The 283,918-nt window shown below is 39.0% G+C and overlaps 5 protein-coding genes, 1 long non-coding RNA gene and 1 pseudogene across 20 annotated transcripts; 6 read left to right on the top strand and 1 right to left on the bottom strand.

The window, feature by feature from the left end:
- Positions 1-23,377: 23,377 nt before the first annotated feature.
- LOC102411768 (cytochrome c oxidase subunit 6A1, mitochondrial-like) lies at positions 23,378-24,057 on the top strand. Its single transcript, XM_044940634.2, has one exon. The coding sequence runs from the start codon at positions 23,525-23,527 to the stop codon at positions 23,852-23,854; it is 330 nt and encodes a 109-aa protein (XP_044796569.1). The 5' UTR covers positions 23,378-23,524; the 3' UTR covers positions 23,855-24,057.
- A 9,420-nt stretch (positions 24,058-33,477) lies between these two features.
- On the top strand, positions 33,478-36,549 carry LOC123333076. The gene is made up of 4 exons (XR_006550248.2): positions 33,478-33,573; positions 33,731-33,828; positions 33,923-33,981; positions 36,083-36,549. It is a non-coding gene; the product is annotated as an uncharacterized LOC123333076 (long non-coding RNA).
- An 895-nt stretch (positions 36,550-37,444) lies between these two features.
- Positions 37,445-52,528, top strand: SPIC (Spi-C transcription factor). Of its 4 annotated transcripts, none has more exons than XM_045165402.1 (6): positions 37,445-37,575; positions 40,390-40,415; positions 40,968-41,061; positions 42,774-42,886; positions 44,408-44,516; positions 51,880-52,528. In XM_045165402.1, exons 2-6 carry the CDS (start codon positions 40,413-40,415, stop codon positions 52,305-52,307), a joined length of 747 nt encoding a protein of 248 aa, XP_045021337.1. In that variant the 5' UTR covers positions 37,445-37,575; positions 40,390-40,412; the 3' UTR covers positions 52,308-52,528. The 4 variants fall into 4 exon arrangements, with proteins under 4 accessions (XP_045021337.1, XP_045021338.1, XP_045021339.1 ...); XM_045165403.1 differs by lacking the exon at positions 37,445-37,575 and adding an exon at positions 37,646-37,781; XM_045165404.1 differs by lacking the exon at positions 37,445-37,575 and adding an exon at positions 38,217-38,472 and having other exon boundaries at positions 44,459-44,516.
- Positions 52,529-112,585: 60,057 nt separating this feature from the next.
- Positions 112,586-214,414, top strand: MYBPC1 (myosin binding protein C1). 10 transcript variants are annotated; one of them, XM_006043587.4, is made up of 36 exons: positions 112,586-112,777; positions 132,140-132,181; positions 134,617-134,658; positions 135,454-135,495; positions 136,270-136,311; positions 137,114-137,155; positions 145,112-145,150; positions 145,676-145,711; positions 147,423-147,533; positions 150,089-150,237; positions 150,576-150,693; positions 151,928-151,979; positions 154,051-154,107; positions 160,039-160,205; positions 161,243-161,375; positions 163,239-163,363; positions 164,342-164,447; positions 166,251-166,417; positions 173,233-173,395; positions 174,496-174,602; positions 174,935-175,068; positions 180,889-181,048; positions 182,816-182,920; positions 183,647-183,835; positions 184,687-184,821; positions 187,982-188,035; positions 189,178-189,345; positions 192,586-192,674; positions 195,324-195,519; positions 202,023-202,162; positions 205,909-206,068; positions 207,066-207,202; positions 208,887-209,073; positions 210,910-210,977; positions 212,502-212,544; positions 213,724-214,414. In XM_006043587.4, exons 1-35 carry the CDS (start codon positions 112,753-112,755, stop codon positions 212,505-212,507), a joined length of 3,693 nt encoding a protein of 1,230 aa, XP_006043649.3. In that variant the 5' UTR covers positions 112,586-112,752; the 3' UTR covers positions 212,508-212,544; positions 213,724-214,414. The 10 variants fall into 10 exon arrangements, with proteins under 10 accessions (XP_006043649.3, XP_025139419.3, XP_006043650.3 ...); XM_006043588.4 differs by having other exon boundaries at positions 112,587-112,777; positions 210,910-210,968; XM_025283634.3 differs by lacking the exon at positions 145,676-145,711.
- Positions 214,415-225,533: 11,119 nt separating this feature from the next.
- CHPT1 (choline phosphotransferase 1) lies at positions 225,534-255,942 on the top strand. Of its 2 annotated transcripts, none has more exons than XR_003108793.3 (9): positions 225,534-226,197; positions 239,373-239,520; positions 239,810-239,951; positions 243,880-243,964; positions 246,771-246,902; positions 249,401-249,559; positions 250,245-250,370; positions 253,327-253,525; positions 255,768-255,942. XR_003108793.3 is itself a non-coding variant. In XM_025283631.2 (9 exons), the coding sequence occupies exons 1-9, from the start codon at positions 225,925-225,927 to the stop codon at positions 255,810-255,812; spliced, it is 1,221 nt and encodes a 406-aa protein (XP_025139416.1). In that variant the 5' UTR covers positions 225,730-225,924; the 3' UTR covers positions 255,813-255,942. The 2 variants fall into 2 exon arrangements, 1 of the variants encoding a protein (XP_025139416.1); XM_025283631.2 differs by having other exon boundaries at positions 225,730-226,197; positions 253,327-253,437.
- On the top strand, positions 250,378-253,320 carry LOC102389482 (annotated as a pseudogene).
- Positions 255,500-262,706, bottom strand: SYCP3 (synaptonemal complex protein 3). 2 transcript variants are annotated; one of them, XM_025283633.3, is made up of 9 exons: positions 262,558-262,706; positions 261,569-261,714; positions 260,704-260,767; positions 260,509-260,543; positions 258,667-258,784; positions 257,754-257,853; positions 257,025-257,123; positions 255,976-256,080; positions 255,500-255,847 (listed from the first exon to the last, which is right to left on the bottom strand). In XM_025283633.3, exons 2-9 carry the CDS (start codon positions 261,699-261,701, stop codon positions 255,794-255,796), a joined length of 708 nt encoding a protein of 235 aa, XP_025139418.1. In that variant the 5' UTR covers positions 261,702-261,714; positions 262,558-262,706; the 3' UTR covers positions 255,500-255,793. The 2 variants fall into 2 exon arrangements, with proteins under 2 accessions (XP_025139418.1, XP_044797367.1); XM_044941432.2 differs by lacking the exon at positions 262,558-262,706 and adding an exon at positions 262,413-262,551.
- Between the last annotated feature and the right edge of the window lie 21,212 nt (positions 262,707-283,918).

The raw sequence follows: 283,918 nt of genomic DNA, 5'->3' as shown, positions 1-283,918 counted from the left end.
TCCATAGATAGACTTGTAGGAGACTGTAAACCTACTGAAATTATCTCTAGAATTTTATCTCTCTGTGTACATGCATTTTTTTCCCAGAAAGACAATCTAGCACTTCCATCATACTCTCTTTGATACACAATTTCAAAATACTCTTGAGAGAATAGTTACAAGGAACACCCATGCACTTAACACTCATCTGTAATAATCATCAATTTATGGCCATACTTCAGAGTCACTCTTGCTTCATAATTATCCCTACCATTTGCACCCACTCTCCCCACAACCCACACACTAAATTCTTTGTAACAAGGCTGCTCACACTTGGACCTGTCAGCTGTGGCTAGGGGAACAGTTCAGTTCCGTTCAGTCACTCAGTCATGTCCAACTCTTTGCGACCCCTGGACTGCAGCACGCCAGGCCTCCCTGTCCATCACCAACTCCCAGATTTTACTCAAACTCATGTCCATTGGGTCAGTGATGCCATCTAACCATCTAATCCTCTGTCATCCCCTTCTCTTCCTGCCTTCAATTTTTCCCAGCATCAGGGTCTTTTCAAATGAGTCAGTTCTTCACATCAGGTTGCCAAAGTATTGGAGTTTCAGCTTCAGTATTAGTCCTTCCAATGAATATTCAGGACTGATTTCCTTTAGGATGGGCTGGTTGGATCTCTTTGCAGTCCAAGGGACTCTCAAGAGTCGTCTCCAACACCACAATTCAAAAGCATCAACTCTTTGGCGCTCAGAACAGTGCCCACTGGAAAATCATATTTGCTTTCATACGCACCATATGCATGAATAAGGGTGCAGGAATGGGGAAGTTATAGAAGCTGGACACAATAGGTATTCACTATAGTTCTTTTCTAATACCAGCATTTGTCCTTTTGGGGTGGATGTGGCAGGCATTAGGTACAGTATTAATGGCTCGTCCTAAACTATGTCTTACTGTGATTGTCCTCTGTTCCAGAGGACACAACACAAGCCACAGTAGCACAGGGTCTGTGGTCTCTTTTATAGACTGCCTCTTGACCAACCCTACCCCTTCCTCCCACCTTCCCCTTTTCCCCAAGGGCAAGACCGGCTTGTCTCTCTATCAAAGTTATTATACCAGAAGTGAGAGCTTTTCTCTCATTGCTTTATTTCCTCTCAAACCTCATTATAGAATGGGGGATATTTCTTATTTTGAAATTCTTGCCAGCTGGAGAAACTTGGGATAAGGAACAGTTTTATTTTCTGACCCAGGAAGTCTGGGCTCTCTGTATTTCCTCCAAATTCTTCTTACAAACTGAAAAGCTCTCTAGTGCCTTTCTCTCTTCCCATACCTTATCATACTCAGTGCTAAGAAGCCAGATGACACTATCAATATTCTCCCTGGAAATATATCAGTTCAGCAAGTTCATTTATCTCTATTTCAAGTTACCACAGGCAGCATTTTTATCCACTGTTCCACAACTGTTTACCACAGTTCACTCTTTTCCAAGCCTTCGTTAATATTTTCTCACCACCTTTCTATCCTTTCCTAAAATAATTTTTGCCAGTCTTCCAGCTCTCACTAACAGCCTCTTTATTTTTCCAGCCCCCACTCACAGTATGGTTCCTAAGTCAATGCATGTACATGAGGTGAAGTCGCTCAGTTGTGTCCGACTCTTTGCGACCCCGTGGACTGTAGCCTACCAGGCTCCTCCATCCATGAGATTCTCCAGGCAAGAATACTGGAGTAGGGTGCCATTTCCTTACATGGGGAAATGCAATTTTTATGTACCATATCTCTCTGGTACCAATTTCTAGGTCAGTTATTTATTGCTGTGTAACAAACTGCTTTGAAATGTAGGGACTTAAACCAGCAGTAAGTGTTATTTATCACAATCATATGGATTGGCTAAGCAGTTCTTTTCCTGATCTTGCTGGAGGTTATTCACGCAGCTGTATGCAACTGGTACACTGGCTGAGTTGGTTGGCTTCTCTCTGCGTGTGGTGGTTCATCTTCGCAAAGGCTAGACTGGTCTTGACATGGCTGTGGCAGCGCTGTGGTCCTAGGTATAGACCTAACAGAAGTGCATGCACATGTGCACCAAGTGACACGTACAAGGACATTTATGTAGCATTATTCACAAAAAATAAAAAACTACACAACCCAAGTGTCTGTCAGCAGTAGAAGAATTCATAAATTGCCATGTATTTACATAATGGAAATCTATAACAAAACAAATAAAAGAACTAGAGTTGTATACTGGAGACATCTCATAAACACATTACTGAGCAAAAGCAGCAGACACCAAAGAAAGTATACTATGTATGATTCCATGGATATAAATTCAAAATCAGGCAAAGCTATCATAACTGAACTATAATGTTAATTTTGGGAAAGGAGAAATGGGGTAGGAGGAAGCATGAGGAAAGTTTCTGGAATGTTTAGATATTCTCTTTCTTGACCTGACTTGTTTGCTTCTTTAATAATTCACTGAATAGCATATTTATATTTTGTGTGTTTTCCTGTCTATGTGTTATATTTTAAAAATAATTTGAAGGAAGCACATTAGGATGACATTCACCTATCTAATTGGTAAATTTTTTAAGTAGTTCCGTGTGGGAAAATTGTCACTCTCATCCACAGTCCATTTACCATTAGGCAGGATCTACATACAAAATTTTAAATATACATACCCCTGACCAAAATGTCACTTTTAGGAATTATGCATATGCTTGCACGTTTGCACAGCCACATTTGTACTATGCTGTGCTTGCAAACGCATGACATTCTGAACATTTATACAAGAAACACTTAAGAATCGTTCTGCACAGAAGACTACAGACTTGAAGTGCAGGGAGACATTTTTTATTGTATACCCTTTGTACTGTTTGAAGTTTATACCATGTACATGAATTACTCTTTTAATAAAAGTAAACTAGCTGACTTTTTTGTTTGTTTGTTTTTACTTGCCCAAGGTCATCTAGTTAAAAGTGACAGAGCCTAGATTTAAGTCCTAGGGTATCGAACACCAAAGCCCATACCATCAGCTGTAACTCTGAATTTCCTCATGTGGAGTCTCAGTTTTCTCCCCTATAAAGTGAATGTATTTGTCTACATTGCAAGGGTCTCTCTGGAAACCAACATGGAAGCTCCGTTATATGAACTGAATCAACACCACAGGTATGTAGGAGAGATCTACCGCTGAGTCATGGCATCAGTGCTCAGAAATCACCCCGGGACACTCCGTCCACCGAGTCTACCACAATAAGACTCAGTCCCTACCAAATAAGAATACCGCATAGAAGTTGGTAGTTGAAATAAATCTGTCAATAAATCTTGCCGGAAGCTGGAGGAGAGCAAGAGCATAATAGGTAAATATAGCATGAAATCTTCATGTTAAAATTAAATTGCACGATTCACTTTTGAGAAATTTAAGTCACTCAGCTGTGCATTGACTGTAACAACCGTTGATACAGTTGTTCACATTTTGTAGGATACAAGACAGCTGTGGTTTCCGAAGTTAGCTAACACATTTAAAAAGTGAACACAGGCGAAATGTACTAGAGTAGGACTTTGCAAATGGAATTTAAAGAAAAACTTGCTACTGTAATTTTTTTTTGCTGTTACAGTTGCACTAGCAGGAAAAGGAAATAAAGTTATGTTAGTGAACATAATAGTTGTGATTGAGATCACTGAACTAGCTTGTGTTGTTCTCAGCTAAGAAAGCGAAGTTTGAAGATTTATTTTAAAATAAACAAAATGTAATAAACCTGCAACAGACAACTTCAAAATGCACAATCAATCCTATTTACTGTCCAATGATTCAAATGATCTGTTAGGAAGAAATCAATCATTTCTCCAGCCCTGTTTTTCTCTTAAGCTCCAGTTCTGAACCTCCCACTCCTTACTAGAAAGTTCTCGTTGAACGTGCATTCAAGATTCACATATCTAAAATTGAACATATCTGTTGCCCAGCTAAAAAGTAAAACAAACAAACCCCCCAAAATATGGTTCATTCTCTCCACTTTCCTGTTTCTCTGCTCAGTGATCCAAATTCTACCCTCTAGCCTTCCCAGGCTAACCTAGTGCTCCTGTTCCCAGTGTTTTGTTTTTACTTCTTTTTCTTTCCTGTGAGGAAAGAAATTGTAAATACACAATAAAGTGTTGGTGAATGACTGAATGACACTTCAGCATTATTATCCCAAAGATAAATGCTTTGCTTGTCTATACTGTCATTTTCCAGAACATGGAGGAAAGAGGCAGTGCGGAATTTCCCCATAATTTGATCTGTTCAAAAATTAATGATATTAAAATTCCTAAAATGAGTTTATAAAATTTTCTCTTTGGTATTTGAAACAATGAAATTTGCTACTGCTGTTTCTGTCCCAACTTCCAAAACTAAAAGCACATAGTTTGTATGAGAACTTCAGCATTATAGAGAATAAAAGATTGGTCCTATAGCATATGAATTAGTATCATAGCATGATTTTAGTAGCCTGGTTAAACAACAGGCTTTATACCAAATACCATGTTGCATATCAAATAATGAAGTGAACTCCCTGCCTGGTGAAAAACAAAGAAACTTTATTATTGATATAGAGAAGTTGTTTTAAATTTTAAAGTTAAAATAAGGAAGTTCTTTGAATATTGCCTAACTCACTATTGTGGGAAAAAAGAAGCATTCCAGAACATACCACCCTATTTTGCATTTCTATTGAACAGTTTTTTTAAACCAATTTGCAATATTTGCTTTATAAAATAAACCCTAACTCAAATATCAATTTGTCATTTTGACAAGAGCTATGTTGTATATTATCAAATTCATGACCAGACAGGTGTTTTGATTGTAAATTATTAAACTGTAAAAATCTTTTGGTTAACTATGAGACACCAATTCCACAAATGTAAAGCATTTAATCATTATTACACATAATTTATAACATTTCTACAAAATGCTAGAAAATATGAGCTAAATGAGTACACCTGTTAAAAGTACTGGGTCACCCGAATAGGAGATATAAAGCAAAACGATTCTTATTCTTAGCAGATTTTAGTCATTTAAATCTGTTTATTCTATTTAAACTCTGAAGGATTTTCATTCTTAATTTAGTTTCTGGTGGAAACTTCTCTTCACAAAATGAATAACCAAGTGAAAATTCTCAGAAAACAGACATTAATACTGATTTTTAATTACCTTTATTTTATTTAGCTCTCTAGCTTTTGATAAAATATTTATGGGAAGAGATTATTTTTAGCTCCCGCTTTACAAAGCTTTCTGTCACCTCATAACCTGAGTTCATCAGAATGGAGTAACACAGGATATAGAATGGGTAGAGACCAGAAGAGCTTAAGCAGGCATGGCATTTTTGTAGAACTGTTAGATCTAGAAGAACCTCAAAGATCATCTGGGCCAGTCTCCTTGTTTTGCAAGTGGGGCCAGTGTGGCCTTGAGGTTGCCCAGCTCATTAGTTACAATCAGGCTTGGACTATTCTCTTTCTCTTTGTTCCCTGGTTCTATCCACCTTGTTAAGTGACACATGGGAAAACTAGGAATAGTGAGAGCATCCAGAAAGATGTGTCGATAACACAGGTAATACAGTCTCTTCTAAACTGACTGAGCCTTGCCACTTAATCCACATCCAAAACTTCAACCAGTGACTGGAAATTACTAGATTTTTAATGACACAATGGAATGTCTCTTAAAGTGTTTTATTATCGATATTTGTCACTGCATGTCCACATTTTTCAAAATGGAAAACAGATGTTGACGTCCCACAAATCCTCACTGCTGTGTGCCCTTCATTTTCATCATGCATTTTCTAATAATGCTTATCAAGTGCTTACTTTGAGTCAGCCAATACGCTAACCACTTCAAGTGCATTACTTCATGTAGTCTTCATTAACAACCATATAAATTAGGTACGACTATGCTCCCACATTTCAAAGGCAAAGAAACTGAAGCTTAGACAGATTAAGTTACCCTAGGTGCATAGCTAGTAAGTGGCAAATCTAAGATTAAATCTCAAGCTGTTTGATGTTAGAGCCAGACCTCTTAAGCAGTATTGCTATGTTCTGTTCTGGGAAAGAAACCAGCCTACCCAAAATAAGAAAGTTCCTTATTAAAAAATAATAATAATATATATATGTATGTGTGTGTATATATACATGTATATATACATATATTTATACACATATAGAGTTGGACATAACTTAGTGACTGAACATATATGTATAACTGAAAATATTTCTCATATATATGAAAACTGAAAATGTTTACATATTATTTTCTAAATGGTATGTTCTTTTCCTTTTATTTAGGCTAGATAGTTATAGTCAATATTAGAAAGTTCAGACTAACTTATCAGTTCAGTTCAGTTCAGTCACTCAGTTGTGTCCGACTCTTTGCAACCCCATGAGCTGTAGCACGCCAGCCCTTCCTGTCCAATACCAACTCCTGGAGCCTACCCAAATTCATGTCCATTGAGTTGGTGATGCCATCCAACCATCTCATCCTCTGTCATCCCCTTCTCCTCCTGCCTTCAATTTTTCCCGGCATCAGGGTCCTTTCAAATGAGTCAGTTCTTCGCATCAGGTAGCTGAAGTATTGAAGTTTCAGCTTCAACATCAGACCTTTCAATGAACACCCAGGACTGATCTCCTTTAGCATGAACTGGTTGGATCTCCTTGCTGCCCAAGGGACTCTCAAGAGTCTTCTCCAACACCAAAGTTCAAAAGCATCAATTCTTTGGCGCTCAGCTTTCTTTATAGTCCAACTCTCAAATCCATACATGACTACTGGGAAAACCATAGCCTTGACTAGACGGATCTTTGCTGGCAAAGTAATGTCTCTGCTTTTGAATATGCTATCTAGGTTGGTCATAACTTTCCTTCCAAGGAGTAAGCGTCTTTTAATTTCATGGCTGCAATCACCATCTGCAGTGACTTTGGAGCCCCAAAAAATAATACATAAAGTCTCTCTCAATTTGCCATGAAGTGATGGGACCAAATGCCATGATCTTAGTTTTCTGAATGTTGAGGTTTAAGCCAACTTTTTCACTCTCCTTATCAGTAGTTTTTAATTTTATTTTTTGCAATGCATAGTTTTTAAAAGTTATATGTATACAAGATATGTGATAATATATATATGTAGATATGGTTGAAAAAGAAATAATAAAAAAGTCTCTCTCTCCCCAGATTTCCACACCCAGAGTCACCTTCTCAGAATTAATCACTACAAACTAAAGAGCCTTTTGGGCTCCAAAAATCACTGTACATGGTGACTGCAGCCATGAAATTAAAAGACACTTGCTCCTTGGAAGAAAAGCTATGACAAACCTAGACAGCCTATTAAAAAGCAGAGACATTGCCAACAAAGGTCTGTCTAATCAAAGCTATGGTTTTTCTAGTAGTCATGTATGAATGTGAGAGTTGGACTAAAGAAAGCTGAGCACTGAAGAATTGATGCTTTTGAACTGTGGTGTTGGAGCAAGACACTTGAGAATCCTTTGGACTGCAAGGAGATCCAACCAGTCCATCCTAAAGGACTTCAGTCATGAATATTCATTGGAAGGACTGATGGCTGAAGCTGAAGCTCCAATACTTTGGCCACCTGATGCGAAGAACTGACTCATTTGAAAAGACCCTGATGCCGGGAAAGATTGAAGGCAGGAGGAGAAGGGGACGACAGAGGATGAGATGATTGGATGGCATCACCAACTCGATGGACATGAGTGTGAGCAAGCTCTGGGAGTTGGTGATGGACAGGGAAGCCTGGCGTGCTGCTGTCCATGGGGTTGCAAAGAGTCAGACATGACTGAGAGGCTGAACTGATCTGAGTGGTCTTGTGTATCCTTCCAATGTCTTCTATGCATTATATGTATATTTCCTTTATTATCAATGGTAGTATAATATTTACATTGTTCTGCACTTTTTTACACTTAATATATCTTGGCCTCTATTCAATACTCTGTAATGACCTATGTGAGAAAAGAATCTAGAAAAGAGTGGGTGTGTGTATATGTGTAACTGATTTGCTTTGCTGCACAGCAGAAAGTAGCCCAACATTGTCAATCAACTGTACTCCAATAAAAAAATTTTTAAATGATATAGCTTGGAGAATATTCTATATCAATACACATGGACTTACTTCCTTCTCTTTAACACTCGTAAAATGTTCTGTTGGGGAGACATGGAGGAAAAAAGTGAAATGAAAAGTTGGAAACTGAGTAACAGTAATAAAGAGCATCTCTTAGGTTCTACCTTCTAGATGTGACTAGAAGATTCCTAGGCCCCCTGCAAAGTCCACAGATATGTCCTCTCAACCTGCACTTAATGGGAATAGATACAGGTGGATACTGGTGCCATCATACAGGGAGTTCACACTGCGCTCTTATAAGTAGATTTTGTAAAGACAGAGCTCTCTGCAGGAGGTCTCCTTGTCTTGTTACTAACCCCAAACCAGGCACCCCCACACTCTACACATCTCTGGCCTAAGGACACATTTCAGATCTTTTTGACCACACAATACTTCACCTAATCTGTTGATTCTTTCTGTAGATCGAAGAAGTAGAAATGAAGAATAAATAATTAACAGATGACCGGATGTCTTCCCTAGCTTCCCCTTCAGTAACCTCATCAACAAACTGTGTGAACAAGAGAGCATCTGAAGTCGACAAGCCTGCAAACAGTGGGGGATGGTGACGACTCTGACCCCCCCATCTCAATGATTGAGATTATTTCCCTTTTTCCCTTTAAAAACTTTCATGGCTGAGCAGAATCTTTGGACCTGGTTTTGAGAAGGGAGGTGGTGCACTGAGTCCACCATCTCCCCAGATTGCTGGCATTCTGATTAGAAGTAACTTTCCTTTCCTACCAAGATTTGTCTTGTCTCATGAGTATCGATTTTTGAGCTCTAAACAGCTGGACCTGATTCGGTAACCCTATCACTGCACTACAGAGAAAAACGGGACATTCCTTCCCCCACTATGTCCTACTAAAACCTTTGTGTCAAAACAGCTTGTCCAGTTCTTGCTTTTGACACGATGAACAAGCTCTTCAATCTGACTGATAAATGATAAGCAACACTCGAAATTGGTTTTTTTCTCCAGTAACTAATTCCCCTGAAATAAGAGCCTATTAGGAAGCTCCTGAGCCTTTCATACAAACTGGTAGACCCTCTCTAACTAAAGTCTAACTATTCCCAGTTGGATCTCAATCTACGTAATAAAACTCTGTTCATTGGCTCAAAATGAGTCACCCCACCCCCTACTTCCCATCTCCTAAATATACACGATGAGGCGCTCCCATAGAGTCCCCTTGCCTCATGCGAAATTTATCAGTATGCATGGAGAAGAGAAGGTTTTTATCAATAGACATCAAATTTGATGTTATTGTTTTTATTTACAGTTGAAGAAAGTGAGGTTCAGTACCATGGATGGGAAGAAGTTGGTCTGGGGTGTTCAAACAGGGGGCTGATATTAATCAATTGATATTAAAGTCTTCTGTCCTTCCAGAGTGCCTCCCCAGAGCTGGGGAACCCCTCCATCCACAGCTGTTCCAATCACAAACTGTTTTCAAACTCCTATTAAATTCTAAGCTCATCATGGACAGCTATGTACTTTGGGGCACTACATGTTTGATTCTTTATTCATTGAGCCCTGACAATAGGCCAGCCACTGTGCCTAGCCCTGGGCTTCGCCTGCAAAGGAGGCAGAACATGTCACTTTCAACACATAAACAAATAAATGAACAACGTACATATAGATTGCAATAAATTCTGTGGAGGAAATGGGTAGGGTAGTGTGATAAAATGTAACTGCGGGAAAAGGCTTGTTTTAGATAGAAGGATCCCTGAAGACCTGGAAGAAAGTAACATCTTCGCTGAAGCCTAAAAGGTGAAAGAGAAGAAGCAGCCAGTCATGTGAAGACTAGAGAAGATTGTCCAGGCAAAGTGGATACCTGTTACTTGAGCTCTTCAGTTCATTGTAGCATTTGAGAGGGGCTTCCCAGGTGGTGCCAGTGGTAAAGAACCAGCCTGCCAATGCAGGAGACATAAGGGACATGGGTTCGATCCGTGGTTTGGGAAGACCCTCTGGAGGAGGGCATGGCAACCCACTCCAGTACTCTTGCCTGAAGAATCCCATAGACAGAGGAGCCTGGTGGGCTACAGTCCATAGGGTTGCAAAGAATCAGACACAACAGAAATGACTTAGCACACACGCATGTACCCTATTGAGCTCAAAATATATTTCTCTAATGAAAATGAATTCACATTGCTCTGCCAAGAACTAAAACGTATTCAAAGGCTGTTACCTGGGTAATTACTATTATTAAAAAGAATATGCTAAATGGTAGTTTCTGTTATTACATTATTTTTTAATTTGTTTTTTCTATAGTAAATATATTTGCTATTCAATATTATACATCATAGGTGTACAATATAGTGATACACAATTTTTAAAGGTTATACTCCATTTATAGTCACAAAATACTGGTTACATTCCCTGTGTTGTATAATATATCCTTGTGGCTTATTTTATACCTAATAGTTTGTATCTCTTAAGCCCCTGCTCCTATGTTCCCCTTCCGCCTTCCCTCTCATCACTGGTAACCACTAGTTTGTTCTCTGCATTGTGACTCTGCTTCTTTATTGTTATACTCACTAGTCTGTTGTATTTTTTAGATTCCACATATAAGTGATATCATACAGTATTTGTCTTTCTCTGACATTTTATTAAGTATAATACCCTCCAAGTTCATCCATGTTGCTGCAAATGACAAAATTCCATTCTTTTTATGGCTGAGTAATATTCCATTGCACATATAAAATGTATATGTAATATTTTTATCCACTCATCTGTTGATGAATACTTGGGGTTTATTTATTTTTATAATTTTTCTAATATGTATTATAAGTGATGACCTCTTTTTGATATTGACTGAAGCAGCATAACATATTCTTTCAACAAACATTTGTGCCAGATACTTTGTTGGTTTCTGGTGATAAAGTAGTGAAATGAAGTTTATTTGACATGAATATTGGATTGAGTTTGAGGTGGGTCTTCAATCATCTCTCCCATCAAAGTGGCTTTCATATGTTTCATACGTTGACATTTCCCATGAGACACTAATTCCATTGATTAAAAAAGAAAAGGATTTGAAAGTGAGTCCCCAAAGTCTCCATACAATCTTAGGTATGTGTATTATCATTAAGAACTTTATGTAGACATAATATTTGAGACAACTCAACAATATGAAGTAAAGTAAATTTCTTTGCTTGAATGAATCAAAAAACCATATTTACTCAATGGACGTGAGTCTGAGTGAACTCCGGGAGTTGGTGATGGACAGGGAGGCCTGGCGTGCTGCGATTCATGGGGTCGCAAAGAGTCGGACACGACTGAGCGACTGATCTGATCTGATCTGACTTTGAACAAAATATAGTATTCCCCCTCAGAGATACAAAACATTAACCAAAGTTCCTTGCCTTCTCAAAAAATAAACTCCTCATATTTAATCATTTTGATATTTTAAATTCTCCTTGTCCTATTAGAATGTTTAAAGAACAGTCTAAATGTATTTCAATTGACTTCTTCTCTCCTTTCAAAAATGTCTGACAATCTTTTAAGCAATAAAGGAAGGAAATACCAAACTGGCAAGATGTGGGATGTGAAAATGGTTCTATGGGCATGAGAAAACTGCTCCTATTATGTTAGCAAGTTTCGAGTCCTTTATAAAAAGAAGAACTGGCTTATTAATACCAGTTTTGCTTAGTCATGTAATTTTTTTAAAGTTATTTTGCAGTTATGTATTGGCTTTTTCGCTGCCATCAACGTGGGAATCAAAGTCACATGAACTGGAGTTTGTGCTAATTTTTTTCTGTCGTTTTTTCCTCTTTGACACCTATCTAGGGCAGACAAGTGTTATGAAACTGGTAGCAAAGACCTCCAATCATTCCAGGGGGAAAAATCATGCCTTTTACTTTTCTTACTCAGAGTACTTTGTTTCTTTCTTTAGATTGTGTTAAGTCCACTATTTCATGTTATTATGGTACTTGGTATGAGGCAGTGAACTTTGATAATAAACAAGCCAGGTACTCATTGTTGGTCCTTGGCAACATTGTGAGGCAGGATTGTTGTCCCTGGATCCTTCACTGTGGGTGCTCTCTTTAGCCTGATAGCCAGGGCCTTCCTAGAGCACATGACCTCTGCACACAGACTCAAATCTGCATTCTCTGGCCAATCCCTCAGTGACTGAGCTACCATAAACTCAGTTTTTCTGAGCTCTTTCTCTTCTTTATCCCTCAGTGATTTCCAGCTACCATAAAACATTCGCACTGAAGCATTAGAAAAAAAGAACTATGATGTTCCTGAGAAAACTCTTTCATTGCTATTTCAAGATTTTCTGAAGTTATAAATGATATGGGAATTCAGGTAGCCAAAGGGGGAAATATTGTCTCCACTCTCAGATTTCTTCATGGACTTTTCGAATTCTACCCCAGAGAATTTGCTAAATGGACGTCAGCCTCCTGCCTTTGTCACTCAATGAAACTGCTTACTCATGGCTCACAAGGTTCCCCTGCAGATGATTAGTAAGCATTATTCCAAAGTTTCAGCAAAAACATTGAGGGAGGCTGCCTAACTCTATTGTATTTAAGTTAGCTATAAGGAAAGAAGTCACATTGCCTCATGTGCTAGCCAAATTTTCTGCTAAATTTGTTTTTTTTTTTTTTTTTTTAATTAAAAAGTGCTCACACAAACAAGGAAAAAAGAGGAATCCACACAGACATATAGACTATGAGAGTTAAAAAAGAAGGGACCTTCAGGATCAACTAGGCCAATGTACTCATTTTATAGAGAAACTACTAAGGATACTAAGCCAGGTTGCTTCCCTGGTGGCTCAGTGGTACAGAATCTGCCGCCAAGGCAGGAGACTCAGGTTCGACCCCTGAGTCGGGAAGATCCCCTGGAGAGGGAAATGGCAACCCATTCCAGTATTCTTGCCTGGGAAATTCCACAGACAGAGGAGCCTGGTGGGCAACAGGTCATGGGGTTGCAAAAGAGTTGGATGCAATTTAGCAAGTAAACAACAAGCCAGGTTACCCAAGATGACATTGCTAGTGTCAGATCTTGTTTCTCAATCATAGCCTCTTATAGCACTATGATCCTCTCCCTTCTTCATAGCATAAGCTGGTTACGTTTTTGCATTTGCTTATGCCATTATTTGATTAATGCCTATTTCCCCCACTAGACTATTATACTCACGATTACAGGAACTCTGGTTTTGCATTGCCACTTGGCAGGACAGTCAGGAAGTCTCATTAAACACTTAAAATGAGTATCAATAAACATAGAGTCAACCAGCAGTAAAGATAGAATTAACAGTATGTTTTAGTCTTTTGAATAATTGTCAAATTATTGTTCACATATTATGTAGACATGCTACCTAATCAAGGAAATGTTAAGTGTTACTGTAGTAAAATATAATATCAGTGGCTTAAGACAAAAAAGTTTACTTATTTATTTTAAATTTAGTTTCCCACCTGTGTGTTTCTTCCCTGTGTGTTTCTTCTCCTTAACTACTCATACAGAACACCCCACTTAAGACGCTTTTGGTCATCAAGAGAGTTTTTTCCAACACCAACTTAAATAGGCAGCCTATCTCCACCTTGTAGCTACTCCATTTGGAACACAAAGCCTCCAGGGTCACTGTGGCAGGAGAAGAACCCCAGGTTGTAAGGCTCTCCCTCAGCCCGGAAGTGGCACATGGCACTTCCACCTATAGTCCTGTGGCCAGACTGGATCATATGACCCCATCCCAATGGCGAAAGAAGTTAAGAAAATTTTAAGGAGAACTAGCTGTCTCTGCCTGCCATTGTACAGGTTGATGATAATAGTAACAATCACTAATTTTTATTGAGCACTTACTTTGTGCCAAGCCAAGAGCTAAGTGCTTTATTACAAAACCTCATTACAGATAAATGAACTACATATACTCTCACTATGATCAATTTCCAAATGAGGGGATTGGGGACAATTGGTGAAATTCAAATATGAACAATATATTAAGTATTATAACAATAATAAATTTCCCAAACCTTATAATTACACCATGGTTATTAAAAAGGAAAAAACTCAGTTTTCCACCTTTATGTTTTTTCCCTATGAGTCTCCTTTACTACTTAACTAAAATACTTAACTTTTTTAAATTTAATATTTATTTGCCTGTGCTGGGTCATAGTTGTGGGGATGTAGAATCTATGATCTTGGGTGCAGCATGCAGGATCTTCAGTTGTGGCATGTGGGATCGTTAGTTGCAACATGTGGGAATCTATTCCCTGACCAGGGATTGAAACAATGCCCCTTGCATTGGGAGCATGAAGTCATAGCCACTGGACAACCAGAGAAGTCCAAAACACTCCATTTCTGGTCACCAAGAATTTTTTTTTCCCCCACAGTAAGCAATTCTCTGACACCACTTGGGGGTCCTGCAATTTAACTCAATTCTATAATTGTACATCAGATTCCACAGGTTAAGGGCTCAGTTCCACAAGACTGCCCTTCACCCCTTGAGCTAACATACTAATTTCTAACACCAGTTGTGCCTCTCACTATTAGCTGTAGGTGGGAGGTTCCAAAGACCCCCTCCTTGGAGTCCATTAATTTGTAGAGTAGCTCACAGAACTCAGGGAAGTATTTACTTATGTTTATTAGTTTACTAAAGGACATGATAATCAGTTCAGTTCTGTTCAGTCACTCAGTCGTGTCCAACTCTTTGCGACCCCATGAATCGCAGCACGCCAGGCCTCCCTGTCCATCACCAACTCCCAGAGTTCACTCAGACTCACATCCATCGAGTCAGTGATGCCATCCAGCCATCTCATCCTCTGTCGTCCCCTTCTCCTCCTGCCCCCAATCCCTCCCAGCATCAGTCTTTTCATATGAGTCAACTCTTCGCATGAGATGGCCAAAGTACTGGAGTGTCAGCTTTAGCATCATTCCTTCCAAAGAAATCCCAGGGCTGATCTCCTTCAGAATGGACTGCTTGGATCTCCTTGCAGTCCAAGGGACTCTCAGGAGTCTTCTCCAACACCACAGTTCAAAAGCATCAATTCTTTGGCGCTCAGCCTTCTTCACAGTCCAACTCTCACATCCATACATGACCACAGGAAAAACCATAGCCTTGACTAGATGGACCTTTGTTGGCAAAGTAATGTCTCTGCTTTTGAACATGCTATCTAGGTTAGTCATAACTTTCCTTCCAAGGAGTAAGTATCTTTTAATTTCATGGCTGCAGTCACCATCTGCAGTGATTTTGGAGCCCAAAAAAATAGATATAGGTAAACAGACAGATGAAGAGTATAGAGCAAGATCCAGAAGGATCCTGAATGCAGAAGCTTCTGGCCCCATGGAGATGGGGTGCGTCACCCTCCCAGTGTGGACCTACCTGGAAGCTCACCAAACGGCACACTATCAGGATTTTATGGAGGCTTCCTTGCGTAGGTGTGATCAGTTATTAACTTTGTGTCTAACCCCCTCCTCTCTCTGGAGGATGGAGACTGGGTCTGAAAATTCCAAGCCTTTAATCACAGTTTGGTCTTTCTGGTGACCAGCCCACACATAGGAGCCATCCAGGGCGGTCATCCAGTCACATCAATAGAACAAAACATGTACCTAGTACTCTCTCTTATCACGAAGGAATTTACAAAGATTTCAGGGACTGGGGGCAGAGACCAATATATGTTTTCTGTTGCCTCACAGCTATATAAGAGAATGTCCTTGTTTATAGGACATAGATACCAAGCTATTTAGACATAAAGGAGCGTGATATTTGTTGATTTATTAAAAATTTATGCATAAATAATAAATAGATCTCAGCGGGGCCTCCAAAAATAAAAACAGTTAGACAAGCAAATGTAGCAAATCATTAATAACTGCTGAATCTGTACTATTCTTGCAACTCTTTAAAGTTTGAAATTATTTTAAAACAGAAAGTTGTGAGACTTCCCTGGTGATCCAGAAGCTAAGACTCAAAGCTGCCAATCCAGGGGGCCCAGGTTTGATCCAGGATCAGGGAACTAGATCCTGCATGTTGCAACTAAAAAATTCCACATGTCTCAGACCTGGCACAGCCAAATAAATAAATGTTAAAGAAAAAAAAATGCATTTATTGGTTGGTGGCAGGCACTGCTCTGGACACAGGATAGTACATTTTTGGCAAGAATGTATACAAAATGCTATAAATATAAATCACCATTGATGAGACTAACTGGCAAAATCCAAGCTGTGACTGCCTTTCCTTACCATAAAGGCTTTTGATTCACTAGTCTTGGTTTTCGAAGATAAGTTTTGGTCTCTCCCTTCTTGGAGGTTTTTTCTTTAAAGGTCTTTTAAAATTTAATTAATTAATTTATTTGGTTGCTCTGGGTCCTTGCTGCTTTCCGCTAGCTTTCTCTAAGTGTGGAGAGTAGAGGCTACTGCTTGTCGGTGTGCGCGGGCTTCTGGTTGCAGCGTCATCGCCGTGGCTTCCCTCACTGCAACATGGAGTCTGGGCACTTGGGCTTCAGTAGCTGCAGCACATCAGCTTAGTCGCTTTTCGGCATGTGGAATCTTCCCGAACCGGGGATCCAACCCACATCCCCTGCGTTGGCAGGCAGATTCTTATCCACTGCACCACCAGGAAAGTCCTCCTTGGAGGTTTTGAAGGAGGAAAATAATGCAGTTTCTGAGTGGGGTGGTTGGAAGGGGACATGAATTGTTATGACTGTTAGTCCTATGACAACATAAAAATTGAGAAGTGGAAATCCCACTTGAAAGCAAGAATATTCTAGCAACAGAAATCCAAGGCTCTAGTAGAGTGGTTGAGAATTAGGGTGAAAAAAAAAAAAGCCCTCTCCATTCAAATCCATTCTTCCCCAAGTATTAGTGCTCTAAGTCAAATCATTCAACAAATTCCACAGATGCTGGTGGTTTCTCACTCTCCCCTAAAGCATGGGGGCATATAAACTGCCTGATAAAACCTTTAAGAACAAGCAAACCAACATTTCCAAAGCTCCTTAACACCGAGATCATGAGTTTATAAATCACCAAGAACACTTCTATAGAACTTTGATGGGGGAAATTAAACTGTGTTTAAAAGGAAAACAAATAGGTTATAAATTAGAATATTGCAAAAGCAGAGATTAGCTGTGAGAAAACAAAATTACTTATATACCAGGAGAAATACTAATTGAAGTATCAACATGTTCCATTCTCCATCAATTTATTTTATCCAACTAGCCAGCATTAATTTTATTTTTTCTAATTTTTTTAAATTTATATTTTAATTGGAGGATAATTGTTTTACAATGTCATTTTAGCTTCTGCTGTGCAACAACATGAATCAACTATAAATATACACATTTCCCCTTCCTCATGACCCATCATCAATTTTAAAAGAGGGTAAAGAGATAACTTTCAAATTTTTCTTCTGCAGGCGTGCATACAACTAATTACAAGAAATAAGGATTAAATGATTTAATATAGGCAAGGTATTCAGAACAATTCCAGGCACACAGTACATTCTCAACTAATGATAACTTATTAAAAAAAAATATTGGCTAAGCGATATTGAGATTGAGTCCCATTTAAACCATTGTTGTCTGGGAACAAGTCAGAACCCATAAGAACCAATTGCAAAGTATCCTAAGGACCTAGAACTTCATCCAAAGCAGAAGGAATTTTGCCCTAGAGAGTCATGGACTTGGGAGTCTAGCAGTCCTGGGTTCAAATTAAGAGACATTTTTAATGCTTTGGTTCTTAAGTCTGACCTTTCTTCTGATCCGTAGTCAGACACATTATTCATTGTAATATTGGCCCTTTGCAAGTCTGACCTTTCTGCTTTTCCTGGGGATCCAAGATACTAAGACATAACGCACAGCTGGATATTTGGATGTTTGTCCAGGATAGAACAATGTGAAGGTCGACCCCAGAAGGACAATGTCTGGGTTTGGTTCCAACACTTCCCGGAACCATGACCTTGAGCACGTGTCCTTCATTGCCTAATGGAGCTAATTGTTGTTGTTTAGTCACCAAGTCGTGTCCGACTCTTTGCATCCCCATGAACTGTAACCCACTAGGCTCCTCTATCTATGGGATTTTCCAGGCAAGAATACTGGAGTGAGTTGCCATTTCCTTCTCCAAATGGAGCTACTGATAGTATTCAAATGGCAGGTTATTAGGAGAGTTAAATGAACAAACATATGGAAAATTCTTAGAACAGTGTCCATCTAACATAGTAGGCATGCATGCTCAGTCACTCAGTCGTGTCCCACTCTTTGCGACCCCATGGACTGTAGCCCACCAGGCTCCTCTATCCATGGAATTCTCCTCACAAGAATACTGGAGCGGGTTGTCATTTTCTCCTCCAGGGATAGAACCCGCATCTCCTGCATCTCCTGCATTGGCGGGTGGATTCTTTATCACTGAGCCACCTGAGAAGCCCCTAACACAGTGCAGGTAATCAACAGATGCTAGCAAGCATTGTTATGGTTTACTTCTGCAGTGGCAACTAACTCTTCCAGTTTGACCAGGGTTGCTTTAATTCTTCAGTTTCAAAATTGAAAGTCCCACATCCCAGGAGACCATTCAGTCCCAGGTAAACAGCTTGGAACCCTGTGTTCACCAGACTGGCTTTGTCAATTCACTTTGGAAGAGCAACTACAAAAATTGTGTTAGCAGACATTGGCAGAATCTGTAGGTTCAAAGTGATTCTGTGCTCAGTTGCTTCAGCCACGTTCAACTCTTTGCCACGCTATGGACTGTAGCCCACCAGGCTCCTCTGTTCATGGGATTCTTCAAGCAAGAATCCTGGATTGGGTTGCTGTGCCCTCCTCCAGGGGATCTTCCCGACCCAGGGAATGAACCCTCATCTCTTATGTCTCCTGCATTGGCAGGCAGGTTCTTTACCACTAGCATCACCTAGGAAGCCCCAAGATGATTCTAAAGAGCATGCTTTAAGGTTACCTTTCCAATGTCCCTTGGCTTTTCCTGATTTATTCTAGGACATCATATCCATACTTAAATCAACTCCCCAATTTTCTTCCCATGTCTATTTCTCACACATGACTATTGGGCTATCTCCTCATTCACCTCCCCTTGAGATGATCAAGGACCTAAGGTTGTAAGTCTTGTCTTGTTTCCGTGGCTGCTCAATCAACAACGGAGGGTTGAAGGGAATTTTGCTTTCCCGGACTTGAATGGGAGGGTCTAGATTAATTTGCCTCTGCATAGAATTTCCATAAAGGTGAGGCTTTTCCCAGGTAGCCAGTGCTACGTGACCTTGGCCAAGTTGCTTAACTGCTCTATGCCATATAGTACATAATTGTCAGTGATGTTGTTATTGTTATTAATATTAGGCATAGGAAAATTTGAATTTGGAAAATGGAAGAGCTGGGATTTTGACCCAAGGAATCTGTCTCCAGCTTTAGGACTCTGTGCCCTTGACAATTTTTCTTGATTTATTAAATTGAGAAAAAAAAAAGAGCAAAAATAGATGAGAAGATATCCAAGAGGAAGTACACTATGTAAATGAGTTTGAATGAGTGCAGATACACAAAAGCAAGGTCAATAACTTACAGATTCAACTTTAGCTTTATCTTTTTTTAAGGGTAAGAAAAATGGGGGTAGGAATAATCTCTTTAATAGTTTTCTGTTTAAAGAAAGCAAAAATTCAATCCAGAGACCTACCTTCTTCTCCTACCCACAACCAGATGTTCATAAAGACATATTAAGTAAGATTTTATTTTCTACCAAAACCAAATTGGGAATTACAAAGACAGGATAAATGGGGGAAAAAATTCTTTCTACTATAATTTTTTTAATATCCTGGGTATATACTTATTTTCACACTGAGTTATGTATATCTTTCATATATTTAATCATTTGTTTTTCTTTTGTGGTTTTCATAATTAATTTTAACAATACATGTCTCCAGGTTTCTGGTAAACAAATGTAGTTGAATTTTTTTTTTTTCTGAAAGCAATATAGTATTCATTGAAAAAGTTTCTAAGAAAATGGAGGGAAGACTGAGCGACTTCACTTGCACTTTTCACTTTCATGCATTGGAGAAGGAAATGGCAAGCCACTCCAGTGTTCTTGCCTGGAGAATCCCAGGGACGGGGGAGCCTGGTGGGCTGCTGTCTCTTGGGTCGCACGGAGTCGGACACAACTGAAGCGACTTAGCAGCAGCAGCAGCAGCGATCTAGTGGTTAGGATTCAGGCATTTTCACTGCTGTGGCCAGAGTTCAATCCCTGGCCAGGGAACTGACATCCCACAAGCCTTTTGGTGCAGGAAAAAAAGCAAACAGAAAAAAGAGGGATAAATATGGCTTCAAAATACTAGTTCAAAATAAAATAGCAACAATAACAAAAAAATAACAAGTCCTAATTGCATCCTTTACATGCTCCTGACAAGTATGATGCTTGTTTGCCAGTATTAGCTTCATTTTCACAAATGTACTTAGTTTAGAAAACCTTCCTATTTTTGTCACCTCAGTAAGTTGTTTTTCAAAGAATTTGTTCATTTCATCTAAGCTTAAATTTTGGACATAAGGTTGTTCATTGTATCTTCTATCATTAGTTTTTTTAAAAAATCAGCTTTATCAAAGTATAATTTACACACAATAAAATTCACCAGTTTTAAATGTGCAAAGCGTTTTGACAAATGTATACACTTATGTGGGCTTCCCAGGTAGTGCTAGTGGTAAAGAACCCATCTACCAATGCAGAAGGTGTAAGCGACGTGCGTTTGATCCCTGTGTGAGGAAGATCCCCTACAAGAAGGCATGGCAATCCACCCCAGTATTCTTGCTTGGAGAATCCCCTGGACAGAGGAGCCTGGAGGGCCACAGTTCATAAAGTCATCAGACATGACCGAAGCAACTCAGCACTCATACAGTTGTGCAGCCATCACCACAATCATGACACAGAATATTTATCATCCCCTCCCCCAGATTTTTCTTGTGCTCCTTTACAGCCAGTCCCTTCCCCCAGTCCCCAACCCTAGACACCCGTTGATCTGATCTCTGACACTATCATTTTGCCTATTCTGGTATTTCATATAAATTGAATCTTACAGTTTGTAGTCTTTTGTGTCTGGATTCTTTCAGTTAGCATAATGCTTTTCAGATTTATCCATGTTGAATGAATGTGTATGAATAATTTGTCCTTTTTCTTTTGAGTAAAATTCCATTGCATGGCTATATAGCAAACTGTTTACGTATTCATGAGTTGATAGAAATTTGGGTTTTTCCAGTTTGGAGCTATTATGAATAAAGCTGCTATGGTCATTTTCATACGTGTTTATTTGAACATGTTTTCATTTCTCTCAGGCAACTATCTAGGAGTGAAATGGTTGGGTCATAACAGGAGGTACACATGTTCAGTTTTATAAGAAACTAACAAGTTATTTTCCAAATGGCTATACCATTTTACATTCCCACCAGCAACTTATGAAAGTTCCAATCGCTGCATATGCTTGCTGACACTTGGTAATTATCAATCTTTTTAATTACAGTCATTCTAGTATGTGTGTAGACGTAGCTCATTGTGGTTTTTAATTTGCATTTCCCCAATGACAATGATACTGATGAGCAACATTTCATATGTTTATCATTCATTTATTTTCTTTAGTGTTATTTTATAATTTTCTTCTTATTATAAAAAAAGTCAAAGCAGCATTTATATCATCATAGTTCCTTCTATGTGACAATATACCAAGGGAAGAGAGAGAAAACCAGCTCTTGTTCAATACTCCATTCTGGGATGTGTGTTCTCAGTTGATCCAGAATAGCCAAGGAGTCAGGTAGTTGATAAACTTTACAGATAAGAAAATGAACCAATAGGTAAGCCATTGTTCAAATTCCTGTAGCTATTACAAGGTGAAAGATTTTCAAAGTTTATGCTCTTGCCGTGCCCTCTGCTACTTCTTACGTAAGGCTTTTGAAATTCAACTTTCCTCATATTAAATTCTATGACTCTTGGACTTTTTCTGCTAGATTTTAACTTTTGTCACCTCAACTTTTTAAAAGAGCTAAACTTGGGACTTTCCTGGTGGTCCAGCAGTTAAGACTCTGCTTCCAATGCAGGTGAGGTGGGTTCAATCCCTGAGATCCCTAGCCAGGAAACTAAGGTCCCACATGCTGCATGGTGGGGCCAAAAAATTTAAAAAATTTTTAAAAATAGCACAGGGAACTATGGTCAATATCTTGTAATAACCTATAATGGAAAATAATTTTTAAATAACATGTGTATATGTATAACTGAATCACCTTGCTGTGTACCTAAAATATTGTAAGTCAACTATACTTCAATAAAATATATATATTAAGAAAAAAAAGAGCTAAACTCTTCTGGAATCTGAACAACAGACTTCGGACAAGAGGTAATTCTGTGTAAAATATAATTTTTAAAGGCCACAAACAGCCAGTTTTTAAATGCATGCTTAAGGTTTTTTGTTTTTCAACATTTGTTTTATCAACATTTAAGAAGATTTCTTTATTCTACTGAGATTAGGTGTTAATAAAATATTCTTACCTGTTTTCAAAGTAACTTTTATTTCTAATTGTGACATTTCTTCTGGACAAGGGAGGAAAGTATATATTAAACAGTATTATATGATAAAATGCCAGCCTATAATTTTTTAAAGGTTTAATGCTTTTTAAACTAGGTAACACACATTATAAAAAAGAAATTCAGAATATCAAAAAGTGTATAGTGAAAAGTAAGTCTCACATCTTTGGTACCCAGTCCCCAGTTTTCTCCAGAGACACTCATTTTTAACAATTTCCTATATATCCTTCCAGGATATTCCATGCATATGTAAGCACAGGTATTTAATATATTCTTTAAAATACAAATTGAATTATCATATATACACTAGATCTTGAATTTTCTATTTTATAATGTAACTTAGAGTTCCATATTGATATTTTTAAAATGCCTCATTGTAATGCCTACATAACAGTCCATTAAAGAATACGCCAAAGAAATTCCCTGGCAGTCCAGTGGTTAGAACTCAGCATTTTCACTGCGGTGGGTCTGGATTAGATTCCTGGTCTGGGATCTCGCCTGGAAAACTCTATGCATGGAGGAACCTGGTGGGCTATAGCCCACGGGGTCAAAAGAAGTTGGACAAGACTGAGCACACACCACTGCACCACTGCCCTGGGAACGAAGATCCAGGAAGCCACGTGGTGTGGCAAAAACAAAAGAATATGTCACAGAAACTATTACATATATTGTGCAAAGCCTAAAATATTTACTACCTGGCCTTTTTCAGAGGAAGTTTTTTGGGTTCTCTTTTTGTTGCTAATTCTTAACTTAATAGTAATTAGAGAACACGGTCTCAGGATTAAAAATTAATAACAAAAAACATATTAAAAGCCCTTTGAGATACTGTACTTAGAAATTTAAAATATACATTGCTCCAGGGTAAAAAAGAAATAATAATGAAAAGTTAAATAAATAGAACAGAATGATAGTGAAAACCCTCTACATCAAAACTTGCTGAATGGGGACCCAGGTCGAAGATGGCGGCAGCAGCTGGATCTCGGGTTTCTGGGCTGCTGGGTCGTTCCCGGCTGCAGCTGAGTCGGTGTATGTCCAGTGGCACCCATGGCGAGGAGGGCTCAGCTCGCGTGTGGAAGGCTCTCACCTACTTCGTGGCGCTCCCCAGGGTGGGAGTGAGCATGCTGAATGTCTTCCTGAAGTCACACCACGGAGAGGAGGAGAGACCCGAGTTCGTGGCCTACCCCCATCTCCACATGAGATCCAAGCCCTTTCCCTGGGGAGATGGTAACCATACCCTATTCCATAACCCTCATGTGAATCCTCTTCCAACCGGCTATGAAGACGAATAAAGAGAACATGGACCACTACCCAGTGGGGACCACAGCACTGGTTTGGACCTTTACTCTGCACGCATGGACCAGAAAAGTATACGGGACCTCAAGCTCACCACCTTGTATCCAGTGATGACCATTACACTTGAGGACCATTATACTGATCTTCCATCCCTTTGCTTATAGCAGGAGGAGATGGCTTAAATAAATAATTTAGTCATTAAAAAAAAAAAAAAAACTTGCTTAATAGAAAAAAACAGAACTTGTAGGATAAAGCAAATACTTTTATCCTTTTATGCTCATGTTAGCTAATAAAATACAAACAAACAAAAATTAAAGACATGTATCTCAAATAAGAGATTAGAAAAGGAACACAGAATAAATCCAAACAGAATGAAAGGAGATAGATAATACAGAGAACAAAGAATAGAAGAAGGTGCACAATTAGAATCAGCAAAGCCAAAATTTTTTGAAAAGGTGAACAAAATTATTTGGTTTGTTTTTCTATTTTCTAAGATAGAAAAGACATGAATGGACATATTGAGTTCTTAATCTAGATTACTTTATGCTTTTAGTTCTAGAATTTCCATTGGTTTTTCTTAAAATCTGCCATACCCCTAACCTCTGCTATCAACAAAAATGATTTTTAGTCTTCTGCTGAGATTTTCAATTTTGTGTTTTATCTCCTTAAACACTATCAAACATAATTATTTTAAAGCCTGTGGCTGACAACTCCAATATCAGAAGCCCTGGTGTGGTAACTCTGTTTTCTATTACTACTTGTTCTCCTTCAAATTGCCTTATCTCCTTACAGGTTTAATGATTTTTTAACGCCTGTGGGCATTGTATTTGAAACCCTGAGGCCATAGTGCTATCTTCTATCTAAAAGTGCCACAGGGCATTAGCAACTTTGAGTCCCTAAATCCAATTTCAGGAATTAAAATGATAGCTACAAACTGGGCTAAAACTTCTAGTAAGGCAATTTGACTTCCAATTTTGACTTAATCATAGCGTAGGGGCTTGCAGCTCTCAATCCAAGTGTTAGTTGCTCAGTCATGTCCAACTCTTTGCAACACCATGGACTGTAGCCTGCCAGCTTCCTCTGTCCATGGAATTTCCCAGGCAAGAATATTGGAATGGGTTGCTATTCTCTTCTCCAGGGGATCATCCTAACCCAGAGACTGAACCCAGGTCTCCTGCATTGTGGGCAAATTCTTTACCATCCGAGCCTCCACTCGGGAAGTTAGAAAATGTATGCCTCCACTACCCATAGCACTGGCTTCCCAGGTGGCACAGTGGTAAAGAATCTGCCTGCCAATGCAGGAGACACTGAAGATGTGGGTTTGATCCCTGGGCCAGGAAGATCCCTGGAGTAGACAATAGCAACTCCAATCCCCACTCCAGTATTCTTACCTGGGAAATTCCATGGACAGAGGAGTCTAGCAGGCTACACTCCATGAGGTCTCAGAGTCAACGTGACTGAGCACACATCACACATCACTCATAGCATTAATGGCACCAGAAGAGAGAGAAACAAGTGGGCATCCTGAGAACCTGATTTTGTCAATACTCAAGTCAATATCCATGAGATAGTAATGTGACATTTAAAGCATTTAGAAGTGGGTTCTGAAAGCAGGAAAGGTGAAATAAAGACTACTTCTGTGACCCCAATATAATCCCAGGAATTAATTGCGGCTCTCCCTCCTAGGAAACTATTGGTCCTAAGCTTCTTTCAGTCCTTGACTTGTCTCACTGGCAACTGAGCGGTTCACTTCCTCACCTCCTTCCAGGCTTTGCACAAAGTCTACCATCTTAAAACGGCATGGCTGATGACCCTATTTAAAAGAGGAACTGTTCTCCTTCCTCCTTTTCATTACCCTACTCAGCTTTCTTTTTTTCATGAACCACTTACTGTTTACTATGCTATGTGATGTACTTAATTGTCATGCCCATTATCTGTCTTTCCCCCATGGAAATGCTACAAAGATGGGAATTTTTGTTTTATCCACAAATATATCCTAGCACCTAGCACAGCATCTATATAGGTGTGCATGTTCGGTCACTAAATCCTGTCTGACTCTTTTGCAACCCCATGGACTGTAGCCCACCAGGCTCCCCTATCCATGGGATTCACCAAGCAAGAACACTGGAATGGGTTGCCATTTCCTCCTCCCAGGGATCTTCCTGACCCATGGATTCTTTACCACTGAGAAACCTGGGAAACCCACAGCAACTATCAGAAGGAATAAATGAAGGCAGTTCTGAGACCATCAGAGATATGAGAGGGAGTATCTCAGATGTCTCACTTCTCCCCTCTAACCCACAGTTTATTAAACATTTTTTTCCCCAACTACTTACAGCCCTGTCCTTGAGCGAACCAGCAGCTTCTGGGAGGAACAACTGTCAGAAGTAAAGATGACCTGAAACACACTAGGTAGTTACTAACAAAATGTGCAAAGAAAACATGTTTAGGGATTTCCCTGTGGTCCAGTGGTTAGTTGTCATTGTTGTCGCTAAGTCATGTCCTACTCTTTGCAACCCCATGGACTGCAGCATGCCAGGCTTTCCTGTCTTTCACTGTCTCCTGGAGTTCGCTTGAACTCATGTCCATTGAGTTGGTGATGCCATCCAATCATCTCATTCTCTGTTGTCCCCTCTTCCCCCTGCCCTCAGTCTTTGCCAGCATCAGGGTCTCTTCAAATGAGTCAGTCTTTGCATCAGGTGGCCAAATTATTGGAACTTCAGCTTCAGCATCAGTCCTTCCAATGAATATTCAGGGTTGATTTTCTCTAGGATTGACTGGTTTGATCTTGCTCCAAGGGATTCTCAAGAAGACTCTCAATCACTCCCAGTGTTAGGACTTGGTGCTTTCACTGCCATGGCCCAGATTCAATCCCTGGTTGAAGATCCCTTTAGATCCCACAAGCTGTGTGGCGTGGTCAAAGGAAAAAAAAAAAAGACAACATGTCTACATTGAGTAAAATTTCAACACATAATTTTCAGTGATTGGAATGCAGGAAAGGGCAGACATTTCAAACACACATGAAGTCTTTTTGCTCATTAAGTTTCTTGTTAAAGAATCATTGAGATGCATGGTTTCTACACATACTGATTGCTCTACATTTACAAAGCCAACAGCCCACACAGGTACCTGGCTACCTGTACTCATGTGATGTGGTTGAGAACAAAAGGTAAATAAAGGATCTTACTGAAAATCAAACAAACAAAACAAAAAACATTTCTCTTACATCTGTTTGTGGTCTTATTTTGGATTTACATATTTTAGGTCTTGGATCCTGCCTGCCTGGCCCACCCTTTATCTGGCTCTGCACCTCAAGATAAAGATGATAGAGATTTCTAATACTCATGCACTACCACGCCCTGCATCTATCATTACGATATGGATTCTTTTGCCTACAAGCAGATTACCTCTCCTTCTGGAGTTCTAGAATAGGCTTTTTCCTTCAGTAGCAGCCCTCCTGTCTGAATGACTCATCTCCTTTCAGATATTCCTTCTTGTCCTTCTCTTTCAGGAGACTTTGAGGTTGGTTTTTCTTCGTCTTGCTGTTTCAGCTAATGGAGGCTATGCTTTCCCCTTTCCAAGATCCAGGAGTCTCTCACTTGGACCTCAACTGGAAATGATCCTCTCACATCCCCTCACAGAATGTGCCACATTCTGGCACAGTAGCATCTATATACACTGTAAACCTGACAACTGATCTTCACTTCCACAGAAACCATGGGAATTCACACCATGAATGCAAAAGAAAAATAGCCAAGCTCTTTGGTTTCTCATTAAACACAATAAGATGCCTTACTAAATATGTGTAAAGGAAGGTGGGTCTGCTTTTTGCATATGTGCTCGGTCACTCAGTCGTGTCCAACTCTTTTGAAACCCCATGGACTGTGGCCCCTTCCCAGGCTCCTCTGTCCGTGGGATTCTCCAGGCAAGAATTCTGGAGTGGGTTGCCATTTCCTTCTCCAGGGGATCTTCCCAACCCAGGGATGGAACCAGAGTCTCCTCCACTGCAGTGGATTCTTTACCGCTGAGCCACAAGGGCAGCCTGAGGTATTGTGTTATCTGATGGCAAAAAATTTGGGGGGGGGGGGGTAAGTGGGGCTCCAAAATCACTGCAGATGGTGATTGCAGCCATGAAATTAAAAAAAACTTACTTCTTGGAAGAAAATTTATGACCAACCTAGACAGCGTATTAAAAAGCAGAGACATTACTTTGCCAACAAAGGTCCGTCTAGTCAAGGCTATGGTTTTTCCAGTAGTCATGTATGGATGTGAGAGTTGGACTATAAAGAAAGATGAATGCCAAAGAATTGATGCTTTTGAACTATGGTGTTGGAGAAGACTCCTGAGAGTCCCTTGGACTGCAAGGAGATCCAGCCAGTCCATCTTAAAGGAAATCAGTCCTGAATATTCGTTGGAAGGACTGATGTTGAAGCTGAAACTCCAATACTTTGGACTTGATGTGAAGAACTGACTCATTTGAAAAGACCCTGATGCTGGGAAAAATGGAAGGCAGGGGGAGAAGGGGACAACAGAGGATGAGATAGTTGGATGACATCATCGACTTGATGGACATGAGTTTGGGTAAGCTCCGGGAGTTGGTGATGGACAGTGAGGCCTGGTGTGCTGCAGTCCATGGGGTTGCAAAGAGTTAGACATGACTGAGCAACTGAACTGAACTGATGGCAAAATTATTCCCATTTGAGTAAAAGGCTTCAAATAAGAAATAACACTAGGAATTGACTGAAGGCTGAGATGAGGGGGACAAAACCTATTTTCTGTGCTTTGTAAATCTTTATTACTATCCTATTTATTTCATGATATAAATGTATAGATTATGTTTAAATCATGCTGGAGTTTTAACAGAATTAAAAGTGTAATTTGTGACTTCCCTGGTGGTCCAGTGGTTAACATTCTGTGCTCCCAGTGCCATGGGCCTGGATTCCACCACTGGTTGGGCAGCTAAGATCCCACAAGTGATATGGGCAAAAAAAAAAAGTAAATTTATAATACTGACTGATGAGTGTGTTCGTGATCCAAAGCAAAATCACCTCCTTAGAATTTTCTGTCTTGGAGTTTAACTTGCTTTGTTAGATAACCTTTTTGTAAAGAAAAAAAGAAAACCTGAATAAATATATATTGTTTAGTTGTTTATTTCTGAACCTGGTAAATTTCTGGGTTTTACTTTTTTCACTGAACTTTATATACTCAAGATTCTTCCGTGTTATTGCATTTAGCTATAGTCTATTCATTTTCACTTTTGTGTATTATTCCATTATGTGAACATACCTCAATTTATCGTTTCTCTTACCAGTATACGTAAATGTATATATAGAGCTTGTGCTTGTGCTCAGTCATGTCCATCTTATTGCGACCCCACAGACTGTACCCCACCAGGTTCCTCTGTCCATGAGATTTTCTGGGCAAGAGCACTGGAGTAGGTTGCCATTTCCTTCTCCAGAGGATCTTCTGGACCCAGGGATCAAACTTGCTTCTCTTGCATCTCCTGTATTGGCAGGCAGATTCTTTTACCACTGTGCCATCTGGGCTATATGTAGGTATATATGTATTATTTATCAATCCTTGTCTTTGTGTACATATAGATAGATAGGTAGATACATATCTACCTATATATATATGGTATATATATATATAGAAAGAGAGAGAGAGATTGAGAGAGATGAGATGTTGCAGAGCTTTTCCATTATAAACACAGCTGCTAACATCTTTCACATATATCCTGGCTTTCATGTACAAAAGTATCACTTGTGTATACTCCTAAGCTTTACTAGTAAATACCTGTTTTCCTAAATGGTTGTCCCAGTTTAGACTCCTACTAGTAATGGGAAGAATTCCCACGGATTCGCATCTTCTTCATTTAGTTGGTATTATTAGACTTCTTGGGCTTCCCAAGTGGCTCAGTGGTAAAGAATCCACCTGCCAATGCAGGAGACACCAGAGACACAGGTTCAGTACCTGGGTTGGGATGATCCCTTGGAGAAGGAAATGACAACCAACTCCAGTATTCTTACCTAGGAAATCCCATGGACAGAAGAGCCTGGCAGGTGACAAGTCCATGGAATCGCAAAAGAGTCAGACAGGACTTAGCAAAACAACAACAAATCAGACTTCTTAATTTTTGTTAATCTCAACCACAGCATTAAAAACAGAATAAAACCTTTTGTCAAAGTTGATGGATTTGGTTCCAAACTGAAACTCTTGCAGCACTTGGCCATGAGAAACTGATTGCCCACATGGCAGCTCCCACTTGTCCCTGCATCATCAGGTGGAAGCAGCATCACAGTTCCTGATAGTCTTATTGATGGTGGTTGTTTAGTAACTCAGTCCGATTCTTGTGACTCCATGGGCTGTAGCCGGCCAGGTTCCTCTGTCCATGGGATTCCCCAGGCAAGAATACTGGAGTGTTGCCCTTTCCTTCTCCAGAGGCTCTTCCCAACTAAGGCATAGAACCTGGGTCTCCTTCATTTCAGGCTTACCAACTGAGCCACCAGGGAAGCCCTGCTGGTCTTATTGGCAGCTGTCTAATTTTGCATACATTTTGCAATGTATACCAATTGACACTTCAAAGTGATCTCAGCTATATCCAATCTGGGCATTCAGTTCAGTTCAGTTCATCACTCAGTCATGTCTGACTCTTTGCAACCCCATGAGCTGCAGCACGCCAGGCCTCCCTGTCCATCACCAACTCCTGGAGTCCACCCAAACCCATGTCCATTGAGTTGGTGATGCCATCCAACCATCTCATCCTCTGTCGTCCCCTTCTCCTCCTGCCCTCAATCTTTCCCAGTATCAGGGTCTTTTCAAATGAGTCAGCTCTTCGCATCAGGTGGCCAAAGTATTGGAGTTTCAGCTTCAAAATCAGTCCTACCAATGAACACCCAGGACTGATCTCCTTATAGAAGCTCATGATATTTTGATAACTCATGCTCTTTTTTCTTCCTTTCTTTTCAAATAGATTTTTCATAAACCCCAACCACAAAACTTTGATGTAGAAAAGCAGCTGTGTAATGTTTTTTAAAAACATTTTTTCTTAGTAAAAATAAACCTAGTTTTATATGCTAAAACTGTTTATATTTGTGTATATTAGCTTTATTTTGGGGGGCTCCAAAATCACTGCAGATGTTGATTGCAGCCATGAAATTGAAAGACACTTACTTCTTGGAAGGAAAGTTATGACCAACCTAGATAGCATGTTCAAAAGCAGAGACATTACTTTGCCAACAAAGGTCCGTCTAGTCAAGGCTATGGTTTTTCCAGTGGTCATGTATGGTTGTGAGAGTTGGACTGTGAAGAAAGCTGAGCACCGAAGAATTGATGCTTTTGAACTGTGGTGTTGGAGAAGACTCCTGAGAGTCCCTTGGACTGCAAGGAGATCCAACCAGTCTATTCTGAAGGAGATCAGCCCTGGGATTTCTTTGGAAGGAATGATGCTAAAGCTGAAACTCCAGTACTTTGGCCACCTCATGCAAAGAGTTGACTCACTGGAAAAGACTCTGATACTGGGAGGGATTGCGGACAGGAGGAGAAGGGGACGACAGAGAATGAGATGGCTGGATGGCATCACCGACTCGATGGACATGAGTTTGAGTGAACTCCAGGAGATGGTGATGGACAGGGAGGCCTGGCGTGCTGCGATTCATGGGGTCTCAAAGAGTCGGACATGACTGAGCGACTGAACTGAACTGAAGAAAATACAAATTTAAAAGTCAGTTGGTATTTACTAATATCTTCTAGAGACAATATCTGAAAAACTGAGTTGAGAACAAGGAGATGTCAATTCTCACTTAACACTCACTCACTGAATGATCTCTGATCTCCCTAGGTGTAGACTTCCTCACCAGCAAAACGAAAATAACACCCTGCCAGCCTTACGGGCTATTGTGAGTTAAATGATACAATGCAGTACTCACCCATCCCACTTCCACTGAAGTCCTATGTTGGATTATAGTATTTTACCATGTGTTTTGGGAAAACAAAAACATGTAAGAATGGCTTCCCATCCACCCCCTACCCCCTGGAGTTGGCAAAGTTATTATAACAGAGATAATGCTGAAAATGACAGAATTTTATGAATGTATAATGTATGATCATGGTGGTTATAATGAAGATTATATGAAAGTTTAAAAAAAAAAACTAAAGCAAAACAATACTGAGAACCCCTTTAAGAAGACATTTCAAAGCTTTCTCTTTCTTCTAACCATACCAAAGGCATTCTATAGATTTTTTTTTTAATGAGTATGCATGCAAGCTAAGTCACTCCAATCATGTCTGACTCTTTGCGACTCTATGGACTGTACCCACGAGGCTCCTCTGTCCATGGGATTCTCCAGGCAGGCATACTAGAGTAAGTTGCCATTTCCTCCTCCAGGGGATCTTCCCAACCCAGGGATTGAACTGCTCCCTTGTCTCCTACATTGGCAGGTAGGTTCTTTACCACTAGCGCCATCTGGGAAGGTCAAAAATGAGTATATTTTTTGCTAATTGCAGTTATCTGATAAAAGTTAAATACAAAGAAACTATAAATTTTATAATGAAAAGCACCTGAAGCTAGAAAATCTAAGCTGCGATAGGCACACAGCTGCAACTTGGGATCCCTTTAATCTGTCAGTTTCCCAAACTATTCTGAGCTCAGAGAATTTCCTCCCCACTTCATCCCACTTTCCTTATCAGTTCCTACTCAGTTCACTTCTCTGGGAATGGGATCCCTGTTTCTCCACAGTGAGAGATATCATTGCCCTGCTATTTGATTCTGCTAAAATATAGGAAATTACCACTCACAAATGGCTAGGGGAAAAAAAATTCCTAGACAAGAGGGTCTGGAGATGAAGCTGAATCAATTGCAAGCCTGTCTTCTTAGTGAACTAGAAAGTGAAAATAGGCATCAATGGCAGTACTAGGGAGGAGTCATTCCTTTTCCCTTTCCTAGGCCAGCGAATGGTTTAGATTTAGAAGTTTCTAGGCTAGAAGGGCTGAAGTGGAGAGGCATATATGCTCTTGAGGTTCCAGATAAAGATGTATAAGAATTTCACAATGGGTTAGCTCACCTCTCCCTGCCTAGAATACACAGTAGGTTTTCAGACCTTAGCTGTGAGAAGACTGGAGACAGCTCTCGCACAGGCTCTGTCCTGGCTCTGAACAAACCTCCACCCCTCCAGTCAGTGCCTCCATGGAAACCAGGAGAGTCAATCTGTTTTCTCCCTGCCTCCGTATATGGCTGCGTGGCTTGTTTTTTTTTCCCCGTCTTTTGTATTAGGAAGCAAATTAAAATTATTAAAGAGAAGGAAATTACAAAGCTCTCAGCATAGACACTGAGAGGGGGTAAAGAGTCCCCAGCTGCGTCGTGTTTTTGTTTTTTGTTTTTAACCAATCCTGTGTCAGGGGAGTTTCCTCCATTGGTATGAATACTTGTGGGAGCTATTACAGTAATTACAATAAATACTAGAGCCTATGGAGCGCTTTTTTTTTTTTTTTTTTGCCTTTGCTTCTTTTATTTAAAAATTAAAAAAAATTTTTTATTAGAGTTTATGGGCTTCCCAAGAGGCGCTAGTGGTAAAGAACCCGTCTGCCAATGCAGGTTAGACATTAGAGATGGGGATTCAATCCCTGAGTAGGAAAGATTCCCTGGAGGAGGGCATGGCAACCCACTCCAGTATTCTTGCCTGGAGAATCCCATGGACAGGTGTGGTGAAGGTCTCAGGTATAGTAAAACAGGAGCAGTTTTGGTGATTAATAGCTACCACCAGGCGTGTTTACTACTCTTCTGCACTATCTCAGTAAAACCTCTCAAGAGCCCTTTGACATAAGGCCATTATCGAATTCTTGTTCTTATGCTCATTCTCAGTCTTATTCCATAGATAAAGAAGCAAAGTTGGATTGAATGGTTAAAAGCCTTTGGCTGGAGTCAGGTAGAACTGGTTTGAAAATCTTCACTGCTATCACTCACTGACCTTAAGTAAGTCATTTCACTCCCTCGTCCCTTTGTTACTTTATATATAATACTGGTATAATTACAAAGTAGGACCTAACACTTGTTCAACACATATTAGATGTTTGGACTGTTCAAAGTACGTGACATGAATTCACTTCGATTTTCACAGTGTATATGGTAAGTAAAATCATTATCTACACTTTGTAGAGGAAACTGGAAGTTTAAATAACTTGTCCAAGTTTACACAGATGGGTGGTATGTATGGAGCCACAGTTGGAAATCAGGGATAGTAACAGTTTCCTAGGGCATTATTTTGAGGATTAAATAATATATTATGATAGCCTATGTAGAAGTAAATATATGACAGAGTAGCACAAAAGATGAGAGGGGCTGTAAACAGAACTACATTATGATAAGTTTCTTATATTATGCATGAAGCAATATAATAGTAACTCAAGGTAGACGCGATAAATTAAGAATTCATATTGTAACCCCTGGAGCAACCACTAAAGACAAAGTACAGAAGTATATCATGCCATTATTATACCATGACATAATAAAAAGCTAATGGGGGAATATAATGAAATAGTAAAATACTTATCTAATCCAAAAGAAAGGAGGAAAGGAAGAACAAAGAAACAAAAAATAAATAGAAAACAAATAGCAAGATGGTAGACTTAAATCTACCTGTGGCAGTAATTACTAAATTAAACTAAGCACTAAAAAGGTAGAGGTCATCAAACTAGGTAAAAAATCAATGCCCATCTATATGCTACTTTAAGGAGACATACTTTAAATACAAAGACACAGACAAATTGGACATGTTGAAAGGAAAAGGAATAAGAAAATTAGTGTGGGTCATATCAAAGTTAGACTTCAAGGATTACCAGAAAGGATTACAAGAAAGAAAGAAATTTTACAATAATAAAAGGCTGAACTCATTAGAGCATAACTCATTAGAACATAACAATTCTAAATAAGTTTGCCTCAAATAATAGAGCTTCAAAACACATGAAAGCAACAATTGACAGAATTAAAGGGAGAAATATAAAAATCCACAATTATAGCTTGACAGTCCTCTTTGTAATCTCTGTAGTCTTTGTAACTGATAGAAAATCCAAAGGAAAAAAAAATGAGTAAGGATCTGGAAGGTTTGAATAACATTATGAACCAACTTGATCTAATTTACATTTATCCAGTGCCACATATAATAACTGTAAAACACACATTCTTTCAAATGCAAATAGAACACTCATCAAGATAGGCCCTATGCCTAGGACAAAACAAGTCTCAATAAATTTCAAAGAATAATCCAGTGCATGAGGGTGAAATGAGGGTGAGAGTTAGCTATGTATCTTGTAATCTATGGTTCTATGAATGCTACTCAGACGTAACAAATTCTCTAGCAGCTTCTTCCTGGTCTAGCAATATTACTTGCTTATTAGGTTTTCAGAGATCTTATCAAGATTAAGATCTAGTTCTTAACTCCCCTAAAGAATTGAATTATTTAAATAGCAACTGCGAAGAAAGAACCTGAATTTAGTCTCTCTTTTCTTGGGTTCCGAAGTTCTCTATTTTCAGAAAATGCAGTTTTCCACCTGAAGTTTGGCACCATATGATTCAGACTCTACCACATCTGTTACTTACAATTTTATAAAATAATATCAGTTGCCACCAAGGACAATGAATTTTTGCAAAAGCGAATCTGTTGATTAGGGATCCTCTCTGTAGAGCTCTTGTTACTCAGCTCAGACCTAGAGAGAAGGGAAACACTGATGACCACCTTTAAAAAGATGCTCTATGTGTACATTGGTTACAAATATCTCAAGAAGGAATACTTAGATAAGAAGGCTTTGAAAATAGAATATAGTAGGAGTTCCTAAACTGGGTTCTGTTGGCCTGACTAGGAGAATTTGCCTGAAAATGTGCTGATGACATTGTCCTGAAGAAATAGCTGATCATAACTTTCCTTAGGTTCTCAAGGAATAGGAGCCTTAACCCCTAGAATGCTAAAAGAATGTATCTTTTTTTTTAAGTTGCTGGAAGCATTTTCATACTTTACCTTTACAAAAGACTCAAAACCACATGTCTACTTTTCATCTATGATATAGAATCATGCCCCCCAAACATCATGTGCTCATTGGTTTCACTCAACTATTCTTCAGGGTCCATTTATTTACATCTTGCAAAATAAAACTTTGGAGACACCTCTTGGGGAAAATGTGGGCTTAGAATATTGACTTGTTCTTTTTTCCCTTTATTTCAAATACATACCAAGCCTGTGCTGCTATGAGATTCTTCGGGGTGCTATGGAGACTGCCATCAATATTGAGAACCCTGGTCCAGTGGAACCTAATCTACGGACATAGGACTCCAGCACATGGCAGTTGAGAGCATCTGCATGAAGTCATTTGGGCCCAAATCTGGGCCCAGAACAGCCCATCTCTCACTAGCAATTGGACTTTAGGGGGAAAAAAAAAATCATAAAATGTGTTTGAGCCTTGGTTTAGAGACTTCATCTGTGAAATGGAGCAGAGCAGTAACTACTATCACATGTGATTTTTAGATTCTTTTGAACATTTTTATATTACTAATATTTTGGGGGGGGGGCTTGATGTGTGTATTTGATCCAGACCCATCCTCCTTTCTTGCTACCTTTGCCTCTTGGCCCCCAGACTCATTGTACCTCAGCCCCACTGCCGTTCTTTTTCGTGCCTTAAATAAACCAAACTCATTTCCACTTGAGATTCCTGGCATCTGCTGTTTCTTCTGATGAGAGGTGCTTCGCAGCTTTTCTGCTTTTCTTTTGCTCACTCTTTCTTATCCTTGGATTTCAGCTCATACACATTCCCTTAGAATTTTTTTTACCGTTCACCATGACCATATACATTCACTATGACCTTTCTCTTATTGTTTTTTAGTACTCATCATTCGGAGAAGGCAATGGCAACCCACTCCAGTACTCTTGCCTGGAAAATCCCATAGACGGAGGAGCCTGGTAGGCTGCAGTCCATGGGGTCGCAGAGGGTCAGACATGACTGAGCAACTTCACTTTCACTTTTCACTTTTACGCATTGGAGAAGGAAATGGCAACTCACTCCAGTGTTCTTGCCTGGAGAATCCCAGGGACAGAGGAGCCTGGTGGGCTGCCGTCTATGGGGTCGCACAGGGTCGGACACGACTGAAGCGACTTAGCAGTAGCAGTACTCATCATTAATAACATTTTTCTAGTTTGCTTTTTAAAAACTTCATTTTTCCTCATCAGAACTTGTTAAGGGTTGTGATCCCTGGACTCAGGACAGTATCCATCAGAGGAAAGAGATCATTGATATGTATTTGTTGACTAAATGAACCAAAGAAAATCAAAAGGCGCGAAAAGGGCGTAGACTGGCGATGGTACAGATTAAAAACTCATCAGCATTAGCAATTTGGTTTTATACAGTTGTTACTTATAACATCTACATTTCACAAGAGGGGATGTGTGTTTATATTTGCATAATAAAACTCGGCAAAAAACGTAATTGGTCTAGAACAATAGTCCCATATCAAAGGTGAGCTCAGATTCCAATTATGCAAAATAGAAAATCTCTCTTCCCCACCCACAAGGTTTACAAAAAATTCTTAGGTGGTTTTCCCCCTGGCTAACTGTGACATCTATTAAAACGACAGAAGGTTACAGTTACTTGAGAGTGTTGCAGACCTGTGCTTCAGAGGGGAAAGTTGTTTCCACCTGGAGCACTTGTAAATATTGGATTGGCCTCTGATGGACAGGTAAGATAAAATGGGTAAATAGGCAGAGGGGTGGGCTGTGAAGGAAGCATTACAGGTGAATGGAGTCCCCCGTAATTTCCATCAGCGCCATCAAAACCATCCCAAATAAACCTTCAAGCTAAACAAGAGAGCTGGACCTGCTCTCTAAGTGCACCGGCCTCAAACATGTCCACAAGCTTCTGGTTTGGAATTGTTACTTTATCCAGGTGTGGAGGGAAGACTATAGCATGGATTCAATTGCCTCCTCTTAAAGGAGTGGTGGTAAATAAGGTGAAATGAGGAGCCTGAGTGCCAGGGCCAGGGCCTGTGCGCCAGGGCCAGGGCCTGTGCGCCAGGGCCAGGGCCTGTGCACCAGGGCCAGGGCCTGTGCCTTTAAGATCTCAAGTGGGGGAGGTTTGTGTGTGTAGAGGTGGGGGCAGTCACTGAATGACTTTATCAAGAAAATGATTTGAAAGGAAAGACCAGAGTGAAGGCTGTTAATGGTTCAGGCAAGAAAAGCAACACAGGCTCCAGAATCAGGGAAGAAATATAAGAATAATTTAAAAAAAAAAAAGAAATATGAACAAGGGTTGTACAGATCAGAGGTGCCCAGTCGGGTTGTGTGGGCCCGGGGGCCACAACTTATGCTGGGTGGGGTGGGGGTTCATGGGGTTTGTTCTAATGGTTTTGGCCTATAGTATACAAATATTCTGTGCCACTTCAAAATAATAGCCCCTGGTGTCTACTGGCCATATCATGAAAGAGAAATAATGAAGGCACTGTATCTTTTAAAAAAAATCCCCTTTTGTAGCACTTCCTTAAAAACAGCTACTTAATGCAACCCTGTCAGTGAGCTCCTGACAGTTCTGTCCTAACGATTCTGGTATTAATGAAAGAATTTGGTAAAGTGTCTTCCTGGTAAGTGGTTTAGTTTATGCTTTTCAAAACTCCTTGTAATAACTATTAATTTTCTTTTTTTGACCTAAGGAGTGTTTTTCGTTGACTGCCTATTCTGGTACTAATATTAAGCGATTGAAGTGATCGATAATGTTTTCAAGCTTTTTTCCTTCCATTTGGGTTTGCTACTTTAAAGAGTCATGATTGTTTTGGGGGCTATTTTAGTCAAAGGGAGTAGTTGCATATAAGTATTTAATTCGAAGTACAGCACTCACCTAGGTAGGTATTTCCTTTGGTGCTTATGAGTCATAATGAATTGAAAGTTATTGATATGGCCTTTAAAAAATACCTGTACTGGTAATATCCATTAGAAATCATCGTTCAAATTATTTATGGATTTTCTTTTTTTGTTGTTTTTGCTAAATTTTTCAACATCTTCCACATTGAGAAGCTGTATTTTTTTCCAACCTTATTGAGATGTAATTGATGTATAACACTGTGTAAGGTGTACAATATGATGATTTGACACACATATAAATTGGGAAAGGATTACCACCATAAGATTAGTTAACACATTCATCACCTCCCATAGTTACCTTTCTTAAATGGTTTTTCTTCTCATGTTAGTTGCTCAGTCATGTCCTACTCCTTGCAACCCCATGGACTATAGCCCACCAGGCTTCTCAGTCCATGGAATTCTCCAGACAAGAGTGCTGGAGTGTGTTTCCATTCTCCTTTCCAGGGGATCTTCTCGACCAACCCAGGGATTGAAACTGGGTCTCCTGCATTGGCAGGCGGATTCTTATGGCTGAGCTCTTTTAAATGACATAGTGATTTCAAAGAGCAGAACAGAATTTTGATGTTTGACATATTATATTGATATGTTATGGATATGTTTAGCAATAGTATTAGATTGTATCATCTTATGCAAGGTTAAATATTAAAGAGAAAGCTCATTGTGTTTGGAGGATAAATTCTAAAAACTTGTATAAACAGTGTGGTTTGGTGTGCTAAATGAAATGGTAAACAATGTAGATCCACCGCCCGCTCTTTCTTATGTGGATTTGTTTGTGTTGTGTAGTGTATAGAACAGAAAGTTTTAAAACATTTAATGTGGGTCAGTATGATAACTATTTAAAACAAAACTTACTTACAGAGATAAGAAAGTAGATGTAAAATTATAGACTAGGATTCTTAGAAACTCTACAGGTGGGTTTCATAGAGTACATTTTATTTGTAAGGTAAATTCACATTTTATGAGAGAAAAAGCATGTCTTTCAACAGATTTTCAGAAGTCTATATGACGCCAGAAAGTTAAAAAACAAAATCACTGTTATAAATGGACAGCCTGGCTAAGGTTAAAAAGATTTTCATTTCCAGAACTTTTTAATACTTACAGGAATTTTTAAATACTTGACATACTTAAATATACTCAAATTATTTCTGTATTCTCATATCTTAAGTGGTTTGCGTGGTTAACTGTTTAGCTATTTTATTTATGTTTTTAATCTCTTTTTCTAATTGAAGTATATTTACTTTACAGTGTGTTAGTTTCAAGTGTAAAGCAAAGTGATTCAGCAATACATATTTAGCTATTTTAACATTTAAGAAATTTGGAGGACTTCCCTGGTGATCCAGTGGTTAATGCAGGGGGCCCAGGTTCAACCCCTGGCCAGGGAACTAGATCCCACATGCTGCAACTAAGACCCAGTGTGGCCAAATAAATAATAAAGAAATATTTTTTAAAAGACATTTTGTAATGATAGAAAAGCAAACATAAATCTTCAGAGGAAATTTTTGTAGAAAGGAAACTTGTACTCATCAAAATTCAGATGGTACTTTTGATTTATATAAGGTATATTTTAAGTAGTCTTTTTTATTCAGAGGCAAATTAAATAGAAACACTAATTTTATTTTTTACATATTAATTTTTTTCAGAACTGTCAATTTTTTAATGAAGCATGGTAAGTTGACATTTAAAAATCTTCTTTATTTTTCCTCATTAGATTAATAAGGGTATGAGATGGTTACAAAACAGTTTAATTTTAGGTCTTGGAGATATGCTTTTGAAATTAAGAACATTTCATTTTTTAAATAATGAGCCAGATTCTGTTTGATAAACATACTTCCTCGATCCCTTTTTCTAAATCAGTCTTCTGCTATAACTAACCCCTTGCTAAAAATTTATAAAACATTAAATACCATACTATAGATTGAGCACTAGTTTTAGATACTATATTGTAGAGCAGTGGATCTCAACCAGGCTTGATGTTGTCTTCCAGGGCATATTTGGCTATGTTTAAGATATTTTTGGTTGTCACCAGTGGGATTGACACTGGTATCTAGTGGGATGCTGTTTTGCACCCAACAATGCACAGGACAACCCTCTACAAAAGAGACAGTCAACCAAAAATGCTAATAGGTTGTGCTGTGGTTGAGAAGCCCTCCTTTACATCAGCAAAATTAAGTTCAGTTGGTAATTTCTTAACTCCAGAGTTCTGCCATTGTTCTAATAGGCTTGTGCTGAACAAGACAAGCTGGGTCAAGCATTTGAAGATGCTTTTGAAGTACTGAGACAGCATTCAACTGGAGACTTTCAGTACTCCTCAGGTAAAGATGTCAGTCTCCTTCTGTTTGTACATCAGATGGCTTGTTGGTCACATAACACACACATGAGAATAATGACCTGAACAGAAAAGATCCTTTTTACCCCGTGCATCTGGGATCGGTTCTAAAGGCAGAAATCAAACAGGATTATCCACCTTAAACAATTTTTGTTAGGTTTTGTATATTAATGAAACATAACTAATTTATAATATTATATTAATTTCAGGTATACAACATTGTGATTCACTCCATTATAAGTCATTCTAAGATAATAGCTATAATTCTCTGTGCTGTATAACATATCTTTGTTGCTTATCTTTCTCATACATTGTAGTGTGTTTATCCCGTACCACTGAATTGTCCTTCCCACCTTCCCTGTCCCTCTACATAGCCACAAGTTTGTTTTCTATGTCTGAGAATATCTTTCTGTTTTGTTTGTATTATTTTTTAGATTCCACATATAAGTGATATCATCTAGCACTTGTCTGTCTGACTAATTTCACTAAGCATAATGTTCTCTAGATATATACTTGTTGCAAATTGTAGAATTTCATTGTTTATGGTTTAGTAATGTTCCATTGTATGTATATACCACATCCATTTGTCTGTTGATGGGCACTTAGGTTGTTTCCCTGTCTTTACTATTGTAAATAGTGCTGCTGTGAACACTGGAACGCATGTATCGTTTTGAATTTAGAGTTTTCATTTTCTTCAGATGTATATCTAGGAGTGGAATTGCTGAATCTTACGCTAGTTATTTTTTTGAGAATCCTCTATACTGTTTTTCATAGGGGCTGTACAGATTTGCATTCCCACTAACAGTGTACAAGGATTCCTTTTTTCCTACATTCTCTCCAGAATTTATTGTTTGTAGACTTTTTTTTTTTTTTTGTAGACTTTTTGATGATGGTCCTTTGACCTGTGTGAGATGATATCTCATTGTTTTGATTTGCTTTTCTTTAATAATTAGCAGGCTCCTCCGTCCATGGGATTTTCCAGGCAAGAGTACTGGAGTGGCATACCACTGCCTTCTCCGTAATAATTAGCAATGTTGAGAATCTTTCCATGTGCCTATTGGCCATCCCTATGTGTTCTTTGGTGAAGTGTCAATTCAGGTCTTCTGCCCATTTTTTGATTGTTCTTTTTTTATATTGAGCTCTTTATATATTTTGGAAAGTAACCTATTGTGAGTCACATCATTTGCAAATGTTTTCTCACATTCTGTAGGTTGTCTTTGTTTTGTCAGTGGTTTCTTTCGCTGTACAAAAGTTTTTAAGTTTAATTAGATCCCATTTGTTCGTGTGTGAACATGCTACGTCTCTTCAGTCGTGTCCAACTCTTTGAGACTCTATGGATTGTAGCCCAACAGTCTCCTCTGTCCATGGGATTCTCCAGTCAAGAATATTGGAGTAGGTTGCCATGCCCTCCTTCAGGGCATCTTCCCGACCCAGGGGTGGAACCCGCATCTCTTATGACTCCTGCATTGGCAGGTGGGCTCTTTACCACTAGAACAATCTGGGAAGCCCCCCCATTTGTTTGTTTTTTGGTTTTATTTCTTTTACATTAGGAGACAGATCTGCCTATTCTCTATCCTAAATAAATTTAGTGTCTCACATATAAAAATGCCACGATCAATCACATAAGCATTTATCATCATACACACACACAAATATAAAATTTGACCTTGTCAGTTTCTTTCTCTGTTTTTAAATTAGATTACAAAAATTACCTGGCTTTTATCAACCACCGTTCTCATATGAGAGGAAATTCCAACAGCTATGGTGTGCAGCCTGGAGAGGAACCCATCTACAATTGGAGAACAGTAATAGTGAGTACTTTTACCAGGAGACTGTCATCCCTCAGCAACAAGCAAATTTCCTATTTACACCAGCCTTCCCTTGGTGTATGCTAGCTGAAACTGACTGAAAATGCTCACTTGGGGCCACCTGTGGTGTGAATTTGGCAGGCAAGTTGGGGGATCATCAGTGCTGTCAAGAAGGAAACTCCCCTTTATCATTGTTCTTCATCTGACTTCAGACAGGTCTGAATGATTCTATAAAGAGGAGGTATTTTAGGGTTCTCAAGTCAATGCTTCTCCTCAGTCCATCCAGAAAACTGCAGAAAAGCTATGGTTCCCCTAAAAACATTCCCTGTACTGGCTTTACCTACAATCTTGTATTAACCCGCTTTGTTTCCCATCCCAAGCTCAGAGCTAGCTATGTATATTGGACCAATTCATTTCTATTTTAGCGCCTTCTGCAAATGGAAGTGTCCCTACCATCTCTCCTTCCGTGTATTTTTTTGCATTGTTTTCTTTTTTTAAAAATTATTTTTATCTATTTTTTTGGCCATGTCATGGCATGTGGGATCTTATTTCCCCAACCAGGGACTGAATCCATGCCCCCTGCTATGGAAGTGTGGAGTTCTAACCACTTGACTGCCATGGAATTCTCAGCATTGTTTTCTTGATGTATCCATTTTATCAAACAGTCTTAATACTCTTAAACAGAGTATACTCTTAAACAGAGTATAAATATAAAGTAGCCTTCTTTTTTTTCAGTCATTACTTTCAACCATGCTATGTCAAATATCCTTTTTCTGTCCCTGTAAATTGTACTGTCAGGGTCTCTCCAACAAGACATTTCTTTTAAGAGGGAGTTTTGGTTTTACTTTAACCTCTCTCACCTCCCCTTAGGGTTACCAGGTAAATTAGAGGATGCCTAATATTTTCAGTTGCTAGGGCAACCCTACTTCCTCTTCAGATTCTACCCGCAGCATGCATAGCACAGCCCCTTGTGGTTGGGAACTCGTTGCCTGCTGTATGGGGATGGCTCAAGTCTAGCCCCTTCTGCCCTGTCTTTTTGCCATACGTTATGGTAGAAGCTCAGGCGGTTTCCTCCTGCCTCCTCTCTTGGCTCTGCCCTCCCGCACCTGCCATCTGTCTCGCCTTGTCTCGTCTAGATGGGCATCCAGTTCAGGAATGGAAGCTTGTCTTCCCTTTTTGCTGGCACTTCCATTTCTACTAGTGATTCTTTTGAATCTTTCTTACTGGTCATTTTTAGGGGAAAGGAGGAAAGTAACCCACTCTCCTTTATCAGAGAGAAGAGAGAATTCACAATTCCTCTCAATTCTGAGGATACTCAGAATTCCTCAGTATCCTCTGTCCCTTGGCACTCTCTGTATATGGGTTTGATGCTGGCTTTGCCCTGGGAGACAGCCATTGAAGGTAGCGCTTTTCAAAATTTGAGAGCTCTTGAACATTCTTTTTGCCCTCAGATTTTGACTTTGGCCATCAATTGGTGGCCGCACGGAAAGTCCCATTTAACATCTTGATACATTATTTATATAGAACAGTGCTACGGACCTCTATTTTGAAGGAAATATTCATCAATCTCTGCAGAACATCCCTGAAAACCAGCTGGTACAACCTGCTCTTCTCCAGCAAAAGGGAGGAAAAGGTATGTGGATACCTCACTCTTTGCAAAAGAACCAAGTCTTTATCAAAGCAGTTTTTAGGGGATTTCATATCTGAGTTTGGAAATGACTTGCAAAATGTTCTTTTCTCACAACTGAGAATAACTTAACTTTGACAGACAAAAGACTCCAAGCTGTTTATTTTGAATGAGCTTTCCTTTTGCTTCATAGAGATGGTGTGAAGGTGCGAAGCGTCAGTCCCTCAAATAAATCTGTGTTCAAGTATAGGGTGTAAGGGGATTTCCCTGGTGGTTCAGATCTTAAGACTGTACTCTTGATGCAGGGCTCATGGGTTTGATCCCTGATCAAGTCACTAAGATCCTGCATGTCATCCAGTGGAGCCTAAAAAAGAAAAAAAAATAGGATGTAAAATATGGAGGACAGGTTACTGGTTACCAGCAGGGGGATGGGATATATAAAGGTAGGGAATTAAGAGGTTATTATGTATAAAGTAAGATACAAGGTTACATTCTACAACACAGAGAATAAAGCCAATATTTTATAATAGCTTTAATTGACATATGACCTTTAAAAATTGTTAATCTTTATATTGTACACCTATAACTTATATTGCACATCTTCTATACTTCAATTAAAAAAAGAATAAGGTATATAAATTTTAGGTATAGAAGGGGGAAGTTTTCCATAAATTGTCTTAGCAATCTTATTCCAATTGTGAAGCCCTAGGGACAGAAATCATCTTCTCTATTAAGTTTTCCACAGAAAACAAGTTACATAATAATAACTTTATTTCATAAATTTGAAATCCTGATTTCATAAATTGAAGGTGATCTCATCTAACAGGTAAGAAAAAAGTGTTAAAGCAAGATAATAACTTGTGTTGGCCAAGATGTGGGCCACACACACTCACATGCATTATTTTTTTTTTCACATGCATTATTAAAGGGGGTATAAACTGGTACAGTTTTGTAAAGCAATTTAGCAATACCTCCCAAAATTTTAAATGTTCATATCTTTCGACTCTTAGTGACTCTATGACTCAGTGGTTGAGTGTGAACTCTGGGTTAATTGAGCCTGGCCAAATCATTTAACCTTCTGTACCACAGTATTCGTATTCAAAAAATAAAGAAAAGCAAATAATAATAATTGTACACACATTGTAAGATTGCTGTAAAAATTAAGTTAGAAAACCCACATAAATCACTATGCTTATAGTCTAGTACTATGGCTATTTCCTCAAATACCTAAGATGCATCAGATCAGATCAAATCAGTCCCTCAGTCGTGTCCGACTCTTTGCGACCCTATGAATCGCAGCACGCCAGGCCTCCCTGTCCATCACCAACTCCCGGAGTTCACTCAGACTCACGTCCATCGAGTCACTGATGCCATCCAGCCATCCCGTCCTCTGTCGTCCCCTTCTCCTCCTGCCACCAATCCCTCCCAGCATCAGAGTCTTTTCCAATGAGTCAACTCTTCGCATGAGGTGGCCAAAAGTACTGGAGTTTCAGCTTTAGCATCAGTCCTTCCAAAGAAATCCCAGGGCTGATCTCCTTCAGAATGGACTGGTTGGATCTCCTTGGAGTCCAAGGGACTCTCAAGAGTCTTCTCCAACACCACAGTTCAAAAGCATCAATTCTTCGGTGCTCAGCCTTCTTCCCAGTCCAACTCTCACATCCATACATGACCACAGGAAAAACCATAGCCTTGACTAGATGAACCTTTGTTGGCAAAGTAACGTCTCTGCTTTTGAACATGCTATCTAGGTTGGTCATAACTTTCCTTCCAAGGAGTAAGCGTCTTTTAATTTCATGGCTGCAGTCACCATCTGTAGTGATTTTGGAGCCCAGAAAAATAAAGTCTGACACTGCTTCCACTCTTTCCCCATCTATTTGCCATGAAGTGGTGGGACTGGATGCCATGATCTTCGTTTTCTGAATGTTGAGCTTTAAGCCAACTTTTTCACTCTCCACTTTCACTTTCATCAAGAGGCTTTTGAGTTCCTCTTCACTTTCTGCCATAAGGGTGGTGTCATCTGCATATCTGAGGTGATTGATATTTCTCCCGGCAATCTTGATTCCAGTTAGTGTTTCTTCCAGTCCAGCATTTCTCATGATGTACTCTGCATTTAAGTTAAATAAATAGGGTGACAATATACAGCCTTGACGAACTCCTTTTCCTATTCGGAACCAGTCTGTTGTTCCATGTCCAGTTCTAACTGTGGCTTCTTGACCTGCATACAAATTTCTCAAGACGCAGATCAGGTGGTCTGGTATTCCCATCTCCTTCAGAATTTTCCACAGTTTATTGTGATCCACACAGTCAAAGGCTTTGGCATAGTCAATAAAGCAGAAATAGATGTTTTTCTGGAACTCTCTTGCCTTTTCTATGATCCAGCGGATGTTGGCAATTTGATCTCTGGTTCCTCTGCCTTTTCTAAAACCAGCTTGAACATCAGGAATATGTGTATGTAAATATGTATTAGGATGTTCCTTGCAATGTTGTTTGTGATAGTATACACCTACTAAATACAAAGACATGTAAGGTGCATCACAACTTTATACTGCAATTTAAAAAATGATATCATAGCTAACATTATTTTATTTTTTTAATTTATATTTTTTATTAAGGTGTAGTTGATTTACAATAGTATATTAGTGTCAGATTTACAACATACTGATTCAAAATTTTTATAGATTATACTCCATTTAAAATTATTATAAAATATTGGCCGTATTCCTTGTACTGCATAATATATCCCTGTAACTTATTTTATGCATAGTAGTTTGCACCTCTTGATTCTCTATCCTAATCTTGCTCCTCCCTCCTTCCCTCTCCCCACTGGTAACCACTAGTTTATTCTCTATATCTGTGAGTCTGTTTCTGTTTTGCTATATTTGTTAATTTTTAAACTTTTTAGATTTTTTTAGATTCCACATATAAGTGATAACATACAGTATTTGTCTTTCTCTGTCTGACTTTTCATTTTATCATAATACCCTCTGGGTCCATCTACTTTGTTGCGAATGGCAAAATTTTATTTTATTTTTTTATGGATGAGTTATATTCAAATGTATGTGTATATACATCTTCTTGATCCATTCATCTGTTTATTCACACTTAGGTTACATCCATATCTTGGCTATTATAAATAATGCTGCTATGAACATTGGGATGCATGTATCTTCAAATTAGTGTTTTCATTTTCTTTGGATATACACCCAGGAGTGGGATTGCTGAGTCATATGGTGGTTCTTTTTTTTTCTTTTGGCCACTCCATATGGCATGTGGGATCTTAGTTCCCCAACAAGGGATAGAACCTGAGCCCCTGCATTGGAAGCTCAGAGAGTCTTAACCACTGGACCACCAGGGAAGTCACTGGTAGTTCTTTTTTAAGCTTTTTGAAGAATCTCCACACTGTGTTTCATGTGGCTCTACCAATTTGCATTCCCACCAACAGTGCATAAGTGCTCTTTCTTCTCTACATTCTTGCCAACACTTGCTATTTGTGGTCTTTTTAAAAATTATTGTTTACTTATTTGGCTGTGCCAGGTCCTAGCTGCAGCATGTGGGGTCTAGTTCCCTGACCAGGGATCGCACCTGGGCCCCCTGCATTGGGAGCACAGAGTCTTAGCCTCTGTGTCAGTCAGAGTCTTAGCCTCTGAACCACCAGGGGAGTCCCATTTGTCTTTTTGCTGATAGCCATTCTGATAGGGTGCGATGATATTCATTGTGATTCTGATTCTCTAATCAGTATCAATGTTGGGTATAAGAAGATTTTTATGTGCCTGTTGGGGCCATTTGTATGTCTTTGGAAAAATGTCTATTCAGGTCTTCTGCCCATTTTCTTAATGGAATTGTTTACTTTTTGATATGGAGTTGCTTGAGCTATTTACATGTTTTGGATATTAACCATTTATTCATATAATTTGCAAATATTTTCTCCCATTCAGTAGATTATCTTTGTGTTTTGTTGATGATTTCCTTTGCTGTACAAAAGCATTTGGGTTTAATTAGGTCTCATTTGTTTATTTTTGTTCTTGTTTTCTTTGCCTTAGGAGATAGATTAAAAAAAAATATTGCTACACTTTTTGTCAAAGAGCATTCTTCCTATGTTTTCTTCTAGGAGTTTAATGGTTTCTGGTCTTACATTTGGTTCCTGGTCTTACATTTAAGTCTTTAGTCCATTTTGAGTTTATTTTTATAAATCTGTGAGAAAATGTTCTAATTTTATTCTTTTACATGTTCATACTTAAAATTACTTTAAATGAATATTTTTGGGGATAACTAGTTTTGTTCCTATGGAGAAGGCAATGGTACCCCACTCCAGGACTTCTGCCTGGAAAATCCCATGGACGGAGGAGCCTGGTAGGCTGCAGTCCATGGGGTCGCTGAGGGTCAGACACAACTGAGCAACTTCACTTTCACTTTTCACTTTCATGCATTGGAGAAGGAAATGGCAACCTACTCCAGTGTTCTTGCCTGGAGAATCCCAGGGACGCAGGAGCCTGGTGGGCTGTCGTCTATGGGGTCACACAGAGTCGGACACGACTGAAGTGACTTAGTAGCAGCAGTAGCAGTTTTGTTCCTATAAAACAGTATACTGTATCCTAGAATTATAAAATCTAACTATGCAGTAATACTCTAATCCAGAAAGGAATAATGTATAATATCACATAAGTGAAGTAAATCTACTGAACATTACTACTAAGTATTGAATAATGGCAGTAATTTAATATTAGGACAATAATGCTTCTACCTCTGTCTCCTATTCTTTTTTTTTTTTAAACAAACCAACTAAGTCCAGAGTATGATGCCTATATCTTTTCACTGATGTTTTGGGCTGTGGATCTTTGCAATTAGGGAAAATATAATTTACTATTTTCTGTTTTTAGAGTTGTCATCCACCTGAAGTCGTGATACATTTGAAACAATGAAATTTCAAAATACTTCAAGAATTCATTATTGGGAGACAGCGACTTCACTTTCTTTCTTTCTGTAGTTCCTTTTGGAGAAGGAAATGGCAACCCACTCCAGTGTCCAGTGGAGAATCCCATGGACAGAGGAGCCTGGTGGGGCTGCAGTCTATGGGGTTGCAAAAAGTCAGACATGGCTAAGCAACTAACACACACACACACACACACACACACACACACACAAATAGAACATATATAATTATTAAAATGCAAAAGAGCATACTTTAAGTATTGAAGCAGAATGATCTCTGATTACCATTTTGGTTTGGATTTTAATCCTTTGTAATTCCATAATTCAAGAGTAATAATGCTCATGAAAATTTCAGATGATTCAGAAGTATGTGAAGAATGAGTGAAAAAATGTTCTTTCTTCCCATGCTATCCCCCAGAACTAACTGTTGTCAACACTTTAGTATTTCCTCTATCTATAGCTAGTCTCTATATGGTTCAATGATTTATTTAAGATATATTAGACACTGGAAAAAGTACAAAATACTATACCAATTTTCACTTTTAAAGGATAAAGTATTAGTTGCTTGGCTGTGTCTGACTCTTTGCAACCCCATAGACTGTAGCCTGGCAGATTCCTCTGTCCGTGGGAGTTTTCAGGCAAGAATCCTGAAGTGTGTTGCCATGCCCTTCTCCAATATGCATATGATTATATATGCAAAAAGTAAATTATTTTCTAAAGATATTCAGACTAGATTGGAGTTTTTACTTTCAGCTTGTGCTTCTGTTTGAATTTTTTTATCATATACCTTTATTTTCAAAACACAAAAGTTCAAACATCTTTTTTTTCAAAATCGAAAACAAACTTTAAAAGATGAGGATCCATTATAATTGATTTGACCATTGGATGAGAGCCAGAGAGCTTGTTTAAGTCTGTGACTTTAATTCATAATATGTTTTTTGGTAAGTCCCTTTCATTTCTCAATTCATAAACTCAAGATAATATAACACAAAAGATAATCTTTGAGGCTTTTGGATGAATAATGACCAATGTATGAGTCTTACACCCCAGAGACTGTTTAAAGCAGTTTGGGAATCCACTGTTTTACTTTCTCAAGGGGAAAATGGAATTTGGCCATGGAACTTTTAGCTACTGACAGATCTGGTGGACCATGATGTTTATAGGCCAATTCAGAAGTCATAAAACGGGTTGTCACCTTTGTTCTCCAATCAGCCAAACAAGCAACAATCACAGCAAATCTTCTCAAAGTTTCCTTTCTAGTTACTCTGAAATATAAAGGGCTGTGTTCCGAAAGAGATTAAAAGCTCTGGCAGTATCATTTTATTTCACAGCAATGAAAAACATCACCATGCTCTTTGTCATTTCTCATTAATAATGTCAGAATGTCATGAAGATATTTTGGCATTTCAACTTTGCTTTTTTTCTATTTTTTTTCAAGTAATTATGCAGAACCAGAGTTAGCATTTTTACAAAAGTCTATTACTGATTTCAGGAGAAGGCAATGGCACCCCACTCCAGTACTCTTGCCTGGAAAATCCCATGGATGGAGGAGCCTGGAAGGCTGCAGTCCATGGGGTCGCTAAGAGTCAGACACGACTGAGCGACTTCACTTTCACTTTTCACTTTCATGCATTGGAGAAGGAAATGGCAACCCACTCCAGTGCTCTTGCCTGGAGAATCCCAGGGATGGCGGAGCCTTGTGGGCTGCCGTCTATGGGATCACACAGAGTCAGACACGACTGAAGTGACTTAGCAGCAGTAGCAGCAGCATTACTGATTTCACTTGAATTTGCACATTGTTTTACATTTTACAAAATGCATTCACCTTCTTTAGCTTATTTGACTTAACTTACTTGAATAAAGCTGCTTCAAATGAGTTGCCTTTTGGAAACGTCTTTTGAGACTTCTCCTTTAAACAAAACAACTATTTGTCTGTGTCGGGTGTTAGTTGCTCTGTGGCATGTGGGATCTTAGTTCCCTAACCGGGGATCGAACCCACATCCCCTGCATTGAAAGGCAGATTCTTAACCACCAGACCACTGAGGAAGTCCTGAAACTTCTCTTTAGAACCACTAAACTTTGTAGTACATTTTTCTCAGTCTTGTTCTGTAGACAGTTTAACATAAAACTAGAAGTCAAGATTTAACTGTAAAGAAAGACCACATGACAGATAAGAGACTAGGGTAAAGAGGCTCCATGCTTCCCTTTTCCAATGAAGGACTACATTTTGGACAACTTCCCCAACAAAGAAAGTTTCATTTGAAACTGCAATAGGCCAAGTCCCATAAAATGATATCATAAATACATTCTAAGAGGGTGAATAGGAGGGAAACCAATCCCAATGGAACTTTCAATTCTGTAGTCACTCAACAAATCCTTCCTGAGAAGGTGCTCTGCGTAGAGCCATGGTGAAGCATGACGTTGTTTTCCTCTGTTTTAGGCAGGAAGAAGCTCCGACTGTTTGAATACCTTCATGAATCCCTATGTAATCCAGAGATGGCATCTTGTATTCAGTGGATAGATCAAACCAAAGGCATCTTTCAGTTTGTATCAAAAAACAAAGAAAAACTTGCCCAACTCTGGGGAAAAAGAAAAGGCAACCGGAAGACCATGACTTACCAGAAAATGGCCAGAGCACTGAGGAATTATGGAAGAACTGGGGAAATCATCAAAATCCGGAGAAAGCTAACTTACCAGTTCAGTGAGGCCATTCTCCAAAGACTGTCTGCACCTTATTTCTTGGAAAAAGAGATCTTCTATTCACAGTATGTTCAACCTGATCAAGGATATCTCAGTTTAAATAACTGGAATGCAAATTATAATTATACATATGCCAATTACCATGAGCTAAGTCACTCTGATTGCTAAATACACTCTTACATTTCATTATTTTCTGACATCAGAAGTCTCTACAAGTTTTAGGATTTTTCTCTAAAAGCAAATACTGAAAAAAAACACTTCATGATTGTTATCTTTTATGACATGGCATATAATCTATACTAACTTGCGGAGAAATTCTGCCAGTGAACAGCCCTTTAGAATTATTGTCCCATTTGAAAGTATAGACTAAATGTCCTTCCTCTTACTAGTAATTATGCAATTATTTCTTTCTAGATTAATAATGCCAGTGGAGACAGTTTGATTTGCATATTGATTAAACATTATTTTCTTGTCACTCAGACCAAAAAAAAAAAAAATCACTTTAGCATATATCCAATAGCTTTAGCAACAGAACAAAAACTGATTGCTGTGATGGTATCCTTGCTAAATTATATTCAGGGCTTTAAAAATTTCAGTGGCTAAAACTAGAACTACTATATGATCTAGCAATTCCACTCCTGGGTATATATCCAAAGAAAATGAAAACACTAATTCAAAAAGATACAAAAATTTTTTGTTGTTTTTTTGGCTGCACTGTGTGGCTTGTCAGATATCAGTTTCCCAACCAGGCCTTTGCAGTGACAATACCAAATCCTAACCACCAGACTACCAGGGAACTCCCATAGTGACATTATTTACAATAGCCAAGATATGGAAGCAACCTTCTAGCCAACAGGTGAACAAAGGAGATGTGGTACACACACACACACACACACACACACACACACACACACACACAGAATATTACTTGGCTAAAAAAGTGACATCTTGCCATTTGCAACATGGATGGACCTAGAGGATATTAAGCTTACTGCAATAAGTCAGACAGAGAAAGACAAATACTATATGTTACCATTTATATGTAGAATCTAAAAATTGAAACAAACGAAAATAATGAAATAGAAACAGACTTAAAGATATAGAGAACAAACTAGTTACCAGTAGGGGGAGGGCTGGGGGGAGGGGAGCAAGATAGGCATAGAGGATTAAGAGGTACAGACTACTAAATATAAAACAAAAAAGATACAAGAATGTAATGTACAGCACAGGGAATGTAGCCAACATTTTATAATAGCTTTGAATAGAGTATAACCTAGAAAAATATTGAATCACTGTGTAGTACATCTGAAACTAATATAATATTGTAAATCGACTATATTTCTATACAATAAAGAAAGATTTAAAAAATAAAAACTTCAGTGGCTATCCTCTGCACCTCGGACCTCATGGTCTGTAATCCTTCAGCACTAAAGAAATGGTCTAAGGAAAATGTCACCTACAAACTCCAAAGCTTACACTTACCACAAATCATTTCCTTGCTTTTCTCTCTTGCTTTGGGTAGATCCAGGAGCTAAAGTTTCTTGCTCTCCTGCCACTCAACCACAGGGAGGTGCTCTTGCACCATTAGTTCTCGAGCCCAACCCTGGATCATGATCTTTCCTTGAACTAGCCCAGCTAAAGGAGGCCGAAACAGTTGAAGCTGGAGGAGGGGGGGTGGTGGGGGAAGGCTTTAATAAAAGATGGAGGCTTGCAAATAATAAACCCAGGAGCGGAGCCAGGATGTGGGCAGTCTTGCATGGAAGCTGTCCCATAAGAAACTCCCAGAATAAACTCTTACTTGCTGCTTAGCAGGTTTTTTAAGTCACTTCAGTTGTGTCCGACTCTTTGTGACCCTGTGGACTGTAGCCTGCTAGGCTCCTCTGTCCACGGGATTCTCCAGGCAAGAATACTGCGGTGGGTTGCCATGCCCTCCTCCAGGGGATCTTCCCAGGTTCTTTACCACTCCTGCCACCTGGAAAGCCATCTGTATTACCATGAAGCAAGAGAACGTCCTAGATTAAATAGGCCATCTTCAGTATGGGCCAAAAAGGCCTGGCCAGCAGGTCAAGAGCTCCTGGGAGCTTGCTGTGTTAGATCTGCAACATTGCTGTGACCATATAGTGGATGGTACTCTGCACTGTGTCCGGCATTCCCAGTTTCCCATTTTCCTTTGTGCCCTCCCGGCGCCCTTTCTTCCTCAGGGAAAGAACATGGTAGATCCCAGGTGACTAAATGGAGACTAACTCAATATTGGCCATACCCACATGTAGTCTAGGTTTGTTATAGACAAGTTTGTGTCTTCCCAAAATTCATGTTGAAACATAATCCCCAATGTTATAGTCTTTAGGGGTAGGGTTTTGGAGAGGTGATTAGGTCATGAAGGAAATCTCTAATGAATAGGTTTAGTGCCCTCATCAAAGAGATGGGAGAGTTCCCTTTCTGCTTCCACCCTGAGAGGATAGTAGGGTGAACCAGGAGGCAAGCCCTCAGTAGACACTAAATCTGCCAGCACCTTGATTGGACTTCCCAGCTTACTGAACTGTGAGAAATAAAGTCCTGTTGTTTATAAGCCACCCAGTTTACAGTATTCTGTTAGAGGCAATGGCACCCCACTCCAGTACTCTTGCCTGGAAAATCCCATGGACGGAGGAGCCTGGTAGGCTGCAGTCCGTGGGGTCGCTAAGAGTTGGACATGACTGAGTGACTTCACTTTCACTTTCCACTTTCATGCCTTGGAGAAGGAAGTGGCAACCCACTCCAGTGTTCTTGCCTGGAAGTTCCCAGGGACGAGGGAGCCTTAGTGGGCTGCAGTCTCTGGGGTCGCACAGAGTTGGACACGACTGAAGCGACTTAGCAGCAGCAGTAGCAGTAGAGCAGCCAGGACAGGCTGAGAAAGTTTCAATCAGTGCTAACGTCAAGGTAGGACTCAGTATTTACACTCAGTCTGCCTTTCTAATTTAGATGTGGATGGATTTTAAGGGCAGAGGGAACATAAAAGAAAGAGGACTGCAACACAAAAAGGGCGTGTGTGTTCTTTGCCAGGCAAGAACAGCGAGGTACCCCATGAATGTTTGAAATGTTTACTTCAAGAGTTGTCAAGATTAGCCCTGACTTACCCAGGCCATGGACTCATCTAGCAAAGAGCTGAAAGTGGAAAAAGAATCCAGAGTGTCCAGGTGTTTTCAGTAGTGGGTCACATGATCAGAAATCCCAATATAAAGGGCCCATGAATATTTGAATGGTGATCTGATGAGTTCATCATTGGCACCGAAGAAATAGATATGGTTCAAAATAAGATATTTGCAAATTGTGTAAAAGCAAAACTTTGTGCAGTGTTTGGATCGGCTGTCAGAAGAAGTTTTATTCTCGGGGGCTGTAGTGAAGATTCAGGTGCTAGTGAAGATTCTCTTTGATAAGCAAACCCATTCAGGATGTGTAGTGATGGATTAACCAATGAAAGGCCAGAGAGTTCATGTACCACTTATTAACAAACTGTTAACAAACTGAATTTCCTATAATGACTATTTCATGATCTGGGTGAACTATTTTCATAGTTATGTAAAGTATTGTTTGTTCACCCAGATCATGAAATGGTCATTATAGGAAATTCAGTTTGTTAATTTATAATTTTACATAAGCAATTATAACAAGTCATGTGATGAAAGATCACATTTACAAGTTTCAGAGTCAAACTGATACCTTTTTTTAAAAACTATTTATTTCTCTGGGTGTGCTAGGTCTTAGTTTGGGCCCTTGGGATCTTTAGTTGTAGCATGAGAACTTGGTTGTGGCATGTGGGATATAGCTCTTGGACCAGGGATTAAACCCAGGCCCCTTGCACTGGGAGCATGGAACCTTAGCCTCTGGACCACCATGGAAGTCCTGAGTCAGACTGATAGCTTTTGGAACACTTTGTTTCTTCTAATTAACTCAGTAAAATTAAGGAGATCAGTTGGGATGCCCTGGGCTTCAAATAACAAAAAACCTTGACTCAAACTGGTTTAATATTTGCTATTGACAATACCCTTCTTTCTGGTACTGAATTTTGAAGCAGTAAACTTCCTTGATTGTCACTAACCGAAGTCAACTTGGACTCATTGAGTATACACTAGAATTTATTGAAAGGTATTAGATTGCTTGGGGCTTCCCTGATGGCTCAGTGGTAAAGAATCCGCCTGCAGTGCAGAGATATGTGTTGGTTCCCTGGGATGGAAAGATCCCCTGAAGGAGGAAATGGCAATCCGCTCCAGTATTCTTGCCTGAAAAATCCCATGGACTGAGGAGACTGGCGGGCTACAGTCCAATGTATCGCAAAGAGTTAGACACAACTGAGCGGATAAGCACAACTGCGTTAGATTGCTTACAAAATTTATGAGAAGGCTGGAGAACAAGCAGCCAGATAAAAAGCCCCAGACCACACCAAAGATCTGGCCAAGTGAGGACATCACTGCCACTAGAGGCCTAGCTTACGTCCTCTCGCATGTCACTGAACAGAGCTGGCATAGATCACTACTGCCCCCAGCAACTATCTTGCTGCACCTGCTGCTGCATTCAGAGCTGGTTGTCTGCCCTCCCTGCTTCTGTACATCATTAGATCTGTATTTGAAATCTGTGATGGAAACTTCCGATTGGCTGAAGCTTGGTCATGTGTTCATGTGTGGCTGCAAAGAAAGCTAGAAAAGTGATTATCTGGAACTTTCAATCCTTATACCGGGAGACTGTTTCTCATCCTATCGAGACTCATTAGGTCAAGAATTCCCCAAACATAGAAAGGGGTTCAGAAAGTGGGCAGCCAAAAGAATGATAAATGTTCATTAGAGTTTTAAACTACAATAACAAGGATCAGAGCATGTATAGTTTGATTTTAAAGACCTTTGCCCTACCTGGCTAATCTCCAAAAATACTCTTTGTTCTTAGTGCTTCTGTGGTCATAGGAATTTAAACAGTTTCTAAACAACTTTTCCTTATCTTTCTGAGAAGTAATTTCAGCATGTTATTTAAGTTCTCTGGATATCAAGTAAAATTGTGACATATTTCTATAACTGAAGCTGATCTAAGAAATTAAAGCCTATAATTTGTAGCTTTTACAGTCCAGGAGGCTTCACTCATATCTGTTTTCCTTTGTTCAGGAAATTCTTAAAATGTTCTAGTTTTATGATTTAGTTTCACTGAGATTGTTTGAAGAGCTCAAAATAACATAATTGGCCAGTTACAAGTATAAAAGATAACTGATATTCTTTTCTCAAGAGCATTTTCTGGTTGCCAGAGCTGGCTCTGAGGATGTGAGGAGTAGATTGAAAGTGCTCAGAGTTCAGTGGTCCTGTAAGACCAGCTCTCAACCAGCGAAGGCTGCGGGTTGTTCGATACTTACCTCTGCTTCTTCACCTCTTAGTTGGAACAATGCTGAGACGTGTTCTTAGACTTCCCTATTCCCCTAATGGTGTTTTCTGGAACCACCTCTCAAACTACTAACATTCACATTCTTATCTCAGTTTTTGCCTCTGGAGGAGGGAGAGGACCCAACACAAGCCCTAAACTAAATCAAATTACTTAGGACGCTCAGTTTTATAACTTCATAGCAAGTTAACATTTTTAATCCCTACAGGTGTAAAAATATCTTCATTTTATCTTTTTTTTTTTTTGGCCTTGCCTTGTGACTTGCATGATTCTAGTTTCCACACCAAGGATTGACCCAGTGCCCTCAGGAATGAAATCATGATGTCCTAATCTGCCAGAGAATTCCCTTTCCTCATATCTGATTTTTAGTTTGACTTGGTAGAGCATTCAAGGTTAAAAAAAATTGTTCTTCTGAGTTATCAAACATATATATGTAGCTTTCAGTTTTTCTTCATTTCTAATATAATCTCCTTTCTTTCCAAGCACCACCCCTGATCCTGCTTTGTTTTTCCTATTTGCTTTTTCTTCTGTTTTATGTTTGTGACTTTCTTCCAATAAATGGTGATTCTTGTCTCTCCACTAATGTGTAAGGCACTGAAAACCACTTTTGGGTAGAAGTTGCTGGCTATGGACTTCAAGGTGGTTTGGCTGGGAGCTGGCTATTTCTCTGGGGCCCCAAATATTATCACCTGCAAAAGAACCTACCTGAGAAGAATATTCTTAGGGAGACAGAAAAGGCATACTCCTGATTCCTGGGGTTTTCAGAACAGGTTGAATAAGGGCCTGGAGAGCCCACCATTCAGTAAGCAGATATTCCCTTAATATTAGTATTTTCATCTTCACACTTAACTCTACTTCCCAACCTAAGTTGGAGCCATTCTAATCCAGTTTCTCCACATCATAAATCTGTGATCTCCTATTAGATAGAAGAATTACTTTTCTGGATGAAGGACCTGGGATGCAATTTCTCTTTTTAAAGACTTTCAACTAATCACTCTGTTTTCAATTCTGTGTTGCTCTCTGCTTTCCCTGATAACTGGTGCCTCCGAATTTTTGGACTTCTCAGGCAGAGGCAAATCAACTTTGTTCTTATGTTTCTTCTTTGTGGTTTTTGAAGTTTTCTCTTCTTGGCTAAGGTAGTTACTGCGCCTCCATTGAATCGTTTCTGGATCTGTTTCTATAGTCTGCTTTTCCTGTTGGCTCCATTTCTCTGTATATATGGTCATTTAAAATCAAATGTAGTGTTTCTCCTCACTCTAGAACTGAGGTGAGTAACAAGAGCTCACAGAGAGGATCCCTAATCAATAAATTCTGTTTTGCAGAAATTCATTGTCCTTGGTGGCAACTGGTATTATTTTAGAATATTGTAAGCAACATATATTGTGGAGTCTAAATCATATGGTGCCAAGCTTCAGGTGGAAAACTGCATTTTAAGAGAACAGAGAATTTAAGAAACCAAGAAAAGGGAGACTAAAGTCAAGCTTTTGTTTTTCTTTGCATTTGAATTTCAGGCATTGAATGTGAAAAATTATAGGGATTCTTGATGATATTATTTCCCCCAGAAGGATTTCTCTTAATTTTGATTAGAAGATAGATTGGTAGCAGATCACCTTAATTCAGGCAGGGACTCAGCTCATACAAGACTGGGTTCCAGTCTTTATAACATATTTTTTCTACTATCTTCTAAAGTAAATCCCTGTACATATGTTATACTTACATCTTAAGATTTCACTTTAAAAATTCTGTTGTGTGATTTTAGAAAACAAATCAGGTAATGAGAGTTTTGTAATTTGTTACTTCCCAGGAATAATAGAAAATGTACCATGTTGTTAGAATTTGGTATTAAGCTACAGGATTAATGTGCTACTTTATTCTGGAAATAAATTTAAACTCACAGGTAGAAATGATAAAAAAATTATTTTTTGTTAAAATAAATTTCAGTGTATTAGTGTTAGAATACAATGTTTCCATGAATTCATATGCTAAATCATAAAGTGATTTTTCACTTCTGGTGAATTATTTCAGTTTACATACCCTAGTAATCATTCTCTTTGAACTTTAGGGGGAAGATTTGAGAAATACTGATTACATTTAATCTTCCTTTTTTTTGACAGTGCCACCCTGCATGTGGGATCTTAGTCCCCAACCACAGATTGAACCTGCACCCCCTGCATTGGAACCTGGCAGTCCCAACCACTGGACTGCAAGGGAAGTTCACATCCTCTTTTTTTTTCTCTGATGGTTAGGAAATTTGAAACATCACATCCTAGACATTCAGTAATAAGCAACCCCATTAATTTTTTTATCCATCTATTTAAACACTCTCATTCATGACTTCTGATTTAATTACCCTTCTTGTTTATATTTGTTTTATCTTTATTTATCAAATATACCTTTAAGTGTATTCATTGTCTGCTGCTTTATAGACTTTTTGGGAAGCAGATGGGTGGATAAACTTTATCTATTTTTAACTACCTATTACACTATTTTACTCATTGCCATGTTGGGTAAGCTTATTTTGAGGTTTTCTTCACAATGACATGACTTATTAATTTGGTATGGCACTTTTCTTAAAATCACTAGGAAATCAGCCTAATCTAATACAAGGTTAGATAATCAACATAAGAGACACTAGTAATCCTTAGGCTATCTAAAAGGAATAATTATATTGCCATACTTTAAAATATGTAAGGCACTTTCAAATACAAAGGAAACTATCAGTTCTATGCCATTTGGTCACAAGAAATTAGCATTTTCCCTAGGTTTCCCTATGCAATTTTTTTCAGAGGCAAAAACAACCCAACATTCTAAATGGATATTTTTAGAAGTAATTATATGTAGGGACCACATGATATCATGATGATGTAAAAACATTTTTGTAGAGTAAGAATATCCTATCATGTCCCCTGAGTGGCAGAAGGAATATGTCATTCCAACCCATAAAAATATTTTTGCTATCTTATTACCTCCATACTGAATAACTTAATCAGATCATTTGACTCTGTGGAGTACAAGGAGACTCATTATGGTTGCAGTAAATGAGAGAACTTTTTAAATTATTTCTTGGATTGCCATATGACTTTTGATAAGGGGATTGTGGAGAGGATATTATAAAAGAAAGGAAATCACAAATAAATTAACTAGGTGAAAGTGTTATAATGAGGCTCATGGCATAGAAGATATTATTCACATAATAAAATAGTAGAATATAGGGGTACTAAGCCTTTTTAAAACATATGTGAATGTATACCAAGCTTAGAAAAGACTATGTTTGAATCTTCAGTCTTGGGCAGTGAATTAAAATTTTAGACACTCAACTTATTTGTCATTATAATGTAGATATTTCTCTCAAGGCTATCCTGAGGACTAAATGACCTACCTATATTCACCCCACCTAAAAGTAGCCCCAAATATAACTTAATATCGTGTGTGTGTGTGTGTGTGTTAGTTGCTCAGTCATGTCCAACTCTTTGCAACCCCATGGACATTGCCTGCCAGTCTCCTCTGTCCATGGGATTTCTTAGGCAAGAATACTAGAGTAGTTGCCATTCCCTTCTCCAGAGAAGGTTCACAACCCAGGGACAGAACCCAGATTCGGTCTGCCGCATTGCAGGCAGATTCTTTACCATCTGAGCCACCGGGGAAGCCCCCAACTTGATACCTTATTGATGTAAAAAAAACAAATAATGTTTTGAGCCACTTGAAAATATAAACTTCTAGCATGTACATAAATCAGATGACTATGTATAGAATAGTAATTTTATTATGACTTCCAGCTCTGACTGACCTTGGGCAAGTTCTTTACCTATGAACTTGGTGACATCCCCCATAACATAGGAAAATTTATGCTGACACAACTCAGATGCCTATTGGTAGAATTCAACACACACATATCGTTAGGATATATCGCACCTTGTATTAGATTGCTAAAGTTGTCGTGACAAAGGATAGCAGGTTGGGTGGCTCTAGCAACAGAAATCTATTGCCTTACACTTCTGGAGACTAGAAGCTGGAAAACGAGACATTGTCAGCGTTGGTTCCTCTGAGGGCTATGAGGGAAGGATGTGTTCTTGGCCTGTCTTTTTGGCTTGTAGATGGCATCGTCTCCCCGTAATCTCTTCGCATTATCCTCCTTCTATGCATCTCTCTGTGTCCAAATTTCCATTTTTTATAAGGATACTAGTCATATCAGATTAAGGGCCCACCCTACTCCAGTGGCTCAGTTGGTAAAGAATCTTCCTGCAATGCAGGAGACTCAGTTCGGTCCCTCAGTGGGGAAGATCCCCTGGAGAAGAAAATGGTAACCCACTCCAGTATTCTTGCCTGGAAAATCCCATGGACAGAGGAGCCTGGTGGGCTATAGTCCATGGGGTTGCAAAGAATTAGACCCGACTGAGAGACTGAGCATAGTAAACATAGCCTACTCCAGTGTGAACTCATCCTAATGAATTACATCTGCATGGACTCTGACCAAAAGGTCACATTCTGAGATGCTTTGGGGTTAGAATTGCACCATATGGATTTTGGGGAAACACAGTTCAACTCATAGCATAACGATGTGGAACTTTGTGCTATCTATCACAATTGTATAATGTTGAATATAGTCTTCCAAAGTATTAATGAAAAACCTCCTTTAGATTAAATATTTACTCAAAATGTTGTGCAGTTTAAATGTTGTGCATTTAGGCAGAATATCCAGTCCAGGGAAAAATTGAGGGGAAATAAACTGAAGGAGCAGGAAAACGGAACCTGGCAGATGAATTTGACACTGGCACAGGGTGTGGTAGCCTTTCTATTTTGCCTCCACCATGTGTCCTTCACGTTAGCTCTCACGGTCAAGGTGCCCGAAGCTCTCGCATCTCCTACCTTGCAGATTTCATTTTTTCCTCTCCCAGCGTTCTCTGTCTTTACTAGACTCCTACTTTAACAGCTGTTCTTGTCCCAAAGATTTCAGTGTTAATTAGTTCCTATTAACTGACTATACACTTGTGGGTATGATGACTGATTCATGTGTATTTCTTCTTTTTTCCTTTATTGATTTTTTAGATGTTCTTGGAACTCAAATATATACCTCTAATCAACACAATATATAAACAGTTGGGAATAATTTTAGAATAAAATACTTTATTTCATGAGAATATTAGAAATAAAGCTTGAGTTAGGGACTTTAGCCCTTTCTTACCCAATACTTACTCTATAGGATTACCCTTAACCACTTGGTCAGGGACCCCTTTGATCACCATCTTTCCCTTCAAAATGGGAACTGCTTCATTTTTTGTTTCTGGTTATACATAAAAAATCCATAATAGTCCAACTTGTAATAATGATAATCCAACTAATTCTTACAATAAGTTGATAAAATAACAAAAAGAAAGGCATAATAACACCCTTTTTAAAAATCTCCTTCCAAATTTTTTCTATACACACATAGCCATGCACATATTTTACACATGGTGCCATATGTTTCTAATAATCTCTTTGCACTGAAGAATGTAGCATGAACATATTTCTTTGTGGCCAAAAATAGTTTTATATGATCATTTTAATGTATGTATGCATGCTAAATCACTTCAGTTGTGTCCAACTCTTTGCAATCCTATGGACTGTAGCCCTTCAGACTCTTCTGTCCATGGGATTTCCCAGGCAAGAAATTTCCTCCTCCAGGGGATCTTCCCAACTCAGGGATTGAACCTGCATCTCTTACACCTCCTGCATTAGCAGCTGGGTTCTTTACTACTAGTGCCACCCGGGAAGCCCATCATTTTAATAGCCACTTGGTATTCCTTATGTAGCTATGCCATGATGTATTTAAAACAGTGAGCCTCCAATCTTGAACTATGACATTTTTCAGAAAAGTTTCCAGATTTCACACCAATGTTTACTTCTTTGTTAGGGGCCAGCCTTTTTAGGTTCACACTACAAGTTTTTGCAATGAAAATAGAAACCCAGGGCACTGACGCCTGAACCATAACTCCTGTCAAGTCATATCCTGTGCAGAGTGCTACCGTTTTTCCACTGTGAAACATTACTTGAACAGAGTCTCAAAATAGCCCTCCCTCTTTTTAGCATGCCAGCATCTCACTTGTGTTATCCGGCCCTCCCAAAGCGGCCAGCAAGAATTCTCAACTCCTCGGCCTCGGAGTCCCTCTGTCCCTGTGCCAGACCAGACTTAGCAATCAGAGCATAATGTCAGGGGAGCTGTGGGCAGTTGGAACTTTGGGAGAGCAAGTGGGAATGCAGACGTGTGGAGCTGGCCAGTTCCCTGTCTCCACCCGCGGCAAAAGATATTGGTGTCATGCATAGAGGCGTTCTGAGTTGGGGATAAAGGTCAGGGGTACAGGCTTATGGTGTGCCTGAAGCCCAGCCTAACCGACTCACATTTGTCCTTGCTGTTACCTATAAATGACGGAGCAGGTTTAGGAAGGTTATAGATTTTTCAAGTTTTTAATTCTCTAATTTGCACTAGTAAAACTCCAAAGAACATGAGCTTCAAAATTAGACAGTCTTAAGTTCAAGGCTAGATCTGCCACTTATTATTCACAAGACCCAAAACTTCAGGCACTCAGCAAGCACTTATTAAATAAATGTGTTGCATGGAAGTCTGTGAATGTCAGCTCTAAAATGAGGATGATAATCGTAGCAATTCCCAGGGCTGTTGTAAGGACAAACTGATGACTGCACAATTGGCATATAAAAAGTGCTCCATAAATGACAACTGTTACTTTATTATTCTCAGAAGAAAAATTAGAACTCTTCTTCCCAGAATCCTTTTTATAGTCCTCTCGCCAGATTCATTTGTTCAAGTAGTTATTAAATAGGTACCATGATAAGTATGGGGGAAACATGTTAAATAAGACAGTGTCCAGGGGTGCAATTTAGAAATATCCATTCATTCACTGAACACAGTTATTTATAAATATTAATTAATTAATTAATCAGTTAGGCTGTGCCGAGTCTTAAATGCAGCATGCTCGATCTTTAGTTGTGGCATGTGGGATCTAGTTCCCTGACCAGGAATCGATCCTGTGCCCCCTGCATTGGGAGCTCGGAGTCTTAGCCACTGGACCACCAGAGACATCCTGGAACACTTGCTTATTCATTACTTTTTTTTTTTTAATTTACTTATTTTTTTATGTTTTAGTTTTTCTTTCTTTTTTTTTAAATTTTATTTTATTTTTAAACTTTACAAAATTGTATTAGTCAGGTACAGAGCACATAATCTACCTCCAAAATACTTTTATGTGTTTTCTTACTTCCATCACCATCATCATCTTATGGACCGCAGCAACAAATTCCTTGCTATTCTCCCTGCTTCCATTCTTGACTTTTAAAAACCATTTCACATCCAGAGTGATCTTTTAACAGTATAAATCAGATTGTGCATTCCTTTGTGAAAGCACAAAATCCATTTAGAATAAGATGCAAATGAGTTACCTTGGCCCACATGGCCCTATATGACCTGACCCCTTCCTACATCTACAACCTCAGCTTAGCCTACCCACATCACTCTTCCCTTGCTCCTATATTCCACAGTCTTAGTTCAAGCTCTTTTCAACCTCAGGGCTTTTGCACATGCTGTTCTTTCTGTCTGAAAGGCCATCTCCTTGGCTCTTTGGATAACAGGCTTCTTCTCATGCTTCATGTATCCATCAAAGATAACATTTTCAGAGAAGGCATCCTTAATGGCCATCATTTATTCCTTAACACAGCATCTTGTTTATTTCCTTCTTACTGCTTTTTACAATCTATACTTATTTTATTTTCTGTCTCTCCCACTAGACCATAAGCCCCAAGAGGACAGGAGCATTGCCTAGGAATATGCCTGCCACACAATAGGCACTCAATAATGTATTACATGAAGAATGAATGAGTGAATTTCCATTGTTTGATAACCTCTAGGAATCAAAATTCTTCTTTTTATATTTTTAAAATTAAAAAAAATTGGGGGGTGGTGCTGTGCTGTGTGGCTAGTGGAATCTTATTTCCCTAACCAGGGATTGAACCTATGCTCTTGGCAGTGAAAGCGTGGAGTCCTAACCACTGAACTGCCAAGATATTCCCAAGAATAGAAATTCTGAACTCCAGGTTGGTACATTCTAGGATACATATCTTCTGATGTGAAAAGTTATTTTTATGTAGGACTAAATTTAAAAAATGGATAGAATGTAACCTGGAAAGGAGAAGGGAAAGTTAGTCTCCTCTAGAAGAATAGCAGAGTGGAACACATTGCAGCAGCAAAGAATTTTAAAACTCATTTGTATTTAGGGACACAGTGTTCCTTCTCCACTATCCTCTAAATAGGGTCCATGGAGAAGAGGATGGGCTTTGATGCCAAGAGCCGGATTCACATTGCTGCCCAAACCTTTACTGGCTGTGTGACCACCGGCAAGTTAGATGATGGTTCCAAGTCCATTGGACTGAGAAATGGACCCCTGAGTCCACTACAGAGTAAGGGTTCAGTTCAGGTTAATTAACTATCCTTTTTATTCTGCTGAAAAGATTTTTTGGGGCTTACCATTATAAGTTTAAAAGATAACAATAGCCGTGACCTAGCACAGTGCTGGGTATGTAATAGATGCTTAAAAAGTGGGAGTTCCCTGGTGGCAATGTAAATTGGTGCAGCTACCGCAGAATACAGTATGAATGTTTCTCACAAAAACTACAAATAGAATTACCATTTGACCCAGCAATTCCACTCCTGGATATATATCTAAAGAAAAAAAAAAAAGAAAATGTTAATTCAAAAAGATTCATACACCCCAATGTTCATAGCAGTATTTTTATAATTGCCAAGATATGGAAGCAACCTAAGCATCCATAAACAGATGAATGGATAAAGAAGATGTGGAATACTACTCAGCCATGAAAAAGGAAAACTTGCCATTTATAGGAACATGGACGGACTTCAAGGGTATTATGCTAAGTGAAATAAGTCAAACAGGAAAGACAAATAAATGTTATATGATATCACTTATACATGGGATCTAAAAAATGCAGCAAAATAGTGAATATAATAAAAAACCAGATTCACAGATATACAGAACAAACTAGTGGTTACCAGTGGGGAGAAGAAAGGTGGTAGGAACAGTGTGCACTGGTGAGAGAGGCACTAGCATCCAGAAAAAAAGTGGGAGTGCAACATGAGAGTGTAGTGGTTCTCATACTCAAACATGCAGCAAAGTCAGCCAGAGGGCTGGTTAAACCATAGAGAGCTGGATCCCTCAATGAGTTTCTGATTCAGTATATCTGGTAGGGCCTGAGACTTTGCATTTCTAACAAGTTTCCAGGTGATGCTAATGCTGCTGATCCAGGGACCACACTTTCAGAATGACTGACAGGGGTTAAATACACCAACCAACTCTGGGTTTTCTAGTAGTCATGTATGAATGTGAGAGTTGGACCATAAAAAAAGCTGACTGCTGAAGAATTGATGCTTTTGAACTGTGGTGTTGAAGAAGACTCTTGAGAGTCCCCTGGACAGCAAGGAGATCCAACCAGTCAGTCCTAAAGGATATCAGTCCTGAATATACACTAAAAGAACTGATACTGAAACTGAAGCTCCAATACTTTGGTCACCTGATGTGAAGAATTTATTCATTGGAAAAGACCATGATGATGGGCAAGATTGCAGGAAGGAGGAGAAGGGGATGACAGAGGATGAGATGGTTAGATGGCATCACTGACTTGATGGATGTGAGTTTGATTAGGCTCTGGGAGCTGGTGATGGACAGGGAAGCTTGGCGTGCTGCAGTCCATGGGGTTGCAAAGAGTCGGACACAACTGAATTGAACTGAACTCTGGGTGCCAGACTGGCTGCCTTCAAGGCCCTGCTACATCTCCTCACTAGATACATGATCTCCAGAGGGCTGCTGTATCCCTCTGGCCTTGGTTCCTTCATCTGAAAATGGAGATAAAACAGAGCCTTCTTCTATGAGTTTTTATGAGGTTTAAATAAAGCCTTACACTTTGACTATTATTTGAATGTAAACACCAATTAAAATGAATTTATAAAAGTGCTATCCAGTAAAAATTTTGGGGATTATGGAAGTGTCCTATCCAAATCAGCAGCCTCTAGCTACACATGGCTTCACAACACTTAAAATGTGGCTAGCACAATTGAAAGGCTGAATGCTTAGTGGCAGTTAATTTTAATTAATTTAAGTAGCTTCATGTGGCTAGAAAAGCACAAATGGTCAGTTAGAATTTTCCCCAGGACTAGGTCAGAGCCTCTTGGTAGCAGCTCTTTGCAAAGCTGACAATTCAGAGTGGTACGAAAACCTGGGTGTGCATGGATCTGCCACTTCCTAACAGCTGACCTTAAGCAAACAGCTCAACTTCCCAGACTCAATCTCATCTGTAAAATGGGAACAATACCTCCTGTCCTGATTTGTCAGGTATTCTGTATTTTAAAGGGATATTTCATGTAAAACTGTAAACGCAGTACAACTGCAAGGATTTCCTTAAAACTTTTTATCACTTCCTCAGATTTTCCCCCTAGGATCTGCTTTATAGGTTATGAGTCTTCAGCTTTCTGTGTCCACAGCATCTGACATATAGGTCCTAAGCTAAAATGCAGCCTCTGCATAGAATGTCTTCTAAGTTGGCCAGCATATATCAGTGATCTAGGACATGAAGTAGAAAAGAGGAAATATCTGTGTTATTTTAGATACACCAATATGCCTTTTAAAAAGTTATTGGGGGAAACTTCCCTGGTGGTCCAGTGGTTAAAATTCTGAGTTTTCACAGGCGAGAGCATAGCCTCAATCCCTGGTCAGGAACTAAGATCCTGTAAGCCTCCCATGGTGTGCCAAAAAAGAAAAAATTATTAAGACGACTCAGGGGCTATTGCCCACCGCTACAGGTGAAGAAGACAGGTCCTTGGATTAGTCCCAGACTCTGGTTGGATGGCATCACCGACTCAATGGACATGAGTTTGAGCAAGCTCCAGGAGTTAGTGATGGACAGGGAAGCCTGCCGTGCTGCAGTCCATGGGGTCGCAAAAAGTCAGACACGACTGAGCAACTGAACTGAACTGGCAGGCAGAGCTGGTTCCTGGAGTCTGGCTGCAGGGTCCAGGGATCCCAGAGCTTGTTTCAGATCATGAGTTGGGGGGTGGGGGGTGTTTCCTTACACAGTTGAGTGTGGGTTCTTGGGCGTCCCGAAGGTTGCACTGGCCCGTAAGTGGGCCCAGCTAGCCCCACGGTAGGGTCTGGCCTGCATTCAGAGATCATAGTTTCTTGTTTCTGGTGCATATTCCCCTCCTCGCCTGCCCCTAGCCCAGTGGATGAGGCCAGTTTAGAGGCTCAGGTCGTGGTGGCTCAGATGGTAAAGAATCTGCCTGCAATGCAGAAGTGAAAGTGAAAGTGAAAGTTGCTCAGTCGTGTCTAACTCTTTGCAACCCCATGGACTTTACAGTCCATGGAATTCTCCAGGCTGGAATACTGGAGTGGGTAGCCTATCCCCTGAGGTTCAATCTCTGGGTTGGGAATATCCCTTGGAGTAGGAAATGGCAACTGGCTCCAGTATTCTTGCCTGGGAAATCCCTTGGATGAAGGAGCCTGGCAAACTACAGTCCGTGGGGTCACAAAGAGTCGGACGTGACTGAGCAACTAACACACACACATTTCTCCAACCTCTTTAAGGAATTATTCCCCTCTTACCTAGATGGGAGGGGAGTGTGGGGAAGAATAGATACTTGGGGAAAAAAAAGGCTCAGGCAGGCTTCCTGGTGGGAAGAGCAAGTGCAGGACCACTGGTGGGTGGAATTGGGTCTTGGCCCTTCTGTGGGATGCGAGAGCCCAGAGGTGGTGGTGGGCTCTAAATTTTAGAAAGCCTGTGGCTAATGATTTAGTTGTTTGGCTTAAGGCATCTCTGCAGACCAGCAGGTAGGTCTGGCTCAGGCTCCTATCTCATTACTGCTCTTGCCCTGGGTCCCGGTACACTGAGATTTTGGGTGCTCCCTTCAAGAGTGAAGTCTATTCCCCCAGTCCTGAGGGACAGGCAGTTCTGCAGTTAAGTCCTCTGGCCCTCAATGCCAAGCGCTCTGGGGGCTTGTTCTCCTGGTAGGATATCCCTGGGCCAGGAAGCCAGTGGGGCTCAAGACTCTTACTCCTGTAGGAGAAACTGCAATATAATCACTCTCCAATGTGTGAGTCACCAACCCTGGGAGGATGGGATTTAATTATATTGTGAGTACTCCCTCTCCTACTTGTCTTGTGGTTCTTTCTTTATATCTTTAGCTGTAGAAGATCTTTCCTGGGAGTTTCCTATCTTTTTCACTGCTGGTTGCAATGCCCAAAGCTTGGCCTCTCTGCATCAGAGACAGAGTTTCGGGTATTACTTTGCCAAGCAAAGGGATACACAGGGGGCTCCTGCTCTCGAAAACTATGTGTCCCAGCCTGGTGGGATTTGATGTAGACTTCCTTGGTGGCCCAGATGGTAAAGCGTCTGTCTACAATGCAGGAGACCTGGGTTTGAGCCCTGGGTTGGGAAGATCTGCTGGAGAAGGAAATGGCAAACCACTCCAGTACTATTGCCTGGAAAATCCCATGGACAGAAGAGCCTGGTATGCTACAGTCTATGGGGTCGCAAAGAGTCGGACATGACTGAGCAACTTCACTTTCACTTTCATACCGATAGTTCAAGGATAGGGCTGCTGACAAGATTAGATGTGTGCAGGGTCTCAGGTGGTCAGTCTCCTAATCTTATGAGCTTCTCTGGTCACCCCCAGCCCCTGCCTTTTCCTTAATTTTTTTGGTCACACGTGATGCAGGATCTTAGTTCTCAGACCAGAGATCAAGCTCCCACCCCCTGCCCTGGAAGTCTGGAGTTTTAACCACTGGGCTACCAGGGAAGTCCCCCTCCCTTTAATCTTGCCTCAGGTGATTTCTTGGCTGCTCCTCCCTTCATGAGCAATTGTTTAATTGCCCTTGGAACTCAGGGAAGGTTGTGGAAGCTGGAATCTTGCTATAATAAACGGGGGACAAAAAAAGGCTTCCACGCCCAAGAGCCCCACAGGGTCCTTCTCGGTTTAGTTGTCCTGCAGATAGTTGTGATCTGGGTGTGCTCAGTGTCCTTCTCCTCTGCCGTCTTGGCTGCTCTCCCTATTCTGAAATATTCTACCTGAAGTTGGCACTGAAGGTGGAAACACTTTGCGGGAATCAAGGGAGAAGATGGATGAGCAGCTTTCAGGGTCTGCAGAGAGTACAGGTTGTCTTGTTCTTTTTTAAAAATAATTTACCTATCTATTTTTGGTTTTGGTTGCGCTGGGTCTTCGTTGTGCGTGCGGGTTTTCTCTACTGCAGAGAGTGGGGCTGTTCTCTAGCTGTGTATGGGCTTCTCATTGGGGTGGCTTCTCTTATTGCAAAACGTGGGCTCTGGGTGCATGGACTTCAGCAGTTGTGGCTCATAGGCTCTAGAGCACAGGTTCAGTAGTTGTGGCACACAGGCTTAATTGCCCACACGGCATGTGGAATCTTCCGAGACCAGGGATAGAAGTCGTGTCCCCTGTACTGGCAGGTGGATTCTTATCCACTGTGCCACCAGGGACATTCCCCTTTAGGTCTTAAAAAGAGTTTTCCGGATCATCAGGATTCATATTCTTTGCGGTACACCCTCTTCTATTCCTGCACGACAAACTGGAAAATAATTCTACCCCTTTGAAGGTTCAGATGAGAACAACTAAAACTTAAATCCTGAAAGAGCCTTCTGAATTAGAGTAGTGAGGAGCGTGGGGGGCAGGGGTCAAAGCTCATACTTTGATCGAGTTGGGGAGGGGAAGTAGCCCTGGACGGACAGCAGGAGCTGTTTGTTCTCTTCTGTGCCCTGGGCCTTGACCACTATGGTCCACTCCTTTTCACATGGAGAGCCTTTCTTCTCATTTCTTCCCTTCCTCCTCACCCCTGTGCCCCACAGACTTTGCCCCTTAGGGTCTGTAAAAAGGAGGAGAAGAAACCTGTATGTCCTCAGAACACCAAGGCAGGGGTCTTGTATGATTTGGGAATAAACAAATCCATGAGTGAATAAAAACGCTGGGTAGCCTTTGATGGACAGACAAGTGTTCTGTCGATGGGGTGGAAGGTAAATAATCAAGTGTTTTTCTTCTGTCATTGAGAAGGCAATAAGAAATATGTCAGTTGGTTGCTGATGTTTGCTCATCAAAGCTTTCAGCCAGGACTGAGTCTAGAAATAAAGAGACATTCTATAAATGAATTTGCACCACAGAGCTCTATGTGCTGAAGACAATAGTCAACGTGTCTTCCTGCTTCAAGATTTTACGGCTGATAACTTCAGATGAGATCTCTGCTTCTCTTTTTTTGTTTTTCTTCACATTCTTCATTGAATCATTCAGGCTGACAGTTTATTCACATTGCTAATAGTCTTATACAAAATGAAAACAGTTAGCAATGAAAGGCTTTGCTACCAGAGGAAGAGACTGTTTGAGTTTGGATTAGAGTTCTCCAGTAGAAATAGAATAAAAGCCATGAGTGTAACTGAAAATTTTCTCATGGCTACATGAAAAAGAAAAAAATAGATGAAACTAATTCTGATCATGTCTTATTGAATGCTGTGTATCCAAAATATCATTTCAATGTATAATCATTAGAAAAATTGTTAGAGAGAGACTTTATACTTCATACTAAGTATACTTGCTATACATAAGAGGTATACTTCATACTCAGCTTTCAAAATCTGGAGTGTATTTTATAACTTACAGCACACCTCAGCTCCCACTGGCCGCATTTCCTGCTCTCCGCAGGCACGTGGGCCAGTGGTCACCATGTTGGACTGCGCAAGTGCAGGCTCTGCACCCAATCCTAGGATTACACTAAGGGTATAATCCTAGGAAAGTAACGTAATCTCAGTGCTTCAGTTTCCTCATCTGTAAACTGGAGGAAATGTTAGTGTCTGCCTCATTCAGAACTGGGTTTTATGAGGATTAAATGAACACTTAGAACACCGCCTGACACAAGGTTGGCGATTAGTAAATGTTAGCTCTTACAGTCATCAGATGCATGATGTTTGCCCACATCCTTATAATGATCAAAGCTGTCTTTCAGTATGCTCTTATTCTGGGCTTTCTAAATTGGGACTGCATGTCTGATATCTTGCAATGATGAAATCATATGCCACTTCAGAATTCTTACTTCACATCAAACAAAAATTTTCTAGGAGAGCAGGGTCCTGAGCTGTGCTTTCACAAAACTAGATAATCTGTAATTTAACAAACTTTTTTAAAAAATACTATTAAATCTGTAAATAGAGTCTTTTTGAATTTTTCAAATAGGCAGTATCATATTTTTATTAGGAGGTAAAATTAGGTTCACAGCTATAAAATTATCCCAGCTTGCTTTTTGATGATCTCTTAAGAGACTGAAACCATGTTTTACTACAGTAAGAAGATAGCTTTAGTTTTATTGAAACTATGGCTTACAGCTACAAATCCTGATTAATATCACATGATGTATTTCAGGGCCTAAGCATCATGATATAAAAATTATTACCTGGGGAACTTGTATGACAGCTTTTGAAAAAATAGTGGACTAATTTTACAACAGTTGTTTTGGGCCACTTTAAAAATACAGATCTAAAATACAGATCTTCTTCAATTTATGATGGGGTTATATCCCAATAACCCCATCATAAGTTGAAAATATTTAAGTCAAAAATGCATTTAATACACCTAACTTGCAGAATATCATCCTTAGCCTAGCCTACCTTAAGCATGCTCAAAACCCTTATGTTAGCCTACAGTTGGGCAAAAGCATCGAACATAAAATCTGTTTTATAATAAGTATTGACTATCTCAAGTAATTCATTGAATACTGTATTGACAGTGAAAAACAGAATAGTTATCTGGGTTCAGGATGGTTGTTAAGTGTATCAGTAATCACAGAATCACCTGGCCTATTGGCAGTTGCCCCTGCTCCCTCTGCTCAGCATCATGAGAGAGTATGCTACCACATAAGCTAGCAAGGGAAAAGGTCACAATTTAAAATCCAGGGTACAGTTTCCACTGAAGGTCTATATCATCCCCAATGGTATTAGGGGGTAGGGTCTTACAGGGGGTGATTAGGTCATGGAGAGGAGAGGCTCAAGAACAGGATTAGTGTCCTTATGAAAAAGAGATCTGCAGAGCTCCCTTATCCCTTCCTCCTATGAGGATACAGTGAGAGGGCTGTCATCTATGAACCAAACGGCAATCTCTCATCAGACTCAGATCTGCAGATGCCTTAATCTTGGACTTCCTGGCATTCAGAACTGTGAGAAATAACTATTTGTTATTGAAAGCACCCAGTCTATGGTATTTTTGTTATAGAAGCCTGAACTAAGACCGCTACTTTTAAAAAAAATCTGTCAATTGCAGACTTCCCTGGTGATTCAGTAGCTAAGACTTTGTACTCCCAATGCACAGGACCCAGGTTTGATCTCTGATCAGGGAACTAGATCCCACATGCCCCAGCTACAAATCCACATGCAGAGCTAAAAGGTCTGGCATGCTGCAATGAAGATTGAAGATCCCATGTGCTGCAACTAAGACCCAGCACAGCCAAATAAATAAATATTTAAAAAATAGGGACTTCCCTGGTGGTCCAGTGGTTGAGAATCTGCCTGCCAATGCAGGGGACACGGATTCAATTCCTAGTCTGGGAAGAGCTCACATGCCACGGAGTAACGAAGCCTGTATACCACAACTACTGAGCCTGAGTGCTGCATGTGAGTGCCTAGAGCCTGTGCTCCACAATGAAAGAAAGCAGTGTAATGCGAAGCCCACACATGACAACCAGAGAGTAGCCCGAGAACAGCAACGAAGACCTCCCCTCCAAAACTACTTAAAAAACAAAATCTGTCAACTGTTGCCTCTCTTGATATGATGGCTCCTCTTCCCTTTTTCTACTTCTTCATATTATATGAAAATTGAGTTCTGCTGTGCATCTATGCAGTGTCCATGGGTATTACTGGAAAATCTTGTACTTAAGAAAGAATCTAACAGATATTCAAAAAATGAAGAGGTAAAAAGAAGAATAATTTGAGATGGGAGTTCGGATAACCTCTAATTATTTCTGCATAACTTTGATTAATTTTCCTCAATTATTCTGGCATCGTAATTTGGAGGGGTAAAGAGATACTAGCTCCATCTAAGAGGTCATGATTTGAAAGCAGCCCAGGCTAACCAAACTCAGAAAATGAATTTGAAGAAAGTGTCTTCACGGATCAAAAGTAAAAGTTGCAGCTTTTGTTTCAATGGGTGATTCAAAGAGGAACAATGTTAGTCCATACTTTTTGGAAGAGAGGTTTGAGTTGACATTTAACACATACTTAGGTTGACCTGACCCCTAACATGAAAAAGAATCTCTATCAAAGGCATTGATAATGCCAAGTGAAAAGTTAACTTCTTGAAATACGATTTCCCAAAGTGGCCCTATGCTTCAGGTTGACTTTTTTCAAGATGTACATACCCTTCCCCTTAAAAAAAAATCCAAGAACAACTTACTGATTTCTTCCTTTTATTTAAACCCCCATCCTCTAAGCTCCAGCAATTCGAGTTCACTTTAAAATATGTTTAAGTCATCTTTGCAAACTCCTACAACAGAGCCCTGAAAATGTCACTAGGATAACCAGTGCAGTCCTTTTTCTAGACGGATGACTGTACATAACTCTCTGTGTATGAGTTTCATCATCTCTCAAAGAGAGTAATAATAGTGCCTACCTCAGAGGGTTGTTGCAGGAAGAAATATCAGTCTATACACAGAAAGTGCCTATATGCTCAGAATAGTTACACTCAAAAAGTGTTAGTGATACTTTGTTATTATTATCAACACTATAATTACATGAGGACTGAGTGGCTGGAAAGAGACATTCCTGGCCCAGCATTCTCTTGGAATGACATCAGAAAGAGAATGAAGTGGTACTTGAGGGGTCTTGATCAGTCCAGGATGGATGAATGTGTAACGGCGTCCTTTTTGGACCCACCCGAGACTCACATGAACCTTAAACTCTGCCCTTGAGATTTTCTAGGTTACCCAGAGTCACCAAGCAGGCAAAAGATTCCTTGAGATTCTAACCACTTGCCATTTAAACCTATAGATCCAAAAGATAATATTCACCACCCTTATGAGGAGCCCATTGGAGACAGGGTTATCCACCCCAGAACCACAAAACAAACTAAAGCAAAGTTAACATTACCTTTGCTTGATACAATTGGTGTGGCAAAGCACAGTCTCATGAAACAAGCCCTGCTCAGCCTTTTATTTAAAGAGTGTTGGGGGACTTCTCTAGTGGTCCCCCATGCAGGGGAACAAAGGTTTGATCCCTAGTCAGGGAAATAAGATCCTACATGCTGTAGGGCAGCTAAGCCAGCCACAGTGCCCACTGAGCCCACGCTCTAGAGCCCATGTGCTGCAAAAAGCGAAGCCCTCACATTGCAACTAGAAAAAGACTTTGTGCTGCAATGAAGACCCAGCATGGCCTAAATAAATAAACAAGATTTTTTTAAAAAATGACTGAAAGCACACCAGCCAATTCTTTTTGATCCTGACTGTCTTCTCATTGCCATTTGAAGATAGCTTAAGGGCACAGAGCTCTTGTCGGAAACACTGAAAGAGCAAAAACTTTGCCCAGGGAGCCCTGCACCAAAGGTGGCCCCAGCTTTATGGCCCTGATGGTTGTTTAAAGGCAAGATTTTGCAAATCTATCTTCCTGAACCCTTAACCATAAGATACACTTCATGCCCTTAGGAAGGCAAGACAATTCACAATGCACTTTCCGTAACCTGAGTCAGTGACAGATTTTATTTTCTCGGGCTCTAACGTTACTGCAGATGGTTAAGTCCAGCCATGAAATTAAAAGATGCTTGCTCCTTGGAAGAAAAGCTGTGATGAACTGAGACAGTGTGTTAAAAAGCAGAGACATCATTTTGCCAACAAGGGTCCATATAGTCAAAGCTATGGTTTTTCCAGTAGTCAAGTATGGATGTGAGAGTTGGACCATAAAGAAGGCTGACCATTGAAGAATTAATGGTTTCAAACTGTGGTGCTGGAGAAGACTCTTGAGAGTCCCTTGGACAGCAAAGAGATCAAGCCAGCCAATCCTAAAGGAAATCAACCTTGAATATTCATTGGAAGGACTGATGCTGAAGCTGAAGCTCCAATACTTTGGCCACCTGATGCAAAGAGTCAACTCATTGGAAAAGATCCTGATGCTGGGAAAGATTGAAGGCAAAGGGAGAAGAGGGCAGCCGAAGATGAGACAGTTGGATGGCATCATACTCAGTGGATGTGAGTCTGAGCAAACTCTGAGAGATAGTGAAGGACAGGGAAGACTGGTGTGCTGCAGTCCATGGGGTCACAAAGAGTAGGACACGACTTAGTGACTGAACAACAACAACCTGAGTCAATTCTCCACTCTTGTCCCAGGTGTCTGATTCCAAGGATAGTCCTTTCATGTTACTTCTGTAAATTAACTATGACTAGAGAAGGTCAAAGAGCTTCAGATAAAATTCAGATTAATTTTGACGAGTGGGATTATTGCAACTGAATTTGAGGAGGTCCATTATTTTCAGCAGCCGGTCTCATATTTTCATATGTTGTAAAAAAGTATTCTGTACAAATGTCCATTCTACAGATCTGGGGGGCAGGACGTAAGGCAGATTTAACCAATCAGGAGATATTTTTCATGCCATCTCAAAGTAACTCACAGATGCCTGACAGCTGCAGCTGTCCGGGCCCCTCGAGATGGCATTGCTCTATGACTCAGAAGCATGTTTATGCCAGAGAATGCTGCCACTGCAACACTACCCCAGAGATGCCCCAGGAGCAAATAATTTGGAGCAATGAGTGAGGGAGGAAGGTCCCTGAGCAGATTTAGTCAAACCCAGCCTCATATCTGAGTGTAAATAGTGGTCTATGGCGAGGCAGAAAGTGCCTGGGCTTTGGGGTCAGATAGACCCAGACACCATTCACAGTTCTGGACACTTCATAGACAGTCAGTTAGTCATTCAGCTGATACTTACTGAGACTCTACTATGTGCCAGACACTGCTAGATGGGATATAATGATAAGCAGAACTGATTATATAATCTATGGAGCCAAAGGGGAAAAAATGCACATCCCCTTGTTCAAAAATTATTAAGATTCAACATGGCAACAGCAGACTATTAAACCAGGCATGGAGCCCATCTGAACACGGGGCCCTGAGCCCTCTACATGAAACTGGTTCTCCTGATAAGCCTGAGGAGACAAGAGACTTTGTGCTTATGGTGCTGAATTTCTGGGGATAAATTCTTTAATACACACATACCAGCTAATTTAAAATTCTTTAGTCATACCTATTAACATAAAATTCTTTAGTCAAACCAATTAATCTAAAATCATGACTCTCTAAGAACTGTTGAAGAACAGGAACATGGTTCTATGAATATCTGTCAGAGTGGGTTTATTAGCTTAGGCTCCCTCAGTAAAATACCATGTGAGTGGCTTAAACAATGGTTTTATTTTCTATCAGTTTGGAGGTTAGAAGGCCAAGATTAGGGTGCCAGGATAGATGGGTTCTGGTGAGAGCTCTCTTCCTAGCTTACAAATGGCCTCCTTCTTCACATCCTCACAGGCAGACAGAGAGCTCTAGTCCCTCTTCCTCTTCAGATAAGGATACTAATCCCATCATGAGATCCCTACTCTCATGACTTCATCTAAATCTATTATCTCCCAAAGGGCCTATCTCCAAACACCATCACACTGGAGGGGAGGGCTTCAAGATATAAATTCAGGGTAGGGGGACACACCATTTGTACATACCAAGGGGGTTTGGTTAGTCAAGGAGACCAGGAGAGGCTTCCCCAAGGAAAGGGAAGTCACTCAGTCATGTCTGACTCTTTGTGACCCCATGGGCTGTAGCCTACCAGGCTCCTCTGTTCATGGAATTTTCCAGGCAAGAGTACTGGAGTGGGTTGCCATTTCCTTCTCCAGGGGATCTTCCTGACCCAGGGATTGAACCTGGGTCTCCCACATTGCAGGCAGACGCTTTACCATCTGAGCCACCAGGGAAGCCTAAGGAAATGATGCTTAAGATAAGATTTGGAGGATGACTAAGCATTAACTGGCTTTGAGAGACTCCATAATTCCAAAGCCCAGTGGACAGTGATGAGCCTGCAAAGGAGAAAGAGGAGACAGTGTTAAGGTAGGAGGAAAACAGGAGAGGCTTGAGTTATGGGAGCCAAAGGAAGGAAGTGTTTCAGGAAGCACAGAAAATCTATGTGGGTGCACCTGGCAAATGCTCTCACATGTCAACACAGGGATATGCTCCTCAAGGTTTAATGTGAATCCTGAAATGTACTTCATTTTTATTCCTTCCTGGTAATTAATTGTCTCTGCCCAAAAGCTGGTGCATCTTTATCCAAACAGGTGATCCAGTTCTCAATTTTGGTACATAGTTTGGAGAGGGAGGTTGAAACATAGAAGTCAAGTTGAAGAGACTCTTCTTCTAGGAGTGAAGTAATGATCTTCTAGGGTTATTGTTGTTTAGTCAATAAGTTGAGTCCAACTCTTTGGGATCCCATGGACTGCAGCACTCCAGGCTCCTCTGTCCTTCCACTATCTCCCAGAGTTTGCTCAAACTCCTGTCCGTTGAGTCAGTGATGCCATCCGACCATCTCATCCTCTGCTACCCTCTTCTCCTCCTGCCCTCAATCTTTCCCAGTATCAGGGTCTTTTCCATTGAGTCAGTTCTCCTCATCAAGTGGCCAAAGTACTGGAGCTTAGCTTCAGCATCAGTCCTTCCAATGAATATTCAGGGTTGATTTCCTTTAGGATTGACTGTTTAATCTCCTTGCAGTCTAAGGGATTCTCAAGAGTCTTCTCCACACCACAAGTTGAAGAAATAACTCTTTGGCACTCAGCCCTCTTTATGGTCCAGCTCTAATATGCATACATGACTACTGGAAAAACCATAGCTTTGACTATATCTTCTAGGGACAGACCTACTAATAGATGTGGTATGAAGCCATGAGTGCACCTCTTCTAACACCAACACCATCACCCCACTCTCACTGTGTTCTCAGTACCGGGATATAACATGGTCTCTCCCACTTCATGACCTTTGCAGTGCTGTTTCTCTGCCTGAAACAGTCCTCCCTTTCCACCCTCAGTTGTGGCTCAGTCTCTTACTCATTTTTCTGAACTTAGTTTACCAATACTTCTTTAAAGAGCCTCCTGCCCCAAACCAAAGTAGGCTCTCCCTGTTTTTTCCCTTTTGTGTTATCACAAATATGTAAATAAATAACAAATCCAAGATATAATTCTGCTTATAGCCCCTATTCTTTTCTTGATACCATTTTTCTACTTATGTGTCTACTTGCTAGTTAAGGTGCTTTCTTTCACCCTTAACTCCCAAGAGGCAGGTTTTGTATCTGTGTTCCCCACTGTATATACACCAATCACTTGGCAATTGAAGCTACTCAGTGAACGAGCATAGAAACGTATTTGCCACAGGCCAAGGGAACCCAGCAATGCTCTTGACTAAGACTGAGTTAGGAAAATGTTCTTGAAAGTTATTTAAGCCTCATTTACAGTCATTTCTGTAAGTGCCTCTCACTTCCACTGCTCTCATCACCATAGCAACCCACATATCCAAAGGAAAGTTCTCTGAAGTTTGCAAGAGGTAATGTATGTGTGTGTGTAGAGGGGAGGCCTTGCAATCCCTCAAACAGGATGTGATTTCAAGATCAACATTGTACCCTCAGATCTCCTATGACTCGGAATTTACATATCAGTAGAGTTGGGTTCCCAATCAGGAGACGTAAATGAAGTAAGTGGGGGTAGGGAATGTAAACACTTGGGATCGATGACAGAAATGTGTCAATTTAAACACATTCATGCCAGACTCCTAGAAAGAGAAAAAGAGCAGATTCCAAGTTGTTTGCCCCTCTGAGTTCGTTCTAACACCATCTGAATATTAGACCTCCTTAAGGATCATGTTGGGCTCTGCAGCATTTGCTTTCCGTACTAACACTTGTCAACCAACACAGAAGCAAAGAAATGGAAAAACCATAAGACTAAATTCACATGGGGAGGAACTCCAGGCGTCTTGATCACCAGAGTCTATCAGCAGTTCACAGCATGCCTGACTAAAAGTAGATATTCCCAAAGGAAGCACTAATAAAGAGGTGGGAAGAGAGATGGGGGAGTCAATAAATGGGCATGTGAATGGGCACCCAAGACTGTCCTACTAGGGAAATCTGGGAGACATATCAAAGGCATCTCAAAATCATCCTTCTCTCCCAGAGAGAAGAAAGCTAAGGCCATTATCCTCCAACTCCCATCCTTTTGCCTGCCTCTGGGGAGGAGGGGAGACCCAGGGGAGGGGGCATGGGGAAAGGCTCTTGGGGAAGATGATGCCTGCAGGGATATACTGGAATGGCTGGTGCCCAGGGGACATGGGTGGAACTACAAGGTTTGCTATAGAGAAAAGAAGAGTGAAGAGCAAATATGAAGGGAATAAGACAGGAACAACGCAGTATGTATATATGTGTGTGTGTGAGTGTGTGTGCATTTGTAGCAATGAGATCTATTAACAAAAAATTAAAAATAATAAATAGAAACACCACACAATCAAACCCTCTATAGAACTCCTCTCTCCATCTGAAATAAACATTTTATCAATTTATAAAGATTGTTATTTTCTTGCATGAATTTTTAAATACAGCAATATATTATAAAGTATTTATAAAAAATGGATTCATAGTAGAGAAAAATTTCCTAGAGAGCTAATTAGCATAATAAATATATAAAAAGACATTCCACCTCATTGGTAATCAGGAAAATGCATATGAAAATAATGAGATACTATTTGCAGGGAAATATTTGTGGAAATATTTGGAAGATTAATGATATTCAGTTTTGACAAAGATATGGGGAAAGGGACCTTGTCATACATTGCTGTTAGAAATTTGACTTACATTTGGGGAAAGAAATGTAGTAACATACATTCAGATTACAAAACATGTGTATCCTTTTGTTCTTTCTGGAGTCTCTCCTGAATAAATTATAGCACCAGAATATAAGCATATTTATAAAAGGATGTTTATGTAGCATTGTTTAAACAAAAATATCAATTTCATTAAAATGGGGGAAAAAATGAAAATTTGTGATATAGTCATACTAGTAAAAGTAATGAAATGTGTTGTATGAATTGATGAATGTATGTATGTATAATTAATGAAATTAGTGTTGTATGTATTGACTTGTGTAAGAGTCATGACACAGTGAGAGAAATTAACAAATTGTACTGTATGTATTTCACTCATCTGAGTAAAAGAAAAATAAAAGTTTTGCATACGAACAAATATAATTGTATGAGATAGAGAACAAAAATATGGAAGAATACCCTTCAGCTGTTACTTGAGATTGGGCGGGGGGCCATGGTGAGATTTGTAGTGGAAGGGTCACTGTGGACATAAATGCTTGTTTTTCCATTATATTGTTCGGCTTATGGCAAAGTGCAGGAATTTTTTTTCTTTTTGAAGTTTAAAAAGAAAATCAAACAGACTGTGAAGAAAAAACCCTCAGTGCTGATGGAACTAGCAGATATGTCAACAGATAACTGGGAGCCTTGAGAATCAGTGGAATCACTGTGGAAAGGATCAGAACAGAATAAACAAGGGGCCTTAAATAGATGATACTCAAAATGGGAATATATCCCAAAGAAATAGCTACCTTTCCCCTCTCTCTGAAAGTCTTTAAAAAAACAATGACACAAATTTTTCTTCAGAAACCCTATAGAAAACTCACATGGCCTCAGATTAGAGAGTCATTAAGCAAACCATAAGTTACTAAGTATATTGTAATTGAATAGTAAAGGCCGGAACTAAGTATTAATATCTGTTGGGTCTGTTTGAGTTCTGGCTCTATTGCTTGCTGGTTGTGTGACTTTAAGCATGTCACTTACCATCCTTGAGCTTTAGTTTCTTCCTTTTGGAATGGGGATAACAATAGTATCTAATTCAGATTTGCTCTGAGGACTAGCTGAGACATGCACAGCATGTGATTACTACTACTACTTAATATTTCTAAAGTGAATGAGTGAATAAATAAATGAATGAAGAACTCTATATGAGACACTGCTAAGTGAAAAAGTGGAATGGGACATGTATGTTTTATATTATGTAAAAATTATTTACACAATGAATAAAATTAAAGAGGCAAATGATTCCATGTTAAAATACCAACCACAAAAATTTTGTAAATGTTAGTGGTTGGTATTTTAACGTGAAATCATTTGCCTTTTTAATTTTATTGATCTTTCATTTTGAAGTTTAATCATGTAGTAACTTAAATATTGAAAACAAATATATTATTTGAATATATATATTTCAATAATATTGAAAGCAAATCCAACAAACAATATTACTTAGCAGGCTATTCTTTGACAAAAAGAATAATGTTTTCTGGTGTGCTTAGGACAAATGTTTATTATGCCTCTCCTCATACTACTTCACACAGGCATCCCAGAATGTCCCCATGGTCCCTGGGCTGCTTATCAAGCTTGTGGCTGGCAGTTGCAGTCTTACCAAGATATGGACTCTTCTAGGATGACTTACCAGAAAGACCAAGGTCCAGGCTGGCAGACACGTTTGGATCAGATTCACTTAGACAGAAATCGGAGAGCAGGGAACATACAGACACTGTGTACTTAGTCAGGAAAACTAAGCCTGGTTTAAAATGCTAGAAGAAGAGGGACTTCCCTGGTGGCCCAGTAGTTAAGAATCCATGCTTCCCCTGGTAGGGGAACTAAGATCCTGCAGGCCATGTGGTGTCACACCAAAAATAAATAAAGTAAAACAGAAGAAGTAACCCAAGTTCCTTAGCAGGGCAGATAAGGCCCCTCCAAATCTGTCTCAGCTTCCTGGTTAGTCTCCGCTCCTGGCACCAGGCAGGACCCTGCCATGCACCCTTGCTCTACTAAGCCCTCTTGCCATTCCCTGAACACAGCATGATGTGCATGCTGCTACACCCTTGCCCAAGCTATTTTCTCTGTTGGGAACGTCCTTCACACCCTGCATGTTCCTCTGTAACCATTTCCCTGATCATCTTCTTGCTTTTTCTGCAAAAAAAAGAATCCCTGTCCCCTGTCCCCAGCACTGAGTACATTTCTCCACCAGAGCACCTACCATCCTCAGTTCCATACAGTTCAGCCACTCAGTCATGTCTGACTCTTTGAGATCCCATGAACTGCAGCACGCCAGGCCTCCCTGTCCATTACCAACTTCCAGAGTCCACCCAAACCCATCTCCATTGAGTCAGTGATGCCATCCAACCATCTCATCCTCTATTGTCCCCTTCTCCTCCTGCCCTCAATCTTTCCCAGCATCAAGGTCTTCTCAAATGAGTCAGCTCTTTGCAACAGGTGGCCAAAATATTGGAGTTTCAGCTTCAACATCAGTCCTTCCAATGAACACCCAGGACTAATCTCCTTTAGGATGGACTGGTTGGATCTCCTTACAGTCCAAGGGACTCTCAAGAGTCTTCTCCAACACCATAGTTCAAAAGCATCAATTCTTCTGTGCTCAGCTTTCTTTATAGTCCAACTCTCACATCCATACATGACCACTGGAAAAACCATTGCCTTGACTAGTTGGACCTTTGTTGGCAAAGTAATGTCTCTGCATTTTAATATGCTGTCTAGGTTGGTCATAACTTTCCTTCCAAGGAGTAAGCGTCTTTTAATTTCATGGCTGCAATCACCATCTGCAGTGATTTTGGAGCCCAGAAAAATAAAGTCAGCAACTGTTTCCACTGTTTCCCCATCTATTTCCCATGAAATGATGGGACTAGATGCCATGAAACAAATGCATTCTCTCACTTTTAAGCCATGACATTTTATAACAGCAATTTATGTTACATAATGTTTCTAAGAATATACTTTCTAAAAGGTCCAAGATGTTTCTTTTATTGGATATCATTTTAAAATATGAAATTCCTGGGATCAACATTTAATGGAAAAGAAACTGGCAAGAAAGGAGAGTTCAGTTCAGTTCAGTCGCTCAGTCGTGTCCGACTCTTTGCGACCCCATGAACCGCAGCACGCCAGGCCTCCCTGTCCATCACCAACTCCCAGAGTCCACCCAAACCCATGTCCATCCATCCTATGCTGTAAGTCTTTGGCTCTATAATTTGACACCCTCAACTATAATGGCATCCCTACCCATTTTTGTTGTTTCTCTTCCACGCTGTGCTGTCAGTCGTAAAGAGTGGGCATCCAAGTCTGTTGGTTGACAAAATACATGGGAAATGAAAACACAGGAAGAGAACTGCTTATTCAGTGATATTCAAGGACAGTTTAATTCAGCACCTCAGTATTGCACAACCAATTCTAACACAGACGTAAGTATAAACCTAGGACACATTCAGATGTCACCTAGAGGCTGCTAGTTACAGGAAGCACAAAAAGAACTGTGAAAATAATTTCACCTAATTTTGTCTCTGCCTTCCATGAACTCAAACATAGTAATATACACCACTTGATATCAATTTCCTTTCTTTCTTTCTCTCTTTTCCTTTCTATTCATTTCATTCATATAACAAATTTTGACCAAGCACCTAATATTTACTTAGCATCATGATATGGGTGTACAAGCATTAATAAAATATAATTCCTATGGTATTTAGATTTAGAATCTTGGCACTATCCTTTAGAGTAGAACAAACTTCGGGGGAAATGATCTCTCTGCCCCAGTTTCCTTATCTTTTAATTGACCTAGCTTTTCTTTTACCAAGCAAGAATTCTTCTGCTTTGGAGAGGAGGAGAATTTTTCTTGACATGACAGAGAGGAAAGGAAAATTATGGATACTTTTACAGGACTTTTTTTTTTTTTTTTGGTCTCATCACAAGGATGTTTGGCAACCTGCAGGAAAGAATGTGTCAAAGTCAAACGTAAGAGGAAAACCAAATTAGGAGTGGAAAGGCACGCGAAAGGAGTAACAACAGATGGGTTTGCCAGGATGGAGAGATGGAGTGACCCAACCATCTGATTGTAACTTAAAATATCTTTTGACTCTATTGATATTGGATGTTCCTAGTGTGGTAGAATTTGAACTGTTGACAAATGGATTCTATCCATGGTTATGTAAGGTAATTGGGAAGATAAAATGAGAGACTGAGAGTGTTATTTAGCTTATGTTTTCTCCAAGGTTCAGAATACGGGCTGGGAGCCTGAAAATCTAGAGTCAGATCTCATCTCTACCATGTCATAGCTGTAAGTGAAGTGAGTGAAAGGCGGTCACTCGAGTCCGATTCTTTGCAACCCCAAGGACTATACAGTCCATAGAATTCTCCAGGCCAGAACATTGAAGTGGGTAGCCTTTCCCGTCTCCAGGGGATTTTCCCAACCCAGGGATCAAACCCAGGTCTCCCACATTGCAGGCAGATTCTTTATCAGCTGAACCACAAGGGAAGCCCATGTCATAGCTGTGGTGGAGGGCCAAGTACTGAAACCTCTATTCATGAGTTTCTTCATCTATGAAATGAAGACAATCACTCTACCTACCACATAGAATTGTTGTACTTGATGAAGAGTAACCAGTAATATTACATTGCCTGCTGGAGATGGAGAGTTGTGAATGGTCATCTTATATTAAATTTTTTGATGAACTAGATTTTGAACATTATAATTAAATCTGAATGGGATGAGGAAAGAAAGCACAAAAGCTTGGAGAAACTTTCATTTGGCTGAGTAGTTATTAACTTGGATAATACAATCATAATATATCACAAGCAAATAGAGTTACTGCAGAGCTTTGGCCAGGTAGTCACTGAAACCATTAACACTTTGTATATCAGAAGTTAAAACCTCACCCCACGAGTAAGCCTATATTTATAACTGTCCTGGAAGTCTGTTGCTGAGATGAAAGATTCTTACTCATCTGGGGTCTTTGTCAAATGCGGGCTAATGGAAGGAAGAGATGAAAGGCTTCACTTAGCTGGCACTAATTTAACACAGGGCTTGTGACCGATGCCTTTACTGATCACAGAGATACTTTCCAGAGAAGATACTGAGTAGTGTTGAACTTGGAGGGAAGTTAATATTATCCAACTAACTATAGTGTGACTTGTTTATTCTTTTTAAAGTGTTTTTGTATATATTGTCTGTATTATTATTTAAAACTTATTCTCCTGTATCTGTCAATGAGAGAGGCTTGAAGGCTTGATCTTTCTGAGTTGCTTATCTACAAGGAAAATTGACTTTGATCATAGATTCTTGGTTCTGCTATTTTTTCCTTTTCTAAATTCAACTCCCAGCAGTACCCAGGGAAGTGTTATCGGGACAAAGTTGGCTAAAACCAAGTGTAACCAGAGTCACTATGATTTTTTTTTTTTTTTTTTTACTGTACCTGTCACCAGCTATATCAGATACCCACTCGTGTTTCATCAGTACTATTAAGTGTTCTTTTTAGCAGACTGTTATAAATATTATGGGGAAAACAGGGCTAACCCTAGGTATGTGAATGCAATGGTTTTTAAGGAGAAAGGCAGCCCCAAGAGAATGAAAGAGACTCCCATTCACTAACCTTTTGGTTGGGGTTTCACAGTTGCTTCAGATTTGGGGCACTTAAACACTTTACTCCCATCTGCAATAGGATAAGGCAAGGAGGAGTTCTTTGTTCAGGGTTCAAGTACTCTTGTGACCATCCCAAAATAACCCTGAGTGTAATACAGTAGGGCCTCACGTAGCTAAAGCCTCAAGCCTTTGACCTGTCATCATTGTCACCCCAACCGTTCTTTCCTCCTTTCTTAGGCAAGCCAGGCACTTGAATAAAATTTTCCGTCAACACACAGAGTTGCATAAACCCCTTCTTTTTGCTTCTCCAAATCCACTAGGAGTCTCCCTGTCAGTTAAAGAGAAAAGTACATAAGCTGGACTTATCGAGCACTTCTCTTCTAAATAAGTTTTCCTAGTGACTAATACTGTTCTTCACTCAGATTTGAATCAGATTAAGCCCATCTTCCCATTTGCTTTCATTTCACCAGAGGATCTTATTTTCTTCGTTCGTCAGGTTTTGCAAGGATTGTGAAGTTTTCCACCAGTCCTTATTCAAGGAACAGTGTTTGCCACTGGTCAGCATATATTTATTCCCCCAGCCAAGTTACTGTGCCGAGTTGAGCGTTAAAGAAATCTGATCATTTCCTTAGTCTCTATTTTGGAAGATGCTGGTGTTTTAGCCTTGGTGACAGCATGAAAACAATACCTAAACTAGGTTAACAAAGAGAAGGGGTTGAGATGGGAGGGTAAAACAGGAAGTGTTTTGTTTTACATTATCTCAAGATGCAGCCAGGAAATGAAAAAAAGCGTGCCTTTAAAACTAGGATCTTCTAAAGTTTTGCAAAGGGAAACATTACAAAAAGCAGTACATAAAATACATATGTGAACAGAACAGTGCGAAATTGACACCAAAAGGAAGAACAAAAACCAATAACATCAAACACTTGGATAATGGAATTGTAGGTGGTAGGTGATTTTTTTTTCTTTTGTATATAGTGTGGAATACTTCCCCTTTTCATTTCTATAGCATTTCTATATTTTCTCTATATCTATGTGATTTTATACAATCTTTGCTATTTTGTGTGGTTGTTTTCTGTAGAATAAATTCCTAGGAAAGGAAGTGCATATATAAACCAAAATTTTTTGTTTTAGAATGGTTGTGACAATTTTTCTTTTAAAAACGTATAACATTTCAATATTAAAATGTTACATAACTAAAACTTAAAAATTTTTCATTTGCTTTTAAAAATCATTTGTGCTGGTTTCCATGTATCTAACAAACAGTAGGTGTGTGTTACTACTTTACTGTAACAGTAACAGTGACTGAAAACTGTTAATATTTAAGTGAGCAATCCCCCATGTTATTATTAAATATTACAATATTATTTACAAAACAGGATCATATTATAATACTGTCCTACAACTTGCTTACTTCTCGACATATCTCTGACATATCAGCCCACACCCACACATACACACATACATACTTCTTTATTTTTGGATGGCTATCAGCTCCTTTGTAGTGACATTTTGTTGTGTAGTATATATTTAATCAGACTCTGATTACTGGGCATTTGGCTCATGTTCTTAGTAATTGCAAACAGTGCCATAGTAAGCATCTCTTTACATTATCTTTACCATCTTGTGAGCATTTGGAACTAGAAATGGAAGTTGCTAAATCAGGTTGGGGAATGGGTTAGACAGTCAGCTTATCATGACCATGGGACAATGATGTGTGTAACCTGTACACTGCATTGTCTGAAAAGAGGCTCAATTTTGTTGGAAAATTGGAAAAAAATTCAGGTTCCTCACCAGTAGATGGCACCTAGTCTTTCTTTATCTTGACTAAAATCCCCCCGAACTTCAGCACATTCCCAGCGTGACACTGTGCCTGGACTAACAAAGCAATGATCACATCACGTACAAATGCCCCGTCTCACTCCGCTTATCCCATGTTTGTATTGTTCTGGTTCCAGGACGCTGAGACTTTAAGCCTGAGGCTCTAACTTGAGCAGGAAGAGTTTATTTTGGGATGAAGAATCTTCCCCCATAGGAGGGCCTCTCAACCAGTGTCTATTTCTTTGTCTTTAGAAACTGGGAAATTTTGGAGGAGAAAATGTTTTCTAAATCTGCAGAACTGCCTGTTTCTCTTAGAAAATGTCAGACTCCTGTGTTGATCAGATTTACTCAAATTGTAGAGGGGAACACAGAGTTGCAAGGGGATGGAGGGGTCATGTTGAGAGTGATTTCAGTCGATTATGCTTAGGAAAGTGACTCTACAAATCTCCTTAAGTACATAGAGTTGATGGTTCAAATATACACAAAGTATCCATTTCATCAAACCTATAAATATACATGTTTAAAATGGCCAGGGAGAAAGGAACAGCAAACTGTAATTTTAAAAACTGTGATGACATGTAATTTTGTTTTGGGGTAGGTGTCAATTTTCTTTAAAATATATCCAGAAAGCTCAGGGTAAAAGTTTAACATTTTACTTTCTTAAACATTTTGATCAGAACAGCTGTAAATATTTTCCCCACCAAAAAATACATTAGGATGACCTTGAATAAACCTTTAAGAGAAATATAGGACAGAACTGGAAATTCATGATTTTGCTGGTTCTATAAATATGGAAATGTCTCAACAGAGTTCCTGTCTCTCCTGAAAAATGATTCAAACACATGGGTTTTTTCAGAAAAATAAGAAAGATGAGTTTTGGGTTTGGTAGGAGAAGAAAATTAGGAATTATGATGCATTTGACTAATTGTACCTTGAGTACTATAAAAATTCCACATTGAGCCCTCTGGGGACAATTTTGCACTATGACATACAGAATTTACTGATTGTCACCATAACTTGCAAAATTTTAGTCCTTAAAAATACACCCAGATCTTCTTCCTCCCCTCTTCCCTTTTCCCTTTCAAATCCAGATAGAGAATGTAAAGCTAGGTTCTTTTCTGATAGAATATTTCATTAACGATTAGGTGAAATGACCCAGTAAAATACCAAGAAGTGTTCTGTTCTAAGTTAGCTGAACACATCATTAGGTTGATGCCTCTTCCCTGGGAATATCCTGGTAATGACATTCAAGGGAAAAAAAAAGTAGGGAATTTTCAACTTGAAAATGATAAAATGTAAAATTATTTGCTCCAATATTCATGTAACATTCTTTATGGGTGACAACATTGTGTTTTTAAACACTCCTGTGCAGTCTAAGTCTGATACATCAAAATCCCATCTTAGCCTAACTTGAGTTTTTAAAGGAAAAGTAAGTGATAACTTTGGTATGAAATGGGGAAGAACACTTTTTTAAAAAAATGTGACATGAACAGAATATAGCCTTTTATACTCAGCTCGGAGAAGGCAATGGCACCCCACTCCAGTACTCTTGCCTGGAAAATGCCATGGACGGAGGAGCCTGGTAGGCTGCAGTCCATGGGGTCGCTAGAAGTCGGACAGGACTGAGCAGCTTCACTTTCACTTTTCACTTTCATGCACTGGAGAAGGAAGTGGCAACCCACTCCAGTGTTCTTGCCTGGAGAATCCCAGGGACGGGGGAGCCTGGTGGGCTGCCGTCTATGGGGTCACACAGAGTCGGACACTACTGAAGCGACTTAGCATACTCAGCTCAGTATTAAGCTTTCTAAAAATAATCACAAAACTGTTCATTAAAAGATTCCTTTTATATACTCTTTCTTGGTGGATTTAGTGATGGTTATTAGGTCAAAAAGCTACTTGACAAAGAAGCTGAAGCATCAACAAACCACCACAAATGAAAAAATTAGCCTTTTGAAATTATAAGGAGTGAGGGGAGTGCTCTAGCCCAGTGACCTTTCAGAAATACTTCCATTGTATCAGGTCAGCGATGCCTGCAGACATCCTTCCTCTGAATCAATCAACTACACCATTAGGTCCTTGAAAGTCTGACTATTGAGACCTGTGGTTACAATCTTGGCTGCACATATTAACCACTGGGGGAAACATTAATTAAAAAAAAAAAAAAAAAAAGGACTGACTCCTAGCCCTGTCCCATCCACCCCAATTAAATCTGAATGTGGGTCTGGACAAGGCAGTGAAAGCCCTAATATGGGCATTTTTTCACAGTCCGAAGAGTTGACTCATTGGAAAAGACCCTGATGCTAGGAGGGATTGGGGGCAGGAAGAGAAGGGGACGACAGAGGATGAGATGGTTGGATGGCATCACTGACTCGATGGACGTGAGTCTGAGTGAACTCCGGGAATTGGTGATGGACAGGGAGGCCTGGCATGCTGCGATTCATGGGGTCGCAAAGAGTCGGACACGACTGAGCGACTGAACTGAACTGAACTGAACAGGAGAGTTTGACGTCTGTCAGGGTTAGCAAACTACCTGCCTTCTGTGGGTCAAGTTGCTTCAGTTGGGTCCAGCTCTTTGAGACCCTATGGACTGTAGCCCACCGGGCCCTTCTGTCCATGGAATTCTCCAGGCAACAATACTGGAGTGAGTTGCCTTGCCCTCCTCCAGGGGATCTTTTGGACCCAGGGATTGAACCACATCTCTTATGTCTCCTGCTTTGGCAGATGGGTTCTTTACCACTAGCGCCAGCTGGGAAGCCCCACAAACTACCTATCTAAATCTAAAATAAATTTTCCATTTCACATTCTCTGAAAAACTTACAAGCATCTGGTTAAAATTTGAAGTTTTTTCCTCCCTTTCTTAGGAGGAGGCAACTGGACTGTGCTAATGATATAACCAAGCTGGGGAGAGAAGAGAATGTGACTTATGGGAAGGTCCAAAGATACCCACAGAAATTATTTAAAGAAAGTAAGCTTTTCTGGCCCAGGGTGCCTCATAGCTACTATTTATTATATCATGCTTGCCAAGATATTTTTCTCCTTTCAGAGACAGTTTCCTTAGAAAGGATGAACCCAGACAGTTGGCTTCCTCCAGGATCTTGTCTTATACTCTATTTAGTAATCTCTAAAGATGACTTGAGCCTGTGAAACTTTCAAGTGAAGAACGTTTCTGATCAAACATAGTCCTCTCGCTTTAGGTAATGGGAAAACATCTTAACATTTCTTCCCAGCTTTTGTCAGCATGAGAAGCAATACACCATGGGAGTTAGGGTGGTCAGAGACCAACCAGATTCAAATTCTGACTCTTGTACATGCTGAATATTTAAATATTAGATCAAATTATTCAATTTCTCTGAAGTTTGTTTTCCTTATCTGTGAAATGATGATATTAATTTTCAGGGATATTATAAGAATTAAATGGAATAATGAATACAGAATATAAGGATTAAATGAAATCATGTATGCAAAATGCTCAGCATAGCATTTGATTCAGAATTAGTAGCCAAGAAATAACAGGTATTATTATCTTAACTGTCTTTATCCACCTCCACTTAACTGACTGGAAAAATTAACCACCTCTCTCTCTAAAAAAACATACTGACCCATGCCCCAAGCACCCTGAAATACTCTTAAGCACACAGGCTTACTTCTTTTACCAGCTGAGTTATAGACTTATCAAGAGTATTATTTGTTCCCAAACCTGTTAATGCCAGTTATTCTTGTTATTGGAATTTAATTAAATATTAAGTAAACAGATGAAATATGAATATGAAGAGTTATTTCTATGAAAACTAGGTTGGATACATAAGTAAATTCACATTGCAAAGAAAAAAAGTAGTTGTGATAAAACAACTAACTATAACAGACTTAGAAAATGGTAAAAATCTAGAAGCAATTTAGGCACAATTTGACTTTTAAATGACCTTAAATTTTGGCTCTGCTTTTGAAAAACAAATATTGGCAGTCATATGAATATCATTTATGTAATAATGATAAGAATCTCTAATCAGTCTAACTAATAAGGAAAAAAGACTTGGTCATACATCAAAAGGTTGATGATTGAATGCACTTAGAGAATTTATATTAAAATATTGGTACATACCATTTTCAAAAATTATCAGATCTTTTTTTGACTAACCCACCATCTTGTCATATCAGATAAAGGGAATTTTACTGAATCACATTCCAAAGATTTCACACTGGGAGGAAAGTAGAAAAGATGAATTTGTTCCTTCACAGTAGACTCTTTAAAATTAACATGAGATGGATGAGAAGATGTTTTTCTCCTGTTTTTGCATTTTATTACCCAAGTTTTTAAAGAATATTATAATGAATCTCCATTCTATAGGTATAATGATCTATCATACAGGCTCAATTGTGTAGGCAGGTTGACTGAGATGCAGAATATTACAACTTTTAATGGCATAGGTTATTATTTTTACCTATTCTGGTCTTCGCAAGATGGAAGTATATATGTGTTCTCTATGTATCCAGTAGCTTTTGTTTAGCATTAAGTTTGTGAGATTCATCCATATTATTTATTCCCATTCCTATCTAATATTCTGTTGTGTGAGTATGTCACAATTTATCCATTATAGTGTTGAACAATTGGATTATTTCCAGTTTTTCTTATGTTATGAATATTGCTGTTATTTATCTCATGTGACTGTATTTCTATTGAGTTGCTAGGAGTGAAATTGCTGGGTCATAATCAGCTTCTGTAAATGATGCCATGCATTTTTTTCAAGCTGGTTCTTCTGGTTTCAGTTTTAAAATATTTGCTTTGTTGTGTTAGCCTGTGAGGTTCAGACAGCACATGAGGGTCAGAAGAAGCTCTGTTTGAAAGTTCTTCATCTAAGAGGCTCTTAGATAGCATGCCTGAAACTCTTCTGTCTTTGAGACATTTCTGGAGAAAATTTTAAATTCCCTAATTGGCTTCCCTTGTAGCTCAGTTGGTAAAGAATCTGCCTGCAATGCAGGAGACCTGGGTTCAATTCCTGGGTCAGGAAGATCCCCTGGAGAAGAGAATGGCAATCCACTCCAGTATTTTTGCCTGGAGAATCCCATGGACAGAGGAGCCTGGAAGGCTACAGTCCATGGGGTCCCAAGAGTTGGACACGACTTAGCAACTAAACCATCACCATCAGTTGGGATTATAGAACAGATCCACACTTCAAGGGAGATGGCCAGCATTCTGTGTGGAGAGCCCAAGATGTATCCAAACTGCAGAATTTTAAAAGTACTGTTGGAAATTTAGGTCATTTCTGCAAAATTAGTTTGCGATGTGACTCTGTTGATATTCTACTTGGGAATATGTCACAGGAGGCAAGTTATACACAAACAAAGACTTGATCTCTGTGTGCAGTTATGATAATCTCTCTTGTCTCTGAGAAGGGAAATGATCACAGTATTATGGTGGAAGTAGATTTAATAGATCTTGGAGAACTGTGGGGTCAAAGAGGAGTCAAAGTTTCTGGCTCAGATGATTGGGATAATGATGGGTTTATTCATCCTGATAAAGAATATAGGAGAAGCAAGTCATGCTGTGTGGCTAATGCAGCTCTGACTCCAAGAAGTCTTTCTATGTTGGTGGGAACAAATTCTTTAACCAGTGAAGGGAGTCTGACCTCTTAAATAGTTCCTAGGTTTTACCAATAAACTATACTAGGACATGGAGGGTGATGGGGAGGGGAGGAGAGGGGGTGAGATTTATGGAGAGTAACATGGAAACTTACATTACCATATGTAAAATAGATAGCCAATGGGAATTTGCTGTATGGCTCAGGGAGCTCAAACAGGGGCTCTGTGTCAACCCAGAGGGGTGGGATGGGGAGGGAGATGGGAGGGAGGTTCAAGAAGGAGGGGACAAATGTAACCTATGGCTGGTTCATGTTGATGTTTGACAGAAAACAACAAAATTCTGTAAAGCAACTATCCTTCAATTTAAAAATAAATAGATTAAAAAAAAAACAAACCCCATTCTAAGCCAACAATGGCAAGATGGCATCAGTAACCATGAGTTCTAGTCCACTGGGTGGTATAGAAAGGTATCAGCTCATCCCTCAACTGCTTTGAGTTTCACAATGTAGTGAACTTTAAGGTGAACTGTGGGTGTCTGTGTCTGTCTCCCCAGCAAACTATTGAGGGCCGATGGTGGGTCTTTTCATTGTTGAATATCCAGTGCTAACATTGTGCTAACCCCAGAGGACACACTCCATAAATGGATGCTAAGCTAAACTGAACTGAGGTCCCTTGAAGGAATGGGAGTCTTGTTTATCTCCAGACTGTTGTTGAATTGAATGACAGGAAGGTTTAGGGTGGTGCTGAAAGCTTTTGTATACAGAAAAGATTATTCAGAATTTGCTTTGGAATAAACAATTGGTATTAAATTGATTATAATCATACATTCATAAACCTAGGGTTTTTTTTAAAGCTTTTTAATTGAGCTTACAAATCTAATAATTATATTTTTACCTCTGGCAAAATTTAGTCAGCACTTTTAGGGAGATAGCATAATTAGATTGCTCCATTTATGAATCTGGTTAGTTAAATTATCTTTCTAAACAGCACATTGCTCTAATAGGCCAGAATTTCATAAATTTAATATACTTGGTTATTTTAAAAATATTTTATTTTTATGAATTAAGTAAAATTCTCTGAGATATGCTAATATTGCCCATAAAGTCTAAGAGATTTCAGCTTAAGACCACAGATCTAAATCAGTTATTCAATTATATATTTCAAATTGGAATTACCAGGCTGTCTCCTAAACAGCACAGTACACATGTCAAATGGTAAATGAAGATATTAATACCATGGTTTTATTGGATAAATTTGATATGTAACATAGTGTGAATTTAAGGTATACATCATGTTACTTTGATAACATTTATAGTTTTTAATATGGTTGACACTGTAATAATATTTATCATAGTACATACTTAAAGTACAATATTATTGTCTGTGTCCAGTAAACTGTACATTAAATCCCCCATGTCTATTTCAGTATTTGTTACAAGTTTGTACCCTTAAACACTATCAATCTTATCCTACCACCTCTTTGCCCGTGTAACCACTGTTTTACCTGATTTTCTATCAAGTATCTGTCAAGTATCTGCAACTCTGGACCAGCCCCACACCCAGCTGACCACTTCCTTTCATTTCATGTTCCTTTAGCTTTTAAGATATGCAGCTAGGTTTCTCATTTATATCTAAAGATCTGAGGACTTAACAGAATTTGAAGATACATAAATTTTTTTCCTCTTAAGAGACTTTGAGCTGGACTAAATCTTAAGATATAAAAAAGTTTTTCTATTTTACTTAATGGAAACTAAGGCTAGTGTAACTTTCAGGAATATTTTATATGATGTTTATGACTTTGTCTGACTTGTAGTCCTAAGTCATAAAATCATTCTATTGCTACATCTGTCAGAAGTAAAAGACTGAAAGTCTTATCTGTCAAACTTGCCCCATCATAATCAATAGACAGACATTATGAATGACAATCCTTTGCAGACTTTGCTAGTTGACCACTGCATTTTCCTCATTTTCCCAGAGCCCTTAAAAAGTAGCATTGCAGATGGCACTACAGAGATCAACGGACTGAGCCTAAACAGGACCTCTTTGCCAGCTTCTTCGTCATGCTAAGGGAGCAGTAAACATCTCAGGATCAGGAGACATGTGTTTTCAAAGGAAAGATTATTCACCTAAATTTATTTGAGGAAATACAGTTTAATGGTTAAGACCTTGGGTTACAAAAAACATACCTTCTTTCAAATACAGGGTCCATCCTAACTGTGAGCTTTGGAAAATTATCCAACCTCCTTATACCATAATTTTCTCTCTTAAAATGTGGATAGAATGTAGCATTTTATGAGTGTGAAAGGAGATAATTTATGTAAACTGCTTAGCAGATTGCCTGGGACATTGGAAAGTGTGAAAGTGAAAGTGTTAGTCGCTCAGTTATGTCTGACTCTGCAACCCTACGGAGCCCGCCAGGCTCCTCTGTCCATGGGATTCTCCAGGCAAGAATACTGGAGTGGGTAGCCATTCCTTTCTCCAGGGGATCTTCCTGACCCAGAGATTGAACCCAGGATTGAACCCGGGTCTCCTGCATTGCAGGCGGATCCTTTACTCTCTGAGCTACCAGGGAAGCTCTGGAAATGTTTACTGAATGATGATGGTCACTTCCCTGAATTTTCTGGGCATCAGAAGAGAGAAGAAGCATGTCTTCAGCCAGCGAGGAAAACGAGGGCAATGTGTGACAGCAGCAGTAGTCAGGGCAGCTGAGCAGGACCAGAGTCTTTTCAAACAAAGGCAGCAGGCAGAAAATAAATCTGAGCTGCAGAATCCCATCACAGAGGCCCCAGTGCTGCAAATAGCAGCTGCAGCTGCAGACCAACGGCTGGTCTTTACATGTCCACAGTGCGAAAAGATTCATTGTGACAAACCGGTCTCTTCCATCACACCCACACAAAGCCGGCAAGCATGCATAGGAGTAAACTCTGAATGTCAAGCAGCCATATATATATATATATATACACACACACACACATATATATATACACACACATATATATATATATTTTTAAGTAGAGAACAGCAGACTAACTGAGAATACAGATTATATATATGGGAGAGAGGGCTTGGTGAGTTTTGTGTACTGCTTATATGTTCTCATATGTAGTATAGAGGATTCTGGATTGTTTAGCTGCCCATAGTAACTCTTTCCACCTGTAAGGCTTTTACCAGGTTCAGACAGTATGCCAAGGACTTCACTTGTGTTAGTATCTCTATGGGGCAGGTGTGATTATTGTCCCAGTCTCGACCTTGAAAAGGGACCAGCAAAAGACTGAGAAACTAAGGCTCAGGTTAGATACTTGACTGAACACTGGAAGATTCTAAGTACAGAGCCAAGATGAAAACCCAACTCCAGTGTCTTATTGTTAAAACTTGCTGTGCTGCCTTGAAATGACAATGATGTCTTGCTCACAGATTATTTCCTGTGCTTGTTTCTTGTTACCTCGGAGAAGGGGCAAGGTGCCACACTTGTTTGTTTTGTATCTCTAAGCTTCCAATGCCTAGTAAGAAGTGAGTGGATACTTATTGATAGATAAGATTAGTTATGATGGAAGAAGGGAATGGGAGAAATTGGTCAGATCTCACTGACATTACCTCAAAGTTACTTAAAGAAAAAAGAAGACTTACCTGTCAATCTGTTTACATATTTTTTGTTCAGCTGTGTGCACGTGCTAAGTTGCTTCAGTCGTGTCCGGCTCTTTGCGACCCTATGGACCCTATGGACTGCCAGGCTCTTCTGTTCATGGAATTCTCCAGGCAAGAATACTGGAGTGGGTTGCCATGCCCTCCTCTAGGGGATCTTCCCCACCCAGGGATGGAACCCGTGTCTCTTGTGTCTCCTGCAGTGGCAGGTGGGTTCTTTACCACTAGCTCCACCTGGGAAGCCTAAATGCTGGTTACAAACTATAAAGATAAGATGCTACCTCAAGAATACCAAAGTTTTGACTAAGTGTTGCAAATTGAAATGCCACCTGGGCTTGGTACTTAATACAAACGAGTGAAGTGGCCTAAGAAGCAACTTGGGTGACCCCCCTCCCCCGCCCCCCAAGCTCCAGCCGATTGTTTCTACCTGCACCCAGTATTTCCAAGATAAGCCAAAAATTCATGATTTGAATGCTTTTTATAGTTTTTACATGAAACAAGTGTGTGGGCCAGGCAAAATTAACTTGCAGACTGGTTTTAGGTCACAGGCTACCAGGTTGAGATCTCTGGTTTAAACAGTAAGACACACAAATATGAACAATAGGAGCTAGATTATAATTGGCACACAAGGAATACATATAAAGTATTCAGAAAAGTCAGAGATAATATGCAGCAGGAGTATTAGAGAAGACTTTGTGAAGGATGTCACCTTTCGGTTTATCCTTTCAAAATGCATCAGCTTTGGAACCACTACAGTGGGACTGAACACTGCTTCAGTTGCAGGAAATAGTACCAGCTAAGACCTGCGGATGGGAAACCGTAAGTCAGGGTCAGGGGCCTCTGAGCTACACTGTACTTCAATATTCTTGTTTATTTGTTTAATTTTGGTTTGTTTTTTAGTTTCTTACTAAAAATATATTTACTGCCCATGTAACCCACAGTCATCAGAATTAGAAAAATGTCTGTGTGTTGGCAATAAACACTATAAGCATGGAGAAGATATGGAGACTGAAAATTGTTACGGTTCATAAATTAAAAGAGATTTTAAGGCAATGGAACTCTCACATAGTGTGTGGCAGGACATGAAACTTAAAAGACCATCCGAATCTTGGAAAGGATCCAGCAAAGGCACCGGGACTAATTTGGGAGATGAAGGGTATGTCTTAGGAGGAGAGGCTTAGAGGGCTTAACATGCTTCAGCTTTAAAATAAGGCGGGTGAGCAGAGTTCTATTGATAGCCTGCAAGGCTTCCAGTATGAACTTGTACTTGGTGTGAGATAAAATCCAAAGTCACACTAAGGAATGTCAAGAAGGCGGGTTCCTTTCTTTTTTCCTGGTTGAGTCCAGGAACATTTTGTGCAAGAAAGGTTTTTTGTTTGTTTTCTAAATGGAATGGACTTCCGTAAGTATTTGGGGGAACAGCTTCAGTTTTATCACCATCCATTCACTGAAGTGCTAAATTTAAAGGTCAGTTATTCATAATAGCAATTTATGATGTTGTGAGTTGAAACATGAGTGTCCTGGTAGCTTCAAGTACATGCAGAGTAAATCTGAGACACACATACAGATACAGGTAGAGATGAGAGAGAGAGAGAGAGAGAGGAAACTCTCTGATTTACTAAGCTACTCAGTTCAGTTCAGTCACTCAGTCGTGTCCGACTCTTTGCAACCCCATGAATCGCAACATGCCAGGCCTCCCTGTCCATCACCAACTCCCGGAGTCTACTCAAACCCATGTCCATTGAGTCGGTGATGCCATCCAGCCATCTTATCCTCTGTCATCCCCTTCTCCTCCTGCCCTCCACCTTTCCCAGCATCAGGGTCTTTTCAAATGAGTGAGCTCTTCACATCAAGTGGCCAAAGTATTGGAGTTTCAGCTTCAACATCAGACCTTCCAATGAACACCCAGAACTGATCTCCTTTAGGATGGACTGGTTGGATCTCCTTGCAGTCCAAGGGACTCTCAAGAGTTCTCCAACACCACAGTTCAAAAGCATCAATTCTTTGGTGCTCAGCTTTCTTTATAGTTCAACTCTCACATCCATACATGACTACTGAAAAAACCATAGCCTTGGCTAGATGGACCTTTGTTGACAAAGTAATGTCTCTGCTTTTGAATATGCTGTCTCGGTTGGTCATAACTTTCCTTCCAAGGAGCAAGCGTCTTTTAATTTCATGGCTGCAGTCACTATCTGCAGTGATTTTGGAACCCCCAAAAATAGAGTCTGTCACTGTTTCCACTGTTTCCCCAGTGACTTTGTTAAAGCTCATAAATCATCACAAAACTTGCATAGGAAAAACTGGAAGTAAATGCAACAATTTTAGCAATTTTAATCTCTAATTGGTTAAATTTTTAATATTTAATATAATTGTAAGTTTAGAAGCAGGACTCAGGATCAAGAACACAAATGAGTTCCGAAATTTGTTCACACAGTAATAGCTGAGGATGTGAGAGGGGATGAGCTTATCCAGGTGGAGAATGTAGACAGAGAGAAAAGGGTCTGGGGGAAGAAGCTTAGGCTAAGTTCCCTACCTCACCCCTGGCCAGGGGCCTAGCAAGGAAAAGAGGGAGATCTAGGGGAGATGTGCATGTATGCATACTAAATCACTTCAGTCATGTCCAACTCTTTGTAACCTTATGGACCAACTCTAGCCCCCAGGCTCCTCTGTTCATGGGATTCTCCCGGCAAGCTTACTAGAGTGGGTTGCCAAGCCCTCCTCCATGGGATTTTCCCAACCCAGAGACTGAACCCATATCTCTTATGTCTCCTGCATTGGCAGGTGCCACCTGGGGGGAGATGTAGGGTCTATCATCTACTGCCATAAGCCCTTTCCTCCTGATCGCTTTTCAGTCATCTAAACAGAGTCCTTTAGCTCTACACACATCTTTTGCTATGGACTGAGTTGTGTCCCCACTCCCCTTCCAATTCCTGTGTTGAATCCTACCCCTTCCCCCCAACCCCTCCCCACCCCTGCATAGGATGGTATTTGGAGATGAGGCCTTTGAGATGGAATTAAGTTTAGATGAGGTCATAAGGGTGTGATCTTCACAATGAGATTGGTGTCCTTATAAGAAGAGTCACCAGAGAGCTTGCTCTCTGTCTCCGTGTCCTGGAGGACATAAGGAGAAAGCAGCCATCTACAAACCAGGAAAGGGGCTTTCACTATAATCTGACCAGGCACTCAGAACTCAGGCTTCCAGCCTCAGAACTGTGAGAAATAACTTACTGTTATGACACCCAGTCTGTGGTATTTTGTTATGGCAGCCTGAGTTGACTAATCTACCTTCAAAAAAATTTTTTTTTGGATAATCTTTATACATTTTCATTTTTTTAACTTCAATTTTAAAAAATTGAATTATAATTAATTTATAATGTTGTGTTTATTCCAGGTGTACAGCAAAGTGACTCAGTTATACGTATATATACTTTCTTTTTCCTTTTCTTTTTTTGAAACCACTAACTTTAGGTCCTTGGGGTTTCCCTTGTAGCTCATTTGGTAAAGAATCTGCCTACAATGCAGGAGACTGGGGTTCAATTCCTGGGTCGGGACTATCCCCTGGAGAAGGAAATGGCAACCCACTCCAGTTTTCTTACCTGGAGAATCCCATGGAAAGAGAAGCCTGGCGGGCTACAGTCCATGGGTTTGCAAAGTTGGATATGACTTAGCAATGAAGAAAAGGAAAGATATAAGCATCCGCATGCAGAGTTCCAAAGAATAGCAAGGAGAGATAAGAAAGCCTTCCTCAGCGATCAATGCAAAGAAATAGAGGAAAACAACAGAATGGGAAAGACAGGAGATCTCTTCAAGAAAATTAGAGATACCAAGGGAACATTTCATGCAAAGATGGGCTCGATAAAGGACAGAAATGGTATGGCCCTAACAGAAGCAGAAGATATTAAGAAGAGATGGCAAGAATACACAGAAGAACTGTACAAAAAAGATCTTCATGACCCAGGTAATCACAATGGTGTGGTCACTCACCTAGAGCCAGACATCCTGGAATGCGAAGTCAAGTGGGCCTTAGAAAGCATCACTACCAACAAAGCTAGTGGAGGTGATGGAATTCCAGTTGAGCTATTTCAAATCCTGAAAGATGATGCTGTGAAAGTGTTGCACTCAATATGCCAGCAAATTTGGAAACCTCAGCAGTGGCCACAGGACTGGAAAAGGTCAGTTTTCATTCCAATCCCAAAGAAAGGCAATGCCAAAGAATGCTCAAACTACCACACAATTGCACTCATCTCACATGCTAGTAAAGTAATGCTCAAAATTCTCCAAGCCAGGCTTCAGCAATACATGAACCGTGAAATTCCTGATGTTCCAGCTGGTTTTAGAAAAGGCAGAGGAAACAGAGATCGAATTGCCAACATCCTCTGGATCATGGAAAAAGCAAGAGAGTTCCAGAAAAACATCTATTTCTGCTTTATTGACTATGCCAAAGCCTTTGACTCTGTGGATCACAATAAACTGGAAAATTCTGAAAGAGATGGGAATACCAGACCACCTGACCTGCCTCTTGAGAAATCTATATGCAGGTCAGGAAGCAACAGTTAGAACTGGACATGGAACAACAGACTGGTTCCAAATAGGAAAAGGAGTACATCAAGGCTATTTATTGTCACCCTCTTATTTAACTTATATGCAGAGTACATCATGAGAAACGCTGGACTGGAAGAAACACAAGCTGGAATCAAGATTGCCAGGAGAAATATCAGTCACCTCAGATATGCAGATGACACCACCCTTATGGCAGAAAGTGAAGAGGAACTCAAAAGCCTCTTGATGAAAGTGAAAGTGGAGAGTGAAAAAGTTGGCTTAAAGCTCAACATTCAGAAAATGAAGATCATGGCATCCGGTCCCATCACTTCATGGGAAATAGATGAAGAAACAGTGGAAACAGTGTCAGACTTTATTTTTCTGGGCTCCAAAATCACTGCAGATGGTGACTGCAGCCATGAAATTAAAATCCTTACTCCTTGGAAGGATAGTTATGACCAACCTAGATAGCATATTCAAAAGCAGAGACATTACTTTGCCAACAAAGGTCTGTCTAGTCAAGGCTATGGTTTTTCCTGTGGTCATGTATGGATGTGAGAGTTGGACTGTGAAGAAGGCTGAGCCTGAAGAATTGATGCTTTTGAACTGTGGTGTTGGAGAAGACTCTTGAGAGTCCCTTGGGCTGCAAGGAGATCCAACCAGTCCATTCTGAAGGAGATCAGCCCTGGGATTTCTTTGGAAGGAATGATGCTAAAGCTGAAACTCTAGTACTTGGCCACCTCATGCAAAGAGTTGACTTATTGGAAAAGACTCTGATGCTGGGACGGATTGGGGGCAGGAGGAGAAGGGGACAACAGAGGATGAGATGGCTGGATGGCATCACTAACTCGATGGATGTGAGTCTGAGTGAACTCCGGGAGTTGGTGAATGACAGGGAGGCCTGGCATGCTGCGATTCATGGGGTGGCAAAGAGTCGGACATGACTGAGTGACTGAACTGAACTGAACTGAACTAGCAACTAAAGCACCCACTTTAGGTCCTGAAAAGCTGATTCTTAAGTCAAATTTCAAGGGACCCTGAATAGCCAAAATAATACTAAAAGAGAAGAACAAAGTTGGAGGTCACACTTCCCAATTCCAAAACTTACTATAAAGCTATAGTAATAAAAATAGGGTGGTACTGACATAAGAGAGAGACATATAGGCCAATGTAATGGAACTGAAAGACTTGAAATAAACCCTCACATCTACGGCCAAATGATTTTCAACTAGAGTGCCAAGACCATTCAATGAGAAATGAATAGTTTCTTCAACAAAAGCTGCTGGGACAACTGGATGAAAGTGAAAGTGAAGTTCTCTCAGTTGTGTCCGACTCTTTGCAACCACATAGACTGTAACCCGCCAGGCTCCTCTGCCTGTGGAATTCTCCAAGCCAGAATACAGAAGTGGGTAGCGTTCCCTTCTCCAGAGGATCTTCCCAACCCAGGTACTGAACCCAGGTCTCCTGCTTTGCAGGATATCCACATACAAAAGAATGAATTTAGGCCCCGGCATCACACTGATAAAAAATAAACTCAAAATGTATTAACAACAACAACAAAAAGAATGGAAGGAAGGAAAGCATTAACAACCTAAATATGAGTTAAAACCATAAAAATTTTAGAAGAAAACAGAGTGTAATGTTCATGACACCAACAGCTTGAACATCAAAAGAAAAATCAGATTTCATCAAAATTAAAAACTTTGGTGCATCAAAGTTTGTGCATAATCAAAGTGAAAAGGTAACCTACAGAATAGGAGAAAATATTTGCAAATCATCTATTTGCTAAGTGTTTAGTATTCAAAATATATATAAAACTTTTTTTGTAAAAATAATTTTACATTTATTTAATTTGTAACATTTTCCTTCATGATACATTCATGCCTACAAAATGTAACAATACTTTGAAATATATGTCTTTAATTATTGTTACAAGATTTCCTGGGCTATGTAGTCTACTTTATGATAATTGAGCATCTTTTATTTAATATGACATTTTAAAATTTTTTGACAGATAATTTTATTATCAAATTAAGTTAAAGAAAATATGTTTAAACCTGAAGTACAAACATCATTTCTTATATTTATTTAATTTAAATTTGCCATTTTACAAATTGGCTTAAGTTGGCTTCAAAGGAAAATACATAAGTGAGGCCATCTGTATGCCTTGTTTGGAGAAATGTCTACTTAGATCTTCTGCCCATTTTTTGGACTGGGTTGTTTAGTTTTTGTTTGTTTGTTTGTTTGTTTTTTGTTATTGAGCTTCATGAGCTGTGTGTACATTTTGGAGATTAACCCCTTATCCATTGCTTCATTGGCAAGTATTTTCTCCCATTCCGAAGATTGCCTTTTCATTTTGTTTATGGTTTCCTTTGCTGTGCAAAAGCTTTTAAGTTTAATTAGATCCCATTTGTTTATTTTTGCTTTTATTTTCTTTACTCTAGGTTGTTGTTGTTCAGTCACTCAGTAACATCCAACTCTTTGTGACCCCATGGACCTCAGCACACCAGATCTCCCTGTCCTTCACCACCTCCCAGAGTTTGCTCAAACTCATTTCCATTGAGTCAGTGATGCCATCCAACCATCTCAACCTCTGTCATTCCCTTCTCCTCCTGCCTTCAATCTTTCCCAGCAATAGGGTCTTTTCCAATGAGTCGGCTCTTCACATTAGGTGGCCAAAGTATTGGAGTTCCATCTTCAGCATCAGTCCTTCCAATGAATATTCAGGATTGATTTCCTGTAGGATTGACTGGTTTGATCTTGCAGTCCAAGGGACTCTCAAGAGTCTTCTCCAACACCACAGTTCAAAAGCATCAATTCTTTGGTGCTCAGCCTTCTTTATAGTCCAACTCTCACATCCATACATGACTACTGGAAAAATCATAGCTTTGACTAGACGGACCTTTGTTGGCAAAGTAATGTCTCTGCTTTTTAATACGCTGTCTAGGTTTGTCATAGCTTTTTTTTCCATGTAGCAAGCATCTTTTAATTTCATGGCTCCAGTTACTGTCTGTAGTGATTACTCTAGGAGGTGGATCAAAAAAGATTTTGCTGCTATTTATGTCAAAGAATGTTCTGCTTATGTTTTCCTCTAAGAATTTTATAGTGTCAGGCCTTACATTTAGGTCTTCATTCCATTTTGAGTTTATTTTTGTGTATGGTGCTAGGGCATGTTCTAATTTCATTCTTTACATGAATCTGTTTAGCTTTCCCAGCACCACAGAATATATAGAAATCTTATTACTCAAAACAAAAACAACCCAATTGAAAAATGGGTAAAGGACTTGAATATAAATTCCTCCAAAGAAAATATACAAATAGCCAACAAGCACATAAAAAATGCTAAACATCATTAGTTATCAGTGACATGCAAATCAAAACCAACAGTGAGATAGAACTCACCTTCCAGGATGGCTATTTTTGTTTTGGCCACACCCTGCAGCTTGTAGGATCTTAGTTCCCTGACAGACGATTGAACCTGAGCCCTTGGCAGTGAAATCATGGAGTCCTAACCACTAGACCACCAAGGGACTCCCAGAATGGCTATCATTCTTAAAAACAAAAATAGTAAGTGGTGACAAAGATATGAACAAATTGAACCTTTGTACATTGCCGCTGGAAATGTACATAGTGCAGCTACTAAGGAAGATGGTGCTTCCTCAAAAAGTTAAATATAGAATCACCACCACATGATCCATCAATTACCCCTAAGTGTATATCCAAAGAAATTGAAATTGAGTATTCAATGAAGTACGCACACACACATATTCACAGCAGCATTGGTCACAAAAGATGGAAATAACCTAAATATCCATTAGGGATGAATGGATAAGTAAATTGTGATATATTCATATGCTAGACTATTACTGTCATAAAAAGGAGTGAAATACTCCTTTTTACATAGCACAGTGTGAGTGGACCTTGAAAACATTATGTTACATAAAAAAAGTCAGATACAAAAGGTCACATATTGTATGATCCCATTTATATAAAATATATAGAACAAATAAATTGATAGGGACAGAAAACATACTGGTTGCCCAAGAGTGAACAGAGGTGAATGGGAGGTAACTGCTCAGTGGGTACCAGGTTTCCTTTTAGGATGATGAATACGTTTGGAACTAGATAGAGGTGATTACACAACATTCTGAATGTACTAAATGCAACTCAATTTTTCTCTTGAAGTGGTTAATTATTTGTGATGTGAATTTTACCTCAATAAAAAATTTATTTAAAAAGTAACAAACCCCTTAATTCCTTAGAAATTTACAAATGCTCTTTCAAATAACTCCTGAATCAATGAGAAAATTAAAACCAAAATTCGATTATTCAGAAATTAATGAAAAAGTAAGTACTCTAAATCAAAATATGAGTGCTACTACTAAAGACCTAGGCTGTACATAAAGTCTAAATCAAATTCTCAACATAGCAACAACAAAAACAAACTGGACCAAAAGAAGTTAGAAGAAGAAAATAGAGTAAAATCATAAACTATTTTTTTCAAAGCACCGACAAAAATAGTTATATTCTAGAAAGAAAAAGTAAAGAAAGAAAGTGAAGTCACTCAGCTGAGTCTGACTCTTTGTGATCCCATGGACTGTAGCCTACCAGGCTCCTCCACCCAAGGCATTCTCCAGGAAAGACTACTGGAGTGGGTTGCCTTTTCCTTCTCCAGGGGATCTTGATCTTCCTGACCCAGGGATCAAACCCAGGACTCCTACATTGCAGGCAGACGCTTTGACCTCTGAGCCACCAGAGAAACTGTAAGAATACTGTCGTGGATTGCCATTTTCTTCTTCAGGAGATCTTCCTGACCCAGGGATTGAACCCGGGTCTCCCGCATCGTAGGCAGTCACTTTACCGTCTGAGCCACCAGGGAAATCAAGAGGAAAAATAAAAATGTATATTAGTAATTAAGGGTCAGAAAAATGGCAAAATATTACCAATAAAATATTGTACATAAAATTTTCTTAAATCTAGAAGAATTAAAAGGTTTTGTAAAGCAAAAAAATTAATTTAAAAAGTAGATACTCCTGAGACTAACATAACATTGTACATTGTTCCCAAATCCATAAAAGATACTAAATTATTATTGTCAAAGATTTACCATTTAAATGGGCACCAGGCCAGATGGTTTTATAACCAAATATCGTCTATTTTCAGTGAACACATTTTCCTGTTATTCACACTATTTTAAATGTCAGAAAAGATACATGTCTAAATTAATTTTATTTTGCTAATATAACTTATTGATAAAAATAGCACACAAAGAACTTTTAGAGTAAATTTATCAACAAATTCAAATATATCTAAAACAAAATACTAGCAAATGAATCCAGAATTGTATTAATAGAGTAATATACCATAATGAAATAGGATTATTGCCAGGAAGGCAAGGGTTGTCTGACATTTGGCAATTTTTCAAAATATAGAACTCATTCTACAAACAAATTAAAGAAGAAAACATGTGATTAAAACAATGTATACAAAAATACATTTGATAAAAATCAATAGTCATTAGTAATAGTTAAGTGAATAGGAAAAAAGGGGAACTACATAAAAATAATAGCCTATTTACTACAAATAGCAAATGTCATATTAAAGTTCAAAATCTAGATCCATTTCTATGCTATGCTATGCTAAGTCACTTCAGTCGTGTCCGACTCTGTGTGACCCCATAGACGGCAGCCCACCAGGCTCCCCCGTCCCTGGGATTCTCCAGGCAAGAACACTGGAGTGGGTTGCCATTTCCTTCTCCAATGCAGGAAAGTGAAAAGTGAAAGTGAAGTCGCTCAGTCGTGTCTGACTCTTAGCGACCCCATGTACTGCAGCCTACCAGGCTCCTCGGTCCATGGGATTTTCCAGGCAAGAGTACTGGAGTGGGGTGCCAATGCCTTCTCCGAGATCCATTTCTATTAAAATCAAAAATGAGAGAGGAAGACTCACCCTCTGCACTATTATAACATTATACTTGGGCTTCTAGCTAATGTAATAAGAAAATAAATAAAAATTGAAAATTAAACAAAATTATCATTTTGCATATTATATAATTGTCATGTACTGTGCTCAGTCTCTCAGTCGTGTCTGACTTTTTGTGACCCCATGACTGTAGCCTGCCAGGCTCCTCTGTCCATGGGATTCTCCAGGCAAGAATACTGGAGTGGGTTGCCATTTCCTTCTCCAGGGGATCTTCTCAACCCAGGGTTCAAACCCATGTCTCCCGCTTAGCAAACGGATTCTTTTACCACTGGGCCACCTGGGAAGCCCAGGTGTCTGGATACAAAATAATTATAAGAATAACTTCATAGCTTTTCTTTATGCCCTCGGTAAGTTACAAATACTTTGGCCACCTGATGCAAAGAGCCAACTCATCAGAAAAGACCCTGATGCTACAAAAGATTGAGGGCAGGAGGAGAAGGGACGGCAGAGGACGAGATGGTTGAATGGCATCACCGACTCAATGGAGATGAGTTTGTCAAGCTCTGGGAGATGGTGAAGGACAGGGAAGCCTGGCATGCTGCAGTTCATGGGGTCACAAAGAGTTGGACAAGACTGAGTGGCTGCACAACAACCAGTGGCAAGGACTTCCTAGGTGGCACTAGTGGTAAAGAGCCTGCCTGCCAGTACAAGAGACATAGGAGACGTGGGTTCCATCCCTAGGTCAGGAAGATCCCCTGGAGGAGGGCATGGCAACCGACTCCCGTATTCTTTCCAGGAGAATCCCATGGGCATGGGAGGCTGGTGGGCTACAGTCCTTAGAGTCGCAAAACGTTGGACATGACTGAAGTGACTAAAATGTCTAGGCACAAACTTAACATGAAGGATATAGGGTTTAAAATAAATTTTTAAATTGAGGCATAATTGATATACAATATCATAAATTTCAGGTGTAAAACAGAGTGACTCACAATTTTTAAAGGTTATACTCCATTGATAATTATTATAAAATATTGGCTATATTTCCTGTGCCGTACAATATATGCTTATAACTATTTATATTTCTCTGCACTCTTTGGTTGGTGCAGGGAACATTACTGCTTTTATTTTGAAAGATGTGGCAGAGATTGATACTGACCTATCTAACATTCATTCTCATTCTCTTTAATAAAAGAAGCTTATTACCACTGAGAATGCTGCTCAGCTTCTTCTATAGTCAGATATGACCATGTAATCAAGTTATGGCCAGTGGGATGTATTAGATGTTTTATGTGGGACTTTAAAGAAACCACAAAGATATTGAGAAAGTGAGTCCTTTTTTCCTGCTGCCTGGAATGTAGATGCAATGACGAGAGCACTAGCAGCCATTTTGGATCATGAAGTTACTTGGGATGACAGAACAGGAAGGAGTCTAGATTCCTGATGACAGTGTGGAGTCACAGCAATGACTCTAATTACTTTTGGACTTGCTTTAAGTGAGTGAGAAACACTTCTGTCTTGGTTCAATTGACATTTTGTGATTTTGTGTTATATTCAGCCTAATCTCATCCTAAATAATACGAAAAGAAAAACCCAGTAAATGATTTAATAAAATAAAATAAAGAGTCCTGTTGACCAATTTTCCCTTTCCTGAGAGTGAGGTTGGAGATAAGGAATCTGAAAACTTCTAGCTGAATATATAACATCAGAAATAGAGGTTACATGTTTTAAAACAAAACAGTCTTTAAAAAAAATACAGTGCTGGGAAAATTACACATGTCTACTTATTCTTCTAACTTGGAATCTTACTTTAACCATATAATGCACTCTACAACTATTTATCTTGGGATCTGTTCATACTTCCAATTCCTCCAATAATGTTTTATCTTTTTAAAATCAAGTCCTTAATTACCAAAAAGTTCCCTGGGCTATGAAATATCTTCTCCATGGATTGCAGTATGTCCTGGCACATGTTCACTTCAGTAAAATGATCAGTGTATTAAAAACCCAACCAAGTGTCTGCAGAAGCCAGTGATGGCATGGCACCTCTTTTGTGGCATGTGTGAAATCTGCCCATCACTATAAACATTCTTTGCAACATGACACTTTGCCCTTATGTTCATTTCATATGTGGTGTTTAGTGTGATGGGAAAGCTGAGGGAAAAATGATTCTTTTTTTAAGGACTAGTCATATAGAATCACAACGTTAAACCTAGAAGGGGCTTCAGAGATCATTTTTTCAGACCCCTCATTTTACGCAAAAGGAATCAGAGGCCCAGAAAGGCCATTTGACTTTCTTAAACTCTTCTGGTTAATGATAGGTCCTGAAATAGAAACCAAGAGTCCGACTTCAAATTCTAGGTTTTTTAATTTGTTTCATCTATTAATGGATACTCTAATGATAGACTGGGCGGGGGAGAAAGTTTTTTCTAACTTTGCATTACAGAATATACTGTATTCTGGCTGACATTTAGCTGTTTAGCATCTAAGAGCAAAGGAATATTTTAGAAAACAAAACAGCATGCTCAGTAGCACTATGTGATTGAGAAAAGGCTTTCTTTGTAGAAGATGTTCATTGACCTTCTTGACTGGTTTTCCGCCTCCTCCCCACCAAATAGCTAAAGCATGATGATATTGATTCTAAGTTGAGTTTCCATCCTTATATGAAAAGTTAGCTTGGCACAGAGCTTGGCAGAGCTAAGTCTGACCAGCTGTGCTCTTAGCCACAGGGGAAATTAAGTGAGACAGTGTGGCTGGTTCTGTACAAATCAATCAAAGTCTTTTGAAAATGGTCTTGAAAACACATACCAATGAAAGCACACAGGTAGTTGTCTTTTCATATAAACTAATTTTAGTCCTCATCCATAAGAGGCCATGGGTGTGGATAAAGAAATGATTGTTTTGGCCAAAATGTTCATCCGGGTTTTTCCACAAACTGTGAACGAACTTTTGGGCCCACCCAATAAGATGTTTTTCTTAGGTTGACTAGTTGGTAATTCATATTTCTCCATCAGTTCCATGAGAATTTGGGGAGAAAGTGGCTAACAGTCTACTAATATTTTAAGTTAGATTTGTGTACATGTTTGCCATGTTGAAACAAAACAACGGCTACTGGCCTGACTTTTTTTGCCCATGCCCCATATATTTTTAAATATATAATTCAGTGGTTTTTAATATATTCACAAAGTTGTGCATCCATTACCACTACCTAATTCCAGGGCATTTTCATCATTCCCTAAAGAAACTTCATATCTACTAGCAGTCACTCCTAATCCCACCTCCCTTCAACCCCAGGCAACCACTAATTGAGTTTCTGATGCAATAGATTTGCCTCTCCTGGATATTTCATATGAATGGAATCATACAATACATGGTCTTTTCTGTCTGGCATCTTTCTCTAAGCATAATGTTCCCAAGCTTCATGCATGTTGTAGCATGTATCATTACTTCATCTTTTTGTATGCACTGTAATTTTTTAAAGGATGTTTCTTGAAACAAAGATAAAAGCTACATATTCCTTAATAGAAAATTTTGCTATTCTTGGAGGAGAAAATGAGACAAAATATTCAACATAGAGATTTGGCTTGACAAAGAAATATTAGTATATTGATGAAAAGTAAGAAAAAATTTAAACCCAATAATTAAGAACAGACAACAAAAAGCTAATGGGAACATAATATTATCATCAATGCAGAGGTTTTTCTTTATAATCTTAGTGAAAATTAAGGTATATGTTGAATTAACATGTTATGATTTTTAATTTGATTTAATTTTTTATTTTCAGGCAACTTTTTGCTTTTCTGAGTTGACACATGTCTCTGTCAGACAGAAGGAGAAGAGCAAGAAGGAGCACGAGGCTGCAGCTGAATTTAGAAAGTCAGAGGTGCTCTCATAGCCACATGAGATGAACAGAAGATTCCTTCCAGTAGGCAAGAGAGCAGAGTGCAGACAACAGATGTGAGAAGGTGCTCATAGCTGTTGAGTTCCAGCATCCTTGTGCTGAAGAAGGGGTGGTGCAAACATGATTGACGTTCCCAGGGAATATAAAAGCCCCAGACTTCTCCCCAGCTGCTTGTCACACTGACCTGTACCATCTCTCAACTGCTCGTGAGGTTTCTGTCAACTAGTACTGGAAAGGACAAACTGTTTGGAGAATAATATTTTATTGTGACCATGCCAGAACCCACTAAGAAAGAGGGTAAGATTCCTCCCTAGATCTTTTTGTTGTACTTTTTAATAAAGCATGTGTTTTTTTTGCTATTTTCAAAAAATATCTAATTTCTTAAAGAGACTATAAGATAATAGAATACTGTGACTTAAGGAAAAGAACCTTTGGAGTAGAAAGACCAGAGGGTAAATATAGGAAGAGTATAACCAATTAAAAAATATCTGATAATGATCATTTATGAAGGAACATTAACTGAAATGATCAAATTAGAATTTTATCATTAGTTGCAAAGAATCCTTAAAGTTTAATTTTCTTAGGTTCAGTCACAAAATTTTCACCTGTATTTACAGTTTGTGGGGAGTGGGAGGAACTTGGAATGTTTTCTTAAATAGTTAACAAATTTGTTCAAGATTTCAAAAAAGAATTTGTGACAGTATTTCCCAATTTGCTATATTTTTCTCCTAGAAAGACATTTAAAATATGCAGATGCAGTTATTTTTTGGTTTTATCAGTTTGGAGCTTTATTAATTATGACATTATTATAATCTCGCATGGAAAAAAAATCAAACACCTGGGTTAAAGAATATCTTTGAATGTCAATGGCAGACTATGTTCTTTAATGAGATTTATTGTAGGTAATTTCATAGTAACCATTTAAAAATAATTAAGATGAAAATAATTTTCATTAGGAAAAATGCTTCCTCCAATAAACAGCTTCTCCTACCTATGAAAAATCAATATCTTAAAACTACTTATTAATAATATAAATAAGCTGAAATTCAAAATTACTAAAATAACTAATGAAAAACACAAATTAACAGCAGAAATGTATTGAATTTAATTTTAAATGGTAACATCTTTTAAAAATACTCTTTTCATTTGTATTAGTCGTCCTTAGTGCCTACTAAATCTTTGTTTTTCACTTTTGCAAATAAAAGCAACCAACTGACAAACATTAGCAGAGAGCCTGAGAGCATAAAAATGGTATTTAGTTTTTTTTTTTAATTTTTAATTCTAAAAACTGCTTTTAACCATTCTTTTGAAAAGCCTTGAAAAAGATGCTTAGGTGTTGAATCCAAAGTTGAAACACTAACCAAATTACCAAAAGTTTTTGAAATATATTTTCTTTATGTAATTAAGTAACCAGTGTTGACAGGCTGTGGTGATCAGTTTACAGGTTGGCTTTACTTAGTGGCGGAGGGCATTGATGGATGAAGTCTTCTACCCGAAATAACCACACCAAATGCATGCATTAATATGGGAACTTAATCCTGACTATCAAGCAGTGAGTCCAGTCCCTGCTGAAGTGTCTTATTTGTAATGCAAATGATTTACTTGTGTATTAAGTGTCCTTTTCATTTGATCTGTCACTTGACTAGCCTCTTCAAGGCTTATTTGGATGAAATGCATTCTATGTTTCCTGACGAAGGACAGAATATTGTGTTAATATCCTGCATTTAGTGGATGAATTTGCATGTGTTACTTTAAAGCCCATTGGAAAATGACAAGAAAAGCTGAGAAACTAATAGGCAATATGAAGAGCTGTAGAGCCTATAAAGCTAATTAAATTATTTGGATTGCTAGATGTGATAAAGTTTTACTTTTTGTCTGACAACTCAATCTGATCCATTTTACTTTTAAAGACAATGAAACTAGCGAGACAGGAGGAAAATATATCTTTAACTTCAGCCCTTCCCCCACCCCACCCCCCAAAAAAAACCATGTATAAATTTTGGCTATAAATCAACATACATACCAAAGTGCCCATAATCTTGCTATAAAAGCACTGTGGATATTCTGTGTAGGAGTTGCCCCCAGCACAGTAATTTTATACTCAGATTCTTTGGTTAGTTTAAATTTGGATGGTGGGGAATCAGGATAAAGAGAAGGTTACTGATATATTTAAAATCCTTTGAGGAAGTACAGGGATTTTTTTGGTTTCCTTACCAGCAGAACTGATTTTTAAAGGAACTACACCTTGAAGAGTTTTCTTAATGAAATCATTGCATTTTTCTGTTGTTTACATCAGAAACATAAGGAGTATGGCAAGTCAGGGGCTATTCTGGTCCTTGCACTTTCTCTCAATTAGTGTCATTTTTTCTGGGGTTGAACTACCTTGGTGGCTCAGATGGTAATGTGGGAGACCGGGTTCAATCCCTGGGTCCAGTCCCTGGGTCAGGAAGATCTCCTGGAGAAAGAAATGGCAACCCACTCCAGTACTCTTGCCTGGAAAATCCCATGGATGGAGGAGCCTGGTAGGCTACAGTCCATGGGGTCGTAGAGTCGGACATGCCTGAGCAACTTCACTTCACTACTTACTGGGGTTGGTTTTGTTCCATATACACCTGCCTCTGAAAGACAGCCTCAAGAATAAAATGTGCCGCCAAACCAGTTGTACAGAATCCTTTCAAACTATTTGCAGAAACACCCCCCTCAAGCAGGTTTCTCCAGCCCCTGTGGATATCCTTACATCTCTTCCTTAGCTGGAAGAACCATGCCCAGGCAGAGCATGACCGCCTGCTGTAAATCTTGATGACACATGAGCTGCTTTGACCTTCCCAGGATCCAGGAGCACTTGACAACTCTTCAAAAGAGGCCGAGTTTTCAGCACCTGAAAGTGCAAAAGATGTCTCTCTCAAATGCCTCCCAACCTGCAGTGGCCTAATTCTGGGAGCTTCAAGTTGGTCTTGGGAGAGTTGGTCCTTCTAAGGAGAAGGGGAAGTATGGTTGTACTTTTAGACCTCATGGAGGGACTCTAATGGAAGTAATTAGTCAAGAGCCCTTACTTAGACCCTTCAGAATATTCTGGATGGCTCAGTAAGCTCTTTCTGAGAAAGAAATTTTTTTTTAAGGAATAGCTTTCCTGGTGGCTCAGACAGTAAAGAATCTGCTTGCAATGTGGGAGATCCAGGTTTGATCTCTGGGTTGGGAAGGTCCCCTGGAGAAGGGAATGGCAACCCACTCCAGTATTCTTGCCTGGAGAATCCCATGGACAGAGGAGCCTGGTGGGCTACAGTCCATAGGGTCATAAAGTGGTGGACATGAATGAGCAACTAACACTTTCACTTCATTTCCCTTTGTCCTCTCCACCTCTACTTTATATATTTATTCATTGTAGAACTATACTATTTGTACTGCCAGTTCCGAAGAAAATGTCTGTCTTACACTTTAGATCGATGCAGATCTGACACCCAGTAAAAGTGAGGTGTTCTAATCAAACAGTGAGAAGGACGTTTCAGATTTGTGGGAATCTCCCAGGATGTCTTGCTGATACATTCATTTACCTATCATCAGTGAATTGAGCGCTTACTATGAGCTGGTTGCTGGGATTTCAGAGATACATGCAACATGGTCTCTGCTCTAAAAACCCTTATTGCCCCTGGGTGAATTGCCCCTGGGTCTCACTGAGTAAAGAAGTCATCTTTTGGTGAAACTCTCTTTTCCTGTAAAAAAGGGGTTTTATCAACATGAAGTTAAAAACATGCAAGAATCTTATGCTATTAATAATATTTTTGCCTACAAATCATTTCTTAAGAATTTTTGCTCTGTACTATGTAATGATTAAAACCATAAAGTCTGGTTCTTTAATATATTTAGACAAATTATTAACTGTCAGATGCTATAGAACCTAGAAAAACTCTTTTCTAAAACACCAGGTTAAGATGTTAATGTGAATTTCACTTTTTGTGATATATCAGGCCCTATTATATTTCATGCACTTAACTTTTAGGAAAAAGGCAAAAGTTCCTTATTGGCGCTTGCGGGTCATTCAAAACACTTTGAGGATGCTGTGGTAGATTTCTCATCTTCCTTGTAAGACCTTTTGTTGAAAACTCAAACATATGGCAAAACATACCTGCATTGATGATCAGTTTTAGGGGCCATTCTAATAACTCCAAGAATCAAAAGTATGGCATTGTTGCTACAGATTCGTTTGCTTCTTCAACATGCAGTATCTATCTATTCTATCTTGATCTATTTCAGTAAGCTTAGGTGGGAACATGGTCATGGAGAAGAACTTTTTCAGTCCATAGGAGCTTTTCCTTTGCTACTTCTTTTTCTTGGTCACTAGAGATTTCAGTACATTTAAGGCTCTGCTAAGCCCCAAACCCATCTGAATGCAAAGCAGCATCCATCACCTCTTACCTATTTCCCAGCATCACTCAAGGCTTAGTCAGCATCAGAAAAGGAGCCTTGGTGATAGGAAACCTCTTTCTCATATATACTCCTTGACCTTCAATTTCCACCTGGATGAGACTGGATGGTCTATTTCAAACACCAAAGTAAATTTGTCTTTGGAGAAGTCATATTACATATAGAATATTATTTTTCTCTCAAATCAGAGAAAAGTAGGGACTTCTCTGGCGGTCCGGTGGTTAAGACTGTGCTCCTAAGGCAGGGGGCCTGGGTTCCATCCCTGGTTAGGGAACTAGATCCTACCTGCAGCAAATAGGACCTAATGCAACCAAATAAATGAGTAAATATGTATTTTTTTTAATTAGGGAAAAGTGCATTTGTTGAAAGTAATAAAAAGAAAGGGAGAAGAGGGAGGAGGTATTTGATTGAGGGCAGTTATTTTCCTCCAAACTTCATGTGGTTCATTTAGGCCACATTGAAGATTTGGATGAAGAATAAAGAAGTCGCATGAATGAATGCCAATGTTTCCCCCCACCCCCACCCCGAAAAACTTTGCCAGGCTGTACTGGCCATGCACAGTGTAGATTTGAGCTATCTGCTGTAAGAAGGAATACTCTTAGGCTAATGCACGCTAGAGGGGCTTAATACTTGGCAAAATCATTCTTTTTCAGTAGCATGCTTTTATGACTGTCCGACTGCACCTGTTAGGAAGATAAATAAAGGACTGGCCAATTCTTTCCTCTCAAGCACCCTAAATATATCTCTTAAAAAAAAAAAAAAAACTTTGAAAAAACAAGTTGTATCTTTGTTTCTCATCCAGTAAGTTTGACGAAATCTCCCCTAGGCCTTGCAAAGAGCAGGGGTAAAGGAGTTCCTGAGATGAACAAAAGTTAGGCTCTCTGGTTAGTCTGGACCCCAAGAGAAAAGAAAAAGAGAAAAACATAATCTTTGCTCTCTGAATGCCACACTTTATTCTGGCCTGCGATATAGCCTTGAAACATTTTAGATTCCTCGTGGACACACACTTCACAGAGTTCTCTTATTTTTAGCAATTTAGAAGTATTCCTGAATTTGACATGAATGTTAGAATAAACTGCCCAGGCTGAAATTACTCTAAAGAAATGCTTGGACTTAAAAATAAATAAATAAGCCATCTTTTAAAAAGCTTGAGCGAACATAAAATGATGTTTTTGCAATCTTTTTGGAAACTCACAGATGCTTTCTTTTAGAGAGAATTGTGGAAAGAGGCTGTCATGAAAGGAAATAGAATGCTGTTGTTTCACAGCCCTAGAAAGCAGTTTTGTTACTTTTGCTGAAGTCTTGTATGATTGTTTAATTTAAAATTTATTTTTCAACTCTTTATGGCCAAGCAGAAGAATTTTTATTGTTAATAATTACAGTTTTGTCTGTTTGCCTCCTTAATTAGTTTATGAAACCTATATTAAGAGAAACAAAATACTCTTGGCAGCCCATGACTTCTGTGGTAATTCTAGACCTCATCTCTAGACATACTTGGGTGTGTTAGATAATAAAGAACAGAATTAAAGTTCTAGCAATAAAAAATAAGCAGAAAACTTTTAATTTCATGTGTATTCCTGCAGAGATTCCTTCTTTTTCTTTTTTTTTTTAATCTTTATTTATTTACGGCTGTGTCGGATCTTAGTTGCAGCATGCAGGCTCCAGAGCATGTGGGCTCAGTAGTTGTGGCCCATGGACTTAGCTGCCCCACGGCTTGTGGGATCTTAGTTCCCTGGGCAGGGGGTCAAACTGGCATCCTCTGCACTAGAAGAATTCTTAACCATTTGGACCACCAGGAAAGTCCCCCATTTCAGTTCTTGAGGGGGACAGATGTCTTTCCTGGAGTCCTTAGCTTGTTCAGAATATTGCATCCTTGTGTTCAGTCACTAAGTCATGTCCAACTCTTTGTGACTGAATGGACTGTAGCTCATGTAGGGGAGCCTAATACACAGAAAGGTAATTATTGAAATACAGTGTTTTTGAGTTAGGTTAATCACGAAGTAGGTATCGCTTATTCAAGAGCAGTTTTCTAAAATTTAAAAGCGTAGCGATTAAGGAAAACCAAACTATGAAAAAGAAGAAAAGACTTAATCACGTAATTTCCTGTGTGTGTGCGTGCTAAGTCACTTAAGCTGTGTCTGACTCTTTGTGACCCTACGAACTGTAGCCCACCAGGTTCCTCTGTCCATGGAATTCTTCAGGCAAGAATACTGGAGTGGGTTGCTGTGCCCTCTTCAAGGGAATCTTCTTGACTTAGGGATCAAACCTGCATCTCCTGTGGCTCCTGATTGCAGGCAGATTCTTTACCACTGAGCCACTGGGGAAACCCCTTAATTTCCTGCATGCATGCAAATTGTCTCATATTGGAGAGAAAGCATCTGTCCCCACAGCTTTTTATAAAGACAGCCTCCAAATATCAAAGCGATGACACTGTCACACCCAAATCTCTTCTTTGTGGATAGGCCCAATTATAATTTACAGAGTAGGTTTGTTTTGGACAGCCACACAGATAGACAATAGGCCAAATTTTTAGGATGTTCCCATGCAAGGGGTGGATTAATTATGCACTTTTACATGCATTTTCAGAGTAAAGTTTTAGATTCTATCCAACTGGGGCGTGAAGTGCTTTATTTGGCAAAGAAAAAAAGACCAGTATCATTTAATCCCATGTGTATTTTTCTCTCTAAATTGAGTTCCCAATAAGCTAACTGAAATCTGACTTTCATTATGCCTTTCAAGTCTGAACTCCACTTTGATAAGATTTTTGCCCTTTTATACTGCCTAAGAAATCTTTTTATGGACCAATTTGGCACATCAATACAACACCCAAAATTATGTTTATTTATATGTCAAATCTTTTAATTTTGTCTTTTGACTTTTACTTTAAATATTTACAAGAGCTTGGGGTTCAATTTTTTTTTCTTTTTCTTCAAATCATCCAGTTTTTCCTCTCTCTGTGTGTGTATGTGTATGTCAAATCTTTTAATTTTGTTTTTTGACTTTTACTTTAGATATTTACAAGAGCTTGGGGTTCAATTGTTTTTTCTTTTTCTTCAAATCATCCAGTTTTTCCTCTCTGTGTGTGTGTATATGTTAGTCACTCATTTGTGTCCAACTCCTTGCGACCCCAAGGACTGTAGCTCGCCAGGCTCCTCTGTCTGTGGAATTCTCCAGACAATAATGCTTGAGTGGGTTGCCATTCCCTTCTCCAAAGGGTCTTCCCAACCCAAGGATCAAACCAGGTCTCCCGCATTGCAGGCAGATTCTTTAACGTCTGAGCCACCAAAGAAACCCAGTTTTTCCTCTAAATAGCATCAAATCTCTAAGTTCCTCGGGAATTCTTTGCTTGCAGCAAGTATTAGCTTTCGCCTTCTATAAAATTTTATATCTCTTGGAACAGAATGCTCTGCTTTTAACTAAAAATTCACCTTATTATATAATTCTACAGTTTAATTTCTCATTTTTTAAGTTACATGTCTCTAGACTTATTCTTCATCTAGTGTGTATTTTGGCTTTTTTCTTATGTATACTAGGTAATATTCATCATTAAACATAGTGACATAAAGTTAACTATTCACAGAACATTCTAGACAGCTCAGATTCCTGCTGTATCATGAATCGAGTTAGTTACACTTCACATGTCTCAGTTTCTTCATCTGTTAAATGTGAATAATAATAGTAACTAGCTCACTGTTTTTTTGTAAGAATTAAATAAGTTAGGTGAAAAGCTGAGAATAAACCATTAGCATGTAATAAGAACTTAAGTCCTTTCCTTCTAAAGCAGCAAACTCAGAAATTTTGTCAAGCCTAAGGTATTAAATGCCTAAAGTTTAATATAAACTTTGAGGGCATTTCTGCCAACACATATCAAACACTGTAAGATATGTTACAGCCACAGTCCACCTCTTTGCCTGGTGTTAATATTTATAATACGGTCCCAAACAGCTGTGGTTACGATCATAGCCATCGCTGCCACCACCATAAGTCTTTCTCTCTTTTTAGACTCGAAGTAGAATATCTTTGCTTTCACCCGTGGAGGCTCAGGTCAGAGGCCTACACTTCAGAGCGTCTGTGGTGTCCACGCTGAAATGTGTCATGTCCAGCTGGGGGTCCCCAGTTGTTAGTGAGGTGGTGATAACCATTGTGGGGGCATGGCCTTTCCCACTTAGATGAAAGAGTCACCCTGCACAGTTGAACATGTAACTGTATCCTCCACCAAGGGCTATAAGGCTTGGGTGTTGGGGGTGGGCATTAAGATTTCTCTTCCCACCCGGGGTGCTATTGGCAGGTGGGGAGTTTTCCTCTGGTCAGAACATTTCTGAGATAGCCACATAAAGAACTCTCCATGACCGTGTATGAATACAGTGGGTGATTGATTGAGTGGCGGTGTTTACTGCTGTGGAATTTTATTTTTATGACCCCACCTGGCATCAGGCCTGTCGTTCCTCTATTTTTAAAAAGTCACCCAACGTGAGGCTCCACAAGGCTTGGGAAAGGCCTGTAAGTGGTTTATTCCGATAACCCTATAACCACAGAAGAGTGATATGATTGTAGGGATGGTCTACTCAGGAGCAGACCCGTCAGGGAAAGACAAAATGGGTGAAAGGGAGAAATTGTTAATGATTCAAATCATTTTTTACCTGTGCTAAATTTTTAAACTTCAGCTTGAGGAAAGCTTCTTCTATACCACTATACCCACCTAGGTTACTCCCAACCATCACTTTGTTCTTTAAAATATATTAAGAAGAACAATAAAGAGACAAGTAATCAGATCTTAGCAAAAGATCTCATTTTCATCCAGCCCCATGTTAACAGCGAGATGCTATTTGTTGCTCTGTGATAATCACCAGACTTTAATCTTCCTGTGTGGAATGACATCTTAAGTTAAAACCATGTAATTTGAACAATGGAAGAGCAAGTTAACTAGGAAAGGGAAAAAACCCTGTGGATTCAGGGAATTTCCATCGAGTTAACTAATGAGTCATCGAAAATTTACTACTTGATGTACAAATAGACTCCACCTATTCACAACCTTAAAATATAGTTTTGGGGGATATGTGGCCACAGTAAATATTAATAAATATTAAATTGACTGAATTGAATTTTGAATAGCTGGAGTTGATGGATAGTTAATATCTCATTTTCTTCTTGAACCTTATTATTTCAACCAATTTGGATATAAACAGACTTAAGATGCAATATGTTACTCCTTGTTTTGAAAAACAAAGTACAGTGGATATAATTTAACTTTGTCATCATTTATAGATATCAGTTATCTTACCATATGATATCCGCAGAGCTCAAATTATTTGTCTTTTTGTTAATGAGGCCACATTGGTTTGTATTCTGAATTTGTGTCCAACTTTGGATAGCCTTCCTGTTTCATCCCTTGCCAGAAGGCTGCTGTCTTCTTTAATTACTCTTACTAGTCAGTGTGTGAAGCTGTCCCCTTCTCTTCCTTCTGTTGTTTGCTTTGGATCCTGGCCAGGTCAATAATCTAGTTGAGCAGGACTACATTGCAGAGTACCCCATTTAAGGAGGCACTCATTCTCAAGGTCATGCAAATGCAAGGTCCAGACCTGAGTGTCAGTGCCTCTGTAAGTGATGCTCCCTAGTCACCTGGCTCCCCTCACCCTAGTTCCAGTTCCAGGGCTGGGGACCCAGGTGAGAGGTCTTCTCTTGGGAGTAAAGCATTTGAGCTCTGAGAGTGCCAGGTAGGAGGAGCTTGAGACAATTAATTTTGCTCTTCAGAAGCCCTTATAATTTGCTGATCAGCAGCTATTATCTGGATAAGTAAGGTTGCTAGATAGCTGAATTCTAAATAAGGGAGGTGATACTAGACAATATCACCCTTTTGTTCCTATTAATTATGTACACTGTAGAATAAGTTACTGCCCCCAAATCAGTCTGTGACTTTTATTTTGACTGATTCACTCATTTTTATTAAGCAAGGCTATGGATTTTTCCTAAATGATGCATATGACATGAGTTTATTTTTTTTTAAGTATACACACACAAAATTATTTTCAAAGATTTACCATAAATTCTAAATAATTCTCAAACTTTTCAGTCTCAGATCAATTGGCATTCAGTAACTGCTGATGACATTAAAAAGTATCTGTTTATGTGCACTCTATTAATACTTACTGAATTTGAAATTAAAATGGATGAACTTTTAAAGCATAAGAGTACAAAGCACATGTTCTATTAGCTGCCAGAGTGTTAACATCATCACACATTATATATCTTTTGGAAAACTCCACTGCCTGTTTGTGAAAGAATTAGTAAAAAAGGCATAAAATGTCTGAGCATTATTATGAAAATAGTTTTGACCACATGGACTCCTCAAGAGGATTTTAGGGGCTCTTGGGGATCCCAGAGCATACTTTGAGAATTTCTGTTGTAAGTCAGTATATAATTGCCTCTAAAAAATGCATCAGTTCAGTTCAGTTGCTCAGTTGTGTCTGACTCTTTGCAACCCCATGAACCGCAGCACGCCAGGCCTCCCTGTCCATCACCAACTCCCGGAGTTCAACCAAACCCGTGTCCATTGAGTCGGTGATGCCATCCAACCATCCCATCCTCTGTCGTCCCCTTCTCCTCCTGCCCTCAATCTTTCCCAGCATCAGGGTCTTTTCAAATGAGTCAGCTCTTCGCATCAGGTGGCCAAAGTATTGGAGTTTCAGCTTCAGCATCAGTCCTTCCAATGAATATTCAGGATTGATTTCCTTTAGGATGGACTTGTTGGATCTCCTTGCAGTCCAAGGGACTCTCAATAGTCTTCTCCAACACCACAGTTCAAAAGCATCAATTCTTCAGAGCTCATGTATAATCTCCCCTTAAATTCCAAGGTATAAAATCCGGATCTGTGGCCCATAGTGAATAGAACAGGAGACAAAACAATCATATAATTGTGAAAACATTAAATTACATCTAATTTGTGTATGAAAATCTTGATCTCTGATGCATAAGCAATATGGTCAGTGCAAATCCACTGTCATTCCTGTTTGCTAATTTTTTGGTGGCTTTTATGATTCGTATAATCAAAACTTCTCTAAGTGCAATAAATGTCCTCATGCAGACAATATTTTATATTAAAGTGGTTTCCATTGTGCTGTTATCTAGGCATATGAGAGATGGGCTGTGACATGACTTGTGCCAGACTTCACTATCAACAGTGTTTATTGTATATTTAATCCAAAAGAGAAGACAGTGCTTTAGTACCAAAAGTTACAAGAGTTGGCCAGATAAAACCTTATTTACTACAATTTTTGCAATATATAAAGCATTCACATATTTTATTTCAAACCAAGAATTTGACTTTTAGGGAATTTCCTGGTGGTCCAGAGGTTAAGACTCCATACTTCCGCTGCAGGGGATGTGAGTTTGATCCCTGGTTGGGGAATTAAGATCCCACATGCCATGTAGGGTGGCCAAAAGTAAATAAAAATTAAGAAAAAAAAAGAATTTGAGAATAAGAAATAATAATTAAGAATAGCATGCAGTTTTCTCCTACACCCCAGGTTACCAAAGGATGGTTTTAGCACATTTGTTTTATCCAAAAAAAGTGAAAGAAAGCCACATAAACACAAAAAAAGACGTTTAATGATAACAACTGTTATTATATGTTCTTATTATCTTTTCTATGCCTATTAACGTATTCATATAATGTAATTATGCTCTCTGTGCTGTTAAAAGCCTAAATTAAATTGCACATGAGGGCCCGTAAAATAATTTTTAAGTAAATCAAGCAGTATATTATTTGAGCAGTGAGCCCATGGGAAGAAGAGACCTGGGTTGTTTATATCATTTTGGTGTATAGCCACAGAAAGAGAGGCAGATTAATGCCTCTTATTAAAACTTAGCATTGTTTTCCCCATTAATGTATTGACCATGGAACCCTTGATTATGGAAAATAGAAATAGACTGCATTGGAGGGAGCCAACCATTTATGGAGTACCGGGTGCCTAGTCTTTCAGCAGAGACAAGAACCACATATGGACTGTCTCTTTCATAGCGGCCACCAGTGCCCGTCAATTAGAAGGCCCTGGCACTAACTGTGCGGGCCTGCCATTGGCGGCATACCTGTGCTTCTTACAGTAGGTGGTCATAGGAAAAATCCACCATAAATAGATCAAGCCCTTTGAAAGCATGTCAGTGTCGCAGAGGGAAAGAAAGGCTATATCCGTGAATTAGGGAGGATCAAGGACAGCCGCCCTTGCTGAAGGAGCCTTAGTTGCTGGGTCAGAGTCTGGCTGATTTTTATGTTGTCCATGAAAATATTTCCTGGGTTTAATTTTTCAGAGTATACCGATTTCTTTCTTTCTTTCCTTTTAATTCAAAACTATTTAAAAACAGCAACTTACTTAACCCTACTTCTTGAGTCCATCCTGTTGGTCTGTTTTCCAGTGGAGACAATGGGGAAGGATGGATGAGGGAGACAAAAAGCCAACTTTATTCACCTGGGAGAAAAGTCCTCCCAGGTGAATTTGCCTTTTTTTTTTTAATTGAATTTGTTACGATATTGCTTCTTTTTGTTCGTTTGTTTTCATGTTTTGGTTATTTGGGCCACAAGATAGGATCTTTGGCCACAAGATAATTTTGGCCACTTGTAGGATCTCAGCTCACCAACCAGGGATTGAACCCACACCCCCTGCATTGGAAGGTGAAGTCTTAACCACTGGGCAGCCAGGGGAGTCCCTGCCCTTTGGTTTCTGAATAAGCAGAAATATAGCAGCCATTGGAGGAGGAAATGGCAGCCCACTCCAGTATTCTTGCCTGAAGAATTCCACGGACAGAGGCGCCTGGTGGGCTCCTCTTTACAGTCACAAAGAGTCAGACATAACTGAATAAACAACAAACAACAACCTCAATAGATGCCTATTTGCTCAAATTTCAGAAATTAGGGAGCTTCCCAGGTCTTGTATTTCCTGACTGTTGCAACATGGTAAAGCTGGGTGATAATGGGATTGGCATAGTTGGTTGAGGGTTATTTGCTGAGAAAACTAGCCTAGATTTTGAAAAGGGAAATCTTCGGAAAGGCAAGAGGTGGTGCTTTTATTTATTCATTTATTTGACTTCGCTGGGTCTTAGTTGTGTCACATGGGATCAAGCTTTCTGACCAGGGATTGAACCTGGGCCCCTTGCATTAGGAGGTCAGAGTCTTAGCCACTGAACCATCAGGGAAGTCCCCAAAGCGTGTTTTGGAGGTCAAAACTCTGGTCCTAATTGCTCTTTCAAGATGGAAGGTATGTTGACAATAAGAAGAATCTAAATGATGAAGTTGGGTGTGTGCCTGGGAGAAGTCAGCCAGCGAAAGGGTCACCAGCGGGAGACACAGTGTACCCTGCGGGTAAGGCAGACGAAGAAAGCTGCCCTTGGAGTGCCAGGGGATGGTTCTTGATTTCTTGGCAGTGAGCAGAAGGGGCTTTTGTGTGGGTAGAAACAGCCTGCCAGTCAACTATATTTATAGAGCACCTGCTGTGCAGAATTTAAAAGGAGGAGGAGACAGGCCTTGTCCTCAAGAAGCTTGTGATCAAAGAAGTGCATGCACTGTGAACCCACTGCCACTCACAGTCGTGTTTGGAATGGGAGAGGATTCAGCGATACTTACGGCACAGCCTGAGCCTCCTTATTCAAAGTGTGTGTCATGACCAGCAGCACTCGCATCGGTGGGGAGCCAGTTAGACATGCAGAATCTGGACCACCCCCCCGCCAGCAGATCCCCAGAGTCAGAACCTGCACTTAACCAAACCCCAAGATGATTCGTGTGCTCATAGCAGTGTCAGAAGCACCAGAAGGACTGTGGAAGTGCTGAGTCTCAAATATTTTGAGAGAGGAAAGCCTTCTGGCTTGGTGATTAAACCCGTAGAAAAGCTACTTAATTTGCCTCTGAGATTCTTAAACACGGGCATCTCATCTTAGCCACCTTTATAAACCCCATCCTTGTTAAATTCATAATGAGGCTCAATAAATTCCAGTTGTGTGGGAGCTTCTTTCTACAGTCCCTAGTCAGTGGGAGTACAGTGGAAATCGTTGTGAATGAATTATTGTTATAGAGGCAGCTAACGGATTTGGGGAATGTGCAAATGATTTCTGGAGGTGTGGGCAAAGCAGGGCATGACAAAGCCTGTCAGAGACAAACATATGAGTAAGAGAAATACATGAAGAGTTTTTTTTTTTTTTAAGGCAAAAGCGGGGATGTCTCAAGGCCCCAAAATATACCCATAGTGGCTTCTTTTCAGACTAAGTCATGTGCTACTTGGCTCTCATCATTCCTGGTTCCTCATCCCTTCAGGTTTAGAATAGCTGGAATTCTTTGTTTTAAATGTCTTGAAATCTATTGAGAGTTCATCTTCTTATGCTTCTTGTTCCATCAGGATTGATTTAATTGATCAATTTACTTAATTGTGCAAACTCTGTAATGCATATGTGTGTGTGTGTTGTTTGTTAAGTCGCTTCAGTCATGTCTGACTCTTTGCGACCCCATGGACTACAGTCCTCCAGGCTCCTCTATCCATGGGATTCTCCAGGAAAGAATACTGGAGTGGGTTGCCATTTCCTTTTCCAGGGGATCTTCCTGACCCAGGGATCGAACTTGAATCTCTTACATCTCCTGCATTGGCAGGAAGGTTCTTTACCTCTTGTGCCACTTGTAGAACTCATCAAAATATTAATTATTACCATTTTACAGTAGAAGAGTGAGGGGCCTCCCTCCCTCATTTAATTCTCAGATGCTTCCTCAGATGCTACTCCAATCCCAAACATGGTCTAACGTGATGTAGCCCATGAAATAAGGCAAATCTCAGGAGGTAGCATGTGAGGAAAGACAGGAGTGTCATTCTCCCAGGTGTGTCATGATGAAATCATGATCATAATGTGAGAACTATGAAAAGAGAGAGAAAGTATCTATGATGTTTATTGCATTCCCTGTCCCTGCAGGAACCCCTTCATTTCTGCCAGCAACCCTTGAGATGAGTTCTGTTGTTATTGCCATTACTCAGATGAGGAAACTGAGGCATATTCCACTCCCTGAGGCAACATCTAAATGAGGCGATGTGGCCTTGACCATCAGACCAATCAGTTCAGCTGGGGAAAACACAGTGAAATCTCTGCAAAGTCCATCAGCCCGTTTTTGCCTCCACAAGAGTGACCAGCTGAGAAGGGAAGTTCACTTCCATCCTGAAGAGGCCAGGTACCGCCTCAAGCAGACCTGGGTCAGAGGCTGGTTCCACCCTTCAGGGGCTGTGGGACCCCACAGGGCCTCAGTCCCCATCTGTAAAATGAGGATAATGATAATACTGACTCAGAGTGTTATAAGGATGGTAGAAAGTAATATACACTAGGTCCTGCATGCAGTGAGTGGCCGATACATGGTTGTTATTTATTTATTCCTTCACTGGCTATAAAATAATGGGGTTTCTATGATTTTAAGAAGGAAACACTCTGGCTCTGCCTACTCACCAGGCAGGATGCGTTTTCCTACTTCTGTTTGCCACATCTACCCTAAAATGCACCAGCAGTAATACCCTATAATGTTTCTGTAGTTCTGAGTATCTGACATAGTTGACTGTTAGTGATAGATGAAATGTGGATTTGTTGGAAGTTGAACTAAGCCCTTTAAATTGTCAATTTGGTTTGTTTTGGGGGCTGTTACATAGAACCCTGGGGCTACAGAACATCACAAAATGGAAATATCACAAAAATGAAGAATACAGAGTCAGGGCATTTTTACAGTTTCAGTGTCCAAAAACATCCTCTTTTGTTTATTTAATTAGAATTCACCCTTGGCCTTTATTTCCAAAATAAGATTTTAAGCAACCACAGCTTTCCTTACAAAATGGGCCTTTGTTTACAAAGATGTTGAGGAAGCATGGCCAATTTGATAGTTCACACAGTGACTGAAGAATCCCTTGTTAATTTTTTTAATCAATTCATTTAAAGTGGTTTTAGCAATAAGAAGAGGTACTAGGGAGATAGGAAAGGAATCAAAGATGCCTGTTTTTGTTTAGTTGAGAGGGACAGGAAACATAAATACATGGGACTTCCCTGGTGATCTAGTGATTAAAATACTGCACTTCCAATGCCACAAGTGCAGGTTCAATCAGTGGTTGGGGAGCTAAAATCCTGCATGTTGTGAGGTGAGGCTAAAAACACCCCCCAAAACAAAAAAGAAAGACAAATATATGGAGGCAGCTGGAAAATTATTTTTTTCCAATTCATAAATATTTATTTAGATTTCCCTTAATTTCTCTCAATAGTGTTTTATAAAGTTCTGCATAATAATTTTACACATTTTTAATTAGGTTTATTCATAGATACTTTACTTTGTGGACTTTATTCTATAGTAAAATAATGGTATTTTTTTTTACCACATTATTTTCTAACTACCTCCAGCCTAGCAACCTTATTAAGGTAACATTATTTTAAAATATTTGTTTATAGATTCAGTTGAATTTTTTTTTGTGTGTAATAATTCCATCTGAGAAATAATAAAATAATTTTCCTCCATTGTAATCCTTCCACATTTTTTTTCATATCTTATTGCATGATTTAGAAACCGTTAAATAATTAAGGAAAAAAGAGTGTATTATGAGGTGGTCCAGAATGCCTCCAGAATAAAGAAGGGGAACAGAATGGTATAACCAGCTCTGAGAGTCTTTAAGAGAAATGTCAAAAAAAAACCAGACCAAGATTGCCAAAGAATAATAATGGTAATAGTTACTGCTGCAAACTGTAGGGCTCTCTCTACACGCCAGGAACTGTGCTGTGCATTTTACATAGGATTAGCACCCTAAGAGCTCATTTATCTTATTATCCCTATTTCACAGATGAGCATGCCAAGACTGACAGAGATTAAGGAATTGTCCTTGATTATACAGCTCCTAAGATGTGGAGTCAGGGCTCGAACCTAGGTCTGTCTGACACAGTCACATGTAGAGAAGAAAACAAAAGGTCAGTTGGGGTGAAGATCATCACTCTTTTCAGTGGCAGAAAGGTCAGAAGGTGAAAAAAGAAACCACTCTAGAATAGAGGGGCCACCAGTGGTAGGAGGTGCCTGCCAGCCATGGCTTTGACCTTTATCCTGAGGAGTGTAGACCAACCTAGTAGGTAACAGGAGCCTTCATGAGTAGAGTAACAGGCTGAAAGTGAGTGAGAGCATACGTAAACCTGCCGCCGTGGGGAAAAAAGACTAGAAGGCAGGGAAACGTGTTTTTATCTCTTCATGTATTTTTCAATCAGAGTATAATTGCTTTACAATGTTGTGTTAGTTTCTGCCATACGTGAATCAGCCATAGTAATACACATATCCCCTCCCTCTCGGAGAAACTTGTCTTAAAGGGAGCCAGGAAGAGGTCCACGGGCATTGGATGACAATGGCCCCGTCCAAAAGATAGAGTGTCAAAGACATTGGCTCCTCACTCTCGGTATTCCGATATCCATGTGCAGCCTCAGCTCACCCAAAGCTGAGAGGTCAATATTAGATTTCCATTGCCACAGTCAGAGCTCTGAAAATAAAATCCTTTGACGGAGGGTTTCATCTCCGGGCTGACACTGGCAGGAAAGATCCTTTCCATGACGTGGCAAAGAAACGAAAGCGTTTCTGGTGTGCCATCTATGGGACGCTTTGCTTTCACCATATCGCCAAACCATATCACATCCTGCCACGTTATCTTCTGCCTGTCTGTACGGTGATATGTCTTTTCTCCTTCGCTTATATTTCCCCAATAGTAAATTGTAATATACTTGTTTATGGTCATTTGGATGAAAATGAAGTAATTCTGGAATTTAATTTAATTTAATGCATTTAATTTAACTTAATTAAAATGCATTTAATTGTGGAATTTATACCCAGCACAAAACATTAGTGATGAAAAAAGACATTGCTGTCTCCTGGCAGCCCTGCATTCCTCCTCTCTTCATTTGCTACTCTTGCAATGCAGGCTCCTTCTTCTGTCTCCTCCCAGCCTGCCTAGACTAAAACAGGGCACCTGACCTGCACGGTGATGATTCTCAGACCAAACTGCTTGTTGTGAGGTACTGTCCTCTTTGCTTGGCAAGAGCCACTTGTGGAAAAAAATATGGAAAATCATAGATCTGGACAAAGCTAAAACTCCTGGGATCCCACAATATGCTTCTACTACAAAAAGTTTTCTTTGATGTTTATCAAACAAAAAGTTTGTTTGTTTGTTTATTTTTTTAAAAAGATCACCTTTAACTCTCTCTTCCTGCCCTAAAGTAGGAGCAGCTGATTCAGATACTCATCACTAATTCCCTGTTCTGGGCATCCATGGGGATTCAGCAGGGGAAATTCTATGCACATTGTTCATAAGATATGCCTTTAGCTACTTGGATATACATTCTTTTATTTTACTGGAATATAATTGCTTTACAATGTTGTTGTGTTAGTTTCTGCTGTACAATGAAGAGAATCAGCTATATGTATGCATATACCCTCTCCCTCTTGGATCTCCTTCCCACCACCCTGTACATATATTCTTCAGTATAAGTTTCTTTAACAGACTTGACTGCCAGATTGCTATAATCCTGGGTACCCAAAGCCAAGTATAAAAACTCAAAACCAGAGCCTAGAGAACTTTGGATAAGTGTAGGCAAAATATCTCCAGGCATACAAACTTCCAAGAATGACTGTGACTATGAGGGGGGCTGGTTCTCTTTCCCAGTGAACAATGGTTTACTTTATGATAAGAGGAAGTGCTGCAAAGCCAGAGGACTTTGTTCTCGTCATCATTCAGAAAGAGATGCTGCTGTTGGTGATGCGGTAGTGCTCTTGCTCTCTGAGGAATCTGGGGTCTCATTTTCTGAGCACCTGAGGTTCTAAGGGACATGCTTGGTACTCACTGTGTCTCATTTCAGCCTCACAGCAACCCTAAACGTATGAGATAGGTGTTGTGTCCATTTTTCCAGGGAAGGGAAACAGGCTCAGTGCCTTTAAATGCTCTGCCTGCTGCCCAAGAATATAACTAAGTAGAAGGACTTCTGGATGCCCATTTCACCCAATCTCTGTCCATTACTACACTCTGCCTCTCCTGGAAGTCTATATATCTTCAAACCACATTTAGATCCTCACCTCATGCCATACATCAAAAGACAGTGTGCCTTGGGCTGATGCATTTCCTCTCTGGAAGATGGAGTTGAGCAGAGACTGGAGCTGTGCAAAGTAACTTTTCTCAGGATAGGAGAGACTGACACTTCTATTACTCTTTTCATTTCTAGAAAATGAAGTGCTGGCCCCAGCTCCAGCTCCACCCCCAGAAGGTGAGTAAAAAATTACAGTCTTACATGTTTAGTCTGCAAACACAGACCATCCATCCCAGCGTGATTTGTCCTCCACGGAAGCTGTGAGTATTAAGCTAACTCCTGGCTGTCACGGGTTTGTAATCATAACTGTACCTTGTATTTATATAACTTTCTTATGTTAATCTGCTTTGGATGGCACATCATACACTTATAAAACCTATGAAGTTAGGCCAAAGTTCTTATGCTCATGCTTTCTCCTTGTGGAGGTTGAGTCTCCAAGGGGCTGAAGGATTGACAGTGCTTTTTCACACATAGCTAAAGGTAAACAGAGCTAAAGGTAAACATATATTTCTTCCTTAGTACTGGAAGATGAGCAGCCATCTCCTTACTTGAACTGCGTCACCATCAAGAACCTCCAGAAACTCCCAGGGGAGTTTCCAGGAAGGTTTGGTGGCCTCGAAGGCTCAACCGCAAAAACTGCTCCAGTCCCTGGTACTCTGTTGTCCAGCAGGTGGCAACAGAAAACAAGCAGTAAAGAGTTCCAGTGAATTTGGCAGGTAGAGGGAGTGTCTAGCAACACAAGTGAAGCCTGCTTTTTTTTAATCCAACACGCAAGGAAGAGAAGGAGATTGGAAGAATGGCAAGCTCAAAAGGAAACTCCAGGACCATTTGTCTGCCCACTGAAATGGCCCCCACGGTGGAGGCAACCAGAATTACATGCATTTTTCTAAGAAGATGGGCCTCCCTGGTGGCTCAGACGGTAAAGAATCTGCCTACAATAGGGGAGACCTGGGTTCAGTCCCTGGCTTGGGAAGATCCTCTGGGTCGAGAAGATCCACTGGAGTGGCTACCCACTCCAGTATTCTTGCCTGGGAAGTCCCATGGACAGAGAAGCCTGGCGGGTTATAGTCCACAGGGTTGCAATCACAGACCATCCATCCCACCAGCGTGATTGGTCTTCCACGGAAGGACTCTTAGCAAAGAGTCGGACATGATTGAGCAACAACACTTTCACTTTTCTTTACCCATCAAGGCACCAAAGTGCCCTCTCTCACAAGATGAGAAACTGGAATCCAGTAAATAGTTATTCACAGGATATTTTCCATGTGCCCTAACCCTTTAGAAAGATACAGAGCTTACTGATAGCTGTGTGCAAATGTACTGTATTTAGAGTGGAAGAACTCTTAGTAGGAAACATTTCCCTGTATTCAGTTTGCTTACAGTCAATTAGATAATAAAATACGGCCCAGAGAACAATTAAGTAAGATACAGTAGTGGCTCAGTGGTAGAGAATTCGCCTGCCAATGCAGGAGACGCAGGTTCAATCCCTGGGTCAGAAAGATCCCCTGGAGGAGGAATTGGCAACCCACTCCAGTATTCTTGCCTGGAGAATCCCATGGAAAGAGAAGCCTGGCAGGCTGCAATCCATGGGGTCATAAACAGCTGGACACGACTGAAGTGTCTTAGCATTCATGACAAATAAATGAAACAGCCTCAGTGCCATTTAGTTCAAACGGGGGCAAGCTCAAGTTTAGTTTTCTTTCGAACCTACGTGTGACAGTCTTCTTAGGAACTTCTTTGGTATGTTTTCTTTTTGCACACACAGATTTATGTTTTATTTATTTTGCCAGCACTGAGGACGCTGAGAACCTGCAGGCCAATACATATATAACCTTTCCTTTCTCTTCTCCAGATCAGCAGCTCTCACTGGACCACTGCAAAGTTGCCCTAGTTATGCCGTGTTTCATATTTATTATGCAATACTGATCCCCTGTTCCTAAAACAAGTCTTATCCCAAACTCTGCTAAAATTATTCGTATTAGTTCATTCAGATTCAGATGTCTAGTCATCAATCAAAAAAAAAAAAGAGAGGGAGAGAGAATTCAAGGTTGAAACAATTCTTTTCTTGCATAAACCATAAGTCAGACACCATTTGTAGGTATCTAAACTATTGATAATGCAATTTTAATTAGAGATGCAAGCCAGAGGGTCTCAACAGATAAAATCTGACGTTTCAGCTCTTGTGTTGCTTTTTTTTTGCCACACAAATTAACCAAGAAGGTCTGAAGAAGGTTCTTCAAAAAGTCTATCCCTTTTTGGGGTCTAAAATGAAGTGCTCAACATTTTATACTCATTCCATACCAGCATGTTATAACATGGTCTCAGCATAGCTAAGCTATTTTAAAGAAATCTGTATTGCATGTTTCTATGTGTACTTTTTTTTAACATGATCAGATTTATTAGCTGTTTTTATTAAAAGTTTAATGTGACTACATTATCATTCTTCAATTCATAATAATTCACATATAGTATAATAAAGGAGTATGCAGTATCATTTCTGCTCTGTTCTGTTGTCATTAATTTCTTGATTCCCACCTCACCTCATTGCTCATCACACAATTAAATGCTTTATTTAAGATACTTTATAAAATGTGCTTGTACTTTCCACACAGAACCAAACAAAGAGAAGGCAGCTGGAACTGCACCAGTAAAAGGTGAGTTGAAGAGAGGAAGAGTGAGGATGAATTCAACAAAGTTAGAAGCAGAAAGAGCTTGGTCATGATTGCCAAGGAGGCCCCATAGAATGTGTCCTTATTAGTTAACTATGATTCCAGATGTCCATTCATCAATTTTTAAAGACAGAGAATTTATAGTTGAAACAGTTCTTTTCTTACATATACCATAAGTCAACCACTGTCTGCAGAATTCTAAACTCACATGATTCTAAATGGAGAGATACAAACCAGAGGGTCTCAACTGATACAATTTTATTTTTTGCTCTTGTATTTATTGCCACTCAACTCAACCTAGAAGATTAATATGGGCACCCAAATATTTTCTTTGAAACCACTGTACAGTTGCAGATTTTATCCTCAACTTTTTAATATTATCTAGAGGTCTGAACTATTGGACTTCAAACTTTCTTAAAATGTCTGTCTATTGTTGGAGTCTAAAATGAGGTGATCCATACATTATGCTATTTCCACACCAGTATGTTGTAATATGGTCTCGGCATAGCTAAGCTATTTTAGCAAAATCTATTTTGCGTGATTTTATGTACACTTTCCCCCCAAGGTGATCAGATTTATTAGCTGCTTTAATTATGTTTAATGTGACTCTCTATTATAATTTACCAATTTGTAATTCATGTATAGAATAATAAAGGAGTACATAGCATCATTTATGCTCCATTCTGTTATCATTAATTCTTCTCTCCCCACCTCCACTTTGTTGAAATGAAATGTTTTCTTTAAGATACTTTATAAAATGTGCTTGTACTTTCCACACAGAACCAACTAAAGAGAAGGAGGCTGGAACTGCACCAGTAAAAGGTGAGCTGGGGGAGGAGAGTAAGACTGAATTCAACAAAGTTAGAAGCAGAAAGAGTTTGGTCATGATTACCAGGGGGCCCCATAGAACATGTCCTTATTAGTTAGCTATGATTCAGATGTCTATTCATCAATTTTTAAAGAGAGAGAGAGAATTCATGGTTGAAACAATTCCTTTCTTACATATACCACAAGTCAGACACTGCAGGATTCTAGACTCATATGATTCTAAATGGAGAGATACAAACTAGAGGGTCTCAACTGATACAAACTGATGTTCTTGCTCTTGCATTGTACTTATTGCCACTCAGCTCAACCGAGAAGATTAATATGGGCACCCAAATATTCTCTTTGAAACCACTGTACAATTGCAGATTTTATCCCTGACTTTTTAATATTATCTGGAAATCCAAACTATTGGACTTCAAGCTTTCTTTAAAAGTCTAAAATGAAGTGATCAAACTTTATACTACTTCCAAGCCAGTATGTTATAATATGATCCCAGCATAGTTCAGCTATTTTAGCAAAATCTGTTTTGCATGATTCTATGTATACTTTTTCCCCAAGATGATCAGATTTATTAGCTGCTTTAATTAAGTTTTTATGTGATTCTATAATTTCCCAATTTGCAATTCATTTATAGCATATTAAAGGAGTGCATAGCATCATTCATGCTCCATTCTGTCATCATTAATTCTTCTCTCCCCACCTCCACCTCATGAAATGAAATGCTTTCTTTAAGATACTTTTAAAAATGCGCTTGTACTTTCCACACAGAACCAACTAAAGAGAAGGAGGCTGGAACTGCACCAGCAAAAGGTGAGTTGGAGGAGGGAGAGTGAGGCTGAATTCAACAAAGTTAGAAGCAGAAAGAGCTTGGTCATGATTACCAGGGGGGCCCATAGAATGTGTCCTTATTAGTTAGCTATGATTCAGATGTCTATTCATCAATTTTTAAAGAGAGAGAGAGAGAATTCATGTTTGAAATAATTATTTTCTTACACACACCACAAGTCAGACACTGCAGGATTCTAGACTCATATCATTCTAAATGGAGAGATACAAACCAGAGGGTCTCAACTGATACAATTTGATGTTCTTGCTCTTGCATTGTATTTATTGCCACTCAACTCAACCAGGAAGATTAATACAGGCACCCAAATATTTTCTTTGAAACCACTGTACAATTGCAGATTTTATCCCTGACTTTTTAATATTATCTGAGGTCCAAACTATTGGACTTCAAACTTTATTAAAAAGTCTGTCTCTTGTTGAAGTCAAAATGAAGTGATCAAACTTTATACTATTATCAAACCGGTATGTTATAATATGGCCCCAGCATAGCTAAGCTATTTTAGCAAAATCTGTTTTGCATGATTTTGTGAACACTTTTTCCCCAAGATGATCAGGTTTATTAGCTGCTTTAATTAAGTTTATATGTGATTCTATAATTCCCCAATTTTCAATTCATGTATAGCATATTAAAGGAGTACATAGCATCATTTATGCTCTATTCTGTTGTCCTTAATTCTTCTCTCCCCACCTCCACCCCATTGCTTATCACACAATAAAATACTCTCTTTAACGTATTTTTTAAAGTGTGCTTGTACTTTCCACACAGAACCAAATAAAGAAAAGGAGGCCGGAACTTCACCAGGAAAAGGTGAGTCAGAGGGAGGGAGAGTGATGCTGAATTCAACAAAGCTAGAAGCAGAAAGAGCTCAGCAATGATTACCATGGAGGCCCCAAAGAATTTCTCTGCAGTGTGTTTCATCAGTGTGGCTTAGAGTTCTTCCTTGGCATTTTACCTGCACAACCTAATCAACATTAACAACAAATGGTGCTTTGATCAGTTTTCATCACATTTTCAGAAGAAAAGCAGCAATGATACTATCACAAGAACTTGCTGGGATGCCCGCAAATTTATTAGTAGTTTCCAAGTTCCCATGTGCATGTGAAGGAAAAGAGATGTCTGGTCTTCTTGGGATTACACCTATTTGGAAAGCTTTCTTGATTACCCAGATTTTTTTTAATTGAATGTTTTCATGTTAGTGTGTAAACTGTTCCAGGTTTCACTAGTAATTTTGAAAACTAGAATCCCGTTTTGTAACACTTTGCATTCATGTAGATTTATAGAATGAGTTATATAGAGGGATAATACAAGTTTAAGCGAACATAACGTTACTCCTTTTTGAATTGGAAGCATTCATTTCTGTACTATTATTCTAGTCTCACTTTATATGGGGATAGTCTAGTTTTAGAAAATGAATAATGTTTATCACATACTTTTTCATGGATCCATGAAATACTAATTCCTTTGTTTCCCCATGGAGGAAGTCATTGTCATTCCTGACCATTTGTCTCAAGTCAAGGGGCATTAGTCTCCTATAGAAGAAAGTTTCCACTGAGGTAGATGACAATTTTGCTTTGTACATCTGTATCACCACTTAAAAATTTTATTTGATATTTGTGCAGTGAAAAACATATTTTAAATTCTGGAATAATCCATTATTTCTCTTTTTTTTCTGGAAACCCCTTTTGTTTGTTCTTACTATCTTAAATTTCATTAACGAATTCCTATGGTATTTTTATCTTCTATACATTAGTAAAATACTTTTTTTTCTTTCTTTCAGTACTTGGACCACTTTTTTTCAGCTAACTTGAATTTACAGCTCTCATAAATGAATACCTAATGTTAGTACACTCACTTTGTCCTTGACCTTCAGTGGCTTCCATGGATAGTAACATGAATGCTAATCCCGGCCACATGGACCAGTCTGAAGGTTATTTGCTTATGGAATGCAGAGAGTGCAAACTCCTAGAACACCTTCCATGAGATGGGTTCAAGGAGGTTTGGACATCCTGGCTGTAACATTATTCTTTACAAGGCTGATGGTGTACACCTCTGTTTCCAGATTTGGAAAGGTGCTTGGACCAGGCTATAAGGCTTAACCAACAGAGCAGATGATGTAATCCCAGAAGGCAAACTGTCAAAGTTTTAACAAAGCCTGTGCCTGACCCTTAATCTGAAAATCCATATTATATTTGTATGTTTAAATGAGAAAATGCCTACCTTTAAGTTAAAATCAACCAACCAACAGTCTACCAATCCAAAAAGCTCTTTATGCAGAACATAATATGATGAAAGAGCAAGGTCATTATGACCAAAAAGGGCATTTTGAAATTAGTAACATTTTTTTTCTGACATTTGCAGAAGTTAAACAAGGTCATGGCCACATGCAGTCACATGCTCAGGAACATAAACTGCCATGTATGTGTTTGCTCTACATGCCTAGAAAGCAAATCGATTTAGGATAGAAAGTGACATCCCTAAATAAAGAAGGTAGGTGGTGGAAGTTATTTCTAAATATCCAATCCCCTTCAACTATTACTTACTTTCATCAAGGACAGGTAAATTTCAAAGACAATACTCAAGTGAAAAGGTGAAAAGTAGACACAATAATCATTGCTACATATATAGCCCTGGCTGAGAAAGAATTCTTGCATGAACATGAGCAAGACTGACAAGTGCAACAGACCTGCCTTCCAGTTTACACTAGAATCCCTGTCCTTCACCCTCCCCCAACCCTCAGTCCATCTAATTGTTTTTAACCATTCAAGGCAGGTGCTACTTTTTCCCATGACCATCCTAACTTACTTTCACTTCCTCTTCTTTCTCCTGATTTTTCTTGGACTGATTGTGTATGTCATTAAATCACCCTTTTCTCCACTTAATCTTGTATTAATTGTTCATTCCTTTTCCTAACAGGCTGTAAGCTTTGTGATGGTCAGGCACCAAGTCTTAACACCTCTTTGGACCTCTCATCTCATTTCTTCCAGCATCTGGCAGAGAGCTGCATATGGCGATCTCCTAATAAATACCTGTAGAATGAATGATCAATTGAATTTCCATGCTGACTTAGCTGCTGAGCGTACAGACAATGGTAATCTAGATAGATTTTTATTTCCATTTGCTGGGCAGGAGGATGAACATCCATCCCATGCATGCTCTTAGTTAGTAAGGTTTGGAATGGGATGCCAGTGCTGTGTATTATGTATGCTCATCCTAAGACCACATGGATGATATAAGATCAGCCCATTTAACATTACTGGAAATGGTCACATCTGGATTAGAACATTTCTTGCACTTTAGTGTACTATCTAATTAGTTGAAGTATATTCAGTTAATAGCTCTAAGATGCTCGCTATTAAGAACATTCATTAGATTGATTGTAGTTCCATCAGGACAAAGAGAGAACAAATAGCCATCAATCTCCCTTTATACCACATACATGACATACATTCTGGGCTTAACTTGACCTTCATTTATAGAAACAGAGTCATAGAGGGCATGTCATTAATCATGGCTCTCTCTGATGATGTTAATCTAAATTAATTTTAAAAAAGAGAACAACATCCATAGCAAAGCCATCTTAATATCTTTTCCAGATTGACTGCATCATTCTGAGACAACCTGGCGATGTTCTGAATTTTTGTTTTTTTGTAGTCGCAGAATGTTGTTTGGTTCTGATATCAATCTTACCGGTAGTGTTTGTGACTAGATGTGCCAACTTTTCACATCTACGGAGTCTCTGGTAAACAGCTGATTTCTCAGGAAGTGGTTTATTATTTGTTTATATTTGCTTGTTTGCCCCTGGACTTGCCTATCTAGGTATCCTGTTCCCTAATAGTGCTCACTGTCTTGGAATTGAAATGATCAAGATGACAATAAAGAAATGGGTTTAACCAAACAGCAACATTGGAATTTAGATATCCCTTTCAGAGTGATCGTACTGGAAGATAATGTCCTTGAAAAAATAATGCTGCTGTGGCTTAGAATTCTTCCGAAATAATCACAGGTAACAAATCAGTGGAAAGCTAAGTATAGTATCTATATCCTCAGTGGGGCCAGAGATCTGTCTTCTATTCCAATATTCATTTATTCATCTCAAATATCCACTGAGTATTGGCCATGTGCCAGGGGCAGGTCTAGGAACTGGGTCTTGCTCTCTTAGAGCCAATTTTAGGGAGCTTTAGAAGGAAGAGTGGGCTTCCTTGGTGGCTCAGATGGTAAACAATCTGCCCTGCAATGTGGGAGACCCAGGTTTGATCTCTGGGCAGAGAAGATCCCTTGGAGAAGGGAATTGCTACCCACTCCAGTAGTCTTGCCTGGAGAATTCAATGGACAGAGGAGCTTGGTGGGCTACATGGGATTGCATGGGGTCCATGCAACCTGGGGTCGCAAAGAGTCAGACACAACCAAGCAACTCACACTTTCACTTGAGAGGAGAATACCATTAGTAGAGGACGGTAGATTTCAGCTTTGGAAGCAGACAACTGTGATGGAGGGCCATGGGTGGAGAATAATGTGGGTGTGCAAGTGCGGTCATACTTTCTTTTTTCTTTTAATCAATCAACATCATATGTGTGAACTTAGTCTAATGAGACTGAGTCTCTTCTGTGCCGAAACGATTAGCCCTGTGGGGCATTTCAAGTCTGGTTCTATGAGTGGTTCCGCATCTATCAGTAGCATTAGAATCAGAGATCAGCTTGCAGATCAGTACTCATCCTAATGCCTAAGTTCTGATATATATTTTTAAATTTTGAGACTTATCATTTTATAGCCAGTATATTTTTTGGTAAGCCCAGCTGGGGTCGTTAATGCCACTCTTTATTTTTCTTCCAGAGAAAAAAATGCCCTTGGTTATTGCTGCAACAGAAATGAAAACTTTTTTTTCCCCAGGCATTTTCATTAACATTACCACAAACCATCACGAATGAACCCTGTGTGTGTTTACTGTCTCGTAACTTGAGATGAAGAGTCTTTCTTTTAGCTTGAATGTGGTTGTAAGATGAGGAAGTGAATCAGCAGAAGTTCCAGCAAATTTCTCCTAAATGATATGATTTCTTAAATGAAATGATTTTTTTCTCCATTTAGGTCCATTTACATCTGCAATAACATTGTCTTGGTCTGTATATTCTAACTATGTGATTTATTTATAATGAATTTTGTTAAAAGTTAATGACTATACTTCAACATTTTAAAACACAGCCATTATAAAATGAAACATTGATTTAATAGATTTGGGGGGAAACTCATTAAATAAATGCATTTATAGTACAGTGAATCCTGATTTCAGAAGCACCAAAGTGTGAAGACATGTGTCTCATTCAGAAAATACCATAAATTAATCAAATGTCTCTAAACATGATGAATTAATGTTAGCTGTTTTTGTTATTGCCTTCCATATTGATTGTTGTTGTTGCTGTTGTTATTTTGGTAACATATGCCAATATTTACTACCACTGACTATCGTGCTTGAGGAATTCATAAATTCATCTGTATGAAACAAAGTATTATACCTGTATTTAATTTAGGTTTGTTTACAGTACATTTTAACTGTATATATTCTAAAATCTCAACAATTGTCCTAAGTATGTATACTTTAAAAATTAATTTTAAAAAGGCAATTTAAGTTAAACATAGGTAGGAGTTATTTTATGCCCAAGAGAACTTGAAGAATTATAGGAATGGACACCTTCTACATCTCTGGGGTTCTCTCTCTCACTTTCCAGATTTTTCATATGGACCGCCTGAAAATTCCAGGCTTGTAATATGGGTTCTTTCTCCATTTTCCAGGTGTTCTTCATTAGGAACTTCAATGTTGAAAGAATTATTTTTATGATTTTACAAATGCTGTTTTCCCATGACTTAAAGACACATAAAATTCAATTTTGGTAAATTTCTCTTCTATGTAGCTCAGGAAGATAGTTCTGTTGCTTTCAGTTTGTGATGTCACATAGGCCATATCTTTAGCCAAAAACAGATGTTTAATTTTCATCACCATTGTAGTTGCTTTTAAATAGAAATAAGAAAATATGACATATTTTGCATTTTTTGTTTGCAAATGATCTTTGTATAATGCCACACCTTTCATATGTGTGATGCTGGATTAGGCAGAGCCCCAAAGAGTTGGATATTCAATTTTCCTCCAAGCAGTAGAACCTGTTTTTCTATGGTACATAAGAAAAAATTCAACCAGGCAATTTTTTTTAAGGAGTTCAGGTCAGAATCCCAACATCTTAATTTTATTTCCCAATCTAAAAGATGACAGGAACAAAACTACTTTATTATTTTTTTTAATGTCAACATTTTAGTTTTATTTATTTATTTTAAAATTCCACCTCATTTTTAATTGGAGGATAATTACTTTACAATGCTGTGATGGTTTCTGCCATACTTCAACATGAATCAGCCAAAGGCATACCCATATGCCCTCTCTCTCACCGCCCTCCCCAACCTACGTCTCTAGGTTGTCACACAACGGCAGCTTTGGGTTCTGCTTTATTTATTTTGACCGTGCCACATGGCTTGCAGGATCTCAGTTTCCTGACCACAGGTTAAATCCAGGCCACAGCAGTGAAAGGCTGTGATGCTTTCTGTGTGGTGCCTTAATAGTCTAAAATGGTTGTGCATGTTCCTCAAATAGTCTTATAATTTAGTGGACTTTGAAACTACTCACCCATCAAATTTTTGCTTCAAATGTGGCTTCTCTTTTCATTTTAGTGTTACGAACGTGTGTACTCTTTTCCCAATCATTTGCATTCTAAACAATTAACTCAAGGGTTCATTAGGGTTCATCAGGCACTGTGCACAAAGTAAACAACAACCACACCTTATAAAATGCAGTGTTCATTTGACTCAAAATAGTTCTATTTCCTAGTTAAAATATAATAAAGGAAGCTGCTTTCTAGGATTTGGTTGCACTTTAAAACTTCATTTTTAAGAATTTTTACAAGATTTTAAATCAAGATTCTTTATGCATTTTAGTAAATAAAGGCCTTCAAATAGGTTACACGAATAAAATACTACATACTGAGTTAAATGTATGGCAAATGATATAGAGATATTACAAGGCATTTTATTTTTGGTTATGTAAAATTTTAATTATATAAGTTTTCTGAAATGCAGAATTACCCTAATTGCTCAGAAATACCTCAGTTCAGTTCAGTTGCTCAGTCATGTCTGACTCTTTGTGACCCCATGGGCTGTAGCACGCCAGGCTTCCCAGTCCATCACCAACTCCTGGAGCTTGCTCAAACTTGCAGAAATACCTAGACTCCCCCAAATGCAAAGAGTTTGTGGAAAGTAAATGGATATTCCAGGAGAAAAGGATTCAAGCATGAATTAAGTTTGGGAAATGCTAATACTGTATCATTTCTGATCTCCATCCTCATGAGCACCGAAGACTGAGATACCTTTCAGTAACTGCATACAAACAACACCATAAAACACAAACATGAAATTTTATTTAGCCTAGTGTTTCCCAAGCTTCTTTGACCAAAGAGATCTTCCTCTGAAGAATCTTCAATCCCACAATACCCAGTGAATCACCTTTTGGGTTCTGAAGATAAGACATTAAGGTTTTCTATACATTACATTAGTTATTTTGTTTAAAAAAAGTAATAAAATACATCTTTGGTTGACAGTTTAAGAAATTTCAGACTAGTAAATAATATATGTTGTAAATATACTAATATGTTGTACCTGTGCTATTTTACTTCTTGTCAGGACTTTTTAAAGCACTTTTTAAATCAACAGTCTCATGCGTTTGTTTTCTGTACCCTATTTTATATAGTCATTTAAGTTCGTATTTTGAAGCCCACAATTATTCTAGTATTTTAAGTACGAAGATTATTAATATTTACACTAACACTAGTCTTTATGCTTTGGGAGGAAAGGAGCAGAAGTTTAGATAAACACCAAATACCTATTTAACCATCTAAAATGTAAGACACTTTGAAATTCAGACATTTTAGAAAAGGGAATATTCAGTGTCTTTGTACAAATACTACAAGGGATATTTTGGATTTTTTAAATGGGTAAATATTGGATTGGCAAAAAAATTCATTCGTGTTTTTCTGTAAGATGTTACAGAAAAAAACAAATTTTTTGCCCAATCCAATATCTTATAAATATATATAAAGTATTCATAAATAGTTTACAAATTGTTAAATATTTTTCAGATTATATTTTCCAACACCAATATAATCTTGGGAAAAGATAGATAAAATTCCTAAAATAACTACTGGTGAACTTAGTATAACAAATGGATACATACTAGTTATTGTTGACTTTTGTTTCCTAAATATAGAAGGAGAATTAATTATAAGGCTTTCTGAGGGCATTGAGTTATCAAACTATATAAAAACATACATGATTTTAAGTCTGTGTTCAAATGAAAGTGGTATATGAGTGATGCTGTCAGTGACTTTCGCTACAAAATAAGAACTCAAAATGCACCTCCATTGTTGATTTCATCGAAGTTAGATTGTTTGCATTAATTTTGTTTCTAATTTACAAGTACATAAAAAGTTTGCATAGAATACCAATTTTAAAGCTACTTTCATTGAGATTATCCAAATCACTCTTTTACATTTGTTTATTTTTCTCTTTTGCCTACAGTTTAATCTCTCAGGTGCCAAGTCCTCTAAGGCTTACTCATCTGTTGAGTGTTTTGTGTAGTTTCTCTTCTTCTTTTGCAGATTCCTCTTTTCTCAGGATACTCAGGATGAAGTTCTTTTCTCCTTGACTTTTGATTCCTCTTTCTTATTTCAGATGAAGAGGACGCCTCCCCTCCTGTTGCCCTGCCTCCAGGTTAGGATGATTCCAACTCCTTTCCCCACTTTGCAATGCATTATTGATCAACAGTAAAGGTGATGGGTTGACGGAGTTGCTCGATGAGACCAAACCCAGAACAGGGTACCCCCTTCTTGCCAGCACCAAAGAGGGAAAATGTTGGCTTTAATGGCAGTTTTTTTTTTTAACATCAGAAACTTTTTAAAAAGAGGCTTTCTTTGTGAAATAAATAAAAATAGTAACTCCTGGATATAAATTTTAGGGGCAAAAAATGTGTTTCATCTCCAGCTGTATACTCTTTTCCCTTGTTCTTTAGATATGTGGATGTGTAAAACTTTATTCTTATTTTTTAAATAGGACACATACCTTTTATAGATGTTTTCAAAGTTGAAGCTCTACTGGTTTTCCATCCAGACCAACTTGTAGTGTCTTTTCTCCCCATCATCAAAAGAGACAGGATATGGGGGATCTGAGAAGGTTAAAGCCAGCCATTCCGTTTTCTCCCCTCCCCCTTGTGTCATCCAAATCACACTTTCCTTTCAGGTTTGGGTAGTCGGGCTCTGGAAAGAAAAGATTCAGGTGAGCACACACCGGAAGCAAGGTGTCTCGACCTCATCCTAATATAGTAATCACTAATGGCCTCACTTCTTGAAGCTGTATTTGATTCTAATCTTGGTTTTATTCAGTTTGTAGCTTTTATAGCAATCTTTTATTACATTCCTCTGACTAGAAAACTAATGCATTAAGAAACAATTAATTTTGCATGATACACACACACACACACACACACACGCACACATGAATTCAGAAATCTGGCCACATACACCACAGGTTCCTTTGTTTCATTATCACTATCATTTTAACATTTGGCAAATACATAGAGACGAAGAGACTTTTAAAATTACCATTCCGACCCCCGGGAAAAAATAAATAAATAAATAAAATAAAATCACCATTCCTGGGATGTATTGACATTAAATAATAATTCCTATTTTTATAGAAATTTACATACACTTAAAAAGAATACTGCCAAATGTAACCTGCTGTAGCCACAATTCTGGATGGTTATTTATTCTTTCATTTATCCAACAAATGTGTTTGAGTGCGGACTGATTCTGCTATGGACCTCTTTGTGGGTGGGGCATTTTTGCAGACCCTTTCTGAGATAGAAATGAGCAAAATAGAAAATCCAAGTCCTCACATTTCAAATATTAATGGCCACTCTGCACTATTACAAATATACACAACATAAAATTTTAACATCAACTTGGGTATTTTTAAAAATTGTACAATCGCGTGACAACATCGCTTAACTTCACTGTGAGAATGATGGTCTCTGGATAGGAATACTAAGCATGATTGACACGTGGGAACTAAAATAACTAAATCTACATTTCCTCCTTTTCAAGATACATTAACAGGTTGAGTGTTGGCAACCCATGCACTTTTTTTTCCAGTTATTAGTGGCTGAAACTGAATTTCCTTTCATTCAGCTCTCAGAGACAGAAGAACTTTCTACAGTTCTCTCTCCTGCTCTCCTCATTGGACAGCTGATTGATACCTCCTAAGCACCTGGAGTGCAAAATAGAAAATGCAAAATAAGCTTCATTTCCAGATTGTCTGTCTTCACGGGAAAGCCTCAAAGAGATTATTTCTCTTTCTGTTTTTCTAGTTTTTCCCTCTCTCTTTCAGGATGATCCTAGAGTTCTTGAAACCTGTGCCTGCAGGTCACGATCTGTTACTTAATTGTCAAACTAAGGCCACATCGTACAACCATCATGAAATTATCTAATCATACAGCCGTGAAGAGTCTAGACATATGAGGCCAGGCTTGGCAGTCTGACCTTTCCCACTTGACCTGCAAACTGATCCATCCCGTTAGTCTTTTCCAACTCAGCTGTTGTTTAGACAAGGCTTTATAGCCTGTCACCTGGAAAAACACTAAGGCTCTGCTTTCATAGCCTTCCCACGGGTATTTATCAGTTCGGGGATAGGCAGAATTCGGAAACAAAGGAAACTTGGCTGCCGGGAAAGAGTAACAACCTTTCTGAGAAGTTTTGCTATTCCTAGAAATTAGATTCCACCTGGAAGAAATAGCCCTTTAAGAATGGGAATCGCTCAGTCTCTACTGATGGCTGTGGGGAGGTGGATGGAAAGAATGATGTTATATTTATCCAGGCTAATTAGACAAAGAGAAGCTTCTGTGCTGACAAGAAAAACAAACCCAGGTAAGTCTGCCTAAAAAGAACCTGGCCCTGAAATGATCCTTTTCCTCCTTTCTGCTCATTAGAATGGTCTATTGGTGAATCACCAGCTGGGGAGGAACAGGACAAGCAGAATGCCAACAGTCAGCTGTCCACCCTGTTCGTGGAAAAGCCTCAAGGCGGAACTGTGAAAGTTGGTGAGTTCCAAGCATTAAATCCTGGTCTTTTTTTTTTTTTTTAGATAAAGATGAAATTTAAAAAACATAAAATTAAGCATTTTAAAGTGAGTGATCAGTAGCTATTAGTACACTCAACTATATAACCAAGTACCAAAATATATTCATCACCCCAAAATTCCATGGACAGAGGAAGCTGGTGGGCTTACAGTCCTTAGGGTCACAAAGAGTTGGACACAACTGAGTACACACACTCCCCCAAAAGAAACCTTGTATCCTGTCCAGCTTTATCCCTCTTTCTCCCTCCCCTAACCCTGGCAACCAATAATCTCTTTGTCTCTATGAATGTCCCTATGCTGGATATTTAATATAAGTGGAATCACACAATAAGATGGGACCTTTTGTGTCTGGTTTCTTTCACTTAGCATAATGTTTTCAAGGTCTATCCAAGTTGTGGCATGAATCAGTGTTTTATTCCTTCTTATGGTTGAAAGATATTCTACTGAGTGACAGCTATCATTTCAATAATCTGTAGCACAGAGTGTTGAGTGCCTGGACCCTTGCCAGGGTAGGTTCAAATCAGTTTCCTCATCTGTAAAATGGAGATAATACTACCCATGAAGTACTCTGAATAGTCCCTGGCATATCTTCAAGTGGAAGCCTCAAGGTGAAACCGTGAAAGTTGGTGAGCCGATGTTTACTGTCATTACAACACACCTCATTCCATTAAATGATTATAAATCTGCACACATGCTGTGTGCAGCATAACTAGATCAAGAGTTGCAATGTCTCAGAGGAAGCTGATCAGACAGATGGTTTAATTCTGGAGATATTCATTAAAAAATATTGACTATATACCTCCTGTTTTAGACATTGTGCTAAACACTGAGTAAAATATGTGAGCATTCAGAATTTACAGACTTAATGGGATGAGCAAACAAGAAGAAATTAAACGAACAAATCGTCACAAAAGCCATCACAAATGCCATGAAGGAAACAAACAAAGTAGTAAGCCAGAGAGTGACCAGGGGGTCCAGGAATTTTAACTAAATGAATTTTTATAAGGAATATATTATGATCAGAACTAGTCTTTGACACCAAATGTTTTGCAAATGAACACACAGCTGACTACAGTCTAAAATTACTTCTTTTAAGTCTGGAATATAGAAGCACACTGTATATGAATAGAAATGCTTGTTCTCCTTGTGTTTCTGGAAGAAACGAAAATGCTGGACTGGCCACTGGGCTAGAATTTTGATGTCCTTTAGGTCTAAGGGGTCAATACAAACAGATAGGAGACTTTACTTCAAAAAGATCAGCTTCATTTAGTCATATTCTTATAACTCCAGTATTAACATCATCTTGCTCAATAAAAAGGATGGAAAAAATCCATATATATATATATATATGGTATGTGTGTATTTTCTCATTTTTTCTTTCATTTTTTCATATTTATGCATACTAATAGAGATATTGTGGATTTGGTTTTAGACCACCACAATAAAGCAAATATCATTATAAAGCAAGTCCTAAGAAATTTTTTTCTCCAGTGCATATGAAAGTTATGTTTACACTATAGTCTATTAAGTATGCAATAGACAGTTGGTTGCATGGTTGGATGGCATCATCAACTCAATGGACAAGAGTTTAAGTAAGCTTTGGGAGTTGGTGAAGGACAGGGAAACCTGATGTACTGCAGTCAGTCCATGGGGTCACAAACAGTTGGACACAACTGAACGACTGAACTGAACTGAGTGTTATGTTTTAAAAAAACAATGTACTTACCTTCGTTAAAAATGCTTTATTGCTAAAAAATGCTAGCCATTATCTGAACCTTCCATGAGTCATAATCTTTTTGTAATACTAACATCAAAGATTACTGATCACAGAGCACCATAACAAACATAACAATATTGAAAAGGTTTGAAATATTGCCAAAATGTGACACAGAAACATGAAGTGAGCAAATGCTATTGGAAAAATGACTTGCTCGATGCAGGGGTGCCACAAACTTTAATTGCTTTAAAAAGAAAAATGATAAATTTTAAGTAAAATAAAGCAAAGTGCAATAAAATGAGGTATGCCTGAATAGATTATTTTATACACATTACATGTGCTTGGATTCCAAATAAAAATTATTTCCACTAATTTCCCCTTTGTTCCTTTTCTGCTCCATAAACCTCAAAAGCAGAAGCAGTTAGAGTATCCTAGAAACTAGGGTGCTCATAAAAAAAGTCAGGGCCCTTCCATTGTTCAATTCCAGCTGTGCCAGTCACATCATAGTAGTCCTGTCTAACTCCTTTTGTGCATGCTAAGTTGCTTCAAGTAGTGTCCGACTCTTTGCGACTCCATGGACTGTAGCCCACCAAGCTCTTCTGTCCATGGAATTCTCCAGACAAGAACACTGGAGTGGGTTGCCATGCCCTCCTCCAGGGATCTTCCTGACCCAGGGATCAAACCTGCATCTCCTTTGTCTTCTGCATTGGCAGGCAGGCTCTTTACCACTAGCCCCACCTGGGAAGCCCCAAATGGCAATTTTTAAACCACAGTCTGAATTGCCTGTGTTTTTTTCCTAGGTGAAAATATCACCTTTATAGCCAAAGTCAAGGCCGAAGATCTTCTCAGAAAGCCCACTGTCAAATGGTTCAAAGGGAAATGGATGGACCTGGCCAGCAAAGCTGGAAAGCACCTCCAGCTGAAGGAAACCTTCGAAAGGCATAGCCGGGTATGACCCTGAGCTCCTGCTGCAGGGACGTGACTGGTTTATTCCTCTGTGTGCATCAGAGGCCATTTCAGGTTCAGCTTTGAGGGACGTCAGTTCCAGAAAATCCACTGGAGTTACCATTCCCAGTGTTTATACTCCAGTGTGGTGGCCCTGCTATGCCCAGGGGCTTCAGAGCACTGCGCTGACCCCTCCTGTATTGAGAACATTGTACCAGAATCCCCAGATGCAGACACATCTTTAAGCCAATGCTGTGGATTTGGGGAAATAACTGCAATGTTGTGTCTTTTTTTCTGCCAGCAGGGTAGGACTGAAATGTGTTCGGATGCATTTCATTGCAGGTGTACACATTCGAGATGCAGATCATCAAAGCCAAAGAGAACTATGCAGGAAACTACAGATGTGAGGTCACCTATAAGGATAAGTTTGACAGCTGTTCATTCGATCTTGAAGTACTTGGTAAGAGAGGCTTCTAGTCTGGATAAGTGTGATGTTTATTTATTTATTTTTTAATGGGGTGTGAGAGGATAGAGGAGAATAAGGTCATGTATTAGTATGAGATTTTGAAAATAAAGTTTCCTGGGACAAGGATGTCAGGAAACCCAGGTAGAAGGGAGAATTTTCTCTTATAAGGACTAATGTCAGATATGGACATTCTTCATCTATATGTTTTGTGTACTGCCAAGAGTGAATTTGATAAGAATAAATTAAAGGTATATATGTAGATTAGGGGAAAAAAGCAATACTTCAATAAGTCAACAAAGGGAAAGTTGACTTGGTAACAAACCAAAAGTGTGACATAGCTTTGTATTTTTAGACAAAGCTGATGCAATTTAAAACCAGAGCATTACAAATGTTATAGGATCTAGGTTTAGGAAGTGCTACTGCTCTCTGTAACATGTTACTTGTTCCATGTTTGGGGGTCATGCCTTTGGTCATAGGCACTGTATCACCACTGGGATCCCTCCTGGAGTAGGGTAACTGGGAGGATGAAGAATCCAGGAACCATGGTCCATTCACTTTGAATGTGTAGGTGAAGAAGGTCCAGCATTTATGATTAATTGTAATAAATCACAGAAGGGCTGACACAGAAAGAGGGAAAGGCAGATTAGAATCAAAAGGTGGAAATTATGAGAAGGTGAATTTTGCATTCACGTTAACACTAGCTCTTTCTTAAAGCCATATAGACACCACAGATGGCTGTGAGAGTCCTAGTCTGAGAAATGTCAAGAGGCTGAATGACCATGGGTTGAGTTGCTGTTGAGATTTCAGTATTAAGTGGGACTCTGGTCCTGAGAACTGCTTCTTCACCTGGCCAGGCATCTGAGAATCACCTAAGGGGCTTTCTAAGAATACTGAATTCTGGGTGCCCATCCTCAATCTGGTGAATCAAAATTTTCAGCAGGGAGTTGAAGACACTGATATTTTTTAAGCTCCTTGGACGATTCTACTGGGCACGCAGGTGGAATGACAACAGGATAGGGGAACTCCTACAGTCCCATCACTGACTGTGCGGGAGGGAAGATAAGCTCTGCTGTCTCAGCAGCTCAGCCCCCAGGAGGAGAGCCACCCCTCCCCGACCCCCTTCACCTGATTCCTTCCCTCTGAAGAATCCCCACAGCCTGGAGAGGAACTGAACACAAAACTGGGTTCTTAATGGGTGTTTATTTTATTGTCTTCTTTCCTTTCAAAGAATCTACTGGGACTACTCCAAACATTGACATCAGATCTGCTTTCAAGAGAAGGTAACTTCAAAAGAGGGATCTAGGTATCTTTTGTAAAACATGAAAGGATTTTCAAATACATCTTCCCTTCCTCCACACTCTATATTTTAAATGAGATCAAGTCTTTTCACTATAGTCAAACATACCAAATATTCAGAAGTTAGTTTTCTAGAGATGCCATAGGCTTAATGCCATATTGTGTATATGCTGATCATTTTTTAGAATATTCTTGATATAGTGAAGCACTCATTTTATAGGTCTCACAGTTGCCTTAGAAAGACATTTTCTTTCTATTCATATGTGGCTTCTTCCTGAATTGCATTATTTTCTACCAAATGGCCCAGAAAGATATATAACAATACACATCTCATATAGCATCAGTTAAGTAATGTCAGAAAACTTACATTGCTTTTTATTTAGGAATCACATACAGAGCTATTAAACCCTATGCCCAGAAAACTACAATTAAGTAGCTCCTTACTAAAGTTAGCACAATTTAAGTATGGGATTATCCTAAATGAAAGACCATTGAGTCTGCTGGAATAAGGAACATGTAGAAAGGCAAAATATAGATACTTACCTGATTTATCTTGCAACCACCAAGGCCGAAAAATCATAAAGTCAAAGAAGAAAAATGAAAAAAATTTTCTAGTCTGTGAGAAATGTGACTAGTCTCTTCCTGGTATTATTTTTTTCTCTGTACTTCTTACTTATCTAGAATTCTTCCAAAATAAAAATTCATTAATGAGAGGAAATGTTTTGTTCTTCCTAAGACTGAATCCAAATAACAGTTTTGTTGAGTAAGGAAAGTCATCCCAAACTAGTATAAAGCAATGATTTAGCCTTGTTCACAAAAGGCAAAATTTCTGTCTAAATTATGAAGTAATGAACATTGTAATTACTCTTAAAAGATATGTGGTATGTCCTGATCAGTCCATTGTATATTTTAAAGTCATAACTTTCAAAATCTCTTACCTTCCCTTCACCCCGTGGTTAGCAAACGCATAGATCTCACACTAGGTTCATCCTACTTATGTCTCTTTTAAGAGAGAAAGATGTCATCTACTTAGTTTTGGGCTTTAAGAGAATAGAAATGTGTTTATGTCAATAGGCCTTTCCAAATACCTGCTTTAAAGAAATTTTGAGGACACATTATTTGAGTTCAATTCTGATAACTCACGTGTTATACACGCTGTTTTTAAACCCGCAGACTCTTTTCTTAGAAACCATAACTAACATTTGCAAAGCTCAGGAAACAAAATCTTCATTAAAAAATTAAACATGTAAGTAACTATGTAGCACCATTTAAATGTCAGCTCATAGCTCCTATTTAGAGTTTATATGAAATCATGAAGGTGGCTGCATGCCTGAAGTAAGATGCATTTCTCCACAGGAAAACACTTTTAAAAACTCCTAGGAAAGGGCTCAACAATTCCAAGACAAACTTTTGGAAAACACATTTTAAATTGTATAAATATTAACAAGAAAATGAAAAGCTTATAATCCCTTCCCTTTCAAGAGAAAGGAATGCATCTTTTAAAAAGCTCTGCACTAGCTCCGTTTTTATGTTACGTTGGTATCACATTACCTGATTCATCTATTGATGGACACAAAGAGGTTACCTTTGAATATAAGCTTTGTACTTATATATTTGACTCTAGTCCACTTCATCTTCCAAGCCAATCTCTGTATGACTTTAGTAACAGAGATCAGCAAAAGTCCTTTGCTTTTTACACTCGGACGTTCCCAGAGCCCCCAACTTGCAAAAACAAAGTACTTTGTGTTGTTTGGCTTAAGTGCATTTGTGTTACTCTGTTTTAACACAAATCCAAGCAGTTTTACATATGCAATCTACAAAAATGTGTCTTCTGAGATTGTAGAGTAACACAAGTTCCTTGTGTTTACTTTTCCACAAGTACATCTTCCAAAATTTAAAATGTCACTTGTGTGAAAAGAAACTGTGTTGATTTAGTCCCATGATTTGTGTGCTAGTACAACATTGCGTATACATTATACGTAGAGTGTTTGGGGGAATTGTTGTATATGTGTCTCAGCATTAAACCCAGATTTGCTTTTCTTTTGTTAATGACAGTGGAGAAGGTCAAGAGGATGCAGGGGAACTTGACTTTAGTGGTCTCCTGAAACGTAGGTGAGAACCCACTGATGGAGTGAGGTGCTTTGGCCTGGAAATTTTTTAGATACCCACTCAGAGAAGTCAAGTTTAAAGTGGATCTTTTTCAAAGATCCTCTCATTTCTTAAAATGTGTTTTGCTTATGAAATATTATAATAGCGTTGACTAAGCGACAGTGAAACAACTGCCTACTAATCTGCTAAATATTTTAGCTGATGCTTTTACTTTCTTTTTAAATGTTTCATGAGTCTTCACATATTTTCTTAGTAGGGGATGAGGAAATTTGAAAACTGAGACAGAAGACTTAAATGCCTGAAAACTTCTTATTTCTCTCATGATTTCGATTATTTCAATCATGATCCCTCATCATGATTGAATAAATAAAGCCTCCATTCTCCTGCTTTTGATATTTGACTGAAAAGTCAATTTCAAAATTTTGGTAGAAGTCTCAGCAAATGTATATATTTATGTGTGTGTGTATATATATACACATATATATATACACACCTACTTTAACATAGTATTGATGATTTACTGTATTTCATCAAATCTAAGACACCGTGCTAATATATAGCTGTATTATAAACCACTAAGCAATGAAAAAAATTGTCCAAATAGCTTATTGTGACATACTGCTGATTATAAGGTACATTCTTATTTCAGAGATATTTAAAATGCCCCAAATTTGCATTTTTTGAAGGGATAAAATAGTAGTGAAATGGAGATAAGTGTTTAGTATTATCACTCATGTTCCTTTAACTTTGTACTCTCTGGCAATAAAATTTATAAATTTTCATTATGGATATTTAATACACAACCATTTTATAGAATTTCTGCCCTATATATGCGTATTTGTTTTTTGTTTTTAGTCACTTAGTCGTGTCCAACTCTGTGTGACACCATGGACTGTAGCCGACCAGGTTCCTCTGTCCACAGGATTTCCCAGGCAAGAATAGTGGAGTGGGTTGCCATTTCCTTCTCTAGGGGATCTTCCCAACCCAAGACTCAAACCTGCATCTCCTATATTGGCAGGTTGATTCTTTACCACTTGGGAAGCCCATATATGCATATACATAATCATAAATAGACTATATTATATATATGTTATATATAAAGATATACATATATAGATAGTTACTATAGCACAGATGAAACATAAAGAAAATGACTTTTGCTAGGATGGTGTTTATGTACCAAATTTGTGAATAAACAGTAAAATTACAACTCTAAATTAATGATATATAATATTGATATCGGACTTCATTTAGTTTTCTAGGTTCACTTATTTTTTTACTGATTTCTATGTCTACTGAAAATCATAGGTATAGATATGCTTCAAAACAAATTACAAACGGTAATAAATAGGCTTGTGTTCACTCTCAGTTTAGTTGGGTGGCTTTATTCAAACCCCTGTGAACGGAACATTCACCCCCAGCTCTAAACATTTAGGCTGAGAACAGAAACATTAACAGGTGCCATTTATTAATAACCAAATGGATATTCACCAATCGGTAGACTTTGGCAGTATCAGAAACATCATTCCTTCTCTGGATACTTCAAATAATCATTAGTCTCAGTAATATCTATTAATTCCCCCAAAGTATTTTAAAGCAATAGAATATTAAGTGACCTTAAATGAGCCGCACCCTTCCTGTTCTCCAAGTGAGAGACCAAAGACCAGAGAAGTTGAGTGACTTACATCAAGTCATACAGCTAACTTGAGGGAGGGCAGGGACCTACATACAAGTTCCCTTTTCTGAATCAGCGCACTTCCTGCGACTCCACATAAGAAACATCACTCTGAATCTGCCTGGGAAGTTGGCACCTTGTACATTTATAACAAGTTAAAACTTTAGGAAGACAAGAGGTTTTGGGTTGTTTTTTTCTGCAGTTATTTAATCAACCAGGAAAATGCCAAATGCTTTCTTTGTGTAGACTATAGCACTAGTTGAGGTGAGGAAAAGAAATCCAATGCCATCCAGCGCCTGGTACATGGAAAGATATAAATACATATTCATGGGAAGAAAAAGGTAGTGGTTAAAACATGGATTTGAGTCTCAGCTTTCCCATTTACTGGACATGACTTTGCTCAAGTGATATGTCCTCTCTGAGACTTGCTTTCCACAACTGTAAATGCAGAGAATAAAAACTACTTGAGAATTAAGTTAAATGTAAGAGACCGGATTCATACAGGCGTCAAATAAATATCCACTTCCCCTCAAAATGTGACATTCCCTTGAAGAACTTACATTAGTGTCAACTATTTAATTTGCACTTGCCATCTTCCTCTACAAAGATTGAACCACGTGCTGATTTTCAATACTCCCTAAAAGGAGTTCAGGGTGGAAAGCAGAAATGAGGCACTCTGTGCTTGGAAGAAAAACTGGAAGGACAGGTCTTCAGATAGTTATATCCAGATATTTTCAGGAGCTGATTTTGTGAGCCCAGTTCTCATATCTAGAAAGCACTAAAATCTTTCGTGATAATGACTGTTCCTCATAACTAGCAAAAGCTTCATGAGACTAGCAGAAATCTTCCAGAAAAATATGGGCTTGATTGTGTGTATTCCCCCTTCACCAGAATCACATATATACTGACCTTCCTCACTGCCTCTCTGGAACAGTTTCTCAGAGCTATCTGAGGCGCTGTCTTCCAGGCTGCAATCCTCATTTTGTCCCAAATAAAACTTAATTCACAGCTCTCATATTGTGCAATTTTTTTAAGTTGACATTAGTAAAGTGACAAAATACACATACACACACATAATCAATCAATAAAAATGTAATAGATTATTAAGTGCCGAGTCTGATTAAAAGCAAAAGGAAAGAAAAAAGAACACACTAGTTCTATCAGTAGTTTTCAGAGTAAAAGAAATCTAATTAATAGTCAAAATGACTAAAGAAAAAAATTATTAGAAAAAACTGAGCAGTCAACATGTCTCTACTTCTCATTTTCTTTACATCCCCCTAATTATGATTTTGACTCATAATTAGATTATTGTCACCATGAGACTATATTCATTTAATATACTATATACTAATCCACCAGTATAACTTGGGAAATCATTGTGTTTTCCTACTAATTTGTGAATTGCATGTGTTTTCACTGTAGTAATAACATGTGGTAATAACATTTCTACTCCTCCAAGAGTGTGTGGCAAAATCCTCACGAGAATAAATATCATTACCACCAACATCTTTATACAACGAAATATCTCCCTGCCCTGAACAAAGTTAGCATATTCCAAATAGACATTAGATAAATCACAGTTAGTCTTTGGGCAGTATCTTGTTATGAGACCTGACCTATATAAATACTTTAAAGTTTTATTCTACATAAAATTTTCTATAACAGCTTTGTATTTCACTAGGATTGTTAAGTTATGGAAATTTTGATGTAGATGGAAGTACTGTAAATGTTATATAGGTCTATGCCAATTCTTGGAAAGGAATCAGTAGTGCCTACAGAAATTTGGATTTTTCTCCCTGCTGAAACTTAATGTAGCCATACAGATATGGTCATGTGCAGCCACCATGGTAAGTAAAGATGTGTTCTGAATGAGTTAAGGAAATACTACAGATGGGCTCCTTGACCTCATATTCTAGTACAAAATGAGGCATCCATCTCCTTGAAACTTGGGGTTCAACTGAGTAGTGGAGAGGAAAGAAAGAAAGAGGCAAGAGGTTACTTGTGTTTGTATACAAAGCATGATATGATTAAGGTTGTGGTAGAGTGGGATATATTTTGGTGTTAATGAAAAAAATGGTGAGGATGATCAGTTTTATGAATCTATCAACAAAACTGACTCAAGAAATCACGCTAAAAATGGTCTTTATTACTTAGTGACTTCCTCATGTAAACATTCACCTATACATCTGGGTATTCTCAGTGTTTGATTTGTGCCTCTTGTTAGCTCTTTTAATCTGTCTTTATCATTGATATCTTTAAATCTTTTCACCAATGTCAAGAGGATATTTGAAATATGTGGGTAATTCTTCTAGGTTGAGATACAAATGGAACAAAATGTAGAATGGGATAATTTTACAGTGTGGGGATTCAGGCTAATATGACAAAAATAGAGCAATAATAAAGTGGATTGAGGAAAGTCTCACGGGGGAAAAAAATGTATATACACAGATACACATTTTAATCTCAATTCTCCAGGACTTCCTACAAAATATTTAAATGTTAAATTTGAAATGTAGACTGCTTTCAGGCAATAAATATAGTAGACCAGACAAATTATTACTAATATTTCAACTTCAGGACACTTTTCTTAAGCTTTTCAATTTCCCCATGTCATTAGAGGGCCTGGTTACCATTTCAGTGAAATGAAGAGTTGCATCTTGAACCTTTAAGAAGCACATTTTCCTAATGGTGTTTCTAGTCCTTCCCACAAAGGTCGCTGAGGGACCAATGACCTTTCACTTTCTTCCATTATCCAGATGTGCCTCAACATCATTTATTGGGCAAAAGACTTACATGACAACGGAAATTAGATATGCAGAAGCCATCCTTGCCTAACGCCACCCTAAACTCTAAGTTATGTTTACATTCTCCTACCCTTCCCTATGATTATAACCCAGTATTTCCTCAAGAAATTCTGAAATGGGTATAATTAATATGACAGTACAAACATATGTAACTCATTATTTGCTATCATGATAGCATGCATCTGTTTTCACACTGATGTTTAAGATATGTTGACCAGTTTTCCTGGAAAAATCATACCCAAACCAGCATTATTCACAGTAAGTAGTCACTAAAATATTTCCAGTTTAACCTTAGTCCATAAAAACAGTCAACTAAACTTAAACAGAATTAGAACTTCTTAGCTAGTTAAGGAAATCAATTTATATTATATTTAGCATTTGCAACTAAGGCTCTTTCCCTGAAGAGTATTTATTCCTGAATTTTGTTTCACTTTTAGGTTTTAAAATACAGATAAGTGTATGTACTTTAAATCCTATGTATGTGTGTGTATACAGTAGTTATATATGTTCTTTATATGTTCTATACATTCTTTTGCCAGTGGTCAAAATTTAGAGTCATGATTTTGATAATCACACTAAGTTACTATCAGCTTGTTCATGGAACCCTTTATGACTTGCTTTATAGTTTCACATTTATATTTTCATGATTCAAAGCAGTTTGTACCCAAACTGCTTCCAAAAAAGTTCTGGACAGTACTTTAAGATGAAATATGAGAGAATTTTGAGTCTCATTCTTTTCATTCTGACAATTTAGAAAATAAAGTTTTCTCTTTAAAATAATATGTATACACAAAAGCCATATGAAAAACAACCAAACCAAACCAAAACAAAACAAAACCAGAAACAAAGAACAAATGCTGTCACAGTTTCAAATATTTTTTGTATTAAAAAACAGCAAAAAATGGTTAATGTATACATTTACTAACATGGTAGGGAAAATGCTATTTGCAAAATCTGAAGATTTGAAATACTGTTATTTGTACCGTCTCCATGCAGAGTTAGGGTATGCACACCAATGAAGGCAGAGAGCATTGTTCTTTCATGGACCAACACCTAAAATCTTCCGGTTCTTAAACCTTTTTTCAATATCTAAATCCTAGATGAAAACTGATCTTTTAAGTTTCTCAAAATCTCATCTCTTATTTGGATTTTCAGGTTTAAAATAAGTAAAAATAGCGTAAGGATATTTCCTGAAATCCTTCTATCTCCTTAATACTGTGTTTTTAACTAGAAAAACGAGAGCGTTAATGAAAGTGCACGGATCTGACCTTTGACTATCCAGAAGTTGCACTGAGACTTCATGCAAAGTAGACTTTCTTCTTGGCTATTTAAGTACTCAGGCTTTAAACAGAGCTTTTAGCGCTGAACCAAAAAATCGGTACCATACTCCGACTTTCCTGGTCTTTAAAGGCCAATGGGCAGCTATTAAACCAGGCAATGGTTCTCCCCGGTTAGGGAGGTGAAGCCGCAGGAGGAACAACCCGAGGTAGACGTGTGGGAGCTGCTGAAGAATGCGAAACCCAGCGAGTACGAGAAAATCGCCTTCCAGTACGGTATCACTGACCTGCGTGGTATGCTCAGGCGGCTCAAGCGCATGCGCAGAGTGGAAAAGAAGAGTGCAGGTGAGGACGTCTGAGCACTCCTAGGGGAGACGATATGCTATGCTATGCTATGCTAAGTCACTTCAGTCGTGTCCGACTCCATGTGACCGCATAGACGACAGCCCACCAGGCTCCCCCGTCCCTGGGCTTCACTGGAGTGGGTTGCCATTTCCTTCTCCAATGCATGAAAGTGAAAAGTGAAAGTGAAGTCGCTCAGTCGTGTCTGACTCTTCGCGACCCCATGGACGGCGGAGCCTACCAGGCTCCTCCGTCCATGGGGTTTTCCAGGCAAGAGTACTGGAGTGAGGTGCCACTGCCTTCTCCGACACAGTGTATAATGGAGTATTAAATATTCTTGTGTTACTGGGAATTTCTCAGCAGCCCCTTTCTCCATCCGCTGCATCTCTCCGTCACTCTCAGATTCCTGATTCTTATTTAGGTAGAGTAGATTCTGTGTTTGTTTTACTGTTACATTCTTCCACCCATTTGATGCGTCATGGGGAATTCATGTCCCACACCTGCTAAGGTAACCCTAATGTTTAAGCATGTCAATATTTGTGCAGGTTTCCACAGTACAAAAATTGTGATAAGCTTACTGTTTCAATCAGTCAAAGACATTCCATTTAAGCTCATGAGTCATTGGAAGTATCTCATAAATTCTTTGATTAAAAAAACTGTCTGTAAGATAGATGTACACAGATAATGCCAATGAAACTGAAAATAATCATTTTAGGAGAATAAGCATGTCCTTCAAGTTCAAATTTCATTTGGATATTTTATATTATACATTGCCCAAGGAATGAAGACAATCATTTTTAAAGCCTCTTCAATAATTCTTTACTTATGTTTCTTCCAAAAGCATATGGACTCTCTTAAAATTTTTAAACCATCTTATTATTTATAAATTATGCAGATTTCTAAAATATGAGGGATAATTTGAAAGTTTCCTATTTCTTCTTTTTGTATCAATTTATTCAGTTTTAGGTTTTCGGATTGACTTTAAATTCATATCATATGCATATACATATTAACTTAGTTTTGTATCTTCTCTCTACTAGCTTTTGCAAGAATTCTTGATCCTGCATATCAGGTTGATAAAGGAGGCAGGGTAAGATTTGTCGTGGAACTGGCAGATCCAAAATTGGAGGTGAAATGGTATAAAAATGGTCAAGAAATTCGACCCAGCACAAAGTAAGTCAAATTTGCAAATAATCAGTAGTAACTGTATAAATCAAAGAGTAATGTAAGTCAAATTTGCAAATAATCAGTAGTAACTGTATAAATCAAAGAGTAATGTAAGTCAAATTTGCAAATAATCAGTAGTAACTGTATAAATCAAAGAGTAATTTGACTTGATTTTCTATGCCTGAAAGCACTTTTAGTTTTATATTCATAAGATGCAAAATCATATGAGGGGACAGCAAAAACTTTTTATGTATTTTGGAACCATTGAAGTATGGTGCTATATAAATTAAACCTTGCCTTATGTTTTAATTATATATAAACTATTTCAAGTACTTATAATTATTATTTTGTGTCATTGTAGGTTATATGTGATTACTTCAGAGCATTGCCAAACTTCACCCAATTTTAAAGAAATTTTTGAGAAAAATTGAAATATGTATTTGATATACCAGCTTGTAATGGGAATCACACCTTATAAGTAGATAACTTCTGTTCTTCCAGAATAGCATCTAAAGCCTATGTTTTATTGTTTTTTGACCCTTTTCCCAAATGAAGGAAACAAGCTAATCCCTGATATCTGATGCTATTGCTAGGCTATTTGGGAACTACATTACAGAGATCCTTCTCAGTCTGAAAGATTTTCAACTCCAATACATTTTTTCAAGTTAAGAGGAACCGTGTGTATATTTATAAAGGGCTTTAATCCTGAAAATCTGTCACTTCTGTGGAACAATTAGGTAGTTTCCAATTTCTTAATGTGATCCTGCTCTCAGAGTGACTTTGTGATAATAATGTTTATATCTGGTAAAAGTCTCTTGCAGGCAGCCTGAATTTACCAAAAACATAATTTTACTTGGTTATTTTTATCTCGAAAAATATTTCTTAGTGTTTTGTTCTTGAAGTCTTTGAGAATTTCCCAAGTAAGAACTTTTTCTTTCATCTGTTATAATGCCCTAATATACCCATCCATAATCTAGATCACAGATAATCAAATTTTGCAGTCTTCTGGATTTCAGGTTTTTGTTTCCGCTTAAGTTCTTTTTCAGTAGATGATAACTGCGATATATATGATACTAGTTCTTAAGCTCATTTAAGATAATATCACATTGTATAGAATTACCATCTATATTAATGATTAAATTCATATTATTGCTTAAATTGTGTAATCATTTATTCACCCAATAAAATGTCACTGGGATAGCAAAGAGTGAATTCAATAAATCAATGAAAAATATAAACTTTCTCTCCCACAATAGAGTAGATGAATTGATCACTTTAAAAAATGTAAAGAGTTAAAAATCTTAGCCTACCGTATTTTCCAACAATAGGTTAAAAATTGTTCATTGGTGAATATGTGAGTACTGATTTTATGTTTGGAATAAAAAATATTTGTGCTAGGTTGCTTCAGTCGTGTCTGACTTTTTGCGACCCTATAGACTGTAGCCTGTCAGGTTCTTCTGTCCATGGGATTCTCCAGGCAAGAATACTGGAGTGAGTTGCCATTCTCCTCTCCAGGGGATTTTCCCACCGCAAGAATCGATCCCGCATCTCTTATGTCTTCCGCATTGTCAAGTGTGTTCTTTACTACTAGTGCCACCTGGGAAGCCCAAATATCACATATAAAAGAAAATAGTGACAAATATTATATGCAAATATGCATATGTATTACATTATGTGTTATAAAGATAGAAATTGGCTTCATGTTTAATATTTATTAAACTATGTAAGATATGGCTAATAAACTATAGATCTAAATGACTATTTCTGACTTTCAGATATTATGGAATTATAAGCCAAATTTGCTGGCAATAAAGAAAAGAATAAAATTGGGTTCATGGACTCTGTTTATCTTCCTCCTATTTAAAACAGATACATCTTTGAACATAAAGGATGTGAAAGAATCATGTTTATCAATAACTGTGTACTAACAGATGATTCGGAGTATTATGTGACAGCTGGTGATGAGAAATGTTCCACTGAGCTCTTTGTGAGAGGTAAAGTGAAATCTCTTACATAACCATTAAGAGCCAATGGCTCTCCTTCTCTCAGGGGTAATAATCAAAAATGAAAATGGTGAAGTGAGCTCTTGAGCTCCAGAGCAGAGATAGTAGTCCCTCTCGAGATGGTTTAGCTTGAGTGTTAGATTGGCTGTGGATTGAAGCATCTTTGTACTGGTGTTTATTGAGTAGCCTAATTAATCTTCAGGTTTGTTGACGACTAGAAAAGCTGACAGGAGAAAAAAATTGTTGAGTAAAAATGCCTTGTAGTTTCAGCTCATGTAAGCAGTATTTTGCAATTTAATTGCTCTAGTGATAGTTTTTGAAATCCACCAAAGTCTACTGGATAACCATTTCACACATTCAGCTCATCGCAAATCGATTTCCCTTGAAACAGCTTCGTTAGTAAAGTCATCAGTGGTTGGCACTGAGATTGCTGAAGACCATCATTTACTAGTGAAAAGAGCTGGAGGGTGTGTGTCAATGAAGCCATGAAGCACTTATTTCCTATATGAGGACCTGTGGCTGACAGCTTTGTAATCTTGCACATCAACTATACTTCAATTAAAAAAAGAAGTAAAGACAATTCTGTAATCTCTATCATCTGTCTAAAACCATAAGTAGAGAATTTTAGTGTTATTTATTTTCCTTCCTCAGAAATGTCTATCTTCTGCTTTCTTATTTGCCCAAAGAAGATTATTTGATACAATTTGTCTGCTCTCTAAAACAATCATTTATTTGATTTGAAGAGTTCTTGTGAAATTATGTGAAACTTACCCAAGGCTGCCAACTGTTTATTTTGCCATGAAAAATCATTAAAAAATCCACCTTCTAACTACCACCATCTAACCATCACTCTGTGATCAACCACACTTTCTTACTGTTGGTTTTTATCTGTGAACAAACCCAGGGTCATGAGCAGATTTGGGGGCATTTATGATTCTGATTTTCTTTTTTTTTTTTTTCCCACAATAGAGCCTCCAGTTATGGTGACCAAACAGCTGGAAGATACAAAAGCTTATTGTGGGGAGAGAGTGGAATTAGAATGTGAAGTGTCTGAAGATGATGCCAATGTAAAATGGTAAATAGATATTCTGAGGTCTGTCCATTTTTAATAAACAAAAAAGTGCCTTCATACTTTGGAGAATAGGAAATTGCTTTTATACATATGAAAAGGATCTCAACCTCATTTGTGTTAGTAGAAATGTAACTAAAACTATCCTAAGATATTGGCTTTTTTCACCTGTGAGACTGAAAAAAAAGATCCAGATATCTATATTGATAAGGATATAAGGAATTAGACACTTAATAGTAAATGAATGTTTCAAGGTTCCTCATATCTATTTGACTCCAAAGCCCATGGGTGCTCTTTCCAATGCATACTCTCACTATACCATAATGGCAAGTTATATGGAATAGATGGGGAAACAGTGTCAGACTTTATTTTTTTGGGCTCCAAAATCACTGCAGATGGTGACTGCAGCCATGAAATTAAAAGACCCTTACTCCTTGGAAGGAAAGTTATGACCAACCTAGATAGCATATTCGAAAGCAGAGACATTACTTTGCCAACAAAGGCCTGTCTAGTCAAGGCCATGGTTTTTCCAGTGGTCACGTATGGATGTGAGAGTTGGACTGTGAAGAAAGCTGAGTGCCAAAGAATTGATGCTTTTGAACTGTGGTGTTGGAGAAGACTCTTGAGAGTCCCTTGGACTTCAAGGAGATCCAACCAGTCCATTCTAAAGGAGATCAGCCCTGGGATTTCTTTGGAAGGAATGATGCTAAAGCTGAAACTCCAGTACTTTGGCCACCTCATGCGAAGAGTTGACTCATTGGAAAAGACTCTGATGCTGGGAGGGATTAGGGGCAGGAGGAGAAGGGGACAACAGAGGATGAGATGGTTGGATGGCATCACCGACTCCAAGGACATGAGTTTGAGTAAACTCCAGGAGTTGGTGATGGACAGGGAGGCCTGGCATGCTGCAATTCATGGGGTAGCAAAGAATCAGACATGACTGAGCGACTGAACTGAACTGAATACTTTTTTTAAGTTACTCCTAGTCGTTTTATTGTCACAGTATCTCAGAAAGATATTTTAGACTGAGAATCACCAAATTACTTGAACATTTCTTAAAAATAAAAAGGGTATTTTGGGGGTCAGATGGGATGTGTTTTCTCCAGTTCACTGGGAGTAGCCTCAGAGTTAAAGACTAGAAGATCCAGAATCTTAAAATCTTAATTGAGAGACAGAGTAAATTCTGCAGTAGGAATTGCTAGTAATTTGGTTTAGAATAGATTGTTCATTGTAACCTAGAATCATAGCTATCTTTAAAATGTATCAAAATGCTATTCTTAGTAGTGTGCACCAAGAGCCCAAACATAGGTAATATCCACTCTTAGCATCGGAGAAGGCAACGGCACCCCACTCCAGTACTCTTGCCTGGAAAATCCCATGGACGGGATTTTCCATGAGCCTGGTAGGCTGCAGTCCTTGGTGTCGCTAAGAGTCGGGGACGACTGAGAGACTTCATTTTCACTTTTCACTTTCATGCACTGGAGAAGGAAATGGCAACCCACTCCAGTATTCTTGCCTGGAGAATCCCAGGGACAGAGGAGCCTAGTGGGCTGCTGTCTATGGGGTCGCACAGAGTCAGACATGACTGAAGTGACGCAGCAGCAGCAGCATCTTTATCTAATTGATCTTAAGTGAAAGGAATGGGATTTTGTTTTTTTAATGTAATTTTCAGATAATACTTGTTACAGTATTCATCTATTGATAGAGACTGATCCATACAGTTTTTAATTCAAGAAGCAGTTCTTGAGTGTCTGGTGACTTGAAGCATTTTTTATAAAACTTTAAAAAAAAATCATCTATTTATCTCAGGTTTAAGAATGGTGAGGAAATCATCCCTGGTCCAAAATCAAGATACTACATTAAAGTTGAAGGCAAAAAGCACATTTTGGTCATAGATGGAGCAACAAAGGCTGATACTGCAGAATATTCTGTAATGACAACAGGAGGACAGTCATCTGCTAAACTTAGTGTGGACTGTAAGTAAGGCTTCCTTGTACATCTCCAAGTGGTTTTACTAGTGTGTTGTGTTTGCTAATTCAGTTTTAGAAAAAGTTTCAATCTGTTTAACTTCGACCTGTGACAATTTTATATGTGTAAAATTAGATTCCATTCTAGCAGAGTGTCTATATCGTATCCATCAGAGTCTCTAAGAACTTACTACTCAGTTTAATAGAGTACCAGTACTGAGAAGGATCTCTCCACCATGACCCGTCTGTCTTGGGTGGCCCTACATGGCATGGCTGGAGAGTTCTGAAAAACATGGTGCACTGGAGAAGGGAATGGCAAACCACTTCAGTATTCCTGCCTTGAGAACCTCATGAACAGTATGAAAAGGCAAAAAGATAGGACACTGAAAGATGAACTCCCCAGGTCAGTAGGTGCCCAATATGCTACTGGAAATCAGTGGAGAAATAACTCCAGAAAGAATGAAGAGATAGAGCCAAAGCAAAAACACCTAGTTGTGGATGTTGGAAGTTGAGGTGATGGAAGTAAAGTCTAATGTTGTAAAGAACAGTGTTGCATAGGAACCTGGAATGTTAGGTCTATGAATCAAGGCAAATAGAAGTGCTCAAACAGGAGATGGCAAGCGTGAACATCAACATTTTAGGACTCAATGAACTAAAATGGACTGGAATGGGTGAATTTAACTCAGATGACCGTTATATCTACTGCTGATAATCACGATGGTGTGATCACTGACCTAGAGCCAGACATCCTGGAATGTGAAGTCAAGTGGGCGTTAAAAAGCATCACTACAAACAAAGCTAGTGGAGGTGATGGAATGCCAGTTGAGCTCTTTCAAATCCTGAAAGATAATGCTGTGAAAGTGCTGCACTCAATATGCCAGCAAATTTGGAAACCTCAGCAGTGGCCACAGGACTGGAAAAGGTCAGTTTTCATTCCAATCCCAAAGAAAGGCAATGCCAAAGAATGCTCAAACTAGTGCACAATTGCATTCATCTCACATGCTAGTAAAGTAATGCTCAAAATTCTCCAAGCCAGGTTTCAGCAATATGTGAACCATGAACTTGCTGATGTTCAAGCTGGTTTTAGAAAAGGCAGAGGAACCAGAGATCAAATTGCCAACATCCACTGGATCATGGAAAAAGCAAAAGAGTTCCAGAAAAACATCTATTTCTGCTTTATTTACTATGCCAAAGCCTTTGACTGTGTGGATCACAATAAACTGCGGAAAATTCTGAAAGAGATGGGAATACCAGACCACCTGATATGCCTTTTGAGAAATCTATATGCAGGTCAGGAAGCAACAGTTAGAACTGGACATGGAACAACAGACTGGTTCCAAACAGGAAAAGTACATCAAGGCTGTATATTGTCACCCTGCTTATTTAACTTCTATGCAGAGTACATCATGAGAAACTCTGGACTGGAAGAAACACAAGCTGGAATCAAGATTGCCGGGAGAAATATCAATAACCTCAGATATGCAGATGACACCACCCTTATGGCAGAAAGTGAAGTGGAACTCAAAAGCCTCTTGATGAAAGTGAAAGTGGAGAGTGAAAAAGTTGGCTTAAAGCTCAAGGGCATCTGGTCCCATCACTTCATGGCAAATAGATGGGGAAACAGTGGAAACAGTGTCAGACTATTTTTTTGGGCTCCAAAATCACTGCAGATGGTGACTGCAGCCATGAAATTAAAAGATACTTACTCCTTGGAAGGAAAGTTATGACCAACCTAGATAGCATATTCAAAAGCAGAGACATTACTTTGCCAACAAAGGTTCATCTAGTCAAGGCTATGGTTTTTCCTGTGGTCATGTATGGATGTGAGAGTTGACTATGAAGAAGGCTGAGCGTCGAAAAATTGATGCTTTTGAACTGTGGTGTTGGAGAGGACTCTTGAGAGTCCCTTGGACTTCAAGGAGATCCAACCAGTCCATTCTGAAGATCAGCCCTGGGATTTCTTTGGAAGGAATGATGCTAAAGCTGAAACTCCAGTACTTTGGCCACCTCCTGTGAAGAATTGACTCATTGGAAAAGACTCTGAAGCTGGGAGGGATTGGGGGCAGGAGGAGAAGGGGACGACAGAGGATGAGATGGCTGGATGGCATCACTAACTCAATGGATGTGAGTCTGGGTGAACTCTGGGAGTTGGTGATGGATAGGGAGGCCTGACATGCTGCGATTCATGGGGTCGCAAAGAGTCGGACACGACTGAGCGACTGAACTGAACTGTGGGCAAGAATCCCTTAGAAGAAATGGAATAGCCATTGTAGTCAACAAAAGAGTCCGAAATGCAGTACTTGGATGTAGTCTCAAAAATGACAGAATGATCTCTGATCGTTTCCAAGGCAGACCATTCAATATTACAGTAATCCAAGTCTATGCCCTGACCAGTAATGCCGAAGAAGCTGAAGCTGAATGGTTCTTTGAAGACCTACAAGACCTTCTACAGTTAACACCCTCAAAAGACATCTGTTTCATTATATGGGACAGGAATGCAAAAGTAGGAAGTCAACAGATATCTGGAGTAACAGCCTAACTTGGCCTTGGAGTACAGAATGAAGCAAGGCATTCAGAGGCTAACAGAGTTTTGCCAAGAGAACACACAGGTCATAGCAAACACCCTCTTCCAACAACACAGGAGAAGACAGACTCTACAAATGGACATCACCAGATGGTCAATACTGAAATCAGATTGATTATATTCTTTGCAGCCGAAGGTGGAGAATTTCTACACAGTCAACAAAAACAAGGCCAGGTGCTGACTGTGGCTCAGATCATGAACTCCTTATTGTCAAATTCAGACTTAAATTGAAGAAAGTAGGGAAAACCACTAGACCACTCAGGTATGACCTAAATCAAATCCCTTATGATTATACAGTGGAAGTGACAAATAGATTCAAAGGATTAGATCTGATAGAGTGTCTGAAGAACTATGGTGGAGGTTAGTGACATTGTACAGGAGGCAATGATCAAGACCATCCCCAAGAAAAAGAAATTTAAAAAGGCAAAATGGTTGTCTGAGGAGGGCTTACAAATAGCTGAGAAAAGAAAGAAGCTAAAGACAAAGGAGAAAAGGAAAGATATACCCATCTGAATGCAGACTTCCAAAGAATAGCAAGAAGAGATAAGAAAGCCTTCCTCAGGGATCAATGCAAAGAAATAGAGGAAAACAATAGAATGGGAAAGACTACAGATCTCTTCAAGAAAATTAGAGATACCAAGGGAACATTTCATGCAAAGATGGGCAGAATAAAGGACAGAAATGGTATGGACCTAACAGAAGCAGAAGATTTTAAGAAGAGGTGGCAAGAATACACAGAAGAACTGTACAAAAAAGATCTTGATACCCCAGATAATCATGATGGTGTCATCACCAACTTAGAGCCAGACATTCTGAAATGCAAAGTCAAGTGGGCCTTAGGAAGCCTCACTACAAACAAAGCTAGTGGAGGTGATGGAATTCCAGTTGAGCTATTTCAAATCCTAAAAGATGATGCTAAAAGCCGAAGAATTGATGCTTTTGAACTGTGGTGTTGGAGAAGACTCTTGAGAGTCCCTTGGACTGCAAGGAGATCCAACCAGTCCATTCTGAAGGAGATCAGCCCTGGGATTTCTTTGGAAGGAATGATGCTAAAGCTGAAACTCCAATACTTTGGCCACCTCATGTGAAGAGTTGACTCATTGGAAAAGACTCAGATGCTGGGAGGGATTGGGGGCAGGAGGAGAAGGGGACGACAGAGGATGAGATGGCTGGATGGCATCACTGACTCGATGGATGTGAGTCTGAGTGAACTCCGGGAGTTGGTGATGGACAGGGAGGCCTGGCGTGCTGTGATTCATGGGGTCGCAAAGAGTAGGACACGACTGAGTGACTGAACTGAACTGAAAAGATGATGCTGTGAAAGTGCTGCACTCAATATGCCAGCAAATTTGGAAAACTCAGCAGTGGCCACAGGACTGGAAAAGGTCAGTTTTCATTCCAATCCCAAATAAAGGCAATGCCAAAGAATGCTCAAACTACTGCACAGTTGCAGTCATCTCACACACTAGCAATGTAATGCTCAAAATTCTCCAAGCCAGACTTCAACAGTTCGTGGACCATGAAGATCTAGATGTTCATGCTGGATTTAGAAAAAACAGAGGAACCAGAGATCAAATTGCCAACATCTGCTGGATCATTGAAAAAGCAAGAGAGTTCCAGAAAAACATCTATTTCTGCTTTATTTACTATGCCAAAGCCTTTGACTGTGTGGGTCACAACAAACGCTGGAAAATTATTCAAGAGATGGGAATACCAGTCCACCTGACCTGCCTCCTGAGAAATCTGTATGCAGGTCAAGAAGCAACAGTTAGAACTGGACATAGAACAACAGACTGGTTCCACATTGGGAAAGGAGTACATCATGGCTTTATATTGTCACCCTGCTTATTTAACTTACATGCAGATTACATCATGAGAAATGCTGGACTGGATGAATCACAAGCTGGAATCAAGATTGCCAGAAGGAATATCAATAACCTCATATATGTAGATGACACCACCCTTATGGCAGAAAGCGAAGAAGAACTAAAGAGCCTCTTGATGAAAGTGAAAGAGGAGAGTGAATAAGTTGGCTTAAAACTCAACATTCAGAAAACTGAGATCATGGCATCTGCTCCCATCAGTTCAGTTCAGTTCAGTCACTCAATAGTGTCTGACTCTTTGCGACCCCATGAACTGTAGCATGCCAGGCCTCCCTGTCCATCACCAACTCCCAGATTTCACCCAAAGCCATGTCCCATCACTTCATGGCAAATAGATGGAAACAATGGAAACAGTGACAGACTTTATTTTGGGGGGCTCCAAAATCACTGCAGATGGTGACTGCAGCCATGAAATTAAAAGACACTTGCTCCTTGGAAGAAAAGCTATGACCAACCTAGACAACATATTAGAAAGCAGAGACATTATTTTGCCAACAAAGGTCTGTCTAGTCAAAGCTATGGTTTTTCCAGTAGTCACGTATGGATGTGAGAGTTGTACTATAAAGAAAGCTGAGCACCAAAGGATTGATGCTTTTGAACTGTGGTGTTGGAGAAGACTCTTGAGAGTCCCTTGGACTGCAAGGAGATCCAACCAGTCCATCCTAAAGGAAATCAGTCCTGAGTATTCATTGGAAGGACTGATGTTGAACCTGAAACTCTAATATTTTGGCCACCTGATGTGAAGAACTGACTCATTTGAAAAGACCCTGGTGCTGGGAAAGATTGAAGGCAGGAGGAGAAGGGGACGGCAGAGGATGAGATGGTTGGATGGCATCACTGACTCAATGGACATGAATTTGAGTAAACTCCGGGAGTTGGTGATGGACAGGAGGCCTGGTGTGCTGCGGTCCATGGGGTTGCAAAGAGTCGGACATGACTGAGCGACTGAACTGAACTGATTGAGAAGAAGTATAAAAATCACCTGCCAAAGAAGTTACCCAAATGGTTAAGAAATATTTTAATCCCAAAAGCATATAAATAGATGATAAATACTTAGATATGATATCAAATCCTGATATCCTGTTTGATTAATCCCTAGGTGAATTTGCTATCTATTCAATAAATATTCAACATTCTATAATTACATTTGGGTTGAGAAGTTCCTCAGACTAGTGGGCCTCAATTGAGAAGACTGAAAGAGCTAATTCGCTGATAGGCTTCAGAGGTGTGAGAGAATTCATGGCCTTCCTCAAATGCCCCATGATGGTGCTACGTTCTTAATGGCAGAGACTGTGCCTTCCAGTTAGCCATGAAAATTAGAATGGCAAACTTTACAAGAAGATCTGTAATAGGTGGAGAGCAAAATCCTGTTCCTTATTTCTTAGTCCAGTTGCAATTCATATGACCATTGAATTATTTGGAAGTAATCGCAGTACACTCCTTATGTTTTGTAGAATAATGTCCATTATAGTGTAATATCAAAAAAGTTTTTTCAACCATAGGCAGATCCTTACTGATATTTGCATTCCTTTAAGCAATTATAGTTAGTTCTGCTATAACATTAACATATGCATTTTAAAAAATTACTCTGCTGTACAAAGTCATACAGTGAAAATCATAGGGCCGATGGGGAATGTGGGTTAAAGACACAACACTCAGTAATTTTTTCAGGGACCCAGTTTTTAAAAAGTGAAATGAGGGACTTCCCTGATGGTCCAGTGGTTAAGACTTCCTATGTCCAATGCAGGGGGCACAAGTTCAGTCCCTGATCTAGGAGCCAAATACCTACATGCTGCATTGCGCAGCCAAAAAAGAAAAATAAAATAAAATGATAAGAACCTAATAAAAAAAAATCAGTGGCACAGTTTTATACATGTCTAGTAAATACTGCAATAAGCATAGCACTTTACCTTGAAAAAGATCTGAAATTTGCTTGTGAAAGTGGGGTTAAAAATATTGCAGCTTGTGATCCATTGGAAGCAGTGGAAGGAGGTTATTTGAAATTGGGAGAGTTGTAGTCTCAGATGTGCATGGCTGTGGCTCATTTAACAGGGTGAACTAAAGTAAGGGGTCGATATTTCAGGTGTACGTGTGTGTTCTGCACAGTCCCGCCTGGCTCAGTTCAACTGGGTGCAGTTTTCTGGATTTTTCTAGTCTTTCTCATGAATAAAATCATGGATAATCAAACATGAAATGTATGTTATGCTCTAATTGTCTTGGAATATTTCAGTTGCATTGGAACAAATGCTCATTTTCAAAACAAGCATTATAGTGAAACAGTAGCATTGTGAAACGACACCATCCTGGTCTGTCTGAAATTTGGATTTGGCACTCTTAACTATCTATTATTTCTGCAGTAAAACCCCTGAAGATATTGACACCTCTGACTGATCAGACTGTAAACCTTGGAAAGGAAATCTGCTTGAAGTGTGAAGTATCTGAGAACATAACAGGAAAATGGACTAAAAATGGCCTACCTGTTCAGGAGACTGACCATCTAAAGATTGTTCACAAAGGAAGGTAAACAAGCCAGAGCAATCCCTGAATGAGGGCTGGTCCCTGTATTGGCTTCTTCTACTTCCTAAATTAGATGACTGGTAAGGATGTTTGGAGAGTAGTCATAAGGAGAGGATCTATTTCTGGTCTTTTGCTTCCAAATAGCAGCAGTAGGTGATTTCTCTGCCGTCCATCATGTCCTACTTGTGACCTGGTACCTGCATCTTTCAGTGAGGTGCTGTTGTTTTGGAATCCATTGACTGAGTCTTCCCATATAAACATGAACTTAGCAGAGTGATACTGAATTCGAGTTGAGGAACTGGTCAGATTGGATCCGCTGTCCCTAACTAATAAATGTCACATGATCCTTCCACATTTTTTTTTTCCCCCGCTAGGGGGGAGGTTGCTTAATATCCTAGAATCTAGCAAAGATGCAGGGCAAGTCCAGGAGTTCTTAAACTTGGATCCATGGATTCTTAGGAGGCCCATGAACTTCAGGCCCCCCCCCCAAATCCTCTGAAATTGTAAGCAGATTCTCTGTGTACAAAAATACTTGTTTTTCTCCAGACTGAGGTGCCACTGTGTCCATCAGATATTCACTGGTGCATGATGCCAATGAAGTTAAGAACTACTGTTCTTAGGCCAATATTTTTAAATAACTATCAATGGAGTAAAACCTTTAAAATTGTGAATCACTAAGTGTTATATCTGAAACATAGAATACTGTATATCAACTATGCCTCAATTTTTTTTTTAAGGACTATTGCTCTTAGGTTTGCATAAAAAACCAAAGTCAAGGTTATTCTTGGTAATTTCTTGAATCTTAAAGAGTGGCATCAGTGAGGTGTTATCTTCTATTCTTTTTTTAAGCTATGAGATTTTTAAAAGGCAGAAGAGATTCTTGCATACTAAACAGGCTGTATTTGTATAGATGGTTCCATATAGCCCCAAATAAATACTGAATGTGGATCAAAAAATAGGCTAATTAAGTATTCACATTATTCTCACTCTCTCTGCAGGCTGCACTAAGCAAGTTAAGGTAAAACCATGTGTCTTCTCAGTTTGAGTCTTATACAGTCTAAATCTTTGCACAGTCTTAGAAACATGTTTTTTCATTTCCTTAGAATCCACAAATTAGTAATAGCCAATGCTCTTGTTGAGGACGAAGGTGATTATGTATTCACACCAGATGCCTATTCTGTTACTTTGCCTGCCAAAGTTCATGTTATTGGTGAGTAGATAAAAGAAATCATTTCAGAGTTGTAGTCTTGTTTTTCTGGTTTTGCTTACCTTGGATATAATATATTAAAAATGTGACATTTAAAGAAAATGACATGAATTGGTATTAATCACTAGGCATAATATTAATAGTTGATTCTTAAGAGGTCTTAACAATGAAATAGTTTTGCAAGGTACTGGCACTGACTGCTTTGATTCCTCTTATATTCTTTTTGACCAAATAAAATATTGGTTATTACCAATGTTTAACACTAGACAAGACCTAACCCCTATAATCACATGGAAATAAATGTCTGATAACAAAGGCCATGTTTAATATTCTAGATCCACCTAAGATCAACCTGGATGGTCTTGATGCTGACAATACAGTGACAGTAATTGCAGGAAACAAGCTTCGTCTAGAGATTCCCATCAGTGGGGAACCACCTCCTAAAGCCATTTGGAGCCGAGCAGATAAGGTTTGTTCTACACACACACACACACACACACACACAACCCCTACCCTACTCCCTTCCTTCCATAAGTCAGATGAAAGGAGGCAGCAGATAAATGTATGGCAAAGATATAATTACTTTAGCAAATAAAGATCACTGATTTTTAGGCAAATACAATAACTGTTCACTTGCTTTTCATATTTCTGACTACCTACTATGTGAACATATGCAAATGAATGTTATTATGTGCCATGAATGAGATTCTATCTTTCCTTCTAATGGGTATCAGAGAATGGAGTGGAAGAGATATAGATAATGAATTATTAAATAAATAAAGTCCCTCTGGATAGTAATGAGTGTTATGAAGATTAAAAAAAAAAACAAGGTAATATGATTAGTAAGTGACTGCATGGAGCATCTACAGCCTCTATGCATGACAACAGGGAACCATTATGTGAATATAAGAGCAAAGAAATTTCCAGGTGATGTCAATGCAAGAGCAAAGAACAAGAGAAAATGTGCTTGACCTTCTGGAGAAATAAAAAGAAAGCCAGTATGGCCAGGACAGAGTGAGTAAGGAGAATAATCTCAATAAGATTGGAGTGGTCAAGTGGAGCCAGCTCAAGTGTCATTCTGTGGCTTCCTATATTAAATGTTTTAGGGGTAGTAAAACTATTCCACATAATACTATAATTATGGATACCTGTCATTATAACATTGACATTATGACATTATGATCCATATGACATTATGACCCACATAACCCATATGACATTATAGGTTTTTCAAATCCCATAAAATGTACAACACCAAGAGTTTATGTAAACAATAGATTTTCAATGATAACCTTTTATCAGTGTAGGTTCATTCATTGTAACAAATGTACCTACTCTGGTGGGGGTGTCAGTGGTGGGAAAGATTGTATATGTGTGGAAACAGGAATTATATGAGAACTCTTTATACATTTCCATTCAATTTTGCAGGGAACTCAAAGCTGCTCTGCAAAAACTATTTCTTAAGGAAGTTGGAGACTGTTTCCTCCTTTTCTATTTTCTGGAGAGAAAAAAAAAAGAGCTTTGTTAAGCTATGGGACAACTTCAAGAAGTCAAATCTATGTGTAATTGGAGTCCCCAAAGAGTAGGACATAAAAATATATAAAGAATTAATGGCTCCAAATTTTTCAAATTGATAAAAAAAACTATAAAATCTCAGATCCAAGAAGTTCAATAAAATCCAAGCACAAGGAACATTAAGAAATTTACACTGTCATAATCAAATTGCTTAAAACCTGTGGTTAAGAAAACAATCTTAAAAGGAAACAGAGAAAAAAGTTACATTAAATCTGTAGGAACAAAGACTAGGATGGCAGCTAATCTCTCTGGAAGCCAAGCAAGTGAGAAGACAGTGGATCAACATTTAAAGGGGGAAAGAACTGTCAGCTAGAATTCTATACTCAGTAGAAATAATTTTCAGAAACAAAGGCAAAATAAAGTTATTTTCAGATATGCAAAAGCTGAAAGAAATCATCTCCAGCAGACTTGCAGTATAAGAAATGCTTAAAGAAGTCCTTAAGTCAAAATGAAGTGAGACTGGGCTTCCCCCCTGCCATTGCAGGAGACATGGGTTCCATCCCTGATCTGGGAAGATCCCACATGCCACAGCGCTACTAAGCCCATCCGCCACAACTACTGAGGCCCACGCCCTAGAACCCATGTTCCACAACAAGAGAAACCACTGCAATAAGTCCACGCACTGCAACTGAAGCGTAGCCTCCATCACCACAAATAGAGAAAAAGCTCGAGCAGCGGTGAAGACTCAGCGGAGATACAATAAATAAATATTATACTAAAAAAGGAAGTGATACCAAGGTGAAAGCATTCTCAAAGGAACTAAGAGTGCCAGAAATGGTACCTACATGGATAAACACTTAAGAATTTTTTCTGACTATTTAAATCTTAAAAGATAATTGGTTGTTTAAACACAAATAATAATTATGCACTGTGGAGCTAAACATTAGTGTAAGTAAAGTTTATGACAATGAAAACATAAGACCAGGAAGGGAGAAACAGAAGCAAGGATTAGAAGGAGTGAAATGGACGTATGCTGTTGTAAGTTTCTTTTGCTAAACATATAATATTATAATACCACATGAAAGTAGACTATACTATAAACCCTAAAGGAACTACTAAAATAATAAAACAAATAGTTATAGCTACTAGGCCAACACAGAACATAAAATGAAGTCATGGAACCATATTTAATGAATCTGAAAGAAGGCAAAAAAACAAGAGGCAGAAAGAACAAATGGGACAAATAAAAAAACAGCTACCAAGATGACAGAATCACAAAGAAAAATGGTTAAGTTGGAGATTTTAATCCTTTTCTCTCCTTAGTTGATAGAACAAGAAGACAGGCAATCAGTGAAGATATACAAGGTTTAAGAAATACTATCCACCATCTTGATGTAGTTGACATTTATAGAACACTCCATTAACAAAGCAGAATGGGCATTATTTTATTTTATTTTTTATTTTTTTTTATTCATTTTAATTTTATTTTATTTTTAAACTTTACATAACTGTCTTAGTTTTGCCAAATATCAAAATGAATCCACCACAGGTATACATTATTTTAAAACACACAGGAAAATTTACCAAAATAGACCATAAATAAGTCTCAATAAATGTAAAAAGACTCAGGTCATGCAAAGTATATTCTTTGACCACACTGGAATTAATTAGAAAACATTAACAGAAAGATATGTAATATTTCTAAATATTTAGAAGCTAAGTAGCTTCTTTAAAAAAGAAAGAAAGAAAAAACATTACTCATGGATCGAAGAAGAAATTACAAGGAAAATCAGAAAATATTTATGTGGTCAGTTGCTTCTAACTGTTTGCCAGGTTCCTCTGTCCATGGAATTTTCCAGGCAAGAATACTGGAGCAGGTTGCCATTTCTTATTCCAGAAAATATTTAGGAACACACTACATATCAGAATTTGTGAAATATGACTAAATCAGTACTGAACATCCTTATATCTATTGAAGAAATGGAATTTGTAGTTTAAAATCTTTCATAAAGAAAATTTCACATGTAGATGGCTTTATTGGATAGTTCCACCAAATGTTTAATAAAGAAATAATATAAATTTAATATAAACTTCTAGAAAAAAATTGAAGAAAAGAAGATAGGAATATTTCCCAACACATTCTTGAAGGCTAGTATTATCCTTACAGCAACACCAGAAAAAGAAATTACAGAAAGAAAAAACTACAAATCAGTATCACTCCCGAACATAGGACAAAAATAGTTCCAGAACTTATTAACGTTAGTGTCACTAAAGTTGGTATACAACCCCCCACTGCTAAATTTGACTGGTTAAAAAAAAAAAAATTAAAAAAAAAAATAGTTCTAAACAGAATTTAGCAAATCAAATCCAAAAGTACATAAAAGGAACAATATGTTATATCCACAGGTGGCTTATCTCAGGAATGCAAAGGTGGGTTTAGCATTTAAAAATAAATATAATTCATCATATTAACAAACCAGGGAAATAATGTGATCATCTCAATAGACACAGAAAAACATTTGACAAAATTAAACACTCATTTCTAGTAAAAAAGCAAACCAGAACATGAAAGGAACTTCCTCAACATGATGAAAGACATCCTTGAAAATCCTACAGCAATCCTGTCATCCTACATAGTGGTGAAAGACTGAATGCTTTTCCTCTAAGATCAGAAAGAAGAGAAAGATGTTCCCTCTTACCACTTCTATTCAACATTGCACTGAAAGTTATAGCCAGGGCAATCAAACAAGAAAAAAAAGTAAAAGACATACATTTTGGAAAGGAACAAGTAGAACTGTCTTTATTTACAGTTGACATAATCATTGATGTATTGGTTTGGCCAAAAATTTCATTCAGGATTTTCCATAAAAATCCAATATAAGCCACACACACACACAAAAGCCTGCTAGTACAAATAGTCATGGTAGCCTTATTTGTAATATTCAAAAGCTGAGAAAAATGCAGATTCCATCAATGAGTGAATGGATAAATAAAATTCATACAAGGGAATAATACTCAGTAATAAAAAGAAATGGATTAGTGATATAGTGCAATAACTTTGATGAGTCTCTTATGCTGAGTGAAAGAAACTACCATTTTAAGAAGCTGTTAAAAAAAAACCTGACAATACCAAATAATGGCAAGGATATGGAACAATGAAAGTCTCATTCATTGCTGGTCCGAATGCAAAATGGTACATCCAGTTTGGAAAAGAGTTTGATAGTTTTTTAATATAAAGTTAAGCATATACTTCCATACAACTACAAAGCTATTCCTAGGTATTTTCCCCAAAGATATGAAACACATGTCCACATAAAAACCTGTTCAGGAATGTTTATAGATTTATTTATAATTGTCAAAACCTGGAAACGACTCAAAAGTTCAATTGTATAAGGATATAGTTGTACATACATAAACCAACTGCACATGGAATATGCAATGGAAAACTGCACAGTAATGAAAAGGAATGTGCTCATAATACATACAGCAAAATGGATCAATCTAAAAAATTTCACTTGAAATGTTTGACTCCATTTATTTGACATTCTGGAAAAGAGGAAACTAAAGTGGCAAATAACAGACCAGTGACTTCCAGAGACCAGGGTTTAGTGGGTTGAATGCCAAGGAGTGTGGGGACACTATGAGAGGTGATGGAAATAGTCTGTGTCTTGATTATGGTGCTGGTTACAGAATCACAGAAATTTGTCAAAATTCATGGACTATATATCTAAAAGCTATGAATTTTACTCTATGTAAATTATAGCACAATGAACAAAATAAAATATGGAAATATGAAATGGATAATATAACACTGCCCTAAGTAAATCATTTTTCTTTTCACATTAAAAAAAAAAAGAGCAGAACATCTTTTACAATCTTAAGGTAAGGATTTGGCTAAAATGAGGATATTTTGTTTTATCATAAAATAAGAATCATGAAAGCCACTTCAAATATTCTTACTGTTGTCACAATCTTATGTTATTAAAGATTTGTAAGTCCTAATCCAGACCCCAAAGAGTAGAAGTGACAATAGTTAGTGGCAAATTACCCAGGTTCTAAACCGCCCGGACCTTCTTTACTTTTCCTCTTTGTGCATTGGCTGCCCATTGTTGCATGGAAGATATGACCTGGGAATCAGAAAAATGTAATGTAAATTTCTGGTGTGAGAAAGAAGGAAGGTGAGAAATGGACGAAAATAAGAAGGGGAAAAAGGGAAGAAGGAGAAAAGAAAGAAAATATAATAGAAGTCTCAGCTTCCCTCTGTCTTTACTTTAGGAATTAGATGTTCATTCTTTCATGTCCCACTGGAAGGGAAAAATCAAATTGGGAAATTGACATTGTGTCCTTCTTCAACCCCTTCAGTATTTAAAAATTTTCAAAACATTTTAAGAAATGAACAAATCATTATTTAGTTTCTGATATGAGAAACTAGAAATATTTCTAGTTTAATGTACAAAGAAACTCTTCTCCTAGAATGACAGTTTTGTGCTTATATTTTTGGTCCTCCAACTTTCTCTTTTTAAGGAGTTAACTGATAGTGAACTTGGGAGTCAAATCCCAGTTCTACCACTTCTTAGCCATGCAGCTTTGGGCCATAATTTTCTGATGTGTAAAATGGGATGACAGTATGTTTGTCCTTAGAGCTGGTCGAGGATAAAACTAGGAACATGCATGTCAGGCATTAGCACCATTTCCAGCTTAAGTGCCCAGGCACTCTGGAGGTGTCCTTATCATTTGCACAGATCATACCACATTGCGTTTCCTTTCTCCCTAGGCTATTATGGAGGGCAGCGGCCGGATAAGATCTGAAAATTACCCTGACAGCACCACTCTTGTTATTGACATAGCAGAAAAAGATGATTCTGGTGTTTACCACATAAATCTGAAAAATGAAGCCGGAGAAGCACAAGCAAGCATCAAGATTAAAGTTGTGGGTAAGTCCTCAAGTCAACAGACTTACTAGGATCAAGCTGATGTGCTTAGATCTTAGATAGACTTTCCGAGCTCTTGGGTGTCTCAGCTTTTCTGGGTAGCTGACAAAGAAACTTGCGCTATAGCTGTACTTTATAAACCACTGCCTTTCTTTCTCTGTCTTTGCCACTTCTTTCTATGTCTTTCTTTTTCTTTTCTTTCCTTCCCTTCTCGTCTCTTTTCTTGCCTAGAGGACCAGTTGCAAGAAGGAATAGCTAAAGTTAGACTTTGGGGTTGCTGACCAAGTTCTCTGCAGTCACACTCCCTTTCAGTGTCTTCCACAGTCACTGACACACAATTGTTAAATAATTTCCGGCATCACATTCATTGTAGAGTGCCGAGGCAGTGCAAGCGCAGGTTGGAAAAGAATTTTCAGAAACAGAGGTTTTCAGAAGGGAGTGAGTTTATTAAGAACAAAGAGCAGAGATTATGAGGGCACTGCAAATGCAGTGGGCTAACCTCCTGCCAGTCCAGGGAGAGTCAATGCTTTTTATGGGTTAGTAGCCAATTTTTATAGCCTCAAGACAAAGCAAATTCCTGCTGGATGGTTGGCATTAGGTGATTGGTTAGGGAGCCATAGGGTGACTACCAGGGTGGGCACTTTTGCTTCATTTGGGATCAGGAAGTCTGCTGATAATTTAAGATCAGGGTGGCTTTTGGCAATGTTCACAAAGGGGCTCCGTCAATTCCAGAGGTGACCTTGGTTCTGGGCTCCACTTCTGTGGTCTTAGTGCAAGGCCTAGCACCTGTGGCCTTGGGGCAGGACTCCACACAGAGGAGTAAGACCTGCCTTGGTTCTCAGATGACTTTCTAAATACTTTTTTCCAGACCCCAAAACCAAGTGAAATGAGTCTAGCAGATTACTGATAGACCAAGATCTCATGATTTCTTCATTCCATTTTATTTTTCCCTCAAGAAACATATTTCAAATTGATCCAAAGCTAAGGTCACTTTATTACATATTGAACTGTAGAAAACATGGTAACTTGACACTTAAAAAAAATTTATTTATTTGGCTGTGTCGGGTCTTTGTTGTGGCATGCCAGGTCTTCGTTGCATCTTGGAAGATCTTTCGTTGTGGTTGGATGGACTCTCTAGTTGTGACATGTGGACCCACATGTCACATGTGACATGTAGTTGCGGCACACAGGCTTAGTTCCTCCTAGGACTGTGGGATCTTAGTTCCCTGACCAGGAATCGAACCTGTATCTCCTGCATTGCTAAGTGGATTCTTAAGCACTAGACCACCAGGGAAGTCCCTAACTTGCCATTTTTGACTTGGATTTCTACCAGTCAACATCTTGAATCTTCCAACTGATGCAAAATGTACAATGATTAGTCTTTGATTTAGTTCTGCTGGAAGTTCACTTTGTAGTTAAGAAACAAAATCCCATCCAATATTTAGGCAATTATTTAATTTCTTAGTCACCATTTTCAAGACAAACAACAAGAGGCTTGAATTTCATGCGGTCCTATAAAGTGACACTAGCTTAAAAGATTTGGAGACATCATTTGTATTTGTATTGGGCTCACCTTCCCTGATTCCATAGGGAACAGGACCTTATGCCTAAACTAGTTAGCCAGTGCATTTCAGTAAACATGGAAAAATAATCAGAAATAGCATTGCTTCTGTGATTATTACCCCAAAACATATTTTCGAATGAACATTTTTTTGTGTGTGCTTTTGGTCAATTTTATTTTATTTTATTCAATTTGTTTGTATGTTACAGATATCCCTGATCCTCCAGTGGCACCAAATGTGACAGATGTGGGAGACGATTGGTGCATCATGACCTGGGAGCCTCCTGTCTATGATGGAGGGTCCCCAATCTTAGGTAACTGCATGTTGGTTCATCTGTGGAATGGCCAATGGAGTTGATGTGCTCTTTATGCATATTAGCACAAAACACATTTTAAAATACTGAATTTAGAAGAAATCTTTAAATATCCATTCAAATTAAAATATATTGGGGGATGTCCTTTAAGTACTTGAGATTTAAATAGCTCCTATGAATATCATCTGATTTCCTGTCCTCTTTTTTGACATTTCTATTCAGTATCTAATTTTGAAACAACCATAAGTCTAACTTTGTTCTGGTCAGTAAATGCCCAGCTCCAGAGAATTATGTCTATGACGCAGTTTCATTTAGGGTTAAATCCTTAGAAGAATTTACTTCCCCCATGGAACAAGAACATTTTTCTCCTTGCTAATAATGAAACTTACAAAACTGGTTATTCCCCCTTCTCACTTACATTGCTGGGACTCATAGTCACTGTACTAATTTCTATGGCCTACATATCTGTGGTCTACTTTTTCCTCTTCTCTTCCTTGCACCACTAACTTTTTAGTGTTTTTATTTTTGTCTATATCCCATGATGTTAATATTTGTATTCCTTATAATCTCTCTCAAACAACTGATGGAATAAGATGAGTTGAAGATACATGTATGACTTTTTCACTTAGAATACTGAGAATTTAAGAAATTGTTGAGAATTCTATCTGACAAAGTTTACTTTTAGAAGCCAAGGAAAAACCTGTTTCCATTTTGTGTCCCCTTCAGGGTATTTCATTGAGAGGAAAAAGAAACAAAGCTCCAGATGGATGAGGCTGAATTTCGATCTCTGCAAAGAAACAATGTTTGAGCCCAAGAAGATGATTGAAGGTGTGGCCTATGAGGTCCGCATCTTTGCTGTCAATGCTGTTGGCATCTCTAAGCCCAGTATGCCCTCCAAGCCTTTTGTTCCATTGGGTGAGTCAAGAGAGATGTGTCTCTGTCATGAAACTCATTGCCCCAGGTTGTGACTGCTGTCTTCTGACTTCTAACTGAGCCACACCTAGAAGCTTCTTGGGAGTGGCGCCAGAGCAAGAAACTAGAAATTGTTCGGGACAATTGTCTAAGAAATTACAAACAGTGTGATAGAGTTGAATGCCTTCATACTGTAGGCCCTGGAATTTATTACTGGAATTCCAAAGACAGCTGTGGGTGGCTCTGTTGCCCCTCCTCACTGGAAACAGAGTTGAGCCTGTTGACACATGACTACCCTCCTTTGACCTTTTGAAAATATAAGCCAGCACCTTAGTATAGACACTATAACTAAAACAAATTGAGATCTATTCAACCAAGTACACTTGGAAGCTAGTCTCTTTGCTTTACAATTACATTTTAAATGTTATCTGTGAACCAGAAAAGTCAATTCAGTAAAGGCAACGAAAGAGATTAAGATGTCTGCCATTTTATGGTAGAGAAGTGTAATTTTCAAGAAGAGTTTGCACTTGAAAATTAAGAAGTTATGGGAAATTTACACTAGATCATTAGATCTCAAACTTTGACTTTTTTCAAATGCCTTGGGCCTCCCAGAATCCCACACCAACCTCCCAAGTGGAGGGCACGTGTGGCAGCATTTCTAAAATATTTTTCATGCCTGGCGGATCTTTGCCACATACACAGCGTATACTCAAGAAGTCGTCACTGAATTTTATTAAGATGTGGGGGCTTCTGTGTGCATTTTTATTTGTGTCCTAGTTCATCTGACCACAGTTCCTGTGCCACAATTCCGTAGCTAATAGTTTCTGCTTTTTCCGTCTTTCTCATCCTGAAAGCTGTAACCAGCCCTCCTACTCTTCTGACCGTTGACTCTGTAACTGACACCACAGTCACAATGAAGTGGCGGCCCCCAGACCAGATTGGCGCAGCAGGTTTAGACGGCTACGTGCTAGAGTATTGCTTTGAAGGAAGTAAGTACGGCTCATAATTCAGACGAATACCGTCATCGATAGGTGAGATATGCCCCCCTTTCTTTTGTTTCTGTCTTGGGAATTCTTCTCCTGCCTACTGAAAATGACAAGCCAAAGGTCATCCTTCTGTGATAGATAAGAATTCAGCCCTTCATTGGTATTAATCATTTGAGATCTCCAAAATATCCAGATGGGCTCCCAGATCTGACCACACTATAGATCTAGGACATAGGAGGAGGGATTCGAACCAAACTTCAGGGATCCCTTCTTCTTGAATTGGTGGAATTAAAATGTGCCGAAGCAAAATAAAAGTCTAGTTAGGATAAAGCAAATTGGAAATGCTAAACTCTATACTGAGCAGAGGTCAGTTATCAGCAGAGCTACCTATTTCTAGGTAAGGAGAGATTATATATTTGACTATCTGGTGATCAATTCCTGCCTTCTTACAGGAAAAAAAAAAAAAGAATAATCAAGAACAACTTTCAGTGTTTTAAAGAATCAGTAAAGAATTTTACACCAGAGGGTATAAGAAATAGATTTGACAAATGGCAGTAATTTGTTTCAGGACATGAGTGTATAAAATTTTAATGGTTTAATGGCTTACATTTAGGAGGTGAATAGAAACTGGCAAAAAAAAAAACAAAAAACCTCTTGCTGATAGCAATAATAAAAAATAAAAAATGACTCAAGAAAATATGGGCCGGAGTACATCTAAAACCAAAAAAAAAGGTACAGTTCACTAAAAGCCTCTTGTATTTTTTAATTTCCTACTTGTCATGATTTGGAGATGGGTGAATAAAACTGCCCTAGCTCTAAACTCAGGCTCCATTCTAGATGATGGTAGGTAAACAGTCCACCAGGGAAGTTTGTTCAAATCTTGACAAATGAGAGGCCAAGATAGCCTCTAAGAAAATTCTTTGAACCCGCAACTTTAACATGACTCTTACATGAATGAAAGAGAGACTCCAGAGCACATTTGAGAAAACAGGAGTGTGAACAGAAGGAAAGCGCCTATGAAGACGAAACTTCTTTGAAGAGCAGACTGCTGAAAAAGAAGCCCCAGGCCTCTGGATGGGAGCACCTGTGGAAATAACCTGAGTTGGTCGGGAGGGTAGAAGACAAAGGGGAAATAGAGAATCTTGGTAACACTCCATTCCATTCACATGCACTCACAGAGCACTGTGCTTGATTTTTCCAGGGCTTTGATATCCACTAACCAAAACAACAATGGGGGGAATTAGAAAACAGTTCCCAGAGTTATCCCAGTGTGGGAGGGGGCATTGTCACTCAGGCAACAGATAAAATCTTGAGCACTTCAGACTATGGTTTATTCCCGTTCCATTCCCCTCCACCTGTTTGGAACACCCCCCAAGCCCTCCTCTCTGCTATTTATACTGCCCTGCTGGCAGACTTCCCCAGTCTTCTATGTGATGGGGCTGCTGAATGTGAACCTTTTGTGTATGTATGAAACAGAGCAAATTCTTTACTCTTTTCTTTCTGATAGGTTTAAAAAGTAAGAAGATACAGCAAAATGATAGATGGCTGTCATTTTGATGTTACCCACCTTAGATAAAATACAACGAAGTGTATTTTACATAATTTTGTGTGTGGTCTGTGTAGATATATATGTATGCCCCCTATACATATATATATGTACACAGTCATTATTATGTATCTATTTTGCCACATAATGTGTTGGAATTAGCTTTCTATGGAAATTCTTTCATAACGTGTATATCTTTCTTCTTGCAGTCTTTTCTTACTTCCTTTCTGTGGCTGCCCTATTCTCCATTCTCTCTTAATGGCTGTTGTCCTCCAGACTAATTTCTGTAGTGTTTGATGCTTTTAGCTACGTCAGGTTTTATTCTGTAAGAGAATTCTTTCTTTTATAAGATCGTGTGTTGGTTTGGACTCTGTCTCTCTCTTGGTTTTTATTTTACTTTGTAATGCCTGCACCATTTTACTCTTCACTTTCTTCCTTCACCCTGGTTCTTCCTTTTCTTCCTGAAAACTTTTCCTCATGTATCAAATAACTTTCACATTCCTTTCCCAACCCCTGGACACCAGTTTCTTTCTCTGTTTCCCTCAAGTAGTTCCAACATGAAAAGCTGTTTTTATTTCTCTCTGATCTTGCTTTGTCCTGTTTCCTCTTGAAATTTTCTTCTTTCCTATTTCTTCACTTGTTCATGCATGTTTTCTCAGTCTCCTGTTTCATGTTCTCATCAATTGTCTCTTCATTATGAAATATCAACATGGTAGCCCCCAGACCGACCATTGACTTCAAGGTGTTTCTCTTTTTCAAAGTCCTGAGTAATTTGTATCATTCACATGCCCTCCTAGCCACCAGGATATTCTGGCTTGCTGCTCCTTCTCCCTAATACTCTAGAAGGGCTGAAATAAGAGAAAGAAGAATCCCCATCCCCCTGCTCCCTTCCTGATAACCTAGATGGTCATCATTCCGAACCACTAGGGGAACACCCACAACCCCTCTGTGAGCCAGGAGCATCCTCCACCTGTGTGGAATGCAGGAACCCAGGATAGCTTAATTTGTTTGCTAGACCAAGAGCTTGTTGTCATGACAACCAGGGGCTGCCTCCTGGGCTGCGGGGGGCAGTTTTTATTTCCATGGAGAACACTTCCAATTCCTGATAAGACAGGGCTGCCCTTATCTCAAGCACCCTCACTCCCAGACTCTGATGTGTGAGCCCCACATAGGGAGAACTATGTTCCCTGAGGACCCACCAGACCCTCCCCAGCTGAGGTGGCAGGGACAAGAGCAAGGGGAGACTGTTCCACTGCAGACTGCTCCCCTATGGAGTCTAGGACCTCTTCCGCTTTTGTCTTCGGGGTCTTGCTTTGTTCTTTTCTACTTCTTGCTCCCAGAGTTGGAGGTGTCCCAGCCTCCTTTCTCCTCCTCTTCTCTGTGGCAGGTGCCTCAGGACAAAAAAAAAAAAACACAGTCTGGACAGAGCAGGCTGTGGCCCTCCTGAGGAATTCCCCTCTCCTCTAACGTGTTTGGTCTCTTCCGTCACTGTTCTGAAGACAAATATCTTTGCATACTTTGCACACTTTACTAACAGAGAATGCTGACTACTGATACGATATTCTTCTGGTGTGAAAGTGGGTGTCTTTAATTAATTTTAATGACGGATTCTCAAAGGTACATCAGCAAAACAGTCTGATGAAAATGGGGAGGCTGCATATGATCTACCAGGTAAAGTATTCTCTGAAAGCTCTCAAAGTTTCTTACTGTATGATAAAGTTTCTGGGAATGTTCCAAGACCGAGCATGAAGTACACCCACACACAAAAAGCCCTTAGGGATGGAAGGGGAGGGTGGGCCATGAGTTAATAAGGTGGGAACCAAGCCTTCTTCTTTCTTGTTTTTCCTCCATGGGCATAATAATGCATGTAAACTTTTAGAACTTGAAATGTTTGTAAAACGTGGATGCTGGGTTTAAATTTTCTTGACGTTACAGACAAAGCTACCAAAAACATTTTTAAAAATCAGAACTTTTGACTGAAGTGAAAGATTATGCCAATTCTTTATGAGGTCTTGGCTCCTGAGCTGTGTTTCCTCTTTACTGTGGATATAGGTTTCTTTTCTTCATAATTGAGGGCATAATCCTACTTCCCATGGGCTTCCCTGGTGACAGACGGTAAAGAATCCACCTGCAATGCAGGACACCTGGGTTCGATCTCTGGGTTGGGGAGATCCCCTGGAGGAGAGAATGGCTACCCACTCCAGTGTTCTTGCCTGGAGAATTCTGTGGACCGAGGGGCCTGGCAGGCAGGTCCATGGGGTGGCAAAGAGTCAGACACAACTGAGCGACTTTCACTTCACTTCACTTCACTTCAGACTTCCCATGGCCATATTATTGTCTTATAGTAATAAGCCTGCCAGGATAAAATGGAGAGATCATATGACTATAAAGATCAGTGTCTCTCATTCATATGAATAGTGTTCCTTTTTTCCTTAACTTTAATGTATATTGATGGATAAATATCATGGTTATATTAATTGTAAAAAATGTATACTGTAAAACCAAATTGGAATAAGTTACTACAAAATTCCTGGAACAGTCACTATCATTCAGGATACCCTAGTATCATGTATAAGAGACTTTTTAGAAATAGCAGAATCTAACTATCATTCCTGATTTTTACCTTAGCCATTCTAGGCCATTATTCATTTAAATATGATAAAAGCCCAGCCATGTAGTCTGAGTTCAGAGCAAAGTCATAGTCCCTCAAAATGATTTAGAGTAAAACACTAATTTGGAATAAATTGTTTAACAAGATGATTTCTTTCACTAACTATTATTTTTCTTTTCTTTTTTTCCTTAATGGACTTTAGCTGACGACTGGATAGCTGCAAATACAGAACTGATCGAAAAGACCAAGTTCACCATCACAGGTCTGCCGATGGATTCAAGGATCTTTGTGCGTGTGAAGGCTGTGAATGCCGCCGGTGCCAGCGAGCCCAAGTACTACTCTCAGCCCATCCTTGTGAAGGAAATCATAGGTAGGTGGCAAGGCTTTCAAAATTTTGTCTCCATGTTTTTTTAACTGCTTTCTTTCTGAAACCCTCCTCTTTTGTTATCACTCCTTTGATATTTTATTAATATTTCCTGGGGGTTAGAAATGAACAAAATAGCCCTTTATAGGCAGTGTGGGAGGTCAGCTCCCAGTTTTTAACCTAGTACTAGGACCAGATAAGTACACCAGGTTGCATGAGCCAAATCTGTTTGGGCTGCCTTTTTATAATGGAGAGAGAGGGGCAGGGAAGAAACGGTTCAAACAATCCATACAGCAGCAACTGGCTCTAATGAGTCTGTGAGGTCAAAATCATTTTCATAGTAATATGAACATGTTGTTTTCCCTTTTCAATGTTTGACCTTTGCACTGGTGGTCCAAAAGCAATGGTGTGTAAAAGTGCTGGTGCCTTAGCACAGATTTGTCTTGTCAGTCTTTTCTTCCTTACCACCATGCACTCCCAATTAAAATAAATGGGTCTTAGAGTGTTCTTGATGAGGCATAAAAATCATTAATAATCATTTACTATGATTATTTAAATGATTATAATAAAAAATTAATCATTTAATCATTTTTAAACCTTGGTTCTTGAGTACACTTTTTCCTTATATGTGTGACAGTGAAATGCAAAGTATATGTCAAGATTTTATGCCATGTACTGGAGTGGGTTGCCATTTCCTTCTCCAGGGTATCTTCCCAACCCAGGGATCAAACCCGGGTCTCCGGCATTGTAGGCTGACACTTTACCATCTGAGCTACCAGGAAGTAGCTAACCCTTAAGAAATTACAATTCATGTTTTAGTATAGAATCAAAAAGGAATATCCACAATTGTCTGAAAAAATTTATTAAAATATTCTGTGTGAAGCCAAATTTTCTTCAAGCACTTCAAGCAAAACAACATATTGCAACAGATTATAAGTCAGACAATAAAGATATTTGCCAAAACAGAAAATAATGCCACTCATATCACAAGTTTTTTTTAATGTAAATATGGTTGTTTTCATTAAAATGATATTTATGTTGTTATTTTTCAAGTAAGTATATAAATATTTCAAAATATATTGGTTTTAATTTCTAATATGGTTAGTATGATAGATACAGCCTATATAAACAAAAGCTTTGTGGGACCTTCCTCGATTGTTTTTAAGAGTGTAATGGGATACAGAGACCAAAAAGTTTGAGCATCACTGCTCTAGGGCAAAGAATATTGGAAAGTGGTTGAGTATCTAGATCTGGATCATATTGGGCCACAGACTTATGGTGTGACTGCCTGAAACCTTTTGGGAGGTTAGGGGATGGATGGATGGAAAAAAGTGTGAAGAATGCAAATTTTCTTAGTTGATTCTGGAGACAGACTATGAAACATGAGTTCTGTTTCTTTCATTTATTGACTATGTGGTTTCAGGCAAGGGACTTGCTTTTCCTGAGCCTTAATTTCTTCATCTGCAAAACAGAGACAATAATTGGACTTACCACCTCAAGAACTTGTGAGAGCTGAATGAATTAATCCCTGTTATTTGCATAATAAAATGTTTGCCACACAATAAGCTCTTGGTATATGCTAGCTTTTATTATGATGATGGTTTAGTGTGCTATGGAACCTCGCTGAGTCTCTTTTTCCTTAACTCTGTGAAGTTAGGGAGTTAGAGGATCCCTCAAGTTCTCTTCCAGCTGGAGCATTCAGTAATCATCATCATCAGCTCCTGAGTTTATTGAGCACTTACTATTCTCAGCCAGTATGCTCAATGCTTTATCTAGATGACCTTATTTAATTCTCACAACAATCCTGTGAATTAGATCTTGTGGAGGAGGCTGAGACCAGATCTACTGTCTGATCTAGAACTCAAACCCAGATCTCTCTGACACTGCAGTCTGTGTGTCTAAGCAGAGCGTAGGTACTTGAAGCTGACTCCAGGTTCTAATCCTGGCTGTGTCACCTTGGGCAAGTGACTTAAACCCCTGTTGGCTTTAGTTTCTTTATTATAAAGTAAAAAGAATACCTTTGCCATAAAGGTAGCTGTGAGGGTTAAGTTGGTCCCTTCATGAAAAGCATTTACTATTCCATACTGAGCCCTCAAATGATACTGAGCCCACTTCATCCCTGTGACCCATGAGCCTCGATTTTCTTCTGCCTTTGATAGGTTTATATCCACATGTCCTAATATCTTTGTGGTGTTTAATGAATATCAACATTCAGTGGGTTAGTGCTGCATGTTACATACTTCACCATAACCATAGAGGGAGAAAGTTACCATTAAGTTCTAACATAATTACATAAGCAACAAGTGCTACATACTAAAGCTTTTTAAAATTTTTTAAATTATTAAAAAATTTTTATTGGAGTATAATTGCTTTACAATGTTGTGTTAGTTTCAGCTGGACAAAGCTATTTTATTATTATTATTTTCTGGTGAGAAAAAATGGTCAGTTTTACCAGCTAATGTGGGGATTATAGATCTTTTATTGAATGTTTGTTGGAGAATATACTCACTGTTAGAAACTACGAAAAATATATATAAGGCCCTAAGAGAAACTTTAGTGTTTGCTTTCAGTTATTTCGGTTCAGTCGCTCAGTCGTGTCCGACTCTTTGTGATCCCCATGGACTGCAGCACGCCAGGCCTCCCTGTCCATCACCAACTCCTGGAGTTTATTCAAACTCATGTCCATTGAGTCGGTGATGCCATCTAACCATCTCATCCTCTGTCCTCCCCTTCTCCTCCTGCCTTCAATCTTTCCCAGCATCAGGGTCTGTTCAAATGAGTCAGTTCTTCGCATCAGGTGGCCAAAGTATTGGAGTTTCAGCTTCAGCATCAGTCCTTCCAATGAACACTCAGGACTGATTTCCTTTAGGATGGACTAGTTGGATCTCCTTGCAGTCCAAGGGACTCTCAAGAGTCTTCTCCAATACCACAGTTCAAAAGCATTAGTTCTTTGGTACTTAGCTTTCTTTATAGTCCAACTCTTACATAATAAAAATAGGAAGTAGCAGAAAATGAAAGAGGTCAAGAGTAAATTTTGTTGAGTCAAACTGTTAAAACATCTCTGCTTGAAGGTAACATTTGGAACCAAAGTTACCATATATAATCTATTAGTGGCCCATCTAAGATTTTACTGCAGAGACATAAGCACAGGGAAATCCTGATGAGTATATGCCAGGTACGCTTATGTAAGGGTGCTTCCAGTGTACGGTACTAACTACAAAATTACGCTCTTCTACTCTATCTCAGAGGCTCCAAAGATTCGCATCCCAAGGCACCTGAAGCAAACCTATATCCGCAGAGTTGGAGAAGCCATCAATCTGGTTATTCCTTTCCAGGTAATAATTCAGGGTTGTTTACTTTCTCTTTACAATGCTGGGGTGTTTAAGGAGTAAAAGGAGATACTTCAGCATTTACGTTATTCACGATTCAAGATTTCCTCAGAGGAAAAGTAGGAAATGATGGACCAGATTTGGAGAATGACTAAACAATCTCCTGCTTTAGAAATACTGAAATCTATAAAACTGTCATAGATTTTCCAAATGAGACCTCATCTTGTCTGAAGCTCAATGACTGTAGTGGGCCAGAGAGCAAATACCAAGGAGACACCAAAACAAGAAATGCTTAAAGATCTTTTTGGGTCTATTCATCTATAAAAATGATCTTCCTTTTAGGTGAAGTTCTTGCTGTAACACGCAGAAAAACAACATGTGCTTGCTTCCCACAGTTATCCCAAACCACACTCAAATTACCCAGGTTCCAATGAGGGATAACTGAAATTTGAAATTGTGAAGTCACTCACTGAAGTATATGAATATTGTTAAATCATCGCTCCTGAAGAAGAATCTGTTGTTTATAAGTTTAACCAGGTTTTGCATACAATAATCACTTTTGCACTCTCTCTCTCTCTCAGACACACACACACACACACACACACACACACTGCACCATTACCTCCTTACTCATTTGATTCCTTTTATGCCTTAGACAACGCTGTTCAATAGAACTTTCTGTGATGATAGACATATTCTGTTAATGCAATGTCCAATATGGTAGCCAGTAGCCAGGTGAGGCTATTAACTTAAAAAGAGCAGCTAGGAACTAGGGTGATGGGGAATTTTTCATTTTCCTTAATTTCATTTAGTTTTAGCTTAAATGGCCACATTTAGCTTGTGGCTGTTATATCAGACACCCTTAGAACTAAAATTTAGGTCTGTGCACACATTTGAACACACACATACACCCACAGCTGTTTCAAACTCAGGCTCCCATGAAAATTAACCTAAAGGGACAGCCAGGTCAGGCCGTTCTCACTGCGTTTGGGGCCCAGCCTTAGAAGAAGTTATCTTCTACATAGACAGAATGTGAAGTCAGAAGGGAAGTCAAGGAGGAAGCGGGTGTAAACGTGGCAGAGGAGGAAGGAGATGGCTTGGCAAGATTCTTCCCACTTCTCTCCTTCCACAGCCTTAAATCAAACTAAGAATTGGCACAAGTCAGGCACCCAGGACCCTGCTCTGCACCAGGGCTGAATTAACCCTCTAGTCTTCACACCATGTTGACAACTGGGGCTAATCCCAGTTCTGGATCTTGTAGGGGGAGGCAGTGGATTCAGCTTCTGTGACTGGGTCTTGGGGAGGAAAGAGCATGAGAACAGGGGCCTCGTGTGTATGGCATCCCTAGGGGCTGGTCATTTACCAGGAGAGGGACGGTGAGACTAGTATGTCACGTTTGTATATTTATGTAGCCTCTGGAGTTCTGAGACCTCATGTGAGCCCCATGCGAGAGGCAGGAATGGCAGATTTCCTTACCCACCTTGAGAAAGGAAGGAACTGATATTCAGAGAAGTTAAGTGATTTGCCCAAAATCACACAGCAAGAAAAGAGTAGTGCCGTGAATAGTGTCTATGTCTCCAGACACTAAATCCAGTGCTTTTTTCACTTCATGTTTTATCAGAGAATTCAATTTTTTCCCCTAGTAGTTAATAATAAATTGCAGTTTAAGGAAATGAGACCTGGAGCTACTTTCCCATCTTTAACAATATTGTTAAACTTCTTACTAGCACATCTGAGCACCCTGTCCATTTTTTCAAGGCCTGTGGGCAGGGGTTTGATATGTGTCTCTCACATTCCTTAACAGAACCTATCAACAAGCCACATTAGGATCCCTTGGTAAGGTTGTGCCTTACCAGACACTTGGTTCTTGTCTGTGGGTTGAGCCTGGAGGCTCAGGAATCTTACGGAGTTCCTTTGTAATGTAAACTGAAACTCACATCCTCGACTGACATTATAATTACTCAAAGTCTGCTCTTAAAGAATAGTTTCAGCTGTTATCAGAGAGGGAATTACAGACAAATCTAAAATGAGCAACATGGTACAGTGGAATAATAATCATTAACATGGAGATGATCAATGAAACACTTATGCAGTGCGCGGAAGCTTAGAACTTCAGTCTTGGTAACCACAATGTGAGATAGGTACTACTCTCATTCCATTTTACAGATTAGGAAACTGAAGCAGAGAGTTTAAGTAACTTGCCCAAAGTCACACAGCTATCAAGCAGTGGAGTCAGGATCCAAATACAGATTCTGGGGCCTCGGGGCCTATGTTCTGAACCATTAGGCTGGGATGTACAGGATTTGGAGCTGAAGAGACCTGGCTGGAAGACCAGGTTCCAGCACTTAGCTGCAAGGCCTTGTGAAAGTCATTTGATACCTTTATCCAAAAATAAATAAATGAAGATAATGATACTTACTGTGAAATGAAGATTAAAGGAAGTTATAAATATCATGTACCTAACAGTGCCTTGCATACCCAATGCAATTGATGGGCAATAGTGAATATTACATTACTGCTGTAACTGCCCACCATCAGACAGTTTTCCAATCTTGCCAAGGATAGGGTAAGCCACTGACCATGTTTTTAATGCTGAAAAAAATCTGGAGACAATCTGATCCCCTTCCACCTCTACTTTTTGTCTTCTTTTTTAAGGGAAAACCAAGACCAGAATTAATTTGGACAAAGGATGGTGCACCTATCGATAAGAATCAGATCAACATTCGCAACTCTGAGACTGATACAATCGTATTTATCAGAAAAGCAGAGAGGAGCCATTCTGGGAAATATGATCTGCAGGTCAAAGTGGAAAAATTTGTGGAAACTGCGTCCATCGATATCCGGGTTATTGGTAGGTTTGGAGGAAGAAACTAGAATATTCTATGCAGCATGGAGACAAATTGTCCTTAAAGAATCAGAATTTCCGTTAGGTTGGCTCTACAAAAAATTCATTTTTTTAGAATTAAGAAAAAACATAAATTAGTAAAATTGGTTAGCTTGTTAGAGTAACTTTTCACTGATTAAAAGGACTAATGAGAAACTTAGGGCATATATATTAAATAAAATTAATGTATGTACTTTCTAGTGAAAACTCTCTGTACTGTTTTACAATCTAGGTCTCTCTTACTCTGTTTCTCAACTCTTTGATGATGAAACTATTTCTTGTGTTGAATTCTTGCATTAAGAAAACATTGTAGATTTTAGATTTTTTTCTACAAGAAAGCATGTAGATATAACATGTTTCTTACTTCATTTAAAATCAGCTAATAGTAAAGTTAATGCAAATGCAGGTTGGATCCCTGGCTCGTGAAGATCCCCTGGAGGAGGACATGGCCACCCACTCCAATATTCTTTCCTGGAGAATCTCATGTACAGAGGAGCGTGATGGGCTACAGTCCGTAGGGTCACAAGGGGCCCGCCACGACTGAAGTGATTTAGCACAAAGTTAATGGAGAATGAAGGACTTTTATTAAATGTAAGAAAGGTGTACCTAAACAGAGTTAAACAATTAAAGACTGAACTGTGGTTGGTCCTGCAGGGCTAGTTAGATATTTACCTGTCCAGATAAGGTTAGTTCTTGTTTCTTTCCACAGTCAGGGTGATAGAGAAAGGATTTCTTATAAATAGACTCTTCTTGCTTGAACTGTTCTATAATTTCTGCAGTATCAAGAAATAAATTTAAGAGCAGAGTTAGGAGAATCCTTGTCTCCAGTCATTTTTATTAGTACAGTTTAGCAAATGTGCTAGAACAACAGGTTCTCTAACCAAAGGAGCAACTTCCTATGGTGAGCCTTCCCTTAGGTGAAAGGTCGTGTTCTTTAAACTAAACATTCTTTTCCCGTTGACTAAATTGTCTTGATTTTTGTTACGTAGAAGAGAATATGGAGGATGCTGTGTGTGCCCTTGGGTCTGGCCTGGCTCCATTTTAATGGAAGCTCTTGAGGTTGGATCTGGAAGAGGCTTACCCTCTGAAACATGGGGAAGGACTTTTTTATTTTTCCTACTTTGACATGTAGTCACTTTACCAGGTAGTTAAAAGTGCCTGGCACGTCACTCACACATTCAGAGTGTATAATAAATAATAACAATGATTATCCTCAGTTCAGTTCAGTTGCTCAGTCGCATCCGACTTTGCGAACCCATGAATTGCAGCACGCCAGGCCTCCCTGTCCACCACCAACTCCCAGAGTTCATTCAAACTCACGTCCATCGAGTCGATGATGCCATCCAGCCATCTCATCCTCTGTCGTCCCCTTCTCCTCCTGCCCTCAATCCCTCCCAGCATCAGAGTCTTTTCCAATGAGTCAACTCTTCGCATGAGGTGGCCAAAGTATTGGAGTTTCAGCTTTAGCATCAGTCCTTCCAAAGAACACCCAGGACTTATCTCCTTAAGAATGGACTGGTTGGATCTCCTTGCAGTCCAAGGGACTCTCAAGAGTCTTCTCCAACACCACAGTTCAAAAGCATCAATTCTTCGGCGCTCAGCTTTCTTCACAGTCCAACTCTCACATCCATACATGACTACTGGAAAAACCATAGCCTTGACTAGATGGACCTTTGTTGGCAAAGTAATGTCTCTGCTTTTGAATATGCTATCTAGGTTGGTCATAACTTTCCTTCCAAGGAGTAAGCATCTTTTAATTCATGGCTGCAATCACAATCTGCAGTGATTTTGGAGCCCAGAAAAATAAAGTCTGACGCTGTTTCCCCATCTATTTCCCATGAAGTGAAGGGACCAGATGCCATGATCTTAGTTTTCTGAATGTTGAGCTTTAAGCCAACTTTTTCACTCTCCTCTTTCACTTTCATCAAGAGGCTTTTTAGTTCCTCTTCACTTTCTGCCATAAACGTGGTGTCATCTGCATATCTAAGGTTATTGATATTTCTCCCGGCAATCTTGATTCCAGCTTGTGTTTCTTCCAGCCCAGTGTTTCTCATGATGTACTCTGCATATAAGTTAAATAAGCAGGGTGATGATATACAGCCTTGACGTACTCCTTTTCCTATTTGGAACCAGTCTGTTGTTCCATGTCCAGTTCTAACTGTTGCTTCCTGACCTGCATACAGATTTCTCAAGATGCAGGTCAGGTGGTCTGGTATTCCCATCTCTTTCAGAATTTTCCACAGTTTATTGTGATCCACACAGTCAAAGGCTTTGGCATAGTCAATAAAGCAGAAATAGATGTTTTTCTGGAACTCTCTTCCTTTCTCCATGATCCAGCGGATGTTGACAATTTGGTCTCTGGTTCCTCTGCCTTTTCTAAAACCAACTTGAACATCTGGAAGTTCACGGTTCATGTATTGCTGAAGCCTGGCTTGGAGAATTTTGAGCATTACTTTACTAGCATGTGAGATGAGTGCAATTGTGTGGTAGTTTGAGCATTCTTTGGCATTGCCTTTCTTTGGGATTGGAATGAAAACTGACCTTTTCCAGTCCTGTGGCCACTGCTGAGTTTTCCAAATTTGCTGGCATATTAAGTGCAGCACTTTCACAGCATCATCTTTTAGGATTTGAAATCGCTCAACTGGAATTCCATCACCTCCTCTAGCTTTGTTTGTAGTGATGCTTCCTAAGGCCCACTTGACTTCACATTCCAGGATGTCTGGCTCTAGGTGAGTGATCACACCATCATGATTATCCAGGTCATGAAGATCTTTTTTGTACAGTTCTTCTGTGTATTCTTGCCACCTCTTCTTAATATCTTCTGCTTCTGTTAGGTCCATACCATTTCTGTCCTTTATCAAGCCCATCTTTGCATGAAATGTTCCCTTGGTATCTCTCATTTTCTTGAAGAGATCTCTAGTTTTTCCCATTCTGTTGTTTTCCTCTATTCTTTGCATTGATCCCTGAGGAAGGCTTTCTTATCTCTCCTTGCTATTCTTTGGAACTCTGCATTCAGATGCTTATATCTTTCCCTTTCTCCTTTGCTTTTCACTTCTCTTCTTTTCACAGATTATCCTACTTACTTTTTTTAGCCCCAAATTTATATTTCTGCCATAGCTGTAAAAATCTAGCAATGCCATTTATTCTTGGGGAGCAAGTGTTTGAAAAGTCAGTGCCAATTCTGAAGACAAAGCAGATGAGTGCAGGTGGGAGGTTGAACTTAGAGAAGCCGGCTGTCTGTAGGACAAGTGGGTGAAAACAGGAAGTCAAAGATTGTGCTTGTAGAGGCTTGCCATTGGTAATTGTGGAAAGAAAGCAGGGACTGTCACTGTGTTTTCCTTCCTGGAGCCCATGAAGACTGCTTGTTAAATGTTGATTAAAAGAGAAAAACATGACTAGAAAACACTCTGATATTTACTCTTTTCAGTCTGACATTTCATATAGAAATAACTATAGGGAATATGGGAAGGAAGTTCAGTTCACTGGTGGCTCAATGTTAAGAATCCCCCTCCAATGCAGGAGATACAGGTTTGATCCCTGGGTTAGGAAGATCCTCTGGAGAAGGAAATGGTAAATACTTGCTCCAGTATGCTTGCCTGAGATATTCCATGGGCAGAGGCTACAGTGCATTGAATTACAAAAGAGCTGGACACAACTTAGCAACTATAAACAAACAGAAATAACTATAATTGCATTTTAATACCTGAAGAATATTTCAGGACAGAAAGCATCATGCTTGTACTGCAGAGGATAACAGATGTGAAATTTCCCTGAAAAAAATTAAGAAATTATGTCTTAAAAAAAGACATAATATTATTGTCTTTCCTTGCACTTCTGTGCAAGGTTTTTTGTTTTTTGTTTGTTTTTTCCCAGATCAGATCAGATCAGACGCTCAGTTGTGTCTGACTCTTTGTGACCCCATGAATTGCAGCACGCCAGGCCTCCCTGTCCATCACCAACTCCCGGAGTTCACTCAGACTCACGTCCATCGAGTCAGTGATGCCATCCAGCCATCTCATCCTCTGTCGTCCCCTTCTCCTCCTGCCCCTAATCTCTCCCAGCATCAGAGTCTTTTCCAATGAGTCAACTCTTCGCATGAGGTGGCCAAAGTACTTGGAGTTTCAGCTTTAGCATCATTCCTTCCAAAGAAATCCCAGGGCTGATCTCCTTCAGAATGGACTGGTTGGATCTCCTTGCAGTCCAAGGGACTCTCAAGAGTCTTCTCCAACACCACAGTTCAAAAGCATGTTTTCCTCCCATTAAAGATGCCTTTTTAGTACAGCAGGAACCCCTCTCACAGGCTGTGGGTTTTAGGCCTTTCACCAAAAGCTGGAGTCCCACAGCCCAGGTAGACTCTAAGATTTCAGGTCCAGTGTCAGCTTACCATTCCATTAGGCAGAGTAGCCTGTGATTCATCGCCAGTCATTGGCCCCTGGAGGATGGTTAATGAGGTTTGAGGTTTCATTTAAGTTTTCTTTACAAAAACTTTTTCTTTCCATGAAGATGAAAGTCAAGCATTTGCAGATAAGCTAAGCTGGAGTGCATTGCACTTCTCTGGAGAAGAAGATGGCAATATGGGAAGGAAGTTCAGTTCAGTTGCTCAGTCGTGTCCGACTCTGTGATCCCATGAACTGCAGCACACCAGGCTTCCCTGTCCATCACCAGCTCCTGGAGCTTGCTCAAACTCATGTCCATCAAGTCAGTGATGCCATCCAGCCATCTCATCCTCTGTCGTCCCCTTCTCCTCCTGACTTCCATCTTTCCCAGCATCAGAGTCTTTTCCAGTGAGTAAGTTCTTTGCATCAGGTGGCCAGAGTATTGAAGTTTCAACTTCAGCATCAGTCCTTTCAGTGAACATTCAGGACTGATCTCCTTTCAGGTTGACTAGTTTGATCTCCTTGCAGTTCAAGGGACTCTCAAGAGTCTTTTCCAACACCACAGTTCAAAAGCATCCATTCTTCGGTGCTCAGCTTTCTTTATAGTCCAACTCTCACATCCATACATGACTACTGGAAAAAACATAGCTTTGACTAGACAGACCTTTGTTGGCAAAGTAATGTCTCTGCTTTTTAATATGCTCTCTAGGTTGGTCATAGCTTTTCTTCCAAGGAGTAAGTTTCTTTTAATTTCATGGCTGCAGTCACCATCTGCCATGATTTTGGAGCCCCCTAAATAAAATCTGTCACTGTTTCCATTGTTTCCCCATCTATTTCCCATGAAATGATGGGACCAGATGCCATGATCTCAGTTTTCTGAATGTTGAGTTTTAAGCCAAAATTTTCACTCTCCTCTTTCACTTTCATCAAGAGGCTTTTTAGTTCTTCTTCACTTTCTTCCATAAGAGTGGTGTCATCTGAATATCTGAGGTTATTGATGTTTCGCCCGACAATCTTGATTCCTGCTTGTGCTTCATCCAGCCCGACATTTCTCATGATGTACTCTGCATGTACGTTAAATAAGCAGGTAACAATATACAGCTTTGATGTACTCCTTTCCCAATTTGGAACCAGTCTGTTGTTCCATGTCCAGTTCTAACTGTTGCTTCTTGACCTGCATACAGATTTCTCAGGAGGCAGGTCAAGTGGTCTGGTATTCCCATCTCTTGAAGAATTTTCAGGAATTTGTTGTGATCCACGCAGTCAAAGGCTTTGGCATAGTCACTAAAGCAGAAATAGATGTTTTTCTGGCATTCTTTTTCAACGATCCAACAGATGTTGGTGATCTGATCTCTGGTTCCTCTGTTTTTTCTAAAACCAGCTTGAACATCTGGAAGTTCATGGTTCACGTACTGTTAAAGCCTGGCTTGGAGAATTTTGAGCATTACTTTACTAGCGTGTGAGATGAGTGCAATTGTGCAGTAGTTTGAGCATTCTTTGGCATTGCCTTTCTTTGGGATTAGAATGAAAACTGACCTTTTCCAGTCCTGTGGCCACTGCTGAGTTTTCTAAATTTACTGGCATATTGAGTGCAACACTTTCACAGCATCATCTTTTAGGATTTGAAATCGCTCAACTGGAATTCCATCACCTCCACTAGCTTTGTTCGTAGTGGTGCTTTCTAAGGCCCACTTGACTTCACATTCCAGAATGTCTGGCTCTAGGTGAGTTATCACACCATCATGGTTATCTGGGTCATCAAGATCTTTTTTGTATAGTTCTTCTGTGTATTCTTGCCAGCTCTTCTTAATAGCTTCTGCTTCTGTTAGGTCCATACCATTTCTGTCCTTTATTGAGCCCATCTTTGCGTGAAATGCTCCCTTGGTATCTCTAATTTTCTCAAAGAGATCTCTAGTCTTTCCCATTCTATTGTTTTCCTGTATTTCTTTACATTGATCCCTGAGAAAGGCTTTCTTATATCTCCTTGCTATTCTTTGGGATGGGAAGGAAAAGACATTTTAAATACCCTCCTACAACAAGGTCTAGATTAGGGGGAAAGTGACCTCACAGTGACTCCATGAATTTATCCTACAGACCGTCCAGGTCCACCCCAACATGTGAAGATCGAGGATGTCTGGGGAGAGAATGTTGCTCTATCATGGACCCCACCAAGGGATGATGGAAATACTGCCATTACAGGGTACACGATCCAGAAGGCTGATAAGAAGAGCATGGTAAGGTCTGGTTTCTCTGGTACAGAGCAGCAAAATCATAGTTCATCAGAAGTAAAGGGGGAGGCATGAAGTCCTCTTTGGTGAGGAACTCATGAGGGTCATGGAGAAGTGTCATGGCACAGTGGGAAGGGTAAGGCCTTAGGAGCCATGGAGAGTTGGACTTGAATTTGTACCTAGGACCACATATACATGGACAGTCACTTGACCTCTTTGATTTCCATTTCCCTCATATGTAAAATAAGGACAGTGAAGTTTACCTTGCTTGTTTATCAAGAGGCTAAGACAATAGAATGCTCAATAGAATTCACTAAATTTATGCATTCAGCAAATATTTACTCACTGTGAATTCTGGCTCAAATTTGCATCCATGCAACTTCTTTCTCTTTGTAAAATAATTGTTGGATACCATAGACTGATGTCTCAAAAAAAAAAAAAAAAAGATAGCAGTTAGAAAAGAAAGAACAGCATATGCAAAGGTCCTGAGGAGGGAACAAGCTTAGAGTATTCAAGAAGCAAATCAACAAATATGAATTATTATTACCTATGCTTTATAAATGAGGCTATTAAGGCTCAAAAGATTAAATGAATTGCTGGAAATCACCAGATTTTAAATGTTAAAACCTAGGTCTTTCTGAATCAATCCACTACACCCACCATTCCCCTGCCTGTAAGATGGTGAATGAATAAATGAATGTTTTACACAGAATGTCACAGAGCCACTATCCATTCTCATAGGAAGAGTAGAACATCATACTGAATGATATTGACAGGAAGGCTTTAGGCATTTATACTAGTAGATCTCAGTAAGAACTTAGGTTATAAGGTTAGACTGGATTAATAGAAGGGGAGAGGGATGAAAAGAGCAACCTAAGTAACAGGAATGGATTTCAAGTCTTTCCTTTTCGTAAACTATTTCTAGCCTGTCTTTCCCCACACTCCTGGGTGGGTGCTACATGACAAAATAAGACTTGGCATTTCAAGAAACATCTTTCAGCCAAACCCAGACAGCTTGAGAGCTAGATCAATGGGTGACTTTGCAAGGAAAGTATTGAATATTTTGGATTTCCTTAGCAAAAAGGGCTCTTCCCTGGACCTTTGCTGGATGCTGGTAGTGAATCCAGGGGTACCACATTTCTTCCAGGTGCCCCATCCCTACCACACTGCCCAGCATTTGTCTTCTTAGATATCTAGTCAAGTCCAGGTGAGCCAGGATTTTGCTGCTGCTTCATGTGTCTTAGCTCTGCCTGCTGACAGGGGAGGAACCCCAACACCGCACCATTATGTTTCTGGTGCATTTCAGCAGACCTACAGACCTGAAAATGCTCACCGTGCCCAGTGCACTTCCCAGGAGCTCACCACACCACTGTCTCACTGTGCCTATAGATGCTGTTTTTCAATTAAGTTCCTATAGTCCTTTATACCTTCCATAAACATTGTTTTCATGATGTATGCCAGCACATTCATGTGTTCATTCATTTCCTATTTGTTGAGCACTGTTCTAGCTGCTGGATCAAAAACAAATAGACAACTCATGCTCTTGGAGCACTCTTAGTATAAGCAAGAAGAAAGGCATAAACCAAATGTTAAAAACAATATAATTAATGTTGGAATAAAGGTGTGCATAAAGTGCTTTGGAAATTAAGGAGGACATAACTACAATCGCTGGGTGTCTTTAAAATAGAGGCCAGAGGCCCTAAACATTGCAAGAAAAATCCTTTTCCTTTAAGAGTTTTTTGGTCAGGAAATGTATTTTCTCAGTTAGTGGTACTAAATATATGTAGTACAATGTGGTTTTCTACTAGTGACAAAATAAACTTTGAAGCCACTTTATTTCCTGACATGGTGAAGGAAAAATTTAAAAAAGAAATGAAAGACATCTAGGTTGCTTCCATGTCCTGGCTATTATAAACAGTGCTGCAATGAACATTGGGGTACACGTGTCTCTTTCCCTTCTGGTTTCCTCAGTGTGTATGCCCAGCAGTGGGATTGCTGGATCATAAGGCAGGTCTATTTCCAGTTTTTTAAGGAATCTCCAGCAGATGAATGGATAAGAAAACTATGGTACATATACACAATGGAGTATTATTCAGCCATTAAAAAGAATACATTTGAATCAGTTCTAATGAGGTGGATGAAACTGGAGCCTATTATACAGAGTGAAGTAAGCCAGAAAGAAAAACACCAATACAGTATACTAACGCATATATATGGAATTTAGGAAGATGGTAACAATAACCCTGTGTACGAGACAGCAAAAGAGACATTTATGTATAGAACAGTCTTATGGACTCTGTGAGAGAGGGAGAGGGTGGGAAGATTTGGGAGAATGGCATTGAAACACGTAAAATATCATGTATGAAACGAGTTGCCAGTCCAGGTGCGATGCACGATACTGGATGCTTGGGGCTGGTGCACTGGGACGACCCAGAGGGATGGAATGGGGAGGGAGGAGGGAGGAGGGTTCAGGATGGGGAACACATGTATACCTGTGGTGGATTCATTTTGATATTTGGCAAAACAAATACAGTTATGTAAAGTTTAAAAATAAAATAAAATTTAAAAAAATGAAAGAATAACATAACTTTAACTCACTCAATCATTCAAGTATTCAGTTTTGTGCATGCTACCCACTATATACCAGGTGTTGTGATAAGGCACTGGAGATACAAGGGGTGAGAAGAAAAGTACATTTTTAACCATCACTGTACATCATTGCAATGGGGAAAGTAGTGAAAAAGCAAGTAAAATAGTAAGTACATGATATATTTAAGGTAACAAGTGCTGTGAAGAAAACTAAGCCAGGTCAAGGTGAAAAACTATAACCAAAGTGGAGTGGTGGGAGGGTAAACAGTTAGGGAGGAGGTGATAATTAATAATTGAACAAAGAATTGAAAGAACCTATGATAATGGCACCCCACTCCAGTACTCTTGCCTGGGAAATCCCATAGACGGAGGAGCCTGGTAGGCTACAGTGCATGGGGTCGCGAAGAGTCGGACACGACTGAGCAACTTCACTTTCACTTTTCACTTTCATGCATTGGAGAAGGAAATGGCAACCCACTCCAGTGTTCATGGCTGGAGAATCCCAGAGGTGGGGGAGCCTGGTGGGCTGCAGTCTATGGGGTCACACAGAGTCGGACACGACTGAAGCAACTTAGCAGCAGCAGCAGCAGCGGCATGATAATGATATTAGGCAAATTGATTGGGTGATGTTAACTTTTCTCTCGTGATTTAGCATCAGTATGACCCTGGTGCTTGGGAAGGGAGCTTTATTATGGAATGTATACCAGCATTAATGTCCCAGAAAGGGAGGCATTTATCTGGATTTTCAAAAGAGACACTCGTTACTTCCAGGCAATACATGCTTTTCTTTAAATGGTTAAAGCAGATGTACAACATATGTTTAATAGGCCACAAAACAGGCTGTTCTAGTTAGTATAAATTTTAAGTTAAACCACATATTAGTCAGAATGACATCTCCACAGCTCATTATGTGAAAATTTCTTCCATCATCATCTAGGGTAAATAAATCTAATGTGTAAATGGATATTAAATTACATAATCAGGTAAAAATCAATTATAAAGTATTAAATTAAATATACATTTCTGTTACCCTAAATATAAAAATTAGTGCTTTTTTTTTTCTTTAGTTAATGCAACATCCCTGTTATTTATTCTAATTAACAGTTGAAATAGCTGTGTATTTTGAAGTGATTTTCCTTAAATTATCTTTGTTTGTTTTTTAGGAGTGGTTCACTGTTATTGAGCATTATCACCGAACCAATGCCACCATTACTGAACTGGTCATTGGAAACGAGTATTATTTCCGGGTCTTTGCTGAAAACATGTGTGGCCTCAGCGAAGATGCAACAATGACAAAAGAGAGTGCCGTGATTGCCAAGGACGGTGAGTTGGGAGTGGGCTGGACATCAGTGAACCTTAGTGTTAAGTGATGAGACAGAGAAGACAGAAAGAAAAAGAGATGTGGCAAAATGAATAAGAAATCATAAACACCCATTCAAAACTGTGGTAAGAATGTCCAACTAAAATTTTAATCTTACATGTAAAATATCTTAAGGAAAACTGTACTATGATTATATTTTTTAACATACATAATTTCATTCATTCCAACATCTATCTGGACAGTGGGTCTCTCAATGACTAACATCACAGGGATAGGAAAAAGTCACCATTTACTTCTAGAGCTTGGGTTATTCTATTCCTGGACACCTTCGAGGATGCTACTTATAAGAGCCATTTTGTAATGAAAGAAGTTGGATTCCACCCCTGTCATTTCGTTTCCTCATAAATCATGTCCTTCCGGCCCTTCCTCATTACATTCAGGTTAAAACACATTGCTGAGCAAGACACCCAGACACTGAATTCTTCCCAATATTTATTTTGGTTCCAGATGGCTCTCTGGCTTTCTGTCCCATGTGAGATTGGTTTTAATTGGTACCTTTCCAAATGAATGCCTTTGTTCATGTTTGTACATGTTTTTCTAAGCTCAGAGGGGCTTCCCAGGTTGCACAGTGGTAAAAGAATCCGATTGCCAATGCGCGAGATGCAGGAGACTTGGGTTCGATCCCTGGTAGGGAAGATCCCCTGGAGAATAAAATGGCAACCCACACCTGTATTCTTTTTTTTTTTTTACTAAAACATTTAATTAGCAAAAAAGATTACAATAGCAAAGAAAAACCCACTCCAGCATTCTTGCCTGGAAAATTTCATGGACAGAGGAGCCTGGTGGGCTACAGTTCTTGGGATCGCAAAGAGTCAGACATAATTGAGTGACTGAGAGCGTGAGCATGCACTAAACTGAAGGAAGTTTTTATCATAGTCAACTCTGCCAAGAATAATATTTTTATTTTTAATTTGCTTATGTTTAATGCTTGTTTTTAAGGCAAAATCTACAAAAATCCAGTGTATGAAGACTTCGATTTCACAGAGGCACCTATGTTTACTCAGCCATTGGTCAACACCTATGCTGTAGCTGGTTACAATGCTACCCTGAACTGCAGTGTGAGAGGAAATCCTAAGGTACCAGTTTTTTTCTTTAATCACATTAAATTAAATTTAAGAATTAACTCCAAACTCCATCTTTTATATTTGCTATGTTATAACTGTAAGTATTGGGTTGGTCAAAAAGTTTATTCAGGTTTTTCCATGACATCTTATGGCAAAACCCAAACGAACATTTTGGCCAACCGTACTAATATTAATTGACTTTGCAACTGCTCAATGTGTGTGTGTGTTTTCTGGGATAGAGAGATGGGGCATGCAGGGTGATGATGTTGGTGGGTACTAAAGGACACTATTTAAATGTATAAAAATGTTTCTTTACTAACTAAGGAATATTTTCTAAGGAAAAAACAAACCACCTATTTTTAAAAGAACTGAGAGGTAAGGAGATGGAATTAATATTGTGTCATCTGAAAAATTAGGTGGTGATACTGATTTATCAAGTTTCCTGTAATAGTGTAAAGCAAATGATGATACTATAATGCAAGGCAGAATACAAAATGTTCGTTGATAAAGGTACAGAGCACCAGGAAGGAGAGACGGCATCTGACTGAACAGGTTACATGTTGGCATTTGAAAAGAACAACATATTAATGAATGTTGCCCACAGAGCTATCTATCCCTGGGTGGCGCTGAGAGAAAGTGCCCTAGAATTTGGAAAAATTGCAAATGGTGATATTTTTCCAGCATATACCAAGAGCAGAAATAGAGAAGTGAAAGGGATAAGCCAGACTGAGGATGCAAAGAAGATGCTAAATCTATATTTAATTGGAGGTGATGTTGGTATGTGCAAGTGGGAATGACCAGGAGGAGAGAAGAACATCACTGGAGCTTGGGAGAAAGGCCAGGGCTGTGACTCTTGGTCTGGGTGCATGGAATTGCTGCATCCCACCCTTTGGAGCTGAAACTCTAGAAAGGAATATCAGAAGAAAGAGAGAAGTGAAGTGAAATGTGAAGGACCATGATGTGAGCCTCAGGAAATATGCCCGTTTGAAAGGTAGAAGAAGGAAGAGGACGGTGAGGACACTGAGAAGTGCTATCTTTTGGGTTTGGGCAAGACAAAATCATTTAAGAGATAGAGGCAAGAGTGTGTGTTTACAGAAAGGAAGAGAAGACAGTGTGAGAATGGAAAGGAGAGTTAGTGTTGGTGTAGCAGAATGGAGTAGCCTTCCTGGGTGATTGCATCATTATTGATCTGGGATTATCTGATTGGAGCAGGTCCATCCATTGCCACCAGATAATGAAAACAGATGTCAGAAGAGAGATTCAATAGTGAGGAGGGTTAAGCAGCCTGTAAAAAGTTAGAAAAGCATATTGGGGAAAACATAAAGAAAATTGACCGGTGATGACACTTTACAGGGATTCTTTGAAAAACATTGAGTGATATACATGCTCCCGGATGAGTCAATCTCAAAGACATGTAAATGGAATTTAAATGTAATTGAATCTGTTTGGGAAGATCACCCCAGGGCTGTCCTTTAAAGAAATATGGCTGTCTCTTCGAAACTGCTCATTTGCTTCCTGGCCAAGCATTAAGTAGAATTTAATTTGAAGAGAATTAGTGCCTAAGTTGACGTGGATTCTTCTTAGATGTAGTGATTTCTTTCTAAGCCACATTTGAACATTCTGTCACTGGCTTGGATGGTCTATTACCCCAGGCCTAGTACAGATATGTTTTGACCTAGTTTGTTTCCATCTTCAGCCCAAAATTACCTGGATGAAGAACAAAGTTGCTATTAAGGATGATCCAAGATACAGGATGTTCAGCAACCAAGGGGTCTGTACTCTGGAGATTCGCAAGCCCAGCCCCTATGACGGGGGCACTTACTGCTGCAAAGCAGTCAATGACCTTGGGACAGTGGAGATCGAATGCAAACTGGAGGTGAAAGGTAGGACATCCCAGATCTCGTGTAGACCGAAATGAAAGAAAATCATTTAATTACTATCCTTACTACCTAATCCAAATTGCTTGCTAGCATTTTGGGGATAGGTTAGGAAGCGGGGGATAAGATCCGAGGAGAGGACATTTTTACATTCTGCATTCACTTTATTTGTGACAGCTACTTGATTTTTTAAGTAGACTTATTTTCATCTCTTGAAATTCTTGATATCTAAAGGACTATTAATTTCAGTGAACTGTGTTATGTGCACAGCACGGTAACAATGACTCAAGTCAAGGGGTATTACTTTTGTGATGTAGTCCATCTTAGATAAATGTAAAAATTCACTGATAAAACTGCAATTAAGGAATTTACACTATTTTTAACTAGTTTACTATTTTTGTGAAACTATATATGTAAATTTGCTAATTTAGTGTTTAATATTACAAATGTGCATGCTCTGTTGCTTTAGTCGTGTCCAACTCTTTAAGATCCCATGGACTGTAGCCCACCAGGCTCCTCTGTCCATGGGATTCTCTAGGCAAGAATACTGGAGTGGGTTGCCATTTCCTTCTCCAAATGTAGAATTCAGCATACACATAACCCACTTCTTTTAAAATCTCACTAGAGAATTTCCACTTAGAGCTATACATTTTATTTATTCTAGTTTTCAGAAGTGTTTCAACTAATGTAAACCAAGAAAAGACATAAAAATTGATGTCAGAGAAAACTCTCAGTGTAATTGTCATCTTAATCAATTTTTATATTAATTGAAGATAAGTTTTATGCTGACACTTTTTTCTTGACAATCAGTACCTATTTTGGGACACCATGAAGAATCATACACCTGTCAAAGTCACTGTTAGGAGTTAATGGGTGACATGATGCTAATGTCTTTTCTTTCGTTCTTGTATTATATTGCTGCTTTATAACAACCAAAGTCTTTACTTTTCCTACCTTTCTATAATGGAGAAATTATAATCTAAAAGTCAGCTATGACTTTATAAATATCTGTTTTAGAAAAAGTGTTAGTAAATGTTTAAGGTATTTATGTAAATAATAGCAACAACAAAAGAGTTTTTTAATTCCTAAATATAGTGGAAAAACTTCTTGAAACACTTTTTTCCTTCTCTAACTTTAAAAAAAAAATCAGTGTTCTTTCTCTTATGATATGTGTCCATCCTCAGATAGTACAGGAGAGTAGATGCACAATTGATAGAAATTAAGAAAAACTTTTTTCCCTCTCAAATGTAAAACATATAATATTCTTAGAAAATTTTAAACCTTTCTATTGAGATAGTGGATACAAATTTAAGTGTTGTTCTTTTAGCTATTTATTAGCTTTAAATGCAAATGAAGGTCACAATGCAAACACATCTGATTTCTAAACTCCTAATTAGTTCCAAGGTATTGTTGCTACTTACATTCCAATGCCCAAAAAACAAGAACTCAAAAATCAAAAACCCGAGACTACATTTGCATGCTCTGAAAATAGCTGAATGTTGCTAATGATATAAAATGATGGTTTCATAAATGGTTCAACATTTGGGGTCATCCATAAGTGAATAATTTTATGCATCTATAAATGCTATACTTTATGCTAATTGTATAATAAATTGTAACACAAATAATGTATTCTAGTATATAAATTCATAATAAGCTATCAACTGTGATATATTGGTAAAAGCTTTTGGTCCTAAAAGTAAAGCCAAGATTGTTTGTCATCAGATTGTTATCTGATAATACGTGACTTGAATCAAATTAAGCTGTGAAAAAAACAAAAATAAAGGTAAGAATGTCAACTGAGAATAAATAAATACTGGTGCAAATATTCTAATTCTGCAGTGATATATCAAGGAGTAAATTCCCCTGGACAACCAGTCTTCCTGGAGGGGCAGCAACAGGTTTTACAAGTTCATATCCCACTGGATATTTCTTCCTTCTGTTCCATTCCTCTTACATGAAATCGCACTTTGCATGTAAAGCTTGTCTTTCTCTTTTGCTTTTAATTATATTTCTTAGCAGCTCATGGCATACAGTGGCTATGCCATGAACAAGGAAGGCCAAATTATTCAAGGATATTAGGTAATGTAGAAATATGTTTTGTCGGAAAACCAAGTACCATACCACAGGTTCCCATAAATAAAGCCAAAAAGCCACATTAGGTGAGGTCCTCATTTTAGATATAAGAGTACCAGAATTCAGGAACCAATGACGTTTCTTTAATACTTTCGTTTTCAAGTGCAGAGACATATGTTCTTCCTTTAAGATAGTATCCAGTGTAGGTCTGTTAGATTCATGTTGAAGTTCAGAAAACTGAACATTTTTCTGTTGCTAGGCCGTAGAAAAAGTGTTCTGTGTATTTGCGATGGGGAGAGGACACAAATAAAAAATGTTTGGAATATTAGGCTCTAATATTTGGAAACTTCCATATTTAAGATTGTCCAATGAAAACTTCTAGATACTAGTAGAGTATCTGTAATCCATCTATCTGTTGAACATTTTGTATATTTTCATGGGACTAAGATTATTTCATATATTCATGAACTTAGGAAAGAAAATTCTAGACCCCGTTACTTAATATATTAAGTGGTAAATGGGTCCTGCAGTATATATATAGATTGAACCCCATTTGGAAGAGTGAATTAAGGAGTTCTTCAGGGCTATGAGCAACCTGATGTAAACTGTAATGACATAGACCCATGCCTGAGTTTACAATGTTAGCTTTCTGAATTCCTAGAGATAATGTCAGCTTTCAAAAGAGCAAAGAATTAGGATTCTTTCTTTAAAGTTGTGTAGATTGCACATATAGTCACTTTCTAGCCTGTTTTTTTTTTTTTTAAGCCTTGTGTTTATTTAGAGCAGTCATATTGGGTTGGCCAACAAGTTTGTTCAGATTTTTCCCTAAGCTGTTATGGAAAAACCCAATGAACTTTTTGGCCAAACCAATATATAGTCAGTTCAGAATACAATGTTATAGAATAATTTTTAAATCCACTTGATAATTTTGCCTTTTAGAATTTCAACATATATATATGTACACTAATACTTTGTCTATTGTCCCTGTTTTTCTTTTGTTGAAAAACACAATATATATATGTTGTAGGATTTTTTTTTTTTTTTTTTTAGCTAATGGTTTGGAAGCTGTTCCTATAATTATTCACATTACAGTCAAACTGGCTTTGCCACCTGTTCAGGCAAAGTGGTTGTGCCTATTAATAAATGTTTTACCTATTAATGATCCTTTTGAAGTGACTGGATCCCTGCCCTTCATTCCGTGCGCTTCTATTTTCCTGTACTTTTCACCTGACTAAGGATTAATGAAATCACCTCATCATAATCGTGACCATAATTTCCTCCAACAAGTACTCAACTTTGGTTTTAGCACTTTATTAATGCTTACAACATCTCTCTCTCTTTCTCTCTCTTTTCCTTAGTTGTAGCACAGTAAGGATTTTTGAATGTATATTATCATCTAAGGTAAGCTTTCATATGATTTTGGCATATGAAGCTTATGACTGTCATAAGCCATACAAAGCCTGTGGAGTATGGCATGATTTTCATTATGTAATCCAATGAAAATAGACTCTTTAAAATCTCTAACATTGTAGTTGTAATGTGTATTTCAGTATCTTGACATTAACGGCTAGTACTTATCACAACAATCTTCTGTTGACATGAAGCAAGTTGTTGAATGCAGTAGAGCATGAATTAAAGCATTTAATGTAGATGAAAATGAGTGATACCCAAGCATTCTGAACGCTTTGCATCAAGGAATGGACATGTACATAAGTGGCATCATTTCTACCAATATGTGACTTGATTTTTTTTAAAAAGGAGAATGATTTTCCCAAATTTGCATTAAAGGAGTTTTAAGAATGTTCAAATGGCATGCTGTTTTTGTCTGGACGTGAATTTATTAGCAAGTAGTAAGACACTTTTCTAAAGGACCATGAATTTTTATGGTTTCATGGGGTCTCTCGTGAAAGGTACTTTTAGTTTTAAAATGCAATTCAGAACCATGGAGGGTAAGTATGAAATATTAAGTGGTGTTTCTCTCACCTTCAGATGTACTGGACAGATTTTACTATTTTATTATTTTACAGATTTTACTCTTGAACAGATTTTACTATATTTCCAATTTTTGCACTTTTGACAGTGTGTGAATAGCCAAAGTTAAAAGAGTAGTCCCTTTTTTCTTATCCCATGTGCTTCAATGGGAGCTCTTTGTGCTTAATTAAAAAGAACATTAACAAACTGGAAAAGGTTATTCCTACTGACTCATAACACGATTTGCATTTATTCTGCCATTCAGTCAGAATATTGAAATCATTCTATAGAGCAATCTCAAAAAACTTGCAAAGGGCAATAAACACTCTCCAACTAGTTAGGAATTTAAACCAAGAACAAGTAATAGTAGGGAACAAAAAAACTGCTATGTGTCTGCAGGGAACTTGCTTTTCCTTCTCAATGCAGTGTTTTAGATTCTAAATGTACTAAATCCAAGAGAAGATTTCCAAGTAGGGACTGAATGAATCTTTGTAACTAACTGAAACATAATTAGTCACATTTGCAAGCAGCTAGTCAAGAGGTCTTGTTTCAGGGATTTTTCACGTGTAGACAGTTTTGACTTTGCTTTTTCCTTCTTATCCTTTCTAGGTGGGCTTTCCTTCTGCAGGCTCCTCTTGCAAGGTGTGCCTCCTAACATAATCGATTCATATTTGCGAGACTTGCACTCAAGCAACCCTGAGGAATAAAGGGCCTGGGCACTGCCTCTCTGCACGCCACTGCTTTGAAATCGGGTTGCAATGAGAAAGCATTTCTGTTTTTCCACCAGGCTCCCAAGTGTGGTCGTTTTTTTTCCTCCTGATGCTGAAGAAAAAAAAAAAAATGTTTGCACGGATTGCTTAATTAAAAATTGCAAACAAAATCTCATTTGAAGTTAGCATTTTGGTCATTGTTGTCTTTGCTTGGTCACTGTACTTTCCAAAAAATGCAAGCTATAGAATAATCAGAAACAGTTACTTTAGCTTAACATAATAGACTCTGAAAGCTTTTTTTTCCCCTTAGAGTAAAAAAAAATATATATATATATATATATACACACACACACACACAATAAACAGCAATGTAACCTTAAAACCCATCTTTCTCTGGATCTAAGAAATTTTTCTAAGCAAAGAAGAGTTGTTTATTTCCCACAACCCTACTTAACTCCAGTGATCTGTGCCCTTTTCCCCATTTAAATTCACTATGAGACATTCTTGAAGTCTTTCAGACAAGTTTTCTCAACAGAAGGGAAAATGTATTCAATAAATGGTACAATAAATCTGAACTATTTATGATGAAATGCTACAGTATTCGTTTATGTGTTTGGGGTTGCATGATCAGACAGACCTAAGGACACAGGCTAAGAGACAGGATGCTACCAAACTCAGGCCTGACCCAAGTCATGTCTCTGGCACAGCATCCTGGCCAAATGCACCAGAGTTCCTGCCTAAATACCTCGTCACACTGATGGAGAGCTGTTGTAGACTACAGAGCAGTTACAGATTTAGAGTTTGCTGATGGCATCTATTCAAATTGATGAAAGCTTATTCCAAAATCTAGATGCCAAGAAACATTTGTATTATAAACAATGTCCTTCACTTTCCTGATACTGCAGAGAAAGTTTCACTTCGGGGTGTGGAGTAGAGGGCGGGTAAGATACCACAGTGTTACTGTTTTCTACATATGGTATCTCCTCATGTTAAGAATACTTATACACTGCAAAGTTCCCATAAGGAAGAAAATGTCCATTTTGAAATTGCAAAGAACAGAGTATCAGAAGCTGTCGTTGCTATTAACTTTCCTGTAAGTTTGTTTAAATTTCCATTGAATTTGTTTAAATTCCATTAAATAACTTCGTTTAAATTTCCATTAAAGAAAAATGATATACCACAGGAATTTACAAAAAATTCTTTTGGGAAATGAAACATTCATTAAAATTTTTTAAAGAATTACACTATTGACTCACTTTATTTTTATTTATTTACTCACTGTAAAAGAAAGCTTGATGAATGTTTACATCTCGATTAATGCAGAAGTAGGAAAAAGCCCTACTAGTTCCAAGAAACATTGGAATAAGGCAATACATCCTTAATCACTCACTTTTATTTTTGTTTTAATTTCATTGGAGTACAGTGATTTACAATGTTGTATTAGTTTCAGGTGTATAGCAAAGTGATTCAGTTATATATATACACATATTTATTCTTTTTAGATTGTTTTCTCATATATATTACCACAGAATATAGAGTAGAACTCCCTGTGCTCTATAGTAGGTCCTTGCTGATTATCCTTCTTACATATATAGTGTGTGTATGTTAATCCCAAACCCCTGATTGATCCCTCCCCACACCCTCCTGATAGTTCCCTTTTGATAATCATGTTTGGTTTTGATATCTGTAAGTCTATATCTGTTTTGTAAATAGTTCATTTGTATCATTTTAAAAATTAGATTCCACATGCAAGTCATATCATACCATATTTGTCTTTGTCTTATTTACTTAACTTGGTATGATAATGACTAGGTCCATCCATGTTGCTGAAAATAACATTATTTTATCCTTTTTATGGCTGAGTAACCTTCCATTGCATGTATATACCACAACTTCTTTATCCATTTCTCTGTTGATGGACATTTAGTTTCCTTCTATGTCTTGGCTATTGCAAATAGTGCTGCAATAAACATTAGGGGCATGCTCAGATATGTACCCAGGAGTGGGATTGCTGGATCATATGATAGTTCCATTTTCAATTTTTTAAGGAACCTCCTTGCTGTTCTCCATAGTGTTGGACCAATTTACATTCCTACCAACAGTGTAAGAGGGTTCCTTTTTCTCCACACCCTCCCCAGCATTTATGGTTTGTGGACTTTTTGATGATGGTTATGTTGACTGGTTTAAGATGATACTTCCTTACAGTTTTGATTTGCATTTATTTCTCTGATAATTAGTGATGTTGAGCATCCTTTTATGTGCTTGTTGGCCATTTGTATGTCTTCTTTGGAGAAATGTCTATTTAGACCTTTTGCCCATTTTTTTATTGGATTATTTGTTTGTTGATACTGAGATGCATGAGCTGTTTGAATATTTTAGAGATGAATCCGTTGTCAGTCACTTCATTTGCAAGTATTTTCTCCCATTCTGTGGGTTGGCTTTCATTTGGTTTATGGTTTCCTTTACTATGCTGAAGCTTTTAAGTTTAATTAGGTACCATTTGTTTGTTTTTGTTTTTAAATTTCATTAAAATGAAATTTTAATTTTAATGTAAATTCATTACTCTAGGAGGTGGATCAAAGAAGATATTGCTGCTATTTATGTCAAAAATGTGTTCTGCCTATAGTGCCCAGTCTTATATTTAGGTCTTTGATCCATTTTGAGTTTATTTTTGTGTATGGTGTTAGAAAATGTTCTAATTTCATTCTTGTACATATAGCTTGCCAGTATTCCCAGCACTGCTCATTGAAGAGACTGTCTTTTCTGCATTGTATAGTCTTGCCTCCTTTGTCATAGATTAATTGACCGTAAGTGCATGAGCTTATATCTGGGCTAATTCTGTTCCACTGATCTATATTTCTGTATTTGCATCAGTACCATACTGCTTAACCACTCACTTTTAAATTGATACCTGAAACATTCTCATTAGCTCAATGAATGAGTTTTTGAATGTCTGTGTACATGGCGCTGTTTTGGACTCAGCTAGGAATTCAGTGAGAAATAAGCCACTTCCTGCCTTCAGGAAATTTATAATGTACAAGACTGGTAACCAAAGGGAAGCACATAAACAGGGCAGACTGTAGATGTAAGAGAATACTATAAGGATTCGGAAGTCAAATAATGTATTTAGATAATTGTTATTATCAATGTATGTATCACATTAGGATGGCGTGCAGGACATGCCACATGATTTTATTTTTCTAAATCAAATTAAATATGACTCTAATCTCCCCACTAGCCAGAGAGATTGAGAGGATCTCTCTGTCTTCCTTCTGGGTCTGGGTCAACTGACTCTTTCTCAGTGCCTAGAAGATGGAGAGAAGGCAAAGCCTCCGGTGTTCAGGTCACACTGGTGATGGCAGAGATGCCTATGGTCCAACCCAGTATAGTCCAGACAAGGACCAGTGATGTGGAAACTTCCTGACAAGTGTAGACCTGGCTCTTTTGACCTCCAAGGCCAGAGCTTGGCTATTTACCTGCTATCTTTTTTTTTTTTTTTTTTTTTTTGCCACACCATCTGCTTGCAGAACCTTAGTTTCTTGACCAGGGACAGAACCCAGGGCCCTGGCAGTGAAAGCACTGAGTCCTAATCACTGGACCACCACAGAATTCCCTTTACCTGCTACTTATAAAGATGTTCTTTGTGAGGAGACTGGACAGTTCTACCGCTTAGTATTAGACTTGGACCTGGGCAAGAGGACCCTCTATGCTCAAGCCTCTCCCTCTGACCCTCCCCCAGCCATATCTCCCTCCACACAGCAGGGAGGCCATGGACCCAAGGGGACATGCATACCTAAAGCCTTACAAACCTTCCTCCCTTCCTGTAGCCTGCACCCAGTCCAGTTTTAAGGACTTTGTGGGCCTTTTCCTTTTCTATCCCCAAGGAAGAACAAAGTGGCCAGCATATATATCCTGAGGCCCAATGGGTGGCCTAGTGAAATGAAGTCGCTCAGTCGTGTCCGACTCCTTGTGATCCCATGGACTGGCGCCCACCAGGGCTCTAAGGAATTCTCCAGGCAAGAATAGTGGAGTGAGTTGCCATTTCCTTCTCCAGGGGTTCTTCCCGACCCAGGGATTGAACCCGGGTCTCCTGCATTGCAGGCGAATTCTTTACTGTCTGAGTCTAGGGACACTTATTTTTCAGGGAGTCAGGATGTGGAGGGTGTGACTGAGGCTGCACATGAGGCAGGGCATCTGCGTGTGTGTCCCTGAGACCCCTCGTGGTGCAGGGGGCAGCAGGGGGGAAAGCACACAACATCCTGGCAAGTATCTTTGAAGACTGATAATCCAACATGCAATCTAGCCTTCTGACACTTCCCTGGTGATCCAGTGGTTGTGACTCCATGCTTCCACTGCAGAGAGAACGGGTTTGATCCCTGGTCAGGGAACTAAGATCCTGCATGCTGTGCAGCCCAGCCAAATAAATAAATGAATAAATACAAATAAGGACGTGTACTCAATTGTCATAATTTAATAAGGTTAATTTTTTTTAAAAAAAATCTAGACTTCCAGGTCATTATGAGGGTATCTGCCTCAGAAAACGAGGATACAACCATTTTATGAACCATTCATTAGATTTATAACTTCTAAATATTCATGTATATGAGCTATAAAAACGAGGGGTCAGCCAGCTCCCAGCCACCTTCATTCCCTCTCCTGTGTCCCCTCTTCGCCCTCCTCTACTGCCCACCGCCACTCTTACCTCTCCACTATCACCAGTTCTCTCCTGACTCCAGGCCTGACCACCCATCGCCTTCCTCACTTCAGTTCCTTTGAATAGAATCCTCGAAACACAAATTTAGCTTTCTTTTCCTCGGAGTAGGAGTAGGAGTAGGAGTAGAATTGTTTCGTTGTTTAGTCGCTAAGTCATGTCTGACTCTTGCGACCCCATGGACTGTGGCCTGCCAAGCTTCTCTGTCCATGGGATTCTTCAGGTAAGAATACTAGAATGGGTTGCCATTTCCTTCTCCAGGGGATCTTCCAGACCCAGGAACCGAACCTGGGTCTCCTGCATTGCAGGCAGATTTTTTACTGATGGAGCTACAAGGGTAGCCCAGGAGTAGAATAAGGAGTAAGAAAACCAGACGGTCTTCTCACCAACCCTCCTTTATAACATTCCTTGACCCTAAACTGAGCTCTGCCTTTATTTCCCTGTTTTATCTGGAGCACTAATTACCATCCTTGTACCAAAGAGTCGGCTGATTGCTATGCGTAGGTATTTATAAAATTCCTTTGTGGCTCAGCTGGTAAAGAATCCGCCTGCAATGTGGGAAACCTGGGTTCGATCCCTGGGTTGAGAAGATACCCTGGAGAAGGGAAAGGCTACCCACTCCAGTATTCTGGCCTGGAGAATTCCATGGACTGTATACTCCATGGGGTCGCAAAGAGTTGAACACAACTGAGCAAATTTCACTTTCACTTTTGTATCAATAATTGAATTTTGATAACTTACACTGGATTAGAGAAACAAACCCACTAATGGAATGACCAATTCTCCTGATTCTAAGGGCAGTCATCACCCTCTTAAATTCACCTGATGATCTCTCTCTGTCCCTAAATGCCCTGACTTGAAAAACTTTTGGCCTAGATAAAGATTTTTCTTCTATCTGGAGTTGATTGCTAGGGACAAAACACCAGGCAGGTGGCAGGAGGTAAACACTCCCAAAGGGGTCACTCAGCATGTGGCTTGGGGCATTGGTGGACTCATGTCTTTAAAGGCAGAAACTTTGCCCTCAAGTGCATGATTGACCATAGCTTCTTTTTCTCTCAAGCAATAGCTTTAGAGAAATCTTTCTGTTCTTTGTAGGTAAGCACTTGCATAGGCAAGAGATTTCTTCCTTCCAGTGTTCTCCTCTCACCTTCATCCTTGTCTTGGAGACTAAGAAAATATCTTAAAGACATTACACACAAATTTTAAAATGTTGGCTTAATATTTTTTAAGTTAATGGGAAAAAACACAAAGAAGAAAGGAAAAATAAACAGGAGTTACCAGCAACACTGGGACAAAGAAAAGAGCCACTCTTCCAGCTCTGCAAGGCATCCCTTTTAGACAACTGGGACGAGGAGTAATTGGAAGGGAGCCATGTTTCAAAATAAACCAAAGCTGATTTGGAGTCATGTGGTCATTTGGAAAATTCTAAGCACTGCTGCTGCTGCTAAGTCGCTTCAGTCGTGTCCGACTCTGTGCGACCCCATAGATGGCAGCCCACCAGGCTCCCTGCCATCCCTGGGATTCTCCAGGCAAGAATACTGGAGTGGGTTGCCATTTCCTTCTCCAATGCATGAAAGTGAAAAGTAAAAGTGAAGTCGCTTAGTCGTGTCCAACTCTTAGTGACCCCATGGACTAGAAAGCCAAATAATGTAATCCCCTGCAGGATATGGGATGAAGTGCCCCTGGGCTGATCATCCCAGCCCCATTCCTGCATGTCCACTGGGGGGTCACTGAAAATTCAGTTCTCACTCCTGTGTGGGGCAGTACCGCTGAGTTGGAGGCAGGTGGGGTAATGGTAGAGGTTGCCAAGAAGGGGCAGAGCCTCTCTATGTGGGGTTATTTTTAGGTACTTAATAGCTTATGGCTTCTTAATAGCTCATGGCTTCCCAGGTGGTGCTAGTGGTAAATAACCTGCCTGCCAATGCAGGAGATGTAAGAGATATGGGTTTGATCCCTGGGTTAGGAAGATCCCCTGGAGAAGGGCATGGCAAGCCACTCCGGTATTCTTGCCTGGAGAATCCCATGGACAGAGGAGCCTGGTGGGCTACAGTCCATAGGGTTGGAGCTAACTATAATAGCTCACAGTTAGGGTTCAAGGAACATTGTCTTGCAGTAGAATCAAGAGTTCATTAGTGAGATGAGTTGTTCTATGAATCTTTCCATAAATGTCAAGTCTTCATAGTGGCCAGCATGGACTCTGACCCACAGTCTCTAGTAACTCCACTCCCTGAAGAAGTTAAGGAACAGTGATGGACCGACCAGGAGGGTGTGGCTAGGATGGGTTCATTGAAGGCCAAGACCCAGGATCATTGTCAAGTAGGAGGGAGGAAAGGAGCACAGACGAACACATTAATATCTGTACAGAGGGAAGGGCAGTCAAGAGCAATGAGACAGAAATGAAGCCAGGAACAACCACACCAGGCAAGGACTAAGGAAAGAGGAAACGGAAATGAGAAAATCAACAACAGAAAGAAAAGAGCACCTGTTTCTGTGCTTCACTGGGATTATCTCAGGCACGGACTCTTCACCTTGTCCGACTCAACAGCCCTCCTCTTGGCAGAAAAAAGGAAAACGGTGGACAGGATGTGAGAGCCCAGCCTGAGGCCACTGCCACAACCCTCACTTGCTTATTCGTTCAAGTTTATCCAGGTTACCTTCTTCTACATGATATATGCATTTATTACACAGAAAACTATTTTTTCTTCCCAGATCTTCAAATGATGTCATTCCAGTCATTATGTCAGGGAGCTAAATGTATCCCAGTCTGGAAAGCACAGTACAACGAAAAACCTCATCAACAATGAACAACTGGGACTCTCCTGTTGGTCCAGTGCTTAGGACTCTGCATTTCCACTGCAGGGGGCATGGGTTCGATCTCTGGTAGGGCAAATAAGATCCTGCATGCCACAAAAAACAAAACAAATGAAACAATGACCAACAAAATAGATCTCAATTCCACTGTAGATGGTATTATATAATCAGTTTAATACACATGCGTATTAGTTGCTCAGTTGTAACCATCTCTTAGCGACCCCGTGGACTGTAGCTTGCCGGACTCCTCTGTCCATGGAATTCTCCAGGCAAGAATACTGGAGTGGGTTGCCATTTTCTTCTCCAGGGGATCTACCTGACCCAGGGACTGAACCCAGTTTCCAGCAGCATCAGCATTACCTGGGAGCTCGTTAGGACTGAAAACCTTCCCTGCACTCTCTCTCCAGATTTGCTTAGAACCTGCCTCATCAGAGGATCTCCAGGTGATTCCTGTGGTCATCCGTGTTGGGGGCGGGCAGCTCCAGCTGTCTCTCACAAGTTCCTTGCATGGCTCTTTGTTTGGAGTCATTCTCTCTCAGCTGTCTCAGAGGAAAGACTTTCTGATAAAAGCATCGCTCCTAAGGTGTTTCTGATAACGACCCAACCTAACATGGAAATCTGACCTACCTGCTTATCCTAAAAGCCCCAATCCAAAGATAGGAATAACTCACTGTGGGGCTTTACCACAAATTGCTGAAGAAGGAATTTTTGAGGAAGGAGATTCCCTCCAATGCTCAAGTCATACCATGGAAAACATTTTAAAGCAGTGGGATGAGAACTCAGAAAACAATAATAAATAAAAACAGTTAAAGGATATAAATAGGACAGACCGCTAAGAACTGTGTCTCTGAGGAAAATCAGTTTCCAACCATAAACTGCTTTCGAAATATCAGATAAAAAACACAATTACAACATCTCAGGGATTCTATTGTGAAATTTGCTTTTCTGATCTTGATCCAGAAATTAAGCATTTCTAGAGAAGAGAGCATTGGAGAAGGAAATGGCAACCCACTCCAGTGTTTTTGCCTGGAGAATCCCAGGGACGGGGAAGCCTGGTGGGCTGCAGTCCATGGGGTCGCACAGAGTCGGACACGACTGAAGCGACTTAGCAGCAGCAGCAGAGAAGAGGGCAAACGTTTTTGTCAATCTATTATTGAGCACTTTATGTCCACTCATGTATTTTGTAAGGTGCCATGGTTCTATAAAATTTGGACTTTAGAGTCACAAAGTACAGAACTATAAAAACAAATTAAACCAGAGCATGTAAATGAGAAAAGGCAAGGATTTACACCACAGAACTACACTAATCTTCATAAATACTCCAGCCTGTGGGTCCAAAGCTCTAAACACTTACACACATAGCTTGAGTCCCTGAAAGATAAAATTCTGCTACACTGAAAATCTAGCCAGGTGACTTTTTTGATTGCAACACGTGCCTTTCCAAACCAATGAAATTTAGGGGCTTTTTGAAGCAGTTATTTTACACTTAATCTGGCTACATGAGACCAGAACATTTTGTGGAAAGTTGATCTAGATGCTGAGGAAGAAGATTTGAAATATGATTGTAAGTTACACAAAAAGAACTGGTAGTTAAACCAAGATAAACCACCAAATAAAAACTTATGGATGTCTCTTGTACTGAGGATAATGTAAGACATTACTATTGGGAAAGGCTGGCTGAAGAGTACAAGGAATCTCTCTGTACAATTTTTGCAATTTTCTGTGACTCTATTATTTCAAAACAAAAAGTTTTGAAGTGTATGGATATCTACTCGGTACCAAGGACTGAGGAACATACTCAGTGCAGGGATACAATCCTTGTACTCCGAGCTGGACAAGAAGGAGATCAGTACATAAACAAGTGCCTCAAGGCAGACTGGATTACAAGGCATAAAGGACTCTGTGTAGAAGCAGGAGAGATCAAACTGGAAGAATCTGAGAGGCCATTTCAGAGAAGGCAGAATTTAAGCTGAACCTTGACTGATGAGCAATGTTGTGGGGGTGATGAGAGATGGAGAGTACTCTCCAAGCCCAGGAAGCAAAGTGAGGCATGAGGAAGTGCTGGGTGTACTTGGGAACAGCTAATGGACCCATGAAGCTGGAGCATCAGATTAGGGAGACGGGTGAGGGAAGAGACACTTGGGAAATAAGACTGGGAAAGGAAGATTGGGCTTTCGAATGCCAAGCTAGGGAGGTTGGACTTTACCAAAATCTTCCTGGCAAGAGAATGCATCATTAATTTTAGTAAATTTAGTAAGATAATTTTTTTTTTAAAGAAAGAACTTTGGGGTATAGGAAATGTGTTTATTCTTTAAAATCGCTTTTGGCTGCACTGCACAGCATGTGGGCTCTTAGTTCCATGACCAGGGATTAAACTTGAGCCCCTGCATTGAAGGCACAGAGTCCCAACCACTGGACCACCTGGAAATTCCTTATATGATCTGGGTACTATTCAATCTGGATTTTATTTGCGGGAAATACCTTTTCCCAGCTTGCCCTTTTATTCTCTTTATCATGTTTTTTGATCTATAGTTAAAATTATCTATAACATAAATTTATTAAACTGGAAAAGGATTTTTCCTTGACTCATTTGTGACCCTGCCAAGTTAAAAGATAGGTATCTCCAAGTTTACTGTACAAAACCCCCAACAGAGTTAAGAATGAATCTCTATCATTCTGATTCCTTTCCTGCATTTTTAAGTATCATTTTTCACATAAGAGACTAGGAAATGGATATTCAATGCATGGTTTGGTCTACAGACACGCTCCTATTCTTCTAAAGAAGAGATTGCCAAATTTTTTTCAGTAAAATGCTGCTGCTGCTGTTGCTAAGTCGCTTCAGTCGTATCCGACTCTGTGCGACCCCATAGACGGCAGCCCACCAGGCTCCCCCGTCCCTGGGATTCTCCAGGCAAGAACACTGGAGTGGCTTGCCATTTCCTTCTCCAATGCATGAAAGTGAAAAGTGAAAGTGAAGTTGCTCAGTCGTGTACAACTCTTAGTGACCCCATGGACTGCAGCCCACCAGGCTCCTCAGTCCATGGGATTTTCCAGGCAAGAGTACTGGAGTGGGGTGCCATTGCCTTCTCTGAGTAAAATGCTAGACAGTCAATATTGTAGTCTTTTCAGGCTATATGGTCTCTATCACAATCACTAAAATTTGCCCTTGGAGCATGAAAGCAGTCATAATTAGTATGTAAGGCATAAACATGGCTTTATTAGTGGCACTGAAATATGAATTTTATGTTATTTTGCATCACAGAAAAAAATTCTTTTTTTAATCATTTAAAGTCTAAAAACCATCTGTAGTTTATAAGCTGTATGGGAACAGGTGGTGGGCTGGGTAGTAGTTTGTTAGCCCATCTCCAAGGTGTTGTGGTGGCATCTGTCGGACAAACTGTACCCGCTGATAACCACTGCCCAACACGACTGTCACTAAGCAGCTTCTGAGTTAGTTCAGTGTCTTAGAGAAGTGCCTACCGATAAGAACCCTGAGGTGAAGAAAAGGCAACTGTCAGGCTTGTCGCTGGTTGTGCAAAATGATATGTTTATGACAGGCTGTCCCTTGGTCTAAAGAGTGCATTGTGAGGTAAGGGGCTGGTGAACTGCCATTGTGTGGTGGGCAGTGGAAGGTACCACCTGGATCCTTGTCTTTGGGGGGAACGGTGTGTGTAAAAAAAAAAACAACAACAACAACATGGTTATCGGTATGGGCTGCTCTGAAAAATAGGCATTTGGGTTCCAACCATTCAGTCCCCTTGTTAGACCGTGTTTCTAAATCCTGATTGGTAGTTCCAATACTTTGGAATCTGAACCCTGAACCTTGATCCCTGAACCGGAAAGTGAGGGTTCTTTAGAGCTAATACACGGCCAGGCCCCCCAGTCCTGGGGGTTGGGAGGAAGACCTATCCTGTCCCCGTACATTTATCAAACAGGACCTCTCTATGGGCCAACGGATGGGGCCCTCAAACCAGTGACCCAAGATGGGCAAAAACCATGTTCTCACACAGTATCCCGCAGACCCCGGGTCTGCAGGCAGCGGCGTCCTTCAGTTTGGCTGAAGACCAAGGCGTTCGCCAAAGAGGAGAACCGAGCTATGCACACCGCACGAGTTAGAGGAACCCGCTACCAACTGTCCCGCGGGCGAGATTTCCCTCCGGGGAGCGTCACCAGCGGTCCCGGGAGAAGAATCGGACCTTAGAGGCAGGTGCATCGGGATCTTGGGGGAGTCTGGGCCCTTTGTGTGCCAATTAGAAAGTGACGGTCGGTGGAGCACCCCGAGGTGACCCGGAGGCCTGGGCGGACCGGTCGCGCCGGCTGGACCCCTCACGAGGCGGCCCCGCCCCCTCCCCGCGCACCCCCCCCAGGCCCCGCCCCCCTGCGGCCGGCGGCTCTAGGGGCGGGGGCCCCGGGACCAGGGGCGGCCCGGCCTGACCTCGACCTCGGCCGCGGGCCGGACCGGCGAGTCCCACCCGGCCGGCGCAGGCCCGGGCCCTCGAGCCCCTCCCTCCACCTGTCCCCGCCCTGGAGCCCCGCGCGGGCTGCGCTCGCTCGCAGCGGCGGGGCCCGCAGGCGGCCATGGCGGCGGGCGCCGGGGCCAGGCCGGCGCCGCGCTGGCTGAAGGCGCTGACCGAGCCGCTGAGCGCGGCGCAGCTGCGGCGGCTGGAGGAGCACCGCTACACCGCGGCGGGCGTCTCGCTGCTCGAGCCGCCACTGCAGCTCTACTGGACCTGGCTGCTCCAGTGGATCCCGCTGTGGATGGCCCCCAACTCCATCACCCTCCTGGGCCTCGCCATCAACATGCTCACCACGCTCGTGCTCATCTCCTACTGCCCCACGGTCACCGAGGAGGTAGGGCCCGCCGACCGCCCGCCGCCCGTGGGCCCCCAACTGCTTCCCCTCTTGAGCCGAGCCCCAGCGCAGGTGCGGCCCTGGAGGCTCCCGGGGCGCCCCACTCCGCCAACCCGCGCGCGCGGCAGAGCCGCCCGGGACCGCGGAGGGGTGGACACCGCCTCTACCCCCGCGCCGCTGCCGCCGCGAGCCTTCTCCGCTCTGCCTGGAGACTATCACGCCCCTACCCAGTCCCGCATGTACCCCGAGCCTCCTCCGGACGGCGGAGGGGCTCTCAAGGTCACTGCCCAGTCCCGTCCACCCGCGGGGCGGCGGACGGGCTGTCTCGGCCACTGCGAGCGAGGGGCCTGCCTGTCTGGCCGCCGCCCCATTCTGCGCCAAGTTGGGGGTGGGTGGACAAGCAGTCGGTGACTTTGCACACTGGTCACTGAACACCCCCATCTCCGTCCCGCCTGGCCTTAGGGCTTGTGGTTTGGTTGACCAAGTCCGAAATGCCCTTTGAACACTTTTATACTTAACCATCTGTTTCTCAAAGGCTGTGCTAGTGATCCTGTAATTACTGATAGCGCTGATCAAAGATAAGTTAGTTTTAAGAGATTAACTACTTCCTCTTTCTTCGTTGACACCTGTTAATCAGAAGCGTCCCCTGGACTGAGTGTGATGGGGGGAGCAGGAGGCAGAGGGGGCCACTCCCATCTATGGCTTTTTAGAATACCTGGAATAAAGACTACATTGCACGTTCTGTGACATTGCTTTCTTTTCTTTGCCCTCCACATAGAGATCCCGTTTATAATCATATTTGAGTATAGGTCCTGGTTTGTTGGTTGTTTTAGTGGCTAAGTTGTCTATGACTCTTGCGACCCCATAGACTGCAGCCTGCCAGGCTCCTCTGCCCATGGGATTCTCCAGGCAAGAAGATTAGAGTGGTTGCCATTTCCTTCTCCAGGGAGTATAGATCCTGTGGAGAACTAATTTGACTTGAGGTTGGATAGGAATACAGTGCCCTCCATACATGGATCCTTTTTTTTTTTTTTTTTAAAGTATTTGATGAAGCCTACATTTTAAACATAGATTGATGGATGTTAGTTATATTAATATTTGATTTTTCGGCAGACGTTCCCATTGTCAATTCATTTACATATTGTTTAAAAAATGTAAGTGGAAGCCTGTTTGCAGAATTCCCCAGAGGCAGTGTGCCAGAATGGAAGGTGCACTGGGCCAGAACGGAAAGCCTGGTTCTAATGTGGCTTTGCCACACCATGGAATGACAGACAACGTGGGCATGCTTTCCTCATGTAAAATAGAAATAATACTTGCCAATACTTGCCAAATTTCACAAGAATGCAGTGAGGACTAAATGATATATTACATGCAGATAAATGTAGAAAATTAGAATTTGTTCAACCTGTTAAAAATATTACTTTTATGAAAAATGTCCTGCAAACCTATAATAAAGTTTAGTTTTTATTGGGCCTTGGTTTGGCTGACAACATTTGAATGTTTCTATTTGCCAGTTAAATCATGAACTTTTCAATATTAATTTAATAACCATCTGTTGAGCACTTCCAAAGAGCAGGACAAGGCAGAGAAGTCCAGGAGATTCTGTTCAGGGATGACAGGGGATGGGGCCTGATGGAACAGGTTAAATTATTAATTTTTAGGCTATGCCTCATTCATTCAAAAAAAAAGGAAAAAGGTGGCAGACAGGGAGGATCTGAGGGACTTAAAAAAAAAGGAATCAGGATGACCTAAAAACAGGAAGTAAAGTTTGAAAAAAACCAGATGAAACTGAGAAGTGTTTCTGAAATGTAATTAGATCCTGCACATGTTTCTAAGTGGCTGTAGCGGTGAGGGGAAACACCGTTACAGGAGTCACGCTGCCTGTCTGATAATATCCCAGCAAGACCACAAAAGGAACGTTGCAGTTCATAGGCCACAGAGACAGGATCTGACAAGGTTCAGATCTAAGAAGGCCTGATTACAAAGCCCGATTCTTTTTACCATATACCACCACCGTCTCATCTGCAGTTCTTTCTTTTCTGGGTGATCTGCAGGAAAAATACCTTGTGTTTTATGTAATGCTTATCAGGTGTGTAATATGCTTTCACATTCATTGTTGCATTTGTGTCTCATATCAACCCAAGGAGGCTGGCAAGTTTTCTCCCTTCCTAGAAAGGCCTTCGCACCATTTTAGTATTTCTTCTGTCCAGCCATCCTGAACTAATAGTGGCATACATTTTATTAAGAGGAAGTTGAGGCCTGGAGTGTCTTTAACTTGGCTTGAAATGTGTTTTCTGATTCTTAAACTTAAGAGTTAGTACTTTTTCAGACTTGGTGGATTCCTTCCAGAAAGGGTCAGGGAAAGCCCATACAGTTTTTAGACTCTGATGCTTGGGTTAGTCTACCTATTTAAGATTAATGCTCACTACATATCTATGTTAATAATAATATTTGATCTACTTTTTAACTGTATTGATATTCTAGGACATGACTGGGGATGACGAGAAATTAGTAGAAAAAAGTTAAGTGATTTACGTTGTTGTGCAATGGTGCTCTGAACTGCATGTCACGCCACCATTTCATTAAGGAACTTTCTACTCCAGCCAAATTGAACCACTTCCTATATCAAGGGTATTTCTTGGGACTTCTCCTGGCAGTCCAGTGGTTAAGACTCCATGCTTCTAATGGAGGCTGGGGCTGGAGAGGGGGGTTCAATCCTGGTTGAGAAATTAAGATCCCACATGCCATGCAGTGCAGCCAAAAAAAATTTTTTTTTAAGATTTCTTTCCTTCTTGTCCCTCTCTTTTCTCCTTCCTCTTTCTCCTGTCCCACTTCATCTCTCAGTGTCCATTCCTAACACTACCTCCTTAGGAAATTTTTCTTCCTTCTCTGAAGTCAAATCAACTACTTAATCCTATGAACTTCCATAATAATAGCAATGATAACTAACATTCTGGAGAAGGAAATGGCAACCCACTCCAAGACTCTTGCCTGGAAAATCCCATGGACAGAGAGGAGCCTGGCAGGCTACAGTCCATGGGGTCACAAAGAGTCAGACATGACTGAGTGACCTTTTAACTAACAATTACTGGGAATTACTTACGTACTTGGGGCTTCCCAGATGGCGCTAGTGGTAAAGAACTAGCCAATGCAGGAGATGTAAGAGACATGGGTTCGATCCCTGTCGGGAAGATTCCCCTGAAGGAGGGCCTGGCAACCCACTCCATTATTCTTGCCTGGAAAATCCCATGGACATAGGAACCTTGTAGGCTACAGCCCATAGTGCTGCACAGAATCGGGCATGACTGAAGGAACTTAGCATTCACACGCACACACTTATGTGCTAGGCATTCATTTAAACTGCTTTTGTCTATTATCTCATTTAATCCTCTCTACAACTTTATGAAAAGGTACTACTATTATCCTCATTTTATAGATGAGGAAACTAAAGGGAAATAAATTAACCTCTTTAAACTGAGTCCAGGATTCCAAGCTGAAAGACTATACCTCTGCTGCAGGTCTTTGTAGTTCTCCTGTGGAACTTCTCCATTTTATTTTGGTTATGTGTGTGATGTGATGTTTGGTTATGTATGTCCTTATCGAGTAAGACAGTCTACCATATTTTAAGTTCAGACAGCAATTGCCCATTTATTTGAATATTCTCCATAGCACAGTGCCTTGTGTAAAGTAGACACTTGGTAAATATTTGCTAAACTATTGACTGCCTGCAGGAAATAGCAATTTATAATCTTGGGAGATTATGTTTTTCCATCCATATTCAGTTTTAGCTTGTTTCAGATTAAATACTTATCAATTTGGTCTAGGGAGTTTTGACATGAGTAAGCAAGAGTCAGGGCAAACAGAAAACAAGCATTGAATTGCGTCCCCTCTCAATAAGAAAATTTGGTGATTCGAGTCTGGTTCTTCGGGCTCCAGCTTAGTAGCATTCTCTGCTTATTTTTGACTGACATAAACTGTGGCTCCATTCCCTTTTCGGCTTTCTTGAGTAAATGTTTCTGCTCTGCCCTCTTGCTATCTGTATATAAATCCATGTGACTGCTATTAAGAGTGTGTTTATAGCAGATTGGTGCCCAGAATAGGGCTGGGTCAAAGGGCCTTGAATAATTTCTTTCCTTTATGATATGAATCGAAAACAAGTGTATCTGAGGAGAGATTTACAACCTTAAGAAATGGTTTGTTCCCTGTCTAAATAATTCAGATTCGAGTGGCCTTTGGACTATAAAGAATTATTTGTTGGAGGAAGAATAAGAAAAGGCAATAACCTAGTCAAATTGTGTTACAGATTTGGTTTCTTTGAAATCTAGAATATTTCCTTCCAGTTCAGTAACTTACGAAGGGTCATTTATGAAGGCAGGACTTTTGTGAGAGAGTGGCCTCTTGTACTAAAACAAAATACCTCGCAGGAGGTGAAAGTTCTAGAAGCAGGGCAGGGAGTAGAGTGAGGCAGGCAGGCACAGATAGCCCTGAGGGTCAAAAATGCCTCCTTCAATTCTGCACGCACAGTGCCTTGCTGGCCTCACCCTAATCCCAGTGCTGTCTAGAAGGAGCTTCTGCTGGTGATGTAGAAGTAGCTCTGATGCCTGTGGCTTTCCTGTGCTTGATTCCCAAGGAACAGACTGTTTCCCCTTTAGAATTCTGGTTCAAGTGTGGATAAAACATGGCCTTGTGAGTACAGAAGGAGCCTTAAATCCTGCTCCTGATGGGTTTGACCTGGGCAGAAGCTCCAATCACCTGGGTTCTGTGAAGTTACAGAGCAAAACAGATGTGAAGGTACCCAAAGGAGTTGACGGTGACGGTAGATCTGTCCTGGGGTTCTCTTCGCTCCCCTCCCTGCCTGTTTCCCTTTGCCTAGTGAGAGGCTGGCATTGTCAGCAAGAATTCTAGTAAGTGCTCAAAGAGGTTTTTAAAAAGAATACGACTGTTTACACTAAACTTAAGAGAAGGAATGCTGTCTTTCAAGTACAGCTTTCTACTGTCCTGAGAAAGTCCCTCTGGCCCTGAAGTTGGTTGAATGCTGTTGGGTGTTCGTGCCCTGCCTGGTTTCCACCCCCAGCTGGTAACCTGCCTTACTGTAAGAAGGTGGGTGTGCTCCCCTCAAACGCTGGCCCCTGCCCTGAACTGAGGTTGGGGTAAGCCAGTGAGCTGCTAGGGCCTTCCTGCTGGGAGGGATGAAGAGTGACTCTTGGCTTCCTGTCCACCAAGCCTCTGGAGCCTCCCCAGCCTCGGTTCCAGTGGGAACCCTCCCTCTGTAAACAATGAAGTGCCTCTGGTCACAGGCTCAACTGTGTCACAGGCACATAATCCAGGTTAGAGCAGTCAGATTAGCAGTCTATTAAAATTCCATGAGTTTTCTCTCAAAAATCACTAGACTTGGGTATACCTGTGGCTGATTCATGTTGATGTTTGGCAGAAACCAACACAATACTATAAAGCAATTATCTTCCAATTAAAAATAAATTTAATTATATTTAAAAAAATCACTAGACTCACCCAACTGGGTACAAAGTCCACCTTCTAACGCTGTACCAGCATTACAGTTTTTCACACATGCCTGATCTTTGTCTAAATGCAGTTTTTATTTTTTATGGAGAGAGAAGTCAACTGATGTTTGGATAATTGAAGTCTCTCCATTACCAGCTGACCCAGTGGTTACTGGTTATGTAATATCTTTTGCATCTGTATCAACTTACACCCAAGGCCATTTAAAGCAAAGAGGACTTTTTAAGTGTGAAAATTCATAGAAGCAGGCATGTATAGTTTCAGTATTTCCTAAATTTTAATTTGGGAACATTTTTGCTTTTGTGTATTACCGATACTGTTTTTCTTTACATAAACTTTAAATCTACTCCTTAAAAACTTAGACTCAAAGCCTTAATATCTGTACAATTATAGGCTTGATAGCTGTGCTAGCTAGTTTTAAAATTATTATTTTTAAAATAGGTTAAAGACATAAGTATTAAAATGAAAAGTTTACCTAAGAATCACTCAAAAAGTATCTTATATAGTATCAGAAATAATAATAACTAAAATTTACTGAGCTCTTCCCATATACTAGGCACTTTTCTAAGCACTTGACATGTAATAATTCATTTAATTCTCACAATGAGCCGAGAACAGTGATTATTCCCATTTTTCATAATGGGAAACTGAAGCACTGAGAGATAAAGTAGCTCATTCAAGGATCATTTGCAGGTGGAGTACAGAGTATATACTCCTATCCAGTCTGCAAAAAAGCCCAAGACATGTATTCTTAAATTTGGAAACCATTTTACTGAATAATTATGAGGTAACCTGTTACTTAATCAGTTGATTTTAACCATCTAGTTATTTAGCTCCCATGGTATATATAGCAGGTTTTAAAACCAGAGAACACACCTCCTACTCTGGAGAGGATTCTATTCTCATATTAAAGATGGGGCCTTGCGGTCTACCTAGGTTAGCCTTTTCATTTATAGAAAAACCTAAGACTGTATTCCCCCAAAATCCAGTATTCTAGGGTCTGAGCCAAAAGTTAAATTTGTCCAGTGCACAGAAATGTGTTCACTGATCACTTTCTAAGTCTCTTTTTCCTTTTCCTGATGTGTGTGCTCTTTCAAACACACAAATAAAAAGGAGTATGATGCCTGGAATAAATAACTGATCTATATATGAGTCTTCTCTGATCCAGAGTTAATTTGAACAAAAACAGTTGCCACATGTTCTAGTTCAAATCTCTGGTTTCTCTAATCCTTTAATTCAAGTAGCTAGAAAAAGTAAAATTTCCCAAATACTTAAGTTTTATATAGTTCTTTGTTTGTGATGTAACTGACAAGCAATTTAAATTTATTAGTGTTTTTTTAATGACATGAAAGTGAAGAGGAACTAAAAAGCCTCTTGATGAAAGTGAAAGAGGAGACTGAAAAAGTTGGCTTAAAGTTCAACATTCAGAAAACGAAGATCATGGCATCTGGTCCCATCACTTCATGGGAAATAGATGGGGAAACAGTGGAAACAGTGTCAGACTTCATTTTTTTGGGCTCCAAAATCACTGCAGATGGTGACTGCAGGCATGAAATTAAAAGACGCTTACTCCTTGGAAGGAAAGTTATGACCAACCTAGATAGCATATTCAAAAGCAGAGACATTACTTTGCCAACAAAGGTCCATCTAGTCAAGGCTGTGGTTTTTCCAGTGGTCATGTATGGATGTTAGAGTTGGACTGTGAAAAGCGCCGAAGAATTGATGCTTTTGAACTGTGGTGTTGGAGAAGACTCTTGAGAGTCCCTTGGACTGCAAGGAGATCCAACCAGTCCATTCTGAAGGAAATCAGCCCTGGGATTTCTTTGGAAGGAATGATGCTAAAGCTGAAACTCCAGTACTTTGGCTACCTCATGCAAAGAGTTGACTGATTGGAAAAGACTCTGATGCTGGGAGAGATTGGGGGCAGGAGGAGAAGGGGACGACAGAGGATGAGATGGCTGGATGGCATCACCGACTTGATAGATGTGAATCTGGGTGAACTTCAGGAGTTGGTGATGGACAGGGAGGCCTGGTGTGCTGCAGTTCATGGGGTCACAAAGAGTCAGACATGACTGAGCGACTGAACTGAACTGAACTGACTGAATGACATGCTGCTACTGCTGCTGCTAAGTCGCTTCAGTCATGTCCGACTCTGTGCGACCCCATAGATGGCAGCCCACCAGGCTCCCCCGTCCCTGGGATTCTCCAGGCAAGAATACTGGAGTGGGTTGCCATTTCCTTCTCCAATGCACGAAAGTGAAAAGTCAAAGTGAAGTTGCTCAGTCGTGTCCGACTCTTAGCGACCTCATGGACTGCAGCCTACCAGGCTCTTCCATCCATGGGATTTTCCAGGCAAGAGTACTGAAGTGGGGTGCCATTGCCTTCTCCGAATGACGTGAACTTATGATTATTTCTTAGTAATTATTTTATTTTCTAGAATAAACATATAATCTTCCATACAATCATGTAAGATTCATCATTAGTGAAGGTATTTTTTAAAATTGTGATTTACTCACATCATTGAATACCATGCAGTCATGTAAGCAAATGGTGTAGATCTTTATGCTTGACTTGGAAAGATTTCTATGATATATTATAAAGTTCTGATCTTAAAAGATACAGTAGATATTTTTTTTTTTCTTTTGGCCACACCACATGGCTGTGGGATCTTAGTTTCCTGACCAGGGATTAAACCCATACCCACTGCAGTGGAAGCATAGTGTCTTAACTGAACCATCAGGGAATTCCCAGATACAGTAGATATTATAAAGATAACATAATTTAAAACTTTAAATGTTAAGGAGCTCATATGATCTGGAGAAGTTTTACTTTTTGTAATAGCCTCCTTCTATAGAAGTATTCTGATAGTAACATATTGCTTGCTGCTGCTACTGCTAAGTCACTTCAGTCGTGTCCAACTCTGTGCGACCCCATAGGCAACAGCCCACCAGGCTCCGCCGTCCCTGGGATTCTCCAGGCAAGAACACTGGAGTGGGTTGCCATTTCTTATGACTTTATAATTCTATAATTCATAATCCATGCCCTGATTTTCCTGGGTTTACATTTGAAATTTTTGAAAATAAGTTTTTTTAAAAACTGGAATTGAGTTGGGATGGCTCTGGAAATCCTGCATCCACCTGGAGAACTTTCTGGAGTGACCCACATTTAAAGCAGACTCCTGGAAGGAAGAGGCCTGCTGTTCCTGGCAAGAGGATCTCCCGCCTGGGGCCTGTTTTGCAGAGATAACAGATAATCTGCCAACTATTTCATAGCTCCCAGGTGGAAATGGAGGTGATGACTGCAGGGAAGAGAAAAGATAGGTCCAGCCCCTGTGGTCTTGGGAAGACTGGAAAGGGAATTAACTGGCAGCTGGTAGACTAGTGTGCCTTCGTGGGTTTAAAAGGTAGGAAGTCTCTCTCAGCTTGCAGCCAGTTTCCCACCACTTTGGTTCATTGAACTTGAAATTGTATTACTCAGCCATTAAAAAGAATACATTTGAATCAGTTCTAATGAGGTGGATGAAACTGGAGCCTATTATACAGAGTGAAGTAAGCCAGAAAGAAAAACACCAATACAGTATACTGCTAAGTCATTTCAGTCGTGTCCGACTCGGTGTAACCCCATAGACGGCAGCCCATCAGGCTCCCCCGTCCCTGGGATTCTCCAGGCAAGAACACTGGAGTGGGTTGCCATTTCCTTCTCCAGTGCATGAAAGTGAAAAGTGAAAGGGAAGTTGCTCAGTTGTGTCCGACCCTCAGTGACCCCATGGACTGCAGCCTTCCAGGCTTCTCCATCCATGGGATTTTCCAGGCAAGAGTACTGGAGTGGGGTGCCATTGCCTTCTCCGATACACTAACACGTATATATGGAATTTAGAAAGATGGTAACAATAACCCTGTATACGAGACAGCAAAAGAGACACTGATGTATAGAACAGTCTTTTGGACTCTGTGGGAGAGGGAGAGGGTGGGATGATTTGGGAGAATGGCATTGAAACATGTATAATATCATATATGAAACGAGTCGCCAGTCCAGGTTCAATGCACAGTACTGGATGCTTGGGGCTGGTGCACTGGGACGACCCAGAGGGATGGTATGGGGAGGGAGGAGGGAGGAGAGTTCAGGATAGGGAACACGTGTATACCTGTGGCGGATATATGTTGATATATGGCAAAACCAATACAATATTTTAAAGTTAAAAAAGAAAAAAAAAAAAAGAAAAAAAAAAGAAATTGTATTTTTTGGGGCAGGAAAGTGCTTCTCAGCAGGTTTGAAAGAATAGATAAGAATCCAGATGGGAAGCTGCACCTAGTCTGTGTAGCCTGCAGGGCAATAAATCCGATAGATCTCATCTCATGGGCCAGGTCATAAAACTAGGGTTTGCTTCCTGGATCCAGTCTAACTCTCTTCTTGATGGAACTTTATCACCCCTCCCTAAGTTTCACTTTTATCTGTAATAAAAAGAACATAATAGCTGCCTTGTCTCTGTGGATTGCTGTTTCTAACAAAATAATGCATTTTTGAAAGTCCTTTGTTGTACTGTTTAAGATAACATTACTACCTTTCCAGTCTCTCTTGTAATGACCTGTGGATCATCTGTTCCAGAAACATGAGCTGGTCATGGACTCATGAATAAACCTTTCACTTTCAGGACTCTACCTTCATTCCTGCTTAGCCCTTCTCTCTGTCTTTCCTGTTGAAATTCCCCTGCCCCTCTTTCCCCATTTAAACTCTAAATCTTAACTCCATTGATATCCTAGTGAGGTCATGTTAGGCCAGCGAGCCAGTTTTCATTCCTTTCTCCAAATAAAGGGCAGAGTCCACCCCCAACCGTGGTATCCAGGAGCAACCAAATTTATTTCGGCATGGATTTCTGTTAACACCTTGACCTTTAGACTTATCTGCTGCCAGGCTCCCAGATCAGAAGTTAGAATCAGGAGCTTTTTAATGTGGACCTTTGGGAGTTGCTTCTTGAGAATCTCCAAATTTTCCATATAAGAAGTTTCTGTATAAGAAGGGAGAATTGGAACATCTTCATGTAGATGATTTACTTTCTGTCATTTAGGGGAAAAGGATTCAGTGGAAAGGAGCTTCCCAGGTGGCACTGTAGTAAAGAATCCACCTGCCAATGCAGAAGATCAAGAGACACGGGTTCGATTCCTGGGTTGGAAAGATCCCCTGGAGGAGGGCATGGCAACCCATGCCAGTATTCTTGCCTGGAGAATCCCATGGACAGAGGAGCCTGGAGGGCTACATTCCATGGGGTGGCAAAAGAGTCGGACACGGCTTAGTGACTAAACAACAACAGCAGTGTAGCTATTAACACTGGGTATCTAATATTAACAAATAATGAAATATTTGTTAAAGTTCAAAGTAAACTTTTGTTTACTTTGAAAGATTGAGGAATGAGGTAGCAAGCTGATTGGTTATTTGAAGAATTGCCACATAAGCCATACCCACATTGATATGTCAAATATCATTTTAGAATGTTTAATGACAATAGCTAAACTTTGTTGAGCACTTATTACATGCCTGGTGTGTGTAAAGAACTATCTTAAGAATTTTTTCATTGTGTACAACTACAAGTTTTATTTGCATCTTACAAATGAGGTAACCAAAGTTTAGAAGTTTAAATGACTTGCCCAGGGTCACTTGGCTATTAGATAACAGAGCCAAGAACTCAAACACAGATCTAACTTTGAAACCCTACGTCTCAACACTTTTGCTGTACTTCATTTCTGAGGCAGAATTCTGGGTTGGCCATTGCTTTCATAACATGGGTCCCTGAGGAAGTAGAATACATTTATAAAGTGCTGAAAGAAAAGAATGGTTGTTTTAAAATCCTTCTTCTCAAAATAAATAAATAAATAAAATTCTTTTGCTCTCTTTTGTTGAAATTGCATCATTTCTATTGACCCACCTTCAAGTTCACTAACTCTCTGTCATTTTTATCTATGGTTCTGTATGTAATGTGTCTTTTTCTTCTGGCTTCTTAAATGATATTGTCTTCATCACTGGTCTTCAGTGGTTTGATTATGATGTGCCTTGGTGAGTTTTTTAAAAAAATACTTATTCTGCTTGGGGTTTGCTGAGCTTCATGGATATGTGAGTTTATAGATTTTATCAAATGTGGACATTTCCAGCCATTATTTTTTCTTGTATTTTCCATGTCCAACCCTTTCTTTTCTCTCCTTCTGAGACTGTAATTACATATATCCCACAGGTTGCTTGAGGCCCAGTTCAATTATTTTTAGCCTTTTTTTTTAATGCACAATATTGGATATTTTCCTCTAATAGTCTGTAAATTCACTGATATTTTCTTCTGCAGTATCTAATATGTTGTTAATCTCATATAGTATATTTTACATTTGAAATATTGTACTTTTCATTCTAGAAATTTCACTGGAGTCTGTCATGCTTTTCTTCCACCTTCTTGAACATATGAGGCATATTTATCAGAACTTTTAATGTCCTCTTCTGCAGATTTCACTCTCTCTGTCATTCCTGGGTCTGATTGTTTTGATTGATTTTACTCCTAGTTGTCAGCATATTTTTCTGCTTCTTTGAGTGACTAGTAGTTTTTTAATTAGATGCCAAACATTGTGAATTTTACATTCAGGGGTACTAGGTTTGATGGGGTTTTCCTTTAAGATGTACTTTGTGTTGGCTATAGGTAAGTTACCTGAAATCAGTCAGATCCTTTTGAGGCTGGATTTTACATCTTTTAAGGCTATCAGAGAAACCTTTAGTCTAAGGCTAATTTATCCCCACTGCTAAAGCATTACAGTTCTGAGAACTCTACCCAGTGCCACAAGTATACAAGGTCTTTCTGCTGTACCTGGTGGGAATGTGGTTCTTTCCCTGGCCTTCATTGGTAGTTTTTTCTCATTAGGCACAGGTCACCTCTCAGCCAAAGACTCAAAGATCCCCTCTGTAGATCTCCACAACATGTGCCCCTCTCCTTACCAGTGCTCTGAGCCACAGATTCTGTCTGCCTTGACCTTCCTGAGCTCTGCTCTGTTGCTCCTCAACACAGCAGGATCACTGGGCTCTTCCAGGTCCCCACTCCTGCACTGCGGGCTGGACACTGCCCGTTGGCACTAAGCTGGAGTACTCAGAGGGCTCATGTCACTTACTTCCCTTCTGTCAGGGATCACAATGCTGCGCTGGCTGCAATGTCTGAACATGGTTGTTTTGTTTATTTGATCGCGTTTCTAGTTATCCAAGGTGGGAGAGTAAATCCAGTCCCTGATATTCCATCATAAATGGAAGCAGGGGTCTGTGGTTTGTCTTTAAGTTCTTCTTTCACAGTGGAGACTTACCGAATAATTTCAAATCCAGTGCCATATATGAATAGTATTATATTAAAGGAGCTGTGGACTAAGAATCAAAATCAGGGTCCTAATCCTCATTCAGTTGTTTAACTTCCTGCTTCCTATAATATATTCTGTGACCTCCTACCCAATCTAGAGCAATTCATTTCTTAATTTAATTCATATCTGTAGAAAGAGGGTTATGAATGTTCTTTATATCATGCTGAGGTGCTATAAAGCGAGAACATAAGAAAATGTGTTGGTTGGCTTGGTTGAGCTGTTTTCAAACAGAAGCTGGCTTATTGTCCCTCACCAGTCTTCATTGTTAACATTTCATGTTAGGCACCATACTGGACATACCTTTTATGTGCATTAGGACTCTTCATCTACCAGTCACTGGATGCTATTGATGGGAAACAAGCCAGAAGAACAAATTCTTGTTCTCCTTTAGGGGAACTTTTTGACCATGGTTGCGACTCTCTTTCCACAGGTAAGTTAGTGGAGATTTTTTTCCTACAGTTGTTTTTTGTTTGTTTGTTTTTTAATGATGGCTTAAAAAATGAACTGAGCTGTTTGGTTTGTTTTGGTTTACATTTGGGAGCAATTTTGCAAAGTGTATTTTTTTGTAAATACACTAAAAATGTATGTTTAGTAGTTTATTCTTGCTTAATTTTAATGCCAAGATTATGCACCTTAAAACTCTACATTTCTAAACATTTAGTGGCAATTATTTAACTTATTTTAAATACTTAATGGTTTCTAAACCTTATTTCTTTCAGTTTTTATGGCAGTTGGAGCTTCAATTGCTGTTCGCTTAGGAACTCATCCTGACTGGTTGTTTTTCTGCTCTTTTATTGGGATGTTCATGTTTTATTGTGCTCACTGGCAGACTTATGTTTCAGGCGTGTTGAGGTTTGGAAAGTAAGTATGTATTTTAAGTTGTATATTTTAAGATATAATCAAATTCATTTTCACTGTCATACTTCATTTATTCATAATAAAGGGAACAAACTGTCAATCATGAATTTAAATTAACTTTTAATCTATTGAAGCATCCATAAATGTTATATTTTAGGTTTAGTCTTTTAGGTGTTCTTCTTGTTATAGTTACATACTTGATGATAATTTTATTTTTTCTCCCTCTCCAACTTACTAGCCCAAGTTTACATTGACAAGAGAAAAAGAAAAATAAGGGATGTGAATAAAGTAGAAAAAGAATATAAAGTACCTAAAAAAGAAGCATTTGGCTAAAATATAAAATAATGAGATATGGAATCTAAAGGTCCTTTATGGTCAAATTTTTGTGTGTCCATAAAGGGGAACCCCTTTACAGCAGTCCCGAACAACAGCAGTCATGAGAATCTCAGCTGTGGTGTACAGTTGGTGAGATAGTGTAAAAGCATCTTGTACTATTTGCCCCAGATGCTTTATTCTTAGACACCAGGAAACAGTGCACAAGACTGGAACTCTGTTCTCTGTCTTTCTCATCAGCTCCCTCTTTGCCTGACCCTTTAGTAGCCATCTCCCTTTGGCTCATTCTCAGCTTTGGCTTCCCCTGTCTTCAGATTCTTTCCTGCAGCACTTTAGTGCTTCCTGGGAGAAGCAGCAGCTCTGGGAAAAAAAAAAAAAAAAAAACCTTCTGATAATGATAACTGAAAGGAGAAGCTCAAAACAATGGATCATTTAGCGGAGTGAAAGCCACTGGCAGTTTTTCACATTGACTTTAAATTACAGAATAGTCACAGCTGTCAGCTGTTGAGCACTTGTGTGGTTCTGCTGGTGTACTCAGTGCTTTACATGCCTTTTCTCATTTATTCCTCACATTAACCCTGTTGAGGGTATTGCTGCAACTGTACCAGTGAGGTGGAGAAGTTCTGTAACTTCCTTATACTGCTAAAAAAGTGTGGAGCCAGGGTTAAACTCAACTCTCCAAACCCCACACTCTTAACGGCTGTTGTTCAGTAGCAGCAGTTATTTAATGACTTAGACTTTACCTCTTTGACTTTTAACTTCATTAAAAATCTTTCTGAAATGAATTATTTTACATTCCTGGCCTAGTTGTACACTTTATACTCATTTACTGTTGACTGAGAGTGTTAGTTGAGTGTCAGTTGACTGAGTGTGCCTAGAATTGGACATAGAAAGATGGGTCACTTGTGGGTGGGATATGCCAGACAGATTGGGGCAAAAGCATTGTAGGCAGGAGGATGAGGAACGGAAGTACTCAGAACATTAGGGAAGTGGTTGCTGTGGTTGAGCACCAGACATGTGAGGGACTGGAGGAGATCCTGCATTGCCCAGGATTTGAAGCATGTAAAATGCTTACTCTCTATGGCACAGATCCTCCTCTGTATGGTTTCACTTTATCAAAGTAAAAGCATCATTGAACATTGAGTAGGATACACATGGATGGTCCAGCTTAACACTATAAGAAGGATCTATATGTGGGACATCAGCCAAGCTTCTGTAAATACTTCCAAAGTCAGTCAGTATCAACTGTCAAGTGGCTAGGATGGATGTCCTGAAAAATCTGTCAATAAACAATAATAAATTTCCAAAAAAATTTAGTCATTTTTATAGTTTATTCTTAAAAGAGGAAGAATGACGCTTTCTGTGGTATGAATGATGCATGTGTGAAACCAAGGTCCCTAGCTCAATCCCTGTATATGTCATTTAGTTACTGAAAGTTTGTCCTGTAATTTCTGTCAGTTTTCCTAGTTGCTTCTGGTCACTAGTCATACCCTGGAAAAATTATAGATTAACTTAATGGAATTCTGCACTGTTACTTGAAAAAGAGTACAAAATCCTGATAATAAATCATAGGTGTAGGGGAAAGAATGTTGGCTCTGAAGTCATTTTTCTATAGCAGTATCCAACTGTTTTCAATACAAGTGTGGAAAAATCATTTCACTTTCTCTTTCCCAAAAAACAGGTATAATGTATATATAGCTCATAAGACTCAGATGCTCAGTAAATGTCAGTACTTTTCCTCTTTTTTCTTCACAAAATACCATACGTTATATTACTTAGTTTACCTTTTTCAATTAACTTGACTATTTCTCCATGCAGTCTGGAGGCCTTGATTTGCCTATCACTGATCTTACAAATACTGGATGTCATTACATTTTCCTTTATTTGTGCGTTAATGTTCCAGTCACCTTCTCCTGCTGCTGCTGCTAAGTCACTTCAGTCGTGTCCGACTCTGTGCGACCCCATAGACGGCAGCCCACCAGGCTCCCCCGTCCCTGGGATTCTCCAGGCAAGAACACTGGAGTGGGTTGCCATTTCCTTCTCCAGTGCATGAAAGTGAGAAGTGAAAGTGAAGTCGCTCAGCCATGTCAGACCCTCAGCGACCCCATGGACTGTAGCCTTCCAGGCTCCTCCATCCATGGGATTTTCCAGGCAAGAGTACTGGAGTGGGGTGCCATTGCCTTTTCCCTCTAAATGCCCTCAAAATAACTCAGCTGAGAAGTCTTTTCTTCCATAGCTGGATCTATTTTATCATCTAATCCCTACATTTTTTGTATTTGCAGAGCAGTAAGTATTTCTCTAGCAGGGCATCTAAGAGGAGATGCAAAGGAGATAGACACATAAAATCTGAAGCTCAGAAAAAAATAGATGGATTTGGAGAAATGGATTTAGAGGTCATTGGCATATAGATGGTAGTCTTAAGTATAGATATAATATTCAGAGAATCTAAAAAGAGAAAAGAGGAATTCTGGAAACAGTAGCATTTAAGATATGGAAGAAGGAGGCTGGGAAGATCTTCCAGAAAGGTAGGAGAATCACGAGAGAACATGGCATAAAAACAGCAAAGCTTTTCAAGAAAGAGGGGTGTGATCAGCAATTTAACTATTGAGAGGAGTTACGTGAGATAGTAACCAAAATGCATCCCTTACATTCAACAAATTGAAAGTCACTGTTTACCTTAAACAATTTTAATAGAATGAGGCCAAAAACTGGACTGTAGTGGATTATGCAGCAATATGAAGAGAGGAGGAAATTACAGATGTGGACTATTTGCTAACCTGTTTATGGAGCAAAGGAGAGAGGAATTGGTAGCTTCAGAGGATGCAGATTAGAGACTGATGTTGCTTGGTTTAGTGGGTTTTTAAAAGAAGTTTATGTTTAGGGCTTCCCTGTTGGCTCAAACAGTAAAGAATTGCCTGCAGTGTAGGAGACCTTGGTTTAATTCCTGGGTCAGGAAGATCCCCTGGAGACAGGAATGGCTACCCACTCCAGTATTCTTGCCTGGAGAATTCCATGGCCAGAAGAGCCTGGCAGGCTACAGTTCATAGGGTCACAAAGAGTCAGACAAAACTGAGTGGCTGACACTTTTACAAGTATGTTTATATAGAGAGAGGAAATGTCTGTGGAAACCAAAAATTATAATGACTATCAGCAACATAATGAGAAAAACGATTGGAATTTTCCCTACTTTTTAATGAAATTGACTTGAGAGTGTTTATGAATTTGCCTTAAATCATCTGGTTGTTTTTATGTTACTATTAATTTTTCCAGATTACAAGAGTAATACATGATTATTATTAAAAATTCAAACTTTGCAGAAGTATATAAAGTAGAAGATAAAAGCTTTCTGTAATCTCAGCGCTGTTACTAGCAATTGTATATATGCTACACAAGTTTTTTACCTATATGTGAGCACATTGTTCCTGTAGGCTTTTTCACTTAACAGTGTAGTTAATTGATAATTCAGTGATGGAACTAAAGGTAAAAATAAACTAAGCCTATGTAGATTTTTACATCTTTGATTTCAATATATGGTTAATGAACCTTCATATTCGGGAATTTGGTTTACAAACCTCTATTCTTTATCTTTCCTTTTTAGAGTGGATGTAACTGAAATTCAGATAGCTTTAGTGATCATCTTTGTGTTATCTACATTTGGAGGAGCAACAATGTGGGACTATACGGTAAATCTAAGTGTTTAAATTTATATTTAAGTACTTTTTAAACATTTGGGGAAAATATTATATTGTTAATTTTCTTCAGATATTCTTAGAGCTATATTTAATATTCATTACATTTCTTAACCTTTTTTCATTTTATAATTTTACTATTCTATATACCTTATTACAGCATGAATATACTACCCTATTCATGAATGTACTACCACATAAAAGAAAACGACTCCATTTCCCAAATACACAATTAGACTCGCTAGTTGAACTACCTTTTCAGGCCAAAATTTATTTCCCAAATACACAATTAGACTCGCTAGTTGAACTACCTTTTCAGGCCAAAATTTATTTCATAAAATAGATTTATAAAAAGTAAATTCAGTCAAACACTTTATGTTTGAAACTTGCCCCTCAATATTAGGAAAGATGCTAACTTGTATTTTTTATAATTTACTATGAGTGAAGTTTCTCATGTTGAATGTTTTTTATTTTCTACTTGGTTGGAGACCTCAGATAAAAGCTGACTCTCAAGGAGGCCACTGTTACAAATTCATGCTTTCCACAGGAAGGAAATTTATGAAGAAACAAATTATTTTCTCACTACAACCTAAGTTTACACTATTGGCTGACTCAAAACTTCATGCCCGTAGAGTTAAGAAGAATAATAAGGATAATATCAGCTGTCAACAACTAATGTTTATTCAATACTTACTATGTTCTTAAATATTTTACTGTCACTCTTTTCATCTGACCCCCAGAACAACCCTATGAAGTAGATACTGTCATTATTCTGATTTATTAATAAGTCTTAGAATGATTAAGTAATTTGTACAAAGACACATAGCTAGTAAGTACTGGAGCTAGAAATTAAACAGACTAATTCCAGACTCTGTTTTTAATCACAAAGCAATATACCCCTGGTAATACAAACAGTAAGAAATACAAAGCTAAACATACTCTTACCGTAGGATCTAGTGACTATGCTCTTTAGTATTTACCCAGATACATTAAAAATTATGTCTATGCAGGGAATTCCCTGGTGGTCCAGTGGTTAGGATTCACTTTCACTGCTGTGGGCCGGGGCTCAATCCCTGGGCAGCGAACTAAGATCCCACAAGCCACATGGCATAGCCAGAAAAAAATTATGTCTATACAAAAACCTGATTATGGATATTTATTGCAGCTTTATTCATAATTACCAGAACTTGGAAGCAAGTAAATGGATTAACTATGGTACATCTAGGCAATGGAATGTTATTCAGTGTTAAAAGAAAGAGCTATCAAACCATGAAGAGACATGGAGGAAACCTAAATCCATATTATTTAGTGAAAGAATCTAATCTGAAAAGGCTCCATGTTGTATGATCCCAATTATATGATATTTTAGAAAAGGCAAAATGATGAAAACACTGAAAAGATCTGCTATTGCCAGAGGTTATGGGGTTAAGGAAGGATGAATATTTTAAGGGACATGAACCCATTCTGTGTGATACTATAATGGTGGATACCTGTCCACCTGTCATTATACATTTGTCATTTATACATTATGCATTATCACAGAATGTACAACACCAAGAGCAAACCATGATATAAACTAGGGTGATTATAAGCAATAATAATGTCCGTGTCAGTTCATGGATTGTAACACATGGATTGTATCACTCTGGTGGAGAATGTTGATAGTAGGGAAGCATGTGTGAGGGCAGGGAGTATATGGGAACTCTGTGTACTTTCTGTATATTTGCTTTGATCCTAAAATTGCTTTAAAATTATATCTATTTTTAAAAACTATAAGAAATTTCTCTGTGGCATTTAGTTTCAGAATTGCCAATTGTAATTCATATTACTAGGCTCAGAAATAGACTTTGAGCATATTTTTAAGTAGTGGAACATTCTCTGTGATATTCACATTCCTTCTTATCATGTAAGAATAAATAATAGAATCAAGGATGTGCTACACAGGCCTCTAAAATATGTAGATGTGTCTTTAATGGTAGCTGCTCTGCCAATACCCATTAGAAGGTAAATGTGGACTTAGAGGCAGGCAACTCTGGTCATTGTCAGATGTGGTTGTTTTAGTTTGGAATTCTGATTTAATTATACTGTGGAAGAATTTAATCTTAAAATCATTTCATTCAATATTTTGGCAATACCATAGGAAGAAAGCATACCTATTTATTCTTATCAATAAGAATACTTGTTTTAGATATAGATTTTCTAAATTGAATTGTTAATCTGTAGTTTTCACATATTTTGGTACAGTATTTCAAAGTATATTTTCAAACACAATAGCCTATAGCTTTTGGCAATTCATTGTTACTGTTTTTTAAATCCTTTGCTGCCTTTGGAAGTTTTCTTGAACAGCAATTGACCAACAGGTAAATATATATTGCTAAAGAGATTTAATCCTGGATGTTAACTACACAAAATTTTTGCATGCACACACATGGTGATATTTGTCACATTCGTGATACAGATCACAGATCAGTGTCTGACTCCTAAGATGCTGCCTTTTAGAGGTACTAGAGTCAAGTGAACATCCTTTTTCATGTTTCCTCTAAGTCAGATGAAGGCTTGTGAGATGAAATGCTTCATCACAGTTATTTAAGAAGATTTAGCTAAATTTGGTGCATTCATTTAAGAGATAAAACCATTAGAAGAAAAATTAACACTTCAGATTACATTCCAGAAGTTAAGGTTTGATTATAAGAAAATGGGTAGCTTATTATATAGGGTTCTATCGTAATGTTTCTTTACTGTTTAATAGGAAAATAAATTTTGTTTTCTTAATAAAGTGTTTCTTTCCTCTACCCTAAAGATACCCATCCTAGAAATAAAATTGAAGATCTTACCAGTTCTTGGAGTAGTAGGTGGAGCAATATTTTCCTGTTCAAATTATTTCCATGTTATCCTCCATGGTGGTGTTGGCAAGAATGGATCCACTATAGCAGTAAGACATTAATTTCATCATCATTCAGTATTAATTTTATGATAAATTTTCTTAACACCCAGCTATAGAGATACTAAAAATATGATGAATTTTAAAAATAGGGAAGGAAACTAAGTATCTTAAAGGAATCCTTTTTAGGCACATAATACAAAAAGGCATTTTTGAAACAGTCCAGACTGATTTTACAGCATTTTCCCTCTTTCTATACAGTCTTTCTTCGAGTAGGCTTTGGTGACATTCCATGTAATCATCTGCTGTCTATTGTACATAATTAAGGGCTGCCATTTGTTTTCTTCCTTGTGCCTGGCCCTGATATAGGAGAGGAGGAGGCAAGAGTGAGTTCCTGATTGAATGTCAGGAAAGCAGTCCAAAGTCATGGTTTCACATATGGGGCAATTTATTATGCATGAAGTAAATTCAATTGAAATTTCATCACTGAAATATATTTTTAAAACTACCCTAATATTTTAAAAGGTAAAAACTTCAGCCTCAGGTCTTGAGTGGGTACACCTTGCATTTGTTGTGTTATTTACACTTTGCTCATCTATAATTCTTCTGTATTTATTCATATTTGTTTTAAAAAAAAACTCCTTCAGTACTTTTGCAGAGAAAAGAGGCAGAAAGAATTCTGCTCAGTTTTTAAACATATAGTATCTATGTTTTTTTTAAAAAGTGTCATCTTCAAGGTAGTTGAACATTATGAACTTATTCCAGTGATACCATCTTCTATCAAAACATATTTGGAATGCCTTTAAGCTATAGTTCATTCTCTTTAATTTGCTGTAGTTCAGAATTTCTGTCCTGTAAGGATGGGTTTGATTTTGAGAAAAATCAAAGTCACTTGAAGGCAGACCTAATAAATAAGAGGAGTAAAAACCTGAAATATGGCATTTTTACTTAAAAAAAAAAACACCTCATTCTTTTAAATGACATATACTGGCTCTTAAAACAATTTGAAAGGAATCATAATTCATATATTATCGACCTTTATGAATATATTTTATATACATAAGTCAAAGGCAAAGTATAGAACTCAGATACATAAGTTCTGATATATTTGGAAAAATTAATTGGTTGTTTTTTGAGGTGTTTTGTCAGTTGACTTCAGAATTGTTTTAGAAATGTTAGAATACTCTGCATAAAGGGCTTAAGAGTACTTGTTGCTTGACCATGGATGATAAAATAGAGCACTAGCTGGAAAGTGAGTTCCACTAAAAATGATAAACTTAGCGAGGATCAGTGTCCATTTTAGAGAATATTTTACTAAGAAATAATTGATTAAATATTTGAAGGGAGACAAGAAATCAAACACTATTTCTAAGAAGTGGTTGATTTCAAATTCTTGAACCAGTGGTTTTTCAGTGTTTTTTTTAGCAGCAGATTTCCCTGAATAAAATTAACAGATAAAAGCACCATTTTAAGGGCTTCCCCTGGTGGCTCAGTGGTAAAGAATCTGCCTGCCAATGCAGGAGACACAGGTTCGATCCCTGGTCCAGGAAGATCCCATGTGCTGAAGTACAGCTAAGTCCGTGTGCCACAATTGACCCTGTGCTCTAGAGCATGGGAGCTACAACTACTGAAGCCCACACTCGAGAGCCCGTGCTCTGCAACAGGAGAAGCCACCACAATGAGAAGCCTGTACAGCACAGCTAGAGAGTAGCCCCCACGCCCCGCAACTAGAGAAAAGCCCACACAGCAACAAAGAACCCAGCACAGTCAAAATAAATTATTTTAAAGCAGCATTTTAATAGCATAAATATTTATAACATTACTATATAGTATTTTATTGACATGACTTTAAAATATTCATAATATTAGTGTAAGTTCTAACTTATTACATATAAACTTAATAAAGAATAAGGCAGTTTTAATAGATACATTTAAATTGATGGTTATGTATTTAGTAAGCCTTAATATCAAATTTATTACAGTATTTTGTTCAGAATAAGCAATCCTGAAAGAATCCCGATTCATATAGATAAAAATATAATGGGTTCAGTTGTACAATGCTACATAAGAGGGCACTTGTGGTCTAAATGTAAAAGGCAGGGCAAGGTGGGATGTTGGTATAGTGAGTGACTAAAGTCCTCCTAATCAATGATTAAGATATTGTATAAAAGTGGCAGGTTAAGCTTTATTTCAGTATCTCACAAAAATAGGTTAACTTGGCAACTGGCCTGTTGATGACCTTTAACATGGTAAAATTTAGTATAAGATAAATGATGTCATTTTTTTAGTGATTATTAGCTTAAAATGTATATTCATATAAAATTGGAATGAAACATCTGTAGCACTGTATTACCTCTTTGTAATCCTTGGTAGGGTTCTGTAGAAGTTTGAAAAGCACAGCTAAGGTCTATATACTCCTTTAGGCCATATACCATCATACTCTTCTCTAGGTCTTTAGTTCCTAACACAAAGTAGATGCTCAGAAAATATTTGCAGTGTAATAAATGCATTGTTAAAATGTGGTGCTGATTTTCTGCTTTATCCCTTAGGGTACCAGTGTCTTATCACCTGGACTCCACATAGGAATAATTATTATACTGGCAATAATGATTTATAAAAAGTCAGCAACTAATTTGTTTGAAAAGCATCCTTGTCTTTATACCCTAATGTTTGGATGTGTCTTTGCTAAAGTCTCACAGAAATTGGTGGTAAGAAATTCTTTTAATTTATGATTCATGGTATAAATAATGTATTTGTTCCTCAAACACAAAACTGGAAACTCTTTCATATAATGGGTAGGTTTTTTGTGGTGGTATCACAATAAATAGTTAGCTATTTGTGCTCCAAGTAATACTGTAAATGAATGTTTTATTCAGAGACAAGACTCCTTAGTGTAAGTTCTCTTAATTATTTGTTTTAACAATTATTATCAGTTATAACCTTCTGATATCAAGGAATTTAAATATTGGAAACTTTAACAAGCTACCTAGTCCTGAATTTGAGAGATTTTAGATTCAATATTCCCATATCAAATGTGAGATTAAATGGTCTCTTTGGTGGTGGTGGTGGTGATGGTTTAGTTACTAAGTTGTGTCCAACTCTTGTTGATACCATGGACTGTAGCCTGCCAGGCTCCCCTCTGTCCATGAAATTTCCCAGGGAAGAATACTGGAGTCTGTAGCCATTCCCTCTCCAGGGGATCTTTCAGACCCAGGAATCAAACCTAGGTCTCCTGCATTGCAGGCAGATTCTTTACTGACTGAGCTATGAGGGCAGCCCAAATGGCCTTTTTATCTTTATCTTAACAGTAAATTAAAGATTTAGTTATTTCTATCCTGAAAATAAAACATTTAAAATTTAATAGTGAAATTCTTTTTTTTACTTTTTTTATAGATAGCTCACATGACCAAAAGTGAACTGTATCTTCAAGACACTGTCTTTATTGGCCCAGGTCTTTTATTTTTAGACCAGTACTTTAATAATTTTGTAGACGAATATATTGTTCTATGGATAGCAATGGTAAGTACCTTTTTGCTAAGATTTTTTATTTATTTTCAACAAATGTCAGATAATACTATGCTTAAGAGTCATTTCAGTGAGGTATTAGGTAGCCCTAACTTTCTAATCTATTAAACATTTCTGAACATTTAAAATTATTTCTTTAAAGTTCCTTTTATATTGTGTTTGAATATGGCCCACATATACATAAAGATACAGTTCCAACAATGTAAATCCTTAAAAACAAAACTGTGTGCCTTAAAAAAAAATAGTACCAGAAAACAGTACAAGTGGCCTGAGGTGACCTCTAAAAATGGTACACTATTCATTCGACCCAGAAAACCCCACAAAATCATGCAGATCAAGAGGTTCAAATCTTCGTGTTCACTTTAAGAACACTCGTGAAACTGCCCAGGCCATAAAGGGTATGCATATCCGACAAGCCACCAAGTATCTGACAGATGTCACTTTAAAGAGGCAACGTGTGCCATTCCGTCGTTACAATGATGGAGTTGGTAGGTGTGTACAGGCCAAACAGTGGGGCTGGATGCAGGGTTGGTGGCCCAGAAAGAGTGGTGAATTTTTACTGCACATGCTTAAAAATGCAGAGAGTAATAATGCTGAACTTAAGGGTTTAGATGTAGATTCTCTGGTCATTAAGCACATCCAGGTGAACAAAGTCCCCAAGATGCAGCGCAGGACTTACAAGAGCTCACGATTGGATCAATCCCTACATGAGCTCTCCCTGCCACACTGAGATGATCCTTACTGAAAAAGAACAGATTGTTCCTAGACCAGAAGAGGAGGCTGCACAGGAGAAAAAGATATCCCAGAAGAAACTGAAGAAACAAAAACTTACGGCCTGGGAATAATTGCCGCAAAAAATAAATGCAAATAAAAGTAAAAAAAAAAGTACAAAATTGTCAAAAATCACTTCACTCTCTGGCAAAGCTTTACAAACATGAATTAGTGTCTTATTTAATCCAGGTTATTAGAATTACTCTGAACTTATAGCAGATAACAGGTAAATTAAATGGAATTTGGGTTAGCAGAGGGCACTACTTCATCAAGAAATGTAAGCTAATACTGAGGAAACAGAACAGACAGTACAACCAAGTACAGGATTCCAGGACCATTTGTGCTAGAAGTAAGCAACCATATATATGTGTATGGCCCTTGAGGATAGTGCAAAATTTATATTAATAATGATGATTCTTATCAAGCAAATTCAATTCTCATAGCTTGCATCCTGCTTAAAAAAGTGATATAGATAATACATAATTTCTATTTAAAAATTATAAAATATAGTATTATGGTGCATAAGAAAGCAGCTTTAGCCATCTAAGGAAAAGAAAATCATTGTTTCTAACATTATAATCACAAGTAAATAAAGGAGGCAATTTTAACATTTTAAAAAATTTTACTGAGACATTTATGGCTAGGCTTCAATTAGTGCTATTTCTGGACAATTTTGCCTCATTTTTCCCTACCTCCAGACCTCACTAGACTTCGTCAAATTGTTAGAGATATACAAAAATTAATATTAAAGTGAGCTAAAAGAAACATTGAACCTTTTGATAATTTGAATGATCTCACACTATTTACTAGAGAGAGGTGTTTTTTAAAACCTATCTGTTCTGTGCATGGATCAATGGGGTACATGTGATCATCCTTTATTCTAGGTTTTATTGTATACTTTTTTGGAGTAAATTAATAATATCTGTTCAGAAGTCTTCCATTCTTCAAATGGTGGTGAGATACAAATCTTAATCCTTGAAAGGTTCTCAGGCAATATTCTAAAAAATGTTTGAAAGAATGATTTCTTTTAAATTACTATCCACTATAAATATTATTAGTGCTACAAAACAATCTAAATTTAAGAAATAGGGGGTGATTTTTCAAAGTATCTGAAAATTCAATGTAGGGTTCCTTTTGGTGAACTTAAATAAGTATTACCAAATAGAATGAGTGTAATTAAAATATCAGGTGTTAAAAATTTAAGCACCTAACTTGTAATGAGTGAGTTGGCCTGGTTTTACATCAGTGGTGGAGATTATGCTAAGGAAGTTAAATTCAATGTAGGGTTCCTTTTGGTGAACTTAAATAAGTATTACCAAATATAATGAGTATAATTAAAGTATCAGGTGGTAAAAATTCAAGCACCTAACTTGTAATGAGTGAGGTGGCCTAGTTTTACATCAGTGGTGGAGATTATGCTAAGGAAGTTTAATTCAGTTTAATTGTGGTTAACACTTTGTAAACCACAATTAAAAACAAGCAAACAAACAGCAGGTGGACCAAAACCAACATATTGTGCCCTTTGGCATCCTTAAGAGAAAAGGTTCTTGCTTCAGAAAGAGAAAAGTCAGATGGAGTTTTTCAAGTAAATAAGATTTTCCTCTTATCAGTGAGAATTTTCTACCAACAGAGCCATGAGGCTCCTTTCTATGAAAGGAAGCATTTGCCCCCAGTCTGGGAAAGTTCTTAAATGTGTGCCTTCCTCCTTAATTTTGTAAAGAACACAATTTTTGTATGCCTTCCCTCAACTATGGTGTCTTTTCCAGGCCTTTACTGTCTTACAACTACTTTCACAGGAATAAGGAATAAGAAAAGTATATGATGGAATGATTTCAATTCTAATGACTGACAGCCCCTTCTAGTAGAAAACTGGTGGCTTTGTTGCACAGCAGAAAACTGAAAGAATGTGGAGTCAGAAGACTTGAGTTCTGTTGTTTTTCAGCTTTTGTAATTTAGTCAAGACCTTTTATCACTCTGAGCTCAGTTTCTGAATCTGTGAAATACCCTGCATATTCCAGAGGACTACAGTGAGGGCCAAATACAAACTATAAAATGTAATATTTTTGATGAAGAATTTTTGGCTAAGGTTTGAGATTAGGGGGTGGAGGACAGAAAAAAATAGCTACTTCAGAAAAGATAGACCATAATCCATTTTATATTTTCTTTTTTGTTTCTAAAGGTCATTTCTTCACTTGATATGATGAGGTACTTTAGTGCTTTGTGCCTGCAAATTTCAAGACACCTTCATCTAAGTATCTTCAAGACTTCATGTCATCAAGCACCTGAACAGGTTCACAAGCATATTGACTAATATCCCAAGGAAAAGAGGAGAAGCAGTTAGGGGAACCTATGAGTGAAGGAATCCCTCTTTGCAGGAGGCTAGTATATTATCAAATAAGGTTATATTTTAATATAAAAATTAAGTCCTGTAGATCCATTGTATCTTAGTTGCAAAGCCCTCATTATCAACATTTCTTATCAAGGTATTATCAGAGTAATACAACCTATAAATTAATTCTAAACAAAACCAAAGAAGGAAATTTCAATTTTCTAAGTATAAGAAAGTGAACCACTACAGTTCTAAAGAGCAATCTGTTTGTCTCAGAAATCCTTATCAGACAGTTGGGGTTTTCTCTGCCAAAGGATTACATAAAAATTCAGTAAAGAGGATTTTAGCCATCTTGAGGGAGATGGTTACTTTGATTGCTAAGAATTGATAAATGAGTTCATAATATTGCGTAAGTGCATAGACTTGTAATTGAGTCAAATGTAAGCATCTTTACAGTGAGAGCCAATTATTCCTTGATATTCTAAGTTTCATTGTCACAAAAAAGTGGATATTAAACATGTCCATTTGTGAAAAATAAAAACAGTAGCCTAAGCACAATTGACATATAAGAAAATCAGTAATTTATGAAACCATGACAAAAGTATCTTTCCTTTAGAATATCAGCTAAAGCTACTTCAAGTACACTTTCACTCAAGATAAAATGGGGATAAAATAAGTATCTTTTATTCAGTCACTAAGTACATTAAATATTGATTCTTATCTTTCCACTCTCAAAATGTTTCTATTGCTCATTATGAATAATAGAACTGTCATATGGTTCTTTGGTAACCCAGATCCTCAATTCTCATCTTACCTGTTTGTAATTTTTATCTAACAGTTCTGTAGACCATAAGCCATATGTTGAAAACATTTCTTTAAAAAAGAAATAATGAACATGTACTGTATCTTAAGCAATAAAAAGGCATGTTGTAAAAAGAGCAAAAGTTGATATTCCTTAAAAGGAAATATGTTAAGTACAATGAATATACTCTGGAGTACTTATTTTGCTTCTAAAACAATTGGTAAATTCAGTATGAACAGCTTAATTTGAATAGTACTTAAAATTTATATTCCAACATGTACTTTGGCTTAAAAGGGAAATCCTTTACAAAATGCAAAAATTTAGGAAGTAAACTGTCCCTAATGTCAGATATTTGTTAATGATGGAGGACTAATTTCTTCCAATATAACTGATCACAGAAGAAGAGAATCAGTATGTATTTGTGTTTTAAAATTTGGAAAACCTAAAATAAAGGTGGATTATGAGACAAAAATTAGAATTTTAAATATGGAGAAACAAGACAAAGTCACTCTTCTCTCCTTCTATTGGGCATATTGTTTTGAATAACTCAGGGAAAGTATTTTCAGCAAAAAATAGTAAGTTTAACCCAAATATTTAAAATTTATTTTGCTGAAACAATATTTATTAAGTGTTCAATATGTTTTTCTCTGTTTAAAAAGTGTACATTTTAAAATACCAGGTATAAGAATTAACTGTTAGTTTGGAAATGAATGTAAAAACTTCCATATATTTACTGAATATTGAAACTGGAAAACAAAACATTCTATGTAATTTATAGTTAAAGACCGATGTGAAGTACTTAAACCATAAGTAATTAGGTATGTTAATGAAATGCTGTTAATCCTTACTAAGGGCATATGTCATTTAATTATGGACTGAGCCCAGTTAAATGGCATTTTGATGTCATTGTAGAAGTGACATTCAAAAATCCATGCCTTAAAACAGTATTTATATATCCTGTTTGGTTTTTTAAAATGGATTTTAGCAGTTTAATTTATTCCAGAAGGGAAACTTAAGTTGCTTTTAATAAGTTTTATAAGTCAATAGAATGTATTTTTTGAAATCTTATTTTATTAGAATTGGCAGTGTAACTTCATGAATATGCACGAAAGGATGTACATATAATAGATTTTGTGTTTTTTTCCCTTAAATAAGAACATTAACCATCTATACTTGTGTTTTCTACCTTTTGGAAGTGATACAAATACACGAAGCCAAAACTTGCAATTAAATCATTTTTATTGCTAAAAGTTAAATGACAAATGTTAGAAAAATTCACTATTGCTATATTATCACTAGCACTATTAAAGAGCTGAAGCAAAGTGGTACATATAATTTAGGGATTGCTGCTCCTCACAAAAGTTCATATTTGGAGGTAAACAAAAAGAATGGTCTTGCAATGATTAATACTATATAATATTTTAAACCAGAATCTTAAATCACTCTCACAACTTATTAGCTAATGTTATAATTGTATCATGTTACTTAGGTTCAAGTTCTTCCTTCAAAGAGTCATCAGAATAACATGGATTGAAGAGACTTTCGGACACTTGCCATCTCTTGCTGCTGCTGTTACATGAGAGAAGATATTAAACACTGGTTTAATTTTTAGATAAGTGTTAATACATATTTCAGCAAATAAAATATTTCAATGCTTACATTAATACTTTCTTTTACAGTTCTGAATAACAACTTACAGTTTCCATCATAATTTTTTTTTGCAACAAAGCCATTTCTTTTTTAAGTTCATTTTGTGCACCAGTAAGTAGATTTTCATGATTCTTCTCCAAGTCCTCCATACTCTAAAACACAAAAAGCTAGGTCAGTTACAAACCACCACTTTTCATCTCAGTTTCAAAACTTATGCAGTTAATTTTCAAAAGTAGGAACTTTTTAATATTCAACAACGCACATTATTTATCTCAAATAAAAATATTCTAATACATGAAAACCAAAATATCCACTAAAGGAATAGAAAATATCATCATAAATCAAATATTATTAAAGGAGTTACAACAGTGGTGTACCTTCTCACTGGAAGAAATAAACAAAAAATAACAAAATTTTATAAAAGGAATAGAAGCACAACTTGCTGTAGCTATGTAGTAGAAAATGGGGATTAATTCCAATTTAGTTGCCAAAAGAATAAGATTGAAAAGGTAAGGGAAAAGAAGTTAAAAGTATTCTAGGGCAAGAGCATCAACAACAGCACCAAAGTGCAGAGTTCAGAGAAAGCAATTATGTGAAAGGGTGGAAGTAAAGGATGAATGTAGTAACTGAAGCATAAAAAAAGGATCATATTATTGGGGGGTGGGAGTAAATCTTGAATACTTAAGAATTCAGTATGAGAATCTACTGACAGTTTTTCAGGAGGGAAAAGATAATGTTTTCAGAAGACAGTATGGCAGACCCATGAAGGATGGGTTGGTAAACAGAAAAATCAGTTAAGGGTTTTTATAGTATAAGCAAAGAATAACAAGGTTCTGAACTAGGGCAGTAGCAGTGGTGAAGAATAAGGGAAATGGAGGTGTCAAATATAGTACTAAAGTTTCTACACCAAGTGATAATGTCCAGTGATAGCATTTAGCACTTAAATAAAATATAATGAATTCAGAATGGAAAATAGTTAAGAATTTAAAATGTGTAAGCAAAATGTTTTCCCCTTAAACTGAGAAAAAATTATATTCTACTTCCACATATAAACTATATTTTATAAGAATGTATTATGTTAACAAATACAACAAACCTTTATGAACTGCTCATATAATTGTCTAATTGTTTTCAGTCTTTGGCTCTGAACAATTCTAGATTGTTGAAAAACCTTTTGTTGCTGTCGAAACAGATTCTGCAAATGTAAAAGAAAAAATTATGTAATAACTATTTGGGTAAAATTTAGGAAAAAATAATTCTATGTTAAAAGGAACAGTTTTTAAATCAGTATTTTTCAGATTTTATCTTAACATTTACTGTGAGTTTAGATAATGTGTTTACCACTTACATACAATAATAATCCAGCTAGTCACTGAATAGGAAATCTCAACAGTGCTCAAAACATGTCTTAATTCTTCTTGAGTTCTATGTAAACACAGATGATCCTTCCAATTTTGCTGATCTTTCAATTTCTTGGCCTGTTTTCAACCAATGGTTTTTGCCCTTCACCCTACTTTATCTATTACTTACAGACTCATAACCTAGATTTTGTCATTACCAATAACTATAACCTCTACATAGTATTAATAGCAAACTTCATATTAACAAAGTGTTAGGTAGGAAGCAAACACCAACAGCTTTTATATATGGTATGTGCCTGTACTTATGGTTTACCATTCAGCAGAACCAAGCTCACAGCCAGCAACAGGTAATGGAACCTGACTGAGTTCCATGAGTGTACTACAAGGCCAGGCTCTCCACTTCTACTTGAAACTTGGTTATAATAGATTAATTATAAAGCTACAAAGCTAAGCATAATACTAACAGCAAGTTTTTCTTCTTGTTCCTCAGCTTTCTGCATATCCATATCCCACTGCTGGAACAAAGTCAGAAACTGCTGAGAATATTCTTGGTTAAGCTTCTGCCTGTAAAACATAATATTATTATATTTCATATCAATGTGGAGCAACTATCAAAACAAAATTGATTTGATGTAATTATTCTATAATAAAAGAGAAAGTATCAAATTTCCAGATGTGAAATCAAGAAGTATGACTTATGCTGATTCCAGAAATATATATTTTCCTAACCAACTAACAGAAAAACCCTCAAAATCCTCTCATGCACTTTAGCTCTTGAAAACTAGTGGAGTTTTATTATATATATACATTTTCCCAGAAAAGTCCATTTTATCTCCAAGCAATTTACTTTTCATTTTCTCCTACTGAATACAGGTTATGATATGATAGATTCACTGAAGTTACTATAGAAGATTTTCAAATAGAAATATTTCACTTAATTTTCCCCCATTTTGGTACAATGATTTTGTACAAAAGAATAGTTAATTCAGCTAAAATATACAAATTGTTTATAATATATAAGGTGATCATTTTATATATTGTTAAATAGTTAACTGTTATAAGACCAATGGTTTACATGACACTTTTTATTCAGCTAGCGTATTTTTAAAATGAAAATAAATTACTTTTATTGTTTAAAAAAAGTCTCAATCATTATTTAAAAGGGGAAAGAGGTCACCTTTATTGATTTCTAGGAAATGTATTTCAAGTCTGTGAAGAAATAAAGTTATAGGACTAAAAGACTTAGAGGAAAATCAAATATAATTTTTACTAGAAATCCCAATAAATTGAAGATGATAATACTTCTGATAATTTGTACCCATGAGTAGTAAGGAATGATACAAATGTTGTGGCAGTGAAAAAAACCAACAACTTTACCTTTGCTGTTGTTGGATTTTCCAAACATTTTCAAGTTTCTGGTTACTGGTTTTGAGAGAAGCCTTGGTATACATTTCTAGTCTCTTTCTCTTGGCAAGAAGAGACTTGTTAATATCAGCTATAATGAAAATAGATATTCATTAAATTTAATGTGAAAGTATGTTATTTATTCCCACATATTCAAATAAATATGGATAAAGCTGGTTCAAGAATTTTGAAGATATTTAAAAAAAATACACATACTATCAAAAAGCATGATTAGTTGCTTGCTTTTTTTCCTGAGAAAAATTTTAGTTATTGGTATCTCAATTCTTATTTTCTTAACTAGAGATAATTATAATTTAGAGATGATTAAAATGAGCTAATAACTGAAAAAAAAGGTCTCAAGGACAGACTTTAATTTTTTCATAAGAAGACACTAATAAAGACTAAATTTAGAACTCATTATATAAAACACAAAACTTTTTTAAAAGCCTAAAAAGAATAAAAACAGTTAAAATGTTTTTAAAAACATAGTGATACTATTAAATATATTTTTTACTAAGAGAGACAAAGCATAGGAAAATCTTAATTTAAGTAGGTATCTAAATAAATTCATTCAGGAACTCTTAAATATGTCCATGGAGCTTTTTACAGGCCATTTTTTGCCAATAAGTACTGCATTTCATAAAAATTTTAATACTTCTAATAATTCTTTGCTAAACACATGCATATGGATCTACTGTCAATAGTCATTTTCAGCAACCATGATGAGGTTACCTATACTATCCGATATTTGGTATTTCCAAGTGAAAGTGAAAGTCAGTCAGTCGTGTTCAACTCTTTGCGGCCCTGTGGACTATACAGTCCATGGAATCATGGAATTCTCTAGGCCAGAATGCTGGAGTGGGTAGCCTTTCCCTTCTTCAGGGGATCTTCCCAACCCAAGGATCGAACCCAGGTCTCCTGCATGACAGGTGAATTCTTTACTAGCTGAGCCAGAAGGGATTTCCAATATCCATCTCCAATAATACATTTATAAGGTCAAGTATTTTGCTACTACCAAATAAGGCAAAGCTTTAAAAAAATATTTGATTGTATGAATGATCTATAGAGAAGAGCCAAATATTTACTCTTTTTTCAGAATACTATCCCCAATATAGTTAATGTAACTAATATTTGACATACAATTTAATGATTTTTTTATCTGATTATACATCTCTTTGGAGAAGGAAATGGCAAACCACTCCAGTATCCTTGCCTAGAAAACCCCATGGACAGAGGAGCCTGGCAGGCTGCATGCAGTCCATGGGGTCACAAAGAGTTGGGCGTGACTGAGCGACTAACACTTTCACATTTTCATACATCTCTTACTAGCAACACTGTCTTTAATTCTCAATTACATAGTTTGATAATGTAAAAATAACAATAAAGTTATTTTAAAGGTTTCAGTTTACATTGCATTTAGTAAAGAACACAAGAATGTCATAGAAAATAACAGAGAAAATGAAAAACTGACACAGATATGCGTGTGTTTGCATCACTTAGTCAATGAAAGTCATACAAAGAGGGATATTTTTCCCATCCATTTTTGTTCTAAAATTCCATAATCTATTAAACCTACACATGTATAAAGTAACAAGATCATTCCTAACCCATTGTTAGTACCATTCTCTTTTCACATCAACAAATGGAAAAGGTTAATAAGGAAATCTATGAAGCTGAATCACATATATCTGTGCAAAATCTTACATATAAGAACAAAGCATTAAAAAAGTCTTACAGTCCACTGATTATTATTTACTATTATACAAGTTATATGGTTTAAAACAATGTTGAACACATATATCTCCTAAAACATACCTCCAAATCTTTCCAGCATATTCTGTACTTCACCCCTATGAAAAAATTACATCAGAAAAGTTTTAAGGATCCATAAAATATTTATTGTTTTGGAAGGAATATCACATACCCAGTATTTTACATGCAATACTCATGGGACAACCAAATAGATGGTTCTTAAAGTCTAACAGGTGAAAATTGTTTTGACCATATTACCCCATATCTTCAACTGCTGCAGAAGTCCTTTTCTTCCCTTGTTTCTCAAGTGTTGGGGTCTTCTCTGCATGACAATAAAAAAAAATTTGAAATTAAGTGTGTTATTTTGGTAATTTTTTAATGGTATCATATCTTAATTTTGAGGGTTTGTGCTTTTTTTAAGCTTTCTGCCAAGACAAGTTTTTAAAGCAGATTTATAAACGCAATACTTTCTCTGCAGGTTTGTTGTATTGTTGTTTAGTTGCTAAGTCATGTCCAACTCTTGTGATCCCATGGACTGCAGCCTACCAGGCTCCTCTGCTCATGGTATTTTCCAGGCAAGAATTATGGAGTGGGTTGCCATTTCTTTCTCCAGGGGATCTTCTCCTGACCCAGAGATCAAGCCCTCCTACATTGGCAGGCAGATTCTTTACCACTGAGCCACCGGGGGAAGCTGCCTCTATGTAGGTTGCTGCTGCTGCTGCTAAGTTGCTTCAGTCATGTCCGACTCTGTGCGACCCCAGAGATGGCAGCCCACTAGGCTGTTCTGTCCCTGGGATTCTCCAGGCAAGAACACTGGAGTGGGTTGCCATTTCCTTCTCCAATGGATGAAAGTGAAAAGTGAAAGTGAAGTCGCTCAGTCGCGCTGGACTCTTAGCGACCCCATGGACTGCAGCCTACCAGGTTAGATGGAATTAAATCAGGATCCAAGACCATTTTATACAAACAATTTTGCAAGTCTTCCTGTGTTAATGTCATAATAATCTCTGTACTATTTATCAGACATCAGGTGAAAGATGCTATAGAAGCTTCACTAGCCCCCAAGCAGAAACATGAAATACATGAAAATGCAGGACGTGGTCAGTAAACGTTAGGTTTACTGTACCTTCAATGGCATCCTCCTCTGAACCACTCAGATCTTTTTTGTCTTCTTGCTCAAATTCATAGGTTCTTATAGCCTGATCCCCCACGGATGGTTTTGCAGACTTCCCGGAATGTTTTCTTCCAGAGGGCACCATTTTTCAATGCTTTCTGATTTAAAAAACAAACAAAAAAAAACACGAAAAAAACCCTTCTGAATCCAAAGACACTATTTAAACAGACTGGCAAATTTCAAAATGAGAGACATCAAATAAAGATAATTGAATTCCACTTTAGGATTCTCTTCATTTACTTTGTTGGAGCAAAAGTTAACAAGATAATGACAACACTGCCCCTGACTCCTGGGGTGCCTTAATGGAGAGTTCTCCTCTGAGGATGGGGAGGGCGGCAGAATTCTAGATCCGCTTTTGCCAGCTTCTGGCTAAATAAATTGAGGCCCATCTAGATTTTGCATTTCAGTCACAGAGTGAAATCATCGACTGACAGAATCAACCACGACCCCACCCCAAACTGCCAGCAACAGAAATACAAAATAAAATCCGCAGAAAAACACATCCAGTAAGAATTCCACGACCCAGGCCTCGAGGACCAGTGAAGGGGAGCCCTGAGTTAATCTAAATGGTTTCTGTGGATTAGCGGCGGGGGCAGGGGGGAGACGCGTGTGCACGGAGACTAAAGCCCACCCTCTTCGCCTGCGGTCAACCTGTCCACCCGCCACGTTCAACCCAAGTTGCCCAACCTGGGCCTTCCCGCCCGCTCCCCGCCATTGACAGCTCTGCCCACTAAGAGCTTTAAGGCCTTCAAATTCCTGTCAGAGGCTACCGGGAGAGCCAGCAGGAAAATTTTACCTCGTCAAGAGTAGCCCCTGGCTCAGACTCCCACGCAGGACAAACGCTTCCCTCCTCACGCCCGAAAAACACCACAATGGCCGAGGACCGCAGTTAATGTCTCTGGACAGGCGTACCCTCCACTCCCGCTGCCCAAGTACCTTACCTGAAGTGTACACTTAGCAGCCGCGACACTCCTCTAAGGAAACTCCGAATTCCGGCGGGAGAAAAGCCAGCCTCGCCTCCCAGGAGCGTCGCTGATTGGCTGGCTGGAAGGCGCATGCTTACAGTGGCCCCGGGGCTCCGCCCCCTGAGATGACGAACTCGGTGAGGCTGCTGACCCTGAGTGCGTTCAGAGCGGCAATTTGTGGCTAGTAAAAAGGAGGCGTGGCGCTTTCCAGTAGCTTTTTGTAATTTAAGTTAAAAATTTTCAGAATATTTTAATAAAATGGCGAAAGAACAAGTAAATTATGAAATGTGAAGAACATACGTCTTAATTTGCAAAGTAGAATTTTACCAGAACCCATTGAATCGTCTCAGGAAGTCCTTTCCATCCCACTCACACCCTCATTTTCTACTCAGAGGTTTTTTAAAAACTTACCTTAAATTCTGTGTGAATCATTGGACCCTCCCATTTTCTAAGTTTTCTTACCACATATATGTGCCCATAAACAACCCTTCTAGGTTTTGTTCGTGTTGCTGCTGCTGCTGCTAAGTCGCTTCAGTCGTGTCCGACTCTGTGCGACCCCAGAGATGGCGGCCCACCAGGCTCCCCCGTCCCTGGGATTCTCCAGGCAAGAACACTGGAGTGGCTTGCCATTTCCTTCTCCAGTGCATGAAAGTGAAAAGTGAAAGTAAAGTCGCTCAGTCGTGTCCAGACTCTTAGCGACCCCATGGACTGCAGCCTACCAGGCTCCTCCGTCCATGGGATTTTCCAGGCAAGAGTACTGGAGTGGGGTGCCATTGCCTTCTCCTTGTTCGTGTTGGCATAGTACAAAAATTGTACCATATTCTATAGTTTTCAGTCACTCGCTTTTTTACTTAACATTGTCACTAAGAGAATCTAGATGATTATACCTAACCAAAGTTCTTTCATTTTCACTGCTGCGTAATACCCCATTGTGCCTCTATTCCACAATTTATTAGTTTATTTTCTTGTCTGTGGACTTGTGGGTTGTTTTCAGACTACAGCCTATATAAACAACGCTACTATGAATATTCTAATCTGTGTATATGCTAAAGTTTTTACAGAGGATCTGGGTGTGAAGTTGTTTGGTAATAGGCTAGATGAAATAAGGCCAAATTGGTTTCCAATTTATACTCCCACCAACAGAATGAGTTTCCATTGTTCAATGTACTCATCATCAGTTGGTATAGTCAGATTTCTTAATTTTGCCATTCTCAGAGGTGTAAAATGATATTTCTTTAGGCTCTTCTTTTGTATTTCTCCAATCACTCATAAGATTAAGCTCTTGTTATGCTTATTGGCCATTTGCATTTCCTTTATCCTAAAATATCTATTTGAGTTTCCTGCTCATTTTTCAATTGGGTTATGTGTTTCCTATTGATTCGTAACTTTTTATATATTGGGTGAGTGTTAATAAACATTTGTAACTGCTTTCTGTATCTTTTATCCTGAAGCCATAAAAAAACAAAAGTTTGAAGGCCTTATTTTTCATTTTTAAGCCTTTATTCATACGGAATTTTTGTGCCTGACTGGTAGGATCCAATTACTTTGCCTCACTCCTCACTGTGGAAACCAATTTACTGAATAGTGCATCCTTTCCCTCTAACAGCTACATCATCTGTCAAGTTTCCATACGTCCTTGAGTCCGCTTCTCTAGCCAGTTCCACTGGATCAGTTTGCCTATCTCTGTGCCATCATTCTAGCTTTATTAAAGGTTTGGCATCTAACAGGGCAAGTCACACCTAATTTTTTTCTTCAGGAGAATCCTGTGTATTCTTGAACTTTGCTTTTCAAGCAAGTTTTATAATCAGTTTTCCAAGTTCCAGGAAAAAACAAAACCAAACAACTTATTGGATTTTAATTGGAATGGGAATAAATCTGTAGATCAATTTAGAGAGAACTGAATCTTTCTATTCTTTTTTTTTTTTAATTTTATTTTATTTTTAAACTTTACATAACTGTATTAGTTTTGCCAAATATCAAAATGAATCCGCCACAGGTATACATGTGTTCCCCATCCTGAACCCTCCTCCCTCCTCCCTCCCCATTCCATCCCTCTGGGTCGTCCCAGTGCACCAGCCCCAAGCATCCAGTATCGTGCATCGAACCTGGACTGGCAACTCATTTCATACATGATATTTTACATGTTTCAATGCCATTCTCCCAAATCTTCCCACCCTCTCCCTCTCTCACAGAGTCCATAAGACTGTTCTATACATCAGTGTCTCTTTTGCTGTCTCGTACACAGGGTTATTGTTACCATCTTTCTAAATTCCACATATATGCGTTAGTATACTGTATTGGTGTTTTTCTTTCTGGCTTACTTCACTCTGTATAATAGGCTCCAGTTTCATCCACCTCATTAGAACTGATTCAAATGTATTCTTTTTAATGGCTGAATAATACTCCATTGTGTATATGTACCATAGCTTTCTTATCCATTCATCTGCTGATGGACATCTAGGTTGCTTCCATGTCCTGGCTATTATAAACAGTGCTGCGATGAACATTGGGGTACACGTGTCTCTTTCCCTTCTGGTTTCCTCAGGGTATTTGCCCAGCAGTGGGATTGCTGGATCATAAGGCAGGTCTATTTCCAGTTTTTTAAGGAATCTCCACACTGTTCTCCATAGTGGCTGTACTAGTTTGCATTCCCACCAACAGTGTAAGAGGGTTCCCTTTTCTCCACACCCTCTCCAGCATTTATTGCTTGTAGACTTTTGGATCGCAGCCATTCTGACTGGTGTGAAATGGTACCTCATAGTGGTTTTGGTTTGCATTTCTCTGATAATGAGTGATGTTGAGCATCTTTTCGTGTGTTTGTTAGCCATCTGTATGTCTTCTTTGGAGAAATGTCTATTTAGTTCTTTGGCCCATTTTTTGATTGGGAGAATCTTTCTATTCTTGAATGTAGCATATTTTCCATTTATTTAGAATGTCTTAATATAATTCAATAAAGTTAAATTTTTTTCTCTGTGCACAGTTTTCACTTTTATTGAATTTTTTATACATAACTTATTTGTCTCTATTTTGCTCTAATTGTTCAGTTGCTCAGTCGTGTCTGACTCTTTGCGACCCCGTGGACTGCAGCCTGCCAAGCTTCCCTGTTTTTCACCACCTTCCAGAGCTTGCTCAAACTCATGTCAATTGAGTCAGTGATGCCATCCAACCATCTCGTCCTCTGTTGTCCCCTTCTCCTCCTGCCTTCAGTACTTCCCAGCATCTAATATCCAACTGATTTCTGACATGGGTCTTATTTCTTTTAAAATCTGCACTTTAAAAGTTTATTTATCTGTTTTATACAACACTGTTCCAGAAAGGGATTAAGGTGGCTTAAAAGACTCCATAAAATACACGAAGGAATTAGTAATAGAAGAACCAGGAATGAAGCATATGCAAAATGCATATACAATCCTACTCCTTTACTCTGGGTGAACCGACCACAGATTTGGCTCTAAGGTTTTTAGCAGGCAGTCAGAAAAAGAAACTTAATTACATCATTTGCAGTATCCAAAAAAACAAAATAAACCAATTACTCACGCAAAGCAGTGTTATTCCTAATATTAAGACAGAGAAAAATTTCTCTTGAGAGGGTTTATAAAGAGGTCAGTGAATGATGTAATTAATAATCAGTGTTCTCAGTAGCAACCTGATGGGAGACCAAAAATTAATTTCATAGGGTTCTTTCTTCAATACAGGCTGATGGCATCACATCACATCAACTCTTTCTTTTTTCTTCAGGGAAAGCAATTTTATCATGACTCCATAGAAGTCCTGAAGCCCTAAAATTCTATTCAACACTTTCTGAATAGGTATGTTTATTCTTCTAGGCAGAGCAAACATAGTTTATAAAATGCACGCAAGTTAGGAATCATTTCTTTAGACAATTGAGAGAATTAGACTACAAATCATCCATGCTATTCAGATACTTATGTTTTTTCTTAACAGCCAAGCTTTTTTTTTTTTTGCCTCTGCAAAAGGAACCTTTCTTGTTTCCATTTGGTGCCAGGCTAGGGTGAAGGTTTCAGAGTGGTTAAAAAGTTGCCTCCTGGCTGGAGGCAGTGGCTCTGGCAGAGATTTTGGGACGGGGAAGGCAGAGGGGTCCCGCCAAGGCCACCAGATTCCGGAGATGCCTAGTCGCGCTGGCAGGAGAGCCTCGGGAAGAGATACTCGCCCAGCCCGGCCTGGGAACGGCCAGCCTGCACAGGTTGGTTAAGTGGATGTCCATCTTGACGAGCTTCTTGACGAGCTCCTCCTCCAGGAAGTGGTGCTCCAGGAACTCGGAGAGCTGGGCGTCTGCGTTCGCAGAACCCAGGACGTGTAGATCCTAGAGAGAGCCTGGTTCGGGCCCTTCTCGGGGGCCGTGGCGGCCTCCGTGGCTTCCAGGGCGGTGCTCCACTCCTCCGGGGCCCGCACCTGCCGGTCCTGGACCAGGGCGCGGCCACCCCACTGCTTCCGCGCCTTAAGGAAAAGCTCGGCACCCTTGCACTTCTCTTCGGCCAACATCCAAAAGAATCGGCCCACACCTTCCAGAGCCACCTCGTTGCCTTCCAAGTAGAAGCTCCAAGAGGTAGGTGGACAAGGCCCAGAGGTGTGGCTGATGGTGGCCTCCTCCTTGGTGGAAGAATTGCGCCGGATCTGGGTGCTCACAGTTAGTTAGCGGTGAGGGCTTCTCTCCAGTGTGTTGTGAAGCTGGTCCTGGAAGCAGGGGATATGGGCTTATTATTCTATCCAGCATCTTGTTAACCGCCTATGTTACTTTTAATGATTTGTCTGTAGAGTCGGGGCTCCTATCTGTGAATAGTGACTTTTTTGTTTCTTTCTAGTTTTTAAGCTCCCCCCCCCCCCACTTTCTGCTTGTATTGATTAGGCTCTTCAGTAGAAAGATGAATAAAAGTATCAATATTAGACATCCTTCCTAATTTTAAAGGGCATATTTCTAAAGTTTCTATTAACAATGATGCTACCAAAACCTACGTTAAATCCATTTCACCTGCCATCACTAATCAAGGTCGTTTTGAGACTCGCAGGTCTTCTTGGCTACACTTATCCCAAACAGTAAGGTGTCTGCCCAAGTTGTTTTCAGGAATTTGGAGTCAGCTGGGTATAGTTTGAGCTGAGCTGGATAAGTCTGGACCACTGACCTGTCAACTAGGCATTCAAGAGTGGTTGCTTGGTGACATTTTTGACATCAGAGGAGTGAAAACTCTACCCTTAAAACTTGCTGAGGCCTGTAGCCTAGTTAACAGATGCTCAGAATGGCAGATTCTATACCTCTTTCCAGTCATCTTTCTCCACACTCCCCACACCTTGGACTGCCCTGCGTTTTTATTCTTTATCCCATAAATAACTGAGCTCCTTGCCTTGGGGAGGCAGAGTTGAGACTGGTTTTCCTGTCTCATAGCTTGGCTATCTTGTGTATAAATTCTCTCTTGGCTGCAAATCTCGGCATCTCAGTGTTTTGTCCTGCTGGACTTCAGGCAAGACAAACCTTGTTCAGTAACAGTACTGTTTGTGTGACTTTGGTAGTTGCCCTTTTTGAAAGCTTAGTTTCTATTTTCAGTTGCTAAGAGCTTTCTTGCTTATCTATCACTTTGTTTTTTAAAATCATGAGTGTTGGATTTTATTAAATTATTTTTCTAAATCTATTAAAATGATCCTTTTAATTGGTAATGTGATAAACAAAATGTATATATAGTTTTCTAAGGTTAAACCAAATTTACATTCCTGTGATAAACCCAAGTTGATCATGAGGTGCTAACTTTTTTAAGCACATTACTATATTTGGGTTGTTCAGTGTTTTGTGTCCGTTTTCATGACTAAGGTTGGCCTGTGATTTTCTCTTGTCCGTGCTTCTGCTCAGTCGTCTCTGACTCTGTGACCCTTTGGAGTGTAGCTTGCCAGTCTCCTCTGTCCATAGGATTTTCCAGGCAAGAATACTGGAGTGGGTTGCCATTTTCTCCTCCAGGGGATCTTCCCTACCCAGGGATCAAATCCACATCTCCTGTGTTTCCTGCATTGCAGGCAGATTCTTTACCACTGAGCCATCCGGGAAGTTTGTAATTAAGACTGTGCACAAAGCTTGCTGCCTCTTCAGGTCTTTGCTTAAATGTCACTGTTCATCTCAATAAGGCCTCTCTGCCCTCATTTTTAGATATTGTAATTGTAAACTCTGCATTGTAATTCCTCTTCTTTCCCTAGACCTCTTTCCCAGGTACTTTTGTTAGGCACTTATCTCTTTTTAATGTAATAGTATATAGTTTGATAGTTTACTTAATTGTTGGCATCTAGTCCCATCACTTCATGGCAAATAGATGGGGAAACAGTGGCTGACTTTATTTTTCTGGGCTCCAAAATCACTGCAGATGGTGATTGCAGCCATGAAATTAAAAGACACTCCTTGGAAGGAAAGTTATGATCAACCTAGACAGCATATTAAAAAGCAGAGACATTACTTTGCCAACAAAGGTCCGTCTAGTCAAGTCAATGGTTTTTCCAGTGGTCATGTATGGATGTGAGAGTTGGACTATAAAGAAAGCTGAGCATTGAAGAATTGATGCTTTTGAACTGTGGTGTTGGAGAAGACTCTTGAGAGTCCCTTGGACTGCAAGGAGATCCAACCAGTCCATCCTAAAGGAGATCAGTCCTGAGTGTTCATTGGGAGGACTGATGTTGAAGCTGAAACTCCAATACTTTGGCCACCTGATGCGAAGAGCTGAGTCATTTGAAAAGACCCTGATGCTGGGAAAGATTGAGGGCAGGAGGAGAAGGGGATGAGAGAGGATGAGATGGTTGGATGGCATCACTGACTCAATGTACATGGGTTTGGGTGAACTCCGGGAGTGGTGATGGACAGGGAGGCCTGGCGTGCTGCGGTTCATGGGGTCGCCAAGAGTTGGACACGACTGAGCAACTGAACTGAACTCCCATTAGAATATAAATTCCAAAGGACCAACAGAATTTTCTATAGTGTGAGGAAGAGATCTAATTTCATCTTTTTGCAGATGCCTACCCAGTTATCCCAAAATCATTGACTAAAAAGTCATCTTTGCCCCCAGTGACTAGTAACACTTCCTTATTAAACACACTAGATTTCCATAGAGTTGGGTCTATTTCTGGATATTCTGTTACTGGTTTATCTGTTCATGTATCAGTACCACACTGGATTATACAAATTTATGAGTATATTTTAATATCTCATAGGTTACTTTCTTCCCCTCAGAGCTATTCTTTTTCAGGGTTTTTTCTAACTAGTATTGGGTTGTTTTAAAAACATGAATTTTAGCATCATCTTGTCTCTCTCCAAAAGAGGGGGGAAACCGGATATTTTATTGGGATTGCATTAAAATTTGTAAATTAAGGAAAAATGACATTTTGATGATGTTGAGATGTCCTAAAAAGGAGAAAGGAAGTCTTTCCACTAGTTCAAGTTTGCTTTTGCATCTTGACGAAGCATTTATAGTGTTTTGAATATAGATTTTGAATGTTTCGTATTTAGGTTATTCCTAAATATTTCATCATTTTTGTAGCTAGTATAACTCAGGTTTGTTTCCATTTCCATTATAGCTTCTAACTTGTAATCATTTGTGTGTATGAAGACTTTTGAGGTTTTTAAATTTTTTATTCTTTTTATTGGAGTATAGTTGCTTTACAATGTGTTAGTTTCTGCTGTGCAGCAAAGTGAATTTATATTATTTTTATTCCTTTTTTTGAAGACTTTTGAATTTCGTGTGTTACTTTCATGTCCTGCTACCTTACAAAATTAATTAATGTTTGAGTTTATTCACTGAGTCTCTAGAGTTCTCCAGATGTATTTTCATGTTATCTGTAAATAGAGATAATTTTACTTCTTTCGGATTCCTATGCCTCTGTTTTCTCTCATCTAAATTTCATTGGCTAAAGCCTTCTGTACAATGTTAAATAGTAGTGAAGGTGGTGATCAATTTTTCTTTGTTGTTTAACTTAGTAGGAATGCCTCAGGCATTTCTCCATTATTTTTTTAATTTTAATTTCTTTTAACACCAAAAATATGTCATACTAGGGTACAGCTGATTAACAATGTTGTGGTAGTTTCAGGTGAACAATGAAGGGACTCAGTCATATGATGACTTTATGGTTAAATGTTTTAAATGACTATTAGATTTCTGTCAAAAGATTTTTTTAAACATCCTTAGAGATAATAATACATTTTTCCCCTTATACCATTATTTTGGTAAACTATATTAAAATGTTAATATTAATCTATCTTTGCATTTCTGGAATGAATTCTACTTGGCTATGGTATATTATTTTCTTGTAGTATTGGAGTCTGTTCAGAATTTTTGCATTAACATTCATAAGGGATGAAAGTGAAAGTCGCTCAGTCTTGTCCGACTCTTTGCGACCCAATGGACAATAAAGACTACTGTATTCTGCAGGCCAGAATCCTGGAATGGGTAGCCTTTCCCTTCTCCAGGAAATCTTCCTAACCCAGGAATCAAACCGGGGTCTCCTGCATTCTTTACCAACTGAGGTATCAGGGAAGCCCAATGGCCCGTAATTGTCTTTTATGTTTGCCCTTAACAAGTTTTGATAATAATGTTATACTTGCTTTATAAAAAGAATTTAAAATTTTTGTTTTTTTCATTTTCTATGCTCTGAAACAACTTATTAGTATTGGAACTCTTTGGTGCCAAATGTTTGAAATTCTTTTGTGAAACTTTGTGAACCGGATGACATCATATATATAATGACTCAAAAAAAAAATTATTTCTTTTGTAACAGTACTGGGCAAGTGAACAGGTCCTTGGGGTAGTTTCCATCTATGTGGTCAGTCGGGGGCCCATGCTGGTGGAAACTGTAGTCTTCAACATGTGACTTACAAGTTTGCCCTGGAAGTGGTCGCCATCCCAGACATCTAGAAGGGGAAAAGAATATGGAGGTTGTTATGAGCGAGGCTTGGAAGTGGCACAGATTATTTCCACTCACATTTTATTGGTTAGAGCTCAGTCACCTGGTCAACACCTAGCAGCTGGGAAGGCTGGCAAATGCTGCCAAGCTGCGGACCCAGGAAAGGATGAATGAGTATTTAGGTGAGTAGCAATCACTGCTTCCTACTAAGAGGAATTCCAAAAAGAATCTTAGAAGTGAAGTATAATATTATTCAAGGAGAAACTCCATAAAAATGTTTTAAAATGTGACATGAAAATCTAGGACAAAATTAAATTTGGCTCTGACATTTATTTGGAGGAAATGGCGACCACACTCCAGTATTCTTGCCTGGAGAATCCCATGGACAGAGGAGCCTGGCAGGCTACAGTCCATGGGGTCACAAGAGTTTGACACGACTTAGCAACTAAACCACTGCCACTTATTAACTGTGATACCGTGGTCAAATGACTTTAAGCCTCCATTTCTTTCTTCACTAACATAACGGCTGTAATAATAGTATTTATCTCATAGAATTTTTTATTTTAAAAAGTGAAATAGGGGGACTTCCCTAGTGGTCCAGTGGTTAAGATTCCATGTTTCCACTGTCTCTGGTCAGGGAAGCTCCACATGCCACAGGCTGGGGCAAAAAAAAAAAAGGGAAATGATGCATAAAAAATCTTAGTAGGCACTCAGCACAAAGCAAATAGTGGATATAAGATATAAACACTGATAATATAATGGGTACTTGAGTCTCTGGTATGCTATTTCCTGAATATCAAACACCAACAGCAGAAATATTTAACATAAAAAATAAAATTTTTATTTTAAAAATTAGAATATTTTATCAACAAATGGAGATTACTTTTAGATGTAAAATATAACAGTTCTTTCAATATGAGTTACTTAGATTATATAGGATGTCACAAAGAATTTCAGTCTTTGAGAAAGTTTTTCTCAAAAAAGATTGAGAAATTGGCAGCTATTTAATAAAAAGGAAAATTGCTTGCATAGTCTGATTTGGAAGAACCCTATGGTAGTCACCCTGCTCTCACAATCTTAAAACTAGTCTCGCACATGTTGTCCCATCCAGTTCCACCTATGATTGGCAAGATTATGTTGATTTGTATTAAGTTTGGTGAACTGACTCTTTGCACATCAAACAGAACAACTTCCTAGATATCCCTTTAACTGGGGAGTGCTTCTCCCCTAAGGCCCTCTAGGAGAGCTTCAGGACAGCTGCCAGGCCGCTCCCACTGTGTCTTTTCTTGCTCACCTTCCCATTATACCTCAGGTTTTCTGTTTCCCCATTACCCTGGCTCTTCCCTTTTCAGTCCTTCTATCACTTTCTTCTTTACAGCATTGGTCCATGAATCAAGGCAGATGGAAGTGGTCAAGCAGGAGATGGCGAGAGTGAATGTCGACAATCTAGGAATCAGCGAACTAAAATGGACTGGAATGGGTGAATTTAACTCAGATGACCATTATATCTACTACTGCGGGCAGGAATCCCTTAGAAGAAAAAGAGTAGCCATCATGGTCAGCAAAAGAGTCCGAAATGCAGTACTTGGATGCAATCTCAAAAACAACAGAATGATCTCTGTTCGTTTCCAAGGCAAACCATTCAATATCACAGTAATCCAAGTCTATGCCCCAACCAGTAATGCTGAAGAAGCTGATGTTGAACAGTTCCATGAAGACCTACAAGACCTTTTAGAACTAACACCCAAAAAAGACGTCCTTTTCATTATAGGGGACTGGAATGCAAAAGTAGGAAGTCAAGAAATAGATGGGGAAACAGTGGAAACGGTGTCAGACTTTATTTTCTGGAGCTCCAAAATCACTGCAGATGGTGACTGCAGCCATGAAATTAAAAGATGCTTAGTCCTTGGAAGGAAAGTTATGACCAACCTAGATAGCATATTCAAAAGCAGAGACATTACTTTGCCAACAAAGGTCCGTCTAGTCAAGGCTATGGTTTTTCCAGTGGTCATGTATGGATGTGAGAGTTGGACTGTGAAGAAGGCTGAGCACCAAAGAATTGATGCTCTTGAACTGTGGTGTTGGAGAAGACTCTTGAGAGTCCCTTGGACTGCAAGGAGATCCAACCAGTCCATTCTAAAGGAGATCAGTCCTGGGTTTTCTTTGGAAGGAATGATGCTAAAGCTGAAACTCCAATACTTTGGCCACCTCGCGTGAAGAGTTGACTCATTGGAAAAGACTCTGATGCTGGGAGGGATTGAGGGTAGGAGGAGAAGGGGTAGAAGGGTAGAAGGAGAAGGAAGAGGTAGGAGGAGATGGCTGGATGGCATCACCAACTCGATGCACGTGAATTTGAGTGAACTCCGGGAGTTGGTGATGGACAGGGAGGCTTGGCGTGCTGCAGTTCATGGGGTCGCAAAGAGTCAGACATGACTGAGCGACTGAACTGAACTGATCCTTTTCTTTCGTAAACAAAATAACTTTCTCATGCTTTTGCTGCATCCCCCCCATAACTCCACTCACCAAAACAAACGAGCCTCCTAAGAAGGTTTGAAAAGGACAAGATTATAAATAACTAGTTGATATTTTTGCAATCACAGTTTAAAAGAAAGCTTAGTTTGGAAAATTGAACTTCTTGGCAGACATTCCAATCAGCCTTGATAATCGGCCTCTTGGTCACCCCTGTTCATTCACTGAGTGCTATGACATCTGGCACAGTCTTCTCAGCTTGACTCTTTTCCTCTTCCTTTAGCCTCTCAGTTCCTTAAACTGCCCCCTACCCCTGCACTCCACGCAAAGTCCTCCAACTCCTATGGCTGCACCTGAAGCAGTTCCACCTTCAAAATTCCTTTCAGATATCCTACCCTCAGACCAATTCCTCCTACCTTGCCAGCTCATTCAGTTTCATCTGTTCCCACTGTAACCATTTGACAGATTCACCAGAACTTCCAGTCCTTTACCTTTTTACTTTTCCTCTCTTCATATCTTCGATTCAGATTCCATCATTTCACTCAGTCTCTTGCTAATAACTACCTCTGCTTCCACTGCATTTGTCTGGCAAAGTGTTGCTTATGCAGAAATCCAGTTATCTTTTCTCTGTGCCTACTTCAGCTTGGGCATCTCGGAATAAACTTACCCAATGGGGCAAATGTGTAACATATAAATTTACGAGTCCTAGCTTCAACTGAGCCCTCAGCATTGCCCGCAGATTCTTCCACTTCCTCTAGCTTATTCATTCTCTCCAGTAAGCCTTTTCTACTCCATTTCACGTTCAACCCTGCCACCTCACTTCATGCTTAGAATTTGATCCTTTTCATATTTTTTTTTTCCTGAGGAAATAGTTCAGACTGAACCCCCCAAAACTCCTGCCACCCAACTACAACCTACCTGCATCTTGGCCGTCCATTCTTCCTCAGACTTTTCTGTGATCTGGGACTTCCTGGATGGCTCAGGGATGAAGAATCCACCTGCAATGCAGGAGACACAGGAGTTGTGGATTCAGTCCCTGGGTTAGGGAGATCCCCTGGAGGCAGAAATGGCAACCCACTCCAGTACTCTTGCCTGGAGAATCCCATGGACAGAGGAGCCCGGCAGCTACAGTCCATAGGGTCGCAAAGAGTCAGACACGACTGAAGCGACGTAGCATGCATGCCTGCCTGTGATCTGAATTTTATGGCATCTTATCTTCCAAGAATCTTACATTATCCATTATTTCTCTTTTTCTCAGCTTAGTCCCTCTTATTAACATTTGTTTTCAGTTGCTAAGTCATGTCTGACACTTTGTGACCCCACAGACTATAGCACGCCAGGCTCCTCTGTCCTCCATTATCTCCTGGAGTTTGCTCAGATTCATATCCATTGAGTTGGTGATGCTATCTAACCATCTCATCCTCTGCCGCCCCCTTCTCCTTTTGCCTTCAATCTTTCCCAGCATCAGGGTCTTTTCCAGTGAGTTGACTCTTCGTATCAGGTGGCCAAAGTATTGGAGCTTTAGCTTCAGTATCAGTCCTTCCAATGAATATTCAGGGTTGACTTCTTTTAGAATTGGCTGGTTTGATCTCCTTGCTGTTGTCCAAGAGACTCTCGAGTCTTCTCCAGCACCACAGTTCAAAAGCATCAGTTCTTTGGTTCTCAGCCACCAACTCTCACATCCATACATGATTACTGGAAAAACTGTAGCATTGACTATATGGACCTTTGTTGGCAAAGTGATGTCTCTGCTTTTAATATGCTGTCTAGGTTTGTCATAGCTTTTCTTCCAAGAAGCAAATGTCTTTTTATTTCATGGCAGCAGTCACTGTCTGCAGTGATTTTGGAGCCCAAGAAAATAAAGTCTGCCTCTGCTTCCATTTTTTCCCCATCTATTTGCCATGAAGTGATGGGACCGGATGCCATGATCTTCATTTTTTCAATGTTGAGTTTCAAGTCAGCTTTTTCACTCTCCTCTTTCACCTTTACCAAGAGGCTCTTCAGTTCCTCTTAACATTTACAAATACTCAAATCTCTCATCTTAAAAAATTCCTGAGCCTTATTTCCAAACAAACTGCTGTGCTCCTATCTCTTTCCCTTATCTGCAGAGATCTTTGTAAGATCTCTTACAAAATTCTAGAAAGAATTATGTAAGCTTGTTGCCTCAATTTCTTTTCCTCCCATGTGTGCTTTAAGCCACTTTAAGCCAACTTTGACCCCTCCTACTAATTTGAAATGGTATTCACTCAAATGACCTCCATGTTGCTGAATCCAGTGGACATCCTCTGGTCCTCACTCACTTGACTCTTAACAACAGTCAAAGTAAACTTCCACTCCTTTCTTCCCTCATGCTGTCTTTCTTTGATTTCCATAGTTATGCATTCTCTTGTTATTCCTCTTTTGGAAACTTCTCAGGACGTTGCTAACTCTTCCTCCTCTTTAGATGTTGGAGTTCCCCAGGAATTGGTTTTACTTGTTTTTTCCCTCTCAGTTTGCACTATGCTAAATGTTTTCGTATATACATATGAGTTCAAATACCAGTTTTTCAAAGTATGGTTCATGGGCCAACCTGTACCAGGAACACTTGCAGAAGATGAAGTGGGGCATGTGCTGGAGTGGGAGAAAGGAGTGTTAAAGTCCAGATTCCCAGGCCCCATCCACAGGCTACTAAACTGTGTGGGTGGAGACTGGGAATCTGCTTTTTAAATTCATTCTCCAGGTTATTACCATGCTAACGAAAGTTTGGAACCACTAATTTGATTTGTCGCATTAACAAGGGCAGCTCAACATCTCCATCTGCTGACTTATTAAAACCATTGCTTATTTTCTCAAATGTTAGGAAACTTAAAAATGTGGGGGGAAAAACAAGAACAAAGGAGATGAAAGAATTATCTGCTTTGTGAATAATCAAGATTGGGTTATGTCATCTTTTGACTTTCCTAGCTCCAAATGAGATTTCCTCTATGTTTGGGTTTCAGTTTTTAATCCATATCCCACCATTAATAAATATGTAAGCACTAGAATGACTGTTTCATCATATAGTCTCCTAAAATGGAGCTAGGCATTTATAGGATTTTCAAAATTAACTTTCCTGGAATTGGCTGATAAAAAGCATTGTACTTGCCACAAAAAAATTTAACATGGGTCATTATAATTCTACCTAATATTCACTGTTAAATTATTCTAGTTACAAAGTATTCATTCTAAAACAACTTTTAGAAAATAAATAATTTATGAAGGAAATGAAATTCACTCATAATCTCACTACTAAGAGACAATACACAATTTTAAATTTGGGGTATTATTTCGTTTCTTCTCTACATATATGCATTTTCCCCCAAATAAATTAAAAGTATCTTTTTGGACTTTTGTACCTACCAGTTCTCCAACTTTTTTTCCTGGTTTTAATCATGTATTTTTACCTCTTTAAGATTTGGCAAAGACTTCAGGATTTTATTGACTGATTGCACTTAACTAACAAGTTCAAGTCTCAGGGCTAATCTTATACGACTGCATTGTTAATACGTCTCCATATATGTTGTTGTTGTTGTTCAGTTGCTAGTTTGTGGGACTCTTTGTGACCCCATGGACTGCAGCAGACCAGGCTTCCTCCTTCACTATCTCCCTGAGTATCATTGCCCAATTATTCCCTCTAATTACCTGGATTCCTGACAAAATGTTTCCTCATTTTCTTTTTTCTAATTGTTGCAAATTTTATTATTGAAGTATAGTTGATTTGTAATATTGTGTTAGTTTCAGGTGTAGCATAATGATTCAGTGTTTTTGTAGATTATATTCCATTATAGGTTATTACAAGATAATAAGTATTATTTCCTGTGCCATACAGTATATCCTTGTTGCTTATCTATTTCATTTATAGTAGTCTGTATCTATCAATCCCATACCCCTAATTTGTCCCTTTCCCCTCACTTCTTCCCTTTGGTACAAGTTTGTTCTCTGTATCTGTGAGTCAATTTCTGTTTTGCATATACATTTATTGGTACTTTTTTTTTTTAGATTCCACGTATAAGTGATATCATATAGTATTTGTTTTTCTGTCTGATTTATTTTCTTCTTGAGAGCACATCTTTTTTGGGGGGTGGGGGCTATGCTGCTAGGCTTGTGGGATCTAAATTCCCCAACCAGGGATTGAACTCAGGCCCGTGACAGTGAAAGCATCGAGTCTCAACCACGGAACCACCAGGGAATTCCCTACACTGCATCTTCTTTTTTATATTTATTTCATTTTGGCTTTGCTGGGTCTTCATTGCTGCTCTGGCTTGTCTCTAGTTGCAGAGAGCAGGGGCCACTCTCTAGCTGTGGTGCTCGGGCTTCTCACTGGGACGGCTTCTGTTGTTGAAGAACACGGGCCGTAGTGCCCTGGCTTCAGTAGTTGCAGCTTTGGGGCTCTCGAGCACGGGCTCAGTGGTTGTGATGCACGGGCTTAGTTGCTTTTTTGGCATGTGGGATATTCCTGGACGAGGGATCAAACCCTGCACCGGCAGGTGGATTCTTTACCACTGAGCCACGGGGGAAGCCCACCATATCTTCTTTACCAAGGTGTCTGTTGATGGGCACTTGGGTTGCTTCCATTTTTTTTTTTTTAACTATTGTAAACAGTGTTTCTATGAACATTTTGATGCCTATATCTATTCGAATTAGTGTTTTCATTTTTTTCTGGGTGTATACTGAGGAGTGCAATTGCTGGATCATATGGTATTTTGATTTTTAGATTTTTGAGGAACTTTCATACTGTTTTCCATAAGGGCTACACCAGTTTACATTCCTACCAATAGTGTATGAGGGCTCCCTTTTCTCAAAAATCAAAATTTTGTTACTTGTAGACTTTTTGATAGCTATTCTGACAGGTATGAGGAGATAACTCATTGTGCTTTTGATTTGCATTTCTCTAATAATTAGTGATGTTGAGCATTTTTTCATGTGCCTATTGGTAATCTGTATGTCTTCTTTGGAAAAATGTCTATTCATATCTTCCCATTTTCTTGATTGGATTGTTTATTTTTCTGATAGTGTATATTTTGGATACTGACATTTTGTCAGTTACATCGTTTGCAAACATTCTCTTCTGTTCAATTTTGGTTTCCTTGGCCATGCAAAAGTTTGTTTGGTTTTGCTTTCACTTCTTTTGCCTTAGGAGACTGATCCAAGATAACACGGCTACAATTTATGTCAGAGTGTTCTGCTTGAGACTTCCCCAGTGGTCCAGTGGTTAAGGGTCCATGCTTCCAAGGCAGGGGGCTAGGGTTTGATCCCTGGTCAGGGAGCTAAGATCACGCATGCCACAAGGCACAGACAGTGTTGCTTTTAGGAGTTGTCTATGTTGTCTTTTAGGAGTTTTATGGTTTCAGGCTTCACATTTAGGTTTTTAAACCATTTCATTTTTGTATATGGTATAAGAGAATGTGCTAATCTCATTGTTTAGTTTTGACACCTGTAAGTCTGTTTCTGTTTTAGATTGGTTCATTTGTGTCATATTTTAGATTCCACATATAAGTGAATATCATATGGTATTTGTCTTTCCCTTTCTTCACTTATTATAAGTCCATAAAAGATCTAGTTTCTATTCCCTTCCTCCATGTTTTGTTTTTCATATCATATTTTATACCTTCATGCTTATCCCTTTACAGTTTATTGTAGTTATAGTTGCTTTTTGATTTTTAAAAATGTTTAAATCTATGTACTGACTTATTTAAGTGGTCTTCAATCCTTACTACATATATGTCTTTCCTATTAGGATTTTTTTCCCTTTCAGAGAAGACCCTTCAACACTTCTTTCGGGGTAGGCTCAATATTGCTGACTACTTTATTTTTGCCTGTCTGAGAAATTCTTTATCTCTCCATCTATCCTAAACAATAATCTTGCAGGGTAGAGTATTCTTGGTTGCAGATTTTTCTGTTTTAGACTTTGAATGTTTTGTTACTCTCTTCTGACCTTCAAATTTTCTGCAGAATAATCAGCTGATGGCCTTATGTAACTTTCCTTGTGTATGCCTCTCTTCCTCTCTTGCTGCCTTTGGAATTCTCTTTAACTTTTGCCATTTAAATTATGATATGTCTTGGTGTGGGTCTGTTAGAGTTCATCTCTTGGGCTTTTTGTACCTAAATATGTTTCCTTCTTTAGGTTTGGGAATTTTTCAAAATTTATTCAAAAGTTCTTCAAATACATTTTCAATTTCCATCTCTCTTAATGGCAACCCACTCCAGTACTCTTGCCTAGAAAATCCCATGGACGGAGGAGCCTGGTGCAGGCTACTGCCCATGGGGTTGCAAAGAGTCGGACACGACTGAGTGACTTCACTTTCACTTTTCACTTTCATGCACTGGAGGAAATGTCAACCCGCTCCAGTGTTCTTGCCTGGAGAATCCCAGGGATGGTGGGGCCTGGTGGGCTGCCGTCTATGGGGTCGCAGAGTCGGACATGACTGAAGCGACTTAGCAGCAGTAGCAGCAGCATAGATCTCTTATGTTGCTGTGGGTTTTTTTTTTTTTTAATCTGTGCCTTTCTGCTGGCTGTTTCAATTAGGTGATTTCCATTATTCAATCTTCCAGATCACTTATGTGTTCTTCTGCATTATTTAGTTGTCTATCATTACTTCGAGTGCTTTTTATCCCAGAAATTGAATTATCTGTTTTTTATTAAGCTTTAAGTTTCCAGTTTCTTGTTAAAATTATCTGTATTTAGATTGATTCTCCTAATTCAGTTAGCATTTTTATTATCAACATCTTGAATTCATTGTGTGGTAGACTGATTATCACTGTTGCATTATTTTTTCAGGGGTTTTCTTTTACTCTTTTGAGAGTAATCCCTCTGCCTTATCATTTTACTTACCTTTGTCCATTTCTATGAATTTAGGTTAAACAGTTATCTGTTGTCTTGGGATGGGATGTCTTTATTTGAGAGGATCCCTGGGTAGACTTCGTGTGCCCAATGTCTGGTGTGAAGGCTGGATTTGACGTAGATGCCAGCCACACCTTTCCTCAGTGTTGTACTGTCTACTTGATAGGGAGTGTGGCTGGTGTTGGCAGAGCCAGAGCCTGCACAGATGAGGTAGACTTCCTCTCTGCTCAGTGGCAGGGGTGGGGGTCTGTTCCCAAGTGACTGGAGTGGGTGCCCTGAGGGTCAGACTTGAGTTGGCTGTGTTCCATTTAAGGGTGTGTTTTTCCTTCTCCCTGCACTGGGGTCTTTGCCCCAAAGGAGGGTACAGCTGATGTAAGTGAGTGTAGCTCACAGAGGCCCCATGTGCTGCCTGTATAAGTGCCTGCGGCTCTGCTCAAATGTAGCCCAAGGTCGCATCTTCTCCCCGACTCTGGTTGTCACCGATCTAGAGCAAGGTTATGGTGTGGAATGGAGAGGGCTCGAGTATTCGCTTGGCTGGGGCTTGTGGTATTCTGGTTGTGGGAATTGAAGCAGCTGGGCCACCGTCAGAAGTGTGGCTTGCATCTATGATGCTGTTTGAGTAAATACCAGTGGCCTCCGCCTACCTGACCCATATCATAATCCCTCCCTGGACCACTTCTCCACCCTAAATCTTTTCCCAGGACCTGGCTGCCCTAGCCCCAGTACCAACTGGTGGTGTGGAGTGAGAGAGGCTGGGGTGGTCATTCAGCTCAGACTGGGGAGCACGGTGAGACAGCAATCATTAGGGTAGACACCACTGGGTCTGGGGACACGCCAGTGCCCTTGTACTTCTCAGGAGTGGAGTCTAGTCTACTTCTCTCCTCTGCATGAGATGCCTAGCTTGCGGCTCGACCCACTCACTCCCCAGGCAGGGCATGTGTCTGCCCTTGTGATCACCCCTCCCCTTCTTTCTGAGTCCCATCCCAGGGCAACAGGTCTCTACCCAAAGCTTTCTTTTTTGTTCCACCCCACCACGTGGGAATCCTTCTTGCATCCTTGGTGTATAGGAATTATTCTGCCAATTCTGTTTTCCATGAGAATTGTTCCACACATAGATGTACTTTTCATGCGTTTGTGGGGGGAGGTGAGCTCCACATCTTCTTACTCCATCTTGATCCCCCTCCCTCTTATTTAGTCAGTGGGGCTGTAGAATCTTGTCAAGGTCATTTGAAAGCCTAAACATTATATCCCTTATTCCTTTAGTCATAGTCATAGCTAGTCTTATAGAAAATGTCTTAGTAGATCAGCTATTGGTGATGGAACCTGGAGGTACAAGGAGGTACAACAGGTAAGGAAAGCACAGGTAAAGCTTTAAGAACAGCATCTATAAGGGAACAGAGGCATAGAAGTGCACAACATGTTTTGGAAAATGAGATGTGTGTGGCCAGGGGAGGAAAAGGCAGCAGGAAGATCAAGAACTTGAGGCTAACTGTGAACCATTTTGGACAGCTACTGTATTCTGTATTGATGTATTGATGCTTTCCATACATTTCTTTGAATCCTTTTAATAATGAAAAAATTATAAGGTCCACTGTATTCTTGCTTTCAAATATGGCAGCTTGCCTTCAACTTGACTCAATAATCTAGAACCCTGGTTGTTTACATGTACCCAATCTCTGTTCCATGAAGCTGGAGTGGTGTGTTTTTATTAGCCCAACACCCCTCCCCTGCTTTTGGTAAATGTCTGCATATTCTGGCCACAGACGTGTGGACAGAACCTAGAGTAAGCCAATCACAGTAACTCATCTCCACCAGGGTTTTCACTACCTGAGCCAGAGAGGAAGCTTCCTGCCTCTCGGGGGGATGGGGGCCAGGAACTGCCACTTCTCCATCGCGGGGAGAAATGCTGACATGCAGAGAGGGGCAGGGATGGGCAGTGCTGAGCCATGGTTCTTCAGGGTATGTCTCCTGTACCCCTCTTTTCCTTAAGCAACTTGTTAGATTTGTGCATTTAGCACATAAAATGTGTTCAGTAAGCAGAGCTGTTATCAAGGCAAATGGGAAAGAGGAGCAGTTAGACTGATAAGAAGCCCTTCACCTCCCCTGTCTTCTTGTCTCTAAGAAGTCTAGGATTTACTTTAAAATATACCAATGAAGAAAAATAGTAGAGCAAACAAATTGGCAAAAATGTTGAAAACTATTGATAAATGGGGAAGTTATTATGCTAGACTCTCAATTATTTCTTAGTCTCAATGGACCATGCTTTATTTTTTAATTGGAGGATAACTGCTTTACTGTGCTTTCTTTAAAAAAAGATTATCATGCAGTTTCCTTTTTTGGTCCTACTGATATGAATTACACCAATGTCCAAGTGTTGGCCAACCTGCATTTTCTAATGTTTCATTTGGCATTCTTATGAGGTAGACTGCCCTATGGTTTTCCTTTCTTGTTAAAATTCTTGAAGACACGTGACTGCCCATGACTTCTGAGGTTCCTTTGTTCTACTGATTCTACTGAATCATTAGGTAAATGATTCTGTATTGCAATTCTGTTATCCATCTCATTATCTATTAAGCTCCTAATAAAGTGTGGATTATGTTCACCTAACCAGAAATCTCCATCACACCCAAATGTTCATTTCTTGAACTTTTCTAGAATTCTTCACTTTAACAATGATACCCAGATAACCCCTAAATTTTTACCACACAAATCCTATTTAGAACTTATTTTCTCCCATATAGGCTTCCCTGGTGGCTCAGAGGTTAAAGCGTCTGCCTGCAATGTGGGAGACCTGGGTTCGATCCCTGGGTTGGGACGATCCCCTGGAGAAGGAAATGGCAACCCACTCCAGTATTCTTGCCTGGAGAATCCCATGGACCGAGGAGCCTGGTGGGCTACAAGGGTCGCAAAGAGTCAGACATGACTGAGCGATTTCACTTTCACCCATATAATGACATTCTCCAGGCAGTAATACTACCAACCTGTCCTTACACTATTTTCCACTTAATTTCAGTCGTGGAAACTTAACTTCCACTTAATGTTTAGTCGCTAAGTCGTGTCCAACTCTTTTCTAACCCGATGGACTACAGCCCACCAGGCTCCTCTGACCCTGCGATTTTCCAG

This window comes from Bubalus bubalis, chromosome 4 (assembly GCF_019923935.1).
Source record: "Bubalus bubalis isolate 160015118507 breed Murrah chromosome 4, NDDB_SH_1, whole genome shotgun sequence".
Classification (NCBI taxonomy): Eukaryota; Metazoa; Chordata; class Mammalia; order Artiodactyla; family Bovidae; genus Bubalus; species Bubalus bubalis.
Note: the sequence above shows the minus strand (reverse complement) of the source record. Positions and strands in the feature narration are given on the sequence as shown.

Coding starts and splice junctions, on each gene's coding strand:
- SYCP3 (XM_025283633.3), bottom strand. CDS start 261,701: ATGGTGCCCTCTGGAAGAAAACATTCCGGGAAGTCTGCAAAACCATCC. Junction 260,768..261,568: donor AGAGGAGGATGCCATTGAAG/GTACAGTAAACC, acceptor ATTGTCATGCAG/AGAAGACCCCAACACTTGAG. Junction 257,124..257,753: donor AACAAGAAGAAAAACTTGCT/GTTAGTATTATG, acceptor TTACATTTGCAG/AATCTGTTTCGACAGCAACA.
- MYBPC1 (XM_006043587.4), top strand. CDS start 112,753: ATGCCAGAACCCACTAAGAAAGAGG. Junction 160,206..161,242: donor AGTGGAAAAGAAGAGTGCAG/GTGAGGACGTCT, acceptor TCTCTCTACTAG/CTTTTGCAAGAATTCTTGAT. Junction 195,520..202,022: donor CATCGATATCCGGGTTATTG/GTAGGTTTGGAG, acceptor TTTATCCTACAG/ACCGTCCAGGTCCACCCCAA.
- SPIC (XM_045165402.1), top strand. Junction 41,062..42,773: donor AGACTTTCAGTACTCCTCAG/GTAAAGATGTCA, acceptor TTTTTAAATTAG/ATTACAAAAATTACCTGGCT. Junction 44,517..51,879: donor CCAGCAAAAGGGAGGAAAAG/GTATGTGGATAC, acceptor CCTCTGTTTTAG/GCAGGAAGAAGCTCCGACTG.
- CHPT1 (XM_025283631.2), top strand. CDS start 225,925: ATGGCGGCGGGCGCCGGGGCCAGGCCGGCGCCGCGCTGGCTGAAGGCG. Junction 249,560..250,244: donor AAGTCTCACAGAAATTGGTG/GTAAGAAATTCT, acceptor CTTTTTTTATAG/ATAGCTCACATGACCAAAAG. Junction 253,438..255,767: donor GTCATCAAGCACCTGAACAG/GTTCACAAGCAT, acceptor CATGTTACTTAG/GTTCAAGTTCTTCCTTCAAA.
- LOC102411768 (XM_044940634.2), top strand. CDS start 23,525: ATGGCGGCAGCAGCTGGATCTCGGGTTTCTGGGCTGCTGGGTCGTTCC.